The 288,358-nt window shown below is 45.7% G+C and overlaps 1 protein-coding gene and 1 non-coding gene across 2 annotated transcripts; one reads left to right on the top strand and one right to left on the bottom strand.

Moving 5' to 3' along the window:
- The first annotated feature begins 46,297 nt into the window (after positions 1 to 46,297).
- On the top strand, positions 46,298 to 269,633 carry ADCY8 (adenylate cyclase 8). The gene is made up of 18 exons (XM_026495400.3): positions 46,298 to 47,260; positions 93,891 to 94,040; positions 128,040 to 128,170; positions 137,976 to 138,087; positions 148,453 to 148,580; positions 161,623 to 161,781; positions 167,657 to 167,927; positions 183,934 to 184,131; positions 200,042 to 200,142; positions 215,709 to 215,910; positions 218,008 to 218,097; positions 229,198 to 229,370; positions 238,446 to 238,524; positions 249,314 to 249,472; positions 257,107 to 257,253; positions 264,801 to 264,893; positions 266,261 to 266,375; positions 269,146 to 269,633. Exons 1-18 carry the CDS (start codon positions 46,298 to 46,300, stop codon positions 269,631 to 269,633), a joined length of 3,759 nt encoding a protein of 1,252 aa, XP_026351185.1.
- LOC113253096 (U6 spliceosomal RNA) lies at positions 203,153 to 203,260 on the bottom strand. The gene has a single exon (XR_003315237.1). It is a non-coding gene; the product is annotated as a U6 spliceosomal RNA (small nuclear RNA).
- Positions 269,634 to 288,358: the final 18,725 nt, after the last annotated feature.

The raw sequence follows: 288,358 nt of genomic DNA, 5'->3' as shown, positions 1-288,358 counted from the left end.
TATCCCAATGGCACGTCGTGAGAGTCCCTGTACATGTGTGTCTCCTGTTAGACTCTGAGCTCCTTGAAGACTAGTGCCTTCTCTGTTTTATTCACCTTAGTGACTCCAGCATCCTGTCTGACACTTGGCTTGGCGTGCATGTAACATGGACATGCAGATGATTGAAATGCTAAATGGGCAGGAATTCGGTCCTAGAGTTTCCTGAGGGAACATTCTGGAAAGAAGAAAAATAATCTGAGTGAAAATCAAGCATCTTGTTATTCTACTTCAACATGACGGGTAGCAGATTTCTGTGGACATATATTTGCATATCTTTTTCTTAAATAGTCAGGCCAATTTACATATATTTGTATATTCCATTCAAAGAAACTTGCTGTCAGTATGTAAATTACTCAGCACATCGAGTTCTTCTTTTCTTCTTTCCATTTTTCTCATTTTCACTGTTTCCTTTTCATACTTAAAAATGTATATTTTATGCAAATTCTCTCCATATTCTGATAGTGCCTTTCAGTGGCATATATGACTTCAAATGAAATTATATAATTAATATATGCATTATGTAGGTGTGTATGTATATGCTCTGAACTTCTATTAAAGGAGCCAAATCTTTATAATTTAGTATAAAATATATTTTATTTCGTTTCCACTTCCAGCTCAAGCACAAAATTTTATATATTAACGGAGAACCTTCGGTGAGGGCTTCCTGGTGGGGCACTGCCGCTAACTGACTATATAACCTCACAGACGCTGTCAGACATCTGTGACTATTTCTTCTTTATCAAATGAAGAGGTTGGGGCTCTAAGATTATTTCCAGGTGAAAGATTTAGCTACAAACCTTTTCACTGCAGCTAGTGCCAATCTCTGGGAGACACACGAGCTCAGGGACAGACAGGAAAGGAAGACCTTTCCACAGCAGAAGAGGAATATGGGCTGATTGGAGGGGACTGATTGGTATGTACGAAGAGAATCCCTTTCAGAGCAGAACAGAGGAAGCAACGGAAGAAACACACAGGCAAGAATTGCAAGAATTAAGCAAATCAATGGTCCCTGGGAACAATATATTCCCAAAGAACAACCGGAGCTAGGCTTGATTCTTTTTCTTTTTCTTTTCTCTTTTTTCCCCCCCAGTGCTCCATTCCTGAACTCATTAATCTCAAGCTGCAATCCTTTTCCCAGGAAATTTACACTGAGCAAATGAGAAACTGTTTCATTTCCCCAAAAAGGTCACCTGCAAGAGGAATCCTCTTGGTAGAGAATTTGCCTTATTCGCAGGGACCAGAATGTATAAATTGTCCTGGACCTGAGAAGCCAATGGTGTAGAGCAGTCACCTCTGCTTAGCAAGCGATCCTTCCAACAGCACACCACCGTGCCCACCAAGCCCCTTAGACTAACGCTGAAGGCAAGCAGTTGATCGACCTGTTCATCCACGCCCCCAACACTTACTGAGCTCTGCTGCATGCCAGGCACAGTCATGGGAACATGGGGGACACGAAATATATCTAATAGAGTGGTTCTCAGCCTTATCAGAGTCTCCACTCCCATCTTGTTACAAACAATTCTAATGACTCCTTTACTACTTGGAAATAAAGTTTGTTGATATCATGATATGGTATGGTATGATATGATACAATATATATAATACTCATACATATAATTTCAAAAATCAATATAAGATCAACATAATTCTCTTAAATATAGTAAAGAGGAGAATTATACTAAAAGAAGTTGTTAGCTGCTTGCCTACTTTGTAATGAAAAAGTAAGCATTTTAAAAAAGCAAGACAACTTTTAACTGATGGCTACGTGTATCTTTCTCTGTGTTTGACGCTTTAATATAAGAGCTGTATGAATATCTGTGTTGTGGTAGATGAAGTCCATGTCCTAAGCCCAGAGCCTGTGGGGACTATTTTATGCAATATGGCAAGGGGGATTAAGGTTATAGATGTAATTAAGGCTGCTGATCAGATGAATTTGAGGTGGGTGATTATCCTAGATTATCCGGGGAGACCCAACGGCATCACAAGGATCCTCATAAGTGAGAGAGGAGAGTGAGTGTGGTGTGTATCAGAGGGATAAAGTAGGAGAAAGGCTCAGCCAGCCATTCCTGGCTTTGAGGATGGAAGAAGATCATGAGCCAAGGAATTCAAGCAGCCTCTAGACGCTGGGAAAGGCAAGGCAGCGGACCCTCTCCTAGTGCTTCCAGAAAGAATATAACCCTGCCCACACCTTGACTTGAGCCCCAGGTGTCTCCTTTCCAGACTTCTGACCTCCAGAACTATATGATAATAAATCTATGTTGTCTTAAGCCACCATGTCTGTGGCAATGACTTACCGCGGCGGTAGGAAACGAACACATACACGCTTTCATTCATACACACGCACAGAATCCCAGTGAGTAACAGCTACAAACGCAGGCTACTTGCTTTGGGTGACCCAAATACCGCGGCGGCCATGGCCTTTGTAAGGAGCAACTGTTCCAGTAGTTAAAGCTGGTACAGATACAGCTTTCACACGAGCAGTCAGAATGGGGGCCAGCATTAAAACCAGGGAGGCTGAGGGTCCATAGGTGGCTCGGTTGGTTAAGCATCTGCCTTCAGCTCAGGTCATGATCCCAGGGTCCTTGGATCAAGTCCCACATCGGGCTTCCTGCTTGGTGGGGAGAATGATTTTCTTTCTACCCCCAGCCCCTGTTCATGATCTCTCTCTCAAATAAATAAAATCTTTAAAAAACAAAATAAAACAGAAAAAAACCCAGGGAAGCCAAGGCACTGAACACCAGCTAAATATCAGTCCTGCCAGGGAGACATAATATTCAACATGGTGAACAATTTGGGGAACATTAAAAAAATAAAATAAAATAAATGTGCAGAAAAACCACTCTGTGTGCATATGCAAAGTGGGGTTGCTACCGAGTAGCAGGTCAAAGTCAGTATATTTTCCAAGGGGGCGATATCAGAGTCCTGAACAAATAGATGGCCCATTCAAATGGGGTGAACAGAGAGTGTATAAAGGGAATATTTTCAAAAGTATGAATGGATTAAGGAAACGTGATAGGAATAGTGAAGCCCTTGTGGGCTAGCAACCACCTCTGAGTGGCAGGAAGAGGAAGCAGTTCCCAGTAGCGGAAGTTGAAGGCATTTGGAAAGAAAAACACTGTGATCTTCCCTTAGAAAAATGAGCCAACCCAAGGCCCGGCCAGGAGGGCCCCAGAGGACTATGTTGCACTCTGTCTCCTCCTTCTCTGCAGCTCCTGCTGACGCTCCCATTAGTCAAACTCCAGCAGACATCGGAAGGCAGAGAGCTCAGCCGATGCACTTGGTAGGAGTTAGCTTCCTGGGGCACAGTGTGGATAGAGATTGGATCTCTAGGGGCAACCAGGACGTACTCAAAGAAGGACTGAAGGTGGCCCCTGAGAATTAAGGAGAGCCTCTGGCCAACCACCGGCAAGGAGCTGAGATCCTCAGTCCAAGAGCCCATAAGAAGAGGATCCCTGCTCACAGCCACAGGAGCTTGGAAGCAGACCCCACCCCAGTCGAACTTCAGATGAGAATATAGTCCTGGCTAACACCTGGTGAGACCCTAAAGTAGAGAACACAGCTAAGCTGTGACCAGACCCTAACCTATAGAAACCATGAGCTAATAAAGGCTAATAACACTAAATTGGAAGTAATTTGATTCATAGCAATAGAAAATGAATATCCACCCTCACGTCATCTGAAATCAGCCCACAAATCTGGACTACGCCCATCTCTCAACCCTGTCTCCGGAAAGCTACTGCAGATACTCCAACAACAGGAAGGGGAGAGGAAGAGAAATAGCACTTATTGTGTCGGGAACCAGAGATACAGTGGTCAAAAAGGCCCAGTCCCTGCTGTTAGAGAGCTCGGCTGGACAATCTCTCTGTTCATCCTACTCCGTTGCCCGCCCTGTGCTAGGCACTGGGGACACTGCAGTAAACATGACCGAGGCGTGCTCTGCCCTGTACAACTTACATCCCAGGGAGAGCCAGATAAGGAGGCAGAGATGATACAGACTGATAACTGCCTCACTGGGCCAAGAGCAGGGTGCTGTATGAGCAAAGGTACCCTGAAGAAAGAAGTGTTGCTGTCTCATTTTACAGATGAAGAAACCGAGGCTTGGAGCCATTGTAAATTTCCCAAAGTCTACACAATCAGCAGGGGCCGGAAATGAGTTCTAAGCCCGGCAGGTGCAGCACCAAAAATCATTGCTCTTTTATAATCTCCCACTACCCCTGATAGAAGACCCTCTTCGTGCACTTTGTGTTAAGGAGCAAAGCCAGAGAGGGGCTGAGAATATCACCCAGGGTTGAGTGAGGTCCATTACCGGACTCTCCCAGGCACTAAGCTTTTGTCTGTCTCGGAGAGGGTAGAGTGCTTGCTTCTGCGGTTGCCTGACCTTCATTCAGAGGGTTTTATGTAGGAGAGGGCTGGGATCTGATCCACATTTTCAAATGTCCCTGGCTGTTGCATGGGGACAGTTTGGTGGAGCGCCATGAATGTGAGTGGGGAGACCACTGAGGAAGCCACTCGTGATTGCCAGTCTCCCCCATTGCACAACCCCCCTGGGGAGCACCTTCACCTGGGAGTCTGGACAGTGGTTGGTATCACTTTTTAAAATTAATTAATTAGTTAATTAATTTTATTATGTTCAGTTAGCCAGCATATAGTACATCACAAGTTTTTGTTGTAGTGTTCGACGATTCATTGATTGTGTATAACACCCAGTGCTCATCCCAACATGTGCCCTCCTTAATGCCCATCACTTGGTTATCCCATCGTCCCTCCCCCTCCCTTCTGTAACCCTCAGTTTCCCAGAGTCCAGAGCTTCTCATGGTTCATCTCCCTCTCTGATTTCTTCCCGTTCAGTCTGACTCCCTTCCCCTGTGGTCCTCCACGCTATTCCTTATGTTCCACATGTGAGCGAAACTATATGATAATTGTCTTGCTCTGCTTGACTTATGTCACTTAGCATAATCCCCTCCAGTTCCATCCATGTCGATGCAAATGGTGGGTATTCATCCTTTCTGATGTCTGAGTCCACTGTTATTATCACTTTGAAAGAAAAAAAGAACAATTAAGGAAACAGAGAAGTTTTGGAGGTTAAAAACGTATTCAAGGATCCAGCTAGGACGGACAAAGCCAGGACTCCAAAGAGGCGTCTGTCTTCGAACTCAGGATTTGTCCTTCCCTCTGGTTGGAACTTTAAAGGCTCACTTAAGGACATTCATTAAGAATTCATAAAATATTCAACGACTCCATTTTCCTGAAAACAAAAGGAAGCCCAGACCTCCCTACCAGATCACAAGAGAAGAGGGACAGAACAGCAGTTTTTCCATCCTCGGCAGACACTGGGTCAAGGACTGACCTCATTAGAGGTCCCTCCATTACCCACGGAAACACCAGGCAGGAAGGCATCTGAGAAGAAAATGAGCGCACCTGTTGAATGGGACTTTGAAAGCCTGGGAGGATATCACGTAGAATTAGCATCGTTAGATGTAAAATTATTACCTGAATTAAGCTGCTGTTTGTTTGGCTTTCGTTTCCAGGATATCTAGGGCTCCTCCTGGATACACAGCTGGAAAAAATAATGTCAGAGGCCCATCCTGGTGCTGGACTTAGTCATCTCTCAGCTACGCAATCAAGAGAAACTTTTATTGAGTGCCTGGTGAGAATTTAGCTCTATGCTGGGTGCTCAAAGGACATGGAAAGGCTCTGGGACAGCAGAAGACAGCATAGGACTTTCCAACCTGACTTTGGAGCCAGCAAAACCTGAGCGATCTTGGGAAAGCCGTCTAACTTCCTGGTCAACCTCTAGCACAAGTCATTTAACTTCTTAGGCAAGTTATATTATTTCTGGGGTGAGTCATTTTGCTGAGTCATCATAGGAAAGTCATTAACCTCTTCCAGGCTTATCCTTCATCTGCCAAATTGGGATAATGATCCCTATTCTGTAGTGTTGGTTGTTCTGGAACTAAACTGCGTAATGCCCTTAAGCGGCGCACACAGCAGTCATCGAAAGCTTGTTCATTTTCTTCACCGCTTCCCTATCCCCAAGTCCTTGGCTAAAAGAAAGCAGAACATGGTCAAGGAAATGAGATTATCAAAGAGAAAACAAGGTTAATGAGAAACTATATTAAAAGTATTAGATGTATTGGTTGACTTGGATCAGAATAATATCAGCAGTCCAGGGAGTGAGCTCCATGAGCGTCCCTGTACCTTGAGAACCCAATGACATTGCCCTTAGGTCTCCGGCTCCAATGCCAAGGCCTCTCCAACGCTGGGTATCTCTCAGAGATGCACTCCTAAGCCCTGGGTGAGTCCAAACTCACCAGTGCTACATCTGTCCCTGTTCGATTTCTACCCACCGCTGCTAAGCTATGAGAGAGCACACACAACCCTACCCCTCTCCCTCTCATCTCTACTCTTTCTCCCACCCTCCCCAACCAGAGAATTCGAAGTCTCCTGCCTCAAGCCTCTATCCTACTTCTTCCCTCCCCATCCTCTCAAGTCCTTCACAGACCATCGAAATTCCTTAACCTAGTTAGACGCTATTTTTTATTACTATTACTGCCAATAGTGGCTGCTGCTACTGCTTCCACCGCATGCTGCAGGCTTGAGAGAAGAGGTCACAGAATGCAAAACCACCACCTGGGTTCAAACCCTGCTTCTGCCACCTGGTGACCCAGGATGATGATTTAAACAATCTGAGTGTCTCCACTCTAAAATGGGGATGGTGGAACCTACCTCTTATGGTTGCTGTGAAGATGAAGTGAGACAATCTATATCTAACCCTTAAAGTAGTTTCTGGAATATTCTGGAACATTAATTATAAATATGAGTCAGAGTGAGAGAGATGAGCATTTTGTGATCTCAGGCAGGTCGTTACACAGCATCTCCAAGCTCCACTTTTATCATCTATAATATAGGGATATTTGACGCCTACCTTGCAGGTTGCAGAAGACTCAGTGTGAAAATACACATAAAGTCAGGCACTTGGAAGATACTCACTACATTGTCATTTTCCCCCTAGATGTAAAGTTTTGTGGTTTGTTAATTCTCCATCTATGAAAACTGTTGCCTGCACTGAGCCACAGAAATGCCCTCTGACCTCACTTCAACAAATTATTTCCTTAGTGGAATATACAGAGAGTACTTGCAGCCTTTGATTCCAAAGAAACCTCTGATTCTTGTTTTCTTTTCTTTTCTTTTGTTTTCTTTTCTTTTCTTTTGTAACTTCTCAACCTGAAAGCGGCAGTTTGATTTTCCTTCGTTCTAGCTATTCAAAGTGTGCGGGACTCAAGGTGGATGGAATGATCTTCATCCTCACCTGATGGAATGGAGACTGTTAGACGCAAATGGGGTTTGACTGTTTGCAGCCATTTCTCTTATACAGAAGCTTCCCTGGAAGCCCCCGTCCAGTCCATCAGGGCTGACACCGAAGGGTATGAGCTGAGTGCCGTGGGCCAGCTGCATCTCATCTTAGCCTGAGGCTCTGCTTACACTCAGAGCTGCAGTGTTCTCACCTGTGCAGTGAGGATGATAGTAGCTGCCTCCTCCTGCATCATGAGGATTAAACGTGATCATGCCCTTAGTGTGCTTAACAGACTGCTTGGCACGATAATGTTTGGACTTATTTTAATGATGCTGATAACGATGATGATGATAATGGATTTTGCAAGGAGTCCATAACTATCATAGCCAAAGCTTCACCCACTAGGCCTCTTCACAAGCCCTTTCTGCAATTCTGCTATTTTCAAAGCTGGCATGTTGGGGTGCAAAGTCTGACTCCTATTGAAAAGTGAGAAAATCCTTCATTATAAGTTTCACAAACTAAAGTTAAAAATAACCTTGCCAGTCAGGTGCAGGAAAGGCTCCATGGAGAATCCCACACCCTCTTCCCCCAAAAAAGAAGCTCCATCCAGGGGACAGGGCTGTCCCACAGCAGCCAGCAGGCAGGGCGCATCGTGGCTGCCCTAGTTTTTCAGGGCAAGTGTAACCACAAACAGGGTAGCTCAGGATGACAGGCACTTAATTTCTCAGCTCTGGAGGCCAAGTACAACACCTGAGCTGTTCGCAGGGCTGCGCTCCCTCTGAAGGTCCTACGGAAGAATCCCTCCTGGTTCTGGGGGTTGCAACAATCCTTGACATCCTTTGGCTTGTGGATACCCCACTCCCATACCTGCCTCGATCTTTACATGACCGTCTCCCCATGTGCAGTTCTGTCTCTGTTCTTTTTATAAGGACACACCAGTCCTATTGGATCTAGAGCCCCGTGAACTCAGCACGGCCTCATCTTCACTTAATGATATCTGCAAAGAATCTATTTCCAAATAACGTCACATTCCGAGTTTCCATGATTTTTTTAAAATTTATTTTGTAGTGGTAAGCGCACAACCTGAGATCTACCGGCTTAATACATTTGTAGGCATTCGGTACTTTATTGTTGACTGTTGGCACAATGCTGTACAACAGATTTCTCGAGCTTGCTCGTCTTGCCGAATCTTATACCCATTGATTAGTAACTACCCATTTGCTGGTCTCCCCAGCCCTGGAAACCACCATTCCACTCTTTAATTCTATGAATTTGACTATTTTGGGTACTTCTTATAGGAGAAATCACACAGTATCTGTCTTTCTGTGGCTGACTTTTTTCACTTAGTAGAATGTCCTCAAGGTCCACCCATGGTGTGTCCTATTGCAGAATTGTCTTCCCCCTTTAAGGCTGAAATGTACATTGTCTGTATGCACCACTTTTTTTTTATCCATCTTGGACATTTTTGTTGTTTCCCCTGAGGTTCCGTGAATTTGGAGGGGATAGCGTCGGACCCAGTAGTGTCTCAGAGTCCAGGCTCTGGAGTCAGACAGAGATTTCCCATCTTTGCTGTCTCGCGCCCCAGCTTCATGACCTCAGCCTCAGTTTCTATATGGGGAAAGTGAGAATAATGCTAGTGCTCACTGAACTGTGGGAGGATTAATTGATGGCCCCCCAAATCAATAACTTTGACTGAGGACTAACCCTGTCAGGTTGTCCTAAGCCCTTTTCACGCATTAACTCATACTCATAGCAACTCCGAGAAGTAGTAGAATTATTATCCCATTTCTGAGATGGGGAAGCTGAGATCTGAAAAAGTTAAATGATTTTCACAAAATCCCACTTCTGGATTTAAGTTCAGGAGTCCCAGGGAGCCTGGGTGGCTCAGTTGGTTAAGCATCTGACTCTTGGTTTCAGCTCAGGTCATGATCTCAGGGTTGTGGGATCAGGCCCCATGTCAGCTCTGCACTCAGCATGACTCTACTTGTGATTCTCCCTCTCCTTCCACCCCTCCCCCACCCCGCTAGCTGGTGCTCTCTCTTTCTCTCTCAAATAAATAAATGAAATCTTACAAAATAAATAAATAAATTCAGGAGTTTGGTTTCTTGAAAAATCCTTGGCAGAGCACCCAAGCATCTAGGAACTGTCCAATAAATGTGAGGTCCTGTTATTACTGTAGCCAAAGTGTGTGTCCCCACCCCACATCCCTCACAGCTCAGGAGACATAAAATGCTCCATCTGTCCCCAGAGGACAATGTTTGCGCATACCAACTACCCTACCCCCATCCCACAACCAGTCATAAAGCAAGTGCGACATGAAAATAATTCAAGTGTTTGAAGGAGTCATTTCCAGTAGCAATCTCCGAGCAGGTGCATAGAAACCAGGTGACATCCCCGACTCACTTGGGAAGCTGGGGTAATGGGTGGTCTGCAACCATGGGCAGGGCTCCTGGCTACTAAGCTGAAGCAGCCTCTGAGTGGGGCCCAAAAGCAGCAGCCAGATTAGGCCCTCAGTCCCGGCTAGGACCCTAGGCCCTGGAGCACAGCCGCCTCCTAGACTCGTAGCCAGACCTGGAACACGTGATCAGGTGAGTTCATCTCCAGAATCCTTACCCTCCTTCCCTCCGCCGGTCCTCTCCCACTGGAGGTCAATGGCTTTCCTTAAGCCCTAGACATAAACGAAGATTTCTGTAACTGCTTCTTTTCTAATACATGCTGCCCCTGGCCGGGTACCCTCAGTCAGCTGAGCAGCCCCACCCCGTGAGTCCAGAGGACTTTGGCGCTCCCCAACACTGCCAAGGACAGCACTACCATGAACTGCAAGTAGTTTCCTGACACCTTTCTTTCTGTGTCCCAGCAGACTTAACACCATCAGCGGTCTCACATACACCATTAAATACACAGAGATTGTCTCAAAGACCCTCCCATTCTCAGTCTTAGGGTCTTGTTTACAATTCTTGTATCTTCCACCCCATCTCCCAGTGTATGATGGCCTCCTTCGATCTTCCGTGTATTTAGATTTTCATTTGTTTAGTCATTTAACCAAACATTTGCTGAGTATCCATTTGTGTGTGGGGTCCAGGGTCAGTTGTTTTCATAGATTCACATGTTCATTATTTTGCTCAGCATCCATGAACCCACTTTGTACCTAGCACCTATTAGGCCCGTGACTATTAGGATAAATAAAGCATCACCCTGACATTAAGCTCCAAATATGGGTCTTCCCTTCTAATGGAGATGAGCCCCACGTAAAAATAGGTACTACGGCTCAACAGGGCACCTGTCATATTGGTGGTAGGAACTAAATGATGTAGGAACATAAAGAAGGTCGTGAATAATTCTACCATTCTCTCTCTGTATCTACCATTTTATGGTCTTACAAAGCCTGGGTAAAACCTTTTCTCAGCTAACCTCCACACTGAGAAGGTATAAAAGAGACTGTGTTGCTATGACAAAATCCAAAATCTCAGTAGTTTAACACATCAAATTTTCTTTGTGCTTACATGAGTTGTCATTCAGTATCTCAGATCAGCAGAATCCTAGAGACCAGACTGATGAAGGCTCTATCATCTCGAAAGCAACCTTAGTTGTCAGTCGTAGCAGGAAAAGATGGAGGGTCACACACTAGCTCTTAAATGCTTCAGTCCAGAAGCAGCTCTCGGAGTCCATTGGCCAGAAGGAGCCATACGCCCCTGTTCATCACAAAAACAGGTAGAAGTTTGTGTGTGTGAGGGAGGAGGCTTGTCAAGATTCACTGAGCAGCAGTAATGTTCCTACTACCAAAAAAAAAATTATCTAATTTATAATCAGGATTTTTTAATTGTCTAATCCAATCACCTCGTTTTATTTGAGTATTATGTTTTAGGTGGGAGAAGGGCAGAAGGAGACGCAAAAGAGAGAATCCTTTTTTTTAAGATTTTATTTATTAAATTGAGAGAGAGAGCATGTGAAAGAGTGAGAGAGAGAGAGAGAGCACAAGCCGGGGGAGCAGCAGGCAGAGGGAGAAGCAGACTCCCCACTGAGCAGGGAGCCCGATGAGAGGCTCGATCCCAGGACCCTGGGATCATGACCTGAGCCGAAGGCAGACTCTTAACCGACTGAGCCACTCAGGCGCCCCAGAGAGAGAATCTTAAGCAGGCTCCACACCCAGCACAGAGCCCGACACAACCCTGAGATCATGATCTGAGCCAAAATCAAGGGTCGAATGCTTAACCGACTGAGCTTCACCGACTGAGCCACCCAGGAGCCCCTCATTTCATTTTATAGATAAGGCCAAAAGGAAAGGGTCTCCTGCACCCCAAACATTAAATTTCCAATTAACACCTTTTCAACATTCAATTCCTTCCATTAGCCACAAAGATGTGAAGAAGAATTGATGACCCCTGATATAGATACCAAGTTTTTGAAGGTAATATAGGATTAGATAAAGTGGTGATGTAAGATTAAATATGGACTGTAGTAAGTTAAGTTGGTACATAGAGGCCAATTATATCAAAAACTGCCAAAAAAAAATCACCCACTAAAAACAGAGAATGAGAGGTTAGTTTTAAACATTACAGATGTATGTTATTTTTTTTATTTTTATTTATTTATTTATTTATTTTAAGATTTTATTTTATTTATTTGACAGAGATAGAGACAGCCAGCGAGAGAGGGAACACAAGCAGGGGGAGTGGGAGAGGGAGAAGCAGGCTCATAGCAGAGGAGCCTGATGTGGGGCTCGATCCCAGAACGCCGGGATCACGCCCTGAGCCGAAGGCAGACGCTTAACCGCTGTGCCACCCAGGCGCCCCTATGTTATTTTTTTTAAATACAGGACTATGTGTACTTTATTTAGCCCGAAATTTCCTCAGCCTTCGCACTATTGGTATTTGAGACCAATTCTTTAACCGTAAATGGCTGTCCTGTGTATTATAGGGTGCTTGGCAACACTCCTGGGCTCTAACCAGGAGATGTCAGGAGGATCCCCTACCCCTAGCTTGAAAACCCAAAAGGTCTCCTGCCATTGCCAAATGTCCCTGGAGAGGGAACAAATTTCTCCCCAGTTGAGAATTACTGATCTAAAACAAGTTATTCAACTTCTCACTAAAACAAATTATTTAATTTCATTATTAGTGAGAGGGCAGTAACGATGGTATCTTTGCTCTAAGAAGATTATGAGGATTTTATGAATGTATACATTAGAAGTTTGTAGAAAAGTCCCTGGGTGAGGATAAGCATTAACTGCGTGTAATCATATGAGGGGTATGACATGACTAGTGAAGGTAGAGGCAATAGCACCGGGAGTAGTATCGTGGAGGTGTGTCTTCTAGAAAGTGCTACATGTTGAGTGTAGACCCAGAGCAGGAATTTGTCTTTTCCATAAGGGAGGAAATGTATTCTTTTGTTCGATAATCCATAAATTCTTATTCTGTGTCAAGGACTGAGCTAGACTCTGGGTATGAAATAACAAGTATTTGCAATAAGACCCAAAAAATGTGAGAAAACGAAGCCAATAGAAAAACAAATAGAAGCAGGAGAGATTGAGGAGACACGGAAGTAACAGCAAGGCAGTGAACTACAGAAAGATAGAAGGATAGGTAGAAAGACCAACAGGTAAAAGGAAAGAGAAAAAGGGCATGAGTAAGAACCAGGCTTGCAACAGGCAGGCATTCTTGTGCGGAGCATAACAAAGGGGCCCTCAGCTTCTCATAACATAGCGGCGTAGATTACATTACTGTAACGCCAGAGGATGTAACACAGATATTCCTTTAACTGTGCAGCTGAGCTTTCATGGAAGGAAAGTGGGGTTGCTCAACGAGTGAACCTCCAGCTGGGGTCTCACATCCGTTCTTAGATCCCAGGGCTTTGGGAAGCAAAAGGAGCAGGTGAAACTGAGGCTCTCGCCATCAGACACCAGAAAGACTACACCCTACATCCAAGTGTAGACTTGTAAAAACCACCCAGTGGCCTAGCTAGCTCACGCACGCCACAGATGGTCCCGGAATCCATCTGAGTTGTTCATGGGCATTTGACAGGTTAGCTACCTGATAGTGGGGAACCTTCTTGCCCTTGACTTCATGTTTCCATATGGAGGGACTTCCTTTGGTGTAACCCTATTGCCCTCTCCTGATCCCTCACCTTCCCAGAGGAGGAAGGCCATCTTATCGAACTAGGAGTCTGGTGTATGAAATGGACATGTTTTACTTCAGCATTTTCCTTTTTTTCTCTACCTTTTGGGACCTGCCCAGCCACAGAAAGCATGCATTTCCCTCGGCTTGTTCAGGCTGTAAGTTCTAGAGAGGCAGGGCCTGCTGTCTTTATGACTAGATGGGAAACCTCTTTAATATTGATATACGTACTATTCCCATTTACTGTGACTCTTCATTGGGCCTCTTCAAGCCCTAATATGAGCTTGCTGACCCTCAGGTTTGAGGATTCAATTTACATTGCTCTGTGGTCTGTAACACAAAGATCCTCCTGAGATGTCTGAGAGAAATAAGTAGAAAAAAACCTTGTAGGAATGCCCTACCACACCAGGATTCATGGGCTTCAGAAAGACAAAGCCCCATTGAAGACAAGTTCATCAACCAAATCGATGATGGTGATGATGATGATAGAACTAACATTTCTGAGCAATTCTTATGTACCAGGCTCTTTCTAATCTTTTTAAATATCACATTAATGCATACTATCTCAATAAGATAGGTTCTGTTAATGTGTTCATTTTACATTTGAGGAAAGTCAGCCCTGAAGCGTTTGTCTGTAACTATTTCAAGATCACTCAGCTAACAGATATCAGACTCAAGATTCAAACCCTTGTGGGGTTTTTTTTTTAAAGATTTTTTAATTTATTTATTCGACAGAGATAGAGACAGCCAGCGAGAGAGGGAACACAAGCAGGCGGAGTGGGAGAGGAAGAAGCAGGCTCCCGGCAGAAAAGCCTGAGGTGAGGCTTGATTTCCAGAACGCTGGGATCACGCCCTGAGCCGAAGGCAGACGCTTAACCGCTGTGCCACCCAGGTGCCCCCCAAACTCTTGTGTTCTGATGTCAGATCATATTCTTAACCCTTTGCCAAACTTCTCCATGGAACAGGCAAACAAGCCATGAGCAATGTCAGAAGACAAAACAAGTTTAGAATGCCAAACATTTCAAATAATAGCAACATACAATGAGACTATAAATGTGTTGAGTGATTGCTGACATAAAGGAAGAAATTGGAAACCTAAGAACAGAACACTGTGAAAGAAAAGACACATTGAACTTCCATAAGTGAACAAAATGGTCACGGAAAATTACAACTCAATGGACAAGTTAAACAGCAAATTAAACACAACCAACTCTTCAGACAGAGCCAGGTGTTGAAAAATAGATTTGAGGAAAATATGCACAATGCAGCAGAGAGAAGAGAAGAGACGAGAACTGGATAGACCATGACGTCCCAGCACGTTTCTATCAGTTACTCCACGAGGACAGAACAAACATAATAGGGAGAGGCAAGATAGACTAATGTCTGAGAACATTCCAGCATTGTAGAAAAGCACGAACGTCCATATTGAGAATAACAATGGGTTATGTAGAGGATAAAGAAAAGTAAATCCAAATCTAGACATCTTAGTGAAAAAAGCAGGAAACTGAAGAGAAGGGAGAGGTGTTGGAACCAAGCAGGGAGAACTAAACAGAGTAGCTAAGAAAGAATATATCTCAGATCAGCAGTAGCTTCTCTCACAGCAACAACGGAAACCAGTAAACAATAAAATATCATCAATATTTTCAGGGGACGTAATTGTCAGCCTAGAGTGTAATTCGAGACCCCCTGAAACTTGCATTCAGGAAAGAATGTGCAAAAAGAAATTATAAGACAAAATTTTGGAATGGTACCTGCTAAGAAACTGAAAAAAAAAAATACTAAAGGGTGTACTTCATGGAGAAGAAAACTAAATCCAGAAGGACATTATGCTGCAAAGAGTGAATTTGAAAAGGAACAACTTCACATAGAACAATCTCCACGTAGATCACAATTAAACCACCACACAAGTCTCAGTATGTTTGAGGAGAACGAGCTCCTGTCACGCATCTTTTCCAACACAACATTACGACACCAGAAATCAATTGCATTAACAAATTGGAGAAAACCACAAACACAGGGAGGCTAAACAACGTGCTACTAACCAACCCACAGGTAACAAAGATGTCACACGGATAATCCCCAAATATTTTCAAACAAATGAAAATGAAAACAGCAGGCCACAATCCATGGATCACAGAAAAAGCTTTTCTAAAAAGGGAAGTGCATAGTGAATGACACAGGCATATGCCAAGAAACAAGAAAAACTGCTAATAAACAATCAAAACTTACACCTAAAGGAACTAGAAAAAGAAAAAAAGAAGAAGCCCAATGTTAGTGGAAGAAGGGAAAAAATAAAGATCAGAGTGGAAATAAATGAAATGGAGACTAGAAAGGAGCAATGAAGGGAAGAGGTTGCTCTCTGAGAAGATAAAAATAATTGATAAACCTTCAGACAGAATGATCAAGAAAGAGTGTGGGGTTAAAATAAGTAAAATCAGAAATCGTAAAAAAAAAAGAAGGAATAATTTGTAGGTAAACATTAATTAGAAAATAAGGACTTGGATCAATTTAGGAGTATAAAACCAGCAGAAATTAATATTCTTAAAAGAAACATGTATGAAGGTGAATTATCAGAAGAGTTAAGGAATTCTAAGAGTTAAGGAATTCTAAGTTTCCTGTGTCAACCCCCAGGAGGGAAAGAGAGCCACAGATGGTCATAAACTGTGCTAAAATATACTAAAAAACAACAAACAAAACCATATATTAGAAGAAAGCAAAGTACCATAATGACTTCATTTAATGTAAACTGTGGTTTTGCAGATTAAAAATAATGTCCATTCAGGAGCGGGGCATCTAAGCAGCAAAAGCCCCGGGCGCCTGGGTGGCTCAGCTGATTAAGGGTCAGACTCTTGATCTCAGCTCAGGCCTTGATCTCAGGGTCGTGAGTTCAAGCCCCGTGTTGGGCTCCACGTCTGCACATGGAGCCTACTTAAAAAAATAAAAATAAATAAAATAAACAGAGAATGCCACATCTTGGAAAGAACCAGCAGGGATTGAAGTATGTCTTGTGTCACTGGAGTCTAATATCAGGAGTCATGGATAGTGGCTCCGAAATGCAGCACCCAGCTTGCTGGATTCTGCGGCTTTGCCTGGGTTGTGCTGCCATAAGGGAAAAAACAAAAAACAGGAAACAAAAACTTCTTAGTTCACTTCTTACTCTAGCAATAAAGCAATTTCCACTTTGGAAAGGACAAGTATGTTTGACCACCGGTGTCAGAGGGCTAGAGCCGTCCCACGTGGCCCGTGGGCTCCAGGAACCGCGTTTGGTCTATGGCCACGTGGCAGCAAAGGGTCCAAGCCATCCTGGGCTTGCTGACTTTACATTGTCCCCAGTTTCATGAAGCAAACACTGTGTTTCCAGCTCCTTGGCAAACAGCACACGGGGCAGGGGGATCAGGGGGTCTTGCTACCTGAATGAAGGCAGAAGAAAGAGCAATTTGAGGGGGTCACGTCTCAAGGGGGTCACGTCTCAAGATTACACAGGGTCCGTGGTGCAGACATCGGGCTTGACGCAGATAAAATAATTTTGATGTCAACCGTCTAGCTGTTTGGACGCCCAGGGTGGTTCCTACTGGGGCCTCTGCAGGCTCAGAGCAAAACTGGGGGATGTGAATAAAGAGGTAGCAAGACCTGCCCTGTATTTACGGTGCAGGATCTCACACAGCACAGTGAAATGGGTATTTGTGGCCTTCTCAGGAACTTCCTGTACCCTCAAAATGAGAGTCAGAGGCTCCATGGGTTATGAGCCAGCCTTTTTAAAAAAGAACAATAACAACAAACCACCCTCTTACACCTGTTATTCTGCCCATGGTGTTCTGTGTATGATTTCTGGGACAGGGATCCAATTCTTCTACGGTATCGTAGCATCCGGTCAGCTGTAGGGCCCAGCTCAGTGTGCCTTCCTAGAGGGGCCACGTCAGCATGGGGACAGCTGCGGAGGGGGAAGCAGAGCCAGGACTGAACCAAGTGTCCCAATCAGGCTGCCGGAGCATCCCATGTGCTCCTCTCAGCCCCTCCCCTGGTCTCATGGAACAGGTGAAGGGCTAGTCTTTCTCTCCTTTCAGGTTATCTGTCTGGCGGTAAATCAGTACTTTTAAATCTCAAAAAAAATATGGTGGATGTGTCTCAAATTGCTCTTTCTTCTGCCTTCATTCAACAGTTCCCTGGCATTTGACCTAACAGATCATCAGCTAAATCTATGATTTTATTTATTTATTTATTTATTTACTTATTTATTTATTTTTACCAGATAGCAATATTCTCTCTGTCAATCGCCAGAAGGAAAAGAACACTGACCAACGTGAACAAGACATTCCCTTTTCCGAGCCTTGTATCTTCACCTGTGAAATGGATGGTGGGTCGCATGAGTTGACCACCAGGATCCCTGCTGACGTCACCACTGTGTGCTTTGAGATCTGTCAGTAGACTCCCCATGTAATCAAGACTTGTTTTCCTGCCACCCGAGTTCTGGAGATTTCTGGTTTCACCTTTTGTCATTCCCTTCCACACTCTTACTAGATTGGGAAATCCCAAATAATAACAACAGTAATACCTGCCATCGATTTAGTACCTGCTCTGTGCTTTGTACTCAAAGTACATTCATACACAAACTCCGATCTTTACAACAGCTCTGCGGCTTGCAGACTGCGAACTCAGTCGTGCAGACAGAGCAGCTGCGGCCCAGGAAGGTTCAGTGACACTCCCAAAGCTACCCAGGCTTGGCCCCCGAATTCAAAGCCAGGTCCAATGACTCCTGAGCCCACTCCCTACCAGCTCCAACAGACAGCCTCTTTCTCAAAGACAGACTGTAGCCTCAAACATGTTGGGTCTCCTGCCCCAGCATAAAATTGGTTATGTTGTCCCAGGAGTCATGGGGGAAATAAATACCTCAGTTTCCTTTCCCCTGGGCATGTCCACTCCCCTCACTCCAATGCTGCTTGGACTCCAGCCTCGTGCTGTAGCTTGCAAGGCTCCGGACAAGGGCCACTCCCACCAAAAACAAAGCCCTGATGGCTCTTGCCTGAACACCTCTCTCCCACCTCTGAAATTTTTCAGTATGCACTGCCCGTACACATGACGCATTTAACATACTCCGACCAAGCCACACGGCACAGCCTGGAGTGTTCTTCTCCTCACCTTCTTTATGGTGAAAAGTCTTACTGCATCTTCAAGATTCTGCTCAAATACCACTTTTTCAGGAACGTATTTCCTAACTCTCTCTGGTAGAACCAATTGAGCACTGAGTGTCCCATCAATATTCGGAGCTCACTTTGACTATAGCACTAGGTACAGTGTGTTGTAGATATTTGGTGCATCTCTTTACCGCTCCAGTATCTATGCTACGTGCCCCGAGAAGGCAGAAACCTCTGGTTCATCTTTACTAGCTCCTGACACATAGAAAGCATTAGAACACGATAAAGTTCAGAGATAAAGAAGGCAGGCATCTATAATCAGAAGTCTCTCCAAACAATTGTGCTTATGGAGTTTTTCTATTTGAATGTATTTGGTACTGCCATTAAAAATCATCAGAAAAGGAGCACCTGGGTGGCTCAGTCATTAAGTGTCTGCCTTCGGCTCAGGGCGTGATTCCAGGGTCCTGGGATCGAGCCCCGCATCGGGCTCCCTGCTCTGCTGAGAGCCTGCTTCTTCCTCTTCCACTTCCCCTGCTTATGTTCCCTCTCTCGCTGGCCATCTCTCTCTCTGTCAAATAAACAAATAAAATCTTTAAAAAAAAAAACATCAGAAGAGCAAATAACAGGAGGGGAAAATAAGAAGGCTGAAATAAGAATGAAAATAATATGGGAATGGTTAAAAAAAAAAAACAGTGGTGACTATGCAATGGAATTGTTCATTCAAATAAACACCTAACTTAAATTAGGAACTATTCACAAGAGGAATTTGAGGATATTTTTGGGAAATAGTTTAAGAGGAGTTTATGTGGGAAATAGAACCTATCCTCTGTTTCATAGTTAAGAATGACAGCTCTTAGCACATGACATGGGGAAAAGGTCTCATATGGAAAACAAGTTCAACGTGGTAGACACTCAATCCATGGTTGTTGACTGATAGATTGTCATTTGAGGCATGTCACCTGCCGCTTGGTTTTTTAGTTCATGTTATTGTGTACATATTAACTGCTTTATCCACATCAACATTGCAAATATTCCAAGCCTCACTGCGAAAATATTCATTTCTTAAACACTTTATAAACATGAATTATCACAAAGCAAATGCATAAGCAGGGAATGAAGGAGCACAGAACAGTGGAATTTACATGGCCTTTGGAAGTTCAAGTCCTAATTCTGCCCTACCCTACTGTGCGGCGTGGGAAGTCCTGCTTCTCCTCTCTAAACCTTAGGGTTTCCCCTCCCCCCTTTAAAATGAAGGGAACCACTCCTTTTTTCATAAGATTGTTACAAAAATTAAATGAGCTAAGTTGGTGAGTTGGTTCTTTGGTTCTTCCTTCTAAAAATTGGTCATTTCAGTCCAAAGAATAAAAGTTGGTCGCTGGTTTTGATCTTTCCTGGTTTTAAATGAACAGTCATAAAAAGCAAAATACTGCATCTCATTGAACTTGAATTTCAGTCAAGTCCACTGTACACTCATGTTCTTCTCTACTTCACAGGTGGTGCGTTCACTAATAAAGCTCACGCTTACTCTGTCACTGCAACGGCCGCAGCTCCGTTACAAACCGCTCGTGACCCCACTGCAGTCTGCACGTTTACTAACTTGGGGTGTGAGCCCTGGCATCCTGTCATCGGCCATGTTGATGTCAGACACATTTAAGGATCAAAGAAAACTGATCACTTAGGGACGCCTTGCTCTTCCTTTGCTCTTTTTCCTGTCTCCTCTCATTTCCTAGAGAGCCTTTGTCTGTTTGCTCTGCAATGCTTGTCTTGAAGGTTGTCTGCATAATTCAAATGAGGTGGATAGTGGATGGGTATTCATGACACAGGAATGGGCCTGATGCTAGGATATGTAGCATACATGCTTTCTCTCTGAATTTCCTTGTTCAGTCAACAAGCACGATGCCACGTCCGCTATATTTATATCCCCTTTATTCAGATGACACCAAGTGTCTGAGAAAGCCGGGAAAGCTGGGTGATGGCAGAGCTGAGGTTCGTACTTGGAACCTGTTCGATTTCATAGCCTTTGCCTTTTCTGCGTGCGTTAGTTCAGAAAGCCGTAACAAAGTACCGTAGGCTGGTACTATGGCATGGAAACAACAGAAACTTCTTGCTCACGGTTGTGGGGGTCGGAGGTCTGAGACCAGGGTGCCAACACAGTCAGGTTCTGGTGAGACCCCTTTTTGGGTTGTAGACTACCACCTTCGGCGTCACATGGTAGGAAGGGAGAGGGAGCTGTCTGGGTCTCTTTTATAAGGGCACTAATCCCTTAGGAATCCTCATGACACAATTACCTGCCAAAGGTCCCATCCGTTGATACCCTCACCTTGGGGGTTAGACTATCAGCATGTGAGTTTCAGAGGACACATTCAGTCCATCGAGCTGCAAGATCGGGGATCTTCTCATGCTATGCCTTTCTCCAAATTACCCACGACTGTCACCCAGTGTGTATCATGGTTTGCTGATTAGATTTCCATTCCTGTCCTAGAGTTGGAAACTATCCTGAATCTTGGCTTCTTTGGCTGAAGTCCAGAGTCCCATATCTATTCTTGTCAGCCATTGTCAGAGGTTAGAAACCTTTCATACTCTTTGGTTGCTCTGCATGTTTGGATCCAAAAGAAATGAGTAAGAAATGCTTGCCTCCAAACATCTCCACGTCAGGCTGGATGTTGTCAGGTGTACCTTCTTCATGGATCATTGCAGTTGAGAGCTGGCCACTCCCATGGGAATCCACCCTACAGAGTAGTCACCCACTTTGTTCAAGTCATGGCTTACCACCAAATCCCCCACCAGGAGCAGAGTCAATATCCCACTGAACTTTAGGTCATGGGTGCCATCTGGTCACTTCAGAGTTCTTTGGCCAAGACACCAGCAAGCAAGAGAACTCACATGATCTGTAACAGACCCCTGCTGCTGGGCAGTGGGTCTGTAGAAGAATGAGGCTGACCCTGAAGAGATCCACAGAACATCACTTGATGCTTCCCTGCCCAACCTAGACAGAAAGTGACCAAATCCTGAAGCCACCCCCTGAAAACAGTGTGATGACCAAGGGCTCGGATCCCCAAGAGATGAGGATCTGTGTCACCCATAAGGTAAGACAACTGAACCAACATAGGTGTCAGCTGGAGGCGAAGGGAAACTAGATGAACAAGAAAAATGATGTGATTCAGATACGATCTGAAGACCCGTCACAAAAGTGGAGCTCTAGGTCATCCTGCTAACGTTTTCATGCAAGTTTCCCCAAGAAAAGTCTCCATCCAAGCTAATGGAGTGAACTTGCTCAACCCCTGCTTTCTTGATCTGTAAAATGGGCATAATTGGCTTTGCCCTATTTCCCAGGTCCTGATAAGGATCAGAAATGTGACAAGAATGTACTTTGTGTAGGGTTAATACATAAACAGAGGCTCAAAGCTGCCTTACGATAAATACCTAGAAGCTCTGTTTTTGGTTCAGTATATGTCTATTGTTAAGGCTTTTGATACACATTTACAAAGTGCTCTCCGAAAGGCTTGAGATAAGTATATGAGAATGTCTGCTTTTTCTCCCCAACCAATGCCAAATGTTATTCAATAAGTTCAGCAATTAGCATGTTGTGTGGTTTTATTGAGTATTGTTGATGAAAACCAGCATCTATAGCCCAAACTCCCAGTGGAGTGTCATGTCATGTGAATAATGGTTCTATTATCAGGGGCGGAGAGCCTAGACTCCTTCACAGAAAAACCCAATTAGGTCCAGCACAGTTTTCCCTCCGTAAATAATACATAAATCAGTATTACCTTGTATCCAATACACCAGCAAATGTCAAGATTTAAACTGCCCCAGCCAAAATGCTTCTGCCCACTCAGCAAGAACAGTGGATTCTTTGAAGATTAGTTTATTGGGCTCTTATTGAAATGGATGTAGCGGCAGCTTATAGGCTGGGAGAAGTTCAGTCTAAAGGCCCGCTCTGCCATTAACCATCTTGAAGCCTTTAAGAAGGTTGTTTACGTTCCACGGGCTCACAAAGTCAGACTAAATAATGTCACAGCCTTTCCAGACTCTGAATCTAGAGTTTGAGGTTTAATGATTCTTATAAGGATCGTACAGTCCAAGTCACATCTCACCTACGGCTGTAATTCATTCAGCCCAATGATCTGTCCAAAGCAGGTACCACGAAATATTTTCTTAGGCGGCTTTATTCACTTGTTCCTTTATAGATTATTTCTTCTCTTCTAATAATTGTCAGTAAATAATAATAAATAAATAACTTTGGGGAAAAAATAGGCAAAATTGTTAGAACAAAAAAAAAAAAAAGAGGAGCCAAGAGTAGGATAGATAGAAAGCACTTAGGCTGAAGATAACTTTTTTTTTTTTGAGAGAGAGAGAGAGAGAGAGAATGAGAATATGCTTGTGTGGGGGCGGGGGGGAAAGGGAGAGAGAGAATATTAAGCAGGGTCCCTGCTGAGTGTGGAGCCCAACATGGGGTTTGATCTCACAACCCTGAGATCATGACCTGAACTAAAATCAAGAGTAGACACTTCACTGACTGAGCCACCCAGGAGCCCCTACACACCAGATTTCAAAGACAAAGTAGGGAGAAAATATAAAATACCTCCTTACTAATTTTTATATTGATGTTGAAAATGCTAATATTTGGTTATATTGGATCAAATTAAATATATTTTAAATTATTATATTTAAATAATTTATCATCCTAGTAATAATTTATGATTTTGTTTTTAATTATTAAAATAATTTCAACTGCTTTCTTTTTACTTTCGAAATGTAGTTACTGGAAATTTAAAGTTACGTATATGGCGAGCACTTGTGGCTTGCATTGTATTTCTGTTGGACAACACTCGTGTATCGTAATGACAGTAATAAAAGCATCAATTTCTGAGCAGCAAGCAGGTGCACACAGCCTGTAGCCGTTATAGGTATATTATCCCATTTTCCTTACAATAACACCTCATGTCAAAGTGAGGCAGAGACATTATATCTCGCCCAACTTTGGAAAACTAGCATGTGGCAATGCATAAACCAATTTCCCCAAGACAACTCCTCTCTTCTGTTAGAGTTCTGAGTCTTCAGGTCTTATTGATCAGCCATTCATCTGAATCATATTAATCTTATGAATCATTACTTAGAGATCAGAGAACTGAGTTCAGATCTAGCGGATTTGGGTGTCCGTCCTGTCTGTGCTACCAATTTCCCCCAGGGCCTCACTTTACCCTCTTGTGCACTAGATAAGCTAAAAGCTAATGTGTAGTAGGTATTTACTACACTCCAGGCAGTCATGCAAACGCCTCCACACATGAACTTACGCAGCCTTCGTAACAATTCTGTTAGGGAGTTCCTACTCTATCTGCAGTTTTCAGGTGAGAAAACTGGGGCATTCAGAGGTTAAGCAACTTTCCAAAAACCACTCAAGCTAAGAACGAAGGATTTGCCAGGTTTGAACCAGTTCGCTTAGCTCCAGAATCCGTGCACAGAAGATCTAGGGCGGGACTGGATGGAGACGATCGGGACGTGTATGATCTTAAAGACATTTAAAAGAATAGTTTACACACCTAGCTGAAATTCCACCTGCTGTTACCATCACCATTCACTGGCAATTCTAAACAAGGCAGTGAGAAAATGCAAATTCCTTGGAAATAGCCGCGGTTCTAAGTTGAACCAATTGCTGTTAGTGCTGTTGAGTTTCACTCATACGTATATAAACTTCAAACCTGCACGTTCATTGTCCGTTAATAAAACAGAGGTTGATTCAAAGAACTCCCTGACACAGGCAGATTCAGCGACGCACATTGGTTTTGAGGGTAAGTGTGTAACGATTTGGGTGCAGGGACGGTTCGCGTCTCTGGCGTCTGGGGCTCTACGCGCTCCTCTGTTTCACCAACAGATGACAGATGAACAGAAACAGCGCGGTGATGTAAAGAGGAAGAAGAGGAGAGTTGCTTCAGTTCTGTCATTCTGTGTGTTCACTCGGGATGTTTCTTCCTGTTTAAAATTTTAAACACTGAAACAGTGTGTAACACAAAGCGTAATCTTTTTTTCAGCAAGTACAAATTTTAATTCGTACATGAAATATAGTCATCCCATTTCATGGTGATTATGCCCTGAAAAGGAAGGCAGTACCAAGCACAGGTTTGATAAGGATAAGCAGCTTCTCGAATGTCCTATGTTGCCCTCAAAATGCTGTGTTTTATAGTTTTATCAACTCTCATTCTTCACCTTTCTGACCCAGGCAGCTCCGCGTGCCCAAGATACTTCTACAAAATGAAGCAAGAAATAAACGAATGATGCCTAAGTTGATGCCCCTCGAGAGGAAGAAGATGTTTAAAGCAATAAAGGAAATTATCTAAGCTTGAGTTTCCTAGAAGGAAGAAGGGTGAGCAACTAATGGGCCAGCTCCTTCCCGTGCTCTGTCTCCCACGGGTCCAAGCTTGTCCCATGGGGTGTCGACTCCACTGTGGTCCTTGGCTATGTGCCCTGGCTCTTCCTTCCAGGCTCTCAGGACATAGTGGCCTCTTGGGCCAGGTGGGATCAGACCCAGGCTCTGGTGTTGCCACTGTCCTCACCTCTGAGGACTCCCTAAAGGCCATGCTGATGTCTGCCTCTGTCTTAGAGTTGGCAACGGTGGGACACAGTGATGGGGGCAGCACTCAGGCTTTGCTTCTGTACGGATTGTAGGAGCCGAAGTCAGGAAAAGGGCAGTGACTGCAAACGCCAAGCAGTTCATCGGAAGCACATCGACTGGAGTGACTAAAAGTAATAATAATAATAATAAACAGCCCCTGAGATGCGCTAAGCGTTTACATTGGATCGACTCAGTATTGCCCCCCGCGGCCACAATGGTGAGGGAAATAAAAAAGACACAGTTCTTCAGAGGCTGTCAATGGTTTGGTGGAAAAACAGACATTAATCAAATAACTGCCAAATAAATGAAAAATTGCCGAGACGAGAGGCACCACCGAGAAAACATTATGCCATCTTTTCAGAGCCTATGATAAGAGCTGCTGGGGGACACGGGGGCAGGGAAAGATTCTCTGAGGCTACAACAATGAAGGGTAGATATTATTGATGAAAGGAGTCGTTGAGGCAACCAGAAGGAGGGAAGATGCAGAGGGGCGACGGAGGACAGACGTCCATGAGCAGTGAGGAGCAGGTGCTTAGAGACTGGGGGAGTAGGTGAGCCCTGGGGCAGGTGAGGGTGGAGAGGCGGGTGGAGGCTGGGTCAGGAGAGGCCCCGAGCTCCATCCTGGGGATTAGCATAGAAGCCCCCTGAGGGGCTCAGCAGCTTTGTCGACCAGATCAGTACTGCCCCAAAAAGATCATGGTGACTGTGCCGAAGACAATAAACAACAGAAAAAGGGAAGGATGCCGGGAGACCAATGAAGAAGTTGCTGTGACTTGGACCGAGAAAGTGACAATGGAGCTGGAAGGAAAGGAGAAAGATGTGACAGATGGTTGCAGAAGACAAGACATCTTAGGACAGCAGGTGAGACAGAGCTGCAGAAGGCTGTAGGGGAATGTTGTCATAACCCCGGTTTTACACCTAGACTCATGTGACCTGAAAACTGCGTAATGCATGGCTTGCGTGGTTTTTCTCCTGAGTATATCACTTCGCACGTTTCCAGATCATGTACCTTTTCATACCCTCTTTTGTGACCTAGAAAAGCACTTTCCTATGAACCAGATATTCTATTCTTCAAGAGCAAAGCATCATCTACAAATGGAAGGATGCTTTCTTCGTTCCCTCTCCTGCAATGTTTAGTAACATATGAAGATGAATGTTTACATGGATTTCTAGGATTATGCATTTATTTTATTTATTTATTCGTGAAGATCTTACTTTGTTTCTAAGTCATCTCTACACCCAACATGGGGCTCGAACTCACAACCCCGAGATCAAGAGTCGCAAGCACCACCAACTGAGCCAGCCAGGCGCTGGGATTTTGCATTTAAACAATTGTTTTAAACGGTGATTGTACTAAGCATAACCAGCATCATCTCAGTCTTCTAGCTTAGTTGGAGAGAGTCATCTCTTTTCTTGACGAACTTTGCACGGATCTTGACGCACGGGACAGGAGACAAAAGAGGCGGGCCATTCAGTTTGTATGAATGTAGGAAAGACTGTTAACTTCACTGTTTTCTGTCCTCGTCTTCACAAAAACAGAAAACAATCTGCCTCAATGACCCAGTTGTTGTATAAGCCAGTGAGAGTTTTCTTTTCAAATAAACTGTAAATCACTTGTAACAAGGACCATTATTATTACCACAATAGGAAATTGTAAAAGGACTGTTGAGGGCAGGAGGGTGTAGTGTAGAATTCCTTTTACTGCAACAGGAAATGTGATACTATTTTTTAGCGCAGTAATGCTGGTTGTAGAGAAAAAAAAAATCATTACACTTTCTTAAAAATATAATTATGATAAGAAAAGATAAAATAAAAAATCATTGTGGAAGGTATTAAATATTAAACTTGTGTGAAACATCCAAAAAAATCCCATGAGAATTCAAATAGGCAGATCGAACTTGCTTCTCTGGTGATAACTTTTATTTTATAGTGGATTTTATGCTTGAGTTGGCCACACACAATTTCTGATTGATACTTTTTAATGAGGTTCTTTTCAAAGTTTTAATAGTCACCGCCGCTAAAAACTATCTTTGTACAAGTAGGTGATAATAAAATGTAAAACCACTTTACAACCATTCAAAATTTGCAACAGCTGAAATTAAATTTACAGACTCCAAAAGATCTTTCTCGACTTTCACTGACAGAAATATTGAGGGAATGTTTTGCAACAATATAAACAGATTTCAAAAGCAATCAAATGTTTTCATGCAGAGTATTTCAAAAAAGGCAGAAGTTCTCATTTGAGAATCTATCTGAAGGGTTAAGGTGGTAATCCTCTACAGCTAGTTTGGACTAAAAGAGTGTAAAAGAATCAGCACGAAAAGCAAATAGCAAACTACCACATCAGGAAATCGAATAGAAGTCCCAGTATTTGTGAAAACGGGGACTCTGGGCTGAACCCCTGCAGCTGTGGCCCCGAACATTCTAGAAGCTGCCTCTCAGCTTCGCTCTCACTCCTCCCACCTGGGCTGCAGCCTGTGCTACCAGAGCACCTGGAACAACTTCACCTTCTCCCTCAACCCTGCAGTCCACAAAGGGCAGAAAAAGTGCTCTGCGGCTAAGGCTGCCTTGGCCATATTTCACATTTCACAGTCGGATAAGAAGAACCAGATGTTACTTCTTCTATTTTTTTGAGATTATTTTATTTTATTTTTATTTGACAGAGACAGAATGAGCAGAGGTGGGGGGAGAAGGGCAGAGGGAGAGGGAGAGGGAGAGGGAGAGGGAGAAGCAGGATCCCCTTTGAGCAGAGAGCCCGAAGTGGGGCTCAATCCCAGGACCCTGGGATCATGATTCAGGCAGACGCTTAACCAACTGAGCCACCCAGGCGCCCCCAGATGTTACTTCTGCTCACTGCCTACGGCAGCCCCACTCAACCTCAGTCACCAGGCCCCGCTCTTCGTCCAAAAGCCCCCATGAGTTGGTGAAGCCCATGGCCGTGGAATCCTGGCACCCATCGAGATCAGTATGACCGAAGTGCCCCAGGAACCCTCTCCACTCCAACCATGTTCGAGAAATTTCGAGTTAAAGGAACCTCTTCCTCCCTCAGTAAGAGGAAGGCAAAAGCATGTGTGCCGGAGAAATTTACAAACCCCAGTATTAGTACCTCAGGTGTGCGGGCATTCCCGAGGGGACGGTAATCCGATGCAAATAAACGGGGCCTGGTGCTTCCACAAAAGATCTCATCGGTTAAGCAGTGGAATACAGCTCTATCTTCTGTGCCTGTCTAAACGGTGGGCCCATTTTAATTAACAAGGACAAAACCAAGCTTTTAAATCTAGAAGTGAACACGAGTCAACAGAACATTATATACGTAGGTTGAAAATAATGACTAAAGGTGTAATTGCATCCAAACACCACCTCAGAAACAGAAAAAAATAAAGCTAGTTCACATCACACGGCTCTTTTCAGGTAATCAGGAGTTCAGCATCATTCAACTGGTAGCTTCCATTTGGTTAAGCAATCATCAAAGAGAAATCATGGTTCATTCCAAATCCCATCAGTTAACGCCCCGTTTGAGTGGTTAAATATTTCTTTGAAGGGAATAAAACCTCCTCTATTTCTTTTTGTTTTTAATTTTTAATTTTCTGCACAGGAGAAACTTTAAAATAGGAGTCAGAGGATCTAAATCTCTCAATTATCTTACGTGTCCTCTCAGACATGTCACTTAAAATCTGCGACTCGGTTTTCCAGCCATAAGCCAAAGACATGACCTGAAATTATATATAAGGCCACAGAACTCTTATTCTAGAATTTTCTCTTTGATTTATTTCCTCACAGTACTCCATCGATTAGGACCTTTTTACTCAGGAACCACATGTTTTTCCAGATATAAAGTGTCCTTGAGATGATGACTGAAAGTCAACAACATAAAATAATGGTGAAAAAGATGCCAGTGTAGGTAACAGGAGCGGTGATGTGGTGGTATGTGTCACTGCGTCCTTGGGAATGTTTGAAACAGACTCGGTGCTCAGCATATATTTGGTAAACTCAAAAGATCCTCATGAAACATATAGCCTTCCTTAATTGTTCTGGAAGATATTTTTTTCCTTATGTTTGTTTGTTTTGCTTTTGCTTTTTGAAAAAGAACTTCTTTGCTTCACCCTCTCAATACTAATGCTGGATGATGTAGAGGAAATGAGGGGGGTCTCATATGGGTAAAATCCTGAGAAAATCTTTTTCTTGGTTCAGCAGTTTTACTCTAAACCTTCAGCCAGGGCAAACCAGAGTATGCCCTCAAAGCAGTCATTCATTGGACCATTCATCCCTTCCATGAATATTCCTCAGGCATCTACCCTGGGGCAGATACCTATGCTCGGTGCCAGGAATATGGTGGTAAAATAAAAGGAACAACAATCCAGTTTTCATGGAGTTTAGAGTCTCTAGGAGAAACACAAGGAAAAAACATATAAGTAGAGTATGTGAGGAAGAAAACTTTCAGACCATAATTAATGTTATGAAAAAAAAAAAGAATTAATTAGGAGCAAGAGGGATGGGGAAATTGGGGCGAGCATGCACTTCAAGTAGGGTGACTCTGAAGAGACATTTTAGGGGACATCGGACAGCAAAATAAAGACAGCCAACGGAAGATCTGAGGACCCAGAGGGCTGCCAGAGGCAAGGGCAAGCACCAATGAGAAGTTGGGGAATTGAGACAACACTCTTCATGTCTCCGCTGGTGACTTACTAGTTGTGTGGAATCAAAACATCTCATTTGATCTCCGGAACTTATTCATCGTCTAGCTAAGAGTTTGTCCCGTACAGCGTGGTGATTACGGTCAACAATACTGTATTGTATACTTCAAAGTTGCTAAGAGACTAGACCTTAAATGTTTTCACCACAAAAAAAGAGAGAATAATTATAGACGTGATGGAGGTGTTAGCTGCCCCTACCGTGCTAACCCTACCGCAAGAGAGAAAAATATCAAGTCAACACACTGCACGCCTTAAGCTTACACAGTGATATATGTCACTGATGTCATTCATTCGTACATAAGTAGATACATAAACAAAGCTGAGAATGAAAGACCAAAACAAAAGTCTCGTTTGACCTCTTTGAACCCCGGTTTATCCCCACGTATTAGGGATGGTAACATTGCCTCACAGGATTGCTGGGAGGATTACATGGAGCAAAAAAGTCTTTCAGTACCGTCCCACGGTCTGCCGACTGACCAAATCCCCTGGCATAGCACCCCAGGTGGTCTGGACCTACTTTTCTAGCTTCACTTCAGCCTATTTCCCCTCCCTCACCTTTGACCTAAATACAATGTGTCCTCACAGATCCTTAAATGTGCCAGGAGTTTCCATTTGTCCCTGCTGCACACCGCTGTGCCTTCTACTTCAAATACCCTCCACGTCCTTCTCTTAACTCACTTTTACTTGCTTATTAAGATCTGACTCAACCAATACTTCTTGCCGCTCTCTCATAGTCCAGTAACATGCTGAGCCCCCTTGACTTGCAGCCGCAAATTCACTGCTTTGTCTCTTCTCTCTACTACACACTCCGTGAGAAGGGAAACAACTCCATATCTACATAAGAGATTCCTACATAACCTGGAACAAGTTGGTGCTCAATGAATGTTTATTGGGTAATCCCCATGTCAGCTGGGGTCTCCTTGAAAGGAGAAATCTTCCAGCTGAAAATCTGGACATGGCTGGCTCCCACTGTGAAGTTCGAATTTTCTAGTGTTTGTCAAGAGAAGCTCAATTGTTCCATAATAACAAACATCCCCAAAACTCAGGGGCTTAACACAAATAGAATTAGCTCTCATTCATGGGACATGTTCAACTCAGCTCAGCGAGGGGATCTGCTCATCATAGTTCCTGGGACTCAAGAAGTCCGAGGCTCCTTCTTGACACCTGATTCCTCAGTTACCACCACAGAGTGAAGGGAACTCTTCAACATCTGAAAGGGTTTGGCTAGAGGATTCTCGGAGAACCCATTTTTTGATTTCTCATCAAATTCTCAGTTGTCCAATTTGACTAGAATTTCTATGAGAACAGCTCCTTTAAATATACTACAAGAGCTATGTAGGACGGGGAGAAAAGGTCTGCACACACACGCACACACACATACATGCACACATGCAGTGCACACGCACGTGTGGGAGCATGCACACCACTTTCAACAACTAGCACGGAAATATCACAAGAGCTTGAAGTCTTGTAATCACCAGTGCTAACCGCCACGGGTTCGGGAAAGAGGTGATTTGCCTGGAGTTCTGCTATCTGGGCAGTCACAGTGCCTTAGAGTTGGGTTTTAGGGCCATGCGTAGGTAGGAGTTTCTTCCCCTCTACCTAAAATAGAATCTAGTTCCACCAGCGGATAGTGAGTGATATTGAGCAAGTCATTTAATTTTTGTGAAACTCAATTGTGCAACTCTCATATCAATAGCATCGGGGTCATAATAATAAGACCAGTAACAGCTCACAACCATTGGGCGTCCGCATGCATGCATTGCCTTGATTCATTCTCATTCTTACACACACACACACACACACACACACACACACACACACACACACACACACTCTATTGGCTGGTGCTATTATCCTACCGCAGATAAGGAAGCCAAAGCACAGAAAAGAGAAGTAACGCGCTTCAGGCCACAGCCAGGTGGAACTCAGGTCCAACTTCCGAGCTAGAGCTCTTAATTCTAATCCTACACATGAGTAAAAGAGGACAATAGTGTCAAGAATCCACATCTGTGAGTACGTTAAATGGCAACAGGTTTATGGAAAGCTGGTAAACTGTGAAGAGTAATTCCCTAAGATCACTATAAACCACTGAAGACAGAAACCATGTCACATTCTGTTGAGTGTTCCCTGGCATATGGTAGATACTCAAGGAATGCTTGATGTGTGCGGTAAACACGAATTCAGGCGATCCACATGGGGTACTATGGGACCATGCCTACTCCAGGTAAAAGCACCTGACCAGGCTGTCAGTGAAGCATTTCTACCCTCTGGGAATGAGAAACCTGGAAGTTTCCAGAGACTGAAGGGCCTTGTAGCTGAGTTAGTTCAATGACTGTAATGTAGAAACAGAGAGAAAGAGAGAAGGAAAGAAAAAAAGGAGAGAGAAAGGAAAGGATGGGGGGAAGGAGGGAAAGAGAAAGAAAGGAAGAGGAGGGGGAAGAGGAAAAAGAAGGAGGAGGTGGAGGAGGAGGAGGAAGGAGAGGGAGGAGGAGGAGGAAGGAGAGGGAGGAGAAGGAGGAGAAGGAGAAGAAGAGGAGAAGAGGAGAGGAGGAGGAGGGAGAGGGGAAAGGGAAGGGGAAGGAGGAGCAGAAAAAGAAGGAATAATGCTGAAGGGTAGATTTGTGATCCTCAGTCAGTTTGAGGCTTGGGACAAATAGGCCTTGGTTGCTGGGAGCCCCACTCAGGGCCACATCACAACCCCTAGCCATCTCATCATCATGGGGTCTCTCAGATGAAGTTGGGTGAGGTGGGGTCTTAGCTCTGGGCACCCGGAGAATGTGTAACCAAATCCTGCCGTCCAGCCAATCAGCCTCATGAGGAACTGAAGCCAAAGGACGCAGCTTTATTTGTGACGACCTCCTTCCTGGTTCCACAGCCACAGTGTCTAGACACTATTTATTGGCAACCCCCCGGGGTTTGTAAGAAGTACACTTGAGTCTAATTAATCAAGCTGACCAACAGTGTGCACAGTCGTTAAAGAGTAACCACAGCTTTAATGAAGACAAAAGGGCACCAGATGTCCCCTTTGATCATAACTTGGGCTACTTTGTCTCCTCCTCCCTATTCTTTCCCTTCCTTGCCAGGCTCCTCCCAGTCCACGCTCATTTCCTGTCATACTCCTGCCTTTTCTCCTGTGATTTAGTGACAAGCACATGACTTTCAAAGCCTCTGCTGATACTGAGCCCCATTCCTGAATCATGCAGATGAATTGCTGTGTGAGCTGGATGAGGCCTCAGTTTCCCCATCTGTACTATGGGGGGGGGATGATGATGTCTGCCTAGCAGGGTTCTTGCATGGGTTTCATATGATAAAGTCTGTGGCAGTGCGGGGCTCACCCGCCTTCTCTCCCTCCTGCCTTTCTCATTCCTCTATTCTTTCTTTCTTTTCCCCTTTATGACGTTGCTCTTTTCAAAATCTTTACCACCTTTCTTCCCTTCCTCCCCTTCCTCTCTTCTTTCCTCCTCTTTTCATTTCCTTCTTTATTTCCCCCCTTCCGCTTTTCCTCTCCCTTTCCAGGCTTTCTCCTTTGCTCACCCTCTCTCCCTTTGTGGCCGGAAGTCATCACAGGCACAGTCGACTTGAGACTTCTCTGGATGTCTGGCAAGGCTGGCAAATTTGTAAAAGACTAAAGCATAAGAATAGCACTTGAAGTGGCAAAGCGGAGAGAGGTGTTGGTTGTTTGTTATTGCTGTAAGACTGTCTTCCTCTCACCTTCTTGGCTGGCGAGGAACACGCAATGAAACAGGAGATTGAGGAGGCCAGGAGAATCTCCACCCAAACAACTTGGAGATTCTGGCTCAATGCTTGCAACTACCCCACCCGAAGAGAAAGAAACCACTTAGCTAGTTATGCATGCCTTGCCATGAACTGAATAGTGTTCCTCCCACCAAATTCATATGTTGAAGCCCTAGCCCTCAGCGTGCTGGTGTTTGGAGGTGAGGTCTTTGGAAGGTAATTAGGGTCAGATGAAATCAGGAGGGTGGGACCTTCATGATGGAATTGATGGCTTTATGAGAAGAAGAAGAGAGAGAGATCACACAATCACACACAGCAGGAAGACAGCTAACTATCTGCAACCTGGGTTCTCACCAGGAACTGGATCAACAGGCACCTTGATCTTGGACTTCCCAGCCTCCAGAATTATGAGCCATAAATGTCTGTTGGAGCCCCTCAGCCTGTGGTGTTTTGTTACGGTAGCCCTAGCAGACCACTACAGGTATGCTGTAACTTACAGCTGAAAATAATCCTAATCATGACCTCTGAGCCTTTGGAAAGGAAATAGAGTCCCAACTCTTCCACAGTCCATACCTGAGTGGGGAAGTTATTCTGGATGCATGCAGATGCCTTGAAAACACCTTCCTGACCCCCTTACAGAGTGGCCCTAACCCTGCTGTTTAGTAGGGACTCTTTTTTTTTTTTTTAAGATTTTATTTATTTATTTATTTGACAGAGAGAGAGACACGCAGGGAGAGAGGGAACACAAGCAGGGGGAGTGGGAGAGGAAGAAGCAGGCTCCCAGCGGAGCAGGGAGCCCAATGCAGGGCTCGATCCCAGGACTCTAGGATCACGCCCTGAGCTGAAGGCAGACACTTAACAACTGAGCCACCCAGGTGCGCCTGTTTAGTAGGTGCTCTTAACAACTGACCTCTATACTTTGAGAGGGATTGCCCGAGGAGGACGTGCCCCAATTAGAATCCAGTGTAACATTCTCAGGGCTGTAAGCTTTCCTTTTCTAATTTTGAAAAACATTTATTTTTATTTATTTATTTATTTTTGCTTCAGCTAATAAAAAGTGTGTGTTTTCTCCTGGCCTGGCTAACTCTGCTTACATGGTTTGCCTATATCAGTCACTAGCCAACTAGCCAACTAGTTAGTTACCCAAACTAGGTCATTTTCACTAATTCATTCAAAAGCTGTTTACTACGCTTCTACGATATGCCAAACCCTGAGGAGAGAGTGGTGAGTAAGGCCAGAATGGTCCTCCCCCCGAGGAGAAAACATTCTAGTCGGAGAAGGCAGAAAACAAGTAACTGGGATCACTGCAGACGATAAGATGTCCTATACAGGAAGTAAACAGAGTATTTGGGGTTGGAAAATTCCGGGAGCAGGTAACTTAAGTGGGATGGTCAAGGATCACTCCTCTGAGGAGGTGACTTCTGAGTGAGACAGAATGAGCCAGGCAAGGAATGATCTGGAAAGGGACTCCAGGCAGAGGGAACATCAAGCATGAGTGAGAACAGCTTGTCCTCTTTACCTTTTCTTCTTAGCTAATAACTGAGCACCCTCTCTTATTTGTCACAGGGCCTGGTGCAAATGTCCTGTCCTGGTATCTCTACAGTCATAGCCATTAGTCCATGAATGAATGAATGAATGAATGAACTGCAGGAAGTGTGAAATATTCCTCGTACAATAGGAAGCTAGTGAACAATTTTAAACTAAGCAGTGATATTATTTCATTTATGTGATAATCTTTACCTCCAACCACTGATGACTTCATAAAAATAAAATTTTCACTGAAACTGTTACAAGACTTCCCCTTCCCATATCTTATGACTTTTTCCTGTATTTTTATGAATGAAAAAGAAAGAAATGCTTTTCTGCCATTCTGATTAGTGTGCGACTGGTTCATTGTTGTTATGGCTTTGCTTTGGTTTTTGTTTTAAGAAGTGTACTGTGGGATGCGTGGGTGGTTCAGTCAGTTACATGTCCAGCTCTTGATTTGGGCTCAGGTCTTGATCTCAAGGTCGTGAGATTGAGCCCCCACATCAGGCTCCATGCTCAGCGTGCCGTCTGCTTGAGATTCTCTCCCTCTCCCTTTCCCTCTGCCCCTCCCGCGTTCGTGCATGCTCTTATTCTCTTTCTCTCTCTCTCTCAAATAAATAAATAAAATCTTTTTTAAAAAAAAAGAAATATACTTTACTGGGGGCAGTCAAATAATATATCAGTTATCTATAGCAGCATAACAACCACAAAATTTGGGGGCTTCATACAATAAACATCTATTGTCTCACAGGTGATATGGATCACAAACTCAAAAGCAACTCAACTGGGTGATTCTGGTTCATGGACTCTTGGCTGGAGTTGCATCACCTGAAGGCTTGACTTGGGCAGGAAAATTCACTTCCAAATAGCTGCTGGGAGGGGGCATCTGCTGCTTGTGGACTGTTGGTAGGAGGCCTTAGCTCCTCAATACATAGGATGCCTGCGTGTCCTCACAACATGGTGGCTGACTTCCCCAAGAGTAGACAATGCAAGGGAGGGCCAGCAGAATGGTCTAGCCTTAGAAATGACATGCCACCATTTCTGCTGCTTTCTATTGATCAAACAAACTAATTCTCATACGATGTTGGAGAACACCAGGATGTGGGGGATTCCTGAGGGTCATCACAAAGGCTACCACAGATGAACAAAGGGAAGGGGAGGTGACTGGATAGAGCCAAGATGGAAGTGTACAGCTTGCTAAGCATAGAGCTAAGAGGGGCTATAAGATACTCTCTGTTGCTTATTCAAGACCCATCTCCCTCATGCTTCTTTGTATCAGATCCATTGATCCCTGGAAAGGTGGCCAGGTCCTAGCTTTAGGTGTAAGCATGGGATGCAGTTCTGGCCAAGAACATATATATAGAAGGCTTCTAGGGGATTCTGGAAAGACTTTTTCACCTCTGATAAGGAGGAGGTACTCAGGAGAAACTCTGAGCAGCGCTCCTACCTCTGCTTTGATCTTTCCATGTGATGCAAGAGAATGAGAGCTAAAAGAGGCTGAAACCATCTTGGAACGATGAGGAAAAGGTCAAAGGAATTCTAGAGTGGCTAATACAAAGCCCTAGATATAACTGATTTCCTGAGTCAAACCAGCGAATTTCTACATTCCCCACTTCTTGTTGTGTAATAAAAATAAACTCTTATTGGTTTAAACCACTCTTATTTGGGTTTTCCCATTATTTGTTGTCACTCTAACTTATAAAGGCATCTAACCCAGGCATAGGAGGCCGGGGAGAGCTTTCCTGGAGAAGGTGATACCCATGCTAAGAGCAGAAGCGTAGGTGGGAAGAGGCTAAGGGGAACAGGAACAGCACATCCCTAGATTCAGAGAGAAGGGAGAGCAAGATATGTTTGGAGAGCTGGAAGTAGTTGAGTGTGGCTAAAGGCTTGAGGTAAAGATGGGCAGCAGTGGGAGAGGGGACAGGAGAGGGGCAGTCCTAGAGATATTTGTCATTGATTTAAGGCATAGGAGGGCAAAGAAGAGTCATTGCACTGTTTTAAACAAGGGAGTGTCATGTTGGCATGGGCAAAGGGAGGTGGGGAGTTGTTCTTTAGGAGATAGAGAGTTTCAGTCATGCAGGGTGGCAAGGGAGTCCTGGGTGCGTGCTGTACCACGGTGTATGTGCGGTTGACAATATTGTGCTGGTAACTTGGAAATTGCTGGGAGGGGGAGTTTTATGTTATGTGTTTTTTCCACAATAAAAAAGAGTGACACATTCATATTTTTAATTTAAAATGATCACAGCAGCTGGAGAAAGGAGGCAGGCTCTAAGTAGAGAGACATGTTCAGTCTACTACCATCACTAGGTAAGAGAGGATGGTGACCAGAAGTAAGAAAACAGCAGTGGAGGTGGCGGAACGTGAAGAAAGTTGTCAAATGCTCCGTCAGTAGTTAACAGATCTTATAAATTGAGTGGATGAGGTAGGGCGAGCTCTTAAATATTGAACATTCGCTACGTGTGTTGTACCATACCAGGCGCCTTATGATGAGTTGCCTGTAGTCTTCACCAAACCTGGCAAAGTTGATATTTCCTCCCTTGTGATGAAAGTTCCAAAGTGTTAAGGAATTGGTCAAGGTCATGGTGATAGCACTTTGTAAAGTTAGAACTCAAGAATGAGTCTTCCTGACTAAAAAATCAACTCATTTCACTAAACCATGACTTTAGGTAAATATAATATTTAATGATTCTAGTAAGTATCTGAGGACTAGAGCAATCACTTCCAAACATTGTGTTTACTTCTATCTATATTAAGAAATCCACTTTAAATTGTGCCCCGTACGTGTGTGTGTGATCGTGTGTGTGTGTGTGTGTGTGTGTGCGTAGCTCACGCTATCCAAATCTAATTGATTCCTATTTGTATAACAAGAGTTCAAATATCAATTTGGAGAGTGGGAAATACCATGTTAAGCTGAACTTTATGTTTTGTGAATTTCAGATACTGTAACACCAAGAACTTGATGAGGTATTTTTCTGAAACTTTACCAAATGTTCTGTTCTTTACTTCAGAGAAGAAGAATTTGGATGCTAAAGACTGCCTTTGTATGGGTAGCAAGACATAATTGTCCTTATTACTCTATTTTACTCCCTTTCATTAATTTATTCTTTAAACGCTAATTATGATCCACCAAGTAATTTTGCAATCCCCGGTTTGGTTGGAACCCACAGTGTAAAAAAAAAAAAAAAAAGCATTGATTGAGAGGAGTGAATTTCATACATTTGTATATATGAACCATATTTTGAGATATTAGTTTATGGGGTTTGCTTACGTGTGCTCCTCTTTTTCCTTGCCTTCATTCCAGCCTTCTTTGAATCACGTCCATAAAGAAGGAGCAGAAAGCAAAAGTAATCCTTTCATCTTTTGTTTTTACAAAAATATAATCCCCGAGGAGAATGTAAAGGTTTTAGAGGTATGAGGAGTATAAAGTGTAAGGAAGAACGCATGCGCACAGGGGGAAATCAGACAGGCTTGGAGCAAACATAAAGGATTTTCGTCAGTCTAAAGGAGATACTCCCAAGCTGGAGAAGGAAGAGAGACTGACAGGCAGGCAGACAGACAGAAACAAAGAAAGCCAGCGGGTCTTAAATACTGGCTTTTCAGTAGTCCCCTGGAGAGGGCTCATCACCCCAGAGAGGAAGGGCAATGTGCTACCCTGAGCACATGGGGCCCTAGGCAGACCTATGGAGACTCTCCCACAGACACCGTGAGAGTCGGACAAAGACTCACTGCCTCAGGGGTGACCTTTTGAAGGGAGAGCCAAAGACCAGAGGGCGTGAACGTTTAAGGGTGCCTGCCTTCCTCCTGACACACCTGGGCACTGAGTAAGAGCCAAGAACGGGGCATCTCTCCAGGATTAGAAGGGTACAAATGAAAACCTCAAGAAGGTTGTGAGTTAAATGTCTCACCAACAGGGTAAAAACAGAAATATATTGTTTTTTGAAAGGAGAAGAAATGTATTTCTTTGATACTTATTTAATGGACAGAGATCCATACATACAATGACATAAATGGGTATAAGTACCCATATTATAATGTCATCTATAAATTTTTAGTTTGAATATTCTACATAAATACCAAAGGTCTCCTGGGGCAGGTGTCAGAAGTGGGGTGAAATACTTAAAAAATAAGACGTTTTGTGTTATTGAAATAGCCCTCGGGTAGGGTGGGTTTGTTCTCTCTTTTTTTTTTTTTTCCAAAAGAGAATGAAGAAAATGATCTGCTTTTTTTGTCACTGAGTCTGATCATTTTGTCCCCAAACTTCATATGTGTGTCAAATTAAAAGGCAGGTCTTAAACCATGACTAAAAGAGGTTTTGGTCATATGGGTGAACTAGCTGGAAACTCTCATATTTTTTCTTTCATTACTACTTCTTTTAGCTAACTTCTTAGTGGTTCCTCCAATGGACTGTGTATGTGTGTGTTGTTAATCTTATGATTTCAACAAGTGAAGCCTTAGTAAGTGATGTCATAGTAAACTCATGCTGTTAAACCAGAGACAAGGGAATCATCCTTTTTTTAAAGAATTATTTATTTATTTATTTATTTATTTATTGAGAGTGTGAGTGGGGGAGGGGCAGAGGAAGAGTGTCTCAAGTAGACTCCCCACAACCCTGGAACCCAACGTGGGGCTGGATCCCAGCACCCTGAGATCATGACCAAGAGTCCAACACTCAACCAGTTGAGCCACCCAGGTGACCCCTGAATCATCTTTTAAGAAGAAAAAATGTTTGAGTCCCTTTAAGACTTCTTCCTTTGACTTGACTGATGAATTCTGTAATATAGATACATTGTTTCAGAATTGTTTTCCCATAGATGAGCCTCGCCTCTTCCAGGCACCAGAATCCAATTTAAACTAGTTCCTGTGAAGACCCAGAATGTATACAAAGGGTTTTCCCCCCCACCTTGCATTTTTCAAGGCAAAGAAAATACAAGATAGGAGCAAAATAGATACTTTGTTTTTTTCTATTGTACATTGCACTGCATTCCAGATGAAATATGAGTCCAAGGTTTGTAATTCATACACTGTTTTCATGGATGAGCCCTTCTTACTTTATTTTTTTAAATTGAAGTGTAGCTGACATACAGTATTACATTAGTGCTAGGTTATACCATAATAATTGGACATTTATATACACTTCGAAATAATTGCCGTGATAAAAAGTAAGCCCTCCTTACTTTAGCCATTGACTTTTCCTGGACTTCCATCAAAGCCGTTAATAATGCCTTTGATATTTCCTAAGAGCAGTGCTTCCTGGCAAGACAGGCGTGTCCTCCCCCCACCTCCAGCTTTATTGAGATACAATTCAAAATAAAAAAATGTGCATATTTAAAACTTGTAAAACTTGATACAAATGTGAATTAATCACCACAATCAGTAGTTAACACACTCCTCACCTCATTTTGTTACCATTTACTTTGTTTTTTCTTTGGGTGTGGTGTGTGGTGTACATTTAAGATGCACCTCTTAGCAAATTTCATGTCCTTTTCCTTTAATGATTTCCAGCTTTGGAAGCTGCCCTGTTACAAACACCCTCCTTCCCCTTGGAAACAGGATCTCTCTGGTTTCAGGTCCCCTTCCTGAACTGAGTCCATCTTTTCTTTTACATGTGAATATTTTATGTCTTCGGGGAGTGTCAGGGTTTCTATGGGTATTTTGCAAAGGGCCCAGCGCTTATAAAATTTACATTTATATATTAATATACTTAACCTATGAAATCAAAGATGCATTGGAGGGAAACAAATTTCCTTTTCTTAAACGTATCTACCATAAATGTGGCCAGTGGTATGCATCAGCATCACAAAGCAAACAATGTTATTTTTTAATGGGGCAAGAGGATGTTTCCCCCAGGACCACCCAAAGGAAGCAAAGTAGACCAAAGCAATTATTTTGGTTAAATCCAGTATGTGAAAATCTGCTTTTTCACAAACTGTAGAAATAGTGTCTGTGGCTTGAACTGCACCAAAAACGAACAGACCCTCCAGCCAAACAAGAATTAGTTCTGCTACCTGTATCTGCTATTCAGGGTCATGCTACCAGACTTCTCAAAGCCTAAATATCTCAGAAGTCTCTGACTTAATTTGCATCTGGAAAGTCCAAATATATTTGACGTTTTCATTTCTGCCAGTCCTATTTAAATTAGGTCAGCATTTGTTGACTACTTGTGACAGCATTTTTATTAAGCATGTGAAAGCTAGAATTAAACAATCTAAATTTAATTGCTGGAATTTTACCATTTATTAACCATGAGAGCCCAGGCAATTACTTAGCCACATGGAGCCTCAGTATCTTAGTCAGTAAAATGGAAATAACATTTTATTCTCTTTAACTCAGAGAATTGTTGAGATGCTTAAATGCAATGTTCGTAAAGACCTTAAGGGCTCCATAAATTGTTGCTAATCTTATTATCTTCATGGACACTTGGGAATATTAATAAAGGGAAACCTCACTAAAGTCGAGTAGGAAGGCTGGAAGGGAGAACCATATCAGGAAGAATTACAATTACAGGAAGAATTGTAATATAGGCTCCAACAGAAGACACATCAACAGGAAAGAATGATCAGTTTGAGGCCCCCAACAGGGAAAGACCTAGACAGAATCTTCAAGAAATCCACTACTCCTGCCACTTACCTATAAGAAACTGACATCACCCTGAACTCTTGCCTTTCTCCAATGGACTTGCTTTCAAAACAACCCTTTGCAACTTCCTCTTTCTCCTCCATAAAATAACATTCCTCTCCTTTGTTTGTTGGACTGGCCTATGGTTTTTCCATAACTTGCATGTCCCAAATTGCCATTCCCAAATATGCCCATTTTCTCCTGGTAAAATAATAGATGGCTTTATGTTTAAGGTTAATACTACAGTTGCTAGAAACCGGAGGTTATGGGCCCATGGAAAATCAGTTCTCCCCTTGGATGAGTTCACTGCTTCACGGGGAGAGGTGAGAGACAAATGGGTGAGCAAATGGGACAGAGCCAATCCCACAGTAAGTGCCACACTAGCAGTACCAGAATAGATTGGCAGACAACAGAGAAGTGTCCACCGGGAAGACAACAAGGCTGTAAAGTAACCAAGCATGTGTATTTGGGGTCTTAGGAATTGCAATGCAAGAGATACAGAAGACACAGAATCAGACGTGTGCTCTGAGACGTTTGAGAGTGGTGTGCAGGTTTACAGAGGCAAAACCCACAAGGCTACATAAGTTGTTTTGAAAGAATTATGATTAGTGCTGGCAGAGTTTAAACTGACTTTCTGTACAGGGTTGGTTATTTGGCTAACAGGTGTTAGAGTATGTCTATTTCAGTCCAAAGTAGGAGGATGCTTTCTAAGAGGTGGTAGATCTGCAAGTGACAAAAGTCAAAAGTTCTGAGAAATACAACAGGGGATGTGCCTAGGCCCTACTTCCTTGAGATCCTTTCTGACTCTATTTTGAGTCACTCTTTTAGCAATGCTTCCTCATTTTGGAAGCTTCTTTAGGGAAGGAAGTTTTTAATTTTCACTGGGAATATCAGGAAAGGCTTTGCCCAGAGACAGTGCTCAGGCTTTGAAGGATGAGGGAAGGAAATATTTTGAGGGAAGGAAATGGTCGTGGAGGGAGGAAGACACAGGGCCATTCCAAGAGAAGCCATCTGTGTACAAAAAGATAGTGAGTTTGCAAAGCACTGTCCCTGAACAGAGCAGAGACCCACCCATAATAAATAGGCAGGGGACAAGTGAAAGCATGAGAGGCCCATTGTAGCCTCAAAGCAGTTAACCTGTTTTAAGTGATAATCATTTGATGGTTTGCATATTTCAAAAAGCTTCTCAATATCTGCATAAAGCCGAGGCTGTCATTTGAAAACCGAGTGTTTTGGGGGCTGAATGGCACTGGGTCACCCCAACAAGAAGAATAACTGAATCTAATTGTCATCTGTACTCTAATTTTAAAATAACTTTGTTCTAACACCCCTTAACAGCAAAGGAACTTTCAGAGGAGTCAGTTGACCAGATGCAACGTTTTCTCCCTGATATGTTAGTTTCAACCTGAGTTCATTAAATTCCTTGGGTTTTTTTTCTGTAGTGTGCTATGCTCATTCATCAGCCTGAGTCATTTTATCTGATTGGGTCCGATCTCCCCCTCCTTGGCATGCCTTCTTTGCTGCTGAATAAATCATCCTGGGATATGTCCAGGAGGAAGATTTTCATAGGAAAGTTCCATCTGCATTCAACCCCTCATTTATTCAGGCTGAGTTCTCAGGCTCCCAAGGAGAAAGACTGAGAAAATAAAGAGGTGTCTTCCACTGCCAAGTTTACTAATATGGTCATTAGCACAGATGACTTGGGGCAGTGCCTGCAGAGAGAGGACACAGCTGGGCACACATCCTGGCATAGGGTCTGTAGGAACCTGCCTCCCTCCCCCACCAGCCTTCTGCCCTCTTTGGGCTCCTTCCTCAAGTCAAGACACTTATTACCCGGCAGAGTTTCAGGAGAGCTCGTGAGGCTGAGGAGTCCAAGCAATTTAGAAAGGGAGAAGCAAGCAGTGTGTCTTTTCTGGGATGATTTCATTAATGTCTAGATAACTGCAAAACTGAGTTTTGGGGTGCGCTTTGCCCTTAACCCCCAGCCTCTTGGGAGTGGGACAGCTCCTCTGGGAGATCTTTATAGTTAAATTAATTCATCCACAAACCGGCTTAAAAATAGAACCGACCTTCTTTCTATTTAAAATTGAGCATTTTCGTTTGTTCTCTTGAGAGATGGTCGACTACAACTCTAAATGTCTGGGATTAAAGGAGTTTTTCAGGGTGTATATTACATCCCAGAAATCTGTTAAGGGATAGGGGAAAATGTTAGTCGTCTTCTCTCTTGGGATTCTCTGTACAAGGTAGTGGACCAGTTCTGGATTTAAACCGAAACCCATGTGTGTGGATAAGAAAGAATAAAAAGGAAAGAATTAAATCCCGTGTTTCTGGGACACAGTGGACGCAAATAACCCTGGAGATGGAGTATGTGGTTGGGGAAGGGGGCCATCCAAAGCTATTCCCGCTCAGGGCAGGCAGAAGGAGGGGAATTTCTCTTCGGGAGATCCGGGAAAATCGCTCATTCTGGAGGGCTGAGGGGGCAGCGCGGCGGTCTTCTGGGCTTTCACGGGACGCCACGGGGAGCCGAGAAAGCGCCCAGGGCCTGACGTCATTGGCCATCAGCTGACTGTGCTCAGGGCCCGGGCTCCACCGGCTGCAGCCGCAGTCGCGGTGGCGGAACTGGCGGCCACCGCGGCTCCACCACCTGCAGCCCGGGCTCAGGACTGCGGCCACCACACTTGCCCTGCGGCCCCAGGACCCGGCGCTCCCGCTCGGCGGGGGCGGGGCCGCGGAGCCCGGAGGGCGGGAAACGCGGGCTTGAGCAGGCTGCTGGAAAAGCTTTCCCCGCGTCCTCCCCCTCTCCTCCTATTGTAAACAGGGAGAAACTTGGTGTGCGCGGCACTCAGGGGACAAGCCCTCCACTCCTCAGGATTGGTGTAGTAAAGGCTCTTGCTGGAGCCGTCTCTACAATTGCGGCTTCTTGCTTTTCGCCCGATAGTTGGTTTTGCCAAAAGATAACCCGGGTGGGGAGGACGGAAAGGAGACCCTCTATTTCATCGCGCTGGGCTCTCGGAGTCCGTGGGCAGAGCGGCCTACGAGTCCTGGCTCTGCACCTGCCGAGGACCGGAGCCAGTGCCTAAAAAAGAATAGCGGAGGAACCGGCCCGCGCGGCCAGCTGGAGCGCTGGATACTCGCGCGGGGGGAGGCCGGGGCGCCCGCGGTCGTCCTCACCCCCGCCGGGCTGGGCGTGCTACCGCCTCCAAGACCTGGGGCGTCCTGGCCAGATCTGGGTGCCAGCTCCCTGCCACCACCCCCACCCGGTTCCGGGGGCGTGGCTTGGCGTGGGGGCGGGTTTAAGTCGCCGGGGTGTCTGACCGATCTGACAGGTCTCCAAATTCCTCCCTGCCGCCGGGTGCCCGCAGCGCGCTTCAGAGCGCCAGGGTGGCACGCGGCGCGTCCCTGGATCCGGTGGCGTCTCCGTCGACTTCCCCGCAGCTTTGGGCCTCTCTCCTCGTCCAAACCTTACACCCGCCTCACCCGCCAAGCTTCGGTTCTTAGCCTCAGGGATCCGCACCGGTGGCTTCACGGCGTCCTCAGAGCTGTTGGCTTCGGATCCCTCCCCACTTTTTCCTGCCCCCGCCTCCCAGCTCCGGGCTAAATGGACTCCGAGGAGCGAAGTGAAGGGAATGGGAACTGTGGGCTCCGACCCCTCGGAAGCACAGCTGGAAGGGCTGACCTCGCCTTCTAGCCGCGACTGGGACCCTGCTGCCCTCCCCCTTGCCCGAGGGATGCGACGGGCCAGAGACAGCGCCGCGCAGTCAGTCCTCGCGCAGGAAGAGGAGACAGCCAGAGATGAGCCGAGGAGGGAGCCTTAGCACACCCCCTGCTCCAAATTAACTGTCTGGTGACTTGTTAGCCCCGAGGCTACCACCTCTCCAACCCTTTCTCGGGGCACCCCGCCACCTCCTCGTCCCCCACGCCTCCCCTTTCTTTGCCTCCGCCCCCAGCTCCGCCCCGACTCCCCATCCCAGCGCAATGGAGTTCTCCGAAGGGCTCCGCTCCAGCCACAGCGGCTAACTTCGCACCCGCCGCCGCCGCCGGTCACCCTCGGCCAGTCCTCCTGCAGCCGCCGAGTCGTGGGTGTCCCGAGCCCAGTGCCGCAGCCAGGACCCGCCCGGCGCGCAGCAGAAAGAAGCACGGCGCCCAGGCGCCTCTTGGAGAGCAAAGGCTGCGCCAAGACGCTGAGCCGAGGAGCGGCCGAGAAGCCTGAGCCCGAGAAGGGGGCTGCGTGGCTCAGAGCGCCGCGGCTTCTGCGGACACCGAGCCCCCGCCGCCGCGCACCCCAGCTGCGCGGTTTGGCTGGCGGGCGGCGCGCAAGGACGCAGGGGTCTGCGGCGATCTTCCAGACGCCCTTTGCCCCGGGGCGCACTATGACCTGACGCGCGGGGCCTCCTGTCCAGGGCTTGCGCGACCGGGCGGCCGGGGATAGCCAGGCTCGCCGCCCGAGCTCCCGCCAGGCCGCCGTGGGGTCTTTGGGACCCCTCCCCCAGCTGCCTCCGCCCGGCTCTGCGCCTCCCCGCCTGCGGCCCGGCGCCATGGAGCTCTCAGATGTGCGCTACCTGACCGGCCCCGAGGAACTCTACACCATCCACCCGACGCCCCCGGCCGGCGACGGCGGGAGCGGCTCCCGGCCGCAGCGGCTGCTGTGGCAGACGGCGGTGAGGCACATCACCGAGCAGCGCTTCATTCACGGACACCGGGGCAGCGGCGGCGGCAGCGGGAGGAGAGGCTCCGGCAAAGCCTCGAACCCTGCAGGCGGCGGCCCCAACCATCACGCGGCGCCGCTGTCCGGCGACTCGGCGCTGCCCCTCTACTCGCTGGGCCCCGGGGACAGAGCGCACAGCACCGGTGGCACTAAAGTCTTCCCGGAACGCAGCGGGAGCGGCAGCTGCAGCGGCAGCGGGGGCGGGGGCGATCTGGGCTTCCTGCACCTCGACTGCGCCCCGAGCAACTCGGATTTCTTCCTCAATGGGGGCTACAGCTACCGAGGGGTCATTTTCCCCACTCTGCGCAACTCCTTCAAGTCCCGGGATCTGGAGCGCCTCTACCAGCGCTATTTCCTGGGCCAGAGGCGCAAATCCGAGGTGGTGATGAACGTGTTGGATGTGCTGACCAAACTCACCCTCTTGGTCCTGCACTTGAGCCTGGCCTCGGCCCCCATGGACCCGCTCAAGGGCATCCTCCTGGGCTTCTTCACTGGCATCGAGGTGGTGATCTGCGCCCTGGTGGTGGTCAGGAAGGACACCACCTCGCACACGTACCTGCAGTACAGCGGCGTGGTCACTTGGGTGGCCATGACCACCCAGATCTTGGCAGCAGGCCTCGGCTACGGGCTTTTGGGTGATGGCATCGGCTACGTTCTCTTCACGCTGTTCGCCACCTACAGCATGCTGCCGCTGCCGCTCACCTGGGCCATCCTGGCCGGCCTGGGCACCTCGCTGCTGCAGGTGGTCCTGCAGGTGGTCATCCCCCGGCTAGCGGTCATTTCCATCAACCAGGTAACTCCTGCCTGCTTTGCTCTCCCTCCCCCTTCCCTGGGTTATTTAGAAATAGCAGCCGGCTTGTCTTGCCCACTTTGAGGCCCCTCCCCCAGCCTGGCACAGTGCCTCTCACTTGGGAGGTCCTGAGTGTCTTTGGGATGGTATTTCGCTCATCTTAGAGGAGTTGGAACTAAATGACCTCTAAAGTTTCTTCCAGCCCTGCCCTTCTTTTCTGCTTCCCCGAGTAATTCTTCTGTGACATCAGCTGAGAAACAGTCTTCTTTCTGCTCTGCACATGTCCCCCAGGGTCTGTAGTCTCTGGAGCAGGAGACAGAAGGGGAGGAGAAGCACCCCGATTTAGAAGGTGACCCATTCCTTAACAGCTTTTACTCACAAGAGTCGCAGCAGGGTGTTGTAAGGGACTCTGGGATTCAGAGTTGGGTTTCTGTGTATCTCTGTGCCACAAACCCTCGATTCTAGAAGGCAGTAGCATTTGTTGAACACAGTAATTGCTGGTGGGGACCCTACGTATGTAATATCATCAAATCCGTCAGACAGTCTCGTGATACGTATTTTACTTGGGGATTCTTTACTGCCTTGGGATTCTAAGAGGATATCTTCTCTTATTAAAGAATCGGAACCCAGTGCTTTGCTTGGATCAGCCTCATCTGGGGCAGGTGGGGAGGGCAGGGAAGTGTCTTTGGCAAAGAATGCAAGTTTTGCTTCATTGATAAAGGGTATTTTGATGTAGATGAAATATTTAGGTGGAACCTGAGCCTCCCTCTCTTTTCTTCCTTTCTTCCTGTCTTTCCCATTAAATATGGATGTGTTTCTGGAAACAGAGTTCCCATTGTCTGTGAAGGTGAAGATAGATGGTGACTTTATTGTTGAAATCCACTAAAATCAGTAGATAATTAATGGTCTGTCACTTTGTTTGCCAAATGCCTGGTAGGTAGCAGGAGACTGAATCTGGGGGCTTCTCCATAAAAATGAGGGAAACATGTCAGCTGAAGGGTTTCCACATAGGGGGCTGACACAGGGGCTTGGACAGGGGCCTGCTTTGCACGGTCCTGCTCCGGGCTCAGCGTCTGTGCCACTTTGCTCTATTGAATGCTTAAAAACTCCTCTTCCTTGTGCTCAGGTTTGAATATATCGTTGAATAACCAGGTACAACACCTCCGAAAATTGCTCGTGGTTTCTGGAATGCTGGCACCTGTTATTGATTGGCCTGGGTTTCTAGTGGATTTGGGATTCTCTCTCTTCTCTGATGGCTCTGTATCCATTTGCTCAGGTTACTTATCTGGTTGGCTGCTTTTACAGTGGTTTTTGAAGTCTCCCCGGGTAGAGCAGAGTATTATAAAGTACATGGCTGTGATCATCAGGCATGAAATGGGGAGATGAGAGCCTCTGTAAGGGCTGACCAGCTGAACTTGTCCTTAATAAGACAGTAATGAATGTTTTCTCCGAAATCACCGTGAACCTTTAATACCCACATCTGATAAGGTCTCAATTTGAGATTGTGTAAAATATGCCTTCAGAACTGTGTTTCTCAGTCTTCACACTTGGATCTGAGCCCCACTGGCCTCTGGAAGTCTCAATTTCTTCCAAGCCCTCCTCCTTTTTAGCATTTTCTTTATTATGTATCTCTATGTCATCAGACTCTCCTTCCCTCTCTTGCTCCCTTTTCCCTTCTCATCCTCCTCTTTTTCCTTCTCATCCTCCTTTTCCCTTGTCTTTTTTCAGTATGAGCTGTTTTCATGATATATCCCCAGTATCGCTCATTTGCAGAAAATCCCATTGATCGTAACCCACTGCTTTCCATGCAGTAGCCTTCCTTAGTACACGTTGCTGAGAGACTTCATCAAGTAAGTTTGGGATAGTATTTAGAATAACAACATCCCAAGTGGCAAATGATGAATATTTTCAAAGTTCTAAGTATAGAGACGCTTTGCTTGCCAAATGAATCCAGAAAGTAAATTTTGGCTTCATATTTGTTTTATGCTCTACTCAAATACTACCAGATGGGAGAAAATTAAAAATAACCCCAAAATGTCTTCCCACTCGCATCCTATGATAAACAGTCCTTCGCTTGAAAACCAAGGTCCAGGTACATGCAAACCAAGCTCATTCGACTTTCTGTTTGGGTAGGAAGAGCGGAGGAACTAGTTTCCCAGCGGAGTCAGCTTTTACCAGACTCCTGGGGAACCGCCAGAGCGCTCTCCTCTCACTTCAGGTGCTGAAAAGACCTTTGTGGCTTTGGCTACAAAATGTTTTCCTTTGGCGCCCTCTAGAGGTCCAAGCTTCTTTCTTAGCTCTTGCAGGTGGGTGAAGTGGAGAATTAATTGCTTTTTAAAACATCCCTGATTTTTGAATAAGTACGTTTTAGTTTTCCCTGTTTGGAAACATACAAGGCATGCCCTGCTAATGACCTCTTATAGCAATTAGCATATAGCATCCTAACTCTTTACCGTCGTCACCCGATCCCCTTACAAGCTGGTTGCTCCTTTTCTCTCCAATTATGTTTCCTTCTCTTCTCCTCAGGCTCCACGTACACAGTACATTTTTCTGCTTTCAGAGATCCTGAGCTCTTTCCCCACTTCTTAGCCTTTGTGCCTGCTGCTTAGAATGATTTTTCCCAGGTCTTCCCAGGACTGAGACATTCTCATTAGTCTGGACTCAGTTCACACGTCACTCCCTAGTTCTTGGCTTGTTCTGTGTTCTCCTGAGCACGTTCACTCTCTGAAAATTATCTTACTTGTTGGTATTTATTCTGTTTCTTACCCCAACCCCCTCACAGGAACACAAACACCACCTAAGGGCATAGACGTCTATGTGTTTATCAATTTATCCTCAGCACCTAGAAAAATGCCAGCACCCAGCAGGCACTTAGCACACAGACACTGAAGGAACAACACTGTTCATCTCAAACGCAATATGTAAAATATCCAAGCGCCCTCACGTTGTGCTGGTGAAAGCTTTCTACGTGCACAATCACATGTAAGTTACATTTGTGTAAGGCAGTCTTTTATACATAAACGCCTCTGGCGAGACCAAGGCACAATAATAATCCTTTGCATTTGCACAGTGCTTTAGACGTAACTGAGGGCCTTTACATACATTATCACATCTAATGATGACAAACAGATGGTATCCTTCATTTTCATTTCATAGAAGAAAGAACAAATTCCTGGGAGCTTTAAAAAGACAACCCAAAGATGGTGAGCCCAACAAGTGGCGAGAACACAATTCAAATCCCAGCTCCAAAGTCATCCATTCTTAAGAAACCTTCTGGGGTTTCCTTCCAAACCCACATTTGAGCTGACTCAAGACGGAGTACCCGTTTCACGACTCAGGTGTGCAATACCCGATATAGCACATGAATGAATGTTTAATGGAAAAAGCCAAAGGGAAATCATGAGAGAAGAATGTCGGAATTTCTAGGCATAGGCTCTTTGTGGCTAGCTCATCGTCGTGCTCAGCTGGAGACCAGCTTGTCAAGGGAAGGCCACAGACACTGGAATATCGTCTTTTCCACATTTGTCTTGGTTCCCATTAGAGGAAGGCTCACATTTAACTTAGCATTTTCAAGAAGCAAGAAGCTACAGGAGTGTAAAGTCAACACACCTCAGCAACTGCTTCACTTACTGAAAATGCCATTTTCAAAAGTAACAAATGAGTCAATGATTGCCTTCCCTCCACCCAAGCTATGAGAACGTTTCTGTTCTTTTCCTCCTGGCGGAAATTATAGACGTGGCTCGACAGGGCAACAGCCAAGCTGCAAATCTCTGCAGATGCCCTGTTTGAAGAGACACGGGCTTGTGTTCATTTAGCTCTCCACGTGCTTTCCACTGTGGACACAAGCTGCAACTGGAAAAGGGCCAGCCAGGAGGTTCCCTGCCATCAGCACGGAGATCGCTTATGTTTTCTCCACTCAGTGAACCGGTAGACTGAGATCGTGGACTTCCCACCCAAACTAAGAGGTATTGTCCGTGACAGATATATAATGTCACCCATGTATGTTCTAGGTCCCAAGTGGCATTGGAGATAGGGCGGAACCTTCAGAAGCTTCAGAGCTCACTTCAAAGGGTTGCTTTTCTTTTCTTTTTTCTTTAAGATTTTATTTATATATTTGACAGAGAGAGAGAGACAGCCAGCGAGAGAGGGAGCACATGCAGGGGGAGTGGGAGAGGAAGAAGCAGGCTCATAGCGGAGGAGCCTGATGTGGGGCTCGATCCCAGAACACCGGGATCACGCCCTGAGCCGAAGGCAGACGCTTAACGACTGAGCCACCCAGGCGCCCCCAAAGGGTTGCTTTTCTATCCACCCTGACAAAGCTGTTACAGGTAACATGAGGGCTGTAGCCATTCCTTCCTCGGGATGCCTCATCCACTTCAATCAAGTTAAATCTGCTTCATGCACGTCATTCCGGTCACCAATAGTAGTGCCTTTGTCCGGAGACGACGTAGATTCTTTTTTTCTCCACATCTTAAATTGTTTATCCTGCCAGTTCACGTTACCCATCTAAATCTTGATTACAAAATCAGGTAATGTGTATGAATAAAATATTAATAATAAGGTCTTATTTGCTGGGTTCTTTGGTGGCTCAGGTAAATCCTGAGGACTGTTGCCGTAATTCACATTTCACTCTATCTGAATTGCTGGTGATGGTAATGTGAGCTACGTAACATTTGAAACTCATCTTCTCATTCTTCAGCTCATTAGTGATAAAATGGTGAAGATCATTTAGTGATTGGAAAACCGAGAGGCAGCAGTATTTAACCAGAAAGATCTCTGCATTCTGTTTCCTCTTGGGGATTCTAAAATGGTAAAGCTTGTGGCCAATTAGTCTTCTGTACCTCTTGGCGAGGCAGATAAGCAGAAGTGTCAGAGTAAAGGTGATTTCTCCAAGATAACTCCAGGAGCAAAAGCAGCCAGGTATGCAAATCCAGGTTAGTTAGTGCTCAAGGTCATGCTGTCAGATCTGAATTTCCATGCAGCATTTTCTCTACTGTCTCACACAAATCCCATCAAACGGTAGAGGCTAGAGCCAGAAAAATACTAATTAAATCGTGATCATTAAGCTCGACTAATAACAAGGGACTTTTAGCTTACATTTGGCCTTTAAAAAACCCTTTGGGAGAAAATGCATTGTTTGTATGAGGTAAGATAGTGGTTAAGGTATGAGCAGGTGGGGGTCAGGTGAAAAGCAGACTTTGTACATGCTTAAAATGCATTCCTGCTGATTTAGGGGCGCCTGGGTAGCTCAGTTGTTTGAGTGACTGTTGATTTCCGCTCCGGTCACGGTCTCAAGATTGTGAGCTCGAGCCCCGCAGGAGCTCCCCATTCAGTGGGAAGTCTGCTTGAGATTCTCTCTCTTCTCCTCCTTCTCCGTCTGCCCCCCCCCCCCGCGTGTTCACGGGTGTGTGTGCGCGCGCTCTCTCTCCCTCTCTCAAAATAAATGGATAAATCTTTAAAAAATATAAAGAATGAATTTCTGATTATTTAAATTTCTGATTATTGACTTCACAGTGAACAGAGTCAGTATAATAGAATCACCAATATCTCTCCCCCCATTTGTAAAATTTAAACGTAAGTGTATATTCTGTGTTCTTTCTCTAAATCTGCTAACTCAAATCACATCAAAGGAAATGTATGACTACTCAAGTACAGCACATGGCACGTAATTTAAATCATCCCAGTTTGGTGGTTAGTATCAAGGTAAGTGCTCTCTTCGAAACACAAAATATCCATTAAATGAGTGTAACTGGGCTTCTATTCAATGCACCTTGCTAGTTATGCAATGTGTGCATTTTTTTAAAACTCCAAATACGTCCGTTTCTGTACATTTTCCTTTAGCAAATTCATATAGGCTTAAAAAAATAATTGCAGTGTCCCAGCATGCCTCAGAAAATGTCTTTCAAAAATTTGACTGTCACCATTCCCAAGAGGTTCCTCTGAATGCCAAGAAATGGAAATATCCCTTTTTCTTTCTTGTAAAAAATGTCCGGACACTATGCTTTTGGGTTCTAATCCTTCTTTCCTTCCTTTCTTTCTTCCTCCCTCCCGCCACCCTCTCTCCCTCCTTCAATCCTTTCCTTCCCCCTTTTATTTTATTTTTTTTGTGATGGAGATACAGGCTTTGCAAAGGATATTTTTTTTTTAAGATTTTATTTATTTATACGACAGAGATAGAGACAGCCAGCGAGAGAGGGAACACAAGCAGGGGGAGTGGGAGAGGAAGAAGCAGGCTCATAGCAGAGGAGCCTGATGTGGGGCTCGATCCCAGAACGCCGGGATCACGCCCTGAGCCGAAGGCAGACGCTTAACCGCTGTGCCACCCAGGCGCCCCCTGCAAAGGGTATTTTTAATGACTGCTGAAGTGACCGGTTAAATCCCTTCAGCCCTGTCCTATACCCCTCTTGGCTGTAGAGTTGCGAATAGGCTTGGTGCCTGTGTATTTAGAGACAGTTGTAAAATGATCGTAAGTTGTTTGCTTTGCAAGATTGAATTACGAATTTGTTTTCCTTCATATCCGGTAATGTCACCTGACTGGTATCAGTGGGTCAGAGCATAATTAGATCAAAACCGGGAAGGCTGGGAGGACTTTTCCTTCTGGAGCAGCTGCTGCAGTGTTATGCTAAGTAGGACAAATGCATTAGTCATATTTACACCTTGATGATGGATGGCACTGTAAGAGCTCATCAAAAATAAGTGAAACCAAGTATAAAAAGGAAAGATTAAAAAAAAAAAAGCTATCCCACATGGAGTGCTGCTGGTAACGTGTAATCAGAGGATACTACTACGATCATGCCGCCGTGACATTTCACTGTTGTCTAAATATTTCTTGGGATGCTAATTTATTCATTTCACAAGTGTATCTCTTTTAGTTGATCCTACATGGGTTTATTTTCAGAACATAGGAGACACTTGCAACATTCCTCTCAAACCTTTCCTCTTACCCACAAATGGGCACAATATTAATCCTTCAAGAGACCAGCAGGTCCAGAACCTTCAGCTGGATAGGTTATCAGTTCATTTGACGTATTGCTTTTGAAGCGTGTTCTTTGCTTTGTCTGGGCTGGAAATCAAAGTCACAGAAACTGAAGGTTGGCAGATTTCTATAGTACGTAGGTTTGAACCTTAGTTAGCAAGAGGATGGCTCCTGGAAATAATTTCTTCCCTGGCCTTTCTCGGAGCCTGAGTGCAGGAACGCCACCTCACCCAGCCAGCCACAGCAGAGCAGAGGATGCCCAGACCATCTGCCCTGTGCTTTCCCAGGAAATATAAATGGATTTACACACTCAAATTATATCATGGGCGTTTTGTTTATGAAGGACTATTTTAAGGAGTCAGGTCGGTTAAGCAGCCCTTGGAAGCCAGCTCTTCTCACTGCAAGATTTCGCAGTCAGCCCTGCAGGGTAGAGGAAGAACAAGGTAGATTGATTAACCACCGAGGTACCAGACTTTCCGAGGGAGGCCAGGCCACAGCCTGGTAGGAATAAAAGCCATGCTCTCTGCAAACGCAACCGTGTGACCACCTCCCCTACCAATGAACTGGGGTTAGAACTCAGTGCGTTCTCAGATAAACCTGCCAGTCCTTGTTTCTTGCATATCTGTGATTTGATGTTTGAATTTCAATTTGCTAGATCATGTATTTTCACACGTGCAATATCTTAAACGTTCCTTAGCTCCTGGGGGGTTTCTCTCCCTTCTGTCCCACATCTTGCCTTCTATGCCAAAATATCTTTGAGGCACAAAATTCTCTGAAATCAGGAAATGATAAAATTCTACACGGCGAGGGACATGAGCTAGCTGTGAAATTAAATCACATTAATGGGTTTTTTTTTTTAGGAGGAAATTTTAAAAACTGCCCTCTCTGTGTAGAGTGCATACCGGTATAAAAATTTTCACATGAAGCAAGAACTGTTGCCACTTTCTGGTGTAAACAACACGTCTTGTCCTGTGTCAGCCAGCTTTCCAGTTGACTGGAGGAAACCATTTCAAAATCTTCTTTTTATTTTTCTTTTGGGGATTACATGCTGAATACACACGATTGCTTATAAAACAGGGGACCAAGGTTTAGGGAGTGCATAATCAACATATATATATTTCTTTAACTTAGAACCTGGGAAGATGAAATGCAGCATAAACAATTTAACAGAACAAGACCAAGAGAAAAGGAAGAACCCTTGAAAGCCTAGGGACACAGGCATGTAGAAGCGTTATGGAGTGTGTTCTCAAATATCTGGGATGCTGTCATGGTGAAGAGAGACTCGTTATTTTACGTGTCTCCTCTGGGACAGAATAAAGATCAATTGATGGTTGCTATAGTGAGAGATTTGGGTTCATTTCAAGCTGAGATTTTGTAACAAACAGACCTGCCTGGGGGCTGCGTTTTGAAGTGATGAGCCCCCTGTCATGGGGATTCTTCAAGGGAGAGTTGTACAGCAATCCATCAGGAGTGGCCTAAAGTAGATTCCATACAGGAGGACTTTTCCTTAAGGTCAGTTGAAAGCCATTGGCGTTCATCTCCAAGCCATCATGGTCCTTTTGTAGGCAGGAAAAAGGAGAGGGCAAAAAGCCAAAGTTAAGATGGCCAACAGGCATTTGTCAACTGAATGGGTTGCCCTTCTAGGAGCTCTTCTGGGATCCCTGTCCAGTGACATCTGCTTACATTTCGGGGGCCAGAATACTGGCATGTAGCTACTCCATGGGCAAGAGAGGCTGGCAAAAATAGACGAGATTTTACTGCATCTCAAGAAGTCAGGATTGCATAGGAAGAAGTGGAGAAGGGGAGAATGAGGATTGAGTAGGTAAGTTGTTCAACAAATATTTGTTGACGGCCCGTCAGGTTCTGGGTTCTGGGCCACAGCTGTGTACAGGATAGTCCAGACTGTTGCAGTAATGAGGCTAATGCTTGACTGGAATTTGGGAGGGAGCTTGTGACTCTGGGTAGGGAGGTAGGGGAGCTTGTACCTGATTCTTAGAGCACGTCTGGCGGGACGCCTCAGTGGCTCAGCCGGTTAATCATCCAGCTTTTGGTTTCGGCTCAGGTCATGATCTCATCGGTCGTGAGATCGAGTCCTGCGTCAGTCAGGCTCATTGTTCAATGGGGAGTCTGCTTGAAAGATTCTCCCTCTGCCCCTCCCCTGCTCTCTCTCTCTTTCTATCTCAAATAAATAAATATTTTTTAAAAAGACATGTCTGGAACACAGCATTCTGTAAATATTTTATACAGATGCAAGTCTTTGGCTTTTTTTTTTTTTTTCTACAGACTTCTAAAGCATGAAAAATCAAAGTTGTGGTGGGTTTCTTTTAGGAGTTGTGGGAAAGGAAAGGTCAGACTCTAGAAGACATTGGATCTTCCCTCTTAGTGAAGAGAGTGTACGGGGACCCAAGAAAGGGCTAGAGGATTGGTTATTTAAGTAGTTCCTTGCCACAAACTGAATGCATCCCAAGCTTGGACCGGAAGATGTGGTAGGATGGAGTGTTCGCCTCATGCGGAGGAGGGTCTGGCTGGTCTGCAGCTCTGGGCATGCCCAGTTGCTCTGTGTTCACAGTGACCCCAGCTAAACACTTGGGAGCTCCAGAAGACCCATTCCCAACCACAGGTAGGCAGACCAGGTGCCTAGGCAAAGCTTAATTCCCTCTTCTTGGTACATTGTGCACCCTGCATTTGTCCCCTGTCAGAGCAATGTCATAACATTCCCTGGGAGCCACTTGAGGTCAAGGGCCGTGTCTTACTCACCTCTGTGTTCCTAGCATGCAGCAGAGCACTTGGCCCATGGAACAGTTCTGAGCACGATACTTTTAAACTCATGGAATGAATGAATGTTACATGACCCCCTCTTTTCCCCAGGCCCTACCCCCACCCTGAATCACACAATTATCAATAGGGAGTGAGTAACCAGTGAAAGAAGAGAAATTAGTTTCTCTAAGAAAGAAGAGAGAAATTAGAAGATGAGGTCAGGGAGAAACCAGAAAACCCATCAAAAGTTACCCCCTTCTGAAGTGCTTTGGGCTAGAAGCCCCAAGCTGAGTTTTGCTAGACATATGTTTAAAAAGTTATAGTAGACAACATGAAGAAAAATCCCAAGTGATCATCCATATCGTTTAAGTCAAAAAAGAAAGAAAAAGGAGAAAGAGGTGGGGAAAGTCAGGCACCTAGAGTATCCATTAAGTGTGTGTCCATTCGTGAAAATTTTAAATGGGTCAGGCCCATCCCCCAAAACAGAGTCCTAACACGGGGCCCACCTCATTCAGTTCCTTCTTGGTGGTTTAGTATCTTGGCTCTGAATCCCAACACCAGCATCTTGCTTGGATGTTCTTTGAGCACACCCCAAATGGCCTCTTTGGCCTCGACTTCTGGTCTCCAGTCAGTGTTCACCTTCTAGCTTCATACAGGTGGAGCTGTGGGCAAGAGGGGCTCCGACCTTCAGACCTCATTTCTGGCACTCTCAGACCTCATTTCTGCTGGTCTCCCACTACGAAGGGGAGAACACTGCACAAAACTGGTTGACTTTGCTGAGCATGGTATACAGATCATCGCTTAGACTGCTGTTCATGCCCCTCAGCTTAAAACGTATCACAGAAAGGGCAGTTTGTCCCCTAACTGGAGCAGTTTATCTGTATACTGCCTCACAGCAAAGTCAAGCCTGATTTTAGATATCGGAGTCCAATGCAATTAACTAAAACGGTCTTCATGAAGTCCCTTAAAAGGATGACTTAAGTCTTTCCTTTTTGGAATTTTCCCACTTAGTTCCTCTTTCTGCTGTCAGTTAGTTCAAGACACAAAGTCAACCTCAAGAACAGCAAGCTCAAGCTCGTATTCTTTTAAGTTCAAAGTCAAACTCTCCTCGTTACTTGGGTGGGCTTTCCTTGCCTGTTGGTGGTGGGCAGCGCATGTGAAGATGGGTTCTTGGCCCCAACAGTCAGTTTCGGATGAACGGAGTCCCCCTCCTTCTCTATTTAAGAGACAGATGCAGCTTCTTGCCTTTTACCAAGTGACTAATCGCATCAGAAGCAGTCCTTGGGGCCCTGCCCACGCCATTTCAGCCAGAGACCAATTCTGAGCTCTGCCAATGGACAGTGAGAGATATTTTTGAAACCGTGTAAGCACATTTCCTTAAAACGAATTCTCGTCTTATTTTTGCCATGATTTTTTTCCAGCAACTTTGGCCAAATGGCCTGGCTTCTTCTGCCACGAGTATCTTTATGTCTCAAAGAGTTTTGTGAGTAGCGAAGAGAAATACAGGATCATGAAGGGTTCCCAGGACCCCAGACCAAGTTAGGTATTCCTGCTCTGCTGACCGCATCACCCTTTCCCTGCCCATCTGTCCTGCCCCATGCTGCTGTCATTGGTCTCCATGCTTCTCTCACCAGCTGGGCCGTGAGCTTCACAAAGGCAGGGGCTGTACCCGAGCCATGGGTGTCTCTGTGATACAGTCTAGTGCTGCTTACATTCTCTTCCTCCTCAGATGCTTCAGTTCTCGTCTTCAGTGTTGGGGCTCCTTAAATTTCCATTCCACGTATCTCCTCGTTACCTCACTCCACACATTCCCCTGGACAATCCCTCCCTCCCTCCATTACTGACCATGGATCTAGGTGCCGCTTACTCTTAAATCTGTATCTCTAGCCCAGGTTTCTTGGCTAAGTTTAAGACCAGACCATCTAGTGACCTGCTGGGCGCCTCTAATTAAGGGTCTCACAGCCAGTTCAATGTCAACAAATCAAAAATCATCAGCCTCCCACCCAACATTCGTGTGAATGCCTGATGGTGTTGTCTTCTGCTGCTGGATCTGGCCATAGCTCTCCACCCTACTCCTTGCTCTTCCAGGGCAGCCCCCGGGATCACTCAACTCAGTCATTCCCTGTGCTCCTCCAGGCCACCCCTCCACCCACCAGGGAGTAGGCTTCTCCCAAATTCCAGTAGTCTCACCCCTCGTGCCTGAGGTAAGTTCCACAGTTGAACCCATCCCCAGTTTCCGGACACCTTGTGCTGCCTTACTCCTGCGTCTGCTTTCTGGGGCAGCTCTTCAGTCGCCTTCTCCCTTCCCGGTCTGCCAGTACTCACCCAGGGGTCACCAGCTCCAGGAAACTTCCCCTGTGCCCCTCCTCCAAGACACGTGCCGGTTTAAGAACAAATGGCATTTGTTTCATCGGAGAATCACGTGTGCTTGTCTGATTTTGAGAATCTGAGGTCAGACAAGGTGTTTAAGGGAGGAAGGGTCAGCAGACGCTACGGAATTTGACAAAAAGATGAACAGTCTTTCGAGCAAGACTCTTTCGGTGGGGAAGTGCATGTATAGAGGGCTGCCAGGAGCGAAACCTGCCCATATCACGGGAGAGCACTTGAATGTGAGCCCCCCGCAGGGTGAAGACTCACACCACCTGGGATTCATTGCCATGGGTAACTTTAGGACACCAATAAGGCTCTTACTCTTTCTGCACCTCACTTTCTTCAGCTGTAAATGGGAATAATAACATTAGCCCAGAAGCTTGTCGAAGAAATGAAATAGACATGGACTATTTAGAATATTTAGATCTGGGCTGGTTCATAGAATTACAGAATACATTTGGTTTTTTACTGCAACTTAATTTTTAAAACTGACCGCTTTTTCCATGGAGTCCTCTGCCCTGAGGGGTCCCTTCCCGGGCTTTCCCTTGCTAAACATCCGTGTACGGCAGACCGATGCTTGCAAACTTGAATATGCACAGACATCACCTGGAGGTCTTAGTACAGCCTTTGGATTTAGGAAGGGGGTCCCAAGATTCTGCATTTCCAGCAAGTGCCCAGGTGTTGCATGCTGCCAGCCTGTAGATCTAGTTTGGGGAGAAAGGCTTTGAATTCGGCACAGACCGCACCTTCTCTGCAATGGTTTCCCTGACACTCCACTGGTAGGCTTATTAGGCCCCTGACTCTGGGCTCTCCTCATTCTCTTTACATCCCCCCTCATCATTTATTGGTTCATATTTCTATTTAGTCCTCCAACCGACAGGTATGTGTGGAGTACCAGTGTGTGGGGGGTGCAAGAAGTGGGATAGTGTGGTGAGGACAAGAATGCACAATCCTGCCATTTAATGGATTCTAATCTCGAGAGCCAGCCGTCAATCAAATAATGACCTAATAAGCATGTGACTCATTTCAAACCGAGTTCAGTACTTTTAAGCCAGGTGACGTGGTTTGGTGCCAGGCGATGACTAGGTTGAGGCTAGGAGGGCCTCCAGGGTACAGAGTTTAAAGAGGCACTTGCTGTCAGGTGCCAGCCCCGTGATGTAGGGAATCTTACACATCTAGCTTGTCTCACCCTATCCTGGCCTGGGTTTCTCTTTCAAGGGGGAAACCTGACTTGGGCTGAGATATGGAAATTCTTCCTGATTAAGACCTGAAAGGGGAAAAGAGGTTGGCGAGTAAAATTGGAACGATGGCCTCTTTAATGGTTTCTGCTACTAAAACCTATGCCCTCCGAGGACGGGCTTGGTCCTTGTGTAGATCCCATTGGCACATCCCACGGGAAGCTCGCAGCAGAGGCTAACCTTAGCATGAGTCCCTTCTCTCAGCACAGGTTGCTGAGCTCGGAGTATTACATCATTTCCCTTTGGTCACAGCGCCAATAAAGGATTCTCCGCCACATCTGTCTCAATTCAACGCTACCCCTGGATTTGATGGTCTTGTAAGGCCGCTTTATCTCAATTAACACTGCTGGTTTCAGAGGCAAGGAGTTAAAAGTAATAAAGAAGAGGAAAAACGAGATTTGTATTTCAAATGGTAGCAATGCTTATAACAGTGTTCTTGCTCTGTGGAGCCAGGGGACCACACGTTGTATTGAAATAGCACCTTAACCACCGTCAAAAGACCGACCTCAGATTTTACATCCAATGTGCAACTTTGTACGGACCACTCCACCTGTCGAGGCCTCGGAGTGAATTCCTCACAGCTCTAGCAGTCTGTCACCATGAAATGACTTTTGAGGTTCCTCCCAGCTGTAAAATTTTTATTCCCGTGAGTTACAGTGACTGCGAATGTGGGGATTTGTATGCTTTTCTGGTTTGTTTGGCTCCCAAGATCAGATAATGGCACTTCTTACAGAAAACATAGCTTGCCGAGGTCTCTGACCTCTGAGAAGGAAGAGAACGATGATGAATAATGATTTAGCACATACTGAGAGAATTACTTATTAGGTGGTGTTTAATATTTAATTTGTCCTAGTGGTTTAATTACATTGATACTAGGCGTTGTAAAATTGTGTGTCATTTTAGCGATTCAATTTGTTTCAAAGGGAATAGTGATGGAGATACTTAATTGACAGACAGTTGTTTCTTTTGAATATTTAATTAGTGACTTTGTGGGGCTTGTCAGAATTGCCTATATGGCTTTTGCAAAAAGGGCGTGTCTTCTGCGATCGACCAGTCATTTTATGTCATTATTACCCAGAAGCAATTGAACTGGGCGCTTAGCAGCCTGAATTTCCACAGACTGGGGGTCTGCCCTTTGTGGTTCCCTCTTCTTTGTCTGTAGACCTCAGGAAATAGACGCTGGGGCCTGGAGGAGGTCACTTAATCTTGCTGTCCATTAGTCACTTCATCGGTAACAGCATGAGAATGAGATTCCTTTTGTTAAGAATTTCACTGTGTTTCAATATGGGGGGAGCTGAAGAATATGAAAAGTCGTGAATAGAGAAACAACAGGCACCAAGCACTGGGTAGTAGTGGTATTACTTCTGTAACACAGATGGGTCTGCTTGCTGTGGTCACAGGCAGCAGGCTGTCTTACCCTGGGGCTGGTGTGGAGCTCTGCCCAACACAGGGCAGCAGCCACAGGTTGGTTGTCTGAATGGTGGGTGAAATGGGAAGGCCCTGCCCCTTCTGGCAATCATGATTATCACAAAAACTAGAAGCAACAATTGGGAGCAAAACCGCACAGGATGAGGGGATGTCCACTAACTTTCAGGCTACCCACTGCTACTCCTGTGTTCCTTTCATGAACAAAATCACCAGTCGTTAGGAATCACCCTTTTGCCCTGTACTTAGAACATTCTTATAAGGAGGAGAAACCATCTTGCCCTTGTTGCTGCTATGTCTCCCTACAGATAACCACACTCAAGCCTTCTCTTATGGAAAGTCCTTCCTAATTTTCCGGAAGGGGAAAACAAATGCTCATTTGACATCCTGCAAAAATACCTTGGTTCAAGGTAATTTGCATGTAAAAAAGGCGGAGAAGATCATTTTAAAACCTAGTTAATAAACTGTTTTTTCATGCACACAGACAGGATTCAAACCGTGAACCTATACCAATATTAAACAATCATTAAATGACAGCAAAACGAATTCATTGTCAAAATTAGTAGGAAGACTCATAGTATATAACATTAAGTTCCCTCCAACAATTAAGATAAACAAAAGGTTTTAGAATAGCAGGAATCCCTTTTTCAAACTAGACTAAGCAATAGAACATGAAAATAAGGAAAGAGGCATGGCTTTGTTAGGGAGGGAAGGGAGGTCCATTCTTTCTGTCTCCTTTCTGCATTGCTCTGCCTCCCCAGCCAAGGCACCACCAAGCTTCTCCCCCAACACCATTTGAGGACCACTCCTTTAGAAGATCTTTTCCAGGCCTCTGACTTTTGAGAACTTAATTTAGATGTTTCAAAAGGCAGAGCCATGATATGGTTTCACACACAATCTATCCACTCCTAAGGGTATTCCTGTACCTTAGGAGAATTGTAACCTCCACTTCAAAATGACAAAATTGATGTTCAGAGGTTAATTTCACTGAAGTCATTCAGAATGTGTGTGGCAGGGGCACCTGGGTGGCACAGCAGTTAAGCGTCTGCCTTCGGCTCAGGGCGTGATCCCGGCGTTATGGGATCAAGCCCCACATCAGGCTCCTCTGCTGTGAGCCTGCTTCTTCCTCTCCCACTTTCCCTGCTTGTGTTCCTTCTCTCGCTGGCTGTCTCTATCTCTGTCAAATGAATAAATAAAATCTTTAAAAAAAAAAAAAAGCTTAAAAAAAAAAAAAGAATGTGTGTGGCCAAGTGAGGATTCAGCTTCAAGTTTGTTTGGCTCCAACCATACATGGGTTCCTTCTGGCTCCCACTCCCACGCCTCTGCACATACCAGGCTGCCATTGAAGTAAATGTATACTCACATTTAATAGAGCATGTTTCTTTCCTCCAACTGGCTGCCGTATGCTGAACTTGAGGACTGCAACTGCAAATAGGATCTGTTTCCTATCCTCAAGTCATTTATATTTTCAGGGCAAGAAGGCAAGAAAGAAAAGTTTATCCATTGATACCTGGCTGCCTCCTGTATGATCTCTACAGACAGCTGCGATGGGTTTCATACTTTGAAACTATAAGGATTTGAGAAATGGTACACTTCCTTACCTGGCCTTCTCTGCACACTTCACGTGCCCAAAGTAGAACTAACATTAAGGGAAGAAACTGAGACAGAAGCACTTAAAGTTTTGATGACTTCACCATTCACCATCTGTCTTCAAGACCGGATTAGTGGCTACACCAGAAGGAAAAGCAGAGGATCATTACAGAATTTATTAAAATATGCAGACCAAGCCTTGTTTACCCAAGTCCCTTCCAGCAAAATAAATAGCTTTTGAGAGTAATCTACACCTAGTTGCCCATGTGATTCTGAGTTACCCTATCTTGTTTCACATACTTTAAAATGATAAGCCATTTGAGGACATTGCCTTTCTACTTGGGGCAAGGTTTCTGCACACTGTTGTGTTTTAGAGACTCCTGGGTGGTTGCCAGTATGCATTGTCCTTTCTTATGTGTTGAGCCAAATTCTTATCTTGGGAGGTAATGTGTATAATGTGCGTTTATATGGGGGGGCTTTGGTGGGGAGTGTGTGTGTGTGTGTGTGGTGTGTAGGCATGCACACAGACGTATCTCCTTTGTACCTAAGGGTAGCCAGTAATATAGAGGTACTCATTACTGGAGGGTTTTGGAAAGTTTTGAAAAGATGCCTGGATCGTCTGGGAGGACTGCCTTTTTTTGCCCACTGCACCTCCTTTAGCACCTCACTGCCTGATGAGCAGAGAGGTTGGCACCTCCACCAGCCATCTTGGACCATGAGGAACTGTTGAGAATGGAAGCCACACAGGGGGATGGTGGACCACAAAGCAGTCAGAGTCCTGGGACACTGCCAATGCTCTGAGGTCACTATACCAGCCGTAGACTGCTCATCCCTAGGTATTTCTTTATGTGACATAAACTCCCAATGTGTTTAATCCACTGTTATTTTAGTCCTCCATTACAGCATCCGAATCAGTACTGGCTGCAAAGTATGTTCACGCTGTATCAGCCAATACATTAAAGTTGTCTCCTCTTTGAGATAACATTGCAACTCTTACACTTGAAGATCTGATCGTCTGAGACAACAGACCCATTTTTATTTCGTCATTTTTTTTTTTGTTCCGTAGTTGAGATTTGGGGAACAGAACGACCCAGATCAGATGTTGTGTCATCTGATATATAATTCATAGCACTAGAATAAATGGCAGGCAATAATTATGGCTGGAGAAGACGCGAGGGACTATTTCCCAAGGGAAGAAACCAATGTTTTCCTATTTATAGCTCTTTGAAATTCACTAGGCCTTGTGAGATTAAAAAGTCATCCCTGGAGGTACCCTGCAGAGGCCAGCTGCCCATCATCAGGGGTTTGGGGCAAGGGGACGGGTTGTACTAACTGATTTTTGAGATCCCTTCTAATTTGAAGCTTATGACTCTGCGGCTCGATGCTATAAATAATTGGTTAGGTGTAGAATAATTGGACTCTAAAAAGGAGAGAAGTCCCAGAAACCTCCTGAATCTCAGGAGTGCTGGATATTTACATCCAGCTGCTCCCCGGTCCTTGTCCTCTTTGTGGATCTCCACTTCAGTGAAGCCAGGGGTCTGTCGTCCATCCCTGCGGCTGCCCGAGCCAGAAAGCCCAAAGGCACCCCCATCACTTCTCCTTCTGTCAGTCCCCACGGCCAGTTTATTGCAAGTTCCTGACAAGTTTGCCTCCAGAATATCCTCAAGGCCACCCACTGTTGTCTCTGCTCCTTCTGCTTTGGTGCAGGAGACACTGTTCCTCACCTGAATCACTACAGCTTTCCTGCATCTGCTTTCAACCCTTTCTGTCCATATGATGATGGCTTAGAATCCTTCAGTAAATGTCAGTAGTTTCCATTGCTCTTAAAACAAAGGCAGAACTCCCTCCTGGGACCCACCTTTAGATCTGCCATTCTTGGGGTGCCTGGGTGGCGCAGTCATTAAGCGTCTGCCTTCGGCTCAGGGCGTGATCCCGGAGTCCTGGGGTCGAGCCCCATGTCAGGCTCCTCTGCTGGGAGCCTGCTTCTTCCTCTCCCACTCCCCCTGCTTGTGTTCCCTCTCTCGCTGGCTGTCTCTCTGTGTCAAATAAATAAAATCTTAAAAAAAAAAAAAAGACCTGCCATTCTTCCCCCTGTCTTTCAAGTCCCATGACCTTTATTCAATTCCTCGAAAGACCCATGTCTTTTGCTGCCTCTGAGCTGTCTGTGTTTCTGTTCCTCCCTTGTCTGAGGTGCTCTTCCCTCTTTCTCAGCTCAGGGAACCTTTCTCAAGGAAGCTTCCTCTGCCTTCTCTTAGGTCACCACTTAATCACATTTTCAAATTCTCTCACACTTTTCTTAGAAAACACATACCACTCTGTGTGTGTGTGAGAGAGAGAGTGAGAAAGAGAGTATTTGCTCCGCGTCTGTCTTTGCTACCAGATAGTAACTGTGTTGAAAATGGAAATGGGTCAGGTTGGTTTGTTCACCAGAATATTCTCAGCATCCTATGTTTGATAAATATGCATTTAAGAAGGAAAAAAAAGGAAATTCACCAATCCCATTTATCAACAATAAAAGTAAAAAAGATTTAAAAAGGAAAAAAAAACAAAAAAAGAACGGCTGGGGGGGGGGGTGGTGGGAGAATGAATGGGAATGGCTGGGTCTGCTGTTCAGGCCCAGCTGGTACTTCTGGTTTCTCTAGAGGATGTCTAACCACAGATTTCAACCATCCAAGCTGTGATGATGCTGGTTTGGACCAGGGTTTGGATTAGTGCTTCTGCTGGGCTTCTGGCCCATTTCTCTATGGCTTAAATTTTGGTTAAGGCTAAAGCTTGCAGATAAAATATTTTCAGTACCAGAGGCGAACAGGGCTCCTACCGGGAGAAGATGACCTAATGACTCTGCCAAACTGTAACTCCGGCGATTCTACATGAAATTGTTATGCCGGGGTGATGCTTTTCTTTTAATAGTCTATGTTCTGGTAAAAGTACTTGTGGCTTCTACAGTCTTTAAATAGATGGTATCATTAAAGAGGTAAACAACAATTTTATGAAACATAATTACTCTTATCTTACTGCTTATTTCTTATGATGGATCTCGTTATGGCTGACTTAATGAGATAAATATAAAGGACTTTATGAAGAGGAAATTGACACTAATATTGGGTCAAATAGATAGATAGACAGACAGACTACTGAGGAGGATTTTCGAGTCGTGCTGCTGTTCATTTATTCTCTCAATTTTGGGAAAGGGTCTGGGAGGAGTAAAGAACAACATAAGAAAGTGGCATGTAGATTAACCTATTTAATCTATAAATTTCCTACCAAATTTTTATCCCGATTCTGCTAGAATACTCCAATGATGGGAACTCACTGTCAATCCAAGGAGCTCTTTGTCTTACGTGACAACCCTACTTATAGAAAATAATGTTTGCTGTGGACGTGATCTGGGCAGCTGCCGTAATTGTGTGTCGCAAAAGTTCAATGCTGCCCAAAATAGCACACATTATCATTTTTATGACTATTAGCATGACCATTGGTTTCATCACTGCCACCATCCTCTTTCTCCTCCCCTTTCATCATCCTCACAAGAGTCCCTAACATTTCCGGAGTATTCTAAGCTAGAAGGCAAGTGTCATTAATTCTGATTGAGGAAGACTTCCTCATGGAGGTGGCAGATGAACTGGGAATTCAAGGGTGGGGGGACACCTGGGTGGCTCAGTCGGTGAAGCGTCTGCCTTCGGCTCAGGTCATGGTCCCAGGGTCCTGGGATCGAGCCCCGTGTCGGGCTCCCTGATCAGCCACGAGACTGCTTCTCCCTCTCCCTCTCCCTCGGACACTCCTCCCCACTTGTGTGCTCTCTCTCTCTCTGTCTCAAATAAATAAATAAATAAATAAATAAATAAATAAATAAATGAAATCTTAAAAAAAAAAAAAGAAAGAAGGAAATCCAAGGGTAGGATAGGGAGATACCCACAAAAGGCTTGGTGATGAGGTTAGACCCGCCCTGGGAGAAGACGAGATGCCCACATTCGTGTCCTTCGCTACATCTTAATCTTCAGGAAACATACACTGTCCTGTATTTTGTTTCAAATAGAAGAAAGTGTTTTGGCCAAGTGAACACACGCTCTGGAGCCCAAGGGCTTGCGTTTGGATTTGCTTCTGAGCCGGCAAGTTACTCAACCTCCATAAGCCTTGGTTCCTCCGTCTGTAAAATGGGGCTAGGGGTGGTGTGTGTCTCATGAGGGAGTGTGAGCTTTGACAGAGGTGGTGCGGACAACGTCTTGGAACAGCACGCAGCCTGTATCACCTGTTAATTGTGCAGGCTGCAGGGCAAACTGTGAGGGCAGAGACCTTGGTTCTCTGATTTACTGCCCTATCTCCAGCTGCTAGATCAATGCCTTTCACATAGCTGGTGCTCCCGTAGTGATTGTGAATGAACACACAGCTACTGGGGAGATTACCGTGGCCAAACTGAAAAAATTGGCAGCAGGCTCTGGTGAAAGCACTAGCAAATAGCCTGATTTATGAAAATGCATGCCTCTGATATTTTAAAAAGTTCTATTCATTTATTTGAGAGAGAGAGAGAGAGAGAGAGAGAGAGAGAGAGAGGGAGAGAGAGCACATGAGCAGGAGGCAGGGGCAGAGGGAGAGGGAGAATCTCAAGGAGACAGCACGGAGCCTGATCTCACGACCCTGAGATCATGACCTGAGCTGAAATCAAGTGTCGGATGGTCAACCGACTGAGCCACCCACGTGCCCCTGCCTTTGGTATTTTTAATGGATATTTCCAAATCCTTTGAAAACTGGAAGAATACGGGTAATGCAAGCATCACTTCTGCAAGATGGTGTATTTTACCAGAAGAAAAAGAAGAACCACCCCTCTATCTTTGAGTGTTCTCTTTGACGTTTAAAACATAATAATAGCTAAAGAAGACGGTGTCAGAACTAACACTGAGTCACTATTTTGATTAAATATTGAAGGAGAACATGTATTTCAAAGCCCACTTCTTTTTCTTGAACCAGTGCTTACTCCAAATGACCCACTCAGAGCTCTCATACCAAAAAATATAGTTGGCATTTGTAATACAATTTATATTTGAAAGTTTTCTGATATTTAATGTACCAGATGGTATAATAACTCGGTCATAAAGGGCCCATTTCTAGCCCTGCTGCCTATTGGACGAGCAAGCTCAAGCCTGAAAGGTTTCTTTATATCCACACCCTGGGCAGGCTACAATCCTGGGCTGTTCATCATTGAGTTCATTTCCTCCTGGGTTTTTTTCTCTGACATGTCACACTTCTCTGGTGCCATTTCTATAACTCTGACGGGCAAAGGGAATTAACCGGTCACGGGCTGTGACTGCTAATGCCCTCCTGGGCAATGGGGTCAGACCCACTTGGTGGGCACAGGTGAGAGCAGCGACCCCTGGTGGCCGCCCCCCACCGACGCCAGGACAGGGGGCGGCTCTTTTTTGCAACTAGCACCTGCTGCTCCCTGGCTTCCCAGCATTTCATTTCCTAGATCATAAAGAGCGGTTATGCAAACATATTTTCTGTACTTAAATTCAAAAGCCAAGACAATTATCCACCAAAGGATTCCGGGTGGGAGCAAGGAATTCTAATCTGAATGCCTCCGCTCCTCCAGCTCAGATGTCTACCTGCTCTGCCTTTAGAATCACCGGCATTCCAAGTCGGAGGGGGTGTTCAAGGCCGCCGAAGGCCCCTGCGGGTCAGTGCAGGTGTCTTTTCTCCAGTATTCTGGAGGGGGGCAGGACAGCGACTCCCGGAGCTAAAGAAATTTTAGGAGGCGTTCAGGAGACAGCCAACATGCCATTTTGTACTCTGCCAGTTCCAGCAGGTGGGCCAAGAGCTTTTTGGAGGATAACGCCCGAAGTGAGTATGTCATCAAGGCAGCCCTTCCTCTTCTCCAAACCTGGCATGACTCCCCATTTCATGCTGGGTCACACTGGTGTCCCTCTGCCTTCTGCCCTGTCTCCTGCTACTCTCTCCTTTGTTCACTCTGCTCCAGCCTCACCTCTCCCTTAGAATTTCTCTGAACACACTTCCTGGCCTTTCCACTGGTGTTGCTCCTGCCTGGAGTGTCCTTCACCCAGAGAGTTCCATGATCTACTCACTCTCCTCCTCCAAGTTTTGGAAGGAAAGCCACCTTGGTCTCGGCATCCACCCCGGCATTCTCATAAGTAATCTCTCTCTCTCACATCACATCCCCACCCCCACACCCTCTCCCTGTTGCATTGCCTTATTTTTTTTTAAATCACTTTTTACCTTCTACTATCCCAAATAATTTACTTAGTTTTATTGTTTACTTCTGCCATCAAGATAGGCACACAGATAGGAAATTGTGTCTGTTTTCCACAAATGAATCCCAGGAGTCTAGAACAGTTCCTGGCACGTAGGAGGCACTCAGGAAATATTTGTGGAATGGTGAATGAAGGGACAGATTTCTCTCAAAAACCTTGTCTCAATGTCTGCTGTCATTCTCTCGTGGCCACAAGCATCTCGTCTAGGTGTTCGTGTTAGAAGCAGAGTCCTGAGAAAGGAGGCCAGACATTGGAAACCAGTAGATTCGGGTCTGCGTTTCAGAGCCAGTCCCAGCTCCCTCGCTTTCTGCAAGTTTCCCACCTCTCTGAGCCTCAGATTTCTCACCTGGAAAGTGGGTGTCCTGTCCATACTGACATGTTATTGTAAGGAAGGACATACTGTTTATAAAGCACCAGGCAACCAGGACAGACTTAATGAATTCAGCTGTTGTTTTGTACCGGCAGCTGGATAAAGGTATAGATGATGAATTGTTAGAGATCCGATAGCCAGAATTCTAGAGAAGACAATAGGCGCATCTGAAATGAGTTTTTAAAGTCTCCCTAGCACTGGGTAACTTATATCTTACCTATCATCCTTTGTTTCTTACCTTTTATGTTTATCAAGGCGATTACCGTGAATATTCTTGAAAATGGAATATACACTTGACATCGTTCCTTTGGATAGCTGCGTGGTTTGCTCACCTTTTTGAGTCTCTGTTCAAATACAGCCGATCAGAGGTACCCTTCCTGACCCCATATAAAATAAAGGTCCTTCCTTTCTCCCCTCATCACCTTTAATTCTCTCCATAGCATTTTTTACCAATGCGCGGGAAGTGCTGTCATTTTGTGTTTTTGTTTATTGTCTATGTCTCCGTTTGGCGAGGGAGAGATCTAGTCTATGTCGTTTACTGACATGCTCCCTGAGATTGCTCAGACATATACGGTGAGTCGAAGTGACTGCTCTTCTTCAAAAGCTGCCCAGGAATATAGTCTGAAGATTTATATACTTGGCCTTCGCCTCACTCAACGAGGTGCACCGTGGGCAGGGTGACCACACATCACAGTGTGCCCAGGACACTCCAGATAGATGCTTGTCTCCTCTCTCTCTCCAGAGTGGCCCAGTTCGCTGAATAAATGACATTGTCACGATAGCTATGAAGCCCAAAAGAATGAGGCATGGCGCATAATCCCCCATTAGAGGAACTTGTGGGCTTGATGAGAAGGGGGAAGAAATCACTATTGATAGGAACAGCTAATGGGAACTGAACGCTTCTCCTGTGTCAAGGGCTCTGTGTGATTGCCTCTCCCAGTCTCAACAGCCTGTGAAATAGGTACAGTTATTCTCCCCTTTTAACATGAGTGGCCTGAGGCTTAGAGAGGTTAAATCAATGTCTCCTCTCTCCACAACTAGTAAGAGGCAGGGCTGGGATTCAAATTGCGGAAGCAGACCTGTGCTCTGCCAGGTAAGGGTAGCAGGTGCCATGGTGGGGCATTTCCGAATGTGACCTTTTATTCTGTGGCAATCCTGGAAGGTTAGTGGTCCCACTTCTTTAAATCGGTAAAATTAAATCGGTCCCACTTCTTCAAATCGGCTGCGTTCAGTGGCACAATCAGGCTTCAGAGTTAAAAAGAAGCATGTTTATGAGAAAATGGCAAACAGCGTGGTGGGAGCTAGTCGTCACCACGGGCTGAAGACATCGTACCTTCCTGACTGCGGTGACACTCATACTTCTGATTGTGTCACGAGGTATGTATCTCAGCAGTATAGACCAAATCACATGGCATTTACTCATAACCTCCGTGTCTTCAATTTTTAAGAACATCTTATTTGATTCAGACATTAAATGAGTTTACTTGACAAAACAAGGGTAAACGAAAGCCTTGTTAATACATATATTCGTTCATGTTTATTCCCTCCTGCAGATGTGGACAACGTCCTCAGATAGATAGTCCTTTTTAAACCACTCTGTGGTCTGTACTCCTCAGAGAAAAGGAACTCTTCGAGACTTCTCTGTCCCCCAACTCTGTAAAATAGGACAGTTGAGAAACTTTGCAGTTATTCCATGTAAAGTCACCTTCCTTATGAATTAGGCTACTCAATTTGGACTTAATAAAACGATGTTTTTCCTCCTCTCTTAGGTCAATGTCATGGTCCTTTGCAACAATAACCACTTTTTTTTTTTTTTTTTTTTTTTTTGGTAAACTAAAGCAGAAGGTAATTTGGCCTTCTTTTGAGAAGTCCGGATCAAGACCCGGATGACTTGGGCAAAACATTCCTGCTTTTGGCGTGTGTAACTGTACTTTACTAACCCCGAAAAACAGATGCATTTTAAGAGAAACAAGCTCTTGGTAAGGTGCTGTTTTTAGCTCAGTAACTAATGATGAATCAAAATGTTTCTTCAAACCCAATTACCCAATAAAAATTGCCATAGTAACCATCACATTACACAACCCTTCCTCATGCTCACACCGCAAACTTCCGTAGGAACTGCTGCCATCCCCTTCTTGACACCGCCATCTGCTATGTCGTGAGAGGGAGAGGTGGGGGGGGACGTCTAAGGGGGAAAGGTAATTCTGATTCGTGCAAGTCCTTGCAGGGAAAGGGAGTCTCGGGGCAGAGACACACTGGTAGAAAGCTCATTTTCTGTGGAAGTCTGGTGGTTTTCACCATGATCTAAGAGGGGCTCAACCCAAGAGCATCAGGGCAAATAAGATTAGAGCTTAAATAAGGGTCCCCAGTCCCCCCATCACTGCGTCTGCAATAGGTGTTCCCTGGCTCTCTCCTTGGCTAACCCTTCCTCATTCCTCAAGTTTCATGGAAATATTTCATCTGCAGAGAGATTTTCCCTGCACTCCTTGTTCTAAATTAAGGTCTCCACAGGATGCCTCATAGGGAAGGGACATTAGTTATCTCATTTGCCACTGGAATCTAAAACAGTGCCTAGATCCCACTTGGGACTTGGGAAATATTTATAAAAGGAACGAAGAAAGGGGAAGCTATCTACGAGACAGCCATCATCCCCATCAGCCATCTGATGGTCTGGATGGTAAAAACTAATTGTATTCATTCATTAAATCACCCATCCCACAAATACCAGAGGCTGACGACATTAGAAGGGGCACTGAACGCTTTCTGGCTGTTACATGTTCGATCCTCTGAGAAGCAGACTCTGGGAGGGAGGTGAGTGGGGGAAAAGTTTATTAGGGGATGCTGTCAGGATCAGCACCCCTGGATGGGAAGACATGGAGGTAGATACAGGCAAAGAGACAAGCTGAGTTGTGATGGGGTTTGCACAGACACCTGTCACTCGTGGGGAGTTCTGAAGCTGGGATGGTCTTTCTGAGCTCTCCGAGTTGGAATCAGGAGTGCACTCCAGGTGTCCTCCCAGTTGATCAGTCCTGGGCATGACCTTGGTGAGAAGGTCCTCTTCAGCGAGCTGATCTCCCAAGGAGGTGGACAGCTGAGGGCCGTCTGCCTGCAGTAACCATGGGAAGATGTATTCTCCATTCCCAAGGGGGATCTGGTCCTACCCCGGTCTACCCCTTGTGCCTCCAGAACTTACTGCACCACTGAAGTTCTGAGAGCTCTTCTGTGATCTGGGGGGGTGGGGGGGCTTTCTTCCTGGGGAAGCACTGCTGCAGCTGGCCGTGGGACCCCTACAGATGTACATTGTCTCCCTCCTGTCTGCCTTGTTCTAGATTCTCCTCTCCCTCAGCTAGCCCTTCTGCAGGCTGGTCTTGGAGGTTTACCTGATAGCATCTTACAGATTCTAACCCCTCAGGCATTTGAGCTTCTGCTCACCATGCCTTTCTCAGGCCCGGGTGTCGCTGCTTCCTGGATGGTGACTCTTTGTCTAATGGCCACTTGGCCTGACGAGCCCAACATGCTCTAATTCAGTGGGACTCTGGCTGCGTCACCTGGTGGAAGTGCTCAGCCTAGGGAAAGTCGGAACGCTAAAGCTAGAGAACCCAGGGGTCAGGCTCTGTCATCACAGGCACCCCAGGTGGGTCACCAGGAGTGTTGGCAACTAGGGCCACTCCTGCTTCTGGAAACATGCCTTGTTTCCCAGACTTGCTCGTGGGGCACAGCACCATATAAGGCCTTCGATGGAAAGTGGCCACTGCATCCTAGAAGCTGGCGTCCATCTTTGGAGGGTGTTGACTACAAGATGGCACCAGGGAGCTCCCTGATTCTCTCATGGAATCAACTTCTGGGACTGGGCGAATGAAGCAGCCACTGGGCCCTGCAGCTTTGTGCCCCGTCCTGCCCCATACCTCTCTGCCATAAAGGACATCCCTTGGCCGGACACGAGACCGCTAGAGCTGGACTCTCCCCCACACATCTATCCCTGAAGCTCTAGTGGAACCACTCCAAGCTCCCACTGTCCCCTCCATTTCTAGATTTGCAAACCTAGCCCGGGAAGAATAAACACTTGAGAGCAGCTGAAGCAGAATTCCCAGCTCTTCCCTGCTCTGGGTGTCAGGAATGAAGGGAGACTGTGGCATTTCCTCAGTGACCTGCCTGGGAGTGGTGTGGGGGGGTGTCGTTCGCCGGAGTCACAGCCAGGCAGGCCCTTTGCCTCCTTCCAGCCGCATCCGTAAAGCACTTTCGATGTGCTGCCTGACAGGCCCCAGGTGAGGAGGGAAGAGAAGTGAGTCAGCGTCCACTTGGGTCTTCAAACCATTGCTGATTCGCCTGCCGGGGAATATTTATAGACTTCATTTCCTGAGTGGTGTTGCAAATGCCCGTGCATGGGAAGCCTTTCCAGAAAGTACTCCTGGTTCTCTTCTGACCGCCAGCAGCCCATGGGTCATGAATTCATTTTTTTATCCTAAAAACATTGATGATGCCCCCGCCACCGCTAACTACTCTGCCAGGGGTTGTGTGAATCAAGACGTTGGCTTTCTCTGCGACTGCTTCTTTGGTTAGCGCCTCCGTTTCTCTGGAACGTGTCGTAATGGGCCCTGTTGGTGCTTGTGTGGAGACTACACCACGCTGGAATCACAGCTTACGCTGGGGTGAGGTTTGAAGGCTAACAGCTTAGTCAGAAATCCTGCTGTAAAAAAAAAATCCCTGAAATGCCAGAAGAGTCAGTAAATGGATGTATCATCTCCAGAACCCAACCCAGCCAGGTTCTCCTCTGGTATGAGCAAGTTCCAGGCAAAGCAGTTGCTTTGTGTTTAGGGACTATGCTGTGTGAACAGGATGGAACTTGAAGCCTCGTGGACACCCAGTGCTGTCGTGTGGGCACGCTGCTGGAGGCCACAGGCCCGAAACCTCCCGTAGAGACTCAGCTCCTCATGCCAAGTCACGAGAGCTCATGAGTGGACAACATGTGCAAGCCCTGCAGCGTGCTTTATCCTTGGATTTCTGTCCCCTTTTCTTCTCCTCCTCCTCTCTCCCTCCCTCCCTCTTTCGCACCCCCAACTAGTAAGGAATACATATAAACTAAACGCTCATATGCGAAAACTCCACTGTTCTAATTTGTCGCCTTGGGGAACTCGGTCACACAGAGAACCTTCCTCCAATACTTCATGCACATTGGACGAAACTTCTCTGGACCTGGCTCTTGGCTTTCCTTATAAAATGACAGCTAAATGCGCGTTGTGCCTAAGCCCCTAGAAGAAGCGTTTCTTCCCATCACAGGAGCCCTCAGCGGTGATGCTTGTCAGAGTTCCTTGGCGACGCCATCTCTAGCTGGCCTGCTCGAGGAAGGGTCGCAGACCCTAACATAAAGAGGGCCAGGGGTTCCGCAGTCAAGGATTAGAGGCAGGGACATGGAATGGATTTTGACATCAGACATACTCCCCGCTCCCCTGTCAAATGTAGGCTTTGGGGGCAAGAGGGGGACTAAGACTCTGTTTCCTAATTTGTATGAAATGGTGAAAGTTCTACTTCGCAGGATTAAGAGGAAGATTTATTTATTTATTTGAGAGGGAGCATGGCAGCAGGAGAGATGGAGGGAGAGGGAGAGAGTGAGAGCAGACTCACCCTGAGCTTGGAGCCCGACGTAGGGCTCGATCTGATGACCCTCAGATCATGACCTGAGCTGAAACTAAGAGTCGGATGCTTAACTGACTGCGCCACCCAGGCACCTCTAAGATGAAGATTTAATGAGCTAATGGCCCTGTTACGTGAAGCCTTTGCATGTGGTAGATGTCCCCCCTGCTCCCACCCCCCATATCTGGCCACTCCAAGCTTACAGTCCTACCCTCCAGCAATGCTGGGCACTTTCCAGCTTCCCAAATGGTTCCTGCTTATTCTTGCCACCAGGCCCTTCCCCGTACTGCTCCTTCAACACCCTTTCCCTGTCTTGACTTGTCCAACTCCTATGCATTATTCAAGCTTCAGCTTAAATGTCACCCCCTCCAGAGAGCCTTCCTGGATCCCCTCCCCTCTGTTAGACTCCACTGTTATGTGCTGTCTTTACAGCATAGTGTTGTTAGTGCTTAAAAGAGCAGGCTCTGAAGGCTGACTGGCTGGGTTCCAAGACTGGCCCTTCCACTTACGGAGGGGTGACTGGAAGCAAGCTCCTTGATTTGCCTTTGCCTCAGTTTCCTCATCCGTAAGTGGGGATCGGGCAGCCATGCATCCCTGTTTTCCCGGGGCAGGTGAGGTTCATGCCTATGATCCCAGAATCATCGCATGACCCCCTTCACTGTCAAAATTGTTTTATTTGAATAATTAATTATAGGGTCACCTAATAATAGTAATCATGGCAGCCACTTCATTGGATTACTGTGTGAATTAAATGAGTTGGTACAGGCACAAAGTTTAGAGCAGTGCCCATGGCACAGCAGGTGCAATACTGTTTATTAGTTAATGATGTCAGCTGTTGGCATGACAGCCATTAGTTGCCGTTGGAGTGTCTTTGTCCTGACACCCGCCACCCTGTGTGAGAATCACGCGTCTAATCATCTCTCTTCCCCGCCAGACCCAAGTTCCTTGCAGGCAAGGACATCATCTATCTTACTTTTGTCCCCCGCAGTGTGCCGCTCAGTGGAGAGTTCAAGGTTGGTTCCACAAAGAAAAGAAATCCACGTAACAAGGTTAGAAATGTGGAGATACTTGGAAGAGTTTGATATGTTCTGGAAGCAAAGTGAGTTTTGAAACTGAAGCTGCTCACCTCCCGATTATCCAGCAGTAACTTGCTGAGCATCTGCTGTGTGCTGGTGACTGCAGGACGCCCGGGGAGGGCTTCTCCCCCTCGCCACTGTTGACTGTTGAGCAGGGGGATTCTTTCTTGGGCAGGGAGGCTGTGCTGTACAGTTAAGATGGTTAGCAGCACGTCTAGCCCCCATCACCAAATGCCAGGATTGTCCCCTCCAGATGGGACATTCCAAAATATCTTGACATTGCCGAATGCCTCCAACTGCTCAAAATCTCCTGTTTGAGACCCACTGCTCTGAGGGTAGGACCTGCTTTCTTCACCTTCGTAATAGTGTGGGGAAGCTGGGAGGTCTGGTACTGATCGGCCTTGTATGAATGTGATCCTGACGTAGTGTAGACACGGGCCTCTGATTTTCTCCGTGAGTCATTACGATTTATGACAAGTTAATTCACAAAGAGTTTATCAGACCATCAATTCAATAGAGATATTTCTTTTTTTTTTAAGATTTTATTTATTTATTTGACACAGAGAGACAGCCAGAGAGAGAGGGAACACAAGCAGGGGAATAGGAGAGGAAGAAGCAGGCTCCCAGCAGAGGAGATCACGCCCAGAACTCTGGGATCACGCCCTGAGACGAAGGCAGACGCTTAACGACTGAGCCACCCAGGCACCCCAATAGAGATATTTCTGCATGAAATATTTCATGTTTCCTACTGTTTGTACATTCACTCATTATCATGTGCCTGTTGTTTGCCAGATATGGCTTCTCTTCATCTTGGCCATTATCTGCTTTGGATAGGAGACCTTTCTCTTCCCTTCTTTGGTCTGATAATCAAAAAGTCTTCTAGGCTTGTTGCAAACAAGAGTCATGAATGGTTTTGAAAGATCAGTCTCATCAAAAATGAAAATCTTCTCTTTGAACATATCGCCTCCATGGAAGGGTTGTCACCTGGCCTTGGCACTCACCCACACCTTTCTGGGGAATCATCACGGGTCTTTCAGAAAATATCAGTTCTGACATTTCTCATAAAGATCCAAACAAGACTGGTGAGAGAACCAGTTATGGTCCTTTGTATCTTCTGAAACACCTTTCCTTTTTCCCAACATTGGCTACCATTTGCGATGGCCCAGGAAGTGATTTGTTCACTAAGCCACCAGGAATTGTGCCAATGTGGAAACATGCTCTGTAGGTTTCCTCCTTCACGAGGAAGCACACTGGACTAGAAACCAGAAAACAGGTATTCTAGTCAATTCCCCATTTTTTAAAAAAGATTTTATTTATTTATTTGACAGAGAGAGAGAGAGAGAGACAGGCAGTGAGAGAGGGAACACAAGCAGGGGGAGTGGGAGAGGAAGAAGCAGGCTCCCAGCGGAGGAGCCTGATGTGGGGCTCGATGCCATAACGCCAGGATCACGCCCTGAGCCGAAGGCAGACGCTTAACTGCTGTGCCACCCAGGGGCCCCTAATTCCCCATTTTTTATAAGTTTTCAACCCTGCACGGGTTGGTGAGCCAATGTCACCCATGACCCGTCCCACCTACACCCTCTACCTCCCACACTTGCACACATACACACACTCACACACACGTGCTGTTACCCCAAGACCGCCAGGAAGACCAAAAGGGACCCACCTTTCTTTCCCTGAAATTACCCCAGAATGTTGAGGGAGACAGGGGTCGGCAAGATTTTTCTGCAAAGGACCAGACAATAGGGGCGCCTGGGTGGCTCAGTCGGTTGAGTGTCGGACTCTTGATTTCAGCTCAGGTCATGATCTTGGGGTCCTGGGATCAAGCCCCGTGTCAGACTGTGCACTCTGTAGGGAGTCTGCTTGAGGTTCTCTCCCTCTGCCCCTCCCCTTGCTTGTGTGTGTGCGTGCGCGCGCGTGCCTGCATGCACTCTCTCTCAAATAAATAAATAAATAAATAAATAAATAAATAAATAAAATTTTTTTTTAAAAAGGACCAGACAATGAATAGTTAAATATTTTAGGTTTTGTGAACCACATAATGAAATCCTCCTGTCTCTCCACCTCCTCGTCCTTCCCCTCCTCCTACTTCTTCCACTATTCCTTAAAAAATGTGAAAACCGCTCTTAGCCCACCAGCTCTGCAAAAACAGGCCCTGGACTGATTTGTCTGGCCTGTAGTTTGTGGACCATGAGGAAGAGCATGGATGGAATCTCCTCCTGCTTTTCCCAGGACTGTCCTGATTTCAAAATTAAGTTCTGTGTTCCAAGCAAACCAGGACAGTTGGCCACCCTGGCACCCCTTCTGAGCTCTGTGACCTCAGGTAATTACTTAACATCTCTGAGTCTCACTTTTCTGTGAAATGGGACTAATAAGACCAAGCAGGATTGTTATTGTATTGTCTATAAAATGGCACATTTAAAGGGCAAAGGACAGTGTCTGGTACGCAATCGGGGTGCGGAAATGGAAGTTCTCCTAGATTCTCCTTGCAAAGAGATGGACAGGGGATTCTAAGTGGTAGAGTGACCTCAGGCTGCGAAACGCTCTTGGAACAATTAGGGCTACTTATTTTGTTCATTTCTCTGAGGACGGGGGAGTAGACATTGTAACCATGTTAATATCTTTTCTGCTTTGCGTTATTATTGGCATGGTTTATCTTTAAAATTTGGGCTGCCACCTGTTATGTCTCTCCTATTTAAGAAACAATTAACTTCATCATTGTGTGCCTTGTCCAGTTTTAAGGGGTTTAACCACTTATTTTTCCTCACCTCCAGTCCTTCCTGTGGTCACCTTTTTCAATTTTTACTTCTTCCTCACTTTACAGTTTTTTAACTCCATGAGCAAAATCTTCTATCTCTGTTCTGTTTTCTTTTAATTCTATTTTTCCAAAATTCTCTCTTTTTGTGGTCTTCCAAAAGACCGTGTTACCCCCTCATTACGTTGTCATTTTGCAGGACACTAGTCGCGAAGTCAGGTTTTATTCATCATGTAACTTCTTACTGTTTGCCAGTGGAGTTCAGCAGGACTCTTTTTTTTTTTTTAATCTTTTTTCCTAGATGTTCACTAAAGTTTACTACTTGATGGCTCTGTTATTTATTTTTTTTTAAACTTCATTCCTTTCTCCTCATGATTGTTCTTCCAGTCTGGTGGGTACTATTTATAAAGGACAGGCAGGAAGCGTGGGCACGGGCCGGCAGCTGGGGGAGAGCCCACGGCACTGGCAGAGGATGTTGGTGGCACTCTCTCTGTCCCTCCCGTTTGCTCAGCGACTGCTGGGATCCAGTTAATCCTTCCTCCATGCCATCCTTCACCGAAGCCTCACACACGTTTAACCTGGGGGTACGCATTCCGCATGCCATGGCACGAGTGATCTTTCTGAAACATAGACCTGACTGTATGCCTACCTGCTCAGACCCTCCCTGAGTCACCACGGTGACAGAAAAGACGACAAAGCAACAATGACTATCACCACCACCACAGTCGATACTCAGTGAGTCACTATTGTGCTACAGGCTTTTTGCTAATTGCTTTTCGCCAGTTGTCCAACCGTATTCTTAGGAAAGTATTCCTATTTTCCAGGTGAGGAGATTGGAGGGCCAGAGAAATGAGCTAACTGGGCCAAGGTCATGCAGCAAGGAGGTGGCCTGATTGGGAGCCCAGATCCTTAACCACTGGGCTAGGCTGCTGAGCTCTACACGGGACAGCAAACTGAGCTATTTAGTACCTGGCCCTTAGTGAGGGGAATGGTTTGCCTTGGTCAGCCTGGGGGTACATGGTGATTCAAGGCCCACTCTGACTCCAGAACTGGCTTCTTAATCCCCATCTTCACTGTCTTCTCTAAGAATAAATAATGGGAAATAAACATTCTTTGTAAAGTAGCAAAAATACAAAAGATTTTAATACTTTGTGGTCCTCTGGGGTGTTTCTTAACCTGGAGGAAGAAAATTTTTAAGACATCATTTATTCAGAAAACGAGAATTTGGGTTACACCATAGAACGGAATTTGGAAAAAAAATGGTGGCCTCATATTTAAATATATACAGAATATTTATTGCAAGTCTGCTCTCTGTTAAGTGTTTTCATGCACATACGCATAGGTGGATAGATAGATAGACAGAGATACGCAAACCTATACATTATTTATATGAGGCCAAGTCTCATTCCCATTGTTTAAATGAGAAACTTGAGGCTCAAAAAGGCGAAAGGTAACTTGCCTGAGGTCATCTGCCTGGTAAGTGGTGAAGATGAGGGATGTAAAGCCAGGTCTGCTACAGAAACTCCAGCAACAGGCAGGGTGGGTTCCTGCCCCACTCACTTTGTCAGGACCCCCTTCCACCAAGCCTGAATGCCGCTGGGGATTGTGGAGAATATCACAACCTCCCGATATTATTTTCCTCATTCGCCCCTGTGTTCAGGCTTCCCACTCCTGCAGCCTCTCCTTCTGCCCAGGGTGCAGCCATCAGTGTCCATGAGGATGGGCCTCAGTCCAAAAACAGAGAGGCCGAAACATGGGGACATTTCTCCAATTGTAAGAAGGTCTTGTGAAAACACTCCACAGCTTGCCAAGAGCACGGGAGTTGGGGTTAGAGAGCCCGGTGCTACTCACAGCTCCTGAATCTCCTAACCTTTGGGCAAGTTACTCTCAGGGCCTTGGTTTCAATATTTATGGATGGAGGGAACTGGTGGCCGAGAACATCTTTGTCGGGGGAAGAGCCAAGAATGCAGACACGTGGCTGACACAGGGCCTGGTTCACAGTCAAATGCTCCACGAATCTCTGAATCCATATAAGTAACCGTTTTTAAGATGTGTTCGAGGCCTTTTCCCTGCCTCGGGTGACTCTCTTCTATGCCCTAGAACCACTTTCATGACTTCTGAACCATGCTAGAACACGCCTGCTGGACGGCACACACGCCTCTCGCACGGCTCCTTCCCTTCCCAGGCTCCACGACGGTGCCACAAAAATAGCCAAATCCTAGCGTCTGCCATGCATGGGCCAAGTCCCCATTTGTGGCTCGAGGGAGCTTTCTCTGTATTCACACAGCAGCGGGCTCAGGGGTGAGGTCGGAGGGCACAGTCGTTCCAAGTGCAGGCTCTGAGTCCAGTGGCCAGGGTTCAACCCCAGCCCTACCACTGGCTTCGTCTGTGGTCTAGAGCAAATGAATGAACGGTGCCTCCCACACTGGGGTCTCGAGAGCCTACGTGAGTGAAAGCCTGCCGGGCACTGAGGACGATTCCTGGCCTATGCTAAGTGCTCAATGCATGCTAGGTATCCATTAGAGAAGGATGCCAGACCCTCGTCCGCCAGGCTCATTCACCTGCAGCCCCCAGGCCTCTGCCTGCATGGTTCATCTATGCCCGTTATGTGGCAACATGTCCAACGTGCCTCATGCACGGTGCAGTATTTAGTTGCTAAACTCGACCCCAGTCTCCTGAAAGGGCTCCATTTCTTTTGAATATCAAAGGGTCTCCTTCACGTCCTGTCCAGCCCTTGCTTGGATCCTGCAAAGTCAGACTTCCTGTGTTCAGTTCCCTGCCCTACCACCGTGAGGGCTGTTCAACCTTAGACAAGTTCCTCAACCTCTCTGAACTTTAGCCTCCTCATATGGACGTAAAAATACTTCCTTCCCCATTGAGATTATGCAAGAACATGTATGAAAATTATTTCGTAAGATACCCTGTGCTTCATAGGAACTCAAAAAATTAAGTTATACTTGCGATTAGGTAGTTTCCCAATTTCAGCCTGCATATCCCCTGAAATTTATGATACATCATTAATGCGAAGGACAAATCAAGGTGGAAATCCTTTAAAAATTAGTTTTCAGCATATAAATTAAACTGCAGGGTAACACCTTTTAAATTTCTGGTTTCCATTAAAATATTGGAAATTATCCAAATACAAATCAATCCTTATGGGATTAAAACACATCTTTCCTTCATTTTCTTCCTCAATTTTAAAATAAAACTGTCTCCAGGGACAGAATCACTTTTCCAGAACTGGTCTTTCCACACACAGTGGTACTTGAGTGGATGCTTAAGGAGACCCAGACACAAGTGGAAGAAGAGTCTTTCTCCTGTTCTTTTTTTTTTTTTTTTTAAGATTTTATATATTTATTTGACAGAGAGCACAAGCAAGGGGACCTGCAGGCAGAGGGAGAGAGAGAAGCAGGCTCCCTGCTGAGCAGGGACCCCCCCCCCCACCCGCCCCCCATGTGGGGCTTGATCCCAGGACCCCGGGATCATGACCTGAGCCCAAGGCAGACGCTTAACCAACTGAGCCACCCAGGCGTCCCTCTTTCCCCTGTTCTTTTTTTTTTTTTTTTAAAGATTTTATTTATTTATTCGGCAGAGATAGAGACAGCCAGCGAGAGAGGGAACACAAGCAGGGGGAGTGGGAGAGGAAGAAGCAGGCTCCTAGCGGAGAAGCCTGATGTGGGGCTCGATCCCAGAACGCCGGGATCACGCCCTGAGCCGAAGGCAGACGCTTAACCGCTGTGCCACCCAGGCGCCCCTCTTTCCCCTGTTCTTAATAAAGCAGGGCTCCTCCATTTGTCAGCAGGTGGGCTGTAGACCGTGGCAATGTCACCTGTACAAAGGGAGCCACACACAAAATGCAGGGCATGGCCCCGTGGACCCAGAAAGCGCACACTTTGCCTGTGAGGCCCCCAGTGACCCCGTCCACTTCCCCCACCTCTGACCTGGCTACTTGGCAATGAATAGCAGTGGATCTTTCTGCAGTGACAGAATGCAAGTCCTGCATCAAATGGGGAGGCCGACTTTGTGAGCCCTTCCAACTCTGAGCCCCCTGGCCTCCGACAGCAGGGTCCACATGCAGTGGAAGGAGGCCCCCAGGCCCCCAGAGAACCCTTCCAACGCCAGGCGTTGAGGGAAGAGGTGGGGGGAGGTGGGGAGGGACTTGTCCTGTTCTGGATGAGGTGGTAGAGGGCTTCCTACCTCAGTGACTACCTCCCTATTCCCAGTGATCACAAAACTGGACCAGAGTGGTAGGTGATTGGAATTTGCTCCTGTGACTGTGTCGGGTCGGGCTGGACAGGTGTTTGTTGGGCACTAGGATCCCAGGCCCCGTGCAAGAGAGGAAAATACAACAGACGCGGTCTCTGCCCTCTGGGAGTTCAGAATTTAGTAAGGCCGGTGGATCTCTAAAAAGGAGGTCAAAACATAGTGTTATATGTGACCTTCAGGCCGATGTATTTGAAGCTGAGCTTCCCACATCGCTGGATATTCGTACCCAGGAGGTCTGGGTAGGGCCCACAGGACCTGCATCTTTGTAAGCCCCCAGGTGCTTCTCCTGCGCAGTCGCAGTGGTGGCGTGTCTGGAGGTCACTTGGTCTCTGTTCTTTTTCTGGGACTCCGCACGAAACCCATCAGCACATTGGGCTGTCTCTTCCTTTGATGTGCATGTTCAGGGTCCAGCCCTGTCACAACACCTGCATGACTGCCACCCTGATCTGGGCCAAACTCTCTTTCCAATGGGACTTTTGTAAGAGGCCTCCAGCTTGTCTCCTTGACTCTGGCCTTGCCCCTCCTGTAGTCTGTTCTGTTCGTGGCAGCCAGCGTGACTCTTAGACATGGAAGGTGGGTTATCTATCCGAGCCCCAGAGCAGGGAACTTTCCAGTGCCTTCCCATCTCACAGAGAGAAAAGCCAATGCAGCTTTCCCGTGTTTTCCGAAAGCAGAACGCTCCTAGAAGCTTCTCATAGGCCGAAAATGGTGTACAACCAAGGAGCAGTTAGCATTAACTTACATGGAAAATTTTTTGACCATTCCCAGACCCCAAAAATCACCTGTTAGGCTTTTCTGAGCTCCTTAGGACATGTGTTGCTGATGGATACACACACGAAATTGAGATGAAACACAGGTGCTCCCAGACACAGAGCTCTGGCGGTTGAGGCTGAGATGCTGAGGGTGGGCCCCGGGAAGGAGCTGGGCTTTGCCGCTCTCCCTGCTCAGGGTGTCTGTGGTTCTGTAACAGACCAGTGATGGGCACTATTCTCACTTATGGCAAAAGCAAAAATCCTCTTTGGATTTCTTCCAGGTAAAAAAACAGGTGCTAATGTAGCTCTTTTGTAAAAGCAAAGTGGCATAACAGGAACTTTAGAGGGGCGCCTGGGTAGCGCAGTGGTTAAGCATCTGCCTTCGGCTCAGGGCGTGATCCCAGTGTTCTGGGTTCGAGCCCCACGTCAGGCTCCTCCACTAAGAGCCTGCTTCTTCCTCTCCCACTCCCCCTGCTTGTGTTCCCTCTCTCGCTGGCTGTCTCTCTCTGTCAAATAAATAAATAAAATCTTAAAAAAAAAAAAAAAAAAAACAGGAACTTTAGAAAAGAGGGGCATCCCTCCCTCTTGGAAGGTATCCCTTCCCATCCCATCCCTCCCATCCCATGCCATCCCTCCCTCATGGAAGGTATCCCTTCCACGGTGCAAGACCTTCTGGGTCTGGCCCTTCGTTCCCTTCAGAGCTCACCTCCTAAACATGTCGCCACCCTCACACTCGCCTGTCCCCTGCAGCCCCAGTGGGCTTCATGCTGGGCTGGATCGGGCTTCTTGCTTCTCCTGCCTCAGAGCCTCTGCACTGTCTATTCCTTCTGCCTGGAATGTTCTTCCCAAATATCCTCATGACTATGGCCTCACTTCTTTCAGGTTTTTGCTCAAATGTCTTTGTATCCGAGAGGCCATCTCTGAGCTCCCTATGACTGAGCAGTCCCACCCCTCATTGTCACTTTCTATCCTGCTTATGCTGCTGTGTTTTTCATCATAGCATTTATCGCACACCACCACCACCACATATGAAATAGTCCTTGGTTTATTTGTTGATTGCCTGTCTCCCACAGCTGCAGTGAGAGCTGGCCTTTATCTGCTTTGCACGCTGCCAGTTTATGAACCACACCTGATGTAGAACTTGCTTCATAAATATTTTGAATGGATACATTAATTAATAGGAGCGAGGGGTTAGGAAGGCTTATCCATGGCGGTTTACAGATTTATAAAGGGAGAAAAATAGAGCACCGATCAACCAGTGCTTCTTTTTTAAAAAAATTTTAATTTAATTTAATTTATTTATTTGACAGAGAGAGAGAGGCAGTGAGAGAGGGAACACAAGTAGGGGGAGTGGGAGAGGAAGAAGCAGGCTCCCAGCAGAGGAGCCCGATGTGGGCTCGATCCCAGAACGCTGGGATCACGCCCTGAGCCGAAGGCAGACGCTTAATGACTGAGCCACCCAGGGGCCCCAACAACAAGTGTTTCTTAAGCATCTCACGCTTAGCATATCAGCTCTGGGGTAGAGGTGGCTTACAGAGGGGCCTCCCAGGAGTCTAGGTAGAATTAGGTAGGTTGGAGGATTACAGAATACAACCAATCTGACAAAGTTGACACAATATATGGCCCTTCTCCACGGAACCACAGATCTGCAGCTGCCACAATGAAACAGTATTGTCTTCATAAAATTTAATTACAAACAGGAACAATAGCTTATTGAACAATGTGGGGTTTTGGGGCGGGGGTACTTAGTTGATGCTAAAATGCAATAGTGAAGATATTTGGGAAGTCAGTTACTGACTCAGAATCAAGTCCATATAGGAGTGTGTGTTTCTGGGCTCTGTTCTCCTCCAGCATCTCTGCACCACTGTCTCCACTCAGCTTTTGTTTCCCTGGTGCCATCTTGTTAGATCTTCACAAGTGAGTTTGTCCTGTTTCAATACACGCGCGCGCACACACACGCGCACACACATTTACACATATGCGTGCACATGCACATGCAAATATATATATTTGTATCTATACACATATTTATATACACATGCATTTCCTTTTATACGTGTGTACACATATTGTGTTTACTTTTATTTTGAGCATGAGGAGTACATTGAATTTATAGGTTCGTGTTTTAATACAGCTTTAAATTGAAAAGTTTTAAATTAAAGCTTTTAAAATTTAAGTTAATTTAAATTTAATCTTAAAAGCTTTGAATTAACGTAAAATTAGATTTTACTTAATGTATCATACAGGTTAGCTCATGCCATTAAATATTTTCCCATATTTTATGTTCTTTTGTGTATGTGCACTTCCAGTGCATTCAGCCATTTCCCTACTGGTAAAAATATGTAATTTTCTTTTTCTCCTCATAAGGAGGCTGCAGTGAAAGCCCCTTAACAGAAGTTTCTGGGCCTATACCGGATTATTTCCTTAAAATAGGTAGCCAAACTTTGGGTCGGAGGGTCAAAAGAAATGAGTATGACTTTGCAACATGTTGCCAGTTTGCTTTCTATTTGAGCAATGATCAGATTGTTTTAATTAAAAAAAAGAGCTAGTTATCGTTAATCTGAGATTTGGGTCATGCTTTTGTGCTTAGTGGCTCATTTTCCACATGTAACTCTTTAATCCCCTGGCATCTATATGCATCCATAGCATGAGGCAGCCATCAGTCTTCTTTCCCCAGTAGTTGACCAATAGTCAACCAATCCCTTTACCGACAGTTATTTTTCCCACCGAATTGTTGAGCTATTAGTATCATAATAAAAACTCGTTATCTTCTCTTTTGTCTACTTCTGGGTGGCTTACTCTATTCTGTTCTATTAATTTTTCAGTTGAGATTTTCTCTACTGCCACAGAATTTTACTTACCAAAGCATGATGATTTGTATTACCTTTTGGCTGGGCAAGCTCCCCACGCTCCCCACTCGCACACCCCTTTTGTAAAAATGTCTTTGGTATTCTGACTCATGTATTCTTTTAAAAAAAAGATTTATTAATTCATTTCAGAGAGAGAGGGCACGGAGGGGTGGGACAAAGAGAGAGGGAGACTCTCCTCTGAGCGTGAGCCTGACTCGGGGCTTGATCTCATGACCCTGAGATCATGACCTGAGCCAAACCCAAGAGTCGGGCGCTTAACCGGCTGCACCGGCTTCCACTTGGGAGTGTAATATTGAAGCTCTAAAGTGATTTGGGCACTATTTACACAGTGAACAGTGGTTAGCATCCCTTTACCAGAAATGCGCCTCTCCTTTGTCCCCTGTAATGTTGCATACTTTAGTCCCCCCCCCAGCTCTCATACATTTACTATTGTTGTTGTCAGGATATTCTTTGGTGTTTTACGTTATCATTGCTATTGTGAATAAGATCACTGTTTCATCGTATCTTGTAAATGATGATTAGTGGTACATAGGAAAGCTGTTTATCCACTCAGCAAATATCTAGTACTTAGTGGTTGCTGAGCACTTAACAGGCACTGTGCTAGGTACTAGGTGTCAATCAATGTCTAAAATGAGCACCATCCTTGCACTATTAGAACTCATAATGCAGTGTGATAGATAAGCATCAGACAGCCAACGAAGGAAATGAATACACAATTACAGTCTGTGATAAGTGCACGGTGTGCAGGGACAAAGAATAGCAGGGAACTCCTACTTCGATGTAGTGATCAGAGAGCATCTCTTTGAAAAAAATGATAATAAAATCAAGAACAAACGAGAAGAGGAATCAACAAGGCAGGAAACATGGGAAAGTGTGTCTCAGGCTTGGAACGATATTAACAATGGTCCAAAGGTGGGACAAGCCTACTGGAAGAACAGAAACTAAACCAGATTGATTGGAACAAAGTGAGTAAGGGGAGACATGGTAAGACATAAGCTTGAAGATGATCAACTAGGCTGTATTATCATGATGAGGAGTTTGCATTTTTCTCTTTTTTAGCAATAAATTTATCAATCTTTTAAAAAATCCATGCGCTGGGATAGGCACAACATGCATGTATACAAAATATAAAAGGTGTGTATTTTAAACCAGGCTTCAGTTTCTGTCCCCAGAATTATCCACTGCCTTGCTGAAGGAGACTGTGCATATAAAAATGAGAACACATGTTAGACCTTTGCTCTTTCCCCCCACCTAGCAGTATATACTGGAATGTTCAGTACTCATGTGCAGAATATTAACTTGATTTTATCTGCTTATGATTCAGTCGTATGGCCTTGTAATTTAACCAGACCTCTGTTCATGGGCATTTAGGTTCTTTCTAATTACATGCAAACGATGCTGTGTTATCCTTTGATGCTCACACCTGGTGGTCCTATTTATAAGTCCACTGAAGTGGAGGCACTGGGCTAATACCCATGAGTATTGTCAACTGTGACAGACATTGCGAAATTCATATCTTCAACAACTAGGCATGAAAATGACTTTACCCCACAACCTAGGCAGAAGAGTATGTCATCAAATTTTTGATCGTTGACAATTTGATGGGTAAGAAAAAAATGCCATCGCATGCTGTCTCATGTGTCCGTTTAACTCCGTGTCACTGGATTATACTCTTTTAAGTGTTATTTTCTGTACTTATCCATTTGGATGCATGCAGAGATAGTTCATGTATTTTTGGTGCGGAGTAGTATTTCATTATTTTAATGCATCACAGAATATGTATCCATCCCACTATTGGTGGACATTCGGATTATTTCCATTTCAAGCCCTTACAAAGAATGCTCTTCCGGACATTCCTGGATAGGTCTCCTGGTCACACACACAAAGGTGGCTGTGGAGTGAAAAGGTGAAGTTCTGGGGTGGCGCAAATTAAACAGTAATGTGTAAAGTCAAAGTAGCTGCGTCATTGCACGTTCCCACTGGCATTGTTGCCAATTTGATAATGCTCTACTGTATATATTTTTTCTTTTTAGAGCCAACCTGGTAGGTGTGGAATGGATGTGGACTTTAACTTATTGGTCCTAGACTGTCACACTCACTTTCATATTGGTCTTTTCTTGTCTTTGAAATACCTGTTTATCTTTTGCCCTTGTTTCCTATAGGATTGTTTGTGTTTTCTTAAACATTTGTGCAAGTTCATACAAGCTAAATTAATTCTGGTCTGGTTATAAGTATTGCAAATATCTTTTCTTATCTTGTGTGTAGTTTTTTTTCTTTCCATTTTATTTATGGTGTCTTTTAATGTATAGAAATTCTTAATTTTAATTTAATCAAGTATACTCATTTACTTTTTTGTATTCTTTGTGCTTTGTTTTATTTTTTATTTTTTTTAAATTTGTATTTGTTTGAAAGAGAGAGAGAGAGCGCATGAGCGGGGGGGGGGGGCAGAGAGAGAGAGGGAGTAGCAGACTCCCCGCTGAGCAGCGAGCCCTACCCTGGACTCTATCCCAGGACCCTGAGATCATGACCTGAGCTGAAGGCAGACGCTTAAGCAACTGAACCACCCAGGTGCTCCTGTGGTTTATTGTAAAAATCTACCAAGATAATAAAAATATTCTCCTAGATTGTCTTCTAAAATTTTATATTTTTTCCTTTCATAGTGAAGACTTTAATCCATCGGCAGCGTGTTTCTGTGGGTGGCATTACGCAGGGGTTTACTTTTACATTGTTTTCCAAATGGGTAACAAACTGTCCTGACACCCTTTGCTGAAAAATCCCTCTTTTCTCTTTAGACCTGTGGTGCCCAAACTTTGTGCCTCTGTGTTTCTGGGCTCTCTGTTGACATACACTGGTCAATTTCTGGATACCTGTATCAATACCATGATGCTTTAGTTGCTAAACATTATATAAGTCTCAATATCTGGTACTGCAGGGCTTTCTGTTTTGTTCTTCTTTAAGAATATCTTGTGTATTTTTGACCCTTTGCCCTTCCATATAAATTTTAGAATCATCTTGAATTCCACTGGGTAGAAATACCTACTGAGATTTGAGAACTTTACTGTAGCAATTCTTTCCTATCCATAACATGGTATATAACCCTCCATCTACGTAGGTCTTATTTGATTATTTTAAATTAAGTCCCATTATTTTCACCACTAAATTCATTGCTTTCTGTTTGTTATGGGTGCATAGAAATGCAGTTGACATCTTCTTTTGATTTTATATCCAGCATCTTTGCTAAATTATTATCAATTTTAGTTATTTTTCTGTGGAGATTTTTGGATCTTCCACATGGATAATCCTCTGCAAATAATGAAAGTAAATTTCTTCCTTTCCAAACTTTATCACTTTTATTTTGTTTTTGTGTTTGTCCTGTTGAGATGGCTAGAACTCGAGAATGGCGTTGAATACCTGTGATGGTAACTGGCATCCTGGCCTTTAAACAAATGCTCTTGAACATTTTTACCATTGAGCAGGATGCTTGCTTTAGGTATTTTTGGTTTTGTTTTATGTACATATTCTACATAATGATTAAGAGTTTATTTTTAATCTCAGGGTTTTTTTTAATGAAAACATACTGAATTTCATCAATACTGTTTCATCTCAATGGAATGACTATATGTTTTTCAAAAGCTATAAATGTGAATTACATTAGTTGAGTTGATAATATTAAACTATCATTGGATTTCTGGGGAAAATTTCCTATTGTCAACTTGAATTACTTTTTCTCTACTTTGATAGACTTGATTTGCGAATATAATGTGTAGGCATTTCTCTCCTGCTCGTGAGTGAGATTCACCAGTTACTTACTTTTACCCACCAGCCGTGTTGGTTTTGTTATCAAGGTTATGTCAGCCTTAAAAACTGAGTTTGCCATTTTCTGTTTTCTGGAAGAGACATAAAATAGTTAAGTTCTTTCTTCCATAATTATTTATAAAATGCTCCAATGAGGGCAACTGGGCCCAATGCTTTCCTTGTGGAAAGATTTTTAATTGTGGTTCCATTTATTGACTTTTTCTCCTCTTCCTTGAGTCAGTTCTGGTAAAGATGTATTTTGAGAAATACATCAATTCCATTTCAGATTTTTTGTAGCATTAAACTTCATAACATATTTTTGTTACCTATTAATTTTTGCAATATCTTTGTCCCATATCCTATTCTTAATATTGCTTATTTGGACCTTTTCTCTCTCTCTTTCTTTTACGTTAAGCTTAGAAGAATTGTTATCCTTTCTTAATCTTTTCAGAAGACTAACTTTTGACTTTATTGATATATTTGTCTATATATATTCTTTTTTACTCCTGTTTTATTATTTTTTCCTTCTACATACATTGGATTTATTCTGCTTTTTTTAAATTTTTTCTAAATCCTCAAGTTGCATGGCTAGCACATTGATTTTCAGCCTTTTTTTTTTTTTAAATAAAGCATTTATTAACCATACATTCCTCTGTGAGGACTACTAAATTTTGTTCAGTAGTATTTTCATATTATTCTTTAACTATACATATTTTTCATTATAATACATTCTTAGATCCATAAGTTATTTACAAGTATTTTTAATTTGCAGACACATGATGTTGTCTTAGTTATCTCTTTAAATTTCTTTGTAAATTGATCTTACTGTAGTAATTTACTATAGTTACATGATACTAGTTCTTGCAAATTTGCTTAGGCAACCTTTGGGTTTTATCACAGAATCCTATTTGTAAATATTCAATATGTGCCTAAAAAGAATCTGTAATCTAGTTACTGCATACTGTGTCCCATTTCAGGTTTGTTAGTTGTATGAGCTATTCAAACTGTCTCTGTCTTTGCTGAATTTTTTAAATGTGTTTGATCTGTTACCTGCTGAGTGTTGTGTAAAAAATAGATCACGGTGATGATAGATTCATAAATAATGCCATAGCCTGTGTCACACTTTGCCTTGTGTATTCTGAGCTATGTTGTTAAATGGGTTCAAGTTCATACTTTTCAGATCTTTCTGGTGAATTAAAGCTCTTATCATTACATAGTGACCTTATTTATCATACGTAATGACTTTTTCCCTTCAGTTCTTTTTCATATAGTATTTATGCAGCAAAACCAGCTTTATTTTGTTTTGCCTTTCAAGCTTTTCTTTTCAGTATATTTTGTCATTTTTTGAAGATTTTGTTTATTTACTTATTTAGTGCAAGCAGGGGGAGGGGCAAAGGGAGAAGGAGAGAGAGAATCTCAAGCAGACTCCACTCTGAGCATGAGCCCAATGCAGGGCTTGATCTCACAACCCTGAGATCATGACCTGAGCTGAAACCAAGAGTCAGATGCTCAACTGAATGAGCCACCCTGGTGCCCCTCATTTCATTGTATTTTAGAAATGTCTGCTTTTTTTTTTTTAAGATTTTATTTATTTATTTGACAGAGAGAGAGACAGCCAGCGAGAGAGGGAACACAAGCAGGGGGACTGGGAGAGGGAGAAGCAGGCTCCCAGCAAAGCAGGGTGCCTGATGCAGGGCTCGATCCCAGGACCCTGGGATCACACCCCGAGCCGAAGAAGGCAGACACTTAACGACTGAGCCACCCCGTCGCCCCGGCGGGCCTCTTTCTTTTTTATTTACCCTGAAAATCATTATCATAACTGGAGAGCATGTCCCCTGTCTGTAACACTTTTCTCTGTTTTCAAGATTATTCTTGGTTTATTGATTTATCTTTAAGTTTATTGGTTTTTTCTTCTGCCATCTACATTATGCTATTAATATCGTCCAGGGACTTTTAATTTTCCGTGTTGTGTTTTCCACTTCTAGAATTTTCATTTCGTGCACGTGGTTTCTATTTCTGTAAGATCTTTGCATTTACTGTTAGCATATTTACCATTACATAATTGAGAGAAGTTGTAAGAGCTGCTAGATATAATAGTAGTACAATTAGCTATTTCTTACTAGTTCCTTTCTCTTCTTATGACCTGCTTCCCTAACCAGCTAGAAGGCTAAAAACTTCAGCTAGTGAAGGCGGAGAGATGAGACAGAGCGAGAAAGAGAGAAGTGCTCCTATCTAATCTCAAGTTTCCTATTCAGGTTCTCACCCACACTTGGAGTAGGAGAAGCTTTATATTGGATACAAAGGTCAAGGGAGGCCTCTCTGAGATGACATTTCACCCAAGACCTGAATGAAGGGCATGGTTCTATTAGCCTGAAACTAAACGTTTGGATTACTACTTTAAGATTTATCTGGGAAGTTTTTCTTTATGTTTTCCTCTCCATCTCCAAACAGCTCTTGTTTTAATCATCTGACCAGCCTGTGTTTGCAACTGTGTTTTAGGTCGTGGCCCAGGCAGTATTATTCATGTGTATGAACACAGCTGGAATCTTCATCAGTTACCTGTCAGACCGGGCCCAGCGCCAAGCCTTCCTGGAGACGCGGAGGTGTGTGGAGGCCAGGCTCCGCCTGGAGACGGAAAACCAAAGACAGGTACCCATTGGAAAGGCCTAGTGTCTGAGTTGCATGAGCTTTTTTCCTGCCCAAACATATCCTGACTTCAGGTGTTTTCTTCAGGTTTGTGACATGGATTCCAGAGTCTAAAATAGTTATGTTAAACTTAGAGCTCGAAGCAGGTTGGTCTTGTTTTCCACAATCATTAAATGCTGTTTACAAGGAATAAAATGAGTTGTCACCAAGTGCTTTTCTGATGCTCTGACTGACATCTGTGTTTGTGAACAAGGCCATGGTTCTAAAAACCATTAACATTCTCATATTTGACCCTCCTTTTTTGAAACTGTGAACTGTTATTTGTAATAAATATTTTCATTACATATCAAATTGTAGTAAGCCTATAGAAGAATCTTGTACATGTGTAGTTCCTAATACCTCATCCTGATTTTCAGAAGAGATTACAGAACACAAGGAATTTTGTGGAACATGATACCAATCCTAGGACAGGGGATGCAGTAGAGAAAACAGGTTACGTTGGGTCGGAGGCCATGGGTTTTCAGTTTGAAGAGACTGAAATAAAGTTTCTTGGACATCTTGATTGGGTAACTGTTATAAGGATTTTAAAAATAGTTTTGGCCCTAAATTATATGTTTCCCCAAAATGAAATTAACTTTCAAAAAATAAAGATTTGCCCCATGAAAATTATTCATATAATATTCAAAATTCATGCCTATCTTTCCTTCTGAAGACAGTTTTCAAAGAGGAGTAGCAGGAATATATGGAAAATTGGTTATGGAACCAACATATAATCTTTTAAATGGTATATGCTCTTGGGAATTCTATGCTCAACAGATATATTGTTCCACCATTCTAGGCTGCCTTAAAAATGTTACATCTATGGATACCCACTTGTTATATTAAGCTTTATGCAATAGTAGTTGAACTTATCCGAAAGTGCCACCTTGTCTTCATTTTAATTTGATCAAATCTTCAGTAAAACGTGGATCTTTGAAGTGAGTGAAGCCAGGTCTGGTGACCATGGATGAGGCAGACAGGTAGGGGCAACTGGCCGAGCGAAACTCAAGTCCTGCTGCCATATGTCATTGCCAGGGGCACAGAGGAAACTACTGAATTTCCAGACCCTACGTGGACTTCACGAAATTAATGTCTAGAACAATTATGCAACCTCATAATAGATATATTATAGTTGTCCTGTATATGTTTATAAAACAATTTAGAAAAATGACTTGAAATCACCCTTTGCAATCAACACAAGTATTTCCCAGGACGATATGTTGTGTTCCTCTGCGAAACAGAACAGTTGCCAGGCTGGCACGTCACTCTTTCCGTGGGATGCGGGCCAATTCAGAGAAGACTGCTGCATTAATAATTTATTTGACTGCTCTTGATGCCCTATTGCAATGAGAATGGCAATGGTGAGTGAGATGGCTGGGAAACTCAGGCTTTTATTTACTGTTTATGAAATATTGGAGGCCCTGAAAATGATTGCTTTATCATACCCATAAGACTTTTCTTCTTTTCCCGTCCTTCAAGTTGAGTGTCCTGGAGTCACTGCGATGTAGTCATTCCACGTGGTAGAGGGACCTTCCTCCATCCTTTATAAGCTTTCGTTTTTTAAGCCGATGGAAGGAGGAAGGAAAGGATACTATACAGAGGGGAGAATAAGTGACAGCTGGAATGTAGGGAACAGTTGTTAGAGTTCATCCACAGCTGTCTTACCTCCTGGTTGGGTCACCAAAGGCAGTGAGCTTTCTGCTCTGGTTCCTCATCCATGCATGGGGACAGGATCTTTCTTTCCAGCTTTGTGTTTCCCTCAAGTGAGATAATGTGTATAAGTCAATACAAAATCGTAAGTCCGGGGATACCTCGGTGGTGCAGTTGGTTGGGTGACCGACTCTTGGGTGTCAGCTCAGGTCTGATCTTAGGGTAGTGAGAGCAAGCCCCACGTCGGGCTCCATGTTCAGTGCAGAGTCCGCTTGGGTTTCTCTCTCTCTCCCCCTCCTCTCTTCTCTCTCTTTCTCTCTCAACAATAAATTAAATCTTAAAAAAAAAGTATAAGTCAGGCTAATTAAAAGAAAAGACTGTCTTTTGGTGGACTATTCTTTGTTCTAAATATGCAGCAGAATATGCTATAGGTTGTTATAGCCTTGTGCTCACCGTTAGAATAACGTGTTTCTGGTATATTGATCACCCCCTGCCCCCAGAGGCAGTAGCTAAGATAGCTGGCTCCGTATCATTCAAAGCTAAGGTTCCTTTCCATTGACATGTGGTCTCTGCTTCCGGTCTCCATTGTCCCTGAGAACTTCCTCAGTGGTAGATGGGCAGAGAAGGCTTTGCAACGAGACTGCTCAGGATTTGGCATCTTTGGTGAATTACTTACTCTCTTAGTGAGCTCAACCAAACTCTGAGCTTTTGTGCCCCCATGGGAGACACATGGGAATAAGAATACCCTTTCTGAAGGGGCACCTTAGTGAGAAGTACTGTGTGTAGTGCTCTTGTAATTCAGTGAGGAGTTTCTATGAGCATGATTGTGCAGAATGATTTCCATGAGTCAGCCAGCAGAACTCAATCCCAGGAGGACTTCTATGAGAACACATTATGGGTTGGCTTGTGTCACTTGAAACCCAAGTGAAACTTACTCATTTGGATGGAAATCGGATGGTGGTTTGCCTTAGGTTTCCAGCAGCCAGAGCTCAGCATTAGGCTCCATATCTGTTAAAATATCACGTCAGGGCCACCTGGGTGGCTCAGTCGTTAAGCGTCTGCCTTCGGCTCAGGTCATGATCCCCGCGTTCTGGGATCGAGCCCCGCATCGGGCTCCCTACTCGGCGGGAAGCCTGCTTCTCCCTTTCCCACTCCCCCTGCTTGTATTCCCTCTCTCACTGCCTCTCTCTCTCTGTCAAATAAATAAATAAAATCTTAAAAAAAAATCATGTGTCATTAACAAATCCAACCCCATTTACCTCTTATCAGAGCTAATTTTAATACCATAACTGTTAGAAATTCTGTACCATGCAAAGGAGACACTTTAAGGGCCTAAGTGACAGCAGGTCCCTTTTCCTTGGGAACTTATCCCAGGGGAGACCAAACTGCATTTTTTTGTACTTATAAAATACAGAATCAAGAGGCCTTATTCTATAGAAACGTTCAAGTTTTGTGGGATTTTTCAAGAGCTGGCTTTGTCTCATGGTAGGATACAAAACTAATATTTAAATGACTTACTTTAATTCATTTGTGGATCTGTTATGTGCCATGAACCTCGCTGGGCATTGGGAACATAACAGTGGCTAGCAGTTGGTTCCTGGTCTTCCAGAGTTTACAGGTATGAAAGAGGATGGCAATAACATATGAGTCAAACCTAGAAGCAGGCTGATGGAAGGCAATCTAAAAGAGATGATGCCTGAGTTGACATGTTAGTAGGATTTGGCTCCGCGAAGAAACAGTGAAGACTGCCATGAAAGGGTCTAACCACACAAACATTCTGAAAAAGGGAGGACACAGTTTTTTGGGACAGTTATGAGCACTTCCATGATGACTTCTTCCATCATTCCTCTATTTACTCATCTATCCATTCATTCATCTATTCATAATGGGGTTACAGAGACAAGTCAGTCTCAGTCTACACTCTGGAGTGGGCCTGGAGGATTAGTAGAACTTTAATTATTGGAAGAGAGGGAAGAAAGAACTAGCAAGGATACTGTTGAGATGATACATGTGATGTGGTGAAGGACAGCAACATGGGGAAGCAGGTGTTCTCCATGCCCGCTAGCAAAGTTATGTGTTTTCTTCAATGCCATACCACTGCGCTCACTTTTCCATTCGGTGTATATTTATTGAATGTTAACTATACGCTGCTGTTGCTTAATGTGCTGGGCATACCAAAAGGAAGAAAATCTATTGCACGTCTCCGTTCTGCCATGGAACGCTGGACCTCGATCACTGCATGCTTGTTACCCTGTTAGGGTAACTGACCCCTTAAGAGTGACCCATGGCTCATTCTCTATATGACCCACCAGCAGTGCCTGAAAACCAACACGGAATAGATGGTTATAAAATGACTGAGATTGCCAATATTTAACAGGGATTATCAAAAATTTTTCCAAAGAAAATCGCCAAGCAATATCTAGAGGCTAAGTGGCACATGAGCCCTGCCCCCCCTTGCTTGGCAGGTCCCATAGTTTGATGAAAGGCTTGAGGTCCGGGGAAAGAGGCCTTTTCCTGGGATAGCCTGAGGTTGCGTGAGTGGGTCTACGGTCGAGAGCAAGCAGTCAGGTCTCTTCAAACTAGGTTTTTAACAAAGCTTCTTGAAGGCTGTTCTCAACGTCTTTCCCTCCCATTGCAGCTGGCACGCCAGGCAGAAACTACTGAATGGTCCGAATGCTGACATAGTTCATTGAGATGGTTGGCATCATCGAGAGGTTGAGCACATATTGTCTCTTTCCTTTGGGGAGGCAAGGGCATTGCCTTTTTTTTTTTAGTAACTTTATACCCAGTTGTAACCAGCACAGCACATACTAAACATCTAGCTGGTCTCTTGGTCTCCAGCTCCTCTTCCTCCAATCTGTTCTTCTTCCCAAAACCCTGGTCTAGTTCAGAGTCAGTATAGGATAGCGGTTAAGAGCCACACCGTCCATGTGTGGAAGATCTGGATTCCAATCCTATTTTCTGGGCTGCCTGGAAATGTAGGTTAATTACTCCCTTGGGAGACCTTGACTTTGTGGGTGTAAGATGAGCGTGATGATTCTGCCTTCCTCCAAGGGCTGTGGTGAGGGTTCAGGATGAACACTTAGCCCGAGGCAGAGGATGTACTCAAGTCCATGGAAGAGGATGCTGTGGCGATAATGACATTGATACCACTCTTCCCTGCAAGAACACCCTTTAGTGGCCACATTCCCTCCCAGATAAAATCCCAACCCCCACAGGTAGCCCAACAGGCCCTCCACCTTCTAGCCCGCATCGTCTCTCTCTAGGGTCTTCTCCACTCCCTCGCCACTCTTTCAATACCATATGACCATCAGCTCCCTGAACTGTTGTACAACGGGCCTGTGCTCTGTGGTTCTCAGCCTAGAAAGCCCACCTCCCTCCTAATGTTTTCACCCTGAAAGTTCTGCACCAGCATCCCTTCCTCCATGAGGCTTGCTTTTCATCTTTCCAAGTTGAATGGAAATGCTTTGCTCCTACTTCCAGCACGCCTTAAAGTTAACTCTGTTATAGACCCTGTCGCACTTTGTGACACTTGCTAGCCTGAGTGTCTCTCTGTCCTCCACACCAGTACAGACCATTTGAAGGCACCTGCTCTTTCCAATTCATCTGGTTCTCTTGGCATTAATCCAGCACAATGGCTGGAATATAAGATCTTCTGATTAATGTCTATTTAACTCAGTTATATTGAATTCAAACTTTGGCTCCTGGCCTTACTTCTACCTACACAAGGGTTATGTTGTAATAATTCTCCTATGTAAAAGGAAAGGGACTTGTGCTCCTTGTGACCCCCATGAAGAATGGTGAGGGGAGGACTCTTATCCAATTCAGGATAGACTGGGACGGCCTGAACACATGTCTTACATAGACCTGTTAGGGGAATTTTCCATCTAGAAGCTGAATCTTAGAACATCTATCTTTGGGGAGCTGAATTCTAATTATTATAGTTACTGTAATCCCACTTCTCCCAAATGATCCAATGGCCCATGTTTATTTTAAATATTAAAATGAATTAATTGTTTTTCTTTTAGTTTGAGAATTACCGAAACCTACTTATGGTAATCATGGCATCTCGAGGTGTCTCAGGAGCTCCGGGGGCACTGGAATGAAGTGTCTGATGATGCCATATGTTGCAGCAGCAGGAAGATGATTACTAAATGCAGCAGATGCTTTAGCTGTTTTAAAGCAATTCCATTTAACTTAAACATCTTCGTTAGACAACATTGGTGTAAACTAGTGGTTCAGCAATAGGTTGGGTGAGAAAGTTAGGTTTCCTACTGAGTTCTGAGTTAGTTAGATTCATATTTGTGCCCTACAGGGTCTAGGGAATTGTTTTTAAAGTTACAGGAACTAAGTAAAGCAGCGCCTTGTCATTCATTCATTCATTCATTCATTCATTCATTCATTCATTCAAGGTTGACCTGAAAATGGGAGAATCTCACAATATTTGGTTTTTCAGCTTCCACTTGCTGTCTTCTCATTATATTCCAAAACCCCTCTTGTGTCGCCTATCAAGCCATTTTTCTACTGTTTTCCATCTCTTGCATTCAAGACTACCCCTGTACCATCCGCCTTGCTCATCCTTATCTGTTATTAATGTATTTCATATTAACTGTTCTCTAGTGTATACTGGAATATTCTTGGTCTCCTAAACATTCTTATTACCTTTTTACACTCATGCCTTTGCTTCTGCTCTTTTCCCTACCTGGTCCAACACTCCTTTCATCCCTAAACCTCATCCATTCTTCAAAGCTCAGTTCAAATTTTACCTCCTCCACAAAGACCCTCTCTGTTCTCCCCAGCTGTGACCTCCATGAGTGTTTTTGAGTGTGTGTGTATTTCTTTACGGCGTTAATCTCTTTCTACATTCTGCTATGCTCTTGTTTTATTTTTCCTTCTACACTGTAAACTCCTCGGAGATTGGATAGATGCTTCATTTGCGTGCTTCACAATAGCTCTGGATCCAGAAGGTGAGAAGCCCAAGCTGGGAAGAAAAGCAGAGACGATGAACATAATCGTGGGGGCCGTCATTGTGTTTTCCCAGTAGTTTTTCATGCAAAAATACTTGTGAATAAAGAGATCTGGGAAATCCTCTCCTCTTGTGTTATGGTTTCCAGGGTCTTTGTCCTCCAAAAACCAGGAGTCCAACCTCTCTGTGACAGTTAACTGCCATCTTCCTGATCCTCCGCTCCATCTTCTCCGTCTGTTATTCCTTCACATAAGTGACTTCAGCCTCGGCAGAGTTGTGCCTCAAATTTAAAAAAGTAAATCTCGCTTCAAGGCATCTTCTTGATTGTCTGACTCCTACAAGTTCCTCCACCTCCATGTTCTTTCTGTCATGGCGTCTTTTCATTTCTTCCCGTGGTTTCACTTTCATTTCCCTCAGGTATTTTGGGCATAAACAGTGAAATGTTATTCCAGTCACCATCTTCCCCGAACCCATGATGCTCTGCAGCTCTGGTGTCCGGTTCCTGTGATGACGGGAAAATTTTAGGGCTGTGTCATCCGGAAACCATCAGCCACATAGGACCACTGTGCGGCATGTGAGATGTGGATAGTGTGACCGAGCAATCGATTCTTAAATTTCATTTAATTTAAATAGCCACTGAATCACCGTTTTGGTCTCTTGTCTCTCTTGTGATTTATCGTGACTTCAACCGCCACTTCTGGATTGTTCCATGTCAATATCCTAACATCATGTTCTTTTCCGAGCTCCACATGCCCGTCATCAGTATCCTGCTGGGCAGCTTCATCTGCACGTCCCCGTGGTATCACTGGCTCAGCCTGTTCAGGATCCTCTCATCCCCTCCAGAATGTACTTTCCTCTGATATGACCCATTTTTTTGACCCGATGCCTTGGCATCAGCCGTGGCGTCAATTCCCGTTGATGCTGTCTCCACCATATATGTACTAATGTCCCTGTATTTCTTTTTCTAATCCTGTTTAAGCCCTCCCACACTGGTTAGCTGTCTAATGGGTGCTAACCAGTTTCTAACTAGTGTGAGCTGGTCTAGCCACCTGAAGTCACTGCAGCCTGAAGTTCCTCTTGAGAAAGAAGTTGTCTTCACATTTTCTTTATGATCTATGAAATCGAAGACACCGCAAACATGTGACACGTCATGGAAATGAATGAAGCATGACCCACAGTGTTCTCTCCATCTGTTCTTGTCTCTGTCCATCTTGCAGAGAGTAGGATTCCTGTACAGTGTGTTTATTTTCCAGGTCTCTTTGGGGGGTGACAATGCGGATTCTCTCCTCTAGCAAAAAGCCCACCCCTGCAGGCTACTCTCCTCCCCACAGTTAGCCCACCGAGGCAGTGAGCCCCCACCATGGCCCAGCTGCCCTCTCTCTGGCTGGAGAGCTGTAGCCAGTACAGAAAGAAGGCATAGAACCCCGTGTTCACTCACTTTGCAGCCACAGTCCCCATTTTGCCAGCAAGGCCAGTGTCTTTTATGATATCTGTATACTTCTGGTGTCTATTTCTCAGCTGGTTCTTTGGAGAGGTGAGGCACGTGACTAATTCATGTCTCAGAGCCCAACCTCAGTGTAACATCTGTCAGGATCATTATCTTAGTGCCCCCATTTTTAAAAAAGATTTTATTTATTTGAGAGAGAGAGAGAACCCACAAACAGGAGGGAGGGGCAGAGGGAGAAGCAGACTCCCAGCTGAGCAGGGAGCCCAAAGTGGGGTTCCATCCCAGGACCCTGAGATCGTGACCGGAGAAGAAGGCAGATCCTTTACTGACTGAGCCACCCTTTTTTTTTCCCATTTTGGTTATAAGAATTTACACTAAAGCCCCCCCAGAATACAGCTCGCAGTATACAATCCAATCTCATTTACCGAATATTATAGTCCATCCACTACCCGGCCCCGCCCGACTTCTCAATCATTTTACTTACTAACTCCGTTCTTGTACTCCCCCAGACCAGCAAACATGCCCCACACTTCTGTGCCTTTGACTTCTTCTTGATATTCCCCTGCTCACCCTCCACATCCGGCCTCTACCCTTCTCTGCCTTCTCAGTGCCCCTGGAGGCTAACCTTTGGGTGCATCAACAAGCTCATTACTGTCTAGCCTCTGGTTGGGTTTGGCCAATGGGAGGTACAGAATGAAGACTAGAAGATGGGAGTGCAACGAGGTCAATGGTTTTCTCTCCCTATCATCCTGGCCAAGCTGTGGAATGACAATGGCTGCATTTCTCTACCAAGGGCCACAGCTTCTCTCAGGCCCCCCTCTCCTCCAGCTATAGGACTTGCCAGGTTCCAGGAGTATTTGTAGATTCACTCTTTCTAGCCTTCGGATATTTAACTATCCATTGTTGAGTTCCTTAACTCCTCATTAACATCTCTTCTGTTATCCTTTCTGAGGTACCAGGTGTGTCCTGCCAGGGCCCTGAATTAAATGTTCCTATTGCTCCCTTTGCATGAGATGCCCTGCTGCCCTCCCTTGCTCCCTGTATATGGAAGGCGGTTCAGTAGAGCTAGAAAGACAAGGAGTCAGAAAACTGTCCTGCCCAACATGGTAACCGCCGGGGCCACGTGTGGCTCTCGAGCACCTAAAATACTCTTTGTCTAAATTGAGATGTACTGTGAGCATAAAACACACAGCAGAGTTTGAAGACAATACCTAAAACAAAAAGAATGCAAAATATCTCCTTAATAACTTTTTAACTCTTGGTTACATATTGATTACACATCAAAAAAATAATATCTGATTAAATAGAATATACTACTGACGTGAGTTTCAACTGTGTCTTTCTACTTTTTCCAATGTGTGCACCAGGGATTTTGAAATGTGGCTCATATGATATTTCCACTGGACGGGGCTGCCCTCGCAACTCCTCCCATTTCCATGACGCACTAAGCAAATTGTTGAACCACTTTGTGTGTGAGCTTTCTCATCTCTGAATTAGACATGATAATTCCTGCCCTAACCCAGGGGGGTGTTCTGAGACACAATAACATAATGCCTGAAAAAGTGTTATTTCAACTGTAAAGAGCTCTACAAATGTTAGGGCTCTGTCTGTGAACATCTCACCAACACCCCCTCTACGAAGCTGATGCTCAGACGTCCCCTCTAGGAAGCTCCCTCTGCTCTTTCCAGTCATGAGCTACGACTGGCATTCAGGGATTTGTAGTTAGCACGTTTTTTTTACACTTTGCCTGTTGTCTCGATAAGCACCGTGACTCCCTCGAAGCGCTGGCAAGATGCTGAGCAGTGAACAGAGACCTCCTGTTAATGGCCTTGACCCTCCTGGAAGAGCTCACTTCCCTCAGGGGTCTGTGTTTACCCCCTGTGGGTGGAACGCCGCCTCCTGCCTTCCATCTGGCGGCCTGGTTCTTTGTGATCTTCCCAGTCCACTATTTGCATTTTCTGGCCGGGTGGAAAGAGTGTGAGCTCTGTAGAACAAACTTGGATTCGATTGCTAGTTCCAGCTCCATACCTGAGTGACCTTGGGTGCACCCGTTAAACTGGCTGAATTTTGGATCCTTCATCCATCAAAAATGATAATCCCTCCATCTCAAGGCTGCTGTGAGGAAATCAAGCAGCTGAGTGAAGGTTGGATGTCGCAGTCGGTCTTTGAGCTATTGGACCACCTGGGGCATACGCTGAACTTCACAGCAGAATGCACCCTGATTCTAGTAACTATAGTTTTTCTTCTTGCTATCTGTGTTCTTATTCCTAGTTGTCATCCCAGGGCAGTACTAATTTGAAATACTCCCCCCTCTTCAGAGAAAGGCCATCACCCTGCGCTCATTTGCATACAATTAACATTTCACAAAGGCAATTCAGATAGAAAGAATCAATCACCATTACTGCCCTTAATACCTTTGATCCAGCCTGGAGAGGCTGAGGAGCAGCCAGAGAGCCCAATGGGCCCCTTTTATCTCATAAACCTGTCCAGGGAATTTTGACTAAAGACATTGGAATTGGAAACCCAATACAGCCCAGCTATAAAATGCTGCAGGGAGGGCATGCTCTGTTGCCTGGATATAGTTCAAGGCCCATCTCAAAAGTGGCAGTAGAACAGAGCAGGGGAAAATAAAAAAGTGTTTTTAAAAAATGAGTCATGCCTAGCATAGCTTATTTCAACTGGTTTTGAGAACAGGCCCATTGATGGGAATTCTGTCTCCTCTATTTTGCATAAACCGCAGCCAAAATGGATTGGCCATAAAAGAGAACAAATAATTTAAGACTGTTTTTAGAGTCATCTGAGTACAGAACAATTCTAGAATTGTCCGTGTATGTTTCTAATCTTTTGCAAAGTCTTGCCCACACCTAATTTGAGAGTAATATTTTAGAAGGAAACTAAATATTTACAAAGGTTTGATTTATTTTTCGTAGAAACAAACACTTGCTGTCTTTCCATGCTTACATTTTGTTGTTTACAGTATACTCAATTTAATTTGGTGATAGCAATGGCAAGTACAACTCATAAAACAGATTTGGGAACAAACACTACTGCCTGTTCGCAGAGATAGGACTAACTGAGGGACCAGATATGGGTGGTGGATGGCCAGGGGCCAGCTAGCTACGAGTACTTAGCATATTGGAAGCCTCCATCAATCAGTTACGTGGAGGTCTACTATAATGCAATAACATTTCACAAATTATTTCTGAAAAATCAGAAGGATCTGGACCAGCCCCAAGATATCCTTTTCTGTAAAGTAAAAATGATTTGTATCTTGATTGAAAAAAAAAATCAAAAGAATCCAAACAGATCTTTTAAAAATATTGAAGAAATGAAACAAGACAAAACCAGAGAGGGAGACAAACCAGAAGAGACTCAACCATTAAACAAACTGAGGGTTGCTTGAGGGGAGGGGAGTGGTGGGACGGGGCGGCTGGGTGATGGACATTGGGGAGGATATGTGTTGTGGTGAATGCTGGGTGTTGTGTAAGACTGATGAATCACAGACCTGGACCCCTGAAACAAATAATATATTATATGTTAATTACAAAAATAAAAATAGAAATACTGAAACTACTCTTGATTAGTGAGAGGGGTCTACAAAATTGAGACAGGCTGAGAACTCTGGTCTCAAGGCAAGAAGAGACACAGAGACAGAGAGGAGAGACCCCTGGGGCAAGCACCAAGTGCGGAAGGAGACAGAGACTGGAATTGACAGATCTAGGACTCCATCTGGACTTGAGATTGGAGAGAAGCACAAGCCAAGGAAGGCCAAGGACCACTGGTAGCCAGCAAAAGCTAGGAGAGTGGCGTGGGGTGGTCTCTCCCTGATTGCTCCTGGAAAGACCCAACTTGCTTACACCTGCATTCGACTTCTGACCTCCAGAACTGTGAGAGAATAAATTGCTCCTGTTTTAAGCCCCCTGATTTTGTGATGATGGGGAATCCAGTGCCAATTTCCACTGCCTTTAGAATCCAGTCCATTTCTTACCCGCTCTCTTCACCTTAAACATTACCTGGATAGAATTAACAACTAGTCCTTCTATAGCATTTACTGTGTGTTGGATGATGTATTATGATGCTCTTTACATATATATAGGTGACCCTTCTGGAACAACACAGTGGGTCCACTTATACGCGGATTTTTTCAGTAAATATAGTAAGTACTGTAAAGGCATTTTCTCTTCCTTATGACTTTCTTAACAACATTTTCCTTTCTCTGCGTTACTTTATTGTAGGAATACAGCATATAATACATACAACATACAAAATACATGTGAATCAACTGTTTGTGTTATCAGTAAGGTTTCTAGTCAACAGTAGGCTTCGGTGCTAAGTTAAGTTTTTGGAAGTCGAAAGCCACATGTAGCTTTTCTTTTTTTTTTTTAAGGTTTTATTTATTTATTTGACAGAGATAGAGACAGCTAGCAAGAGAGGGAACACAAGCAGGGGGAGTGGGAGAGGAAGAAGCAGGCTCCCAGCGAGGAGCCTGATGTGGGGCTCGATCCCATAACGCCGGGTTCGTGCCCCACCCCTCACATGGTTAAAGGATCAACTGTATTACTCTATTTAATTATCAGAGCAACCCTCTGACGTGGGTGATAATTTTACCTCGCATTTTATAGATGAAGAAAACCATAAACCGAGAATTATATAATAGCTAGTAAGTTTCAGAGCTGGTATTTGGACCTACAGTCGTGCTCCTGAGCCCATATACCAACCAGTATGAGTTGTGAATTAGCGACGTCTCCTCAGCATATCATGGGCTCACAACGTGTGCCTCCTCGTATGCTGCTTCCTCCGTCAGGAGGGCCCTGCCTCTCTTCCTCACAGGAGACTTTTAGTCTGGAATGACAGGAATCCCAACGCATCCTGGCCTTGGCGATCAGAACCACAATGCCCCCTCAGGTTACTGAATATGTGGGGTAAGTGTACCTTCACCGCAACAGGACTGTGGTGTGATCGATAGGGGTACACAGAGAGATGTGCGGAAGTCAGAGGAGTTTTCTTAACGTAGGGAAAAAGTAGAGTGAAGCTGCTCAGAGAAGGAGACCCAGGTCCCTGTGGAGCTATCAGCTTCCAGTGAACCTCCATGAAGGCTCTTGCTGCCAGTGGGAAAGCCTGGGCCGGCCAAGGATAGTGCTGGGTTTTCAGCAAATTCCCTTGGCTTTTCTCACAGCAAAAGCATCCTGGGTCCTCCGAACTATTCTAAAGGCTCAAGCTTCTTGCCTACCTGCCCACCATGGGAAACAAACTGATTATGACCTCTGAAGGTCATCTTCCACGACGTGCGGTCCTCCTCCCGAGCAGCTTTGACCAGCCTGAGTTCCATTCCTGACAGGCTTCAGGCACAGATTGATCCAGGGGCCATCCAGTACACTCGGTTGACTTCTTAATTATTTAGGACTCAACTAAGTCATCAAAATCCAGTCAGAATTCCACATTAATTGACTTTTCCTCAGAGCCCTCTTCAGAGCTTTCCTAATATTAACCAGTGTATAATCACTATTCGGGTTAGTGCATTAGGGAATGTAAACCAAACCCTGAGTTAGATGCCAGGAGTAAAATAAGATGAGATTTTATAGGTAGTATTCTCATAATTAACTGGAGTTTGGTAAGCTTGGCACTTTCCAACTTATGGTTACATATGGTGTGTCTTATATCTCTTCACTAGAATCCAAGTTTCTTGATCAATGGAGGACTCATGTCTCCCCCCAATATCTAACATGGTAGTGGACACTTAGTAGCATTGTACCAAATAAATAAAATAATGACTGAATCAAAGAGCATTTCCCATGAACGCCTTTCCCCAAATATGATTATTATTAACAAATATTGAGGAATAATTTCCCTTTCCTCCTTAATCAGTTGAATGATAAATTCTGCAGAAGATTCATTTACAACAGAGGGTGTTCCTGTTCAACTTTCTTCTCCATCGGCTCCTCTTCCTCCTTTCCCATCGTCCAAGAGTCTACAGTTTAACTCAGTGGAAACCACTTCTGTTTATTAATCACCGGAGTATAAATACTTCATCTTACACCTCTTGACTCGCCAATGGCTCAAAGCCTTTCTTTTTTCACACCTAGTATTCTGATATCTCTTTGAAACACACAAGGGGCAGGTAGTGCCCTGCACGGACTTTTATCCTAATACCATCAATCTTTTATTGCAGTCATTTTCAGTCTCTGGGTCAAGTAGATTGCAAGCAAAGCGAAGGCAGAAGTGAATTCAGCTCATCCCTTGCTTTGTTCAGCGCAGACCACGGTGCCTGCCATTAACTCCTTCTTCATACCTACATTGCGCGTTGCATATATGAATGAGTAGCGGATGATATTCCACAATATATACAAAGAGGTGGAAAAGCTTGTGACAGGAGAGTCAGCCCCACATGGGACTCTGCACCCAAGAACAGGATGAACCTTAAATCAGGCTCCATCACACAGAGCCTGGTAGATAGAACTCACTCACGAATAAATCTAGATGCGTGGATTTGTGTCCAAAAGGTGCCACTGACTCGCTTCGTACCCTTGGGATAACTATCTGACTTCTCTAGGCCTCAGTCTCCAGCTCTGTGAAATAGCAGTAAGAAATGTATCTTACTGTGTGGATGCCTCGCGAGTTGCTGTAGGGATGAAATGAGATGAATCATGTACAGAGCTTGACCCATAGTCTAAGTGCCAAGTAAGATCTGTCGTTGGCAGTGGGGTTGTCATCATACTTGTTACTTACTCTTTTGAAGCATTTGTTTAAATCACAAAGTAATATGTTGTACAGAAAACGAAAACTTTGGACTACCCCAGGTGGAACTGATTTTAAATAAGTAGAGGGAGAGACACACTGAGGTGTTGGCAGTGTGAAAAGATGGCGAAATCAAAGGTAGGCAATCGAATTACTCTTTATGTTGTAAGGAGTAGCTGTGTTTGCCCTGAGTTCGAGGGGGCTAATGAGTGAGTGTTGCACGTATTTTCCGGGTGAGCTCTACTGATGATGATACTTCCTGTTTTTTCAAATATAAATGAGAAGGGTTTAATTGTTCTTTTCGTGAGTAGAAAATGGGCATAAGCTCATAACTAAGCACTGGGGTGAAAGTAACAATTCAGCTCAGCAGCCAGTTGGTTTCATAGGCTCGGAGGAGGGGGTCACAGAGACCACGTGCCTACCCCTGATCTGAACAATTTCCCCAAGCAGCGTGTGGAGGTAGCAGCTGAGGGGCCCCTGCCATGTCTTCCGGCCTCTGACTCAGTTTCTTTTTTGGAGCTCAAGCATTGATAGCCACGCTTTTCTGAGATGCAGCAGAAGCGGGAAATGCAGCTCAGAGTCCAGCATTAATACCTAGGTTGCCTCAAGCCAGTTACTTCTCTGAGCCTTAGTTTCTTCACCTGTAAAATCGTTCTAATCATTCAGACCTGGGGTTCCTGGGTGGCTCAGTCGGTTGATTGGCCAACTCTTGATTTCGGCTCAGATCATGATCTCAGGGTCGTGGGATCGAGCCCCGCATCTGGCTCCACACCCAGCAGGGAGTCTGCTTGGGAGTCTCCCTCTCCCTCTGCCCCTCACCCCTGTGCATAATCTCTCCCTCTCTCTAAAATAAATAAATAAATCTTTAAATAAATAATGTCTATTTCATAGGATTCTTGTGATCATTAACTGAGCCAGTACATATGAAGGTAAGTTTTTAACTGTAACCACATTTCAGATGTAAGTGCCGATTTCTTCATTTTTTAAATGTTGTATTTGAGGAGGACGTATAATCTGATAATGCTGCATGCAAGGGGCTCCTTCTTTAAGTTTAAACCGATCTTTAAACTTCTCAATTAGAGCTACTCCAATTACTATCACACATATGATGTTCTTGAATAAATGTGCAAAGCTCTGCTCAGTATCAAGAGAAAACATAAAGGCAAGTTTATTTTTTTAAAGATCTTATTTATTTATTTGAGAGAGAGAGAGAGGGAGAACACAGAGGGAGCGTGTGAGAGAGAAGCAGACTCCCTGCTGAGCAGATAGCCAGATGTGGGATTGGGACCCCGGGATCGTGACCTGAGCCGAAGGCAGCCGCTTAATAGATCGAGCCACCCAGGCGCCCCTTTAAATGCAATGTTTAAAAAATGTCCACGGATGAGTGTCTAAAGCTCTTATAAATTAATAATTAAATAGATCCCAGAATCATAAAAATCGAATTAGAAACTAAGAATTCCCAGTGTTGGATTCTCATCGTTCGGTCTTTGGCACAAACGTGTCCTTAAGTAGGTGCCTTCCCTGGGTGATGTTGACCCTCTCCGCGCTGCCCGCACCAGGCATATCCCGTCACATCACCCAGTTTTATTTTCTCTGTAGAACTGAAAACTCTGTGAAATCATATTGTGAATATAGACACTCACTTGGTTACTGTAGTTCTCCCAGTTAGGGTGCAATTCGGTAAAAGTAGGGATCTTACTAGTCTTGGTCTTCGTCATATCTCCCAAACTTCAGAAGAGGTTTATTGAATGAATGAATGTTTTCTGGGCAAAAAAACAAAAAGAAGAGAATTCACTCTATTGGAGACAGTATTCACATAGCCTGGGAAGCATGCGTCGTGGCATAGTTACAGCCAAGTGTCACAGTGGCTTAATACTTGCTGTGGGCAGTCGTAATTGGTTGTATCCGACCGCATGCAGCCACGGGCTAGGTGCTCGTCGGCATCTTTCAGCATTTATCATAAAGGAAGTTTGCCTGCTCAACACGAAAGATTGTTTGCCTGCTATGGTGAAATTGATGCTTAATGAAATTCTACCTTCATGACCTCTCGCTTAAAGGGTCCTTCCAAGGCCCTTCAAAGGGCCCTAGCAAGTGTGTACTGACCACTTGTGATTTTTTTTTAAGATTTTATTTTTTATTTGAGAGAGAGAGAGCAAGAGGGCACAAGCAGGGGGAGTGGCAGAGGGAGAAGCAGGCTCCCGTCTGAGCAGAGAGCCAGATGTGGGACTCAGTCCCAGGACCCTGGGATCATGACCTGAGTCAAAGGCAGACGCTTAATGGACTGCCCCCCCCCAGGGGCCCCTTGCAGTGTTTTTCTTAAAAAGGATCCCTCCAGAGTACTTAAGCCTGACGACCCACAAACCTGGATCAGGCCATTGTCCCTGCCCCCTTGGAATAGACGGAATATCCTCTCCCCCCACTATCCTTTCAGGATCGAAGCCTTCCCCTTCTGAACACCCACGTGGTTTACCGGCCTCAGACCTGGATGCCTAATTGAAAATGTGCGTGTTCTGCCGAGTCTGCTCAAATATTCACGGGGGAAACACTTACAATGTGGGGGAAAGCTTACGATCGTTTCCGCACCAAGATTTGCAGCTGTCCAAACGAGGTGTCCCTGTGTAGCATATTGAAGCAATGCTTGGTACGTTTTGTAACGTCACTCCTCCTCACCGATGACAGCATGCTGTGATAACAGATTTAGAAGTTACCATGGCTGGGCAGGAATTTATCAGACTCGAGGGGAATAGAGCAGAGAGTCCTCCAAAGGCAAGTCTATCTGTGACTTCTGATTTTTCCTTTGTTAGAGTTTCAATGGGAAATCTACAATTTATTTCTGGGAAAATCCCTACGGTGTTTATAGGCAATTCATTGTTGCGTGGACATTGGAGTCGGACACGCCTGGGTTTGAATCCCGGCTTTGCGCCTCAGCAGCTGTGTAAACTTGGGCCAAAAATGTACCTTGGTGTGCCTCAGTTTCCTTACCTGTTAATTTGGAATAATCCAAGGTACCTCGCTGACTATGGTGAGACTTACTTGAATGTTTGTGGCCTGACTGAGGAACAGGCATCCCAGGTCCCCGCTTCCCCTCCCCCATGTCACGGCTTGGGTTCCAAAGTGCGGGTTCTTGTTTCCAAGACAGAGCTTCTTGAATCAAGCCATGGGGATGTTCCCACACCATGGATTCCCCACGGGCTGTGTGTTCTTTGGGGCCAGAGTCTGACTCAGCTCCCAGGAACACACTCCGAGCCTGGCACACATCAGGCCTGATTACCGTTTATTGAAGGAAATTGAACTGAATAGTTAAACAGAGCTAAAGATGCACGGTTTGGGGGTACGTAATGGAACAGTAGAGAGATATGTGGTGTGACGTTTGCAAACATGTGGTCAGGAGGACTTGCAGGGTATACGTAATTTCTCCTGGCCTGATGAATTTTAGAAAAGATGTTGGACGGTGATAAAATTATAAAATGGCTTCCTGCTGCCCTGTCCCCTGCCACCGTGACACACGAGGCCTTTCCATAGCCATCCTCCCTTGGGACATTGTTGTTCCTCGCCTAGACCTGGTGGCCCAGCTTCCCCGTCGCGGTGAAGGGCAGAGGTCGGGAAGCCACCACGGCCACAGCTGTTAGCCCAGAGCCACGCCGCCTTCTGGGTCCAACCTGGCAAAACACGGACGGTGGCTGCCTTCTGGACCACCGCAGATCTTGTGACTGGACACTGCAGCCATGCTATCGAAAATTCCAGTATCTCCGTGACCATGATTGCTGGCGACAAAAAGCAGAAGTAGCTGAAAAATAGCCTCGGTCTCACCTCCACGGTCTAGATCTCGCAGGAATACATCCAATTCGTAAAATCCAGATCCTCTCCAGAGCTGCAGGATTGGGGGAAACGCAGGAAAGAACTTTCCAGGCCCTTTAATTCAGAAAGGGGATGCTTGGGGCTTTCTCACTCTTTGGACTGCACCTCCCAGTACGAAGTTCATTTTACTCAATGATCTGCTAGCACAAGTGCTAGTATATACATATACTAGCATATACGTAAAACCGAGAAAATACCCATGAAGCCACATACGCAGAGAAGATATCCAGGAAACCATTCTGATGTTTTCTGTTTTTCTTCATTCCATTTTTCAATGCTTTGTAGGATCCGCTACATTTGATCTGATGCTCGCAAGTGCATCACAAAGTCCAGTTTTTAAAATGCTGCACTATTTGCACATGGTGGGGAAGAGCACGGAGCGCCAGGTCACCATGCCCGCCACACTCTGGCAGCCTCTCAAGTACCCCTGGCTGGAGCCTTTGGCTTGTACATAATTCTGATGCCTTGGGATCCAGGACCCCAGGGGGAAGCATCCTGGGAGGAGGGCATCCGTTCTTCCTCCAAGATGGCGGCTACCAGTCTTGACTTAAGAGCATGGGAAGTGGGGGAGGTGAACAGCCCATCGAAGGACAAGGAAGCAGAAACATGAGTGGTGCTTTGGTGGACGGGGTGCTAGCTTCATTTACAGACAGAAGAGCAGCCTTGGAAGCTTGTGTTGTACCTATATCATCAAGAGGGTCCAAAATAACACTGGCTTCGTGCCGCACTTACCAAATTTTTTAGTCCGGTTCCGCCACTTACAGTTAGATTTCTTGGGCAAATGTTTTTGCTTCTGAGCCAGTATACTCATCTATAAAACAGGAAAATAATCCCCACTTTGTGGTATGTCCTTGGACAATATATAATATCTCTCTTATTTTTCTTGGCTGTAAAATAGGCTTTGCGCCTGGGCTAGCTGTAAAGATCGAATGAAATAAACTGTGTGATAACCGTGCTCAGTTGTCAGTCCCTTTCTTTCTTTTTTTTTTTAAGATTTTATTTATTTATGTGAAGAGAGACAGTCAGCGAGAGAGGGAACACAGCAGGGGAGTCGGAGAGGAAGAAGCAGGCTCCCAGTGGAGGAGCCCGATGTGGGGCTCGATCCCGGAACGCCGGGATCATGCCCTGAGCCAAAGGCAGACGCTTAACGACTGCGCTACCCAGGCGCCCCTGCTTTCTTAGTCATTTATCCTAATCAGCCTCCTTTTCCTTCCATCTCTGTTAACTTGGAGTATTAGTTACCTTTTGCTTCATAATGACCTCAACATGTAGTGGCTTAAAATAATCACCACGATTTAGCTCCCAGTTCTGTGGGTTGGCTGGGAGGTCCTTCTGGGCTCTGGTGAGTGTCTCCAGTTACCTTGTGGGACAGATGGCTCTCAGGGGATCTAGGGCAGCCTCCCTCACACACCCGGCAGTGTGGCTGACTAGAGACCAGGGCATCCGATTCTTTTTTTTTTTTTTAAGATTTTATTTATTTATTTGACATAGAGAGACAGCCAGTGAGAGAGGGAAAACAAGCAGGGACAGTGGGAGAGGAAGAAGCAGGCTCCCAGCGGAGGAGCCTGATGTGGGGCTCGATCCCAGAACTCTGGGATCCTGCCCTGAGCCGAAGGCAGACGCTTAAGGACTGCGCCACCCAGGCGCCCCAGGGCATCGGATTCTTTACCACCTGGCCTGTCATCCTCCAACAGGGAGCGCACGTGCACTCACATGGTGGTCTCAGGGTTCCAAGCACTGCAAGAGGTAATATAAGCCCTGGTAGCAAGCACATGGCACATCTCCTCTTCTGCTGTATTTACTGTTGTCCCATGGGTCAAAACAAGTGACGTCAGCACGCCAAGAATCAATGGTGGGAGGGTGCTACCCAAGGGAAATTATTATGCACACATTTACACGCAGTCTGCCACCTATAGTAAGTTTGAGCTGTCCATGAACCGCCTTTGCAGAAGCTCTGCAGACTACTGGGCAAAAACCCTATCCCTCATTTTTCTCCCCACCTATAGGGCTTATAGGAAGTGAGAAAATGTTTGTCGCAGACTGTTGTGGCTTATCCAAAAAGGTACGTGTTGAACGTGGATGTTCTGATATTATTTATATTAGATATAATATCTAGTATTAGATGTTTATGCTATCTAATATAAACCTTCTTTTCTGGTCCGTTTTGGGAGGTTAAAGTGTAGAAGGGAAGGAATGTGGGAGAAGGAAAGGAGACAGAATAGCCATCAGCCTTGGTTGAGCCCCCCCACCTGTCCATGAGACCCTCACAGGACCATGGAGGGCTGCTTATCATTCCTGTTCCAGATAAAGAAACTGACACGCAAGCAAGATCACTCAGCTAGAAAATGAACTCAAACCTCATCTGTCTGACATCAGAGCAAAATCTCTTCTCCCAGGTAGCATGGAGATCAGCTTGGTAAATATGGACCCTCATTCCTGTGGTTTCCCAAATACCCCCCAGAGAAAACATTTTTCATTTTAAATGAACATAACATGTTCACCTCTGACTACCAAACAGGTTTGGAAATATGAATGGATCCCTGAGAGAATATCAAAGTGTTTTGGTTCCACTGATGTATTTGAGAAATGTCATTTTTCAGGCTCCAGAAGCCATTCAAAAATAGATGCTTTGGACTTTTTAAGTTTTGTTTTTAATGTTGCATTATTTCTGCTTTCATTGTTATAACCTTGCAAGTTGTTTCATCCTGACAAGCCCAAAGGAATCGAAGTCTTAAGTTTTGATCTTTCAGACTGAGTGCATGTGTGTGTGTGTGTGTGTGTGTGTGTGTGTGTGTGTGTGTGTGAAATTGATCCCAGCCCTGTTGACAAAAGGAACATAAAGTTTAGCAAAGCACATGATGAAAAACCATAGGAGACCTATATTGACCTATAGACACTGAAATTACTGTTTTCCCAAAATGTTGAAGAAAGGAATGTTCTAGGTAATTGAATATGCCAGTTAATACACAATTACTGTGCGGATCAACTGCTCTCAAATGTTTGTTCCCGGGGATCCCAGACACTCTTGAGAGGACTGTCATGAGGGCAAGGATGCTTGATGGTCTCTCACTATGGACTGTACTTCTCATTTGTTCTAAACTCACCTGTTTCCCTCTTGGCCTTCTCTGATCCATCACCATTCCTCAGCCTGAGTATCTCTGAAAGATGCAGTGTGAGTCATGCATAAAGTAAGTCCCCTGGCATTTACTGAGTGCCTACTATGTCCTAGACATTGCCCCAGGTTCTCAGGATAGCACTAAGATCTTGGTTCTCATGGACTTATGGAGAGATGAGAGGAGATAAGCAGTGAGCAAATGAACAAATGAATCACTATGAAATTACTCATCGTGATGAACGCTATGATTATGGAAACTGACGAGGTGACAAGAAGAACCTGGAAAACTACTCCAGACTAGGGCTCAGATGAACTGAGACCTGTAGGAAAAGACAAACCAACGAAGGAACTGGGGGAAGAACATTCCAGGCAGGAGGGATACCTAGTGCCGAGGCCATAAGATGGGAACAGGCTCGCCAAGGAGGAGAAAGGTTCGTGTGGCTAGAAGATGGTGTCTGTTGGGATAAGCGATGGGAAACTGGGCCAAAGCTTGCGTATCTGGGTCATGTGAATGTAGATTACTGTTGGTCATCCCAGTGGAGTTGTCCAGTAGGGACTAAGATGATAAAGCTTGGAGTCCAGCAGAGAGGTTAAGGTTGATGTACAGTGTCTAGAGTGGGTCAACATATGTACAGTGTAGAAAGCCGTGTCCCTAGAAGAGTTAATTCAGAAATGCAGTGTAAACAAAGAAAGGAAGAAGCTGCAGTACTGAGCTCTGGCGTTCCCTGACATTTAAAGGGGTGAAGAGAGGAGAAACAATCAGCAAAGATGTGAAAAAGATAAAAAAAAATAATAATAATAAAATGAAAACCATGCCAACCACACACGCACACAGACACACACACACACACACACACACACACACAATCAGAAGAGCAGGTGCACAGACCAGAACCAAAAAGTGTCTCAAGGAGGAGTAGTGGATGACTCCCTTCAGTGGCTGCCTGAAGGTCAAGAAACAGGAGACCCACAAGGGACCCGTTCTTCCTAGATGTGGAGTGACAGAAGCCAGACGTGAAGGAGAACATGCTATGTGATTCCATTATACGAAGCTCAAAAACAAGAAAAACGCATCTATGGCACTGGGAGTTCTGACTCCAGTAGCTCAAAGCGTTTCATCTTTCACGTCTGTTATCCTGGCGTCTCTTTGGAGCACGCAAGAGCCAGGTGGTGCCCTGTGCTGACGTTTATTGTAATGCTGTTAATATTTTATGGCAGTCATTTTCATCTGCCAGCCACCTAGACCGCACGCATGGTGAAGGCAGAAGAGAAGAGAAGTGCTTTGCCCAATGAAGTGCAGAGAAAAAGCCCGCCGCTCGCTCCTTCCTTAGTACCGGCTTGCTGCATAATGGTTCATCAGATGCATGAATGAAGAACGGATGATATTCCTCAAGAGATTATACAAAGACATGGAAAAGCTCGTGACAGGAGAGGCAGCCCCAGGTGGTCCACTGCACCCGAGAGAAGCATGAACCCTAAGTCGGGCTCCATAACGCAGAGCCTGGTGGATAGAACTCCCTTACTAATGGATCAAGACACCTGGGTTTGCTTTCAGGTGCTGCCACGTACTCATTCTGTGCCTTTGGCACAGTTCTCTAGTCTCTGCGTGCCTCAGTTTCTACATCTATAAAGCAAGGATAATAGAAGTATCTTCCTGATGAGCTATCTTGAGGACAAAAGGAGATGAGTCCTGTACAGAGCCTGACACATCGTAGTGATCAACAAGAGTTGTTGGTGGTGGTAACAGTGGTGTTGGACAAAATTATATTTTGGCAATATGACTGCTGGTCTACCGTAGGCATTTGCTTTGTTAAATAGTGCTTCCTACTTCCTGAAGGAGCAGCGACTGGTTGGGGACACAAAGGACTTATGGGGTGATGTCATGTTCTGCTTCCGGGGCTGGGCTCTCTTCATAAGAGTGTGTTCAATTTGTGAAAATTCATACGACTATACATCTAGGATATGAACATGTTCCTCTATGTGAATTACACTTCAATTCAAATAAGAGAAAGACCCCTCAGTGGCTCCCCTTAACTTTTAAGATGAAGTTACTGTTTCTTAGCTTAGCACACAAGTGCCTTTAAGACCCTGCCCTAATCTTCTCTGCATCCAACTCTCTGAAGTGCTATGAAGACACCATCTCTGTTACCTCATCATGGCTGCCCTCATACAATTTCCTCTACTCAAAACCAAAACTCAGCTCAAGTACCACCTCTTCCAGGAAGACCTCCCTGACTGGGTCAAGGTGTCCTAATGGTATTCACACTGTCCCTACCCCTCCATCCATCAGTTCATTTGCCACCTTAATCTAATGTCTTTATGTACTCGTCGGAAGTTCGGTGAGAGTAGCAATCTTTTTTTCACTAAATTGTGTCATTTTGAGTAAGAAAGAGCTTGAAAAATAATTAATGAATGATTGCTTAAATAAATGGATGAATAATGTTAAAAGGAATCCCTTTTCAGATGTATGACCATAGAGAGGTAGAAATGGAAAAGGACAGAGCTGGAAATTCTTTAGTACAGGTTACACGGGCTTCTCCGAGGATGTGCATTAATGTCATGGCCAGTCTCAATTTTATCCACTTAACTCTGTTGTAAGAGGTACCCTGTAACTGAGAGCAACATTTTTACTTCTAAAAACCTAAACAGGAGTATTGAATGTAAAGGACATAGCTAACTCCGTGACCAGGACTTTATTACTAACACGGAATAATTAACATGACAATGGTCACCTGTTAGCACAGCAACAAGCAAGAGCTATTTAGTGAGCATTTATTGGGTTCCTACTGTATACCACAGTATACACTATCCAGGTGGCATTCAGACTTACATGTTCAGTGACTCTGGAAGGAAAACTGAGGTGGCTTTCATGGAACCCCCTCTATGTATTAGGTATTATATAGATTATCTCAATTCATTCAACACCCCCCACAGTGGGTGTTATCAGCCCAAAATCAAGAGATGTGGCTGTGTGATCACACAAATAGTAAACGAGGGACGAGCAGTACTGAGGTCCTGCCGCCTCTAAAATCCGGGTTCTCCATCCCCTAGATGCCAGTTCTTCTGCAGAGCAGCGGGAGCCAGTCAGTATGCGGAGTGTTTGTTGGGGGGGATCGGCGGATGCTGAAGGAAGAGGCAGAGAGCTCCAAGCCTGGTCTGTCTCAGGTTAGAGAAAGACGCATGGCTCTTTCCTTTCCACGCTCTCCCTTGCCAAGTCCCACGTCAGGAGTTTTGAAATACAAGCAAAGAAAAAGACAAAGGTTTTGTGTATTTTATGTAAGAGGCAGCCATGGTGCTGCTCAGGGAAGTTGAGGTTTGGAGTGAGTTTGCGCTAGGGAACTTGTCTGCATTCTTCCTTGAGCCCCAGCAGCAGGTCAGCCGTCCCTGCCAGCATTGCGTGTTGTTTCCACTGCCGCGTACAGAGACCGTGTAACTCCAGGTACTCTGTGTCGTTCAGTGGGTCCATCAGCATTGCTGGGCATCACTGAAATGACCGCAGCGAAATAGAGAAGACAGAACGCTCTGGGTTCTTAGGCTACTATATGAGCAGGGTATCTATCTGTCTATCAATTGATTGATCAATTGATCTGTACCTGTCTGTATATATTTACATATTGCATATTTATAATTTAATGTATAATTTATATATATTTATATCTTTGCATGTATATGTATATATATGTACACCATTTTTTCTCGATTTTGTACTGTTTCATCCCTTGTGGAATTTCTAAAACTTTCTGGAAAAACTTCCAGCCCGTATACAGTAACAATACCTTCCCTTTGTCTCTCCAGTCTAACCCTTCTCTTTGCCCGCTGCACTGGCCCACTTTCAGATCTGCTCTCCTTGCTGGAGACAAACAATAACTATGTCACCTCTTTTCTGTCCATCCTCTAGGCTTGCAATCTATTCTCTAGAGTCATGCAAATAATGATGTCACCTCCCTCCTCTGCCCCCACTTAAAAAATCACTGGCTCCCTACTTCCCTATTAGCTGAGGACCACATTCCTTGCCATAGGATACAAGGGCCATTCCAAACTGTTTCCAGGGAAATTCTCAAGTCTCACTTCTGACCAGTCCTTCATGGAGAACTTCCCACTGTGGAGAACTCACCCACGAACATGCCGTCTGCTGTCCACTCCTGTGTCTTTGCTCTTTGCCTGAATGGTCTTCCCTAACTCTAACCGGCAAACCCCTATTTTTTTAAGACACCGTAATAGCCAGCTGGAATGTCTCACCCTCAATAAAGAAGCAGGCAGAGCAAAGTTCAGTGATGGCCTTTACACCTCAGAAAACTCCGGCTCGGAGAGATGAAGGCGCTGGCCCAAGACCAGTGAGTAAGCACATGCCAGAAAGAGGTGCAAATTCGGGCCTTCTGATTGTGATTTCGCACCTATATATCAATGTCTCTTTATGGAAAATGGTGCAGTACTTAGTGTTTTCTGTGTCGGAGAAAAGTGGCAACCTTATGTGACAGAACCTTTCAGCACTCTCTGAAAGGACTGAAATCCTCAAGCCATAAGAAAGGCTTAAAAGAAAGATTTTTCAAGAGGGGCCGCTGGCGGCAGACTGGGCGCCTAATGTCTTCTGCATACAGCAAACGTGCTCTTCACCCCTCCCATCCGACTACATTCCTTTCAGGAGAACTCAGCATCGTGCCCGAGTGTCGTATTGCCTTTGGTTTATCGTTTTATAACCAGAGCAAAAAAGTGTCCTCCTTTGTATTCGACTAACATTATCCGGGGAGCGGAGGGGAGTATTTTGTCACTGACATTGTTTCAAACAGTCAGGGGATGGTGATAACAATAAAAAGCGAAGCAACTTTTAGCCCTCTTACTATTGTTTTTAATTCTCTACAGACCAGGGACCCCCTTATGGCCTGCACCTGGCACGGACCACTCCCCACTTCTTCCCCCCACCCCCAGGGTGCACGCTGCCGCCAAGTGTGTTGATCACACGCATCTCACTGGGTCCTGAGGATAAGCCCAGAAGGGAGCTACTGTTAGCATTTTGCACATGAGGAGACTAGGCTTGGAGAGGTTAAGTTACTTGCCTAGGGACACACAGCGAAGTTAGAGGATCGGAGCGGTGGTCTGTGAAGGCAGGGCCTTGGTTGGCCATCTCTGCTGGGGTCTCCGGGTATAGAGCAGGCATTCAGCAATGCTGAAGCAAATCAAAGAATGAAGAAAGAGCTTTGTCTGGCAACTAGCAAATGAAGGCACCTGGGAAAATCTTAACTCCTTGAAAAGAGAAAAAAGAAGAAAAAAGTCCCTGAAACCTGAATTTTGTTACTCCTCCTTTAAGTTCTGTTCCATATCGTGGACTATAGACTATAGAGTAATGCAGGCTATGATCTGTGAACCGGCCACTGGAATGAATGAAAGCATCTCTGATGATGACTGCTATTGAATAGGCACCTACTGTATGCCAGCATCTGTAAAAGGGGCTTGAGTGTAAACCACAATCCTGGGAGGTAGTCAGTATTGTTCCCATTTTGTTGATGAAGAAACTGAGCCACAGAGGGGTCATATAGGTCATCACGGTCACAAGGTCAAGCCCAGTTGTTCAGCTCAGCCAGGACTTCACTCAAGCTTGCCTGACTCCAAAACTTTTGGTCTTTGCTTTTCCGGACAGAACCAAAGTTTCCGGTGGTCTTGGACCCCCATGAAGTAGACACGGACGTTATCCAGACTGTCAGCCCCCTCACTGACCCAGCCTGAAGTGCACGTACGGAGCCAGTCCAACAACAGCTTTCGCACGGCTGGGCTCATGCGTAGCTTTTGGAAACAGTAACAGTTCTGGGTGCCAGTTTCATAAATTCCCTTTCAGATACAAACTCAAATGCCAGAGTCCAGATTTATTAATACAAAAGGAAGAATTTTCATTTTTATAAGTGTGACCGAAGCTTTTCACTGTGTAGTTCGATGGCCTTTTTATATTGTCTGTTCATCCTCCCCATACTCCCTGTGTTACGTTCTGCTTTAAAAGCTTAAGGCATTTGCACCCATGTACAATTCGAGTTCTAAAACAATGCTTAAAATGGAGCATGCTTGCCAGTGAATTTCATCAATATTTGGGCTGCGGTTACAGCATGCTAGACGCCATCTAATTCTTTTACCAATACTAACTCACTTCATCCTCCAGCCCAGTCAAATAGGTGCTGTTATGATCAGCTCTGGGTTACAGATGCAGAAACTGAGGGAGGGACTGTTGGGTTACAGATGCAGAAAATAGGTGCTGTTATGATCAGCTCTGGGTTACAGATGCAGAAACTGTACAGAGAAGCCAAATGATGTGGCCCAAGTCACAGAGCTCGGGATGGGCCGAGTTAGGGTTCAAAGCCAAAGCTTGCCTCCAAGGCAGTATCTGTGACTGCCAGCCAACATTGCTGCTTCCGTGCACTGCGTGTCCCTCCAGGTCCCCTGCTCTCCACCCCTGTGGGTAAAGCCGAACCCTTTTCAGGGGCAGCTATTTATCTTTTACTCCTCTGTTCCTTCTGCAAAAGTGCACTGGCTACTGTTTTGTGCATCTTTGTTTTCTGCCATGTCCCCAGTTGGTTGGGACTTACTCTCTCCCCTCTGCACCCAACCCGCCCCTCTTTTAATGGTCACTTCGGTGATGACCACGCCCTTTATTGTGCCCCTGTACCTAACCATGAGCCTTAGGCAGGAGTGGATGTGTGACCCAAGCCAACTCCTTACGCACACATGGTGAGTCTTGAACGGAACGAGAATCTTCTCAAAATGGCCAAAGATACAAGGCATACAAAGATAGAAGGAATAAGAGCTCTCAGTAAAGGAGAAGTGAGAGACCCATCTTGCGCAGGAGAAGTAGAAATCCAGGTTCAAGGGCAAGGTCCTTTTGTTTCCAAGACCCAGCTTCAATTTTGCCCTTAGCTTCCACGAGATACCGCAGTACAATGAGGATAAAGCCTCAGTTTTCTGAAGCTGTGTTGAGTTGGGTATCGATCTGTCACCAGAGGAATCCAGATAAATATGGCCGCCCCTTTCTTACTAAGCCGGTGTTGGGTTCTGGAGGTGGACAGGACATCACGTTGGCTCTCAAAGGCTTCGCGGTCTAGGGAAGGTGACAGACAGCCAAACAAGAATTGGAAAATGTGAAGCCCCTTCAGCGAAAGTAATCAGGATGCACAGTTACTTGATTCATTGGAAAAGTAGCTTAAAATGGGAAACTATTGAAAAATTATACTCGAACATTTTATTTATGATTTACGCATAAAATAATAAATTCATTATCTGGCGTTTTAACATGAGGGTGAGGCATTTATTTTTAGCTTTGATCTGTTGTTTCTTATTGAGACCATAGCTAATCATGCGTCAGCCAAGACTTCTATCCAGTTCCTTAAAATGGAGCAAGAATTTAAAACTACTTGCAACACTATCAGAGTGACTTTTGAATTTTTATCACTTTTCCCACCAAAATTCATGGCCACCTTGCCCACGTCCTAATTCGGAGCCCATGTTTTCGTTAGTCAGCATTACCGAGTCTTTCCAAAGCATTCAATTCCATTTTCATACAAACAGCAACACTCATTCCTCCTTGTTTAAAAATTTTAATTTAATATCTAATTAAATAGAGTGAGCGCACTCACAGATAAACCGACATAATTGCGTTTGGGAAAAAACCCAGGGGCTCCTGGCCAGCATGGAGCTAATAGGGAATAGAAGCTGTGGGCATTTAGAGAGCTCCTTATGAGCTGGGCACCTTCAGCCCCGTAAGCGTCCAGCTGACAGGTGTGAGGGAGGGACTGGAAAACATGGACCCACTGAGTCAGGTAATCCAGAGCGTTGGTAAGTGGAGGTCAGCCAGGGGAACTGTTACTGCATTCAAGTGGTGCAGGAACTGGTTAGGGGTTGGTGGAGGTTGCAATCAGGGCAGAAACAGGCAGGTAACATGGCATAGGATTCAGTGGGGGAGGACTTCACGGAGGTGGTGTCACTTCAGCTGAGCAGTTAGAGAAGGCATCGCAGGGGGAGGTCCAGGATCATCAGAGGAATGCGTGGCTCATCTGAATAACTGCCCAGTTTATTTATTTTTATTTTTAGTATTTTTTTTATATTTCAAGCTCCTTTATCTCATTTATCTGTTTGCCTGGTCTAGAACACTCGATGGCGAGTCCCTGGGCCAGTGATGAGCATATGCCTTCTTCCTGAGACAAACCACCGAATACTTAGGCTCTGCAGATGTGAGTTCTTGTCACTTTGTCTGTGCCTGGGTCTGAGTCTTGACGCCAAACTGAGTAGAAGCCCAGCCTCTCCTCCTTTACCTGTGTAGCTCTCGCAAGGCTCCCAGGACCTTATTTGTGGCTCATAGAGCAGTCTGCCCCAAGTCACTGGGTTCTCTGTCCACGCTGCTAGCGAGGGCCTGCCCCGGACTTACTGTCACAGTGCTTGTCAGGCTCCTGCCATCCACCTTTCGCAGGACCTCTCTGATTCACGACTATCACTTCTTGAGCCTGTCGTCTCTGAGACGGAGCCTGTAAGCCCCCCATGGAATTCAGAATCACGTGTGCTCGTTCATTCCTATATTCACAGCAGCTAACACACTTGTCTACAGAAGAATCTCAGTAAACGTGTGTAGAGTGAATGAATGAGTGAATTTCAAAAGAGACTGTATCTTATAGCCTCAGTACTTGCTGTGTCCCCCTGTGTCTGCGACACCTTCTCTAGCTTTCTATAGGACCGCTCCTCCTGCCCTTCAGCTCCCCGCTTCAGTCACCATGCGGAGTCCTTCACTGACCGTTCAGCTCCCCTTCATCCCTTCCAGGATCCATTTATTAGCTCTAGAAAGAACACTGGCTCTCCAGAGGCGAGTGCCAGGCCTGTTTTGGTTTTCTGCTGATTCTCCACGCCCCGCACTGCACCTGTCACATGGCACCTTCTCCTTGACATGGTAACCGAGTGAATAAATGGATGAATTATGATCCAAGTTCCAGTGGGCAGGGGGGGACCATAGGCTTGCGTCTTCTTCATGCACTTCCCAAGTGCATGACCTTGGGCTGCTGAATGTCACCTAAACTCTTTGGATCTCAGTATCCTCATACATAAAATGGGATGAACATTGTAACTTACTGCCTCTTATGATTAATATGCGGTTTTGATCAGAGAGGGGGTACAAAGCATTTGCTGTGCTACCGTGTGAGTGGTCAGTAAAAATAAGACACTGTCGGGGCTCCTGGGTGGCTCAGTTAAGCGTCTGCCTTCGGCTCAGGTCATGATCCTAGGGTCCCAGGATCAAGGTCCTCATCAGGCTCCTTGCTCAGAAGGGAGCCTGCTTCTCCCTCTCCCTCTGCCTCCCCGAGGACAAACATCTGCATAAGATAAAGCTCCTGAACCCCTCACCGTTTTTCACCTGGATGTCCCCCCAGGGGTCACTGTAGCGGCTGATGCCCTTGAAGGTGTTCGGATGACGTGGATAGAGCGAGTTATGTGAGATGATCGGCAGTCTGGGCGGGAGCCAGTGGTGCTCTTCGCATCACTGCAGATGGAAAACAGCCAGGGGAGAAAGGATGTGCCGCACGTGGGCACAGAGGCCACCCTGGCCCCAGTCTGGTTCCAGGAGACACTCTTGTACTTCTGATCTCCGAAGCCAGGAAGTCCGCTGTGGTGCCCCAGCAGGAGTTGGGATTGTATTAAGGAGCCGACTTGCTCATTTTCTGCCGGATTGTGTCTTCAGGGGCTTGCGTGATGTTTCTCAAGCATGGCACAGATCTGAGGAAAACAAAAGTATTGAAAATGGGCTTTTAAAATAGACCAGGCGAACTCCCATCGTCTCATATAAAATGCTTTACAAACGGAGGAGCTGCGGCCGTTGCCGGGGACACCACTGAACAGAGGCTGGCGAGTCTGGGTGCTGGAGAATTTTGCTATTAAAATTTTAGTTTTTTTCTTTTTTAAGATTGTATTTATTTATTTGAGAGAGAGAGAGAGAGAGCACAAGCAGGAGGGAGGGCAGAGGGAGAGGGAGAAGTAGAGTCCCAGCTGAACAGGGAGCCCCAATCATGACCTGAGCGGAAGGCGGACACTTAACTGACTGAGCCACCCAGGTGCCCAAAATTTAGTTTTAAAATCTCCCATAAAAGCATTGATGTTACACTTAGAGGATGGAGTGTGCATTGCCACTTAAAGAATATATTCAGCAAGAATTCACGCTGTGCACAGGCTTTGCTGGCCACGGTAGGAGATCCAGGCATGAGCTGGGCACAGTCTCTGCCGTCTGTGTGTTCACCATTCGCGTAGGAAGCATTTATTGAGCACCTACTGTTTTCAGGCACCGAGTGCCCCTCAAAGTCGTGATTAGCTCTTACTCCCATCCAGCAGCGAAGCATGAGAAGGGCCACGGACACCTAGGAAGCTGGCAAATAGCACTAATGAGGCCAAAACGGACATGATGTAGGGTCATTTGCAAGAACCATGCTTCTCAGTCCCGCGATGAGACAGCTTTCAAGAGAGGAGAAGCCTCATCGTCTGAAGCTCCGTGGGCCCTTCACAGATAAAGCCCTTTGCATGGAAGCAGAGTTAAGGAGAGCAGAGAGGAGGGAGGGAATTCATGCCAGGCCTATAGCAAGTTTTATTTTGTGGAATGCTCACAGCAACCCTGGGAAGTAGATGATTTTATTGCTCCTTGCCAAATTAGGAAACTAAGGCACAGAAATGACCAAGCTCACCTAATACTAGGTGACTATCAGTGATGGGGACAGGGTCCAAACCCCGGTCACCCTCAAAACCCAGGAATTGCCCACCCCCAAGGGTCCCGTCAGAGAATAAGATGGTAGATAAAGGGCTGGCTCCTGGTGCTGCCACTTTGGCACCGTGCAGGTCACGCAAGTCATCTGACCCCTCCCGGACGCAGTCCATTCCATGGCAATAATTATTTGTGCCTGCTTGTTTTCCGGGTTTTGCCAACAGATGGTGAAAATCCTCAAGAACCATAAATAGCTATGAAGATAAGAGAAACTTTGATGATTGGGATTCACCTGTCTTAAGCTCAGTTTCCACACTGTAGCCAATTATACAGCAAAGAAGCCAGACTCCTGCTTAGTTTCCACAACACAGGTCTTTTTAGGATTTAGTTCTTGTTGCCCGTTAACTAGTTATTTTGTTTTTTATCTACCCTGTTGATCACCGTGGAAGTATATTAGCTGTCAGTTGTTAGGTCCCTACTTCTGGGCTCCATGTGTGTCTCATTTCCTCTCTTCTTGATTAAGAATTAGTGCCTCTTAACCCTGGTTTTGCTGTATGTCTCCCGTTTCAATAATCGTAGCATGCTGTCCCCATCCACCAGACTCAGAGCCTGGCCATCCCCAGGGTCACAACCTCTCTTTCTCCTACCATCTCAGCTGGGGGCTGGCCCTCCAGGTCTGGTCTCAGCATCACCTCTCACCTGGACCACTGAGCAGCTTCCCCAGCTGGTCTCTCTGCCTCTACCCTGGGTCCCCACCTCACATTCCCTTCTCCAAACCACAGGCAGGGTACGCTTTTAAAATTAAATCCATTTCTGTCATTCTTCTGCTGGGTACCACTCAGTGGCTTCCAGCTGTAGATGGCATGAAATACCCACATCTTCCACCGGCGTGTGAGAACTGTCTACACCCGTGACCTCATTGCTTGTCGCCCGCTCCTCTGTCACCAACCGCCAGCCATAAGGTGCTTTTTCCTTTTGACATTTGCACTTTCTGTGTCCTCTCCCTGGACCTCTCTCCTTCTGGCACTACACCGGGCTGGCTCATCCCAGCCCCTCCGCTATCAGCTTAAGCATCAGTCCCTCCCAAAGGTCCTTCTTACCTGATTTGAATCAGGTCATACTCTGATCGTGACCTGTTCTTGCCTGGCACTTGTCACATTTTGTGAATGCGTCTGGGTGCATTTGAGTGGGTATTATTCAATGCTTGTATCCCTGTTAGAATGTAAGCTCCACAGTAGTAGGGCCCCCGTCCATTTGGATCACCGCTAGCTACCCTACATCCTACATGCTGCCTGGCAAGTAACACGTACTCAGTAGATACTGGTCACGTTCAAGAATGGCTTGAAGTTAGCAGTTCCTCAGCCAAGAGCCCCAAGACTTCTGTGTGACGCACACACACACACACACACACACACACACACACACACCCCATCTCAGACTTGCTGGTCAACCTAACAAGCCTGTGCCTCTCCATTGCTTTGTTCCAGGAGCGTCTCGTGCTATCTGTGCTCCCCCGCTTTGTCGTCCTGGAAATGATCAATGACATGACCAATGTTGAAGACGAGCACTTGCAGCACCAGTTCCATCGGATCTACATCCATCGCTATGAGAACGTCAGGTGAGAACCTTGCACCCTCCCCCCGGCTCCGTGAGTGAGCTGGGTGTGCGCCTGCCTGCTCCCATCCGACTGCCATGACTTCTGTCTGCCTCAATGTCAAAGCCTTTCTTCATTTGGTTGATTAATTCATTAACCAGCAGCAGAGTTCCTTTCCAAATTGAGGCTCAAGAGAAATGTCAGAGAAATGCAATTTATATTGGCTTGCCCGCCTTTATATTTTGAGTGGAAAAGCAAAAACCTTTTACATTATGATTGAAAAAATAATTGCAAGATGTGATCTGGAGAGCTCAGGAGTGATCGTGTAGCTCTTCTTATTTCTCTTATAACTTTCTTTAAAACAAAATAAAAAAGGGTTATAGCTGATTTTTCTTTTGTAAAAATATTTTTGGCCAACCATCCATCCATCCATCCATCTACCTAACTACCCACCCACCCCCTCATCCACCCATCCACCCAACTACCCACCCACCCCCCATCCACCCATCCACCCAACTACCCACCCACCCCCCATCCACCCATCCACCCAACTACCCACCCACCCGCTCATCCACCCATCCATCCAACTACCCACCCATTCATCTATCCATCCACCAACCCATCCATCCAATTACCCACCCACTCACTCATTCATCCAACTATCCACCCTTGCACCCAGCTACCCACCGACCCACTCATCCATCCATCTACCCACCCTTATGCTCACCCACTCTTCCACCCATCCACCCATCCATCCTTCACCCATCCATCCATCAGTGCTCTCTCTGCCCAGCACTGCCCTGGACAATATGATGTGTACTGAAAAGTCAGAGGTGGGGGCTCCTTGATGGGGCAAAGCAGCTTTAAAATTCCAATTCTGCCTCTTCCTTGTGTGTGACCTTGGGCAGTTTGCATAGCTGAATCTCAGGGCCCTTCTCTGTAAAATGGGCATTTTAATAACCACCTTGCAGGGTCGATGCAGATGATGTGAGTGAAGATATATACAAAGCATAGAATAGAGGTAAGCATATAGTAGAGCATTGGGCATAGTGTAGATGGATTCAGACATGTTTCCTAATTAGAAGCAAAAACAACCTAACCCTGGTTGATTTAAAAGAAGTCTGCAGAAAGGCTGAGTAGTGGCTCACAGAGTAATCAGGGAAGGATGGAGAGGCAGGCTCAGCAGACGGGCCTGAATGACAGCCGGGCTCTAGGCCAGTGAGGACGCTGCGACCTCTTGGGTTCCTCCTGCAGTCCCCCAGGATTTTCAAGTGGCTGCCTCTGCCCTGCCCCCACTCCCTGCTCCCCCTGCCTCTTTGCATCGCAGGGTAAAGCCTGAGGTGGATGTGTCTGATTGGCTTAGCCCAGTCACTCACCAGAAGTGCCTGGAAAGCAGGTATCTGACATTTTCAGCTTGTACAGTAGAATTATATCTCCCTCCCACTAAATATCATAGGGCGAAAATTCCCAAACGTAGGGGAAAAGTTTATATGTTAAACAGCTCTAAAACTGACCCATGTGCCCTCTTGGTTCCTTTCTTCCTGACTTTGGTCAGAGAAAAGAACAACTTTTCCTTCTTACCTGCATCTCTGGGCATTCACCTGGCATGCTGGGACACTCTTTTGAAAGGAAGTCCAGCAGAAAGCATGGTTCTAACCCAGCGGCCATGTCCATGGAGGTCATTATCAGAGTTTTGTCCGAGAATAGAGCTACACTGGCTTAGATGCCTGGGTTTGCAAAGCAGCCTTTTGCCAAATAGCCACTCCCATAATAGATACTCCCCAGATCCACGAATTGGTCCCATCGATAATGAGAACCCATCAATACCAGTTATAGACAACAGGCTCAGGGAAGTATCTATAATTATTATACAGTGTGGGATTCTATTTTTAAAGTAAGCAAAGGGTGCAAGTTGATCATAAAAAGAGGAAGACCTAGAGCGAGGGGGGGGGCGATAAGAGAAACCTTCCTAAAAGAGGTGATTCTTATTTGCCTTATTGGAAATTGAGTCAGCTTAGCGAACAATGTCAAAGAAAAGGAATCCTAAACCAGGGGATTAGTACGAGTGAAGGCTGAACAGTGAGATCTGTCTGTCTATATCTGTATCTCTACATAATATATATAACATATATATTATATATATAACATATATTATGTATATATGATTATTATTATCTGATATTGATGATTATCATTATTATACTACATATATATACTATATATTTTATATATATATATATATATATATGAAAAGAATATTATGAAGTTCTTGGAGAAAGTGATGGTGGGGGTAGAGTAATTACCCTTAATAAAGAAAAAAATAAACAAGCCCGCACACCCACACCAACATACTTAGGAGCCTTCAGTTCAATAAATGACATGTTTGGCATTCTTTCTGCACTGATCGGTTTTCAGTGCTTCCCTTAGTCGAGAACAACTAAGGTGACTTCTGCCCTCCCCACCTCACCCATTTATTTTAAACCCTTAAACGGAGCTCTTAAGCTGGAGATGGACCCTCTTATAGAAGTGCACGCCGCACTGAGTTAGAGTTGGGCTTGCTGCTAGTTGCTAAAATAAGACCAGAGATGAGAAAAGCAGAGGAGGATGGTCCTTAGCCTATGTCTGAAAACAAAGCCAGACTGGCGGCTCTGCCCTGTTCCCCAGCAGCCAGAGCACACCCACTGCAGTGCAGGGAACATTTAAAAATTTTTTTTCCAATCCTGTGTCTGTCTCTTCAGGGCAACCCTCCTAATTCATTCTTTCTTCTCTTTTGCTTACATTGTTGTTTGTCGTTTTGTGACCCTTCCCTAAAAACAGTCTGCTGTAAATGTCTGACTCTTGATTGTATTTCCTACGATCCTTGGCCTCCTGTTGCGTACATAGACATACATGTGTCGGTACAGGGTTTGGTAAGCCGTGTGCGGGGCCCTTCCTGTGCCCAGGGGACTGGGAGCCGGTGGATTAAGCTTCTCATTCCAGAACACACTCTCTGAGCTACATCTCCTGCTAGACTTTGGCTGCATCAATTTCATCTTTTGGGGCCTCATTTTCCTAATCCAAACACTGCACTGTTTGCAATGGACAGACAGTTTGGATTCTCATGTTGATTTCAGCTCTGTGCATTGAGACTTCCCTGGATTCTCTCTGGAGACCGACCTGGCCGCTTAATGTTTCACTGGAAGCCTTTTGGGCTTCTATTCCCCCCGGCCCCATTCTATTTATTTCTCCTATTTTTTCCCATATATTTAAGATGCTTACATTATTCAGGGTAATACTGTCTGCCCTAACAAATCACTTCCCAATTGCATTGATTTAAATTCAATAACATTTTTTCACACAACTGCCCACTGTTGATGCTCCTGGTCGGCGGGTGACTTGGGGACAAAGGCCTCTGAGTTTTATATCCGTGCCCTCCCCTGAGCCTCAGAATTTTTGACATTCAGCTCTTAGAGAAAAAAGGGTAGAATAGGCACACCTGCTTCTTCACCACCTTGGCCCAGAGATGACATGTATCACTTCTGTTCAGATTCCATTGATGAGACCCATGATTGCATGGCCCTACCCAGACACGAGAGGAAAACAGAGTCCCCAGCACAGCAGCCTTTCCTAGTGACAGGGGAACATGGATTTGGGGGATGGTTAGCTTCCCTCCCAAAGCTCCCTTTCCCTTCCTCTCGCCCAGCCTCACGCCACATACATCGGCACATTTGCGGTGCACATTGCTTGGGTCTACTCAGGAGGCAGATTTGTCTTTCCCTCTCTCAGTGTTAGGGTAGACAGTTCAGTGAACTTTCGTCAGGGATCAGTAAGCCTCAATTTTAGAGGCTTACTCAGTCTACCCGTTTTCTGGGTTGGCTGTTCTTTCCAGCGACCATCACACTGGCCATGTAGACCAGAGTAAAATGCAACTGAATGGGCCCAGAGAACCTGTTGGTTTGTGAGACAGAAATGGCATTATGAAGAATGGCACTCTATTAAACATTCTCAGATTCCCAAAAATTTCCCCAAGGAGTTACGTACCCTCCACTTATAGAGGACTATGTTGTGATATAAAAGTTACCTACTTGTAGAAAATGGCTCAGCGTTGCTCCAGTGATCTCTTCTTTATTATCAAGAAAATGGAAGCTCAGAGAGGTTAAGTAAACTTCCGAAGGACGCACAGTTAGAAGAGTCTGCCCAGGGCCCATGTTCCTGGTTAGGAATTGTGTGAAAGCTTTCTTGAAGTCTCTCTATTTGCAGAGTGACTATTAGGTAACAACACTTATTTTTAGCCAAATAAACAACTTATATAAGCAAATTAGATTTGAAAATTAACATGGCCCCTTCAGTACATTCTAAAATGAATATACTCCGAGGTGATTATCATGGAAGGTTCCAAGTTCATACCTAGAATCAGGAGACCTGAGCTGGCGCGCACCACTTGGGGGTAGTAGAATGAGCAATGAGTAACACGAGCAGAGAGGACGAGGACCCTGCTTTCTGTTCTCGACTCAAAGTCAACAAACTGTCATTGTGTGACTGTGACTTACCCAGGTGCTCCTCCATCTTGAAGGTGCGTGCAAATCACTAGGGGCTCCTTTTAAAGCAGATTCTGATCCAGTGGGTCTGGGGTAGGGCTTGAGGCTCTGCATTTCTAACCAGATCCCAAGAGATGCCAGTGGTGGCCATGACCACACCTGAGAAAAAAAGCAGACTTCATTCTGAAGACTTCTGTTGATCGAGTTCAGGAAGCATGTCATGGGGCCAACGTGTGCTAGGCAGTTGGGATACAGAAGTGACTTTCCTCCTGTCTTTTAGTTAGTAGATGGAGCACATTTAGTCTTCAGTGATTGTGTTGTCAAGTGTTAGGTGCCATGGCAGAGGGGCCCGCAGGCTGGGTAGGAGGCCGGAGTAGGAATGACTGGTTGTGCTTGGGAAATTCTCTATAAAAGCAGGGTTTCTACCTAGGAGTGGGTGCTTAAAGGACAAGTAGGAGTTTAATAGTAGCAACAGGAAAGAGAGCTATGCCAGAGAGCGTGTGCGTTATGTTCATTCACTGGTGCATGAGGTAGTGTGTTCGGAAGACCACAAGAAATTCAGGGGCACCTGGGTGGCACAGCGGTTAAGCTTCTGCCTTCGGCTCAGGGCGTGATCCCGGCGTTGTGGGATCGAGCCCCACATCAGGCTCCTCTGCTATGAGCCTGCTTCTTCTTCTCCCACTCCCCCTGCTTGTGTTCCCTCTCTCGCTGGCTGTCTCTATCTCTGTCGAATGAATAAATAAATAAAACCTTTAAAAAAAAAAATTGATGATATTAGATCACTGAGCACGTCTTTTTGACCTTTGATCTCTGCAAATCCATCTCTTCTTTCAATAGGCTCCTTTCAACAGCCCCATGAGGGCTGTGATGGTTCTTTCTGCTCACCACCATCATTCCACCACCTGGCACAAGTAGGCATTCCATTCTTGTTGCTGAATGAATGAATGAACCATTCTTGGAATAGACAGATAGATATTAATAGTTTTGTGTGAATGGATCTATTGAGTGGGTTGGCCTAGATGATCTATGGGCCCTTCCACTTCCACCTGCCTGGGCAATGACCATCCTTACTTCAGAGGTGCATACCAGAGTGATAATGAGTATAGATTCCAGAGCTGGGCTACCTGGTTCAGATCCTAGCTTTTCATGTCCATGGGCAAGTTACTCAGGTCTCAGTGTCCTTATCTATAAAATGGAGATGGTCACAGTAGATCCTATCTCATGGATTGTTACGAGGAGCCAACGGGTTAATATATGTGGCATGTAGGACAGTCCCCAGTAGATACTCTGTGAATATTCCTGCTCCTCTTATTCCCGTTTGTGTCAACATTTAGGAATGCTTTCAGCTGCAGGTAACAAATGATCGAATTACTGCTCATACTTTCTCCTCCGTTAACTTCTCTAACCTCTCTTCCTTCATTATCTCTTAATGCAATCATTCAATTCTGGAACATTTTTGTAAAATCATAAAAAGGTCTAACACACTTACGGAGCACCTCCTATGCCAGGTACTGAGCGAGCTCTTGCTACCCACCAACGAGGCAAGTGTTATCATTATCTCCAGCTTGCTGTAGGCTTAGGGAAGTGTAGGAAGTTACCCGAAGTTCTGGTACTTGTAAGTGGTGAGCTGGGCTCTGAACTCTGATCTGTCTAGACTCCAATCCTATGCACTTGGTCCTATGCACTTGGCAAATGCTGTGCTCTCGGAACGCCATACAGGACAGTGACCGTGTAGTGACTTACCCAGGGGAAACTGTGTATATTCAAAGCTTAAAGTCATCACACCCATGCTTAAACCCCTTCACTAGCTTTCCATCACTCTCACAATGTCTGTGTTCTTGCACCTGGCTTACCACCCCATTTTCAACAATGCCCTGCCGCACATCTCTAACTCACGCACACTCTCTCTCTCTTCCCTCTACTTTTCCCCACCCTGTTGCTCGGTGCTACCCTCTGACGTGCTACCCTCTGACCAGCTGCCCTTGAATTCTTGCAGAGCGGCTGTACCTTTGTCCCACTTCCTCCAGACCCTAACAGGTGCCGAATGCACTGCTCAGACGGCCCAACTTACTCGCTTTACCTTCTGTCTAGTCACAGGGGTCCTTCAAAACTCAGCTGACACTTTGCTGCGTCGGGAAACTCCTGATCCCCTGTAAATGGTCATCCCCCCACGTGTCTTTCTGTCAAAGTACAGCAGTCGCCCCCACCCCGTTATCCGCGGTTTCAGTTTCCCACGGTTAGCTGCAGTCCAGAAGCAGAAGACCCTCCTCTGACTTAGCTTCGGAAGGTAAACAGTAGGCTCACACTGGAGCGCGGTGCCTGCATCATTCCGTCACTCCCCCCTCGCTTCATCTCGTTACGGAGGCATTTTGTCATCTCTCATCACAACAACAGTGGGTACAGATGTTTTGAGAGAGAGACCACATTCACATACCTTTTGGTATAGTGTATTGCTACAACTGTTCTGTTGTGTTACTGTTGTTGTTAATCTCTTGCTGTGCCTAATTTGAAATTAAACTCTATCATAGGGGTGCACGCATAGGGGGAAAAACTAATCTCTATAGCGTTCAGTACTATCTGCAGCTTCAGGCATCCCTGGGGGTCTTCGAATGGATCCCCCGCCCCCCCACAGACCTTATAGTCCCCGGATAAGGAGGGGCCACTGTATTCATCTCCTGAGTTGTTCCTGTCTTTCTCCTTGTCTGGCCGTCCTGAGTTCCTACACCGCAAGCATCTTGAGGACACGCACTGCATCTTTTTTATTATTTAATCCAACTTCCTAGCACAATGTGTAGCTAGACATATGGTAGATGCACAAATATTTGCTAAAATAATGAAGGCATTAAATAATTAATTCAAACAATAGGTTTAAAACAACAACAACTGGGGCCTGAGGATTCTAAATGAGTCTATGGACGGCTTCAGGGAAGATGCAGATTCCTTGAAATGCAAAACTGTGAATACTTGTGCATTTTTAGGAGAGAGAATTCACAACCTCTATCAGATTCTTTTTTTTAAATAAATTATTTTATTTTTTTATTTTTTTTAAGATTTTATTTATTTATTTGACAGAGAGAGACAGCCAGCGAGAGAGGGAACACAAGCAGGGGGAGCGGGAGAGGAAGAAGCAGGCTCCCAGCGGAGCAGGGAGCCTGATGAGGGGCTTGGTCCCAGGACCCCAGGATCATGACCTGAGCCGAAGGCAGACGCTTAATGACTGAGCCACCCAGGCAGCCCCCTCTATCAGATTCTTAAAAGTGTTTGTCATGGAGACAAGTTTAAGAACCCTGAATACTGAGGGTAACAAGAGTAAGTCACCACACATTCCACAGTGTCTTCTGGCTAATTAACCTATTGCATTAAAACTAAGTTACACTGATTGTAAGACTCACCATTATTTTATACAACAGTAAGGAAAATAAAAATGAAACGTTTGACACCCTGTTAAGATGGTATCCTAGCTTCAAAAATGATACAACATGAAAAGTGCCTCTGCTCTTTTTTATGGTCTTTTTCTTTTTTCAATTTTAATTCCAATATAGTTAACACACAGTGTCGTATTAGTTTCGGGTGTACAATATAGTGATTCAACAATTCCATACATGATTCAGGGCTCATCAGAACAAATGCACTTTTGGGGCGCCTGGGTGGCGCAGCGGTTGAGCGTCTGCCTTTGGCTCAGGGCGTGATGTGGCATTCTGGGATCGAGCCCCACATCAGGCTCCTCTGCTGGGAGCCTGCCTCTTCCTCTCCCACTCCCCCTGCTTCTGTTCCCTCTCTCGCTGGCTGTCTCTCTCTCTGTCAAATGGATAAATAAAATCTTAAAAAAAAAAAAAAAAAAACAAACCAAAACAAAACAAAAAACCAAGAAACGCACTCTTAATCCCCCTCACCTATTTCACCCATCCCCCACCCACCTCCCCTCGGGTGACTGTCAGTTTGTTCTCTATAATGAAGAGTCTGTTTCTTGGTGTGTCTCTCCCTTTTTCCCCTTCGCTCATTTTTTTGTTGCTTTGTTTCTTAAATTCCGCATGTGAGTGAGATCGTATGATACTGGTCTTTCTCCGACTGACTTATTTCACTTAGCATTATACTTTCTAGTTCCATCCATGTCGCTCCTAATGGCAAGATTTCACTCTTTTTAAAGGCTGAATAATGTTTTATTGCATATACAGACCACATCTTCTTTATCCAGTCATCGATTGATGGACACTTGGGCTGCTTCCATAATTTGGCTATTGTAAATAATACTGCAATAAACATAAGGGTCTATATATTTTTTTCAAATGGACGTTTTCATATTCTTTGGATGAATACTCAGTAGTGGAATTACTGGATCATGTAAATTTTGAGGACTCCATACTGTTTTCCACGGTGGCTGCACCAATTGGCATTCCCAGCAACAGGGCACGAGGCTTTCTTTTGCTCCACACAGAGGGGCCTCTGCTCCTGCCTGGGTCCCTGAGCTGGTGTGGTGAGGAGGGATGGGACAGCGTCCTACAGTGCAGGTGGACAGCTCCAACTCTGCCACGTGCTACGAGGGGACAGTTAGGCGAGTCTCCTTGCCTCTCCGAGCCCCAGTTTGCTCATTTTCGCGGTGGAGTGGCAGCCCCGCAGAGTAACTGGGCGCATGAACTAAGACAGTGCTCATTCAGTACCTTGCTTTCAGAAGGCTTTCAAGGACTACCCCCTTCCCTTACTTTCCTCGTCCTTTATGCCAAACATACGCAGAGCCAAGACCTGACCTCACTTAAATGCTTAGTCGGTATGAGAGTTTTGGGCAATGAACTCTTCTGCCTGAGGTCTCCCAGCTCGGCTTCCTATTCCCCTAATTTTTTGAAAAATGCCACCCTCTATTTGCCTGCAAGCTTAAGTATGTCATTTGCTGCGGATAATGAGATTTTTTTTTTATTCTTTGTCCCTCCTGTGTTCGTTTCACGCTGTGTTCATGGCATCTGCATTGTTGTTCCTTGTGAAAATAGGTAATTCATAAGGCTTCATTTCGATTTCCACAACAAATTGATCTGTTCATAGTGACAAATTCCCTTTGGGGTTATTTGCATTGCCCCCACTCCACAGTCCTGCACAGGAGGAAGGGTTTTCCGTTGCCCCCTTGTCCTTCCCGAACCCCTGGGTGGACTCTGTCTGCCGAGATATTTGTTAAATACTGACACGTGCCTCCTGACTCTCCTGACAGGGAGAGCTAGAATCTCAGATCACGGCTGAGTTATTTGGATGGTGTTGACGTCTTCTAGGATGGAGTAAAATATTAATATGCTTTCTCCCCACCCTGTCCCTCCCCTGTTGTCTAGTATTCTTTTTGCAGATGTTAAAGGATTTACCAACCTCTCCACAACCTTGTCCGCCCAGGAGCTGGTCCGGATGCTCAACGAGCTCTTTGCCAGATTTGATCGACTGGCCCATGTGAGTTGAATTTAATTCCCTTCTAGTCTTCTGTGGGAGTGAGGGACTGCATGTGGAATTAGGGAGAGGAGGACTCAGGCTTCATCGCCAATATCTCTTGTCCTGCTTCCTTGTCTCTGGCGTGGACCCCCGAGCCCTGCACCTTCTGGGGACCAGTGGTTTTTTTTTTTTTTTTTTTTTTTTAAAGATTTTATTTATTTATGTGACAGAGAGACAGCCAGTGAGAGAGGGAACACAGCAGGGGGAGTGGGAGAGGAAGAAGCAGGCTCCCAGCCGAGGAGCCCGATGTGGGGCTCGATCCCGGAACGCCGGGATCACGCCCTGAGCCGAAGGCAGGTGCTTAACGACTGCGCTACCCAGGCGCCCCTCTGGGGACCAATGTTAGTTATTTACAGATCTCGGATGGGAGGTTTGTCAGATTAATTTTCCCAATCGAGAGATAGCCGGTTGAGTGACAGGTAAGCCAAAGCCCTTTTTATCTGTTTTCTGCCCCCCCACCCCATCTTTTCCCCCTGCGTGTGGCCAGGTGTCATCCAGCTGCAGCCTCAGTTTGGTTCAGGCAGTGATGGCTGCCTGCAGCTTCCCAGCCAACTCCAGCCGCCTGAAACCAATTAGCCTCTTCTTAAGAGCTGGTGATCCACTGGACCGCCATTTTGTTTGACCTAACCTAACGCCTTTGTTTTTAGCCAACAGGACACTACCTTTATTTTTCAGCTGGCTTGAAAGAACAGGCTACAGGAGATAGCTGTTTGCTATCAGAACTCATGTTCCTAGTCCTAAGCCATTCAAGTTGCGGAAGAATATCTTTGTCACACTGTCCTTTAGAGTGGGCTTTGGGTTCAAACAGGCATGCCTTAATTTCCTCCTTTGTACAGTGTGTCTGTCAGTGCCAACTTCACAGGGCTCTTCACAGAAGCCTATGCAACCACATCAAGTGGGAGCTCCTTTTCCAGAGCATCCAAGTGTCTGAATTTAAGGCTGCCTCCTTCCAACGAGAGCCATTCATACTTGCTTCTGAGTACCTGCTTGGTGTTGTGACCGCGCTATGTGTGGGAATAACAGAAACGCACTTCATCCTTCCTAGAATTAAGTCTAGCCAGGGACACATCAATAAGTGATCAATGTACAATGTGTTGTGTGTATGATGAGGGTGAGTCTGGGATGCTGTGGGAAGGCAGACTCGGCACATAACCCCTGCATCAGAGAAGACTTTCCAGAGAAAGTGATTCTTGGACTGAGTCTTAAAAATGGGAAAACAAATACTGTGGACTACTATGCAGCAACGAAAAGGAGTAAACCACTGAGACGCACGCAGCAGTATCAGTGAGTCTCCAAAGCAATATGCCACATGAAAGAAGCCAGACCGGAAAGCCTAGAAACTTTATGATTGCATTCATAAGACATTCTAGAAAAGGCAAAACTATAAGGACAGAAAAGAGATAAATCGTCACCAGGAGTTGGAGGTGGACAGAGAGGATTGATTGCACAGAAGCATAGGGTGCAGTGACTTGGTGAGTGACGTAGCTCTCCCCATGTGAGCAGGACTGTAGCCTTTATCAAAATAGCCAGCTTTATTGTTTATCAATTATACACCAATTAGCAAAGTGAAGACGACAGGGACGGTCATTTTTTTAAAGATCTATTTATTTATTTCAGAGCATGAGCGGGAGGGGCAGAGGGAGAGAGAGAGAAACTCAAGCAGACTCCGAGCTGAGCACAGAGCCCGACACGGGGCTTAATCCCAGGATCCTGAGATCGCGACCTGAGCCGAAACCAAGAATTGGACGCTTAACCGACTGTACCACCCAGGCGCCCCTGGCAGGGAAGGTCATTTTATGCCAAGGGGAGAACAAAGATAAAGATGCTACCCTGCCAGGGAGCCCGCCTTGTAACCTGTAGCTAGCGGCCAGCTGTAAATAGGAGACTTGACATGGCAGAGGACGAGGGGCAAACCGAGCCCAACCCCTCACCCCCCATCCCAGCCCCTGGAGAAGGGTTGGGGTTACCTGAAGGGCTGGGAATTTGGAGCTGGGGAAGAACGTATGCCACTTCTTTTTACTGTTGCCCCTTTGGGGCTTGGTGCCAGTTCCCATAGTTCCCCTACTTCATATTACGGTTCTGAATATTTCTGTTCAAAGACCTCAAATGACCAAGAATGGCCCTGCAGGGAGAACCAACAGATGTGACTGGGGTCAATTTTTAGTGTAAACTCCACTGACTCAGGGACGGGGTTGCTAAGTAAAATTTAACCCAAGTTGTTCAACCAACATTTATGGCTAGGTACCCTGCAAGACTCTGGCGAGACAAAACCAGTCCCTGCCCTCAGGAAGCTCACGTCTGGTAGAGGGAGAGCAAATACCTAAGAATTGCAGGACAGTGTGGGTTCAAGCAATAATAGGCACAGAAGTCCTGGTGGAGGAAGGAAGGAGCAGCTGGTGCTTGGGGGGGTGGCGATGGCGGTGTTTTGGTGGCACCCAGAGAAGAGGCTGTGTGCAGGCTGGGTCTTGAGGAACAGCAGAAGCTTTCCTGGTATCAGATTAGACCAAAACAAACAAAGAAAAATACCTTCTAGGCTGAGCTGTGGTGTGCACGCAGGAGAGTGAAAATGCACGAACGTGCTGCTTGTTTGGGGAGCTATAAGAAGCTAAAGATTGGAGAACTTGGCTGGCTTAGTGGGTTAAGACTCTGCGTTTGGCTTAGGTCATGATCCCAGGGTCCTGGGATCGAGCCCCGCGCCCGGCTCTCTGCTCAGTGGGGAGTCTGCTTCTCCCTCTCCCCCCACCTTTGCACATGTGCAGTCTTTCTCTCTCAAATAATAAATAAAATCTTAAAAAAAAAAAGAAAAAGAAGCAGCTCAAGATTACTACAGCATCAAGCGCAGGGACACTGTAGCGAGAAAGGAGCTTGGAGAGGAAGCAGAAGTACGTTTGAAGGGCATGGTGCAACTTTTTAGGGGATGTGAACTTTGTCCTGTAACCGGGCCTACCCCCCCACCCCCCGATTACCTTACGCACAGGTTGTGGCAGGGGCGGGGGGGGGGGCGGGATACACAGCCCGTCAGTCACCAGCGGGTGCAAGAAGCTATTGTCCATCTTTCTGAAATTCTAAGAAAAACTTTTTGAGAAAAAAAATAACAACTGAAGCACAGATCCATGATGGAGTAAAATTATTATTAATTTTGGTAAGACCATTGAACATTCCTCAACTCCCTGGTGTATGTTACTTGTCGTTCTGGGTGTTTGCCCTGAATTCCCTAATTCAGTTCTCACAACAGACCTACGAGATAGATTATGTGTATATATGTATATATATATATATATATAGTGTATATATAGGTTATTGATAGATGATTGATTGATAGATAGATAGATAGATAGATAGTGACTGAGGCTCAAAGAAGTTATCATCCTAGAACGACTGGTAGGTGGGTGTATCTGCGATTCAGGCCAACTGGGCCAGGGGTTTGCTCCTTTTTTTTTTTTTTAATTTAATTTATTTATTTGAGAGGGAAAGCGAGCACAAGTAGGAGCAGAGTGAGAGGGAGAAGCAGGCCTCCCCACTGAGCAGGGAGCCCAATGCGGGGCTGGATGCCAGGACCCCAGCATCATGACCTGAGCCAAAGGCACACACTTAACCCACTGAGCCACCCGGGTGCCCCACCGGTGCTGGCTCTTGACCACCAAGCAAGGCCACAGGCATGTCAGGAGACAGAACGCAAGACATTGGCAGGTGTGTTGCTGCCCATGCAGGCAGCTTGAAGGGTTAGATTCGTGGGACTTCAGGTGTGGGCTGTACTTGGACTTCCCTGGGCAAATCCTTCTCAGTGGCTCCGTTTTCTATCACACTTGCAGTGGAGGATAAATGGGAAAAAAAAAAAACAAAACAACAACTTAAAATGTATCTTAATCTAGAGTCTGTCTCCAAATAAGTACTCAGCACCCGTGAGCGCTCCGTAGCTCTGACCCCCACCCCAAGTGCATCAGTCTCTACTGCTCTCAGGGACCTCCCTGGAAAAGTTTGAGAAACATGCCAATGAAAACAATTCTACTGGCCTTGAAATGAGAAAAGCTACTTTCAGTGTTTTTTGCCCCAGCCGTGGGCCAGTCGCTTAACCAACTGGGTCAAACTCTGCTTCTGTATAAAAGGCTTTTAGAGTTGACCCTTTTTGCATTTTTTAGCATCAAAATTCTGTGGCTTTATAAGGATTCTCTATCTGCCTCACCATGATTTTTGGCTGTAGATTTTGTTTACATTACATATGGGAGAGAACTCACCTTGCATGTGAATTTCACACCCTGTACCTGTTTCTCTACTGCATTATTGAAATGCAGGAAACTTCAAAGCTTCCTCTTAAAGTTCCTCTTAGTTTGATTGAACTCCTGAGTGCCCTGATTGCTTGGAGTGGAGCTTTTCTGTTTATTTTTGTTTTTTAACCCTTGATAGTGCCCTTGGCAAATTTCTGTAACTTTGTCTTTGATCTTTTTAAAAAATATTCTCTGCCTGCTACTCCCCCATCCATATTCAGAAGGAAGAATTTGCATACTGTGATGAAAGCTTTAAAACTGTAAAACATAGAACATATTTACTGTTGCACGCAGTTGACATGATTGCATCTTAAACCTTATTTTAAATTGCGGACAAGCTGGAAGCAACTTCAATTTTTGCTGGAAGGAATAAATCCAACACTATGCAGTGAATGAGCAGATTAAAAAGAATGAACTAGCCATTTCTGTACTGACATAGAAATTCAAGACCTGTTTTGCCTGAAAAAAAGCATGTCTCAGATCCATAAACATGGGATAATATGGCTAAGGATGTGAGATGGCTGCAGAGCATGAAAAATAGTACATATATATAACATGTAATGTACTCGTGGACACACAGCAGCCTCTGAGGAGGGGGAGGGAGCCAGGCTCCCAGGTGGCCGTGTGTCTGAGGAGGAAGGACTGCCCAGGGGGATTTATCTACTAGGACGATCTATTCATGTCACTTGTGTAATTACAATTAGATAGAATCATAAAATTGTCATGATTTCTAATACAACTTTTTCAAAAATACATAATGTATTTGTTCTGAGAGTCACCTTTTTAAAAGATTTTATTTTATTTGTCAGAGAGAGAGCAAAGGCAGGGGAGAGGCAGGGGGAGAAGCAGGCTCCCTGCTGAGCAAGGAACCAGATCCGGGACTTGATCCCAGGACCCTGGGAACATGACCTGAGCCAAAGGCAGATGCTCAACGGACTGAGCCACCCAGGCGTCCCACAGTCTTTCACTTTCTGTTGACTTTTTTCTGATTACTAAAGCCGTACTCACTCGTTATGTACAATTCAAACATCAGAGGTATAGAGCGAGTGCACATCCCTGTATTGCTATCCCTCCCCAACAAGATAACCACCTTTGATAATTTGGTGCATTTATCACCTCATTTTCATCTATGATTGACACGATTTCATAAACTTCCAAAATTATGATACTATATCACAGCCACCGAGAAGGGAAGAAAAGGATTATATTAAGATTCACCCAATAAAATTTGCAAGAAGACCTTCACCCTACTTTAGCTTTCTTTTTCTGTATCTTTTTTTCAAAGCAACCTGCTTTCTTAATATAAACTTTCTGAAGCAGTTTCTGGTAAAAAAAAAAAAAAAAGAAGCTGCTTGGAAATTACTGTCAAGTCATATGACAGCTTACAGGAATTGGTCAGGAAAATGTGCCTGCAAATTGACAGAACCTGACAGATCAGACAGGTCTTTCATGTGTATACATTTTAATATTTCGAACACACACACACACACACACACACACACACACACACACCATTTACACGGAGCTCAAAGTTTTTCAAAGAGGCTGCCAGCTTCACCTTCTGTCTGCAAGAAAAATGGACCCCAGCCACAAACATATTCCCTCTGTGTGTCCGCTCCGGAAGGATGATAAACCATTTGACAGCATTTGCTTCCAAACCCCATTTTTGTCTGGAGAGCTACCATTCTGGACTCGGTCATCCCGTGTTCAGTTTCCGGGAGAAAGAGCATGGAGTTCGGCGAAGGTCAGATAGGCACGGGTGTGCATTCCAGTTCTGCCTCTTACTTGCTCTGTGACCTTCGCTCACTTAAGCCATCTGTGAGATGGCGCACGACTCAAAATGCGTGCACGAGGACTCCCCCAGATAAATGGAATGCATTTAACACATCGCCTGGCACATAGTAGATGCTCAGTAAATATTACTTCCTTTTCCTACCTTTTCCCAAGATGCTTTTACCTCTGTTTTCATGGAAAAATCACTGATGAAGAATTGGTGACTAGCACGTGTCGTCCATAATGGTTCTTTTATTTTTTAAAGGTTTTATTTAAATTCCAGTGAGTTAACATACAGTGTGATAGTCTCAGGTATACGGTACAGTGATTCAGCACCTCCATACATCACACAGGTGACTCTTTAATCCTCATCACCTATTTCACCCATCCCCCCGCCCCCGGTAATCATCAGCTTGTTCTCTATACTTAAGAGTCTGTTTCTTGGTTTCTCCCTCTCTCTTTTTCCCCTTTGCTTGTTTGTTTTGTTTCTTAAATTCCACATATAAATGAAAACATGGTATTTGTCTTTCTCTGACTGACTTATTTTGCTTAGCATGATACACTCACCCTTCTTTATCTTTCTTCGTTCCATCCATGTTGTGCAAGTGGCAAGATTTCATTCTTTTTTATGGCTGAATAGTATTCCATTGTATATATATACCACATCTTCTTTATCCAGTCATCAGTTATCAAAAGAAAAGGCTTCTGCATAGCAGAGGAAACAATCAACAAAACTAAAAGGCAACCTGTAGAATGGGGGAAGATATTTGTCAATGACATATCTGATAAAGGCTTAGCATCCAAAATATATAAAGAACTTATAAAAAACTTAATACCCAAAAAATCAAATAATCCAATTAAAAATGGGCAGAAGACGTGAATAGACATTATTCCAAAGGAGACATCAGATGGCCAGCAGCCACAGGAAAGATGTTCAACCTCACTCATCATCAGGAAAATACAAGTCAAAACTACAGTGAGATACCACCGCACACCTGTCAGAATGGCCAAAATCAACAATACAAGAAACAACAGATGTTGGCCAGGTTGCGGAGAAAGGGGAACCCTCTTGCACTGTTGGCAGGAATGCAAACTGGTGCAGTCACTCTGGAAAACAGTATGGAAGCTGCTCAAAAAGTTAAAAATAGAGCTACCCTATGACCAAGCAATTGCATTACAAAGGATACAAACATAGTGATTTGAAGGGGTACATGCACCCCAATGTTTATAGCAGCATGATTTATAATGGCCAAATTATGGAAACAGCCCAAGTGTCCATCAACAGATGAATGGATAAATAAGATGTGGTCTATATATACAGTGGGCTATCACTCAGCCACAGGAAAAAAAAGAATGAAATCTTGCCATATCGTTTCTTTTAGCTCACTGATCTGTGGCACAGGAAGTTTTTCACATATTTCCTATCTCTCATACTGAAAGGTTCATATATAAAAACAGGTGTAAATCCTACCTGTCCTCCTGTGTTCAGGGTTATTATGACAAGACTCAAAGGAAGAACGATCACTGAACACTGGGATGCCTGTTTCCAGGTGTTTGTTGTCATTGCTACCATTGTGAACTGATGGTCACGCTTACTTTATTACGTATTAAAAACTAGATGGGTTACTTTGACACGTTTCTTAGACGGGGCATTGAAACTCACATATCCATGGCTTCGGGGATTTAGCCAAGGTCAAACAGCTGGTAAGTGTAACCAGAATGCAGATGTTGGATTCTTAGACTAAAGCATTTCCTGCTCTACCCTCCCCATCGCCCCTCCCCAACACCCAGTGCTCCAGACTGCCATCAGCTTGAGTCTCTCATGGCAGGTTCTGCCCCCAAAGAGTGTGGTTGACTGAATTCACCTACTGAGCTTCTTAGCCTTAGTGTTCTCAGAAAAATCTCCATCAGTGATTTATTTGTTCTGTGGTTCTCAGATGTTCTTTCACAATCAAATATCAGGAATCTCAATTTGTGGCCATGAGATAAAATATACGCTTATTTATCTGAAATGTAGTGCGTTTGTATAATAATTTTATTTGGTTCAAAAAACTTTCTTTTAGGAATGTCTTTTTGCTTTTTTAGTGTTAAAAATGGCCTTTCTGGGGCCCCTAGGGGGCTCAGTGGGTTAAGCGCCTGCCTTTGGCTCAGGTCATGATTCCAGGGTCCTGGGATGGAGCCCTGCGCCAGGCTCCCTATTCAGCAGAGAGCCTGTTTCTCCCTCTCCCTCTGCCTGCTGGCAGCTGGTGTTCTCTTTCTATCTCCCTGTCAAATAAATAAATAAAATCTTTTAAAAAATGCCCTTTCTTTCATAAAGTCATGGGGATGGTGGGTGGTACTTGGGTTATTTTTGTTTGTTGATGGATTTTTTTCATATTTCTTTGGCAAAATACAAAATTGAGCTTTATAGAAGTCCTTCAGGCCTTCTGATTTTTTTTTTTTTAAGTAACTGTCCCATGGATGTTGCAAATCTGGAAACTGCCAGGACCCATAAGCCAAATACTCTCTGGCCCTGTTCCAGCCATACGCTAGGGGTCTTAGAAGACACAGCCAAAGATCTGGAGCTTCCCTTATTGATCAGACCCCCACCAAGGTCTCTTGCAAAATTAGCTGCAACGAAGCAGCCAAAAGATAGGAACCACAAGCTCCTAAAAATAACCCTGGGACAGCTGTGCATGCCATCAGAGTTCTGAAGATCACATCTGAGCCCATTTGGGAAGGTTGCAAAGTCCTGGCAATCTGATCCAGGCGGGGAGGTACTCATGCCATTTCTCCTTCTCTCTTCCCTGTCTGATATTTTGTTTTCATTCATTCGTTACCCAAACACAATAGCTGAATCCGTTGATCCAATCAGGAAACCAGCATGGTGCTGTCTAGGTTGGCAGGACAAAGGTGTCCACTGAGCTGCTGGTGTCTCAGGGAGCCCCTTTCTGTATGTGCCTCCTCTCCTCTGCCCTGGGACCCTGCTCTCCCAAGGAGAGCCTCACAATCACAAAGCCCATAAGCTTTTAGGACTTCAGATCTGGGACGCATCTCAGAGGTCGTCATTCAGTTCCACCCATGTAGCCAAGGAAGCCAAAAGGGAAAGTCATTTGCCCAGGATCACAGACAGATGTAAAACACTGGGGCAGGAGTCCCACTCCTCATCACAGAGACAGGTCACACTGATGTAGTACCCTGTCTGCTGGACTCCGTTCTAAGCCTTCACATGCATCATCTTACCGTCCTCGCAGTCAAACAACGAGGTCCCGTTCATTTACCATTTTACAGATGAGGCAGCTGATGCTCAGAAGTTAAGTAGTTGTAGGGTGTGTAGGATTTAATCCTGTGCAGCGTGACTCCAGCCCGTGCTCTTAGCCCCTGTTATGCTGCCTCCAGATCGCTTTCCTCAAAAACCTGCATCATCCAGCCTCTTCCCATCCAGTGCGAAAATGCACCATTTCCCTGATGCTGGTTGCTCTTTGAGACTCGGTAAGAATCGTGTCCTCAAGACTACGAATTTGCCAAACAACTGTGCCATCCTTCTTACCTATGAGGTACTGAAGGTACTACCCGTACCTTAACCAGGATAACAATCGTACCTACTTCGTAAGGTGGCTGTGAGGGTTAACTCTGTTGAATATAGGGTGCATCGTAGGGGTTATTATTGACCATCTTGGTGTCCGGGACAATGCTTGACTTAATCATAGTGCCCTATTGACATTTTTTTCAGTGAACAAACACAGGAACTCACACTTGAATAAAATGATACATAAGACATAGTCAGCCCCTCTTTTTAAGGGACCAGTACCCTAGTTGGGAAAGGACCTGAAATAGAGTTGAAATAGTAGGCGTCCCTGAGTGATTTATACATTCAAGTGCTTATTGAGCTGAGACTGCTAAAAAAGTGTCAGTTCAGAGACCTGTCCTGAGAAAAAGACATTGATGGGCAGGATTCACAGGGGAACACTGAACGTCTGTGTTCCATACCCGCTCGGCCAGGCCTGCCCACGTGACGGGTGTTCATCAGAAGGCTAGTATGTGGCGTAGCCAGGATACAGCCTGTATCTGTTGAGGTCAAACTCCAGCGTTTTTCTGTGACTCCCTTCCACCTCTGAGCCCTTCAAACTCTTATTTAGGGTACCCCACCAATCTCTTAGGAAGATGTTAGAAGAGCATTTCAAAGGTAGGTGCTCCCCCACCCCCAGGGTGAAGACTGTCTGACCGCACTGCCAGCCTTCCCAAGCCTTTCAGAAGCACTTACCTGTCTGCTGACTCAGTCCTCTCCTCTCCACCCTGTTCCTTCCAGGAGCATCACTGCCTTCGCATTAAAATCCTGGGGGACTGTTACTACTGTGTTTCAGGGCTTCCTGAGCCCCGCCAGGACCACGCCCACTGCTGCGTTGAAATGGGCCTCAGCATGATCAAAACCATCAGGTAATCTTGCATCTTCCTCCATTATACCCAGGCCTTCGATGTGCATGAAGACTAGCCACCCCGTCTATCCTTTGTGGCAGATCATGTGTTTGTTGAAAGGTGACACGCTTGGTCTTATGGCACAAAAATTGCATGCCCATTAACTCTCCCATGTGAACCAGTGAACCTGCCAGCTTCATTACGTTCCTGGTATACCTTCCTTTCAATAATTTGTCCAACATATTTGTATTACCAGTGTCCTTGTGGGGATACACCAAGGACCAAGTTGAGTGTGGTACTTGCCTTCGGAGAGGTTACAGTGCAGTGGGAGACCACTCAGTATGGTACAGTAAGTTCTGAGATGAATCCAACCCAGGGTGTTTGAGGGAGATTAGAGGAGGTAGAGCTCATCCAGGACAGGGTGCTGGAGAAGGCTCTCCAGAGTAGAGCTGTCTCAGCTGTTTTCTGAAAGGTGAGCAAACATTAGATCCTGGGGGAATGGAAAGTGTGGCTCGACACATGGGGGGTCCGGAAGTGTTACAGTGACAGCTGGCGAAGCCTGGGGAGGAAAGGGTGGTGACAGATGGATTGCAGGCTGGGAGCAGGCAGGGTTCACAGGGCCTTCTCAGCCATGACAAGGGTTGTACTTTAGCCTGAGGCCAACAGGAAATCGTTATAGGGTCACCACCAAGGTTGGCTTCATGAGTGTGTGACAAGCTTAATCAAGAGGGCAGGAGTTATTGAGGTCAAGGACTCTGGAATTAGACTGCTTGTGACTTTGGGATAGAAGCTCAGTGTTGTCAGAGCTCCCCTTGAGGTTCCAGATAGAAGGCTCCCCATGGAGCCTCCAAGCATTGCAACCTTCCCGAACCACAGCAAAGGCAGTAAAGAGGGTACCTGGGTAGAAATCTTCTCTGTGGCTTATGCCTTCATCTTAAAAGGGAAGAAGAATCCTGCTATGAACAGGCCAGAATAATCTTGCAATGAACTCACACCTTGGTTGTGTGGTCCAGTAGTTATGTTGGTGATCCTTGGCTGTGTCAGTCTGGATTAAAGAGCAGCAGGAGAGCAACTTGGGCACCCCACCCACATCCTCCACTGAAGGCTCAGCTTACCTGCTGCTTCCAAGACCAAGCCTGGAGTGGGCAGGAGGGATGTAAGCAACTGGAGCCATGACTCCTTCTACTTGCTCACAGATCCCTGACTTCATTCAAGTTTGGGGCAGAGGTCTGTTGACATCAGGAAAGGCTGTGTAGCTCCCTAATTAAGAAAAGGATGGAGGCTCTTTCCCTAAATATGATTTTGCTTCATTGATGTGACACTGGTCATTTCAAGGCTTAGCCAGATATCCCATTTCTGGGGGGTAGATATGCTTCCCTGGCAGACTCTCAGGGTTCCACCTCTGGAACCAGCCCATCCCCAGGGCCCATTCAAGGTGGCATGGGGCTTTGTTGTGGAGTGTATGATGAAAACCTGACCATCACCATCCCTAAGACCAAGCAGGCAGATGGAGAAAGAGATAGGACATGACTGCTCTTTGACAGAAATGCAGAAGTTCTCACCTCTAGGGACTGTGGAGCAAGGAGCCCACAAGTTCCAACTCAGAGTTCCCTTTTGGTACATGGAAAAGTCTCAGATGCTTCTTAGCTGTTAATTTGGACACTCGCGACTCTGTCCCTGAAAACTGGAATGAATTGTAATATTTTAACTAGCTTCAAGGGAAGCCATGGGACCGAAACCCAGCAGACCCGCTGTCTTGTATGCGTCCTCCAGCTAACTAGGTCTGTGAACTTGATTCTATCAGCCAGTCGGTAGGTAGGTCAACCAAAAAAGTCTGTGGTCTCTACCAAGTGTCAGATGCCACTGTGCTAGTCCCTGCAAGTACAGGGATGAACAGGCCACCGTTCTCTTGCCCGTGAGTGTCCATTAGGGAAATAACTTGGATTTGCTATCTGTGAAATGAGGAAATTGGGCCAGACCAGCTCGGAAGTCTCTGCCAGTTCTAAAAATCTGTGGTTTTTGGTCAACCATATCAAAATCAAGTTTAAGTAGCAAAACTTGCCACAGGTTTTCTTTTTAATTTATTTTTATTTTTTTATGGTGATATAATTGACCAAAGAGAATTGTATGTATTTAAAGTGCAGAGTGTGATGATTGGATATAGGGATACGTTGTGGGCTAATTATACAGTCAAGTGAATTAACACACCCACTGCCTCACATAGTGATCTTTTTCTCTCTTTTTGGGTGAGAACGCTTAAGATCTGCTCTTCTGGCAAATTTCAAGAACACAATACGGCATTATTAACTATAACCGCTACATTGCACGTCAGATCCTCAAAACTTACTCATTACGAAAAGTTTGTACCCTTTGACCAATATCACCCCATTTTCCCCACCCCACCCCCAACTCTGGCAACCACCCTTCTACTTTGTTTCTGTGAATGTGACTTTTTGGGTTTTGGTTTTGGGGTTTTTTAGATTTCACATATACAGTATTTGTCTTTCTTTGTCTGGCTTATGTCGCTTAGCATAATGCCCTCCAGGTTCATCCTTGTTGATGCAAACGATGGGATTTCCTTCTTTTTAAAGTGGATTAATGTCCCATTATATATATTGGTGTGTATACGCAGCACATTTTCTTTACCCATTCATCCACGGACTTTCTGTAGGAGTTTGTATCTTGAGCTTAGAAGAAATGTTGCAGGGATGATATTGCAGAAGAAATGAGCAGTGATTATCAAAATGCTTAAGACACTTAGGATGTTATCATTTATCTCTCTGGAGAGGACCTTATTCCCCCTGACCATTTTATCCAATTTAAGGGCTCCTCTCTGGAGTTCTGGTGTAGGTCAGTGAGAGGTGAGATGTAGGTAAGTTGAAATGACTCAAGGACTTTCTCTCATCCGTTGCTTAAGGGCTGCTTGTACTCTCTTAGAATAAGACAGTTCAGTAGGATATTTTTTTAACTGCATGAATCAGAGTCTATTAATACTCAAACACTCCTTGATTATAACATAGGTGCCTGGAGGTCTGGCATCAATTCTTCCAGTTAGTAACAAATCACGATGCAGAGGAATACAGAAGAACTCTGGAATGAGGCAACTTCAGTGGCAAAGGGCTCAGACTTCTAGAGCTTTACCTTACAGTCAAATGTTTCAGTCTGAGGAAGGATCGGCAGACAGTATTTCTACCTGAATGCGTGTAGAAGAGAATCCCATTTACATAACTTTATCACAATCTTAACCATCACTTACACAAGATGCGATTTTCTTCTTCAGACCCACAGGCACTTGTCCAACTGGGAAACTTAAAAAAAGCCATAAAGTCTGGAACCATCCATAACATGACACTGGGTGTGTTGTCATATAATGAAAATTAGCCCTTTATTGACTAGTGTGCCAAGACTTGATGGCTGCCGTGTACATTTGTCATCAGAGATGGGTCCCTACTTGAGATATGGGCCCCAGCTTGTGAGGGTCTCTCCTTGTTCTTTTTTTGTCATTTCCTCAAAGAGTTAGGGTCCCACGCTGGTCCCCAAAGTACAGCCTGGCAGTGAGGGGCTGGTGCTGTGGGTGAGATGGCATCTAGATCTTGGGTTCCTAGATCCCAGGAGCTCCAGTAGTTTCTTTGTTGGGGGAGATTTACAATTTTGGCACAAATGGCAAGCCAGCACTCAAAACGGCCCCATACCTTAGTTACGGTTGAGTCTAAATATGGAATGGAGGTCCTCCTGCAATCATAGATGGGTAAGGATGGGTGCCAAGCTGACCTCGAGGTCAGCTGCCACTGCTCAGAGCACGGGCAGAATTCACACTGAGCAAGAGTCAAGGCAGTCAGAAGAACAAGCATGACAGAAGTAGTTTCCCCTGCATTTTGTCTTTTACAGAGGTATTTCCACAGTAGTCTTTTTGAGTGAGAAACAGAGGTGTTTTCCTGGAAACAGAGGCAGGAAGAATATGGATCCTAGCTGTGAAGAATGGCAGAAGCCGTGTGTGTGTGTGTGTGTGTGTGCGCGTGCACACGTGTGTGTGTGTGTATAAATGCATGTGCATAAGTGTATGTATATAAATGTGGTGTTTATGTCTGTGTGTGCACACACGTGTAGTATGCGGGTGTGAGCGCATGAGTGTGCGTGCATGTGTGTGTCTGTACATGTGTGTAGGCATGTGTGTGTACACATGTGTATATTTGTGCAAGCGTCTGTGTATTAAGCATTTGAAGCAGGCCTTAGGATCACAATTCTAAATTCAGACCGCAGGGTTAGCGCACAGATAGTTGATGACCTCGTGAGACCACAGTGGCTTTATCCCTCGGGCAATGGGAAGTCACCGACACAGAAAGCAGGGAGGCGTCGTTTCCCAGCTGGGGCACGAGGAAGGTAATTGTGAACGTAAGGAATTCTCTCTCCGGTTGACTCTAGAGGAGAGGAGGCCGATGCTGAAGGAGGGAAACCGGTTGGAAGATATTTTTGTAGCAATCTGGGGAAGAGATGTCAGGCCCTGAATAGAGCGGGAGCTGTGGAACAGAAAGGAGAAGGTAATAATAGGCCATCCGACCCGAGATCCTGAGAGCCTCCGTAAGAGACAATACATGACACTGACATTTAAATTAAACAAAATATTTGTCAGTACGGTGAGCTTATACATCCTTTGACAATGCTCCAAGAGTTTTGGACAGGCTTCCACTTCATTGAAGATCGAGTTCATTCTAGATCACGCGCACCTGAATGGTGACTCCCGGGGCACGTGCTGAGGGTACATATGGAGGGAGCCCCTGGCCTGCCGTCAGCAGACCTCACCTGGTTTCTGCTTCTTCCTATTATTAGGTGTGTGGCTGGGGACAAGTGTGACGTCACTTCTCAGCGTCTGTGTGGCCTTTTCTTTAAATGGGGATCTTAAGATCCCAACTTCAGAGTGTTCTTTCAAAAATTCAGATAGATAGCTGGCATCAGGCACAGCGTGACCATCCAAATATTAAATAGAAACTTGTAGTTAGCGTGGAGTTTGGACGCTGGGAAATTTGACTCAGTTAAGTTATGGGAACCTATTCCTTTCTCATGGTTTCTATTTTATTCTAGTAAAATAATGATAACAGCTATAGTTTATTGAACACCTGCTATGCTACTTGCCAAACACTGAGATAAGTGTTTTACATGTATTATCTCATTAAGTCCTCGTAACAATTCTGAGAGGTAAGCAGGGGTGGTAGGCAAAATATTGAACAACCAGTGTCACCACAGTACCGACTAATCAGAATAGTCCAGGCCAGTCGATGAGAATGATGTCAGCCATTAGCGGAACCAGTACAGCTGTACGGGTTCTTCCTGACTCATTAAAGCTCAGGATATTGGCCTCTCCTTTACCAGTTTGTGTAACTGCACAAGGTCACACAGCTAGTCGGTGACAGAACAAGGAACACCCGTCTGGAGCCGTCTGAATCCAAAGCCATTGACCTTGACCATCATGGTATCCTGCTCCTCAGCTCCAGGTTTCTACGATTGCTTCTGACGCCTGAGGTCTGCCATTAATAGCTGCAGGCTTAACACACAGCTCAGGAGAACCTCCATACATCCCTGAAAAATTAGGAGAACCAATACTGAGAGGGAGGGAAAGTCAGGAAACATCTGAGAATAACAAGATAATAAGCTTTAATCAAGCCTCATAGTAAATCCATTCCATCAAAACTACTTGATTTTAGAAACATGACATTAGCTAGAGAATGGCAGAAAAAAGTGAGTGAGTGTAACTTTATTTCCAAAGAAGCATTTAATACCATCTCATACATGTCTGTTCATAAACTTAAATTAATTAAAATCGGCTTAGATAATAGTTTCATTAACTAGATTGAGAAGTGGCTGCAGGTGGCTCCTCTTCACATGCCCTGGGTCTATTCTGGGAAGGCTTGATAGCTGAGAAGACCCTGGAGTTAAGGTGGGCTGTTACATGCAGCATCTTTATTAATGATCTCAAAAGGCGTCCTTGACGAATCTTAATGAAAATTGCAGAGTCTGGTCTTTTCAGTGCGGTTGCTAAAAAGTCATAGAATAGCACCAGAATGCCAAGCAGGAACTGGCTGGTCCCCAACAGTTAATTGGAGCAGAGATCTTAATCCTTGTGGCCGGGTTGTCCTGCCAAGCACCATGGCTAGACAAGGAATGAAACACAGAAGATTCTGCTGCCCTCGTTTGAGGCAAGAATGCCTAAGCCCCCTCTTGGTGTCTCCTGGTCTTTCTCTCTCTCTCTCTTAATTGTACTTCCTCTTTGCTTTGTTTCTCCACACCCCCACTGTTCCCCCTCCTTTCCCCTCTTCCTTCCTTCTTCCTTTTTCCCTCCTCCACCAATCACTCCGTTTGTCTCTCATCCTGTCCCCTGAAGGCCCACTTTCTCACCTTGTTCTGAAATGCCATTTGCTACAGAAGCCATAAATTCCCCCTCTCCTCTTAAAGATACAGCAGTCAGAGTGGTCTTCAGTCCGTGGACAGGATTTTTTTTTCAAAATTATTTATAATGGTGAAGATTGAATCTATCTAGTAATAATAGTTGAGAAAGCTATTTTTAAGTGAAGGCTCGCCATGTGTCAGCCACTAGACTCAAGTTCCTGACTCACCTCCCCTAAACCGTGTGCGGATGCCCCCCCACCATTCAGAGGAGGAACCGGAAACCTTGACAGGATGAGTAACGTCTGACCACAGACATACAGCTTGTAAGTGGCAGAGAAAGACCCTCAGCCAGCTCACTGTACTCTGTAAATGTCCAAAGGCAAAGAAAGACTTAGGTCAGTTTTGGCACGCTACAAAATAGGAAAATGGGAAACTGTGAAGCATCATGGTTTACGTTACTATTCAATGGCACAAGAAGATGGTTGTGAGTTTAAAGAAGTATGCTTTACGGAGCACGTGCGCACACACACACACATCTGGGCAACCTCAGTGCTTTTATTTGTTTTTGTTTTTGTTTATATTTGCAGAAGGAAAGCTTTATTAGGGACTTGAGATCAGGCAGGGAGTGGGGTCAGCCCCAGATCAGACAGTGGAAGAGAGGTCTCCCCAACCCTCCCAAGGGAGGGAGCCAATGGGCAGCTAGATGCATACATGCCCACTCAGCCCAGTCCCAAATGAGCTCTGGGGCTCATTGCCAGCTATTCCTGATGCCAGAAGACAATGAGCAGGCTTCTTTGGGGGCTGCCTGTCTGGAGGACACTCAGCTGGGGGCAGGGCCAGGAAAGTTTACAGGAGCTCTAGTATTGATTCTGGTAGCCTTGTTTATCATCACGTTCACCAGATTTGGAGGAAGAGGACTGGGACTGAGATGATCTTCCACTTCCTCCATTGGATCCACTTCCTTCTTCATAGCCACCACCACTTCCTCCTCCAGAACTACCTCCTCCTCCATGGCTGCCTCCACTTCCTCCTCCATGGCTGCCTCCACTTCCTCCTCCAGAACTACTTCCTCCACCATAGCTGCTTCCACTTCCTCCAAAATCTATTTTAGTAAAAAAAAAAGAGAGGGACATAAAGCTCTGTGACGGAAAACAGATGGCCAGATTGTTTCTCTCACTGGGTCTGCACTGTTTTGGAACAGGAATGCAACCTTAGGTCTTTCTATCACTTTCTACCCAAAGAACAGGAGTCTAATGCTGAAGGGGGTGCAGGCAGCAACGAAGTGTCTACAGAGCACTCAGCTTAGAGCCTGGCGCAGTGAGGACTGATGGGGGCCATTACTCACTGACCTTGACTCAATGACTTAGCCTCTGTCTTGCTCAGGCTTTCTTAGCTGTGCCATGGAGTAAACCCTCGTCATGGAGCTCTGTGAACGCAGACACTGACTTCCCGACTTGTCCGTTTGGTTTACTGCTTATATCTGCAGAGGTCTTCAAGAGATGCTTGTTGAATGAATGGGCGAGTGAATGAACTCTAGGTGGCTTTCAATGGTTGTAAGGATGCAATAGGTTTGTGAACATAAAAGGCCAGATACAGAAAAAGTAATAGAGTGGGTGCCTGGGTGGCTCAGTCGGTTAAGTGTCTGTCTTCAGCTCAGGTCACGATCCTGGAGTCCTGGGATCGAGCCCCGTGTCGGGCTCCCTGCTCAGCAGGGAGTCTGTTTCTCCCTCTCCCTCTGCCCCTCCCCTCTGCTTGTGCTCTCTCTCTCTCTTTCTCAAATAAATAAATATAATATTTAAAGAAGAAGAAGAAGGGTAGAAATAAGCCTCTCAGAATCACTGTGGGCATCAAAAGGAAGCACTTTGTGAAACTGCAGTTTCTATGCTAAGATAAGACATGGTGGCTTTCAAACACTTTAAGAAGTGTGATGTCTTTGGAATTAATTGGTAGAGACTGTCACTGGCCTATTGGGTGGAGCCAGATCAGACCCTGGTGGTCCATATACCCCTGAGCTTGACTTCTTGGGTTTAGGCTCACAAATCTGGGGTGAAATTCCAGCTGTTTCACCTGTAGCTGTGTGAACTAAAGAAAGGAACTGCTTGAGACTCAGTTTCCTCATTTGGAAAATGGTGTCGGTGATAATAATACACAGGGTATTGCAAAGATAAGATGTGACATCTGAACAAAACGCCCTGCCCGGTGATCGTAGATGACCTCCATAACTAACTCTCTCGCTTTTCCGTTTTTCCAGAATATTCAAAGGCACTGTTTCTTCCAGGTAGCTGAGGACAACTCAGTTTTTATTAAATTATAAATTAGTTCGTCCTTTTGGAGCCAATTTATGCCTAGGAACTGCCTATCTTGTATGTGAAATGGACTTGGTTGTAATCGGTTTTATCCGATTCAACATGTGTAATTATAAGTTGTTATAATACTAACAAAAATTAGTATTAGTTATTATTTTTGCATGTTCGCATACACCAGGTTAAGGGCTTTATATACATGAGTTTATAAAGCATCCTAACAGTTCTGCAAAGGACCCGTTCTCTTTCCCATTATACTTGAGAGAGCAGGACTTGGAGCCTAACGCACCCAGCCCGAGGGCCACAGCCAGCAAGTGGGGAAACCTAACTTCACATCCTGGCTGACTTCAATGCACGCTCTGCTCCTTGGTGGTGTTGAGAGTGATTTGCATGGAGGAGCTGATATTACTCCCACTGCCAGAGGAGAAGGGGGAATATATGTGTGTGTCCTAGCTCCCACAGCCAGCAAGGGATAGAGGGAGCATTGGAACTCTGGTCTCTGCCTCCAGAGATGAGGAGTTGGGCATCCTTCCTCCCACAGTAGCAACTGCTCCAGTGCTGAAGTTGGTCTTTTTTTTTTTTTTTTTTAATAGACAGAGACAGCGTGGGGGGGGTGGTAGGGGGGTGGGGGGGTTGGGCAAAGGAGAAAGTGAGAGAGAATCTTTTTTTTTTTTTTTAGATTTTATTTATTTATTTGACAGAGAGAGAGACATTCAGCGAGAGAGGGAACAGAAGCAGGGGGAGTGGGAGAGGAAGAAGCAGGCTCCTAGCGGAGGAGCCTGATGTGGGGCTCGATCCCAGATCGCTGGGATCACGCCCTGAGCCGAAGGCAGACGCTTAACGACTGCACCACCCAGGCGCCCTGTGAGAGAGAATCTTAAGCAGGCTCCGCACTCGGGGGATCTCACAACCCCGAGATCACGATCTGAGCCGAAATCAAGAGTCAGACCCTTAACCGACTGAAATTGGTCTTTTTATTCATCCATTCATTTAACAGTAGAGAGAGTCTGATTTACAGATCAATGATGGCTGCTAGATTATGCTTCTTATCATTCCTCCAGCACCTTCTACAGATTGATTAATTGGCATAAAAAAGAACCATTTGAAGCATTGAAATCCAAAGAAAAATTCTCAGGGTTTTCATGTTTTACCATATACCAAGCACTCTCCTCTTTCATGGTTCAAATAAAAGAAACGGCATCTTCAATTTTTTTTGCGGGTTGCTTGTTGTGTTATTGGTCCCCAGCTTGACATACAGCTGCAAAAACTAGTAATAATTAAGTGCATTCTTTACTCAAAAGAAATCTTAGATGGAAGCCGGCCATGAGAAACAGATGAGATCAAAGCTGCCTTATTTGAAGGGGGAACATGCAGCAGGTTCAAAGACACCTGTGTGGCTCCCTGGGACTCTTAGAAGCATCCTGGGACAACACGGAGCCATAGAGCAAGAAAGGCTTTGAGCTTTGTCCATTCATTCAGTAAACACCTTTGAGCACTGACTACACTTACGCGCTCAGCGCTGTGCGAAGGTCTGGACGTGCGGAAATACGGATAGGACCCCCTGCCCTCCGGAGGCTCAGAGTTTGTGGGGAGGAAAGAGAAGAGCACACATAGGTAGAGGGCAAATGATCTCTAGTCCTGTTCTCTTTATTTGTGGCTGATAAGACACTGCAAAGCATCCCTGGGGCTGTGCCTGGGACGAAGGGAACAAAGCTTGTAACGCAGAGCAGAATTCCTTCATTTTAGCTTCAAGGATGCTCACAAGGCCCTCCCCTCGAGAGCTGATCCTGAAACACGTGTGTGTTTGCGGTTGTGGGTGACCATCAGGTCAGTAAAATATTCACTGCTTTGCCACTGTTCATTCCTATCTTTCATTTAAGGCAGATCCCAGACATAACAAAAAGAAAGGGGAAAAAAACAGTGCCATAAGGAAATTTTGTCTTATTATGATTTTTGTTTTGCAGAAGAAAATAAAAAATTTAAATGCCTTTTCATTAAGACGTTCCAATGCATTCCCTGTGTCGCGTTAATTACCTAATGGCATGAACACAGTGTGCTGTTCAGGAGTCCCTCACAATTAGTTGGCAAAGCATTTTAACATCCATTACGTCCTTCGGGGCTCGCAAAGGCTCTGTGAGTGAAGCAATCTGCTAGAGCTTTCTTTTATGGCTCTTGAAACTCAGGGTCAGACCAAGCTATTTGCCCAGGATCGCATGCCACAGACAGGACTTTTGTTGCAAAGAGGGTGAGGGGTAAAGACACCACAGCCCAGGTTGGTCCTAGAATCCTGCTTACCGGCGATGTGACCACAAGGACATCCTTTTCCTTCCTGGCTGCAAGGCCTTCATAGGTGATGAGCAGCCAAGTCATCCTTAGAATGTGCCAGACATGTTCTCAACTCTACATTCGTCTGTTCACTTAATCCTGACAGTGCTGTTGTTATTCCCATTTTATAGACGGAGGCTAAGTAATTTGTCTAAGGTCATATAGCTAGGAAGTGGCAGAGTAAGATGTCAACTCGGGTAGTCTGGTGCTAGAGTCCTGAGTGAGCCCTACGCGGTGGGGGTAATGAGAAGAAGGTAGATTGGGCCTGATGATTGTACCAGTCAGCATGGTCCTGGTTATGTGGAAGTAACAAACATCCTCCCAATTCTCTGTGGCTTAAAACAGCAGAAATTAATTTTTCACTCCCGTTTCCTGTCCCCAGGGTAGGGTTGGGGGGAGTGGCAAGGTGCCACCATACATCTTCCTCATTCAAGAATCCCAGTTTCGAAGTCTCTTCCAAGTGTCCTTGAGTGACAATTGACAGAGAAGGAAAGGGAAAAAAGATTGTGTGATTGTTCAGGCTCTTAAAGCTTCTGCCCAGAAACGAATCATACATGTCACTCCTGTTCACATTTTGTTGGCCAAAAACAACATGAAATATACAGGAAAGTGCAATCCTGCCACGTGCTTGGTATTGTCGTACTTGACGCAGCTGGCCGACAGCACGGACGACCTCTCCTGGCGACCTGCCCCACAGACGCTCACTGGGTGACTGTGTCGGAGCTGAAATGCTCCTCTCAACTGCTAGAGGCTGTTCCTCCTCTTGCCTTGGTCAAGTTTTCCACTTGGCTTCTATTCGCTTCCTTGGGGGGGTGAAGGGTACTATATAATTTTAAGGTAAAAGTTAAAGTTAAAACATTGGCCCAGAAACTGGAATCTTCCTCAGGGACGAGAATTGTTTCTTTAGCCACAGACTTTGTCCCATTCCTGCCTTCCTAGTATCTGATTTATTTCAATATCTCTATATTTGCAACCCACTGTGATTTTAATTTCTTATTTAAATAACTTTGTATTATCTTACCACTTGTGAGGAACAGTGAAGACAAAGATTCGGTTTTGTACATGCAATCACTCATTCATTTATTCTTTCAAATAAAGGCCGGGGGGAGGGGTCATGTTTTTAAGCCCAACTATTGGCAAGGCGTGAATCCCCATGCATGGTTTCAAGAGTCGAGTGTATCATATTCTACCATTTGAATTTCTTTCTGCGAAACAGCATCATTTAACTCAAACTAAAATTGTTTGAACTGCTCTGAAAGTGAAGACGGGATGTGGGTGCCTACAGAAACCTTCTGATAGTAGAAGTCCTTTCTTTTCTCAAGAAGCTTCGTCCATGCTTACAGTCTGGCATGGACCCTGTGAGGTCAATGAGGGCAACCCATATATCAAATTTGGGTAAAGATTATTAAAAAAGCTATACGTGGATTAATATTTTCTTCCTGCGTGCCAGTGGGCGAACACGTTCAGCCCTGGGATGCTAGCACTCCGCTCCGGAGTCCACTGCTCTTGGGGTAAGAGGTCAGGAAAGAATCTTCAATGAGGGAGTGAGGGAGTGATGTCACATTTGTGTTTGTGGTAGCCTGACAGAGCATGGGCTGGAGGAAGGTCAGGCTGGGGCAGGGACCCGGACTGAAGCCTGCTGAACTAGATAGTGTTGGTGGGAGGAACAGAGAGAAGGAAACAGAGTGAAAATGAAAACACTTGGGTTGGAAATGGAGTATGCCACTGATGGCAGAGTCTCTAGTGGATCCCAGGCTTACACACTAGTGGGCAGAGAACGATGTTGATGCCATTCTCTGAGACAGGTTGTAGAGTATGAGCAGCTTTGGGAAGGGTGATAAGGACACTTAAAAGTTAAGATAGAAGAGTAGGAGGGCTCAGGAGCAAGAAATTCCTTCCCATTACCAGAAAAATCTAAGAAGGCTTCATGGAAGAGGTGGTGTATGATCGGGCAGAAGTTGAACTTATGGAGTTGGGAAGAACGGGGCTGCCGCCAAGGCTGAGAGTGCCCACTCTGGCCTCATGCATGTGTCTCCATTCACCTGTGTCAACAGGTATGTGAGGTCGAGGACGAAGCATGATGTGGACATGCGGATCGGAATCCACTCTGGCTCAGTGCTATGTGGCGTGTTGGGCCTGCGCAAGTGGCAGTTTGATGTCTGGTCTTGGGATGTGGACATTGCAAACAAACTCGAATCTGGAGGAATCCCCGGGTAAGTCAAAGAAAAGCCCTCTTCTTGTTTAACCCTTGTCATTTTGCTCACTTTGCGACGGTTGGTTTCTTGTGTGCAGAATTCAGAGATATCCATTTAAGAAGCGGTTGTTTGGGAGGAAATAGGACACTAAAACGTCGTACAAATATTGGCCTCCAAAGTGTAGTGAAATTTGTCACAGGCAGGGGGGATGGTGGGACGACAGGCAGGTGTTCAGGACCCAGCCCTGCAAAACATTGGTTTTCAGGCTCAACTTCTCATTGGAATCCACAGAGGAACATTTTAAAAAACCACTGGTGTCCAGACCCATGCCAGTTCACATAAAGCAGAATCTGTGAAGAGTCTGTAACTTCTTAAGCAATTCTCGTGGGCAGTAAGGGGTAAGACCTCCTGACCTCCTCTATGACTTGACCTACCTTGAAAACTCAGCTCTCCGAATTGGCTGGCAAGACCAGTGGGTATAGAATCCTCAGTGGTAATAGTGGCCTGGAAGGGTCCACTGAACCCTGAAAAGTAGTAGTAAGATTCTGCTTATGTAGATTGGGCCTAATAAGATATTAGATACATGTGAACCAGTGAGTGGTACTGATTTCTTGCACATACGCTCTCTCTAACAGATGATAAATAATAGATGAACGATTGATTGATTGATTTATAGACCACGAGGCAGACAGAAAGCTAAGATAGACAGAGAGCATATGCATATTCCTTTCCCCATGCCTCACCCCCAACACTACCTTTGGAATCACAGAGTTCTTTGGTGTCTACCATCATTCCTTTCTAATTATATTTAATATCAGGTAATATGGTATCATGGGAAATAAACTATAGGATATAGTATCAGAGAAACTAGGATTTCCACTAGGCTCCAAGCTCTGTTACCTTAGCCAGTCCTAGGAAACACGCATAGCACCTGGCACGTGATTTTAGCACAGACTTGGTTTTTATTGTTACGTCTGCATGATCTCAGGCCAATACTTAACTTCTCTGAGTCTCACTATAAAAAGAGAGATGATAATACTGATACGGTACCTTGTGATTTTATGTCCCTTCCCCATGAGGGTTTGTTTTCTCATCTGCCAAATGGGCACCGTCCACCTCACAGATGTTGTCTGAGGCTCCGTCCAGCAGTGGGTGTGATTCACTTTGTAAACCATGCAGTGACGTCTGCGGGCACATGGCCATCCTTTTAAGGGAGCCCTCCCTGTCTTTCATGGTCACCGCTCCTTGCCATGCAGGCTTAGAGCTAAGATAAGCCTAACATGTCACCACTGGGTTTCTTAAATGCTTACAGTCTCTGGGATTTTCCTACAAATAATTACCTGCTGGATTCAAACAAACCAGACAGCTGATCCATTCACGTGCGTGTCTTAAACATGCGGCCACGTGAAGAGTTGCCTATGCTCAGTACAGTCCCTTTGGAAACCACAGAACACAGCTTAGCTGGTGTTGTCGATCACACCAAGAAACCCAGGAGTGACCGAGTTTAAATCTGATGATTTATGTGAATGATGTATTTACTACTTACGAGGTATAGAGGCTGCGGCAAGTTTCTGAATCTCCCTGCCTGGTTTCTTCACTGGAAAGCTGGGCTGAGAATGCCATCGACCTCAAAAAATTGGCTTCCGATAAGATAGTACTTACAAAGTACTTAGCCTTCCGTACTGTATCCAGGTCTGCTGGGGCATAGGATGTGCCCTTGTGCAGAGATGTGGTAAAACCAGACGTGTTCCCAAATCCTCCATGGCTTGAAATCGTTGGGTTTTATTTGCTTTTCAAATGCCTACTTCCTTTTCCTGTCCATCAAGGTTTGTAGGAATAATCTCAGCTTACTTTTCCTTTCAGTGAGAATTAGCCCCCAGTTCCAAACACGTATTGAGTACGTGCTATGCTCTCCCCGGTCAGCTAACTACCATCAGTATGTTTCATCATGCGATCTACGGCACTCCACGTAGTAAATACAGACATACCTTAGAGATATTGGGGGTTCAGTTCCAGACCCCCCACAATGAAGTGAATATTGCAATAGAATGAGTCAGATGAATACTTTGGTTTTCTAGAGCCTATCGAAGCTATGTTTGCACGCTACTGTGGTCTCTTAGTGTGCAGTACCCTGTATCTTAAAAAAAGCCCTGTGCGTACCTTAGTTTTTAAGTATTTTATTGGTAAAAAACGCAATCCATCATCTGAGCTTTCAGCAAGTCCTCATCACTGATCACAGATCAGCATCACAAATCGAATAATAATGAAACTGGTTGAAATATTGCAAGAATTACCAAAATGGGACACAGAGACCCGAGGTGAGGAGACGCTGTTGGAGAAACCGTGCTGATAAACTTGCTCCGTGCCAGGTCGCCCCAGACCTTCAATTGGCAAAAGATGGACTATCTGCAAAGAGCAGTAAAGCAACGAGCACTGAGAGCAGGTGTACCAGTCTTCGCTTTCTTGTGTTCACGAGGAAACTGAGGCTCAGAGAAATTGCAGATATCACATAAAAATAGCTAGTAAGTGCCTCACTACGCATCACTGTTAAATCACTGTATTCTCTAACGTATCCAGCTTGCGCATGGCTGTCCTCTTATTGTGAGTCTCCAGACCCTCTCTGTGTCCCAGAGGCTAGCACGATGCATGGAACAGAAGAAGAGAGAGGCAGGTGTACAATTCCGTGCCATGGTCGTTGGCACCTTGACCCTGAGGTCATGCGGAATTGGATTAAAATCCTTTCTTGGCCAGGGACATCAGCCACGTGGCCCTACACAAGCAGGGATTCTCAAATTTTGGCATGCGTCTGCATCGCCTGAGGGCTTGTGGAACCATAGGTAGCTGGGCCCCACCCTCAGAGCTTTTGATCTGTTTGTCTGGAGAGGATCTAGGAATAGGCCCTTCCTAACAAGGTCCCAGGAGATACTGATGCTGCTGGCCTTTGTACCACACCTTGAGGACCGCTGTTTCTGAGCTTTTATTAAATGAGATAATGCATGTAAAGTCCCTTGTCCTGTGCTCAGGACATATTCACTGTGGTCGTGGCTGTCATCGTGGCCAGATGATACAGCTGTAGGGTCTTGAAAAGACTCTGAAAATGCAAGTCCTTGTCTCAAGCCTGTATCATCATCTGCCTCTGATAGGCCCTCAGGCCAGTTACTTACTCATTGTCCTCGGGCCAAACTCACCATCTGCAAATGGAGGGGAAGAAATGCCTATCCCTGAGAGTGGTTGGGAAGAATGGAAATTATATGAGATGATCCACAGAGCCAAACATCTAGTAATACCTTTGGCTACAAAATAACATTTATGCAAAATAAGTGTCACCCAATTGTTACATCTTATTTACTAGCATGACTGTTATTATTATATCCGGGCATTTGAAATTACCAGAAAATGTTGACCCAACGTTCATATATGAGAATATTGTCTGAGAACAGATTCATTTCTTTAGGGGGAAATGTAATCACCACACTGTCATCTGCAAATGCTTCACTCCCAAGCTCAAGGCACTGGCAAGGATGAGAATGAACATCAGAAGCCCAGTTTCTATCAAAACATTTAAGCGTATGTTGATTAGAACTTCAGAACAATCAGCAATAAATAAAAGTGAGGATGTCTTCCACTGAGGAAAACGTAATATTGATTTAGGATATGCAAATATTATTCTCACTGAGCACTGACAGCAGTATAATAAAATGTAGAATCCAGATAAAATATCAAATAAGGTTGGTATTTAACTTAATTATTTTAAGAGAAAGTCAACCACCGGACTTAACAAAACCCTTCCAAGAGTTTTGTTTTGCCGGGGAGAAAAAGACAGCTTTCCAGTACCCAGCCCTGGGCTTGATCAGAGAAAGAAGACTGGAGCGTCCATTTCATAGAATGTCAATGACTTTCTTATTTCCCTAGGTTAACATGACTGCGTTCCCGTGTGTTAACAAAATTCATTATGAGAATAATTTGCACTTACACACATTCCTCACATTTCTCAAGAAAGCTCAAAACACGATGCGCATGATTTTATTTTTAATATTTTGACTCGCCTTTGAAATCGATGACTGCGTATGATGATACTTGTTTGGAAAACATGGAGAATGTATCTTAAATGATCAGAAATGCATTTTTCGTAGTTTCTGTTTCTTTCTGTGTCCTCTGCAGTGAGTTAGTTATTCTCTGTAAACAGGAGCTTAGCACGATGGGCAAAAAGGGTAACAGGGAAGTAGAGATAGTACTAAAAGTACGATGAATTTGGAAATGCTCCTTTAAAAAATTTTACTGTTTCCTTGGATATCCTTTTTCTTGGATTGCAATAGCCAAGCAAAATACTAAGCATCTCCCTTATTCATCCATTCATTCATTCAGAGGAGTGGTAAAGTCAGCCTAAGGGAAATGACTTTTGAGTTGAATTAGAGAGTAGGAAATTGTCTTATAGAAAACATGGGGGGAGCATTCTAGGCAGAGAGCGTGGCTTGTTCTGAGTTTCATAGGCATGAAATGGCATCTTGACTTTAAAGAAATGCCAATGGCTTGATTAGCTGGAGAAAGCATAGGGTACAGGGGGGGAACAGTGTCAGAGAATGAGCTTTGAAGTGGTAGAGCCCAGAGAATAAGGACCCAGAGAATAGGGGCTCAGAAGCCTTCTTCAGACCTTAGGTTGTATCTTGTAAGCCTCGAGGAGGCACGTACTAGGCAACAGTAATATGATCACAGTGGCATTTTTGAGAATACTCCTAATATTTTAAGCATGTCCTTTTATAGTACGTATAGTGTACCATGCACACTGTCTTGACTACTTTACAAAAATCATCTTTGAAATACAATGATCGTAAGAGATGGGTCCTTTTATTTTCCCATGTTTATGGTGAGAAAACAGACTTACTGAAAGTTTAAGTACCTTGCCCTAGATCTCTCAGCTAGCAAGTGGTAAAGCTAGGATTTCAATCCAGGCAATCTGGCCAAACAGTCCATGCTCATCATCACCATACTAATCTACTCGGACCACAATACAGCACAATAAGTAGTCTGATTGAGTTAGACAGTTAAGAAGACAGAAAGACTCCTCCTCAAAGGATTTACCCTGAGAAGTTCCCACAGTTCCAGTCTGCTCCTTAAGGCTCTTGATGTCATCTGTTGTTTTGCTAAAACAAAAATGAAAACAACAACTTGGATCATGCGCTGTGAAGCAGTGATGATGTAGGAATGAGTCACTTACCTTGTGAGTGAGCCTAGCCAGCCACCTGCCTATCTGTGTTCACAGCTCTGTTCCCTGCTCCTTGCTATATACACCTTCTAGAAGGAATTGCATCTTAGAATAGTTTTCCTAAAGGACCCTCTCTGCAGCCCTGTGAACCCATAAGACCGCCTTTGTTCTTAAGAGGATTATAGACACGTTGAAGAATCCAAGCACAAATATATGAAAATTAAAATGATGAGAAAAGTCCCAAGACCCTAAGGGAATGGCTGTGGTTACGTGGTGATTTGGACCATAATTGCTCTTGGGTTCAGAAACCTTTATGGAGCTTGTTTTGCCAGTACAATCAACAACACCGAAAAATCACTGATTCTTGAAGGTTGCTGGGATCAGGCTGACAGTCATAAGAAAAGCCAAAAAGAGGTGCTTAGGTATAGGTCAGCAAGGCCGGATTTTGTCAGAGGCTACAGTAGTAGCCCTTGGGGTGAGGTCAGCAATACATTGCTCATTGATTTATGTCTGTCCTTCTGTTTCCTTTTATTCTTTCTGCTTTCTCAGGGGCGCGCATATTGTCCTCGAGAACATATCTTCACAGTACCCATGTGTCGCCCTGATGTTGGCTTTGCACAGGACGACAAACAGCGATGGCCTTGTGGGCCACCTCGGGAGTGTTTAATGACCTATGCTTTGTGCACACAGGAGGATTCACATTTCCAAAGCCACGCTGGACTGCCTCAACGGCGACTATAACGTGGAAGAGGGTCATGGTAAAGAGAGAAACGAATTCTTGAGGAAGCATAATATTGAGACCTACTTGATTAAGCAGCCTGAGGAAAGTCTGCTGTCGTTGCCCGAAGACATCGTCAAGGAGTCGGTGAGCTCCTCAGACAGGAGAAACAGTGGGGCGACATTCACAGAAGGATCCTGGAGCCCCGAACTGCCCTTTGATAACATAGTGGGGAAACAGAACGTAAGTCCTGGCTTCCTTCTTCCGGTTAGCCAAGAATGCATGCTCGAGTGCACCCCCAGCCCAGACGCCTCAGAGAAAACCGATTCATCTTTAACTTTCTCTCTGCTGAGCACCATAGTTGCAAATGATTAAACATCTCTCCTCAGGACAGAATTAACCTATGTATGCGATTTTAGGAAATACCAGAAATATCACAGGTTCCCAACACACCTCTCTCTCTCTCTCTCTCTTTTTTTTTTTGACCTAGCTGAAGATAAACGTCATGTGAAAGTGGATTATAATCCCATCCCCCCGCCCCCACCCTGCAAAATCACTCATGTTGGGGAACCTGGTGTGATGAAACTAGCAAGAAAAGTAGAAGATCAAGTCCATGAGAATGCCATTTCTTAGGTAGCTGGCAGGCCAGGAGTTCTGAGTTGCCCTCTGAAATTTAAAATCAGGAGGGCACTGTTGATCTGGGAATATAAAAGCAGCCTGAGTGAGGCCAAGGGTGAGTGTGAGTGCTTTGGGCAAAGCCTGCAACTTCAAAGCTGCCCACATAGTTCTATTCCTATTTAGTGTGGATTTGCATCTTAAATGAGGGATAGGGCTACAGAGTCAGTATGTAGGTATAAATCACCAATAATCAGACTGTTTTAAAAATTTATCTTTTCCAAATACCAGAATCACACTAAATCCAATGAGATACTCAGACTCCGAGATGCGCTGGAGAAGTAAGGCTGATCAGGGAGAGAACCAGAGGGATTCAGAGATGCTCTTGTCCCCCAGCGTGCTTGTGCAGAGCCTGGGCAAAATGACCTGCTCTCCTAGGAGTTTACTTTTTAACCCTTTAGGCCGAGCACAGATAGTCGAATTCATGTAAGTTCATGGTGTAACTCCACCATACTTTTTTTAAAGAAACAAAAGAAGCCAATATATAAGACTTAGAAACAGTTTCCAACAGGCTCCCGAGCCAAGCAAAGCTGAAAGCAGTGTGAAGCGTGTCCACAGCTTTATGAGGATATAAATGGGTTAATTGTCCTCATCTATGGACCTGAACTTTTCTCATTAACTTGCAGATAAGACAAATCTATCTGCTTAAGGACATTTAAAATGGAGCAGGTTAAATTGTTGAAAGCCTTCCCTCTTTCTTCTGCATTTGAAAGATGGATGTGGGGTGCCCCAAGGCCAGGTTGGCCTGTTTCTTTCCAGTTCTGTGTGAAGAAGCTGTGGAACAGTCCATGGACCAGATTCCACTGGGGAAGGGCGTAGGTCCAGCTAAGCCCGCATGCCCTGTAAGAGTCTACCTTTAGGTCTTCACTTGTCTTTTGTGAGTGTTTAATTTCCCCCCAAATTCTATGTCCACACAAGCCATCGCTAAGTTCAGTGTCTACTTCTTTCCATCCTTGGATTGGTCTGCATGGTACAGTTTGCTGTTATATAAAATAATGGTCTTGAACACTTACTGCAGTGAATGCATGGCCAGCCGACAGTGTCATCCCTGCTCCCTCAGCCTGTTGTTAGCTCGAGCCTGAATGCCGGTTACTGAGAGGAGATGTGTGCCTCACGCCAGATACCTCAGTAATTGCATAAATTTATCTCTTGGTTTTCATGTTTCTCTTTTTCCTTTTGATCATCGCATTTGAAAAAAATCCCTATTTAAGCTGATTGTAGAAACTGGGAAAATTCCTCATTGTTCTCACTAGTGTACCTCACCTGGCCACTAATAGTTGAGAACCAAGACGAGACAGGTGGAGAGACTTGGTTTTCTTTCACGATTGAGCCATCTGGTAAAATTGGATAGGAAAAGTGGAAATATTTTCTTTGCTGATTTCCTAAAGATATTTGCTGGTGTCATGAAATCGTTGGGATGACATGTCATTATCAGTCAAGATTATGAATCTCTGTGTTTAACCATACTGCGCATTTCTTGTGATGCCTGAGTTTTGCCTGGATACGACCCATCTGTGCCATGTTCAGCATGAATAATCTCAATTCATTGTGATGCCGTCAGACCTACAAGCCAGTGAATGTGTATTGATGTTTGTAAATAACCCAGTGGAAATGACCGAATCCATGGAAATGTCCACAAGCTCTCGAGTTTGTACTTAGGCTTAGCTCTAGAAATCAGTGAGTCGTGTGTGTGATTCAGAGACAGGACGTGCACCTAGAAGAGATCAGGGGTGGTCTGGCTGAGCCCGCATTCTGCCAGACCCCCAGTCGGTTCCACAGACAGTCCAGACCATCTGAGTGTTTGCATAACGCAGATAAAACATACTAATGCTTCACTGGGGGTAGTTTCCAGCTAAATTGGCCAGATGTTCTGGTGTCTACTAATTCATAATGTGTGCTTAGAAATAGTGTTAATGACATCAGTGTGCTGAGCCCTAATCTGTGCTGTGTAGACAGCAGATGTCCAGATAGTTACATTCGCATGTATTCATTCATTCGATAAAGATTAATTGAGCATCTATGAAATGCCAAGTACTGCTAGGAATGAAAGAGAAAGGGAGACCGAGGAAAGATACACTTTAGAGGTCAATTCAGTCAGTGGTTTAGATGCATCAGGAAGGTGGGAATTACGGATTTCACTTACTGACTTTGTAGTCCGCAGTTAGAACACGACCTGGTAAATAGAAGGGCTCAGTTACAGTTTGTTGAATGAGTGAATGAATGAAATGATAGCTATAGGTGGCGAGGGAGAGGAACCAGTCAAGTTTGATGTCCAGGTTTCTTGCTTGAGTGACTGGGTCAATGGTCGATCACTTTGAGTGCCTTGTGAACAATGGATTATAGGGGCAACAATGGATTATCAGACAGACTGCATCTTAGACTTACGATTTACAAGAGGATACCAAAGGGCGAAGCTTTCATGTCGCTGTAAAAAGTATTGTGTGAGGTCATTGATAATTGTAACTTGATTTTTACGACAAGAAATAGGCCAGGGGAGGTGCAATTGCTCTTTCAGAAGCAAGCCCCCTCTCAGAGCCTGGGGTCTGTCCTCAGATATTTTGACATCCTCAGCCCTGTCCCATCCATCCCTTTCCCATTCACCATGGCATCCCGATCGAGACAATTTGCTAATACTCCTCCAGGCTTTTTAGAAGAATCACCTGGGAAAAAGTACACATTTGCCACTTCATTGTATATATTAGTCATTTCTTTTTTCTTTTTTTTTTAAAGATTTTATTTATTCGACAGAGATAGAGACAGCCAGCGAGAGAGGGAACACAAGCAGGGGGAGTGAGAGAGGAAGAAGCAGGCTCCCAGTGGAGCAGGGAGCCCAATGCAGGGCTCGATCCCATAACGCCGGGATCACGCCCTGAGCCGAAGGCAGACGCTTAACTGCTGTGCCACCCAGGCGCCCCTATATTAGTCATTTCTACACGGTAGACTGACTTTGGCCATCATTGTTAGCATGAAAATAATGCAGGCCCTGTGAAGATTGAAAACATAGGTAGAATTTCTGAACGAGAATGCGCTTCATTGCTGAGGGTATAGTTAAATAGCCACAGCATTACTAACGCTAACAGCAGTCAAGAGTCTGGGGTCGGGTACCATGTTGGGAGTGTTGTTTCTATCCTTTCCATTTAATTTCCATCCCAACTTTACAGGGTAAGTGTGATGTGCCTGTTTTAGAAATGAGGAAGTTGTGATTCATAGAGATTAATTAATTCCCCAATAGAGATTAATTAATTCCCCAAAGGACATGTAACCGGTAAATAGCAGGACTGCAATTATAACCCAGTTATGTCGGATTCCAAAAGCCACATACTGTCCGTCAGGCCACACTGCCTCCCCTTTTGTGGCCTGAAGGTGGATTCTGGGTGTGTACCTTCTACTTTGTTTCCAGATCCATTGGTCAGTCTCAAGTCAGTGTGTGTGTGTGTGTGTGTGTGTGTGTATGTGTGCGTGCGTGTGTTTACCCTCTAAAGATGGGCCACCACTGATATTTAGGAATTTTCTGTGAAAGCTCCAGGAAATGACCAGATTTTCCTCCAGCTTGCCTGGACGTACTGCTTAAAGGCATCTTATCCTGTGAGTGTCCTGATGTGACCCCTGTTTGCATCGCAAAGGCGAAGCTAGGCAGCCTGCCATGTCTACCTCGTGATACAATGACAACCCACCACTTGATGTAGTCCCACTTGCATTGGAGAATGTTGAGCCCAGGAGACAAGGAGATGTGGAAGGAGTGGAGCCGGCTGAGCTCGAAGCAGGACAAAAAAACCATAGTGGGTTATTATGTCTTCATCAATCCCAGCTGGGACTTTTCTTAGATCCTGCTCTCTGTGTCCATAGGGAGAAAAGAAAGAATTCTCATGGGATTTCCCTGCTGATCAAAACCCTCACGTTGACCTGATTCTAAAGGTCACAGATTCCTCATACTCAACTGGTTAGTCCTGTAAGCTGTGAGTCTCATGATCTTAGGACAGATCTCTGCAGGACCCAATATTTGTCCAAATAAGAGTGGATAGGGCCTGAATGGGGACTCCAGAGAACCAAGATGGAGCCCTGATTGCTCCACTTACTACCTTAAGGCCTTGGGCTGCCACTTCCCACCTCTGAGGCCGTTTTCTCATCTGCACTGGGGCAGGTCTGCCTGGAGGACCCCTTCACTTCCTTTCAGCACTGATATTGGCCCATTCCATCTCTCAGCCGCGGACACATGCTGGGAGCCCGTGGCTGTACTGGTGAGTTACCCACACTTCAGAATCCCACCTTCCAAAGCCCAGGAAACACATATTCACTAGGAAGTAATGGGGACACCTGCTGCTTACAGCTCTGCCGGTATAGGATGGCAGTTTAGCGTAATTTTCATCCAGTGAACTGTCTTAAAACATCCATATCAAACTCAGCAACAAGTTAAAGCAAAAAAACTGACAAGGTATTTGAGGTAAATCTTACCTAACCAGACAATGCTGTCTACACCTCCCTCAGCACTCCGGATCGGCTGAGTTTTGATTATATGATATAAACACCCAAACGTCATTACAAACATCGCACTTTGCCTTCTTTCGGCGTCCTGCTTGCAACATGATCATTATATTCTGTTGAGTAGTATTGATCCCTGGGGTTTGGTTTCTTCACTCCAGTTTCTGCCCCTAAAGGGCAGGGGGCAAAGTGGCCGGTGCTTTTTGTGCATACCAGTGTCCACAAGAACTCCCTAAAATCACGTTCATTTTACCTCTGTCAGCCACCTGATGGTAGCACGTCACTCTCCATCAAGATGTTCATTGGTTCGCTCATTCAGTCATTCGTTACTCAGCTGCTCGTTGAGTAAAGGGCAGGTGCCAGGCACTGTGCTGGGGGCCGGGGAGAGAGATGAGAGAGGAGGTCCAAGCTCTCAATGACCTCATTGTCCCTGGGATCACCACCAGGCCAGCTCAGTGTGGACTTGCTATCCTTATAGCAGGACAGCGCGAGTAAAGGATGGAAAATAGAACCAGGGTAACTGGGGAAGACCTTCCCGAAGAAGTGACTATGAAGCTGAGACCCCCAGACAAGCAGGAGGTAGGCCAAGGGGGAGGGAGCAAGACCCCAGGAGGAAAGGGATGACAAGGCCACCATCCGGGGCTTGAGAAGAAGCACCTGCTTCCTCCCCACCCCACCGCCGAGAACTCTGACCTGAAATTCCCACACCTGAAGATGCCTGAAATACTGGGTGTTGTTTTTAAAGAAGAAGAAGGTGTGTTCTCAGACCTTGCTGCTTCTGTGATAAGCTGCCGAATATCTAATTGTCCATATTCACTCTCGTATGCAGGAAATCACAGGCGGATTTTTCTCCTTCCTCAATGTATTTTTAACCATTTTAACATCAGATTAAGTCTTGATGTTCACTGGATGGGACATCTGCAGGGTTGGGGGGCAGAGAACGTGGAGGACTTTGTCTGTTTCCTGCAGTGCGTCTGCACTTTTCCCGTAACATGGCTTTTTCTGACAACAGATCTCCCCGGGCTCTCCTTAGCCCTGACTCGGAAGACAGCCTCTGAGTTGAGCCAGGGAGAGTCATTAGAGGGGTCTGGTTTTTCACTCTCTTCAGACCGGCAAGTGGATTTGAAGCCTTTGGGGAGCGTTGAGTGGATTAAGTAGGCAATTTGATCCATTAACTTTGACTAATCATCCTTCTTTTCTGTGAAGTTCCAGAGCTAGAGGAAGGTGGGAGAGAGAAAGGTAGAGGTGAGCTCGTGGCTCAGGCGGGATCGCAGGCCTGCAAATGTGCGTTGGTTGACAAGTGTACAACACACGGCCTATGCTTTCCCGGTAGTCAATACATGGCTGAAATTTTTCTAAACAAACTGGCTGGACTTGACCTTCACCAGGAATTGACTCGTGGTTCAGGGAGTCACAAAAGTGTGGCCTGACGAACGAGAACCAGTGAATGCATGGTATCTTAAAGAGGGGAAGGATGTATGATATTTTAAATATATGAAGATAGAGAAGGAGCAAAAATCTGGATTTTTTCCCCCCTGATTCCTTTATATCCTTGAACCAGGATCTGTTTTATTAACTTTGGTGCTAGTTGGCCAGTGACTGGGATAAGATTCCTCAGTGTAAAATGTCTTCATTGAGTTACGTCAGATTTTTTCATCTTTTTGCCACCAAGGATAGTTTTTATTATTTTGACCCAGTGCAAGGCATATATATGAAGGTTTTTCTTTCCACACAAAATTGTGTTTGATGTGAATGAGCTTGCATTCCGGCTTTTTAAAGCGATTGGGTACCATGTGACATAGCCCATCACCCAGGCTGAGGCTCTGCCCAGGGAGACGTGGGTTGCCACTGTCGGGTCATTTCATTCCAGCCCAGGGCAGACACTTGACACTTCTGGTGGCCTCGACAGCCTCATGTTGCTATTCATGCATGTACTTATTTTGACTTCATTTTGGGTCCAAAAGGTGTTGCCCTGCCTGGTACTTTCTTGGGTTTTGATGGGACTTTTTGAAGGGTTTTCTCACATCTCCAGGTCCCAAACTACTGTTGTGAATTTTGCGTTAGGAACCTCTAGGAGGTACCATTGTGTTTTTCCTACTCTGCGACATTTTTAGTCCCCAGAAGGATCTCCCGCCATGACACATAAGGGTTTTGCAGACATCGTATGTGGCATCACCCACTCAGGACTCGTATCTCAGAGTGACGCATTCAAAAACAAACATTGGCAATAGTAATAGCCCAGAAAAGCTAAATTAATGAGACAATTCCAGCAGAAAAGTGTATGGCAGAGGAGTTAAGAGGAAGTAGAAGACACAAAGTCCCAAAGATGTAACACGACCTGAGTAGCTTCTATTCCGGGTTCTGTCCTGCCATATCTGATGAGAAGTAAGAGAGGCTGGGTTCTTAAAGGTCAATAATTGGTAGTTCCATTGGAACCAAATTAAGGAAGACATCAATAACTAGATTTAATTAACAAATGGCAGAAAAGAGCCTGAAAAAAAAAAAACCTCAGACAGATAGACTCTTAAAAACACCAAGCATGAGTCATTTATCAGCAACTCACATTTATAATACTGATTTCCTATTCCTGAATAAAAAGAGTTACCTCAGAACTTTACAAAAGATACACATTTTGGTAATGCTTATATCTCAATTCTCTTCAGGTTTCTAAGAACACACAGACACTCCACCCACAGACATGACCCACCCCCCACACACTTCCATTTTCCCCTGTGGCATGGACATTTCTGAAAAATCTACATCTTAGATGTTCACACACACACACACACACACAGCCGACTAACTTAGGTCTTGATATGTTTGTTGATTCATTTCCTGAGCTGAAAGTATCCATTTTGCTAACCCCGAAGGTCACTGGGTCGGTGGGTAGGGGTTACCTCTCCAGCCGCAGCCTAGTTGACATTTTGGTCCAGTTATTCCAGTGTTACAAGTCCTTTGATCGCGCCTGCCCTGTGGCCCTATACACAAACCATTAAGGTGTCTGTCTTCCCAACTCATGAGTCATGTCCTGAGCAGGAATCCTCCCTCCCTCCCTGGGCGCACCCCATCCCTCTCACTCATGCCACCCTGACCCTGAGAGGAGGTTGGTGCCGGGGTTTACGTATGTATGCCACACAGCACAATGGATGTGATATTTTGAAAGCTAACACTTCGATGGGCAGCTTGCCTCAAATCATGTGGCTTCAACGTGGCCACATCTGAGTGGTTGGGCCACGTTCTGTGTCAGCCAGTTCTATAGACGTGTAGAGACTCTTTCTGATTAAAAATGGCCCAAATGTATAGCGACTCAAGCACAATCGTTCCGATCCTGAGATGAGCATCTTTCTGAGAAACTCGAAGGATAATCAGAGTAGGAGATCCTGAATTAGTAGAGGACCGGCTGGACAGAGCCAGACAAGCTTCTCAGGCAGGACAGAATCGGTGTCAGACACCACTTGTCCTGGGTTAACGTGGCTCTGAGGTCTTAGGCCAGAGCTTGGGAACAAAATCTGGGATGCTGGCGATTGCTTCTGTGGGCCCTGAACCCCCTTATCCAGAGAGCTCTGCCCCATGACCTGGATTTGGGGTTGGCCTGGAAGTTCAGCCACAGCTGACCATTTGCCCACACCTCATCCAAAGAGAACCAAAACCAGTGAGTGTCCAAGACCATGAGCCTCCAGTAGGATGAACTGAGGCAAGGAGCAAAGCATTAAATGTCAGACAAAGCACACTGGGAGGAGAGCTTAGCATGCCTGAGATCTAAACCCCCAAATGAAGAAACTATCTTAATGATCTGGCTTATCCATTTTAGTTGAAAGGTCAAGAGTGAGGCTGCGGGCTTCGTATGCATAGCAAATTCTAGAAAATTATTCTTGTAGGATCTACCAGAAGCAAGGATACCTCCCACATCATTGTTTTATTCTCTTAATCATAAATTTCAGGACACAAAGTGACAAAGGCCAATGAAAGAATTTCATAAACTTCAGTTCCTTATCAAATGGAATGTCCAGACAATATTTGCAGACTTTCAGTTTGGCCTAAAGCTGGAAAGCAATGATTGTCCAGAAAGTCTAGGCCCCAGACTCATGTCTGAGTGCTCATGACTGAGGTTTGGGAACCAAGTTACACTTGGTTGTTGGAATCCAGCATAGGCTGGCTGGAAAGTTCTGGATTATTATTTCAGCAAACAGAGTTCTGTCCCCTTGTTATTTCATTTCTTGGAGCAGAAGCTAGGAGCTTATGAAAATTAATGAAACCTCTTCTCATAGTGATACCACATAGACCTCTCCTGCAAGAAGATCTCACTGGCCATTGTTTGGCTTTGTTTGGAAGACAGAGTATGGTGGCATAAATATCCAAACCATAAAAGAGAAGTGAAGTGGTAGCCCTAACTAAAGCGCCATCAGACACATAATCTGAACGAGAACCTTCATTTTCTCAGCACAGACGGGAAAAGCTGTGGCAATCTTGACTAACACACCTTGCTTACGGAAGATGGTCCAGTTCGCTAGCACGAACATTCCTGTAAGAAGGAAGTGTTAGCAGTGGGTTCCAGGAAGCCCCATAGGGATATTTTCCCAAGGGTCCCCCAACACAGTCCTTACCCAGATGCCACTTCTCTAAGTGGCCCCTTACCAGGAAAACGTTATGTACCACACCCAAGGAAACCTCTGCTCCCCTATCCTTAGATTGAGGGGGGGAAATTGTGTCTTTTTCAAATGCAACAACAAACGTTACCCCTGAGGCCCTGAACGCAAATCATCCTGGATTAGATCACCTCAAAGCTTTCCTAAGAAGTGAGCTTTCTTAAGGAGAACAACAACAACAAAAACACACACAAAAAACTTTCCTTCTTAAAAACGGTAGGCGCTTTCTCTTCTGGGGGTGGAATTGGGGTTTTAACAAACAGAGAAGAAACAGAGCTCTAATGTGTGCGGCTCGGTGCTTCCTCAGGCGACGTGTTGGTGCCTGGCCGTTTCTCCTCACGTTTGCCTGGTTGTAGGACCCGGGAAGTGGGGTCGGAACTCAGTGAGGCCGAAACCTCTGCCTTTTGCACAAATCAAAGCGTGGAGCTGGCAAGTTTGACCTGAGCCGCAGAGGCCTCCCGGGCAGGCACAGGGAGATGCGCCGGGGAGGCGATGCAGGGGCGAGGCAGGAGTTGCCTGAGGAAGCCTCGGCCCTGCCTGCTTCTGAGTGCAGGAGGCAGTTCCAGCCTGAGCCTGGAAGCGGGCAGGGTCTCGGGAAAAGAGAAGGCATCCCTGCACAAGAGGGGAAGGCCCCGAGCCTGCTGGACTTGGCATTTTCTTTGGGTCTTTCCCCGATCAGCGACAAGCTGGCCCACACTGTGGACCCGATCACAACGGCCTACAGCTGAATCTCAAGACTGCCGTGTCCAGCTCCCAGAGGCACTCTCAGGATGACTTCAGCCTCCACTCCAGGCTGTCTTGTGGCAAACCGTCAATCTGACATGAACCCAGGCTTTGGTCTTTGTCGTCTGTGACCTCTGGTGCCTCAGCGGCCAGCCCTGGGAGGTAGTAAGGGGGAGGCGTTCTCTGGATTCCAAAAACCTGGATAAAACCTCATGTTGACAAGTACCATAAGCCTGCCTTTCAAGGCTCTTGCTCTTGGCTGGAATTAGAGTCAACTGTGGGCTAATGCCTCTTGCCTCCTGCTGATCAAGTACTAGGCGTTTGATTGGTAGAAAAAGAAACTACGTTTTATTTAATAAATACAATTTGTTCAACAGAATCTTTCCTAATCGGAGTCCACTTGGGAGAGAATAGGAAAAAAGTAACAGGACTTTTTTTTTTTTAAGATTTTATTTATTTATTTGACAGAGATAGAGACAGCCAGCGAGAGAGTGAACACAAGCAGGGGAGTGAGAGAGGAAGAAGCAGGCTCATAGCGGAGGAGCCTGATGTGGGGCTCGATCCCAGAACGCTGGGATCACGCCCTGAGCCGAAGGCAGACACTTAACCGCTGCACCACCCAGGTGCCCCAAAAGTAACAGGACTTTTGATAGCAAGAGCTCGGAAACAATGCCCTTATAGGCGCTCTGTATAGTTTCTCAACCTTATAGCTAGTCATCTGCGCATACATGCGTTTGCTTCTCACATATTTATTAAGAACTTGCCAAACATGCTAGACACTCGAGAATCAGTTATGGATAAAACACGGTGCCTGACCCTCACGGGGATTATAGCCTAGAGGAACAGACTAACACACAGTCAGGCAACCCCCACACATCCCAGGAACTGCTGTGCTGAGAGTAAGTGCCGGCTCAAGCAGGCTTCCTGGAGAAGGTGATGTCTAATTGGTTTTTAAAGTAATGGTAGGGTGTGCAGTTTAGATGCTCCATGTTCGCATGCATAAGATAGAACGGGTTGAGTAATTGTTTCGTAGGTCATATTATGGCAGGTGTCTGGGCTCTAGCACAAGGTCAGATGTCATTTGCATTGGGTCTGATTCTATACACCAGAAGGGGGGTACATGGAAGTTAATAGGTTCTTACTCAGGGATCAGGTCCCTAGGTAGAAGTTGTGAACAAAAACGGGGAAGAACTTCAGACCAACGTTTCCCAAATGGTATTTCATGGAACATGTAGAGGTGATTTGAGCAAAAGAGCATTTTGTGGTTCTAAGTTTGGAAAATGCTGAGTTTTTAAAAAATCTCATTTTTGCAGAACTTACCAGTACCTTCATTTCAGTAATGCATACTATGAGTCGCTCAACAAACACATGTGAGTGACTACGATGGCAATGAACAATAATGGATCCATATTTCCTAAACTGATTGGTCCACAGAACCATTTTGTAAAGAAGCATCCATTCATTCCCTCTGTTCTTTGAACATGTTTTTTTGGAAAGGAGTTAACTAGGAGAATTAGTGATAACCTCCCCAGATGGAACACTGCAACTACGTCAGCAGATTTGCAGTGTCTCCAGAGATGCTTTCAAGGGTGTTTTGTAATTGGAATATGTGATCCATAAGAGCTAGAGTGTTTCTGACTCAACAAAACTGGATGTTTCTGGAGAGTGCACCTTCAGCCGGATATCTTATTGGGAAGGATGTATTTGGTGCCACAACCTGATGAAGGAATACCAAAGTTCATGGCCATCCATGAAGTGAGACGACAATAGGAAACATAGATTTTCACTGTGTATGTCATATAAGATAATTCCCAAAGGAAAGTCATGGGCCAAAACCAGATGGTGAGTTTAAGAGGATTTATGGCTTGCCCCACCCCGTTCAGATGCAGTTCACGAACATATACCTGGGACCTGTGATGCTGAGTTTCACCCGAACCCCCAGATTCTCAGGCAGACACTGTGATCAGAAAGTTGGGAGCAGGGACTCTGGGTCTCATCTGTGCTTTGATCTGTCTAAAGTGCCTATGAGTAAGGAGGTCATTAAAATGCATCTGGAGTGCGTGGATCTCGGTTAGGGTAAATCTCAGGGCTGAGGGGCCTTTTTGTGAAGGGACTCATGTATGGGAGGCCAGATCAGCAGCACCTTTGATATTTCCCAACATTGCTGCTCCAGTCGGACCTCCCAAACATCTGGAAATAGCAGCTAGCGTAAATAAATGAGTATACCCACTTATGATTGTATATAAGCATAATACGTATTTCAGTTATACATTGAAGCATATATTCAGATATAGGCATTCAATTTTGTGTGTATGTATGTGCGTGTATGTGTGTATATGTATGTGTATATGGGTGTGTATATATATATTTCTATTATTCTCGGGCATTTCCCATTTCCTTCCATTTCATCCATTTGTTTTGCTATCACTAGCCAACTGCTTAGGTTGTTTACATAAAAGAACAATCTCGACATTTAGCATGTCAAGTGCAGTTGGAATCCTATTTGAAAGCTTATGCTGTTTTTTAATATGATCTTAATCTTGCTTCCACTGCAGCTGTCCATCTCAAAAAGAGAAAAAGGCATATTCTATTAAAAACAATTGATTCCATAATGACTCTAAATCTGCAAATGAGACCCATTACCCATTTCCCCAGTACCACTTACCAATGAATCTCTGTGAAGGATCCGCGTACAGATTTTTGGTGTTGGCCACCGTATCCCACTTGGTCAAATCTTAGTGGTCATCACTCATGGAGGAGGAGAGGTAAACCAGATCACATCAAACCACGGTCACCCCCAAAGCCAGCCGTGCTTTGCAGTGGTGCATGGGGAGGGGTGAGTGAAAGCAGATGGTTTCCCTCCCTAATCCCAATGCACTTGATTTCTTGAGTTGATGCTGGTCTTCCCTGGAGTGTATACACCCTGAAGCTCTGAGGGGTGTGCCAGGGAGATTGCTGGTCAAACAGCAGGTAGGATGGTCATATGTCATTGACAAATGCAATAATCAGGAAAGGGTCCACTGAATACTGATGACTGCAATAAAATCCTAAGGATATACCTGCAAAGAAGAAAAATAATTGCCTGGACAAGAAAAGAGTTATCTAGCACAGCCTCATTGACATGTTGATACAAGGGCTCCTTCCCAGCTCTTAACTATCGCCTGGTAGCAATGATGAAAAAGAGAGAGGTGCTTCCCTACTTCTCTTTCATTTGAAGGAGCCACACAGCTGGTAGAAATTTGGGGAGGGTAGGAAAGCTCTGACAGGGGACTGGACTGGTCTCTGCCTTCAGAAGTGGCCAATGGTCCAGGCAACCAGGAAGCAACAGGTATTGCTGGTTTTTGGGAGGACTGCTTGTAGACCAGAGCCGATCTCTCATGACATTTTCACCAGCCCCGATGAACATAAAAATGAGCAGAATTATCCATTAATTTAAATGCATCCAATGTAAAGGACTGTCCTTTGTTTCGAGAGTATAGCATTCTTGTTGAAAAAAATGCCCTTTATTTTGTGAAGTGGTGGTCCCATCAGAGAGTTGTCATGGCACTCGTGGTTGCTGTTGTAATTTATATAATCAGTCCCAAAAATATTTTTTAAGTTCCCCTTCTTTGTGAAATCCAGAGATTCAAGAGCCAGTGAAGGCATGAGGGACTGATAGGATAGGTAGGATCAATTTCGTTCCAGGAAGGAAAACTGTGAGAACAATAAAAATGGCAGGGAGAGAAAGAAACAGCCAACGATGAATGTACTGAGCCAATATTTAGCTGATACCACGTCCAGCTGTTCGACCCCAGCTCCAAGCACTTGCTGGGGGAGCATCCTGGCATCTCTAAGCCAGAGGGTAAAAGTGCGTGCCCAGACAACAGCAGCGTGGGAATTTTCTCCCCTCCTCTCCAAGATAGAGAACTAAATCTTGTCATTTTCCAAACTGTATAGTAAGCATTTCTGCCCAAGAAACCAGTGGGGGATGAACAGTGTGGCCGACAGCGTAGATGCCTTTGCCTTCTGAGATGCTGTTGTAACAGCATTTAGTCCCAGGGGCTCAAGCCCTCTGGCCCTGCATGGTTCCTGCTGTTCAATTTTCTGGAACATTGGTCCCTGCTTCCTTCTCCCTGCTCCAGCCCTCCTCCTCACCTCTCATCCTGCCATTCCTCCCCCTAACATCTATCTTTTTCTCTGCAGTAGCCTCCTTGGTATTCAGAGCTGAAATTAACTGCTTCAGTGTCCTACGAGCGTGTACTTTACTTTCTTATGTTGGCACCTGCAACTCCATCCTTTATCCTGGGGCTGGAGAAAGGGTTTCAGTAAATTCTACTGGTGATGAAGCCCTATTACAGAATTCCTTAGAGACCTTGAATTCAGGTTACATTAAATATCTCCATGAAAGTTAAAATGAAGAGTCTCACAGTACCAGAGGAAGAATCCTTATGGAATGGGCAAGAAGTTGTCCATGAGCTCAAAGCCCCTGACTCTGGCTCTGCAGTCAGAGGATCTGACCTGACCGTAGCTGAGCTGATGGCTCTCGAACACATGTCTCTGAGGCTCAGGGATACATAAAGGGTTCGGGCAAGAGGGCATCCCACGTGTTCTGTGAGCTCCCACAGGCTGCCATTTGATGGCTCCAACCCCTGATCGCAGTCCAGTCTGTGGGCAAAGTGTGGCCAGGCTGGGAGGCTGGCAGAGAAAAGCAGATGCAGTGAGCATGTCCAGAGACAGGGAGTTTTCACTTCCCAGCTCTACAAACGCACCGCACCCTGGACCTCTCCCTGGGGAAATCTCCTGGAGGAGGAGCTGGGCATCCCTGTCCCCATATCCCTTTGGCTCCAACTCCCACTGTTTTGTCAAAGCAGTTGTCTTAAATTGGAGCTGTGAGCAAGCATGCATTTGGCTCGCTCCAGCCAGTTGGTGTTGTCACCTGCAGCTGAAACAGTGGGGGACAGAGGCCCCCGTGTCACACCTGGCGGATCTTCACAAGCCAGTGCTGTTGCTGCGTCCACGTGACCAACCAGGGTGGTCGTGCCTTTCCCCAGCTCATGCTGTTTAATCCCTGGGAAATGGTGAGAGGCTGCAGCTGCTTGCATTTTTTTTTGCCTAAAAGAAATGAAGCCCATATATCTATATGAAGATATAGATATATAATGATTAATGGGGGGAAAATATTTGCGAAATGCAAGAATCTAACAATCTTCGAGTTTAAGGAGGAGATCCTGGCACGTTTGGCTCTCCATCCACGAGGAATGCCAAAAACAAAACAAAACAAAACAAAAATGCAAGCCCTGGGTCTCCCAGTCTCTCCACCACCATTAAAGGAAAGACCACATGAAAGTGTGGACTCTGCTTGGTGGGAGATGATCATTTCTGTGGGCTTTTCAGCTACTTTACTTTCTGTAATTTCTGGTGGTTCTCTTTCTCTCATACCAGCCACGTGCCTGGTTAGAGAAAGGGTCTTGATTAACTTCTGCAAGCCAACAACTCTTTAAATACCTGAGCCAAAGGCATTCAGTGCACCTACCTAGAGGAAAGGCAAGTGTCCCTCTTGATGTGATATTCTGTGTTTCTCTGAAGCAAATGCTAACTGATCGACTTCTGTAGGTTTCACTGAATACGACTGCATGCATGGAGTGCTATTACTGTTTGCAATGCAACCTGATCTAAAAACATTGCATTTCTTTTTAATCCAAAGGGGACTAGCAGGTTTATTGTGTTTGCATGTGCTTTCCCCCTAGACTCTGGCTGCCCTAACAAGAAATTCAATAAATCTACTTCCAAACCATCTTGCACAAGCTTTGCATGTCCAGTCTGGGCCTGAGGAAATTAACAAGAGAATAGAACATACCATCGACTTGCGGAGTGGCGATAAATTGAGAAGAGAGCATATCAAGCCATTCTCACTGATGTTTAAAGACTCCAGCCTGGAGCACAAGGTAGAGCTGGGTCTCCACAGTGGCTCTTTTTCTGAAGTTACTTGTAAATGTTCATGGGACCAGAGAGAGAGCCCCGGGGCTGCGGTGTTGGTTGGTGTGTTTGTCGTTTGGTTGGTTGGTTTGGTTCGGTACTGTCTTTTCTTTTTCTCTTTGCAAATCATGAGTGGACTGAAGGCTATGAACGGAGATGCTTGTTAGAGGAAGAGGGCCTCAGCTTTGCTCTTTAAGGAGAAGATAACTAAAAGAACAGAGGCGTTCACTCGACTTTGAGATTTTTAACCCTAAGGGACATTAGCACCCACTTGCTTTTGCTTTTAGGAGAACTCATGTCAGTTGCAACCCTTGGCACGTAATGTATGAGGACGCCCAGTAACTGGACGCAAGCATTAGTGATAAACTGCCTTTCTTAGATTACAGACACCTCTTCTCCCATTTTCCAGTTGTCTGCTGGCTCAGAGGCCCCCTGATATAGGCGGAGTGGAAAGGAGATGGGTGGTGGTAAACACTGGATTGGAATTCCACCTCTGCCAATTCCTTGCCATGTGACCTTCAGAAAGTGAGGTAGCCTCTCTGAGCATGAGCTCCTCAATGCACAGTGAGGATCATGGACGTGCCTCCCACTTAGGCTAATATGAGAGGCTCCAGGCAATGCCTTGATTAGGTTAAGTGTTGAAAAATGGCAGCCATCACCCTACTGACGATGACGTTTTCCCGCGCCTCTCTCCCGCCCTAGCTCTAAACTGTAAAGGGTGGTGGGGAGGCAGGCGCTGTCCCTGCTTAACTGGGCTGCTTTTCTGCACTGATGGAAACTGACAGACCTTCCTTGACTGAGCACAGGAGGTGCTTGGCCTCTGCAGGAGCCTCGGGCAAAAACAGCAGGGAATTTGAAAGCAAATTTCAGGAGTTTGATCCGATACTCTGCAAAGCTCCAGTGAGCAATTTTTTGTTACTTTGCTCAGCTGCCTGGGACATTCTGCTTTCCTCGATTTGGAGAATTCACACGTCTGTGCACATGCACCATTCCCAGTGAGTTTCTGTGATTAGCTAACTAAAGGTTGCAAACTCCAAAATTAGTATCTTCGCCTCTAGTTCACAACTTGAAATGGATTGTGTCTGTGTACTAACAAAAAGAGAAGAAACATTTTGTCTCACTCAACACCCTTCCCGCAAATAGCAAGTAGGCTTTTCTTATTTGTAATATATTTAAGGGGCTTAAGGTCCAAATTAAATTCATTTTCTTTCCTGGTTGCCACATTGAAGGAGCTAGGAGGAGCCAGGTGGTCTAGCAAAGAATCTTCTCAATTAGCCTGGGTAAATACCTATGTCCGGAGCTATACAAAACCCTTTTGTTCATTTTTGCTAAAGATGTACTTGTGTTGCTAATGACCTGACCCCTGCACACTGTAGATAATTTCTAATGTGTTTTATTCTGTGGCGTCTAGATCTCTTCTACGGGACCTGGTGTTGGAGCAGGAGTGGACCTGGGGGGTGGGGGTGGGGTGCACAGTGTGTCTGAGGTTGATTTCTGGGTCCAGGAGAGGTTCTTCTAGAAAAAGCAAAGGGCAGCATCCTGAACTGACGTGTGGGGATTTGCCCACTGACTGTCCAGCAGCCTTGCACTATCCAGTGTGGTGGACTCTGCCTTGCATGGGTTCTGCCCGGTGAGGCCAGTGGGGCACATCAAAAAGCGTTCCCTCCCCTCCTGTCGCAGAGGCACTCCTCATGGACTCTTGCTCTGAGACTCTCTCTAGGGGCTGCATTACTGTGGAGCAGAGAACGTATAATAAGTATTAACCATTAGGTATTTACCAAATACCAAGCACTATTCTAAGCTCTTAGCACAAATTCACTAACAATGACTGTGTAAAGTAAGTGCTCTTATGAGCCGCACCTTATACTTGATGAAATGGAGACAGAGAAATGATTAGGTGGCCCGCCCAAACCACCTGTCAGTAGAGGGGCTTCGATCTGAGCCCTCTGTGAGCCCCCGGCCACTGCCTGGTCTGTTCACCACAGACCTCTCCCAAGAGTCCTGGGGCTTGTTCTCTCCCAGGCCCTTGTATAAAGACAACAATCCTGTGTGATCTGCATTCTTTCCTCTTGGAACTCTGGGTGGGGTGGGAGGCAGGGGGCAAGAGGTTCTGGCGAGAGAGTAAGTAGGAAAGAGTCCTGGAGCCTCAGCCGAATTAACACAGTGTCTTCAAGTCCATAAGGTTCCAGAACTGGAGAACAGTATCGCTGTGTGTCTGCTGTGTTCACCAGTTTATTGCATCCTTAGAGAGTCACTACTATCCTGCTTACAAAAGAGAAGACAGCCGTCTAGAGGTTAAGTAGAGGTCATAGATCTCAAATCTGGCTGCCATATCCCATTGACTCTAAGGTACCGTCAACTGTGAGATGCCCCATTTTCTCCGCAGCACTAAGAAAGAAAAACCCAGTATGGGGAGTCTGGAAGGAACTCCCCCCGATAAGCTGGGCTTACCCCTCGAGGTAAGGTTGGACAGAAAAAAATCCCACCCAGCAGATAATCCCCCCCCCCCCCCCACATGCCCATCCCCTGGGATTAGTTAGCAAAAAAAAGGAGCTCTCCAAGAGGTTAAACTCCAGAACGGAATCCACATCGCCTTGCTGCCTGATTGCACACCCTGAATGTGGTCTTTAAAAAACCTCAGGCAGGGAACTGGATGTGAAGTGGTCCTGGGTGGATGTTGCCCCCTGCTGACCAGCAGAAGCAATCACAAACCTCTCAACTTAGGGCTTTAAGACTCCACTGCGAATAAGAAGTGTTCTGGTTTCAGAGATGTTAGAAAGTGGCGGGGGGGGGGGGGGGGGGGGGGGGGGGAATTGGGCATCTTAGGATTGTTGTAACATATACAGCATTTGTGACTCCAAAGTCCTCTTTCCTCCCACTGCCCTACCCTGCTTTTCGGGAGCAAGTTTGCACCCTAAAAACATGTTTTCAGAAAGGAAAACAAGAAAGGGAAATGCTGATTTTATCTTTGGAACTTTTGTGGGGAAGGAAAGGCTTCATTCTGTTTGAACGATAAGAAGAAGTGTGAACGAGGGAACGCCTTCCCCTCTCTTTATAGTGAGTTAGAGAACGAGAACGTCAAAGCTCCTTCGAAAGGTCGTTCAGACATTTCCTGATCACATTGGCTGATAAAAATGGACACCTCTACCAACAGTGTTCTGTGAAATAGGACTTTTCTGTAGCCCGAGGTGTTGCACAAAGACCTGAACGAAGGCTCAGGCTGAAGAGAAGTTCAGAGGAGACTGTCTTGACTCCTGTAGCTGATCTCGGGGTATTTGTAGAACCCGGAGAGCCGGAAGGCACGAGTCCGTGCTGATCTCTTAGCAGTGGAGCTTCTGGAGAGAAGACTGTGAAGTTCTGATCGCGTCCTAGCATGTCATTGCATGGTGGCACAGACACACACTCGCTCTCACACACGCTTACACACTTATGTGCACTCACACTGTGTCTTGCACACTTACACACATACACTCACAATACACACTCGTACAGTGTCTCGCACACTTATACACCTACATACACACTCTCACACACTCTCACACTCATACATTGTCTTTGCACACTTATGCACTTACACATACACTCTCACACATACACACTCGCAGTGTCTTGCACACCTATACACTTACATATACACGCACACACGTACACACTCGCAGTGTCTCGCACACCTATACACTTACATATACACTCATACACATATACACTTGCACACTTATACACTCGCACACAGTGTCTTGCACACATATACACTTACATATACACTCTCACACACTCACACTTATACACACTCACACAGCGTCTTGAACACTTACACACTTACATATACACTCACACACACGAATCTTTGGAGTTAAGCTTCGGAGCAGCATGCTCGTGACTCGTGGTGTCACCCACGTTGGGCAGCACGTGTTCACTTCTCTCTCTGGTCCTCTGTTTCCTCATCTGTGACGAGAGGGTCAAAGAGCCCCTAGCATCTTTCAGCAGTCGATGCCATGAGCCCCTGAATTCCCTATGACCATGGTGACCATATGCCCTGGTTTGCCCAAGACATATATTTTCTTTTTATTCTTAAAGATTTTATTTATTTATTTGAGAGAGAGAGAGCCCAAGCAGGGGAGAAGGGCAGAGGCAGAGGGAGAAGCAGGCTCCTGCTGAGCAGGGAGCCCGACATGGGACTTGATCCCAGGACCCCCAGGATCACGACCTGAGCTGAAGGCAGACGCTTCACTAACTGAGCCACCCAGACGCCCCACGGCATTGATTCTCTCAATGTGATTATTAGTAGCACCTCCCTTCACTTTCAAAACTCACCGGTGTGGATAACGAGAAACATACGGCAAGCCGGGGCTTGGGCCTCAGCCAGGTTAGAATCCATGGTTCTTAGCACCTCTAGTTCCCAGCATCCCCCGGAGGACTTTCTGAGCCGACCTCTGGGTAGGGTGGGGGTCATAATCCAGGCATCAAAGGTCCCCTCCTGGTCCTCCCAAATTTCCCAGAAAAACCCTCTGCCCTTCTTTAGCCTCAAGCTAAATCCTTCCTAAGACAGCTTACAGATCTCAGGAGCAAACAAAAATTAGAATTATGGTAAAGGGAGTAGAAACGTGGCGTGTTTGTCAAAGACTGTAGATCATATTAGATGTTTTTCTTTTCTTATATGTGAATTTTTCTTATAAAAAAATGAGTGCATTTGCACTAACAAAAGTTTATGCCAAGCATATAAGACAAAAAGAAGAAAGTAACATCTCTTGGGACCTTACAACTCAGGGTAACCACTGGGAACATTTTGGCATCTGTCTCCCTACACCTTCATGATTGCAATTCTCTATGCTTATCTGTGCGATTTTTTTTTATTAAAATGGGACCATTTTGTACAGAATTATTTGTGACACAGTGTTAAGCACTCTCTGCTTGAGACTTTTCCTGTATTATTAAATATGTAGTTACAAAAAATTGTAACTACATACTACTTTATTGCATGTTTTAACCATTTTTGGCTTTTCCCCCCCGTTTTTCACTCTTATAAATTATAAACTGCATTGCAGTAACCATTGTCTTAGTTAAATCATACACCCATGCTTAATTCTTTCCTTAGGAAGAAGATCCTAAAAGTGGCTATAAGAGAACGTACGTTTAAAAATACTTGATGTATGTTCCGAAATTGCTCTCAAAATTGTGTTTATACTTTTAAATTGCAACTTTGATAAGAAGCAAAGTGTCACTTCTATTTTTTTTAATTATTCTTGAGTTTGAAAGTCTTTCAGTATATGTTTTTATGTTTTGGTCTTTCTGGTTCTCCGTTTGTGATTTGCACGTTCATCTCTCGTTGTGGTGCTCACCTCAGTATTATTGATTTCTGAGTACTCTTTACATATATAGTGAAAGACTTAACCCCACAACACTTACAGGAAGAGGATACTTACCAGCCTCCGGTCCTCATTTCTCTTTTAGGACAAGACTCTTAATTTGTTTATTATTTGTGAAGCTTAGGATGGGGAAGGCAATTAATTACAATTACTTATGGATGTTTCCAGGCCAAATAAACCAGCCCAGTACCTGTAGTGCCTGAAGAGAGCTCAGTCACATAGGCACACATACTTGGAGGGACTTCATTAAGCTTACTGTTCGAAAAAACTCGAGTATCGCCACCTCGGAACGAGTCAACTTCCTCATCGCGAGTACAGATCAGGCTATGTTTAATATATACTCCAGAATTGGTTTATGAGAATTTATGCTTCTTTTTTTTAAAAAAAGATTTTATTTATTTATTTATTTGGCAGAGATAGAGACAGCCAGCGAGAGAGGGAACACAAGCAGGGGGAGTGGGAGATGAAGAAGCAGGCTCATAGCAGAAGAGCCTGATGTGGGGCTCGATCCCACAACGCCGGGATCACGCCCTGAGCCGAAGGCAGACGCTTAACCACTGTGCCACCCAGGCGCCCCTGAGAATTTATGCTTTTAATGTGAACATGTTAGGAGGCTAAGTATTAAAATCAAACCATATCAATGATGACTAGATTTCCTTCTCTTTTTCAATGTTGGCATCTTTTCGCTAAATGAAACCTTTTCCTTTGAGAAAAGGCCTCCTTATGTGATTGTGAAATTTTTAAGTGATAAAAAACCTCTTTGTCCTAGGCTGATATTTTTCCAAGTAGAAGATGATCTGGGGAGCTTGTTAAAAATACAGGTACCCATCACTCTATCCCCAAGATTCTGATTTTCCAGGGGGACCTACATTTAGGATTCCAGGATTCCTTTTTCCCAAGTTGGTGTCCACCCTTCTCTTTCCTTGACTGCACGGATTTGGGGTTCTCACTTGCCAAACACCCCCAGAGATCAGATTATATCAGAAGGTCCTAGATCCAGACTGGATGCCAATATGGCCTCGGGCAGGCCTAGAGAGGATATCTTCATAAGGCTCATAGAGTTCCTAGGAGATCAGACTCTGGAGTCAAGCAGACCTTGTTCAAATCCCACTTTGGAAATAGAAGTGAGTGCAAAGAATGGTTGATGAATTTACGGGTCGTTCGTGGATGCTGACACGTCAAGAGCCTTCCATCACCCAGGTGGACATTCATATGCCCCCTTTATCTCACAAGTGCCTGGTTTTTGTTAAACGGCAGAGGAAGAATATACTCTTGATTACTGGATAGACATGCTTGAATCCAGTTCCTACCAATTACTGAGTGGGTGACACAGGACAGAGTGAGCTCACTGAGAAGATGATGATCAGAATACCTGCCCCTCACTGGGTTGTTGTGAAAATGGTTGACATAATTCTCATGGAATAGATATTTGAATAAATTCAATAGTTATTCTTTTCCCTTTCCTCGTGATGAATCCTATGTCAGTCCACATCGGGGTGAGGCTAAACCCTCACTTAACATAAATCTCACACTCGTAGAGTTTCCATAAAGAAACTACGTCATTAAAAATGGTGGGAGGAAACAGTGTTCCTGTGGCTGGTACACCAGGGTCACGGCCTTCGTAAATACACAATCACATAGGTACATAAAGGTGCTCACTAACCAAGTACCCACCTACAGCCCATTGCGGGAGGCCTCCCCAGCCCTGCCTTCCGGCCATTAGAGCACAAGCAGTGGGCATCTTGGCCCCCTGGGATGTATTTACATATGTAAGCGTCATTCAGTTGTCTTTTCTCGAAATGATTTTATTATTCCAAATTCTCTATTAATCACCATCTTCCCAATAAGATGAGAAAGATCGACTCTAAGGGCATGTGGTGTTTGATCGTCCCCAAAGGCCATGCCCTTCTTCCTGGGAGACCAAGCCAGCTAAGGAGTTTAGATGTCACACATAGGTCTCTCTGTGCTCCTGCATGGACTGTCCTTCTGTCCATGCTCATGATCCCTGGGAAGTCCCTCAGGCCCAACATAGAGTATTTGCTACATACTGACTGCTTCAGACACAGACCGGGGCAGGTGCTGTCAGAAGACAGAAAGACGTGGCTTCCGTTCCCTTCGAACTTACACTCCAACTTGTGATCTGGGGCAAGTCATTGAACTTCCCATCCCCGCAAGGTCGCCGTGCAGGTGAAAGGCAGATAACTCTTAGGAAGTCCCTCGAGACAGCAGTGTTGCAAGGACACCGACATTTGTTGATCGCTTGCGACTCTATCAGGCTTATCTACCATAAGCATGTTACGTTTGCTACGTCATTTAATTTTTACAACAGTCCTTTTGTGTAGCTACTAGTCTTACTGTTTGATAAATGAGGGAGGCTTAGAGTTGGAGTAACTTTCTCAAGGCTCAAACATGTAGAAGACAGCAGAGTAGGGATTCGAATCTGACTCTTTTCCCAAAACTCAGATTTTTTCTACCACACTTTGCAAGATCTTATTGTTTTCAGGGTGTCTGCTTTTCATATAGTTTGGAATGGTCTTGAGGATGAGGCTGATGGGGTGCGCGGGAGGCATTATAGAGCTATGCATGTGACAGATACCTTGGAGGCAGAAAAAAAAGCAAAATTACACCATGAAAATTTCTCTCATCCCTTGTTTACTACCCCCCTGCACATACCCATGCACAAGCACAGATATGTACACATGCATGCATGTAGACACACGCATGCACAGACAAGTACACATGCACATGTGGACACACCCATGCACATACACAGACACACGTGTACACATGGACACATGCACAGACATGTATGCATGCATGTAGACACATGCACATGCACAGACATGTACAATGCATACATGTATACACTCATGCGCTTGCAAGACATTTATACATGGATACGTGTACACACACCCATGCACAGACACATACACATGCACATAAAGACACATGCACAGACACACATACACACATGGACAAGCACACCCATGCACAGACACACACACATGCATACATATGCACACACACATGCACACATGCACACACAGACACACACATGCACAGACTGCACATGCATGCATGCACATGTGTGTGGGTGTACAGACATATACATGTGCACATGTATACACATGCATCTGCACAGACAAGTCCACGTGCATACATGTACACACCATACACGTGCATAGACATGTATACATGCATACATGTACACGTCATGCACACACATGTGCACAGACAGGTACGCACACATACATGTACACACAGAGACACATGTATACAGGTATACATGTACACCCACACACAGTCTGTCACATGTTCCTGGCGGCACCCAGATACAGCAAGGACAACCCCATCACTCTCCCTGTCCATGCACCTGTGAAAACCAGTACCGGACTAAGCCGATGTGTGAGATAGCTCTAGCTGAGGGCCTTGGGGCTGGGCACGCTGAGCCCTCGAGTTGCCCCTGAGCAGTGTATCCAGACAGAAGGCTGGGTGGTGGGAGCCGTCGAGGAGCGAGCTGTGAGAGCCAATGGTCTGAGAGAGCAGGCAAACTGGACAAGAGCCACCTCACAGGCCAGAGGCGCGTCAGACAAACCCGAGGGTGAGGTTCATCTTCACACCCAAGTCAGCCATCAGCTCTCGGCCACTTCCTAGGTAGTAATAATAATACCTGTCATAGACAGTACTTGCAATGAACCAAGTTTGGTGCTGAGTCCTTTCAAAACATTCTTTTGACATTACTCTTTTTTCTGTCAGCAGCGACATAAAGAAAGGCCTTGTCACACAAGGGAGCCTTCAGATAATCCTGTGGCTGAGTACAGGTGGTTCTTCTCTGCATTCCGAATTTCTCTCAGTTTCCTCTAGCCTTTATAAAGAAATCGAAGTTAAGTAAGGGCTTGAAAGAGTTCTGGAAAAATGCATCATAGACTTTGACATTTCTTTTTCTTTTTTTCCCCCCACTCCTGTTGGAGTTATGACAAGTGGAATGACATCATTAAGGAGGACTTGTGGCAAAGCCAAGAAAGCTAGGCAGATGAATGAATTTTCTAATGGATTAGGATGTTGGACTCTGGAATTAGGTAATGAAACAAATTTTTTTTCTGGAAGATGTTCAGAATTTGTTGAACTATTCTGTTTCTTATTTAGGTGCAGAGAGGTAGGAACCTGGAGCCTGACCAAATGGTCTCAGGTCTTCTGTCTTATTTTTCTGAATCAGATACTTCCTGATCATTTTCATGACCTTCTTTTTTAAATTATTTTTATTTTTAAAATTTTTTTACTATTTATTATGATTATTATGTTCAGTTAGCCAGCATATAGTACATCATAAAATTTTTTGTAATGTTTTAAAAGAATTATTCTGTTGTGGTCTCAGGTCACTCTTGAGATTTTACTACTCTTGTAAGGCCCAAAATAACAAGATTGTTTAGGCCACCTCCATCAGGTGGGAAGAACAGATTTCAAAGAAGCTTAGGAAGAAAATCCATCCCTTATTCAAACAGTAGCTTTGTGAGACTCCTTTATATTTGTGATATTACCCTGTAAAATCACCGCTATTTCTAACACCCTCTAGGCAATCAAACGATATCAAGGGTCATTTCACTTGTCTCTTTTTATCAGACCAATTAGGTAGCTCCGGTCCCACAAAGCCAGTATTTTTCAGAGTCAAAAGTACCAATTTCATCCATAAGTGCAGTGTAGAATGGTAGAATTACGATGATTTCAACCCAGCGGACATTGGCTCAGTCCTTAGAGCAATCGTAATGCCTCACGTGTAGACCTCATCAATGCCTGCAGCCAGTGGCTTCTAGGCAGGGAACACAGGACTAGTTGCCACTCCCTTGGGCTTATCGTGGCTTGGGGAACTGGGCCAGTGAAGAAAGGAAGAGTCTGTCCTCCCAAGGATGGGAGATTTGAGAGAGGGTGAGCTGGAAGACGTGGGTGGGAAGCTTTGTAAAGTCCTGCTTGGAATTCTCGTATGTCAGTCAACCTCCTTAACAAGGAACACCATAACACAGTATCACAACACATTAATGATATTGTGTTGTCATTAAGGATCTTCTGTCATGCCTGGTGTAGCGTCCTCCCAGCTTCAGTCTTCTGAGACTGTTCATCTTAGATATGGGTTCACATGATTACTTGTGAGTTTACTGAAGATGAGGAAATCTGCCTTTGTTCAAAGGTCAGGTTACTTGGGAGGAAGGATGACAGTGAGACATTCCTCAGACACACCTGTCACTCGTAGAATTATTGCTGATAATGATTTGGTTAGACACCATACACCAAGGTAGGGAAGACGGTCTATTTCAAAATATGAAATTATTGAAAATTAGTCCTTCCCTCTTCTATTGCAATTATGCATTTTACTCAAATGATCAATTAAGGGTTCTCCAGCCATTGTCACGCTACATAATGCATGAGTTTAACAACAGAAGTTAAATTCTTTCATTCACTCATGCAAAATGAGCAGATTGTCCCAGTTGAGATTCTTCTTTAATTTAACAAACATATTAATTTATACTAATGAGAGGTGTGCTAGAAAATGGTCTTTTTTCCAATTAAACTTATCCAAAGATGGAATGGGCTCTCAAGCGAGGGGTTGATTTCCCCCATCACTGGAAATCTTCAGGCAGGAGTTAATGGCTCATTTCTCAGGGATTTTACTGAGTGAAACTGGCATGAGTAAGCATTGGACCAAAGTGACAAACATAATCCACTCCTCCTGTAAAACTGTGTGATCTCACATACACCATTGGGTAAAAAGACAATATGGCTGTAGTTCGGACAATTAACTAGGTCATTGCTTTGGTTAGAACTATTCTTTACATCTTGTAAAGATGCAAGCATTTAATGAGTATTCTTTAGCTCATAGTTGAAGTGGCCAGTCTAGGAGAAAAGGATAATTTTCCTCCCCCACATATAGGAAAATTTTCCAGGCCTGACTCAGGCACAGAAACAGAAGACTGGAAGCTCTGTTCATTACCTCTGAAAGCTACCTTCCCTGGTCACACCTTTGTGAATGAAGATTCTAGAATAAGCTTTTCCTGTGTGACCAAACTCAGGTTCCAGGCTTCCTTGTGACAGACCTAGGAACCCCTAGAGCCTCATGGCTCTGATGTCATTTCTGAAGATGCCTTTCAAAAGAATGTAGGACAACATCCCCAGACATGAGCAAAATAGAACACACGTTCTTCCGGACCCCACTTCCTTGGAAGGGACCTCATGTCTCAACCTGGTCAAACGAGTAGGAAAGTTTTTTTAAAACGTTTTAATCACTTGAAGATTGTGGTTCTTCTTACTCTGTTACTCTTAAATAAAGCCCACTGCGCCTTTTCTTTTCTTCCCTGCTAGCGGCTCACTCCTGCGGGCCTTAAGAAAAGGGCTCTTCCCTTTGTCTTGCTTTGTACTGACGATCCATCCGTCCATCATGAAAACTCAGCAGTGCCAGTTTATTAAACTCATTCATAGGGTGTTTCTAAGGGCCGTGCTTGGCCCAGGTCATGCTTTACTCTCATTCTAACCACGATTTACATAGACTCAATTAACACATTCCCTTTCTTTGTATAGTGAACCACGTCACTGAAATGTAGCAAGACCCGCTATACTGCATCCTAGAAGACGATAACCATGCCTTGAAAACATCAAGATAGCCACAGAGAGTACAGCCAATGAGACATGGCACTCCAGGGCTAAACTCTGGACTCGCTCCTTACAATCCGTGAAGTCCTGGTTGAGTTACTCGATTATTCTAATCCTCGGTTTCATTATCTGCAAAATGGGGGTATGATAAACAGTATCTTCCTCAAGGCATTGTTGTGATCACTAAAAGAGATTGTCCACATAAAGCACGTGGCCTGGTGCCTACTTTGCACCAGGAGTTAATTATTATTTAAATATGTTACAAGATTTTGGCCATTTCCTGAATTAACCAGAGCCCTCTGGATTAAAAAAAAAAAGTAATCCAAACTCTAATCGAAGATCTCAAAGAAAGCACTTGTAACTTGTTCCAAGTGGCATGCTCTTTTAATTGGTATTAATCCCAATATAGTTGGCTTAGGTACTGGCTTCAGGCTTTTTCTGCTCTCAAACAGTGGTCTAATAGAGCGGACACTCCACTGAGAGCCAAGAGGTGTGGCTCATTGTCTGAACTTGGCCTCCAATCCCCTAACCTTGACGAACACTTTCTCCATATCTGATTTTCAAGTTACTTATCTGAATATATTTATATATATATATTCTCTTGCAGACCAAGGACTCAGTGAATTATAAAGACCCAGTGGTCATTTCCAAGGACACCTTTCCTAAAGGTCTCTGGAGAAGTGGAGAATTCTACCCACTGGTGGAGGATCTTTTAAGAGGCAGGGGAAGGAATAAAGGCAGGGTCTTTTCTTAAGACAAAAAACCACATACGAGATTAAAATTCCTTTTAGAAGAATCCTTTCTAACATGATGGACCAATCAGCCAACCCACGCTAGGGGGCCCTACTGAGTACAAGGTATCATTTTGTACAGAGGAATGGAAGATAGCATTCTAGAAGGCAACACTGAGGCTGAAAAAGCAGGCTTTGGAAAGGTAACAAGCATAGCAATACTGTAAGTATAATTAATTGATTACAGGAAACACTTGTATGAGGTTGCCCTGCCCCTTAAGCACCTGCTTTAGGCTCTTTGCGTATATTAACTCTTTCATTCTCCCAGCAACCCTAATGAGATAGTTCCTATTATTATCCTTATTTTCTTGGTGAGCAAACTGTGGCATAAAAAGCTTAGTCAACTTGTCCAGGTTCCATAGCTAGTAGGTGTTAGAGGTCGGGTTCAAATCCAGGTAGTCTAGCTCTAGGTTAGTTCATTTTGCTCACCACTAAGACTTAAAAGGATAAGCGGAGCCAAATGAGGACAGAACAGACGTGAGGCGAGCAGGAGAGAGCTCTAACGATGGCAGGAGAGAGTGTACGTGTAACTTAATATAGCTTCGAGCCCAAGTGTTCGAACCTTCACAAGTCAAGAGGAAGTGAAATGAATCACCACCCAATGTCAGTACCCTATCATCCTGAGCCAATTAGGAATGTTCTTTCCATAATTCTGTTCTCCTTTGTGCTTCCAAAGTAACAATGCGCTCCATTCTGAAACCCAGTATTTTATATTCGATTGACATCAGCTTCCCAAATATTATAAGGCTCTTTCTTGTGAGAGTGCTGGCACTGGAATTCAGACATGAAAATAATAGAATTTATTATTCAATTCTAGCACAATAAGATAATAGCATTGGGAACCTATGAATTGTATTCATTCCCCCATCTGATAGATAAGAAAAGGGAAGTTCAAAGAAACTGGCTTCACTCACAGTGAACCACTGACAGAGTGGACGATCTGGAGCCAGAGGAAGTCTTTCCAGCCTGCCAGCCGAAGCCAATGGAAAACCTAAAGCCATGTGCAACTTTAGGCTGGACAAATGATGACTATGTGACATTTTTAAGGTCATCAGAGAGAAGCATTCATGAAAGGAGAGGAGGCAGAGACTCAGGCTTGGGGTCTACAGGAAAGACCTCTTCAAAGTAAAAATGGACTCAACATAGGAAGGAACCCTTTGCAAAGGAGTGAGTGCTCAGGCACTGGGAGTGTCCAAGTCAAGGGTGCCCCAACCCAGCAGAAAGAAACCCACTTGCCCCAACAAAGCAGAGAAGGTCATCTAATGATAATCAGCAGGCATTTGAGTAGACCTCAGGAGTGTCATGGAGAGGATTCCTGAAGGTCACGATTCATTACAGCTCCAAGGTGCTGTGATGATGGTGGGGATGATGATGATACAGAAAATGAGGAAGACGGGGATTAGGCACACATTGTTTAAAGATCTCATGATCAAGCCTATATAACCAAGCTGGTTTGAAATTTATCAGTCAGCCGACAAAGAGTAATTAGATCTTATACAGTTCGTTGTTAGAAGAAACTCAGACATGTATCTTTCCTTGACTTAACTGCTTTGTGGCTAACTTGCTGATTTCCAAGCTGGTATGTGTATGCCTCTCTCTGATTGTGCCCGGTCCTTAGGTAGCGCTCTTGTTAATACAGATTTTCTGTAGTTTTATCGAGAGTGAGGGTGGCTTATTGCGATGCTTTGGGGGAGTATTTCAGTTTCCCCTCCATATACCAAGCAGGTTGTTGGCAAGCAGACAGAGGCCTCAGTACCGGGGAACAGAAAAAGCATTGCCCCGAAGCAGCAATGAAGGGACACTCTCCGAGCAACATTGTGCTTCCCCCTTGGAGCTCGCTGGCTTCAGGACATTGTCATTCCCCACATCTTAGCCATGACACTGAGCAGTCTGTTCAGTCTATGTTCAGTCTAAAACCCAGACCACACCAAGAAGTAGGCAAGAGAATAAAAATCATGTGACAGTTGATTGTGACTACCACACCACCAACAAGTTGGACTGATTTTATGCTTTCATTGACCCGACCGAAACCCGACTGGGGACAAGCCTGCAGTGTTGCCAGAGTTCCATTTACTTGTTTCCTTTATAAAGTAACTGTGAATTTCAAGCCAGGATTACAAAGTTCCAAAGCCAGGCTTAGCTTTCTGTTCCCCTGCCCTAAAAATGATCCTCATGCTGTGTGATCAATGGCAAGTTGCTTGACCTCTCTGGCATTGAGGGAAAATGAGGGGCTTGACTGAGGCTAACTCTAAGGACTTCTTCAATTTTAAAAATCCTTTCTTCCTTCTGAAGGAATTGGATTCTTCTTCCTTTAGTGACTCCAGGATGGTTCAGGAAACTAGGAAGGACTAAGGCAAGTGCATATTCAGTGTTGACCTTCCAAAAGCTTTTAAGGCTGGACAGTGAAATTACCGAGCCTCTGGATAATCAGAATAAAGTTAGCACCATTACACAGGGCTGCCTGGAGCAGACAAGAGAAGGGCATGGAACACATGGGTGATCAGTTGGGTTTCTCTGTGTGAAATGAAAGGGCTTTGCGCTCGCTGGAGTTCTCTTAGGCTGCTCTCTCTTCTAAGACTCTGTGATCTTATTTTTTAATAGTTGTTGTGGAAAAGGGGGCAGGAAGACTCGGGTGAAACCTTTTCCTGGGTCCCCCACCTAACAAGAAATAGAGCAAGACCCTTCAATGACTTACGTTTACTCATGAAGAAAGTCCACGTGAATTTGATTTGTGGCATATGTGGCTGTGTGCTCTTCTGTTTTGTTTAAGTGATGCTAGTTCAGAGGGAGGAGAGCCGGAGAAGCTTACGCAGAGTCCCCTCCCATTCCCTTTCGCTGCGAAGGGAATTGTAGTCACTCCTGGGCTCTCACTGGAAGGTTGGAGGGAGGGACGGAGATTATGCTCTGTAAAGGGTAATTAAGATATGGATTCCTCTTTAAAAAAAAACAAAATGTTTTAATGCTTTGTTTCTCTTTGCTGTTTGCCCTCAACCCCCAACACTGGGAAAACTTAACTCTTCCAGAAGTGCAGCTTTGCCGTGAAGTAATTTATTCTCCTTCTTCTTTTTTTTTTTTAATTACAGTATTCTCAAATGAGGGATGAAGTATTCAAGTCAAACTTGGTCTGTGCATTTATCGTTCTTCTATTTATCACGGCGATACAAAGTTTGCTTCCTTCCTCAAGGTAAATACGAAAGGACAGAATTTTCAGGTGAAATGTCTTTGTGAGTTGATGGTCCCGCACCTGGAGCCAGCCAGCTGACCTTTCCAAGGGATCAGAGTTTAAAATAATGGGATCCAGGATCCGCACCAAAATGTTTGACAATATCGGTGTCCACTCTGGTTGTCTCACTCTGCGTCCTCTCACCGCTCTGCCATGGCAACAGTCTTTCTCACCATCTTAATAAAACAACAACCGAAATCAAAATAGGCCCCCCTCTTATTTGACACTGCACCCATGAATGCAGCAAATAAGTATTAGACCTCCACCGTCACGGTCTTGTTCCTCTGGTAATCACCTTTTGGTGTTCATAGATACAGCACCATAGCTTCCTGGGCCAGCAAAATCGGCCCTTTAATAATACTGCAAACACCTATATGTGGCCAGTCACTGTTCCAAATACTTTCCATGCAGTAACTCATGAAATCGTCATGGCAACCCTATGAGGTAGGTACTACTAGTATCCCCATTTTTAAAGAGGAGAGAACTGAGGCCCAGAGTCATGGAATCATTTGTAGCAGATCTCACCGTTGAAAATGTGACAGCCTGCATGCAAACCCGGGAAGTCTCCCTCCGGAGTCTGGGCTCTTGACTCTACCAGACACGGATGTATAGCGTGCAGGTTGTCGGTGGCAGAGCCAGCGTTTGAACTTAGATCCGGGTTAGTCCAGGGGCCACGCTTTGTGCTCTTCCTGTACTTTAAGGGAGCCCCTGCGTCCTTTCTCAGGTAAAGTACCTTTCCCTTAAATTTACCTTGAGTTTTCCCCTTTTGTGGGATCGACACATATCTGTTAAATGTCTCATACAGTCTAGCAATATGTCAGAACTTGATGATGTTATAATGTTGTAAAAGGAGGTCTACATCTCTAAGATGTAATTTAGCAGGAGAGAGAGACATCAGTGATGACTTCCAGTTAATAAGTACTTATTACATGAAAGTGCTAAATCCCTGGCACGGATTGCCTCAGCAAAGCCTCAAAGGCAACCAGTAAATGAGAGAGCACTCTGATGCCCGTTTTGTTGGTGAGGAGCTGTCCAAGGTCACATGTCTCTATAATGGCTGAGCTGGGAATTGAACCCAGAGACAGAGTCTGTGCTTTTAACGACCCACCTACTTTGTACCAAAATCAGCAATTCACTCTGACCAGATGGTTTAAGGAAGAGTTTGCAGGAAAGGTACTATTTTGAGCTGAGTGGGATGAGATAGAAAGAGTGAGTGGAAGGGCATTTCCAGTTTAAAGAACAGCACCGGCAAAGGCACAAGGGTGTGCACAACCTTGTGTTTGTAGAGTAGTGGGCCGGTGGGAGAGTCTAGAGTAAAGGGTTTGTATGAGGACGTGGTGGGTGCCAGAGCCCAAGAAGGAGTGAGCGAGCACCGGTTCTGTGCCTCCAGTGATAAAGGGTGTTCAGGCTAAGTCACACTCCGAGAATGGCCATGCTTGACCGTCTCTGGATTAGCAGGGATACTAGGAGAAAGAGAAAAGGGACTCCAGGGAGATGGTGTCAGAAGGTGGTGTATTTCTGAATCTTTCAAAATTCCCACGTGTCTGAATAGCTAGATAGCAAAACCAAACCCTGTGAGGCCTGTATTTACAACAAAAACAGGTGAGATGATAGCCCCGTAAGTTCCCAAATGGACGTGGGTGGTGACAGTCTCGCAGTAGCCCCAGGATTGGTGTGACATCAGCATCCATGTGGGAGGAAGCAGAAACAAGCAAGTAGGCATCTGTCATGTCTGGGAACAAAAGAGCCCAAGTATAGCCAATAGATATTCACTGGGAAGTACCACAGGGCAAATTGAGAAAGCAGCTGGAAGTAGGAGGGGTTTGCCCCATCCAGCATCCAGGGAGTGCAAAGGCCCACAGTAAGGTCTGAAGAGTTGGAACTGTCACACACTGGGAACCTGCCTGACCCACCACCCCGTCTCTCTCCCAGGATGGCATCTTGGAAGGATCTGTGTGGGGGGAATCAAGACGACTCACAGTAAGAACCATAGAGAAGAAGAAAAGCCAGGGTCATTGTAAAAGTGGGAAGAGAATGTAGCCATCACGCTTTTGAACACCACATGAAAGCAACTAAAGAGAGAGCTCTGTAGAGTTAAAAAAATAAACTCTCCTAAAACACACCTATTTCTAAGAGTTCAGCAAAGTTAATTTGACACAAAAATGAGCAACAAAACATATTGGCAATCCCATACCAAGCTATTCCAAAAAAAAAAAAAAAGAGGGGAAAAAAGTAGATCGATATCCTTAGAGTTGATGAGAACACTTCAAAAAGGCCCACAATGTGTATCAAATCTTTAACCTACCCCCTCAGAAGAATTGAAGCACTTCATGGGGTTCAAGACATAAACTAACAACCTATCTTACAAGTAGAAAAAGTTAGAAATTCAACAAGAAAGCACAGGAAGGAAATAAAAAGGAAAAGAAAGCTACATTTTGGAAATGAAGACCTAAGAAGAGGGAACATAGAGCGTATAGACACAGCAAATAATGCCTTAAGAGGAACAAAGGTAAAAAGGAAGAATTTTTTTTAATCAAAAAGAAGAGGAAAAGGCAGAGCTCCCCTCCCTCACACCTTCCCACCACACTGACAAGAATCCAGAAAATTAAGGGTGGACTACAGCTGAAAGAAGTGCAAGACACAGACTCCTTCTGAAGAGGGGTTCTCAGGGGAGCCCAGTTCAAGAGCAGAGACAAAAACAAGGACACAAGAGGAATTTGAAGCCACTAGTACACCATAGTTACTGCAAACACTAAATGTAGCCCAACTCCAAAGGAGATTTACTTAAATCCTCGGAGTAAAGATCAATTCATCTCACTTTCTCGAACCTGATACAATGTGACCAGTTTTCAACAAAATATTACAAGGTATGCCGGAAGGAAAGAAGAGACAAAGCAACCATTAGAATCAGACTCACGGATGACAAAGATGCTGAAATTATTAGGAAGAGAATTTAAAATAACTATTTTTCATGTTTTAAGGGTTCTTCACGAATGTGCACGTCATCTTTACACAGAGGCCATGCTAATCTTCTCTGTATCGTTCCAATTTTAGTATATGTGTGGCTGAATGAGCACAATATAGTAAGTGTTCTAATGGAAAAATTAGACACCATGCAAGAACAGATGGGCAGTAAAGTAGAGAGAAACTCTAAGAAAGAATCAAAAGGAAATGTTAGAAATAAAAACACTGCAACAGAAGTAACGAATGGGCTCATCAGTAGACTCAACAAAGCCAAGGAAAGAATCAGGGAGCTTGAATATACGTCAACAAACTCTCAGACTAAATACAAAGGAAAAAAAATAAGTGGAAAAAAAAAAAACAGGTCAAAGCATTTAAGAACCCACCTTAAACATAAAAACTCAAGTATGTTAAAAGTAAAGGGATGGAGAAAGATACACTATGCTAACATTAATCAAAAGAAGGCTGGAGTAACTATACTAATTTCAGTCAGAGTAGACTCAGAACAAGGAAAATTATCAGTGGTGAAGAGGACATTACATCATGACAGAAAAATCAATTCTCAAAGAAGACATAACAATCCGTATGTTATGTCTTGTATCTGCCTGTGAATGTGTGTCAAAATACGTGAAGATTTTATGAGTGTCAAAATACCTGAATATTAAATAACGCATGGACCAAAAAAGAAATCTCAAGAGAAATTTCAAAATATTTTCACCTAAGCGAAAATGAAAATAAAATTTATCAAAATTTGTAAGATGCAATGAAAGTGGTGTTTAGAGGGAAATTGACAGTAATCAATTCATATATTACAAGAGAAAGATCTAAAATCAATAATCTAAGTTCTACCTTGGGGAACCAGAGAAAGAAAAGGAATTTAAACCTAAAACAAGTAGAAGATAAGAAATCGTATAAATTAGGGCAGAAATCGATGAATTCGGAAACAGGAAAATAATAGAAAAATCAACAAAACTGAAATCTAGTACTTTGAAAATATCAATAAAATCAATAACCCCCTGGCCAAGTAAACAGAAGAGAGAGGCCGAGAGAGTGACACACACACAAATTACCAATATCATACGTGAAAGGAAGGTTTTCACTACTGATCCCGCGGACATGAAAATGTTAATAAAAGAATATATGCCCATAAATTTGATGACTGAGATGAGATAGACCAATTTATTAAATGAGACACAAACTACCCAGATCCACACAAGAAGAAAAGGTAAACCTGAACAGCCCTGTAGCAATGAAAGAAACGGAGTCAATGATTTAAAAACTAACTAAAAAAATAAAACACCAGACTAAAATGGTTTTACTGGTGAATTCTACCAATGATATATAGAAAAAAAAAAAATACCAGTTCTACACAACCTCTTCCAGAAATTAGAAATGGAAGGAACAGTTCCTAACTCATTTTATGGGGTCAGCATTACCCTAATACTAAAATCCAATAAAGACTGAAATAAAGGAAAACTACAGACCAATATCTTTCATCAACATAGACACAAAAATTCTCCAAAAAATATTAGCAAATCAAATCCAACAATGTATGAAAATAATTATACACCATGACCAAATAGAATATATTCCAGATAGGCAAGACTTAGTCAGTATTTGAAAATCAAACAGCATAATTCACCCTATCAACAAGCTAAAGGAGGAAAATTGTATGATTACATCTGTTGACACAGAAAAAGCATTTGCTAAAATCCAATGTCCATTTAAAGTAAAAACTCTCAGAAGACTAGGACTAGAAGGGAACTTCCTCAACTTGATATACACAATCTACAAAGAAGCTATAGCTAGCATCATCCTTAGTGGTGGTAGACCAGAACTCTTCCCCTTAGTGTCAGAAACAAGACAAGAATGTACTATCTCACTACAACTACTTACCATCATATTACACATCCTTAGGAAAATAAGACATCCAAAAGGAATATAAGGTATACATATGGGAAAGGAAGAAATAAAACTAGGTTTATCTGCAAATGACATAACATTCTATGTAGAAAATCCAAAAAAATCCACCAAAAAAACCCTCCTAAAACTAATGAGCAAGTGTAGCAAGCTCAGAACGTACAAAGTCAATATACAAAAGTCAGTTGCTTTCCCATATAACACCAATTAAAAATTAGCATGTAAAGTTAAAGAGACTATTTTTTACATCATCAAAAATTAAATACTTAGGTATAGCTCTAACAACATGTGTACAGGATCTGTATACATAAAACTAAAAAACAGCAATGAAATAAGTCAAAAAAAGATGAATAAATTCTATGTTCATGGATTAAAAGACTTGATATTACTAAGATGTCAGTTCTTCCCAACTTGTTCTATAGATGCAATTCAGTATCACTCAAAATCCCAGCAAGCTAGTTTGTAGATATCAACAAACTGATGCTGAAGTTTCTATGGGAACACAAAGGCTGTAGCATAACCAATAAAATACAAAAAAACAAACAAACAAACAAAAAACAAAAAAACCTCACCAAAACTAGAGTATTCACAGTACTTAATTTTAATACCATATATAACTACACTAATCAATAGAGTGTGATATTGAAGAAAGAATAGACACATAGTTCAACAGAAGAGTGAGCCCGGAAATAGACTCACACTAACATATATAATAACCCAACTGATTTGTAACAAGGCGCAAAGTCAATTCAATGGAGAAAGGATATTTTTTCAACAAATGGTACTGGAAAAATTGGATGTTTATATGAAAACAAAAAAGAACCTATACACAAACCTTACACCTTTCACAAAAATAACTGGAAATAGTTCATATTCCTAAATGCAAAATTATAAAATTTCTAGAAGAAAACATAGGAGAATACGTGGTCTTGTATTTAGCTGTGAGTTTTTAGATATAATGCCAAAATCATGATCCATGAAAGAAAAAATTGACAGGTTGGACTTCACTAAAATTTAAATTTCTGCTGTGTGAAAAACACTGTTCAGAGAAAGAAAACTCAAGCCACAGATTAGAAGAAAGCATTTGTAACTCACATATCTGTTAAAGGACTTGTATCCAAGATACACAGAGAACTCTTAAAACTCAACAATAACAAAACAAACAACCCAATTTTTAAAATAGGCAAAAGATCTGAACAGACACTTCACCAAAGAAGATACACAAATATCAAAAGAGCAAATGAGAAGATGCTTGATATAATTTTTCATTAGAGAAATGCAATTAAACATTAAAACTGATGTTATACCACCACATACCTATTCAGAATGATGAGGGCCAGAAAATGAGGAAGTATTAAAATACACACACACACACACACACACACTCACACACACAATGATGGGAGAATGTCAAAGGGGCACAGGAGTCAGCGGAAAGAGCTCCCAGAAGCCAAAGATGGAACAACTTGAATAAGAAAATAAGTAAAACAGAATTGGGCTATAATCCAAAATATACACTAAATAATCTATGGGTTGATACTGATAGAAATAAATGATTGAATTAATAAATTAATTAAGAATAGATAAATCTCCCATTGAGAAAAAATCCCAAATAATTTATGTAGGTAGTCTGTCTTCCATGGTGGAAGTTACCTCCCGCTCCTGTGGGGGCGTGTGGCTATGCTGAACGTAAGTTCCTTCTGAAGAGCACAGGGTGGTTGGAGGGAAAGCCTGGAGAAACACGACAAATGCTCTCAGTCAGCTGACGAAGATTAACATCAACAGTGCTAAGTCATGTTGAATGAGAATGGCACATAAACTCCGTGGTCTTCCTCTCAAAAACCCATAACCCAATCATGGGGGGGGGGGGCAAATTCTAATTGAAAAACATTCTACAGTATACCTGGTCGGTACTCCTCACGACTGTCAAGGTCATTTAAAGCAAGAGAAGTCTAAGAAACTGTCACAGTCAGTAGAACCTGAGGAGATATGACAACTAAAGTTAAAGGGAAGAAGAAAAGGGGGGTAAACAGAAGGGGAATGAACCATGAGAGACTATGGACTCTGGGAAACAAACTGAGGGCTTCAGAGGGGAGGGGGTGGGGGAATGGGATAGGCTGGTGATGGGTAGTAAGGAGGGCACGTGTTGCATGGTGCACTGGGTGTTATACGCAAGTAATGAATCATGGAACTTTACATCAAAAACCAGGGATGTACTGTATGGTGACTAACATAATATAACAAAAAAATATTATTATAAAAAAAATAAAGTTGAAGGTGGTATCCTGGATTGGAGATATGAATACAGAAAATCCTATCAAGAACATCCAACCCAGTATCTATGAGCATAAACGAGGGGCCAGACTGTGCTGTTGAAATAATATTCCAATTTTTATTTAAAAAAATTTTTTGGAGATATGTACGATTCCAGGGCTGGGACAGGAAATATACAAGACGAGCCTGAAACATCTTGTCCTACTAGAAAATAAGGAAGCCGTCAGGTTTATTGGCCATGTCTAAAGGACTCGGAAGCCACAGTGAAGATGTTCCCATTGTCCTAAGATGGAAAAACTTGAGCTTCAGTATGGATAATTGTTAAAATATTCAATGGAAACCCAGCAAATATTTTTAGCTTTATGAGTTTATAAGGACATTTTTTAAAGTTGGATGGATGTTAGAGAACTGGTTGGCTATCCGGAAACTAGAAGGGAGGGAGGGAGGGAGGAAGGAAAAGAAAGGAAGGAAAAGAAAGAAAAAAAAAAGAAAAGAAAAGAAAAGAAAAGAAAGAAAGAAAGAAAAGTTAGTTTTCTGTATTTCCTGCATGAAGCGTACCACGAACTCACCAAATAGCAGGTGAGTGACACATCATAAAATTATTCATGCTAATAGTTCTTAAAGAAATTATAGAATTAAAATACTGCCATTTTCCAACATCCCAATGAATTAATGGATCTAGGAATTGAGCATCAGAGGACGTTATTAACACGAAAGGAGAGACAGTCATGTCTCCTGATGGAAGAAGAACACAGTATGTTTCTAGTCTTACCAAAATGATTAAGCCTAAGTCTGATCACGCCTTTGAATCCAGCTTCCAATTTGCAGGAATCATAGAGGACAAAGGACGTTGAATGAGTTTGCAGAAGTCAAATCCAGGTAGTGGGAAATGCTGTAGGTCAAGGGCACATAATCTTCAATAAAGACCCTGTGAAGAAAATAAAGGGTTAAAGAGAGAACCAGCAGATATTTTGAAAGACTTAAAAGATAAAACGAATGTCATAAAAAATGGACACAACTAAACTGTAGTGTCTAAATATAGATGATAAAACTATAAAGGAAAGGAAAGTGATTGGTTGGGGTTAGGAAACAGGGTTATAATGGAGCCTGGGGATGGGCTTTCAGAGTGCCCAACAAAGTTCCGTTTCGTGAACTCAGTGGTCATTACAAAGACAGACGTGTTGTAATAGCTAATTAAGCTATACTTTGGTGCGGTTTTCTCTATTAATGCTTCATTTTAAAGTTTAGAGTTTTGAGAGAGAGAGAGCGAGAAAGAGAAGGAAAGACTGTGTATTTCTGCTAAATTGAATGCGTGTTACGAGCTAGACCTGTGTTAGATGCTGGGAATCTATCAGTGAACAAAAAAGACAAAAAAAGTGCTCTCCTGGATCTTGTAACCTAGTGGTAGGAGTCAAAGAAATAATCAAAATATATACCTGCGTCTAGATATAGATGCCATCTCTGTAGCTACTTACGTGCTATATAGGGCTACATATGGAGATAGCTTACGTTCTGCAGGTAGATAACATGTTTACTATGTACGTAGATCCGTATTTGCTATGGCAGTGAATGAATGAACGAGGAAAGGTACCAGGGAGTGCCGTAAGAGGATGGGTATCCTGACTCCCCAAGAACTATGTGGGGCCTCGGGTCTAAGGGATGGTCTCAGAGTAGTGAGCTGTGAATGATGGCAGGGTCTTGTCAGATTCACCCTAACTTCCTGGACTCCCTTCTTGACTCCTGCCAGTGGAGAGTTGGGGGCCAAGGAGGGGCCTATCTGGTGCATGCTCTTTCCTGACTCCAGGATTCCCAACAAACACCCTTTATGTGCCTGCTTGTGCGGGACACTGTGCTGGACACCGGAGGTATAGGGTCCTGGTCCCCACCGTCATAAAGCTCACAGTCTAACAGGGGGACAAAGCAATTAGCTAAACAGCAAGAATATGGTACAAAGACTCTTATGATAGGGCAGGTATAAAGTGGAAGAGGATGCCCAGGAGTGAGGTGAGGAAAACAGATCAAGGCAGGCTTCCCAGAGGCGGTGATCCTGACATCTCAACCCCCTCCTGAAGGACTTGCCAGGTCACAGGAGAGGACTGAGGGGCGGGGCAGGACTGGAAAGTGAGTGTGTGGAGGTGAGGGGTTTGTAAGTCTTGCTGAGGAATTGTGACGGGTTGGCAGAGAAGATATTATGGAAGTTTTTCATCAAAGCAGTGATGGGGGCGATTTTTGACAAGGGTCACACTAACACGGAAAAGAGAAAGGTGGAAGGGCCTATAGTCGGGGAGACCAGTAGAAGGCAGGTGCAAAACTCTGGGGTGAGAAATGGGAGGGACAAGATAGTGGAGGTGGCAGTGTGTGGGGGGAGGGGGGACTAGAGAGGAAGAATTTGCTAGATAAGGCAGAGACAGACTGGTCTGTGTGGGATGGGAGACAGAGAGGACCCCAGAGCGGGCCTGAAGGTCTGGACTGGCACTGGGACAGAAAGGATAACTGTGCCAAGGGAGTGCGGGACATCCTATGGCCCAGGCAGGCTCCCTTCCCAAGAGCCGTGCCCAGGGAAGGTGAGCCAGCCCTGATGCCCGATTCCGGCTTCAGGGGAAGAGACCTGGCTCCTCGGGCAGCAGCTGGCGGGCAGGAGGCTCTGACTGGGGCGCAAGCTGAAATACTAGCCAGAGCCCTGAGTGCACTTGCACAGCCGAAGAGAAGACACTGACAATGAAGAAAACATCCCAAGCTGATCTCTGACCAGACAGGCCACATGTTGTGGGGACAGAGGGGCCCCTTTGCCCCAGACGCAGCAAAAGCTTTCATTAATGTGTGCTGCTTTCCTCTCCAACTCATTTCGTGTCTGATTGATTCTTTGCAACTACACAGATGGCAGGGGACTTTCACTGGCATTTCCTCCATCATGGACTTTTTAGCAGAGGAGGTGGGCTCTGCTCATAGGACCACAGCTGACTCTCAGCCGCCAAAGCAAACCCTAGTGCTTGTTCCGCTCTTGGCTCTCATTTCCTCATGCATGCAGATGTTCCTCCCGCAGAGGGGTAAACTGAGGAAAGAACAGACAATATCTTTTGTGAGTATGGAACGGTGTAGCTCAGTTGCAAGCATGGTGATGGGGGGGGTGGAAGGCAGACCGAGAGGAAGGGGAGAGAAGAGGGAAGGAAAGAAGGGGAAAGAAAATATGCAAGCAAGAGAGGGAGACTAGAAAAAAAAAAGAAAAGAAAAGAAAGAAAGAGGCCCTGGGTCTTATTACTTTCTGTGCATCTCACTGGCTGTATTATGTACTTGACCTCTCTGGAGCCTTGATTTTCTCATCTATAAAATGGGAATAACAATGCCCTCTTCCTGGTTGCTGTGAGAATTAAAGACCCATATCCATTTTGATAAATTCTGGTCCCCTTCCCTTTCCGAGCCATAGTATTTTCATCTGTTGAAGTGGCTAAGAATACCTACCTCTCAGGGTTGCTATGAAGCTCAGGTGTACTACTGGGCTCATAGGCTCTTGCAGAATCTGAGAGGTGGTATAAATGTCATCTTTGGGGATGATCCGACTTTCTGTTTCCCACTGCACCCCAGGCTGCTAGAGGCTGTTCACTCGACCCCATTGATCCCCGCCTCCCCAGCAAACACCCAGTGGTGATACCAACCCAGACTCTGTTTTAAAGACAGACTACGGAGAACAATTAGCACTTAATGTCTAGAAATGATTTGGAGAGAGCTGTTTGCAAATCCCTTGTCATTTCTTTCAGACTCACGATTTCAGAAATGAGAGGTTTCCTTGCCTCTTACGGACACCGACAATGCAAAGCGAATTCAGAACCCCTGGATGCCTGAGTAGCTCTATAATTAGATTAAAAACTACAATTGGTTGCTACAATGTTTATGTGTGCAGAAGGAGATGAACGCTGGGGAGCTGCTGAGAGATTCTTAGAGGAATTTTATAGGCAGCGCCAGCGCCTTGCACCTTGTAATTAATACTCTTCCCATCAATTTTGAAACGCCCTTGGTTTTCTGGATTTCACTGTGAATAGCAGAGAACTAACGTTTCTTTGAGTTCGTCTTATGTGCTAAGCATACTGCTTTATTACTTTAACGAACCTCCTTAAAAGGTGGGCTTAACCATTCTGGTTTTGCAGACTAAAAATACGATACTCAGAAGAGTTAGTTATCTTTCCCGAGGCTGGGCCACTGGTTAGGTTTCGGAGCTATGGGTTCAGACACCCAGGGTTTTGCTCGCTCTTGCCACTCACTAACCCACCTGCCCGCCGTTTACCTCCTGTCTTAGCTCCTTCGGGCTGCTGTCACAAAATACTATGGACTGCGGGCTTATAAACAGCCCACCCAAGTTCTCACAGCTCTGGAGGCTGGAAGTGGAAGATCAAGGCACTGGCACAGTCAGTGTCTGGTGAGAGCCGTCTGCCTTGTCTGTACGTGTGTCCTCACGTGGAGGACGGGGCCAGGGAGCCCCGGGGGGTGTGGGGGCTCTTTTATGAGGGGACTAGCCCCATTAATGAGCGCTCTAGCCTCATGACCTCTTCATCTTCCCAACGTCCTGCCTCCAAATACCATCACATTGGGCATTCCGATTCAATATCCGAATTTGGGGGAAATACAAGCCCTCGGCCCATAGCTCCTCCCTTTCCTTTGTTAAGTGCTGATCACTTAAAATGGTGTTATGGGCAGAAGTGGGTTCAGTGTGCCAATCCCGTACACAGCCCTCCAGCATACCAAAATGCCCCACCAAAATTCGACCCAGAAACACAATAGCTAAATGTGCAACAAAGCGTCAGTTTTGTAAATTGCCAAGCAGGTGCTTGCTTTGCCTGTGCAAAACTAGGGTAAAGGCTGGCATACAGAATGTGGTTGAGGCAAGACCCCACATGGTGTCCATTCTGAATCTCCTGGATCTCTACTTGTGTCCCCCTAGTCCGCCTTCCCACTCCAGTGCGAGGTCTCACTGCTGTGATGCTGAGAAAGACCAGTACGAGGCACTGCCCCCACCCAGTGCCAAAGGAATGAAGAAGATCTGGGCAGTTGCCTCTTGGTACTTCCTGGGGACACCTGAGCTTCATTGCCCAGGAGGAGATGGCCGGGCTTCTTACAGAGAAGGTCCCGGCTCTGGCTTCCCAGCCATCTTAGGGGATCTACAAGGACGGGAGGGCCAGCCGCTGAACCTTACATAAACCTTGAACTTTAACAGTGGCCCCCTGCCTTCTGAGAAGAACCAGGTCCCCTGAACATCCCGGATAGGCTCTGATCAGGCCAATGGCAGACTCCTCCTCGAAGCAAGGGGGCAGGTAGAGGGGCCGGAGGGTGGCTGAGAATCCCTTTCCCTAGGAAGGCTGGTGAGGGGAGGAACAGCATCTTCTCTCCCCACAAAAAGTGTAAGTCAGTGACTGTTCATTGGTCGCTGTCTGCGTGCTCAGCTTTATGGCAGAATCCAGAGAAAAACAGCCTTGAAGCAGGAACGAGACATTCCCCCAGGGAAGAGCACAGAAGGGGAAGCACAGTCCATAGGGCACGTATCTGAGTGTTGTCCGCGGAGGGTGGAGAGGCGAGAGGGGGAGCCCAGAGCCGCCGTGGAGGTCCACAGACAATCCGGATGACAGTGGGGGCCACCGAACAGTCCGAGGCTCCTGCTGAGTGGCTCTCAACATCCTCTTTGCTGGCTTTGCTTCTGCCTCCCACTTTGAAACAAAGCATTCGTATTCTTGGTGGCTGCCTCACGGTATGGAGATGCGTCAGCCTCGAAATTGGCCCCTTTTCTCCAGGGACTGTCTGACAAAAGCGATCCTCCTTCATTTGCCTCCCCTGGGTGCCCCGGAATGATGGTGTGCTGTTCAGGAGTATTTTTCCAGCCTGTTTGGGAGGAAGTTTCCCATCTGCCCAGAGCCCTCTGGGAACCCGCTGCTGCACAGACCTCCTGTTCTTATCTAGAACTCCTGCAGAGACTTCCTGTCAAGGTGATCTATAAAGCCAAACTGTGCAAGTATTAAAAAAAAAAAAAAAAGGAAAATACAAAACCGTCAACAGTAAAAGCGGGGGCTGTGGGGAGAGTGACTTGCCAGCCTTTGTGATGCTTTGAGCTTGCAGAGGAATTTGCCAGTCTTGGTTACCCACCCACCCCTTGCAAATGTCTTACCTCCTCGCTGTCCTGACGCCAAGCACTCCTCTCCTGCTCATTTGACTACATTCCCTAAATTCCTCTTGCTGCCTTCTCTCCTCCCAGCCCACCAGCCGCTTCTGTAACATCATCTGTGGTGCCTTTACTTCTTACCCTCCTTGGGCAAGCTCCGCCCTTCTCAGATCTTCAGCCGCCACCTGTTCCTTGCAGACCCACCATCCCTCCAACTGCCTAGCCGTCCACGTGTCACGAGCACCAGAAATTCAGCTGGTCCCAAATCACATTCACGGACTTATCCTCCATGGACCAGCTTCTCTTCCTGCATTTACCAGTTCAGATGGTAAAAGCACGAGTGTCGTCCATAATGATACCACTCTGCCGCACACCTCCGCTCACATACACAAAACACGTACTAAGATTACCACCATGTCTTGCCCTGCACCTCCCAGTTATCCGTGCTGCTACTTCATGAGACTCCCTTGTAATCAGTCCCGAACTATCTAAACCTCTGCTAAGTCCTTTCTCTTCTCTTCACCCCGCCCTTCACCTCTCACCATGGTTGTCCTTCAGATACACAGATCCGAGTGTCTCCTTCCTGATTAAACATCTGGAACATCTGTGTATCACCTTCATGTGGAACTTTCTACACAGCATGTATGAGACCTCCTCACTCTCCAGTCCCACAGCCTCACCACCTGGGTTAGTGGAACTTGTAAACACACTGGTCACTCTTACTCTCCTGATGCTCTTCTCATGCTCCCCACTTTTTCTTCCCTAAAACCCTCTCTTCAACCTCCAAGGCCTGACCCAAATGTCACCTCTTTTGCGAAGCCTCCCTTGATTCCTTTTCCTGTTTTCTAAATGATGGTTGTTCAAACCCCTTTATAGACCATAGCATATTCTCCAATGGTTCGTTGTGTATATGTTCATATTCCCCTCTAGATTATGATCTCCTAGAGGATGGGGAAGATGTGTCCTGGTGCCTACCACTGTATCTGGGAAGAAGCTTGTTGAATGAATAAGTAAATGACACCACAGAATCCAAAAAAAGATGACAGCACACGTGGGAGGTCTCTCATTCACCAAAGTGATTAGAATGGCACAGTGGACTGTAAATCCTAGCTCTAACACTAACCAACTCAGTGACCTCAGAGAAGTTCATAAGTCGGGACCAAGGAATGGAAATCAGCTGTCGTATAAAGTGCTTAGCATTGTGTCTAGCACATGGTCAGAGCTCCGTGCATTACTGACACGAGTGTTATTAATAATAAATATGGAAATCCAGGCAGGAGGATGGTAAGGCATTGAGAGAAGGTGGGCCTAACTTCATTCACTTAATGTATGTTCCCAACGGTGGAAGACGCTAACGCCACTTCCATGAAGGTACCCTTCACTGTGCAACAGTGGGCTGGCTGAAAGAGAGGTAGAGAAATGAGACACGAATGGCTGGACAGAGAACAGAGAATGAACGATGAATTCCCAAGAAGAAGCAATATGCCTGGTGAGAGGTTGGTTGGTAAGGAGAGGAAGCAGTCAAAGATGCCTCCAGAGATGGGGTTTGAGACCACCAAGTTGCTGGAAACAGCCTGACACCCAGCAGAGCTGTCCAATAGACAGGGGCTACCATGGACAGAGCTTTGGTGAGCCCTTGAAGCCCAAGATGTATACTTGGGAGTGATGTTGAAACTTTGGGCAAGGATGAGTTCTTACCTACAACTCAAATTGCACCCTTACCCATGTCTCAAGTGGCACAGAGTATATTCCCTGTAAACCTTGGTAATCACTAAGCAAACTGAGCAACTTGGAACAGGTGCCAAGTTCAGTTCTTGGCATCAGAGTAGACCAAGAGGGAGAATGTTTCATAAAACCCACCTCAAAGGCCAAAGGGCATGTGGGTCCCTCCCACAGCTGGGGTATTGAGATAAAATTCCAGTGGTGTGTAGCCTTGGCAGCAGCTGCCTAGTGAGAAAGATGATGATAGAAGAAGAAGAAAAAAAAGGCAGGAACAATAAATCAACCCAAATATTTGATGGTTGTTTCAAAGTTTCTCAATAGAATATTCTAGGGATGAATGTAGTAAAAATGTCTCCTGCTGATTTTTCTTGAACAAACAGAGCTTTAGAGAATTATTGGGTGCCAGGGGTGGGGAAGGGCAGTCATGAATGTGATTACCAGTGTTGCCCAGTGAGTGGAAATCAGACTATCGATGCCATGTGACCCAATGTTCTGGGTTTCCCTGCAGGGTGATGCCAATGGCCATCCAGTTTTCCATCCTGATTATGCTGCACTCGGCTCTGGTCCTCATCACCACGGCGGAGGATTATAAGTGTTTGCCCCTCGTCCTCCGGAAAACTTGCTGTTGGATTAACGAGACCTATTTGGCCCGGAACGTCATCATCTTTGCATCCATCTTGATTAACTTCCTGGGCGCCATCTTGAATATCGTAAGCATTCCAAACCCACCATCCCTCTGGCTTCTCGCGTGCAGGCAGGAAAGAAGGGTTTATGGAGCCTGCAGCTTCTTGCGTTGCTTTCCTTGGTACCACTTACCTTCAAGTGCCTGGTGCAGCCCCAAACTTAGAGACAGAGAACAGAAATGCGGCTACTGTCAGAGCTGTGCATTTTACTGGTGGCAAATTGTCTCTTTCCCAGTGGGGGAGGTTATCTGCTCCAAAGGAGCGTAAACACCCTAAAATTTCTGTATTGTCAGTGGCCAACCAGTTATAATTGTGAATCAGAATTCCCTTTAATTCAGTACCTACCTGCTATGTGCCATGCACTGAAGGAGGAGCTGTACATGTTTTTCTTATTAAATCCTCACATAAACCCCGTGAGGTAAGTCTCGTTATCCCCACTTTATGGCTAAGGAAACTGAGGCTCAGAGACATGAAATAACTTGCTAATAAGGTCTGTCTGACTCCACAACTCACGCTCATTCTCAAATGCTAAATTGTATCTCTGGGAGTGGGGTGGGGGGAATGGAAATAAAAGAGCTGTCATTTCTTGAGTACCTACTACGTGCTACAGGTAGGTATTACCATCCCCATGCAACGAGTAAGGAAATTGCACTTCAGCTTGAGATCTTGCCTATGACTTTCTAAGAGTTCGTATTGGGTGTGACACATTGAACTTGGATGACTCTCCAGCTGCCATAGTTATCACTGTTTTTAATTTGGCGATCCATGTTTTAATGATTTCATTTTCTCTCTACAATGGTAACATGATAGCGACAGCATTTTCTGTGTATATACAAACAGTCTGTGTTGTCCATGGCTTACTTAGTTCCTCTAGATTTTAGGAGTGATCTGTCTGATTCCACGTTTTGAACTTGGAATGTTGAGAGGGTCTGGTGGAGGCATCCTCTTGTGGCTGAGCCCATCATTGTGCCCTTTGGGCCTGAGGGAGGGTCTCCACGTGCTCAGGGACCCAAACTGGGAACTCGCACCATTGTCATCCCGTGAATAGGAGGCTTATACTGCCTGAAATTCGTTGTCCAGAATGGCCCAGTAATTACTTGGAGTCTGTGTTGCCCAAGCTCTGTGGTTGGCCTTGTAGGAAAGGAGTCTAGGGGATAAAGAAAAAGGAAAATCCTAATATAACAGAAGTCCTCATCTAATGAATATTTTATAGATTATTGCAATTGAAAATGGAAGTGCTTAAGAGCATTCATTGATCATGGCCTGCGGAGGCGTAGCCAGGATCTCAAGTCTTGACGAATCAGGTATTTCCGGGATGCAGGATTTGGAAATAAATTCAGTGACTCGAGGTCAGGGTTACTCTCGGCCACCCACGCCACTGGGGTGCAGCAGCAAGTTCAGAGGCTTTGGAGTCAGATAGACCTGCCATCAGATCTCAGCTCGACTGCTTGCCAGCTCTGTGATCCTAGACAAGTTACTTTACTTCTCGGAGTTTCATATTTTTCGATTGTAAAATGGGGATAAAAACAGTAGCTACATCACAAGGTGGTTGTGAGGCTTTTTTTGTCCCAAGTGTTTGGCACAGAGGAGGCATTCCGCCACCGGTAGCCACTCTTTCCTGAGCACCGCAAAACCGGCAGCAGTTTCTGGCCTAGGGAAGGACCGCCGCCCCCCTGCCCCATGCTAAGAGTCTTTCTGGACAATGTGCCCCTCGGATCCCTGGAATCCTCCCAGCTGTGGACGAGCAGACAGGCTGCGAGCATGCCCCAGACCTTTTCTCCTGCCATCTGGCTCTCTTCAGAGCCCCACAGGCACTCTCCCCTGACCCTACATGACGGGGCCCGGAGAGCTGTCTTAACCCGGCTTCGGGGCTGGCTTGCAAAAGCTCTTTCTGAGCCAGTACCTTCTTTAAAATGAGAGAGGAGATCCCAGCCGGCCCCTCCGTTCTGGAATGAAGCCCCCTGTCAGGTCTGGTCTGCCCAGGCTCTTGCCGAAGCTCAGCAGTGAGGACGCACTGCTTTGTTCCCAGCACTCACACTGACTTTGTTGTTCCTGTGTTGTGTTGTGTTGTTTTGTTTTTTGTTGTTGTTGTTGTTCTTCTTCTTCTTTTTTTTTAATCCGCAGCTGTGGTGTGATTTTGACAAGTCGATACCCTTGAAGAACCTGGCTTTCAATTCCTCAGCTGTGTTTACAGATATCTGCTCCTACCCAGAGGTATTTATTCTCGAGCTCCCCTTGGCAAGACTTGGGCCTAGGTACCGCCGCCAGCTGCACACAAGCACGACTGGTTGGAGGGTCTCGGAAAGGGTTCCAGAGGCCCGCTTCCTTCTTCTGCCTCCTCCTCCTCCTGCTCCCCCTCTTCCTCCTTCCCCTTCTCTGCCTTTCCTTCTCTCCCCTGCCTCTTTCCCACCCTCACTTTTAGCCTTTCCTGATTCTCCCTTCTTCTTCCTCCTCCTTTCTTCCTTCTTCACCTGTACCTCTATCCATTTCCCTCTTCCCTTTTACCGCCTCCCTCCCCTACTCATTTCCCCTTCTCATCTCAAAATCCTAGAGCAGAATGTGCTCTTGTTCCCAGTGTAGAGCAGAGTTCTGGCTCGAATGGTGTTTGCTGCATTCCAGAAGAAGGGAAAGAAGGAGGAGAGGGAGGGGGAAAGGAGGGAGAGGGGAAGGAAGGCAGGGAGGGAGGAAAGGAAAGTAAAGAAAAGAAAGGAGAGAAAGAAGGAGGGAGGGGAGGGAGGGAAGGAGGAAAGGAAAGGAGAGAAAGAAGGAGGGAGGAAGGAAGGAAAGGAAGAAGGAAGGAAGGAAGGAAGGAAGGAAGGAAGGAAGGAAGGAAGGAGGGAAGGAAGGAGGGAAGGAGAGAAAGAAGGAAGGAAGCTAGTGAGTCACAAACCTAGAAAACCACAACTAAACTTAAAGCAAAGAGCAGCACCACGGGGTCAGGAGGTGTCCCAACAGATACCCACCATCATTATGTAAGTCTCACCCTCCCTTGGACACAGAGCCACAGATCTGGCCCTGGGCCTTGGGGTCAGCCTAAGGCACTGGGCAAAGGATAGTCTTAGGCTATGTTAGCCATAGCCCAGAACTTTACATTTAGGGGCAGAAGTTCTGGGTCAGGAGAGAGGACAGCTGGGATGTCCTAGCAGACCCCAGCCGACATCACACTCCAAGGACCCGGGTAGACCCTTGTTCTCTAAGACCCCTCCACCATCTGGGTGGGGGAAAGGCTCTGTGTTATCTCACTTGGGCCCCAGAATCAGTGTGAGAAACGTTCTGATAAGGAGAGAAAGCCTCCTGCCCCGTACAAGGTACATAGTGTCTATTTGATACACACGGTATCATTCAGTCCTCCAGCTGTAGGGGGCACAGACGGTTGGCATCTCCATTTGCTAGATAATGCAACAGAGGCCCAGAGAGTAACTTGCTCAGTGCCACCCAGCACCACTCCTGCCTGCCCTCCATCCTCCCTCACTTCTTCCCTTCCTTCTTTCTTTCTGTCCTTCTCTTCTTAATTCAGTTCTCGATACTTGGAACTGCAGTTGAAGCCCTACCTGGCTTGTTCTTGACCTTGTACTTCTGTATCCAGGCTTGGTCCTCCATTCCTAGGGAGGAACTAGGCTTTTCTTAAGGAAGTCCAGGGCAGGATGGGACTAGCTCTCGTTGGGGGACCTTTTCCCACCAAGTACTAAGAGAGCACAGACTTCATGGACTCTGTGGGACACCAGCTCCCTGAGAACATCTCGGTTTGGAGGGCATGAGGGGTGTCGCAAAAGGCAGTGAGTTGGCCACCCGTCAGCTGTGGAGAGGTAGCCAAAGCTGGATTTCCCTCCCTGCTGAGCCCCTTCACCTGCTAGCAGTGGAATCTTGAGTTAGCTCTTCTTCTCTCTGACCTTGAGGTTTCTTGTCTGTAAAGTGGGAAAAATAGTATCTTCTTCACATGGCTTATGTGGAATTAGGGAATATCACGTCGTCATGGTGCCTACCTAGATGAGTTCGCACATGCAGAGCTCCAACGTGTCATCTGACGTGAAGTTGGTGTTTGTGAGCTATTCGTCTGGGCTTCCACGTCACTCTAAAAGAGTGTATACCCTTGACCCCAAACCTAAACTCCCAAACTCAGGACCACAGCACTCATGGGCTTCCCAGTCCTAAGAAAGTGGCTTCTGGATCACAGAACATCATCTCTGTGCCTCGGTTTCCTTATCTATAAAGCGAGGAGGAAAGTAGTACCTTCCTCAAGGGCGGTTGTGAGGATTCAGTGCATTAATCCATGCAAAGTGTCCAGCGTAACATCTAGTGCAAAGTGTCTGCTCATTAAATGTCAGCCATGATGCATTTAGGATTTCCTGTGAGAAGGTTTTGAGCCTGCACCACTGATACCCGTTTATCTCTAAGTTATATTCCTGTATCACTCTGCTAATGTATGGTGTACATTATGGAACATATTCAAAACATAGAAATACTTAAAAAAGAGATAAAATAAATAAGAGTTTCAATACTTTCCTCCCACAAACTGTGGCCTCCAGCCAAATTCTACCTGCCACCTGTTGTGTAAAAAAAGTTTTATTGGGGCTTAGCCACATCCATTTAGTACCAGTTGTCTATGGCTATTTTTTTTTTGGTACAGATTTATTTATTTATTAGAGAGAGAGGGAGAGAGCAAGCATGGGCGGGGGGGGGGGGCCGGGGGAGAGGGGAGAGAGTCCTCAAGTAGACTCCATGATGGGTGCAGAGCATGACGTGGGCTTAATCCCAGGACCCCGAGATCAAGCCCTGAGCTGAAATCAAGAGTCAGCTGCTCAACCGACTGAACCCCCAGCGCCCCGTCTAGGGCTACTTTGATAGCACAATTGGCAGAGTTGAGTAGCTGCAAGAGATGGTGTGGGGCCCACTGAGCCAAAATATTTACTGTCTGACCCTTTACAGAGTTTGTCAACTCTTGGCATCCCCCCAGATGCAGGAATCCCACTGGCCTAAAAGATGGGGAGCTGGACTTTTTCAATCACCATTACCACCAACAGCCTGATTTGACTGACCAGTTGCCGTCTTGACATACAGGGCTGTGCCTCCCTACCTAGGGATTTGTCCACCGAATGAGAAGGAATTAAACATTCAGACCTTGTAAAAGACTTAGTCCGCACACAATGCCTCCCGGCACTCCCACACGTGTGTCCCCGAATCCCTTCATCGCTCTGAGCTTTCGCTTCCTCATCTGTGCATCTGACCTCTCTGCTTCACCCCGTGAGAAGCAGGACTTAGTCCGAAAGCATGAGATACAAACATTTCATATAAACATGGTTGATGTGGTATAAGCGTAAGAAGCTGTTCTCATATATGGGACCGAGTATAATTTAGTCTTGAACCAGAGCTTGCCAGTTACTCAAAATGGATGAAGATGCAGTGAATGACAGTGAAAAAAGCTGCATTCCAACTATGATGTGAGGAATCGTCGGGGGGCGGGGTTCAGCGAAACTAATGTAGGTGACACCCACAAACCCAGGGTGTCGTTATGTCAAACACCTGCACTGGCTCTCAGCAGGCTCGATAGGAAGACCTTCATGTTAGAGTCGAGCCCCTTTATTATATGCGCTGGCACATTTGAATAAATTGTCAACTGTATTTGCAGGAGCAGTTAGAGCTTGCTGATGTTTTGAAGTGTCCCTGAGAGCCGATCTCCTATAGGGGTGTCATTATCTGTGTCTTTGCTCATTAAATATTAGCTGTCATGATGAAAAGGAGAGAAGAAAGGTGAGGGGATTGAAAGGGGAAGACAAGAGGGAGAAAAAGCAAGAAGGAGGCAGAAAGAGGAAGACAAACAATGAAAAGAAAAGAGAATCCGTGGTCAAGCAAATAGGCAGATTTTTTTTTTTTTTTTAATTCCAAAAGTGACGGTAAAAACTGGTGCCTGAATTTCTGGTTAACTCCTCAGGTGGGAGTCCGAACCCTGAGTGGTTTTGGAAGAAACTTTATTCAGGGTGGTCAGAAATCCCCAGCTGCTATTCAGGATAAAATTAGATTTTCCCACGCTCCCGCAACAGCAGGCCCACCAAAACATTCAAACGGAGGAGTGTCAAACGGCTTTGCAGTAATTTCAGAACTTTTTCAGGTTGAACAGAGGGCTGTTACACGAGCTCATTTTGTTTCTGCACAGAGCCAATTAGATGTTACCGCTAAATATATAAAGAAGATCGATGTGTTTTTTCCCAAATGATAATCAGTTTTTGGAATCTCTTTTCCCCACTAAGAGTGCAAAAGCCATAAAAGCACAGGGTGATCCAAAAACCGACAAGCCCCACCTTACTGAAGCTTAGATTTCAAGTCTTTAAGGACATTCGCAGAACATGGGAAACAGAGCAGGTGTGGGTGGCGGAGCCTGTGTGTTGACCTCGGATGAGCGAGGGCTCTTCTTCTGCCATTTACTTGCTGTGTGGCCTGGGACAAGTCACGGAAACTCTCTGAGTTTTAGTTTTCTTATCTGTATAATGGGATTATTTGTTGTTGTTGTTGTTGTTGTTTTGTTTTGTTTTTTGGATCCCAACATGGGGCTTGAACTCACAACCCTGAGATCAAGACCTGAGTCAAGATCCAAGAGTCGGTTGCTTAACTGAGTGAGCTACCTGGGCATCCCTATAAGGGGATTATTAATAATACCTATCTCATAAGATTGTTGGGGTGATAAATAGAGATGGCACCCATAAAACACTCCTTAATATTAGCTTCTTTCTTGTCTCTTCTTGAAGGCTTTGGTAACTAAGGGAGAACAGTGCCTGCCCAAGTGGAGATCTGAGTTGAAGGAAGATAGGGCCGTAACAAATTTTTTGAATGCACAAGGCTCTATAATCCAAACATGAGACTATCTAGATAATCCTGTGTCCAGGGTCTGACTAAAAACTTGAACAGGCCATATTTTCATAGCCTGTTCCCCTTTCATGATCGTGCTCTCCTGGCCTCGCCAACTGTTTCCAAGATGGTGACCACCTTGCATTGCATTGTTCTCAGGGAGCCAGATCCTTCCAGACCCTGTACTTGTTGCCATGCCGAGGGAGTGGCCTTGGAGGGCACACACTCATTCCAGCAATCTCACTATGTTCCTCTCTGCTGATCATTCGTAGCTGACAGTGTATAATTCCTGGATGTATGTTTCACAATGTCAAATAGCTACCCCTGGAAGCACATTTAATTTATGGAAGTCACTGAGAGGCATGATCTGGCTGGACATCACTGTTCAGGAATCAAACACAGACTGCACTTTTGATGTTTTTCTAACTGGACTCTGATGATAATTTACAAAGATCTGAGCTCAGTCATCAAGGAAGCACAACCAAGACAAGGACACAGTCTTGCAAGTGACTGCATTGAATCGGCCAGTAAGCACTGCCAAGATAAGCATCATCCTACATTTTTACAAATATTGTGCAGTGATGCCTTTCCATAAGAAATAGTTACTGTATGGGCTCTTTGATTAGGTTTTGCTTCACCGTTTTCCTGGGATAGTCATTATTTGTACATTTCATTAATACAAGTATGTCTTTCCAGGAAGGATTGTGAGGTTAAAGAATTGGCTGGGAATTTAGTTGTTTCTAGGAAATATCTAGAATAGTTTATCTGCCCTTAACCCAAGTCATAGATAAACATCACATCTACTTATGGACTTTAAATGCAGTGTTGGCAGCTCTAAGCTAACAACTATACTAAACTAGAGAACATTCACCGTGCTTCCCCTAGTAGGGTGAAAAAAACGCCGGCCATGGAAACCAGGATCTAGAAGAAGCCAAAGCACAGTCAGATTGTAGCGGAGCACCCAGCCTATAGAAAATGCCCCTCTCCCCTGCCTCACACAATCCAGGAAAGAGCGGGGATCGTCAGGTTGGTCATCTCCACCCACACCCGTGGTGACCCCCAGTTCCTGACACCATCACTCCTGCACCGTGTGGGGATGGGAAACTCAGGATGAAGCAGAGAAGCCTCTGTCCTTGGCTCACGTGCACTTCAGGGCACTGATGGTACCAAGAGTTATCACCGAGAACCAGGTTTTGTGTGAATCAGAAAGTTTGGGTTCTTTCTTTGAAGGACAGTGACTTCTGAAAATTGTCAGCTGTCTTTCTTCTTTTTTTTTTTTCTGTGAGTTTATAATGCCAGGGGACTTGGCCACAACCAAATGGGGGCTGAGAGCCAGCCCAGTGTGTGTGAATTGTGTAGGGTGGAGTTCAAGTTCTTCTTCATGTTACCACGGTGTGATAGGCTTCCTCCTCCTCCTCCTCTTCCAGAAGGAGAATGTTCACCTATTGCCAAGGTCATTTATAGTACTTGGTGGCAATGTCCTGACCCTGGCGGTGTGCCTTCCAGCCCGGCATAGTTCTTGGTGCCCAGTAGGTCCTCATTCAACAATTGTAGAATAATAATGTATGGTTTAGTTGGCAAAATGCTTCGTGCAAACACGATCGGCTCTTGCTCCTCTGAACCTTTTGCCATGGCGTGGGAGTCCAACTTTTTTTCAGTACAGACTTAGAAGAAATTGCTTTATTTGTCGCTTCCCAAGTCCATGTATTATCCGAGAGAAGAAAATCTTGATCATTTGGAAGCAGAAAAGTGTTATAGAGGCTTCCCTCTTCTGTAGAATGGGTAAAAGAATAGTACCTGTCCTTGGATCACTGTATTTTAAGAGTTAAGGAAGAGGAAGCATATGGAGTCATTCATAAAGTATCTTACACAGAATTCGTGCCCAGCAAATGTTTGGTTATGATTATTACTCCCACCTTCACCATCTCACCCCTGATACACAGGCATTGCCACTCCCACTTGGTCCCCGCACCTTACCTGGTGTTCATCTAGGGCCTGGGCTGCCTCCCATCTACACATCCTCGGTGTCTGTCCCTCCTCTCCTACCCACATGTCAACCTCACTACTGAAATGCCTCTCACCTCTCTTCTCCTAACTTGGGGGCCAAGGTGCTAGAGCTCTTTGGGGCAGTCAATCTTTTATTTTCCTGGTCGAAATTGATGTATCATGATGGGGTCTCTTATCCCCTTAGAATGCATAGCTTGTCTGTGTTCACTATTAAAGATTGGTGGAAACTGCCCGGTTCCTAACATTTCTCATACATATCCTGGCGGTACTATTTTTCATCATTAAAAACTAGGAAGAAGTAGAGAACCCCATGATGATATGGGATGCAGACTTCTCGGGAATAGAGGAACTCTCTGCAAAACAGTACTTCTGACCCACTGCTTCATTTGATATTCAGTGTTATGATCAGATTAAAGGACTTTTACAGATGAAAATAATCCACTCCAAAGCCAGGTCCTATCTGTGTCCATTCTTAGCATTGTTGCGATTATAGTGCATATCAAATTTTATATCTTGCTTTCCTGTGTTGTTATTTTGAAAACATTTTCTATATGTTGCCTTTGAAATGCTCCTCTGAATATCTTTTTCTATGGAGATTTATATTTTGGGGTGGCTACCTGTTTTTCCACTCCTGTCTCCTCATTGTGCTCTCACACCCCCAACAATCCCTAATCAGTGTTCTTATTTCTCTTCTTCCACAGCCCCTCAAACATCAGAGTCTCTACATTTTAGTCTCTGTATCTTCTGCCTTTACTTTTCGTGCTCTGCTTGGGCAGTCTTGTGGAGACTTTGGGGTCTTGTGGGGTCAACTGAACTATGTCAGATGTGTGTCTCTGGACCCTTCTGTCTTCCGAAGCTCAGTCTCACACCTGTGGTTGCCATGAGCTGTCCTTCCTGAATCATCCTCAAAACCTGAAGCTTAAGAAGCCTAAAGCTAAATGCATTCTCTTTCCCCATCCTCATTGGTTGGTAGTTGGTTTTTTCTCTTAGTTAATAGATGAACCCCTGCGGAAATGCTTAGCGCCAGTCTGACTCCTCCTTCTCCCCACTTTCACGTAAAACTAGACGTGTCTCTTGCCCCATCTATTGGGTTAGTCCCCAGACTTGTCATTAAACCTTCAGCTTTTCTCCATGAATTACAATCCATCCTGTACTGTCCACACCACAGTTGATTCCTAGAGCACGGATCTGTTGACTCCATTACAAACCGGAAACCCATCGTGGCTCCTCGCGGACTACAGAATAAAGCACAGACTTCGCAGCAGAACATAACAAGAGTTTTTGCAATGTGGCTTTGCCTCCTATCTCTGCCCTGCCACACCTCTGACCCCCCCAATGCTCAGGGCCCATTCCGGGGGCACTCAAGAAGCTGTGGAGCTTCCGAGTTCCTGGGCTCACTTAAAAGAACACAGAGACTATTGGTCGTTTGACAGAAATTTAGTCATTGTGTTGGGTCCAGCATCCTCCTAAGTTATAGGAAATATGCAATTTATGGGTCCAGAGGCAGCTGAAAGAGAGGTTTTCACAAAGTCATAACACTTCTGTAGCTTCCTGCTCCTCTCCGTTTCCTGGTCCCGCTCCCACTCTTCATTCAAGCTAGAAAAGAGACAGAGGAAAAGCTCCTGATGTTATTTATCCAGGTCTCATGGCTTTAATGTCCTATGGTTTACAGCATCACCATAAGGTTCAACCTTACACTTTATTTATTTATTTTTTAAAGATTTTGTTTATTCATTCGACAGAGATAGAGACAGCCAGCGAGAGAGGGAACACAAGCAGGGGGAGTGGGAGAGGAAGAAGCAGGCTCCTAGCGGAAGAGCCTGATGTGGGGCTCGATCCCATAACGCCGGGATCACGCCCTGAGCCGAAGGCAGACGCTTAACCGCTGTGCCACCCAGGCGCCCCCAACCTTACACTTTAAAGCAGAAAGTCCCCTCAACTGTGCAAGGCAGTGAACAAGGTGGTTCCTTTCAGTGGAATGGAGGGGGACAGCAGTGCTGCCAAGAGCACACTAACACAGTCGGTTGAGGCAACACAAAGAAAAAGATACATCAATCCATTGTGCAAACGTGGGACTGTATTTAAATACTATGACTTCAGATGTCTTGGCAGACAAAGAAGGAGGGCAACTCATTTGAAACATACCTGCCTGCCAATGTTACTAGCTCTCTTTATGATTAATTATGTGGTTCTTGGATATACCCAAGGCATTCATTCTATAGATGTGTTCCTTTGTACCTTTGAGTCCATGTCATTCTATCCTCCTGTAATGTTCTTCCTACCCCTTTTCTGTCATGTGAGTCCTATCCATCCTTCACATCCAGTTCAAATCCACCTGTCCCATAAATCCTCCTCCAAACTCGTGTTCCTTCTGCCCCTGCGTTCCATCACATTTGATCACATTGCTGGCAGAGCACATCCCACAGGATGTTGGCGTTGGTCTCTCCATGTCATCTTCACATCTTAGACCACAGAATGTGGTCCAGGCCAGCTCTCACCTTGGAATTCCCAATGCTTAGCAACATGCCTTGATTGCAACAGCCACTCAGCAAATCCTTATTACACTTCCTAAACTTAACCATTGTGCCCTCATAAAGTTTTGCTCAAGGGCATAATCATCTTGACAGCTTTGATTTAATACATGATTCATAATTTGCATTGACAAAACCGTGCACAACCCTTCATTATGATGCAGATAACAATGAAACAAGACCCTTCGGGTCTACCCACTTCTCTTCTATCTGCTAAAATGATGGCTTCAAGGCATCAAGATGAGTTACCTGAAAATCTTGCCAAGGAAAGATCTTAAAGGGGAGTGAAGAAAGCTCATCGTCCATTGAGACGTGGATGCAATTGGATTTACTAAGAAAAAAAGACAAAAATCAAGGGTACAGACCCAGGGGTCTTTAGGGATAGGGCCCCTGCTTTATTCATTCCCGAGTCCACCACATGCACGATAAAGGCACCAGGCCTGGCCCTCGTGGGGTCTCATCAGGGTGCTGTCCACATTCGTTGATATCATTGTCGAAAGTGTACATTAATGAGTCGGTTTGACTTAGGAACTCAATAAATGTGTCTTCCAGAGTTGCTCGGAGATTTCTAGAAATTCTTGAGGTCTCCTCTGCCTATCCAGAAACTGTTTTTCTGTAATAAGAGAGAGGAGACAGCCAGTTGCTACAGAGAGCCATGCATAAGGGGCCTGCAGTGGATTTTAGGGACTATCCAGCTTAGTGTGCCCACTGCAGTCACACGTACGTGGACAGATTGCTTCCCAGTGGCCTAGGCGCCATTTTCCAGTTGTGGGAATTTGAACAATTCACCTAAGCTCTGTGAGCTTCAGTCTCTTCGCCTGTAAAGTGGGAATTATGATTCCCATCTTGGCCAGTTATTTTGAAAATTACCAGAGAACCAAGTGGGCCTTGATAACGCGACTTTTATTCTTTTTTCCCACTGGAGAGTCCAAATCCAAACCTGCCATCCAGAGTGAGACAGTGGGCTGCTTCTGTAAGGGAAAGAGGCTGGGGAGCCTCCTACAAAAGGCTGAAATCTAGCTGGGCAGACTGGGCTGTGGGGGCCGCACCAGGATTCCAGCTTGATTGGGGCCAGTTTGGCCTTTAGAACAGCTGCCTCTTCTACAAGGAGATAGATCTTCTCCTGGGTGTGGGCAGTGCTAGGGAGGTGTGAGGCCCTTTCCAGGGCACCTGGAAATGCTCACTAAGGCTTCTCTGAGGAGAGGACGCTTGTCCGAGAAGCGAGGCTTAGTCCCATGGATGCGCTCTGAGCAAGAGGCCACGGGATACAGAGCATGGAGGCCCAGGAGAGTTGGGAAACAGCCGTGCGAGATGCAGGTGGACCGCGAGGCTGAAGCGTGTGTTGGGTTTGGAAAGTGAAGGGAAATCTGCTCCGTGCTGGCCTCGTGAGCTTCTCGCTCAGAGAGGACAACATTTGAGGGAATGGTGAGCCACGAAAGGCCTTCAGGCTGAGGCGTGGCATGATGAGGTCTGTGTTTTAGAAATTCTGGAGAGAGAAAGACCGTGTGTGTTCAGTGGGGGTTGGGGGCTGCAAGCAGACTGAGCTGTCGGAAACTGTTCTGGAACCAGGACAGAAAATGCTCAGGAGGGGAGGGCTGCCTGGATGTGAGCTCTCGGAAGGAAGTGGAGGCTACAGACTTAGGGTGGCCTGGCCGTGGAGTGTGGGGAAGAGAAAGGCAGCAAAGAAGAGACTGAGGGTTCTTTGGCTTAAGGCTGGTGTAAATGGTCCCCAAAGGCCAGGGAACAGAGGCTCAGGAGGTGGGAAGGAAGTGATGAGTTCTGTTGGAGGCCTGTTGAACTTGAGGGCAGCCTGAGGTCTCCAAACCGAGGTGCTCAGCCGCCACCTGTGTCAGGAGACCCACAGGCACCTGTGCTGGGGGAGTGGCCCTCCCACATTCCTGTTGGGTCTGACCACCTGGCCTCTCTCTGTTTCCAGTACTTCGTCTTCACCGGGGTGCTGGCCATGGTGACCTGTGCGGTTTTCCTCCGCCTGAACTCTGTCCTGAAGCTGGCCGTGCTGCTGATTATGACCGCCATCTACGCCCTGCTCACCGAGACCATCTACGCGGGCCTCTTCCTGCGCTACGACAACCTGAACCACAGTGGAGAGTAAGTGCCACCATCACATGCTCGGAAGTGCCCAGCTCCCAGCGGGAAATGGAGCCCTTGGGAAGATGATTGAGATGGCGTCCCCAGCACTTGGGGACCATTGGATGGTGACTTCTGTTTCTCAGCTCAGGCGCTCGCTAGCTGACAAGTCTGGGCGAGATCCCTCCTTTTCAGTTTTAAAGTTTGGAGTGAATAGGAACTAAAGAGTAGCTCCGGTCTCCTCCCTCCAAACCTAATCATTGATGATTTCTTCCAGTTTATCAGCTCCGAGATGCGGAGGGTCTGATTCTAAATTGGCTGTGACGCTATTAGTAGTAGCAGCCACTGTGCATGGACCACGGACTGTGCTCCTTGCCCTGGACTACTCGTGAAATACAGCCAAGTACAAAAAATAATGTCTCAGCCTAGATTTCTCGGAACAGAGCCGGAGACAAGGCAGAAAGGCCAGCACAGCTCCAGGGAAGTGAAAGGGAGGGGAAGAGGTCGGGAGGCAAACGCAAGCTGACGTGGTTTTGTGGCCACATGGGTCGTGAAGAGATTGAAAGGAGCCACTCAGGGGCGCCTGGGTGGCTCAGTCAGTTGAGCGTCTGCCTTCGGCTCAGGTCATGATCTTGGGGTCCTGGGATGGAGCCCCAGGCCGGGCTCTCTGCTCAGTGGGGAGCCTGCTTCTCCCTCTCTCTCTGCCTGCCGCTCCCCCTGCCTGTGCTCTCTCTCTTTCTCAAATAAATACATAAAATCTTATAAAAAGGAAGAAAGAAAGAAAGAAAGAAAGAAAGAAAGAAAGAAAGAAAGAAAGAGAGAAAGAAAAGGAAAGGAAAGGAAAAAGAAAGGAACCACTCAGTTGAAATGTCTCTGGATAGGCAGTGAAATGGGGAAAGATGGCTCAGGACACAGAAAGAGAGAGAAATTTCTCTACTGGCTCCATACCTTTCCTGTCTCTCGTAAGTCACAGCTCGGTCTCTGGATGAACTTCCTGGTGACAGCCCGTGGCCCCTCACACAGCCCCACGGGCAAGCCAGACCCCACGCCTGCAACATGGAGCTTCACCTGAGCCAGAAGTGGCAGAGGCGACGGGCCTCAGGTGTGGGAAGCACAGGGCTAACTGAGACCACAGGAAGGGGCCCACCGAAGGAGAAAAAGATGAGGCAGAGATTGTCCAAAAAGCCTCAGAAAATGTGCTGGATACTAATCATATGAACATCTGTGAACCAACTGCTGGAAATAAACAATGTTAATAATGAGTTATATTTACTTCTGCATTTTTTAAGATTTATTTATTTATTTTAGTGAGAGAGAGAAAGCAAGAGTGGGAGGGGCAGAGGGAGAGGGAGAGAGAGAATCTCAAGCAGACTCCACGCTGACCATGGAGGCTAACCTGGGGCTCGATCTCACAACCCTGAGATCACGACCTGAGCCGTAATCAAGAGTCAGAAGCTTAACCAACAGTGCCACCCAGGCGCCCCTACTTCTGCATTTTATTTTATTTTTTCACTTTTGGATTCTTCTATTTTTTTTTAAGTTTTTACTTAAATTCCAGTTAGTTAACATACAGCTTAATGTTAATTTCAGGTGTACAATGTAGTGATTCAACACTTACATACAACACCCAGTGCTCATCACAAGTGCACTCCTTAATCCCCATCACCTATTTTTTTTTCATTTTTTCTTCTCTTTCTACAAAGAGCCAATTTCTAATGCACTTAAGTGTATCCTTCCCATCCATGTTTTTTTATATATATTTAGTTTTGTCTATATTATACATTACTTATAAAATTGTTTCGGCATCATGCAGTACTGCATTTCTTAGATGCATGTAGGTTGATATCCACAGATGTAATTCTGCAGACTGCTTTCACAGTCTGCAGCTGTAATATGTTCTGATTGCATAATATGAAGGTGCCAAAATATATTTATCCTCTGACCTAATAATAGACATTCAGGCTGTTAGCAGTTTTCCCTACTTAAAAAAAAATGCTTCAGTGACCATTATTGAAAATGTCTCCTGGAACTTCTATCTTGTTTTTTTTTATAATAATATTTTTTATTATATTATGTTAGTCACCATACAGTACATCCCTGGTTTCTGATGTAAAGTTCGATGATTCGTTAGTTGCGTATAACACCCAGTGCACCATGCAATACGTGCCCTCCTTACTACCCATCGCCAGCAGTCTTCCATCTTGTATCTAAAAGCAAACTTGCTGGATTGTAAGATATTCGTATTTTCCACTTTGTACAGTGCCAAATTGCTCTCCAATGTGCTTAAAACAATTTCCCTTTCACAAGCGATGGTCCTGTTGCTCCTTATTCCCACCCCACCCTTGTTAGACTTTTCAAATTCTTATCAAATTTATGGGTGTGAATTTTGTCTCATTGCTTTCATTGGTACTTCCTGGATCATGAGTAAGTTTATGCATTTTTGTTTGTTGGTTGACCATTTGGATTTCCTTTCAGGTGAACTGTCAAGGTCATATCCTTTGGCTGGTTTTCTGTTAGGTTGTTTGCCTTTTTCTTACTGGATTTGGGAGGGTTCTTTATAAATTCTAGATGTTAATTTATGTCTGTTACGCATGTGCGTCCGACACTTTATATACATTACCCTGTTTGACCCTCACAGCAACCACCCGAAGAACACAGGCTCAGAAAGGTGAAACAGTTTTCCTGGTGCCCATGGCCAGTAACAACCAGATCTGGAGTCAAACTCAGGTCATCCTGGCTCCAAAGTCCGCCCTTGTCAATGCTGCACACACTTCCTCCAAGTCAAGCTGAAGAATCTCTCCCGATACGCCCAGGGTTCAAAGAAAGTCAAAACAGCTTCAAATTAGGTAAAATGGTTAGTGGCAACAGGTGTTGCCATGGCCAAACAGAGCTCGAAGAGATATACTAGCAAAATAAGCCACATTTGTGGTAACAATGAAATCAAACGAACCGGCCAGGGCTTTGGCTTCAAACCCAGAGTCCGTTCCCTTAGGAAGTCACTTCCCATCTCTGGACCGCAGTTTGCCCGTCACTGTCTTCTATCCCAGGGCTGTGTGAGGCTCATATGTGCCTGGTACATAGCAGGTGATCAGTCAGAGTGCATTCCTAGCCCCTCCCTCCTTCTTCGGAGAGAGGTTTATTAGTTCTGAATTCTGTTATGAGGTCTTCAGGAAGAGCTTGTAGTGAAATTGTTCGTAGGCTTGTGAACGTGAACACAATCCCAAGCTCACTGCTGCTGACTTTGGAGTGTTTTTCTCAGCTTCTTCCTGACTCAAGGTCAATTATTGGCGAGTCTCATATTGACTCACACTTTGCTATGCACAGAACTAAACTAATAAGGAGCAGAAGAGCTCGTTCAGCCCTCTCGTCCGCTGCATTATAAATCAGCAGGTCAGTGGCCATGGTGCGTCCAGTTGGCAGCCACAGCCTGCTCGTGCTGTCGGGGAGTTAGCCCACACTTTAGGAGCTCACCTTGGTTCAGCGGCACTCTGCTGGTTGTACCTGGGGGTCAGGTACCCCTGTAACGCAGAGTGCGAAGAACCTTCCACCGGCAGCCTGGCTACATCTCCAGCGAGATGGTCCCGGATAGTTTAGACCAGTATCTCCCAGTCTGCTCTGGAGGCCCCGCACAACAACTTCACGTCTCAGCAGATGACGCTGAGCCCAAAACGGGAGAGGCACCCTCTCCCTCAGTATCTTATCAGTCCCTGGAGATTCATCTTCCTCCGCATACCTTGTGGGGAAGCACTCTATCACAACACGTGTGAGTACAAGTTTGGGAGTTAAGGGGCTGAGGTTCCAGCCCCAGCTCTGCCATCAGCCAGCTGTGTGATCCAAAGAGAATTCATGAAAAGTGACGATCTCTCAAAGCACAGATTTTCTCATCTGTAAAGTGGGGGTAATAACCGCTCCTACGTTGTAGGAGTATCCTAGAGATCAAATGTGATCATGGAAGCTTAGCACAAGGCCTGGCACAGAACAAGCACTTGATTAATACTAACAATTATTATTCCACATGTCCCTTCAATGCCATAAATGTTGCTGTTCTAGAAAGATCTAGAAAGATCCTCACTCTCATCTCTGGGCTGCTGTTACCTAACTGATCTCCCAGCCTCCACTCTCGATGCACCCCTCTGAAAGCCATCAGAGCCATCTGGTCGACTCATTATCATTATCCTTTTTAAAACCCTGAAGGGGCTCCAGGGCACCTGGGTGGCTCAGTTGGTAGAGCATCTGACTCTTGATTTTGGCTCAGGTCATGATCTCAGGGTTGTGAGATCAAACCTTGTCAGTCTGTACACTCAGCAGGGAGTCTACTTGGGATTCTGTCTCTTCCTCTGTCTCCCTCCCATCCCCCGCTTGTTCTCTCTTTCTCTCTAAAAATAAGTAAATTAAAAAAAAAAAAACCCTTACGGGGTTCTTTATTGCCTCTAAGAAGCTAAAAATTCAATCTGCTTCTCAACGACTTCACGAGTCTCCCTGGTCTGGCCCCCGTGACTCCTCCAATCTTTCCTCCCGCAGCTCCCAAGACCAGCACATATATATCCTGTGTTCTAGCCATGGGAAACCATGCTGTTTACCTACCCAGTGAGCGTCTGCACATTCCCCTGCCGGATGCATCCATCTCCCTGACTACTTCCAACCCATCCCTCTCAAGGTCCCACTCAAGGACAGTAAAGCCCTCTCTGATCATCTCTCATCCTCTAATCTGTGCACATCATCTTTAATCATTGCCCTTCTCTCTGTGTGTTGCAAGCATTAATTTTCACGTCTTCCTCTTCCATTGGAGTAGGAGCTTTTGAGGGCAAGGACCATTACTCATGCTTGAATTTTGGCACTTAATAGAGTATCTGGCAGCAGGTGTCCAATTAAAAATTTGTTGAGTGAAACATTAAATAAATGACTGACCGAAAGAAGCATTAACTCCTTGGGAATCATCTTACACCATTGAATCACAGCAAGCTAAGTGTCATCTCTCCACAACCTCTATGATTATTGCTCCCCATCACCCTGAAACCAAGTGTTCCCCATCCCGTAAGCACTTACCTGTCCCACCTTTGCTAGGCCCTGCAGATTCACAGATGAATAAGACATTATTTCCAACTCCAGGGATCTTTGGGGCAAGCAATTACAAGTAAGTGCCTATAGTAGCTGCTGAGAAAGTGACCACTCAGATGTAGATTGACAGCCAGGCTTCACCATTCACTAGATTGGTGAACTAGAATGAGTCATTGAACAACTGAGCCTCAGTTTCTTCTTTCCTGGAATAGGGCTAATAGTATCTTGTTCGTTGATATGACAATTAAAGAGGAACATATATGGAAAGTGTTATTATAGGTATGGCATAAGATCAGCACTTAGCAAATGTAGTCATTAGCATGACAACAGAATCAAGCATCATCCATACTGGCTGGTTTATTTTGAGTTTCAGAAGGGGAAATGGGAACTAATAGCTAAACTAGGAATTTGGCATCAGGTGCACAAATGGCCAAAGCTCTGAACTTGGTGCTTGAGATATGAATGCACATCCGGCCTCTGATAAGAATCAGCTGTGTGAACTTGGGCAAGTAGCTTCTCCCTGGTCCCCGATCTTAAATCTATAAAATAAAAGCCATGCAAGGGATAATACGTTATCTATTATACACATAGTATGGAATAGAATGGATCCACCCAACTTGCATTATAAAGTATTTAATTACATGGAATTATTTTCATAATATATACTAAGTATAGAAGTAGGTTAACAAAAATAGTATGAACCATATAGTCCGAAATTTATAAACATATTTTTGCATGGAGAAAAAGGAAATGACATTTAGTTGGCTCCAAAATATTTTTAAAAGATTTACTTATTTATTTTAGAGAGAGAGAAAGAGAGAGAGAGGATGATTTGGGGGAGAGACAGGGAGAGGGAGAAGGAGAGGGAGAGGGAGAGGGAGAGGGAGAGGGAGAGAAATCCTCAAGCAGACTCCCCCTGAGTGTGGAGCCTGACTCGGGGCTGGATCCCAGGACCCTGAGATTATGACCTGAGCCAAAATCAAGAGTCAGATGCTGAACCCACTGAGCCAGCCAGACGTCCCTGTTTAGCTCCTAAAAAGTAACCATTGTTTTCTCTGGGTGGTAGGCATAAGGACAATTTTTATTTTCTTATTTGTGAATATGTATTAGCTTCCAGATTTACCACAATTAGCATAAATACTTCTGTAATGAGTAACATTCAAATTAAACATTAATTTTTATGAGACATCAGATAAGATGCTCTCTAAAGACTGTTATAGCCCTCGAGAATTGACATTATTCTACGTGTCTTCACTTAATTATGTGCCTTTCTGTTAGCATAGAGAGATGGTCGTATTAATTCTGTGATTTCATTATTATAAATATATTAGTTCAAAATGTCCCTGGTTTTAAGTCTGCGCCACCCAATATCAAGCAAAGTGTTATAATTTCATACACATTTTGGTCATTTGGCTCTCTTGGAAGTTCTTCAAAGACTCACAGTAGCTATTAGAAAAAAAAATTCCTTCTAAATTCAAATGACAGTTCTTTTTGGATGTTCCTTGGCCTGGCTGACTTTCTACGCATATTTTGCCATCTTGACTCCGGCCATAATTTTTCCAGGTGAAATAGAGCTTAAAGACTAAGAAACTGTTCATAATAATTTCCTCGTACTTTTATTCTGAATCTGGCCAACTCTTTATGTTGGGTCAACCACCACTTTCCAGAGGTATTTGTGTTTTCCCTTGCGAGTGTGTTGTGAGTGATACGTTACCGGACTTCCAGAAGTCATCTACGTCACAAAGAAAAGGCTGTCAGAAGTGCCTGGGAGAGCAGATGAGGGCGGTGGAAGGATGTGTGAAGGAGGGCTTTGTTTCAAGCATCACCACCAGGAGCAAGAAACAGTGTCAGCAGCTTTCCAACCATCTAGCTAAGCAAGATACGTGCCCCATACCTATACCTATACAGCCTGTCCTGTCTTTTCCTCCTGAAGTCTTACCAACCTTGAAGACTCAGCTCCTGTGTTCCCAGAACACCCATCCTGGGTTACTTTCCCTTCCCATGTGTTCCCATGGCAACAAGGACGTACTTTTACAATGGAGCGTACTGTGTTATGAACTTATCTATCTGTCTGGTTCTCTCCTTTCCTGGACTGTTTTGAGGGCAAAGACGATGTGCCTTCTTCATTCTCTTCATCCCAGCATGTGCCTGGCGCACGGTAGCGCTCAGTAATTATGTGCTGCACTGGGGCTATAGACGACAGACACAATAATGACTACCATCTATTATTAGCATCTTATCTCCAAGGAAAAGCAGATGGGACTAGGGATTCACAAATCTGAATCTTGCGCCAGCCTGCAGACGTCCTGGTCCCCTGGGTCCCAGTATGCACAAGAGCTCCCCAAGGGAAAGCAAGTTTCCGTTCCTGAGTTCTTGTGCTATCTGCAGATCTGGACTGGGCCCACCCTGGATCAGCTGGGAGGGTCTTTGACAGAAAGCTAGATGAGACGCTGGGCTTGGCAGCGGGGTTCATGCTCCCAGTTCCTGAGCCCAGGGCTACTCTTGCTCATCTCCAGTGAGGAGAGAAAAGGGAAAGCTGGAGAGCACCTGGATGGAGCCATATCAGTGTTCACTCTTTCTCCCCCCCACTCCCACCTACACACTGCATCCCCTCTTTGATGGCCCCTTTGTGTCCTGAAGCCTCATCAGAGTTAGGTCACTACTGAGTATATGTGTGCTTGTGATTGGGAAACAATAAAACAGAGAGTGACGTGGCCAGTTTTAGTGACACAGAATATTCCAGTGACCGTGTTGGAAATAGATGGTGGAGGGCAATGCAGGGGGCTACTGAAAGTCGTGGTGGCTGGACTCAGGTGCTGGTGGTAGAGACAGAGAGAGTGGAAGAGAGTGGAAGGTGTATTTGGGTGGAAGAACAGACACTATTTGGATATTGGAGTGGTGAGGGCTGCCTCGTAGGTTTGCTTTTGTATTAGGCTCAAGCACAGGGGTGAGTGGATGAGGGGGCAGCCCCCGAGATGAAGAAAGGGTGGAGGAAGAACAGAAGGTAATGGAGAGCAAGTCCCAACATCCCTAGAGACAATTTGTCTAAAACTTTTTAATTTTGAGTTTTCTTCATTAGCCTCCAGAAGCCTGTCAAGGGGACTGTTTATTTTCACAAATCGCCTGTGTCTGTATTCAAAGTCCACTGTTGCTCCCTCCAAACCCTTGGCCTCTTGGCCTAGCTTGTCCTGAGAATGGCTTCGCGCTGGGCTGAAATGAAACAGAGAACACATTGGAATCAAACAAAGGTCTCCCTGGAACTGAATTCCTTAGATGACAGAAAGTCACATCAGTGTTTAAACACCCACTTACCCATCTTCAGCTGCCCTCCAGCGTGATCTCTGGGAAAGCCCAAGATAGGCCAGACCAGCGACCCCTCAGCTTGTGCCCCAACAAGGACTGTGAGTGGAGCATTTGGTGGGGGGGAGGGGTCATTCCAGGAGGAGATGATGCACAGGGAACAAAGGCTTTGTTGAAATGGGGACTATAACAGTGCCTGACTCATGGACTTGATACAAGAATTTAAAACATTGATAGAAGAATTAAAGCAGCGTCCAACTCATAGAACTGATTTAAGAACGTAAGTGAAAGCAGTTAGAACAGAGACAGTCACATCATCAGCCCCATGTACCTGTCCCTTAAATAGAATAACATCGAGACAAAAAGGAAGGGATCCTGGTCTTCATGTGGGTTTTTGTGATGAGAAAGTTACAAAACTCTTTGAAGTCCGGAAGTGTTCTGCAAAGGGGAATTTTTTTCTTTTTTTAATCAATGTGAGTGTCTTATTGAGATGCTAGACTCTAGATTCGTCCACCAGGTGCGACCACAGTGACTTCATACTCTGGAGAATCAACTGATTTCTGAATCAGGCCATGTGGAAACCCTCAGACAGCAGCCCCTATCACCTAGTTGGTGCTTAGGAGATACTCCCTCCTTTCTGTTTACCCCGCTCCCTTCTGAGCCCGGTCTCCTAATGAGTCTCCTTGAGGTCCCTCCATGGATGTAACCTCGCCCCATTTGCCTTTCTTCTTTCAACAGAGATTTCCTGGGGACCAAGGAGGCGTCACTGCTCCTGATGGCCGTGTTCCTCCTTGCCGTGTTCTACCATGGACAGCAGGTAATCCAACACTTCGCTCTAACTCCCTTCCACTACCCGGCATTTCCCATTGCCATGAAGCTGACCTACGAGGCCTCTGCTCTTCCGTGCAGCAAATGACCCATCAGCTGCTTGCAGAAAGTGGTGATTCTTAACGAATCGATTCCTAATAAAGACCACCTAATAAAAAACTAAGCTGGAGAAGATGATTTGGCAAGCTAAGTGGTTTTAATGCTTTTCACGTATATCTCTTTCAAAGAGATCATTACTATGAAAACAAAAACAAGAACAAAACTTGCAATTTCTGCCTGATGCAAACCAGGATCTCTCCCAGTTCCATTATTGCCTGCATAAAGTCATTCCTGGAGAAGTTGTGTGCTGGGCTAGGGAACCATGCAGGTGTGAGGACCAGCTGAGCCAGGGTCCTAATCCAGCCTCTGACTCTCAGTATGTGGCCTTAAGCAAGTCGCTTGTCTCCCTGAATTTAGAGGTCTTCCTCGGGTGCAAAATAGGATGGTAACACCTGAATCGGGCTGTTTTGAAGACTCACTTGAGATTATCACGTGCAGCATTTTGCACACTGCCTTACATAAGCGTAGGAAGTGCTCCTTATTTGTCTCAAGCAGATGAAGTGCCTAAAGTGTATCGATGCCACTTCCCTATGCCCTGCTGGGATCTGGGGTGGGCGCTGTGGATGGCTCCGTATAAAACCCCATCCCTGGCCCCAAAGGTACCAGTCTCCTGGAGGAGAGCAGACCCTAAATAATGCAGTGAGGGGCCTGCTATGTGGGGGTCAGGCTGTGCAAGGACTTCAAGAATTGGAGGGGCAAGAATTTATTCTGCATGGGAGTGTGATACGAGGCTTCGCCCCAGGGGGTTTACCTGCTGTGGCCAGTAGGACACCTCCATGCGGACTCAGACCGTGAATGCGGTGGTGTTCATCAACTGGGGACATTTTCTCTCCCCGGTAGAGCCAGGCCCTGCCAGCTTCCCTGCCCTGCCCTGGATCCTGGTCCATCTTTCTTTGGTCTGCATGCACTTCAAAAAAAGTAACCAGGAAAGGAGAAAAACAAAACAGGAAGACTCTTAGCTACAGCAGAAATAGAAACATAGTGCTGAGAAATCACCATGGAAACAGGGAGGTAATCAACCCTGAGAAACCCTGAAACAGCCCCAAACCCCGAGAACCTAGAAATACATACGAAGTGATGTGTAATAAGGGGGGACGGTAACATGTCGTCAAAGGGCAGAAAGAAATAAAATGACTTGACGAGGGGGAAGAATTCGTGGGTATCAGGTTCCTACTCTGTGCCTCTATTATCTATATCATCCTCCCAACAACCCGGAATGATAGTTACCAGCAATCCTATTTTACAGATGAAAAAGTCATGCTACTCATCTAGTCGGTGGGAGAACCAGAATTCAAACCCAGATCTTTTTCCAAAGCCCACCCTTCCGACTTCTCTGCACTGGAGAAAGAAAGAAGTTAACATACTAACACAATGGCCCTGGGCACTCAGTCTTGCAGTGTGACTTTGGTTTGGTTTTGAATTTGAACTGAATTCATGGCAAAATGATAAACCAAATGTCAAAATCTAGCCATTTCCAGAATTCCTGTATTTAGGTATTTCTGGCTGGCTGTCAGAGCTGGGGTCCTACCTTCCGTATCTAGATGGCTTTTAGTTACAGAGGAGAACTCTGTAGTCTGACATGCAAACAGCAATCCATCCCAGGGCTATGACGATGAAATCAGACAAGGCGATCCTACAGAGAAACATACCCACCCTCCAGCCCCCAGGTGTGAAACTGACGAATGAGCACCCCCCACCCCGAGATAACTTAAGAGAGAGCAAGTTCAGAGTGAGGGTGCTTATTCCAAAATAGGAAGGACTCCTTTCTCCTCTGTCACCTGAAGAAATTATTTTGTGCCCCGGCAATGCCCCTTCCTCAATCCTCTTTAAACATTCTGATTCAATTTGTTCTACCCTCTGTGTGTCCTGGAAAACAGACAACCTAACCCTGTTAAGATTATGCATAAAGTAAGAGTATATTTGTGCATAGTGACGATCTGAGTGTTTAAGTGGCATCTGATATGTCTCCTTATTTTAAACTTCAAAAGGCTCCAAAATTACATAATCACATCCCATAATGGTAGCAGTTACAGGTCTATAGGCTTTGGAGTGGGGGAGAAGGATTCAAACCCCAACTCTTCCACTTAGTGGCTATGCAACCTTCAGCAATTTACTTAACTCTCTGAGTCTGCATTTTCTCGCCTATAAAATGGGTATGCTAATAACAGATTCTACCTCATAGGGTTGATATAAGATTATATGAGAATATAATTGTAATATACTAATCCCAGTGGTTTGCACATAGAATACGTTTTCCTCAAAAATCGTAAGCTATGAATGCTTTACTTTGAAAACAGGCCTCTGAGACAAACAGGGAAAGTATCGTTATGCATCTGGTCCCAAGTCACGGAGGTCGTAAAGCCAATGAGGGACACCAGCTAGAAACAGGAATCTGAAACTTCTGGGTCTGTTCTCTCCCCACCGCTTGCCCCTGCCTCTCTTTGTTTTTTGATTGTGTGTGTTTTTTTTTTAAGATTTTATTTATTTATTTGACACAGAGAGAGACAGCCAGCAAGAGAGGGAACACAAGCAGGGGGAGTGGGAGAGGAAGAAGCAGGCTCCCCACAGAGGAGCCTGATGCGGGGCTCGATCCCAGAATGCCAGGATCACGCCCTGAGCTGAAAGCAGACACTTAATGACTGAGCCACCCAGGCACCCCCTCGCCTCTCTTTGTGAAAGGAGTCTTTCTGCCTCACTTGCACACTTCGGTGTCCTCTGTCTACAGCACCTGTCAGGCTCCTATTTCTCTGAACCCAAGTCGGTCTAATCCTGGGTTGGCTACCTGCTTCCACCAGTTTCTCTTTGTGACTCAGAGGCCCTCAGTTTTTTTAAAGGTTGAATAATGCCTTCGATGCCTGGTACACCACAGCAGCCCTGTGGGAGCCTGTGTCATGAGACATCTCCAGAGGGACGGAGGGAGTTATGTAACTGAACACTTGGGAAATGTCATCTCGCACATATGTGTAAGTGTTATGCCATCCCTTCCTCCTCCTCCAAGCAGGTGAATGTTCTGAACGTTGGAGAGAGAGAGCAGTCAGGTGCCTGATGCCGTGCCTGGTTCCCTCGCAGCCCTGAGGTATGGGCTTTGCCTCAGAGGCTCCATTTATAGCAGAGGACTCTACATGTGGGCACAGAGATTCATCAGGTCTCCAGTCACTTACTTCCGGGTCAGATACAGACGGGCACCAGGACCGTGTGGCTTAGAAGGAAAGACCCAGGCATTAGAACCAAATATTCCCTTTTTTTTTTAGAAAGAGCATATGGGGCAGGGAGAGGGAGAAAGAGAAACCCAAGCAGGCTCCACACCCATCACGGAGCCCAATGTGGGGCTCCATCTCATGACCCTGACATCATAACCTGAGCCAAAATCAGGAGTCAGATGCTTAACTGACTGAGCCACCCAGGTGCCCCTAAACCAAATATTCTTAAATTTGAGTCTCAGCAATGTCACTGGGAGGATGGGTGACATCGAGAAACTCAAGTCCCTAGAGCTGCCATTTCTTTACCTGTAAAATGAGAAGGATAATAGTTCTCTACGAGGAGTTGGAGAACGGCTCCATGAGGTCAAGCACATAAAGAGCAGGGGTCAAGTCACAGCTTGGTGTCAGAATGCCCAGAGTTCAATGCCAGTCGCTATTGGTGAGCCCTTGGGCAATTGACTTTGCCTTACTGTGACTCCATTTCCTCACCTGTGAAATGGGAATAATAAAGTACTACCTTGTTGAGTCATGTGAGTAAATGAGCTTCAGTATATCGGATGTGCTTAGAACAGTGCCTGGTCCAAGACAAGAGCTGGGCGCTGTTAGCTCTCATTCTGTGCTAAGAGCCTGGCACAAAGCTTCTGAACAATATGTATTGGTTCCCTTGGTACTCTTCTCATACACCCAGTTCCTTAATGGTCTGGGGAAAATCAAGAAGGAGATTGCACTTCCAAATCAATCGACACTTCTTGAGCAAATGCGGAAGAATTTTCACTTCCAAAGCTTTTGTGTGCCTTCCGTGTGCCTTGCCTTCCTGTCCACGTCTGCTCTAACCACTGTGTTGAAATGATCTCTTTCCCTAACATGTTCCTCTGTCTTTCGTTTTTCTCCCTTCACTTCTGAGCTGAGAACAAATCAAAGGCAGAGACTGAGTTTCACGCGTTTTGTACGCCGAGCACTGTGCAGAGAGCAGGAGCGCTATATGCTAGATCTTTCGTAAACTGGAAAAGCTTACTTTCCTCTCCCAGGGATTGAAATAGACGATGCCTGCCTGCATGAGACTTGCTTTGTCAAGAAGCAGAGCGGTCCTCGGCTTGCAGTCTCCTTATGGACCTGCCTTCAGCGCAGTGACCAGACATCGCCTGGCTGAAATGCCAAGTGCGTTCTTAACTTGTAACAGGAAAATCCCGGCTGAAATCAACTCCAGGACTCCAGATTTCCCTCCCTGTGTTTCCGAGTTGAATTCAACCAGATGAAAGGGTTTCAATGGACAATGAATAAAAAATGATCCCCTGCTTCAAGCAAGCATGAGATAACAAAACGTTTCATTTGGATAAGAAAATACTGTCCTGCCACTTGACCAATGAAAATTTGATGCTGTTGAATCTGGAAGGAAAAAAGCTAAAGCACAGCCTTGATCTGACCTTACCCACTGCTGTCTTAAGTTGCAGTAGTATCTTATGAATCTATAGTTGAGACATTTCAGAATTCTTTTGCGTGCAGCATGTGATTCGGTCCATGTAGTAGATCCTCATAATAATCCATGCCTCTTGAACTAGGCGTGATGGGGATGATTATCCTTATTTTTTAGAAGGGGAACCAAAATACAAGAAGTTGAATGAGTTTCCCGAGGTCACACAACAAAACAGTCAAGACCAGCATTCTTCTGTGTAACGTGCTGCCACCGCTCATTTTTTGTTCTTAAGGAAAATCTCAAACATATATAAAAGTTTATGAGCTGGGGCGCCTGGGTGGCACAGTGGTTAAGCATCTGCCTTCGGCTCAGGACGTGATCCCGGCGTTCTGGGATCGAGCCCCACATCAGGCTCCTCTGCTATGAGCCTGCTTCTTTCTCTCCCACTCCCCCTGCTTGTGTTCCCTCTCTCGCTGGCTGTCTCTATCTCTGTCAAATAAATAAAATCTTAAAAAAAAAAAAGTTTATGAAATGCATAATAGTCTCACAACTTCAACAGTCATTAGCTCCTGTGTCTTTTCTCACCTCTCTCCCTATTCATTTTGCTCATTGCTCCTTCCCAATTATTTTGAAGCAAATTCCCGATGTCTTGTCATTTCCTCTGTGAATGCTTCAATATGCATCTGATTAATATAGAGAATGTTAACCTAATCACAACGCTATTAGGCATTTTAAAAAAGAAAATGGTATTTCTTTGACATTGTCAAGCCTCTAGGCACTGTTTTAATTTCTCAATTGGTTTATAATTCTGTTTTTAAGTTGGTTTATTTGATTTGGGTCACAAATAAAATCGCTGTATTGCTATTGGTTGAGAACTCTAAAGTCTGTTAATTTATAAGATTTCTCTCTATATCTTTTTTCTGGCAATTCTGTGAGAGTTGTGCAACTTCTATAAAGCTTCCCAGTTTAGAGTTTGTGGGTCGTATCCTCTCGGGGTGTTTAACACATTCCTCTGTCCATTGTTTTTCCTGTATTGGTAGTTACGTTTAGAAACTTGGTGAGATTCAGTTTCAGTTTTTTTTCTACAAAAATATGTTATTGTTGGTTTGGGAAATTACTTTTAACAGGCACGTACTATCTACTTATCTTTTTTGTCTGTTAGCAGCTATTGACAAGAATAGCCTCTATTCTTTTATTTTAGAGATGGTGATATCTCCCTTCTATCCGTAGTCCAGAAGTCATTAGCTAGAATACAGTGTGAAGGAGAGCTTTCTCCTCCAAGTACAGCTCATAAAGCAAAGGCAGGATCAATGCTTACTTCTTTCCCTGTAACTGCATTCCCCATAAGTTTCCCCGTCCGTCTGTCCCCAAGCACCATCCAGAGATGATCAGTGAGGTCGTGTGTCTTAAGTGTCATTGTGAACTGATGCATGTTACCATATTCCCTTGTTTCTATCCATTGCAGTCACTATCCTTATTAAGGCTCCATTTGTCACATCTTTTCACATGGGAGCCTATTCACGTAACCCCTGTCGTCTCTGGGGGTCTTCTTATTTTCTAGTGTAAAAAGATGGTCCAGGCTTGTATGTTTCCTGCCCTGAACCTCGGCCGTTTGTGCAAAGAGTACGAGGTCATTTTTGTAGAAATTGATATTTCAAAACCACAGTCGGGACACTGGGAATGCCCACCACGGCTACTAGATTTTCATTATTTCTAGCCTTTGTATCAGTGGGCCATGCTAGGAAATACGGACATACCATGAGTTCATAGTGATACTTACTGGCTTTTGGCTTAGACCCATGAATTTTATATCTGCATTTCCTTTTTCCCTTCCCAGAAATGCCAGTTCTCAGTGACACCAATACAATTACCCGTTTGCTTTATCCTGCAATTCACAAGAAGTAGTCTAAGAGTAATGATACAGACATACGACCTATAATGCAATTGTTGTAAATGGTTTTAAGATTCTTTTTGAGTTCTTTTTATTCTCAGAACGTTTCCCTCTACAAATGTATCATCAAATTATTGCCTTAAAGATATTTGGAATATCTCCTCTCAGTTTGGTTATACGCATAAATTCCTTTGTTTGTCTGTTTTTACAGAGTTTTTTTTTTATAATAACATTTTTTATTATATTATGTTAGTCACCATACAGTACATCCCTGGTTTCTGATGTAAAGTTCGATGATTCATTAGTTGCGTGTAACACCCAGTGCACCATGCAATACGTGCCCTCCGTACTACCCATCACCAGCCTATCCCATTCCCCCACCCCTCTCCCCTCTGAGGCCCTCAGTTTGTTTCTCAGAGTCCATAGTCTCTCATGCTTCATTCCCCCCTCTGATTACCCCCCCTTTCTTTATCCGTTTCTTCTCCTACCGATCTTCCTAGTTCTTATGTTCCATAGATGAGAGAAATCATATGATAATTGTCTTTTTCTGCTTGACTTATTTCACTTAGCATTATCTCCTCCAGTGCCATCCATGTTGCAGCAAATGTTGAGAACTCGTTCTTTCTGATAGCTGAGTAATATTCCATTGTATATATGAACCACAACTTCTTAATCCAGTCATCTGTTGCAGGGCATCTCGGCTCCTTCCACGATTTAGCTATTGTGGACAATGCTGCTATGAACATTGGGGTGCATATGGCCCTTCTCTTCACTAGGTCTGTACCTTTGGGGTAAATACTCAGTAGTGCAATTGCTGGATCATAGGGTAGCTCAATTTATAACTTTTTAAGGGACCTCCACACTGTTTTCCAGAGTGGCTGTACCAACTTGCATTCCCACCAACAATGTTGGAGGGATCCCCTTTCTCCACATCCTCTCCAACAATTGTTATTTCTGGCCTTGTCAATTTTTGCCATTCTAACTGGCGTAAGGTGGTATCTCAGTGTGGTTTTGATTTGAATTTCCCTGATGGCTAATGATTTTGAATATTTTTTCATGTGTCTGTTAGCCATTTGTATGTCTTCATTGGAAAAGTGTCTGTTCATATCTTCTGCCCATTTTTGATTTGTTTATTTGTTTCTCGTGTATTGAGTTTGAGAAGTTCTTTGTAGATCTTGGATACCAGTCTTTTATCCGTAGTGTCATTTGCAAATATATTCTCCCATTCCGTGGGCTGCCTCTTAGTTTTTTTGACTGTTTCCTTGGCTGTGCAGAAGCTTTTTATCTTGATGAAGTCCAACAAGCTCATTTTATCTTTTGTTTCTCTTGCCTTTGGAGATGTGTCATGAAAAAAGTTGCTGTGGCCGATGTAGAGGTTGCTGCCTATGTTCTCCTCTAGGATTTTGATGGATTCCTGTCTCACATCGAGGTCTTCATCCATTTGGAGTTTATCTTTGTGTATGGTGGAAGAGAGTGGTCAAGTTTCATTCTTTTGCATGTAGCTGTCCAATTTTCCCAGCACCATTTATTGAAGAGACTGTCTTTTTCCCACCGGATGTTTTTTCCTGCTTTGTCAAAGATTAGTTGCCCAAAGAGCCGAGGGTCCATTTCTCAGTTCTCTATTCTGTTCCATTGGTCTATGTGTCTGTTTTTGTGCCAGTACCATGCTGTCTTTGTGATCACAGCTTTGTAGTACAGCTCGAAATCCGGCATTGTGATGCCCCCAGCTTTGTTTTTCCTTTTCAACAATTTCTTGGCGATTCGGGCCCTTTTCTGGTTCCACACAAATTTAAGGGCTGTTTGTTCCAGTTCTTTGAAAAATGTCATTGGTATTTTGATCGGGATAGCATTGAAAGTGTAGATTGCTCTGGGTAGCATGGACATTTTAATATATTAATTCTTCCGATCCATGAGCATGGAATATTTTTCCATCTTTTTGTGTCTTTTTCAATGTCTTTCAAGAGTGATTTGTAGTTTCTAGGATATAGATCCTTTACGTCTCTGGTTAAGTTAATTCCGAGATAACATGATTTTTGGTACTATTGTAAATGGAATGGATTCCCTAATTTCTCTTTCTTCAGTCTCATTGTTCATATATAGAAATGCAACTGAGGGGCGCCTGGGTGGCACAGCGGTTAAGTGTCTGCCTTCGGCTCAGGGCGTGATCCCAGCGTTATGGGATCGAGCCCCACATCAGGCTCCTCTGCTATGAGCCTGCTTCTTCCTCTCCCACTCCTCCTGCTTGTGTTCCCTCTCTCACTGGCTGTCTCTATCTCTGTCAAATAAGTAAATAAAATCTTCAAAAAAAAAAAAAGAAATGCAACTGATTTCTGAGGGGTAGAATTTAGAGATTCATCAGTTGCATACAACACCCGGTGCTCATTCCGTCCCATGTCCTCCATAATGTCCATCACCTGGTTACCCCATTCCCCCACCCACCTTCCCTCCAGCAACCCTGTTTTTGTCCTAGAGTTAAGAGTTTCTTATGGTTTGTCTCCCTCCCTGATTTCGTCTTATTTCATTTTTCTTCCCTTCCTATACGTTCATCTGTTTTGTTTCTTGAATTCCACATAAGAGTGAAACCATAGGGAATTTGTCTTTCTCTGACTGACTTATTACCCTTAGCATAATACCCTCTCGTTGCATCCATGACGTCAACGCTCTTTTTTTAGATCAAAGGTGGCATACTCTACACGCTTCTTTCCACCTTGGAGACTAGTCTGTCAAAGTATAGAGAAACACTTCTCCCTTTTTTCTTTTTATAGCCGTAAACAATAGTTTATTGGACCAACAAAATGAGCACCTGGGTTTCCACCTTTTGTTATTACAAATCCTGCTGAAGGAGTAATCTCGTGCCTCTGTGTTTCCACTAAGACTTTCACATAAGACAAAGGAAAGAAACTAGCTGAATGTTCTAAGCCCTTGAATTCAGGGCATCTAACCATGTGTTCGGCCATGCAGTATATTGTCCATTTTGACAGTTAAAGACTCAGAAATAGGGATGCCTGGGTGGCTCAGTCAGTGAAGCTTCTGCCTTAAGCTCAGGTCATGATCCCAAGGTCCTGAGATCGAGTCCCCAATCGGGCTCTTTGCTCAGCGGGGAGCCTGCTTTTCTCTCTCCCTCTGCTGCTGTTCCCACAGCTTGTGCTCTCTTTCTCTGACAAATAAATGAATAAAATCTTAAAAAAAAAAAAAAAGACTTGGAAATAACGGCATTCCCAAAGCAGTGGTAAATATGGTTTAGGGAATTCTTTAAAAAGGAAGCTGTCTACTCTATAGTGCAGGGAAACTAAGACAAAGGGGAACCAAAAATGTGCATTGAGTACCTACTGTGTGCCACGTGCCTTCTCTGTAACTCCATAAATAATTCTTCTTCCAGTCCCGTGTGCTCATTGGTGTTCATCCCAATTGTAGAAATGAGGAATCTGTGATGAAGTCACGAGTCCAGGTTACAGCGTTTGAATGTGGGACCAGGACTCTGAGTCACATCTGTGTCACAACTTAAAATCCACAGTCCTTCCATTTGGTTCTTTCTCTTGCCTGGTGCTGAAGAGCTCAGGCTCTGGAGTTGAACTCTGGAGTTAGGTCCAGTCCTGGCTTCCCCACTCACAAGTGTGTGACTTTGGTCAAGTCACTCACCCTGTTTGCTTGGACTTTCTCATCTGCAAAATAAGGATTGATAATGATGCCTCCCTATCAGGGTTGTTGTGTGATGAAAGGAGTGAATGGATATATATTTCTTAGAATAATAGCTGAGACGTAACAAACACCATCTAAGTGTTTGACAGCTTTATTATGGGAACTTACTTGTGGAGTCAACAAATATTGGTGGAGCGTCTCCCTTGTGCCGGGCATGGGGCTCCATGGAAGGATGTCGTTGAGCAGGTGAAGGGACTCCTGACCTCACAGCACCTACAGTCTAGCAGACGACACAGTCATCCCCAGACAGTCACACAATCACAAAATCATAGGTGCCTTAATGGGAGGAAGGGAAGGTACACAGTCCCATGGAGTCTAATCACCCTCCCATCTCTTGAACATCCGATGGTCAGCTCGGACTCTATTTTGATGGTGAAGGGTTCCAGAGAGGCCTTCTCCCCCTCCCACCCTGTCTGCCTGAGCCCGTACCCCGGGATCTCACCCCTTCCTTCTCTCTCTCTCTCACACATGGCAGCTGGAGTATACAGCCCGCCTTGACTTCCTTTGGCGAGTACAGGCCAAAGAGGAGATCAACGAGATGAAGGAGCTGAGGGAACACAACGAGAACATGCTCCGGAACATTCTACCCAGCCACGTGGCCCGCCACTTCCTGGAGAAAGACCGAGACAACGAGGTGAGCCCAGGCTTGTCTGGCCGGGAGGAAGGGTAGTGGTGGGCGGGGTGCGGTGGAACACACTGGTCCTGAGCTCTGGGGGAATCCCGCTGCCCTCGCGTGAGCACCGAGAATGGAGACCGCGCTACCCCAGAGTGCCAGGCTACCCAGACTGCCTAGCACCGCCCAGTCTACGGAGGGCCTCCCCAGCCTCAGGTACGTCATCTGTGAGATGGGCTTCATGGGAGCGCCCTCGCGAGAAATCTGAGTTTTATATGCGTCTGTGGTGTATTTATGTGGATACATGGAGTGGGCTCTCCAGTGTCTTGCTATGTGGGTAAGAGGTTACCATTGATGTTACCTGCTGATCCACTGAAGACTTTTGGGTTTGTGACCCTTGCCTGAGGGTAGAACTAGGAGAGACCCCCCTGGGGTCCGTTTCCCACCCCAGCCGCCACAGCAAGATCAGTGGAAGAGATGTAAAGGGGATGAGTCAGTTGCTTCTTGAGTAATTCTCACGTACCCGGGCCCTGGAGGTCTCCTGGAGGCTCGTCCAAGCACCCCCCACCCTCCTCGACAGATGGAGTTCTCTGGAATCAGCTTCAGGCCTGCTTTTCTCAAAGCTCCCTAAGGTCAGGGTCTTTGTTGCAAGAGCTTCTTGACGAAGCCAAGAAAGCAGAGAGACTCCTGCTGTGCTTCCGCCGTGACCACTGGAAGGAGCAGGCAAAACACGGGAGCCCTCAGAGGGAAAACCAGAAGAGAAATGAAAAGAAATCTGCTTTTCAGTTAATACACCAAAACAATGAGGTATCTGGGACCAGGGGAGAAGAGCAAGAATTTACTGGCTTTATCCTGAAAGGAAGGAAACCACCCAGAGATGCTGAGGTCATCAGCTATGGTCCAGGCCAAACCCCCACTGAGCAAAATAAATGGCAGTTTCGGCCTGAATCATCGAAGACATGTTCAATCCAATGTCTCGTCCTGCTTCTTTGAGGTTTTAAATATTGAAATAGTTCACACTTGAGCAGGCTGAAGCACAAAGTTTTGACATGGCCTAGAGAATGTTCACAGGGTAAATAACCATTTCCTGAACACCTGCTATGTGCCAGGTACGGACAGGCAATGGATGTAAATGATTTTTCGTTCTAGTTACAGTCTTAAGAGGAGAGGTCGTTGCCCCACGTTACTGACGAGGACTCGGGAGCTCAGAGAGGGCCCTGACATGCCTCCCTGTATGGAAGCCAAGCTGTGAGTCAGTTCCCGTCCCGCGGATTTCTTCCTCTGTGCTGCACTGTCCCTCCCATGCCTCTGGGGGGTTGGCAAGACTAGCGTGTGTGTGACAGACCGAGTAACATGAGAAGGGGTGACAGGCCGAGGCAGGAATGCTGTGACCTGTGGGAACTCCCAATATCCTGTCTTGTTATTGTGAGAGGCTTTCTTAGCTTCTCTTCTTGCTACAAATCTGAACTACGATACAAACCTCTGAAAGTCTGATTGGGGTCTGGACGTGATAAGTTTGGGGCCCAGCCTCCACGAGGCCACAGCACTGCTCATGCATGCAAGGGGAAAGGGGATAAGAACGAGTATCCCCATTTCATAGAAGAAACTGAGGCACAGAGAAGTAAGGACACAAAGCTAGTGAGTGAGCCGTGAACTTGAATTCACACCCAGGTCTGTGCCACTTCAAAGCTGATCTTGTGTTTTGTCCCATGATGCTGTTAGGGCATGAGCAGGAGAGAAGGGGCAACAGTGACAAGCCATGACTCACACCGTCTAAACACAGGGCGATGCACAGAGCCTTGCCCCCTGGGACATCCTGTCCAGGTGGTTCCAGCTGTGTCACCCCACAAAGCTTCTGGAAGCTTCTGCTATTCCGCTGGACTTTTGACTTAGATTAGTATTCACCACCCCAGGGCAGGAACTTTCTCACAGATGAGGCCCCCTGAGCTGGGTCATCAGTGTCAAGCAGGCTTTTGCTGAGTCCCGGGAAACGCATTTGCTCGTTGTAGCTTTTTTAAGACCTGCAGAAAGGACATAAGGAGGGCAGGTGTCCCAGGTGCTGCAAAGTGCCTGCAGCACAAATTCCATCTCTGCCACTTGCCAGCTGTGTGACCTAGGCCAGCTTACCCAACCTCTCTGAACCCACTTTTTCATCAGACTCATGAGGAAATGATTCCAATCTTGCTGACTTTGGTGTGAGAACTCAATTGAGTAAGAACACGTGAAGTGCCTGGAGCAGCCTGGTGGCCAGGTGGGTTCGGTGTGGAAAGGCTGGGGGGTGCTCTCAAAAGCCTGACACCCGAGATTCAATCCTGGCTCGTCTCCTCACTACCTCTGGAACTGAGCAAGCAATGAAGCCCTCTGGACCTCACTTTCCTCACCTACGAAGTAACAATCCTTTGCAACTTGCTCCAACTGCTACAGTGTTTCCATGAGTAATTATGCATAAAGCACCTAAATGGTGCTTGGCCCATTTTAGGAGCACTCTGGGTTGTTGCTATTGTTTTTGGTACAGGTGAGCCATCATTATCTTTTTGGTTCCTTTGCAATCCCAGCGCCCCCCCCCCCCCGACTCATTCACTCATTCACTCATTCACTCAGCAAGTATTAAGGGAACCCATGTACCAGGTGTTGTTCTAGATCCTGGGGGTTAAACAGTGAACAAAGAAAAGTCCTTGACGATCTGGAGCATGCGTTTTCGTGGACAGATAGACATGAACATGAATAAATATACAGGATCGTGCCCAGTAGTGATCAGTCCTCCGCGGACAGAAGAAGCTGCGTAGAGAACAGAGTAGGTGAAGGGGGTGGGGTTGACCTTGGAGGGTCTCTCCAAGGCGGTGATGTTCGCACAGAAAGCTGAGGATACTCATAAAGTCAACCAGCCTCAGACCTTGTTTCTCCCCTGCAGAGAGGTGGCTTAACTCCGTATAAGAAACACAGGACCTGGAATCAGGCAGGCCTAGGTGCCCGGGGCCAAGAGCCTGTTGAGTCTTCATTCTGATATCTGGGTGGAGCAGAGAGTGCATATATGCTCAAAATCCTCTATGAAGCCCAGACCAGAGGGCGATCGAACAATCATAGCTTTTCTATATTCATCAATCCCTCCCCAGTGTGCAGCGCTCTTATGTTCTTTGAACCCAAAATAGCAAGAAACAGATGGCATACTCCAAGCAGTCGACTGGGGAGAGTTGAACAATGGGGCTGTCTTTAAAGGTGTAGGCAGGTGGCTGGCGCTCTTCCATGCCCCCCCAAATCTCTCAACTCCTTTGTGCACAGCACAAATTCCATCTCTGTTATTAACTAGCTGTGTGACCTAGGGCGGCTTACACCACCTCTCTGAGTACATATCCTCATCTGATTCGTAGGAAATAATACAGACCTTGCTGAGTCAATGTGGGAATTAAATCGGGTGAGAACACACGAAGTGCCCCACGCAGCCCGGTGTAAGGTGGGTTTGGTATAGACAGACCACCTGGTGCACTGGAAAGCCCAGTGCCCTGGGTGTGGTTCCTTACAGCCACTTTCTTCACCAGTTAGCATCTGACCGAGAGGACTGAGCCTCCTCCCACCCCAGTCCCACCCCTCTACCCTCCAATGGGATGCAGCAGAGTCAAGATCTTAACTCCGGTCATAGGTCTTGAAGTTTAGGCACTGGGAACCCCAACATCGCCTGTCAAATCAGCCATCCTTCCAGAAAGACTTAACCAGATCCAGTTTCCAGTCCCGGTGACATTTATTTCCAGGCGTTATCCTGATTATTGTTATTTTTGGGGTGGCGGTTGTGGTCCTGGCGTTTGCCTGTTAGCAATGGTAGCAGCAGCAGCATGGACTCTGGAGTCGGGCTGCCTGGGCAGGCGTGGATTCCAGCTCTGTATCTTAATAACCACGGGTCTTTGTAAATTACTTAATGGCTCCATGCCTCAGCTTCCCCATAAGTAAACCAAGATCATAACTGTATCTAGGTCCTGGGGTTGCGAGCATTCAACACAATGATGTGTGTGCAGCCTTCTGTGTTGTGCTTGTCACACAGGAAGCACCCCATTGCTGCAGCTGACAGTATTAGCATTATTTGTATTATATAAGCAGTCGGAACATTCCGATTGTTGGCAGAGGCTGTGAAGTAAAACTAGGAGGCTGGGAGGAGCTAGAATTTGTGAGAACACTCAAGCGGATAAATAATTGATGAGAAACCCCTGGGGACCCGCCTTTTATCACAGTGGCATTTATATATCATCAGGCAGAAGCGGGAGGCCAGCTGGCCCACTGGGTCATTACGGACTGGGTTTCAGAGGGCTCTGGTAGGGTTTTCTCTTTTCCCTCTGTTTTAAACAGAAAAGAGAAATAACGGGTGTTATGGGCTGAATTCTGTCTCCCACAATTCCTATGTTGAAATCCTGACCCCCAGTCCTCTGGATGCAACTGTATTTAGAGATAGGTTTTTTAAAGAGGTGATTAAGTTCCAATGAGGTCATCAGGGCAGGGCCCTGATCTACTCTGACTGTGTCCTTCTAAGAGGAGATTAGGACATATACACACGCAGAGGGGAGACCATGTGCGGACACAGGGAGAAGAGGGCATCTCCAAGTCAAGGAGAGGACCCTCAGGAGAAAACAGCCCCTTCTGGGGCTGAGTCCAGCTCCTTCTGGGGTATCACTCCATTGCTCAAGGCCAAGGTGAATGGCCTCCCCTTAGAAAGCCACGTGCCATTGCTCTGCTCTCGGCCACCATCTGCCCTCCCCACACCCTGCCCCACCCAGCCCAGTGCAGCCAGCCACCACCAGCCTGAGCTCTTTTGGACGAGGACCAGTGAAGGTGTTCATTCAGATTCATCAGGCTTGAAGCTTAAGACTGATCTTGAATCAGGGACACCATCTTTCTCGGACAGAGGGCATGAAAGCCAAATGAGTCAAGCCCAAGTGTGCAGAGTAGGGAGGGCCCCGAAGGTCCTCCAACCCTGGCTTTTCCACTGCAAGTGGTATGATCCAGAACAAAGGCTTAACTCTTCTCTCTCTCTCTTTCTCATTTTCCTTATCTGTAAAGTGGCAATAAGAATCAGAGCCTACTTCACAGGATCATTGCAAGGATTAAATCTTTGAATTCCTATGAATGCGCTTGGTAAGCTTTGATGTTGCCTGCAAAGACCAGGGAGGCATGACTTCCAACAGTTTAGAGCATTTACCTTGTACCAGACGCTATGGACAGCTTGCGTGATAGTGCAGGCATCCAAAAAATACGAACTGGATGATTAGAATGCACTAAGGTGAATGGCATGGGGTCTTTGCCTCGTGGAATTCACGCTAAAGGAAGAGACAGACAGCAGGTGAAGATGCAAGCGGCCGGGGTGCTGCCACAGCACGTCGCTCTGCCTCCTGACCCCAGCTGTGGTCTGGGAAGGTTCACAGAAGACACGGTATCGACGTGTCTAGTGAAGGCAGAAAACAAACGTTAGCCTGGTCAGGGAGGTTCACTTCAAGAAGGAAGAACATGTCCCATCAGGGGACAGTAGGAATCAAAGCATTCAAGTGTGAGAAGTGTGCGTGTGTCTTTGTTTGGCTCTTCCAGAAGCCGATCTTGAGACAAGGACTTGGGTGAAAGTAATTCACTTGGACGTGGTTCCAGGAAGCCCGGGCAGGCAGGAGAGTGGGAAGGGAGGGAAGGGCTAAATGAGGCATTATCAGACTAGTTACCTCTGCGGGGGACAGGAGCTCAATCCCACTGGGAATCCGGGGACATGTTGAAAGCATACCTCAGAGCTACCTGGCCCAAGGGGTGAAGGAGCTGAGGACTATAAGCCAATTGCCATCAGTCCCTGGTTGAGAGCAGCTCCCCGGGGACATTAATTTCCTGGAGCGGTGAGCCCTCTGCTCACAGGGGCAGAGTGCCCTCTAGTGGTCAGAGGGAAGCTCCATGCAAAGCAAGGCAAGGGTCCACGGGGGGGACTTCAGGGAGAGAAGCGGTCAGTCAGGACCCCTGCAGCACCTGCTACCACGTGCACACAGGAGTACAGTGCTTCGCTGTTTCTGGAACACAAGGTCCGATGCAGGGAATCGCAGGCAATGAGGCAGAAGAGAAAGGTGGAGGCGAGCGCATGCATATATGAATATATGTCATGCTGCTGTGTTTGAGCTTTATCCTGAGGGCGGTCGTGGGCCACTGGCAGGTGTGAAGAATGGGAGTGGCATGGTCTATATTCTGTCTTTAATAGGTCACTGTGGCCACCATGGGGAACTTGCCTCGGGATGGGACAAGGCAAGTCAGGGAACCCAGTGTGGGGAGGACAGTGGGTAGCCCTGATAATAGCAATGGCAGGAGGGGCAGAAAAAAAATACCTGAGACAAGAAGCCAGCAGAATTTGGCAATTTATTGAATCCGGATGTGATGGGGAAGAAGGCAGACGTCAAGGCGTCTCCGAGCATCTCTAACCTTATGACTCGGCAATACTGAGAGCACGAGGGGACTGGTTAAGGTGGAGAGGAGGTGCATTTGGGTGTGGCATTTACAGCTTGAGTGTGAGAACAACCCAGCGTGGGGCGCAGCAGCTGGGAGCCCGAGAACGGGAGCCGACTTGACCGGAGTTCAGAGGCTCTCCCACCTGAATGCCGGTGAAAGGTGGAGAGTAAACGAGATGGCCCGGGTAAGTGCGTGAACTTTGGACCTGGATGTCAGTCAAAGACAGAACCACAGCCATCACCACCACGTCAGATGGAACGTAGGCCCCAAAAAAGCATCTCTGAAGGAGCCAGGCATAAGAACGCAAAAGCGGCATCACTGAAACAAGAAAGGTCAAGAGACTTGTGGTCTGGGCGTGATGACCCCACCGACCTGCACGGGTGTCCCGGAAGACATGAACCGAAACCTGGGTGGTGATTTTTTCCACTTTGGCCGGCAGTCTGACCTGTTCCAGAGTCACTTCATCGCGGCCTGACATGGGAATGAACGCTGCCAAGGTGGGGACAGGCAGTGGAGGGAGCTGGTTTGGGAAGTCTGCACGAAGGGGAAGAGAGATGGGTGGATGGTCACAGGGGTGCTTAGTTTCCAGGGGGTGTCGTACAATTCCATGTAGGGGACATTTGGAGAGGGGAGGGGTGCGGAGGAGGAGGAGAGAAGAAACAGAGGAAAGGATCACTGCAGGAGGAAGTTACTGAAGCAGTTAGAAACAGGGGCTGTCAAGACATCCGGTAGAAACGTTGAAAATGGAAAAGGGAAGATGCATTGTCTGCAGTTGAAGCAAAAGGATGAAAATAAATACGAACATAGACACGAGTGTGAGTATTGAAACAGTGCCGGGTCACTGCCAAGAGCCTCAGTTTTGCCACAGACGTCAGAGACGAGACCACCTCTTGAGAAGAGTGGAGTTGGGGGTGAAGTTAGGGACAGTGGCAAGGGTTTGGACTCGCTGCTAGGAGAACAGAGGAGGAAGCTGACCAAGGACAAAGGGTGGGCAGTCAGAACTCGGGGCCCAGCCGAGGCTGAGACCATGAATTGTCAATGGCCCCAGTACACGTGGCTACCGTGTTGACGGTTCAGTGTCGGAGCCCCGTTCTGGGTCCTCTCCGCCGGCACCTGTGCGTGAGTGCACACGGCGGGGCATCACCGCAGAACCTCGCCTCTGACGACTGTTTCTGGCTCCCTCTGTGTGTCTCCCTGTGCAGGAGCTGTATTCTCAATCTTACGATGCCGTCGGGGTGATGTTCGCCTCCATCCCGGGGTTCGCAGACTTCTACTCTCAGACCGAAATGAATAACCAGGGAGTGGAATGCCTGCGCCTGCTGAATGAGATCATCGCTGACTTCGATGAGGTATATCAAAGCCTCGGAAACCTACAGTCCCGGGTGGGCATCCCTGTTGTCCTAGCATCACATTTGCTGTGGTAATAGCCACGGTTTGCACTCACAGAACCCCAGGCTGCAGTAGGGACACAAACACGTATTAGCTAATTTAAGTACCGTGTGAGATAAACACCATTGTTTTCCATCTGGGGGATCGAGATCAGAAGCCTCAGTGAGGCTGGGTAGTCTAGCCCAATGGCAAAGAACCATCAAATGGCAAAACTAGGACTTGATTGGAGGCCACTGCAACGCAGGCACTGGCATCGCGGAGACTGGGCACTGATGGCGGCATTTCTCCCTCTGCTCAACGTGCCAGAGATAAAACCATGAATTAGCATTTGGTCATAGACCTAACACAAGTATACACATGCCCCGATAGTGCTTTCTCCTTTTAGGCTCCGTGAGTGTAAAGAACACACGACATGGGGGCATATGCTCTTACTGCACTGTATTTACATTAATAAGACTTGGCAGCAGTGACCCCCCCCCCATCTTCTAGCTTGAAGAAGGGCGCAATTATCCATCCATTTGCCCAGGCCTGAGAAGGGAAGTGATTCATTGAGAAAAATTCTAGGGAAGAGGCCATGTAGGAATGGGGGTTCAGCTGAAGTCTAGCCCCCTAGCCTGATCCCCGGGGAGCTCAGATGCCTAAGTGGTACCACAGAGTTGTTTCACACTGAGGCGAGGGGGCCAAGTTTTGTACACCTGTGTTGGTCAGCCATTGGCTGTAGGCTGCCCCTTGATGGGGGAGGTTGCCTCACTTCCCAGGCATTTCCAGCAAGGGGGTTCCCAATGGCCCAAGGCAGTTCTCCCACAAAGGGTACAACAGTGCCCTGTCAGCAGCCAGACCCCATGGCATTCTTGAGAATGGCCCCACAAAGGAGATGTTTTGGGGGGCACCAAGAGCATTTGCGACATCACCCAACAATGTCCTCTCCCTCGATCCCCCCGTTCCATTTAGCTACTGAGTCCTGTGGGTTCCTTCTTGATGGCTCTTTGGTCTGCCCCTTCCTCAGCATCTCCTTGCCTTCGCCATCTTGCTTCTCCCCTGGATGACTGCGGCATTCCCTAGCTGCCCCTTCCTACACCTCACCTGTCACCAAAACCACAACTGTCTTTTCACAACCCTTTGACACCTAAAGCCCATCAGTGGCTCCCTTTTGACAACTCCTCCCTCGTAAGGTCACCTGAGGCTTTGCTCTCGCTGCCCCTGTACGCTCTCCGGCCTACTTCCCACTGCCACCTGGTCCCCCACCCACCACCCAGCTGCTTACAAGCCATTATGCCCACCTGGCTATTCCACACTCTGCTCTTTCTGCTCCCAAGTTACGCCATCCTCACCATACCCTGTCCTGTCTCCCTCAATTCCGTGGCCAGCAGAAAACCTAATCCTGAGCAGTCCATTCAAACAGCATCTCTACTTCCGACACCTCTTCTAATCCCCTTCTATCCAGGTAAATGTGGTCACTCCTATTTCCGTGAAAAACTTGTACTCTGAAACCTTCCATCATAGAGCCTGAAACCCTTCAGTGTACAGATCTGCCGCCCCCACTAGCCATGGAGTTCTGGGGCGGAGACCCATCTTACTAATATAAGTGCTTACCTGGTGTTGCCACAGATGAAAACCATTTCAATACATAACATGCCGTTGTGACTTATCTCTCAACAAAACCCACAGGGTAGGAATTATCAGCCTTCATTTTATAAGTAAGCAGCACTGAGGCTCAGGGACACCAAGAGAGCCCAGGCTTTGCCACCACTAAGGAGCACTGCCAACGTTTGAACCCAGGTCTGCCATACTGTTTTGGTTTTTAACCATTCACTGGCAGCTATGGTCCCAGTTTTGTAGTCAAAACGACAACAATGGCCATTTTCATTGTTCTAAGGAGGGGGTGGGGATCAAGATGACTCAGACACAGTCCCTTCTTGTTTCCAGGGCTTCACAGTCTAGTGAGGGACAAGATGGGCTGAGTCGCCTTTACCCGGGAAGTCAGCGGTTAAGTGTCCTCATACAGAGGGCCTTGCATTGTGGAGATTGGAGAATGATTCCATGATAATAGTACCTTTATTCCAGCTCTTTGTGGCAGGCCATATGCTCATAACGATAGAAATTATACTCTTATGTATCCTGTTAAGTCCTCAGGGACTTGTGCCTAGAACATAGGAGATGTTCATAACAGATGCTTACTAAGTAGTTGCTAAAGGGATCAATCAGTCAGTCAATCAATGAATTAATGGAGGACAAAAACCAGCTGGAAAATAGCAAGGTGAAGATAAACTAGGTAATCCAAAACATATATTTAAATTAAGGAAATTAAAATAGCTGTATTTTTAAAAACCTGACTGAAGGATGAGCCATCAGGATGTTTTATTTTAAACTCTATAGGCTCCCACCCCTAAAAGTACTCACGAACATGTTTTTAAATTGTAATAACTAAATATAAATTAAATTTTCATCTCGGTGCCCCAATTTGTAGACACCTGGTGTCTTACAAAAATCAGACAGCGCCCCTAGTGGTAGAGGGGGGGTTTTGCAAAGGGAAGTTGGATTGGTGGGGAGAGGGGAAGATTGATTGGTCCTGGAGCTGGGTTTGAGACCAGGAGGAGGAGGAGAGGACGAGAAGCTGGAAGGAAGTGAGAGAAGAGAGGAGGGCAGAGATGAGAGGGAGAATCGAAAAGAAGATGTTAGGAAAGATGCAAAGAAAGGGAACCCTCTTACATTGCTAGTGGGAATGCAAACTGGAGGAGCCGCTCTGGAAGACAATATGGAGATTCCTCAAAAAGTTAAAAATAGAGCTACCCTACGACCCAGCAATTGCACTATTAGGTATTTACCCAAAGGATACAAACACAGTGATTCAAAGGGCACCTGCACCCCAATGCTTATAGCAACAATATCCACAATAGCCAAACTATGGAAAGAGCCCAGATGTCCATCAACAGATGAATGGATAAAGGAGATGTGGCATATATGTACGATGGAATATTACTCAGCCATCAGAAAGAATGAAATTTTACCATTTGCAATGATGTAGGTGGAACTAAAGAGTATTATGCTAAGTGAAATAAGTTAGAGAAAGACAAATATATGATTTCATTCATATGTGTAATTTAAGGAAAAAAACACAAATGAACACAGGGGAAGGGAAGGAAAAATAAAACAAGACGAAATCAGAGAGGGAGACCAACCATTGAGACTCTTAACTCTAGGAAACAAACTGAGAGTTGCTGGAGGGATAGGGTGGGGGATGGGGTAATGGTGACGGGCATGAAGGCGGGCACATGATGGAATGAGTGCTGGGTGTTGTATGCAACTGTGAAATCACTAAACTCTACGCCTGAAATGAATAGAACACTATGTGTTAATTAAATTAAATTTTAAATAAATTTTTTAAAAAGGAAAGAAGAGGAGGAAAGGGGAGGAAGTAGAAGAGAAGGGGCAGAGGAGGAAGAGGCAAGAGCATCCAGTCAGTAGGAACACTCCCTGGCCTGCCAACCCCAGGCACTGTCAGCTTTCCCCACGTGGGTCCTTGGGACACCCAGACATGACTTCTTCCTTTGTGTCAAGAGAGAGTCTCTGTGCTCTGCCCTGGCGAAGCTCCAGCCAGGTGCCCTGGTGCTGACTTTAGCAACGATGCTGCTCTTCTTGCTGGTACAAGTACCAGGGGAACCTGAGAGCATGTGACATTCCTTCTTGGCTCAGACGAGAGCAGAACAGAGCACAGAGCACATGCTCCAAGACTGGGTTTGCAATAACCCGATGCCGGGCTCCTTGCCCCACGGCCCCTTCTTTGTTGAAGGCAGAAGGGTGCTGCCACATCTCAGCACTCCATGTGGACGAGTGAATTAATAAAGGGGCTGATTAGAAACCACATTATGCCCCCAGATGCTTTTAGCCGTATGGTGGATCCATTTGCTGCATGGACATTCGATGGAATAATGAAGCCTCCTGCTGCCTTCGGATTGACTTCTGAGGAGCAGGCAGCTTTGCTTGGGCCTGAAATTGGCCCTTGGCCAAGTCATTCCAAGAGAAGAGAGGAAGGAAGAGACCCCTGTCCCTGCAGGAAGCTGGGGAAAAGCAGTTGAGAGAGAGAGAGAGAGAGACGGGCAACCGAAGATATGCCAAAATCCCCGAGCTAACGTTTTAACAGTGGCAGGGCTGCTTAGAGACCAAACCTGCTTAGTGGTGAGTGAGGACAAATGTCAGACATGATCCCAGGCTGAGGACGTGCAGGATGACCCAGCCACTTCCTTTCCTGGGTGCAGTTGGTGGAACCTTCACTGGGGCAGAACAGTGGCTTCATTTTAGCTCAAGAAACAAAAATAATAAAGGCTTCCTCAGCTGTGAATGGGGAACACACACACACACACACACACACACACCCCAAAGCAAATCACGAAAGCACCTGCCATTGTTTTCCTTGTTTCCCAGAAGGTTTCTCTCCTGCTGGAATTTTTCATGTTTTCTTAGTTCCAGATTAATTTGGAGAGGAGGTCTGTAGCAACATGTGTGTGGAAAACCCATATCGTCTTCTCGGTCTGACCCACCCATGGCATGAGCCCCTGAGCGTATTATAGTCTTACAAGGAGACCGAGAGTTCGAGAACCAGAAGTTATATCTAAATACCTGCCGACATAGGGGAATAAGAGGCTAGAACTTAGCCCTGGGAGCTAAGGGAGGTTTGAGTCTTGAACCTACATCTTCCACTCAGGGCTGGCTTCGTGGATGTGTGACCTGTGAAGCGTGGGTAGTGAGACACAGTCAGAATCTGGGTATCGCTGAAGGTGAGCTAAGGATTTCCTGAAAGGTTAGATGTGAATTATGATGTTTTTATCCAGCACAACTGGAAAAGTGGAGACACCATTAATCAAGATGGCAGGTGGATAGAGGGGACCAAGGGTGTAGTTTTGGGAATGGCAGGCTAGAGATGTCTCTGAGGCCCGTAATAGGGATGTCACTGAACAATTTTGTGCAGAAGAGTCTGATGGTCAAGGGAAAACACATACATCTGGGAATCTTCAGCGAAGAGATTGTGTTGAAAGCCATAAGCCATCATGAGATTGCAAGGGAGCAGGTTATTTCTTTTAAAGATTTATTTATTTATGTAATGGGGGGGGAGGAGCAGAGGGAGAGGGAGAGAGAGAATCTCAAGCAGTCTCCCCACTGAGCATGGAGCTGGACACAGGGTTCGATCCCACGATCCTGAGATCACAACCTGAGCCTAAATCAAGAGTTGGACGCTTAACCCAGGCACCCTAAGGAGTGAGTTTAGATGGAAGAGAGAAGAGGTCTGAAGCCTGAGCTGTGGGGCCACCGGCACTGTGAGTTAAGGAAGATAAGAAGGAACTAGCAAAGGAAACTAAGGAATTGCCAGTGACATGGAAGTAAAGCCATGAGTGTGGCAGAAACCAAGTGGGAAAGGTGGGTCAGATCCTGCTGACAGGCCAAGCAGGGTGAGGCCAGTGGACGGGCTATGGGAGTGGTCATCGCAAGTCTGGACGAGAGTAATGTCACTGTCAAAGAAGGGACTCAGGATGCCGGTCTATAGTGGATTTAGAAAAGAACAGGGAAGAAGTGGAGGCAGTGAGGAGAGAAAACTCTTAGAGGATTTTTATAGCAAAATAAATGTGGTGTCCATAAGGACTTTTTTTAAGATGGGAAAAATAACCACAGTCCTCTTCTTACTTCTTCGAACCTACCGTGCATTCTCCCCAACCTCCAGCCCTCATTCATGTTGTCCGCTCTGTCCAGATACTCCCCCCAGCCCTTTCCATGCCCCCAGCTTCCTAGCACACAAAGCCATGCACCCACCCTTCCTTCCTCACTCTTAAAAGTGAAGCTCAAAACGAACGATTTCTCAACATTTGCTGCAACATGGACGGCACTGGAGGAGATAATGCTAAGTGAAATAAGTCAAGCAGAGAAAGACAATTATCATATGGTTTCTCTCATCTATGGAACATAAGAACTAGGAAGATCGGTAGGGGAAGAAAGGGATAAAGAAAGGGGGGTAATCAGAAGGGGGAGTGAAGCATGAGAGACTATGGACTATGAGAAACAAACTGAGGGCTTCAGAGGGGAGGGGGGTGGGGGAATGGGATAGACCGGTGATGGGTAGTAAGGAGGGCACGTGTTGCATGGTGCACTGGGTGTTATACGCAAGTAATGAATCATGGAACTTTACATCGAAAACCAGGGATGTACTGTATGGTGACTAACATAATAAAAAAATATTTAAAAAATAAAAATTTAAAAAAATAAAAGTGAAGCTAGAAATCACTTGCTCAGGGAAGCCTCCAGATATTATCGAAATGCTCCATTCTCATTCCTATACCTTGTATGTTTCCATCATGCATTTTACTAAAATTGAACTACGGCACATTTTGTGTGATTATTTCTTTAACGTGTGATCCCCGCCCCTGCCTGGACTGTCAGCCCTCTGGTGGCTGGGACTTCCTCTCTTGCTCATCAGACATCGCAGCAGCTCAATGGATAGTTGCTGTATTAGTTTACTGTCACTTCTATAACAAATCGCCACCAATTTAGTGACTTGAAACAACAGAAATTTATTATGCTACTGTTTGGAGGTCAGAGGTCCAAAATGGATCTCGCAGGCTAAATCAAGGTGTCATCGAGGCTGTGTTCCTCCTAGAGGCTCTAGGCGAGAATTCGTGTCATTGCAGTTTTAAAGGCCACCTGCATTCCTTGGCTTGTGGTTCCTTCCCCCGTCTTTAGGACTGGCAGTCACACCTCTGACTCCTGCTTCTGCCATCACATTGCCTTCTCAAACTTTCCTGCCTCCTCCTTTGACTTATAAGGACTCTTGTGATTACGTGGAACATGCCCAGCTAATCTAGGGAATCTCCCCATCTCGGGATCATTAACTCCATCACATGTGCAAAGTTCTTTCTGCTGGTAACATCTCCACCGGTTCCCAGGATTAGGACATGGACATGTGTTGGAGGAAGCAGAACGGGAAGCCACAGGAGGGTTTTGCACAGAGTGGGGACATGATCTGACTTGCCGCTGAATGGGGTCACTCTGGCCGCCAGGCTGAGAGTATGCAGGTGAGGGAGGGAGCAGGTAGGTAGGTCATGGTGGTACAACAACCAGATGTAAGCCAACAGTGGCTCAGGCCGGGATGCTGACCGTGTTAAGATTCCACATACACGTTGAAGGTATAGCCAAAAAGATTTGTTGGTGGATTGGGGAACCTTTGTGATTTCTTTTTTGAACCAGTAAAATAACCATTGATTTCAAAGATTCAGTGAAACAGACCTACTCCTTAAAGAGTATCTGGGCGCACCCAGCGCAGAGCCTGGCACTTAGCAGGTGCTCAGTAAACGTAGGTTGACTGCCTAAAGGCATGATTCTCCGAGAGAAAAACAGCTGTCTCGAGGATGCCAAACCAGAGAGGGCAGTCCTCACTGTGAGCTGGGGCCTGTTTCAGGAAAGCACCCCCGTCTTCTGGAAGAATAAGCACCAGGACTAACATCATTGCCCGGATCTATTTCAGCTGCTCGGCGAAGACCGGTTTCAAGACATTGAAAAGATTAAGACCATTGGCAGCACCTACATGGCCGTGTCAGGCCTGTCACCCGAAAAACAGGTAAGGGAACACCTTGCGCTGGGCCACACCCTATGGCAGGTGCCTCACTGTTGTCAGGTCGCTGAAGGCAGGGAGGCCACCATCACCAGGCTGCGTGACGACTGGTGGGGAGCGCATCTGATGACCTGGATACTCTAGCTGTGTGATATGCATTTGTTCCTGGGGGAAGTAAGGTCTACTGGATGAAACGGTGCTTCTTTATGATGGAGAACCCTCTAGGCTCCATTCCGAACCTCACTGTTGACTTGATGAACAAAATCAGGGCCCTGAAATACCCTGATATGACTTAGTTGTGGGTGTTACCAAACTCCTGATATCAGCCTGTGTTCTTATTCTTACAGTCTGTAAGAATAATAGTAGCTCCCACTCTTTGGAGGGCTGACTGTGGGCCAGGCACTCGGGTCAAGTAGGAAACTAGCATCTACCTTCCAGTGTGAGTGGATGGTTTACCTGGGACCGTGTCATGCTCCCCACACCAAAGTCTACATGGAGATGAGTCTAAGTTACTGGGAAGAAGGAATCCTCGTTTCTTTTTCTCACCTTTCCTTCGCTTGCTTTCCAACTAAAAACCTGGAAACATTCCACGAGCAACTACCTGGGAAGACACCCATACTAGTCATTGGATGCCCACACGTGGCGCTCGATAGCAGGGCCCGCAAAGTGCAGCCTGCCTGCCAGATCTGACCTACCATCTGTTTTTGTCAATAAAACTTTATTGGAACACGGCCACACCCATTTATTTATCGTTTAACTTTGTTTCCTTTGAAGCTAAAATGGCAGCATTGAGTAGCCATGACAAAGCCTAAAATATTTACTATCTGGCCCACCCCTGAAACGATTCGCCAGACTCCGCTCCGGACGGGCACAGAGCACTTTCACATACACAATCTCATGCAAGCCCTGGGAGGCAGGCAGGGCATATATGCAAATCCCCATTTTGTAGATGAGGAGACTGAGGTTCAGAGAGGCCCAGAGGCTTTCTCTGCCTTCCCCCAGGTGTTCCATGAGCAAACGCCTATATGAAACATCCCTTAAACAGATGGTGTGAGCATTGTGATGGAAATACACAGATTTCCTAGGTTGGAGCACGTGCGCGCACACTCGCGCACACACACACACACACACACACACACCCCGGTAAGCGTACTCAGGAATACACGGTTCATCAGCCCGACAACACAAGTGCAGATGTGGGGGAAGGAGTATGAGCCACGCATATTACACTCGCTTGAGTGTACAGAGGCTCACACACCTGGTTGTCTCCGTCTCAGGGGCGCGCAGGTAGGTGAGGACATAGGGCTGGTCCCTGCTGCAGAAAAGTTCACGTCGGCCAGAGTGAATAAATTCTTCTCTCCCCTCCGCTCCAGCAATGCGAAGACAAGTGGGGACATTTGTGCGCCCTGGCCGACTTCTCCCTCGCCCTGACCGAGAGCATACAGGAGATCAACAAGCATTCCTTCAACAATTTCGAACTCCGGATCGGTGAGTAGTTGCTGGGGGTGTGGTGAGTGGGGGGCCCACAGAGCTGGCTGGCCTGGCTCCATCAGACCCTCCCATGCCCTCGGCCATGGGTAGTTTCTCCTGTGGAATGCGGCAGGCTCAGTGTGACCTTGCCAAGGACAGGGACAGCCTCAGCTCAGGCCTGTCTGGCCTTCTTCTCACTCAGGGTGCCGGAAGCCAGGGAAAGTTCCTGGCCTGTGTGCAGAAATACACCACAAACACTATGCCCTGGCTACCTTTCCGCTAACTTACCTGGGCAGTACCCCGCCCACATGAGGCCCGGTAGAGGGAGGGAGCTGAGTCCTCTGTCACTTCATTCCGACCTCATGTCATCTGATGCTGTTGGTCGGTGCACTGCTCCCTGGTTCTTCGGCATAACGGCCTAAAGCAAAAGCCGGTTTCGACTTCTGAGGATGTCAGATGCTGTGTTGTGCAGGGACAGACAGAAAGCCTTTTGGCTCTTCCCTTGGCTACACAGCTGACCCTTCCTTGAGATTAGAGACACCCTTGAGCCACACAACAGTGCCACCAAAACCATAGCAATGTGAATAGTGACCCTTTATAATGTGTAACTTGCCAATGCCTTCGGCACTCCTGCTGATTGTCAAAGGCCTCTTCCAGCCAGTGTGAACACCCCTGCTCTCATCCACGTTCTCATTTCATAGTGGGTCAACTCAGCCCCAGACAAGGAGAGTGATGGCTTGCGATCACACAGCCAAATGGCCACTCGGGCAGGGACCCCAGGACGACAGGACAGACCTGTGACGTTCTGGCTGCCAGGCTGCAGGCTAACACAGCCTTTGCTGCCGTGTCCGGATTTTACATGTCCTCTGGCCAGCATGCCATCTGACGGACTTAGCTCTCCCTGAGTAGCTTTTAAGAACCAAGCGTCAAGAAATGCCAATATCTGACTTGTCAGATCTAACAAATGCCACACACCTTTGTTCACCAAAATAAAAAGAAGTCCTATTTTATGTTGTGGATCTATGGCTGGGATGTTTGGGGCTTGTTCCCACATGTTCTATCGACCCTATGTGTCCTTTCTGAAATCATTGACCACACACTTGAACCAGGACTAAAAAAGCACAATGTCAACCCTGAACAAAGCAGATGTCGCTGGGGCCAGGGCCGACCCTTGGTGTGAAATCTCAGAGTGCTAACATCGTTCAAGGGTTAGAAGATGATTTTCGCGACTGTGCTGGGCATCTCAGTTTGTGTTTGGGGTCCGTTGTGACTGGGCAAGCCATTCGAACCCTCTGAATGCCAGTTTCCTCGTGTGTAAGCTGGGCGTGGTATTATTTACCCCTGCCTCGTGGTAGTAACATGGAATCAGATGGGGCAATGCCCATGAAATGTTCTGCAAATCATGGAGAGATCTCCGTCACTGTGATTCCCACGCGGTCCACAAGGCCTGCTTCTCCGATTTCTCAGTCACTTCTATCTGATTTTGTGTGGGGCGGGGAGGGGTTTGCTCTCCCCTCCGCCTGGAATGATCTAACCCAGATGTCTGCATGGCTTGTCCGGTCTCTGTCTTCAGATGTCTGCTCAGAAAGGCCTTCTTCCTTCACCACCTCCTCCAAAATGCCCCCTCCCACCCCTCTCTCCCTCTAACCCAAATGGTTTTTCTTTATAGGCTTTATGATTCATTGATATATTACTTTTTTTGTTTCTGTCTCTCCCCAGTAGAAGGTAAGCTGCATGAGGGCTGGGACTATGTCTCTCTTCTTTTCCACCATTTCCCCCACACCTGGAACAGTGTTGGTACCCGGCAGGTGTCTAGTCAGTTTGGTAGAATACATGAGAAATTCTGAGTGTACTAGAAGGAGACATATGTGACCACCAACATGTTTAGTAAAATGCTGTTATTCCTAGAAGAAGTCTATGTTTCATAAAAGAAGAGTCACTGAAACTGTCTGCAAAGGCATTCACCAAATAAACCGTGGGATTGGGCAGACATGGTAGTCCAAGGAGAGAGGCGGGCAGGGACAAGGCACAGAGGTGCGTGATGGCCGGCAGGTGAGGGCAACTCCAGCACTTCGGGGTGGGCACAGTGTAAAGAAAGGTGAAGGGGAGAGTGGTGGTGAAGGAGGCTGACAAAGCTGGCAAGAGCCAGATTCGGGAGGCGCTTGGCTGTGATTCCAAGGCACATGGGCGTCATCCGTGGCGGGTGTTTGAAGTGGGTTGGAACTCAGTCAGATGCGCCCCAGCAAGATCCCTCCCGCTCCGGCAGCGATGTGGAGGACGGTCTGCAGGAGGACAAGGTGGGGGCCGGGGGAGCCGGTTGGGAGGCTTTGGCATGGGCCAAGGGAATGATGCTTAGGACCTGGACGCAGACCGAGAAGGAAAAGGTCTGCCTGAGCTCTCAGAGCACTGGAACAGCAGAGGCTGGAAGACACCCAGCGTCCTGATTCCTGGGCCAGTGCTCTGTCTGTCCCAGCAGCCAAGATAAGTCAGTGTCCATGTGAGAATAATAATAATTCCTCTCGAGCACTCCCTGGTTGTCAGGGACCACGCCAAGGCCTTACTTCCATTATCTCGATTCTTCTTCCAATTTTCAGATGGGAAAAGTGAGGTCCACGTAGGCTAAGGCACGGACGCAGGTCACACACATAATGCGTGACCGAGGCGGGATCTGGGCCCTGCAGTTTATCTGCAGAGACCACCTCCTCGCTGGTCACTGTCCCGGGCAGGGCTGCAGACACATCAGTGATGTCCCTCTTCTCTCATCTCTCGCTCCTTTGGTCACCTGCAGGCATCAGCCACGGCTCGGTGGTAGCTGGCGTTATCGGCGCTAAGAAACCGCAGTATGACATTTGGGGCAAAACCGTGAACCTGGCAAGTCGAATGGACAGCACGGGGGTCAGCGGCAGGATCCAAGTCCCCGAGGAGACCTATCTCATCCTGAAGGACCAGGGCTTTGCCTTTGACTACCGAGGGGAGATCTACGTGAAGGGCATCAGTGAACAGGAAGGAAAAATCAAAACATACTTTCTGCTGGGAAGAGTCCAACCCAACCCATTCATCCTGCCCCCGAGAAGACTGCCCGGGCAGTACTCCCTGGCCGCGGTCGTCCTGGGCCTTGTCCAGTCCCTCAACAGGCAAAGGCAGAAGCAGCTGCTTAACGAGGACAACAACACGGGGATCATCAAGGCTCATTACAACCGGCGGACTTTGCTGGCACCCAGCGGGCCAGAGCCCGGAGCCCCAGCCGAAGGCACCGACAAGTCCGATTTGCCATGAAAGCATTTTCTTTGTGTTTCTTTTTTTGTATTTCTTTTATATATAAAATAAATATACTAATAAAAAGGTTTAATTTTTTTTAGAACAAGGATGGCTTCGTTGGTCTTGGCTACGCAGCACTGAAGATAGGAGTTGAGCTTCTCTTTCATCACAGACCGTTACTGACCACCTCTTACGTACAGGTTCTTTGAGAAACACTGATAAATAAGACCCGGTCCCTGACCTTGAGAGGCTCACAGCTGAGTGTGAAAGAGGGACGTGTAAACAGATGTTTGACACACCTGCCATTTATTGAGCTCCTGTGGCGTGCAGGGCCCAGTGGCCAACTCTTTACATTATGACCTCATACGTACCTTGTACGTACCTTCCAGCATATACTGAGCACCTACAGTGTGCCTCTGTGTTCCTAAGCTCCAGAAAAATCCTGGCAAAAGTCTTGCCCTCATAGAGCTAGCATTCAGGGTGGGAATAATGGATCATATTCCTATAAGCCAATATATGAATGGTCTACTTCCAGATAGGGGTAGAGGCAATAAAGAAAATCAGGTAGGACAGTGGGGATAAAGAACTGGGGGTCGGAGAGGCTGTTGAACTGGAACCCACAAGGAAGGCTTCTTTGAGGCCTTTGTGTTGAAGATTTTCCTTAAATGATGAGAAAGAAGCGCCTGGGGAGAAGTGAAGGAGTCAGAAAGAATTGGAAAGGCCCAGAAGTGGAATCAAGCCCACGAGATCTGCTGGAGGAGCAGCGATGAGGTCATGGGGGCGGGAAGGGTTGCAGGAGGGCTACACCCTCTCCTGGGAAGACTGCATCCTACACTCTTCTCCCCTGACCACAAAAACTCCCAGGAAAGTTTCGTGCAGATGAGAGAGCTGAGCAAATTAAAGGATTTTCCCCAGATCGTGTACTTAGCTGCCGGACTAGGATCAGAACTCTCGGTCAGTCAACGCTGACTGCTGTCACAGGTGACTCCCATTTTAGTGGCTAACACACAGCGAGATTGCTCTCATTCACAACCTGTCGGACGTGTGGAGGTGGGGGGGATGGCGCTCCATGCTGTGATTGCAGGACTTAACCTCCTGCCGCTGAGGATGTGGGAAATGCCCCAGTGTGCTGGGTTGAGCGTTCCCAGGGCAGTTCCTCGAGGTGCGTGGACTGTGGTTCGAATCCCCCACTCGTCGGTGGGTTGATGTTGGGTTAGTAGCATAAACTGGGCACCAGAGATTCTTCACCTGCCACGTGGGGCTAGTCATGGAAGCCGCAGTGATTTAGAATTTTGAAGTTTTCAGATTTAAGAAATACGGTTAAAGTGTCATACACTAGGGAACATCCCCAAAGGGGTATGAGGCAGTGCGCAGTAATTAAATCTGTTAATAATGTTCTCACAATACACGAATATTCACACCAAGGAGCGTAACTGGAGTCTGTAAATAGGACTCATTTCAGGGCATGTTTTGCCCCCAAATTCATTATAAAACAAATGATTGTCCACCCACGACGCCTCACAAGGCTGCCACGCGGCTGACAAGCAACAACGCGGCTCATCACCCAGCAGCTCGGCCCTCTGCCCCATCCAACATAGCTTGTTGCTATTATGACACACGATGGCTTTTCTGAAATAATGGGCATTTGCCCTTTGCCTTTCTCTTTAAATCTTGGTTATTTGTCCACACTTAGAAAATTTGCTTTAAGGAATATATGTTACTTTAATCATGAAAAAAAAAAATGGATAATTAAGCCAAAGTAAAACATGTGGGTTGCCTTAAAGGCGTGCAAAGGATTTCACTGGATCCTTGGAGATTGCATGCTGAGCCAGAGGGTCTGGACCACTCCCGGGATGGGGGTAGACACCTCGCAGAGGGGGCCGGCTAGACATGGTGCATGGGGCTCCCCCCTCACCCCCCCACCCCCCGCCGAGGCAGAATTTTCCCAGGGACGCAGTCACCAGTGCTGACCCAGATTTCAAGGCTGCCCTTTTGGATGCAGCGTGAGAATGGGTGTCGGAGACTCATTTCCTCCCCTGACATTTTTATTCCAGACCCACAGGCCTTTCTGACATTCTCCTTCCTGTGCCAACCAGCATTTCCAAGTGAGAATGTTGCTCTCAGATGAGCTGTGGGCTCCAAACAACTGAACCCAATATTTTATTGATGAGTTACCAGGGGGGCAGGGTGCCCTGCAGAATAGCGCCCTGTGCCGATTTAAATTATTAATTGCATATCAGCCACACACCTCCCGCCACCATCCTGCCCCTCTGGCCCCCGGAAGATAATATTGCCATTCGGAGTCGCCATTCTGATAAGCGATCTGAGTCGACTCCATGCACCTGTCTTTTCCTTTTATAAAAACAGACAGCTTGACTCGAGTGCAATCAGCTTCTGTTTGGAAATAATTTCAAATATAGTTCTTTCATAATACGCTGACTCCTATCTTGACATGATTATAACAATAATGGTAATGAGAACCATTTTCAGAGTGCATTACAGTTTATAAGTCCATTTCCAAAAATGATGTCAGTTGATCTTCATAACAATGCTCAGGGAGAGATTTTATTATCTCAATGTTCCAGCAATCCAGGGCTCATAAAAATTAATAAAAATAAATTAAAAAAAAACTCTATCTAAAAATACAGTGTTAAAACTGGGGAGAGCTTAAAGATCATATGTGGTCCAAAGACTTGATTTTGCGCATATGAAAACTAAAGCCCAAAGTGGGGGGACCTGTTTGGCCAAGATTCAACATGCAGAGTGGAAATAGAGCCCGTGCAGAGAACCAGATCCCCGTCTCACGCCCTTTGACTCCACGTGGGTGCTCTAACCTCTTCTCCTTTGCTCACTCTATATAAGGCTGCCCTGTCACCTTAGGTCCTCCTCTCCCCGTGAGCCTGAATGAGGCTGGCTCAATGTCCCCTGGAGGCCCAGGGTGCCTGCCAGCCCCCACGACCCTCGTCATCACCCTGCTTCCAGTGCTCACTGTTCCACACTGCTGGGACCCAACCCGACACTCGGCCCTTCCTCAGTGTGTGTACCCCGGTGTGCACACACACATTCACGCACACATGTACGTACACGTAACACTTCCACACACACCCCCACACACTCACATGCACATACACTTCCACACACACATACATACACACACACACAACTTGCACCAAGCATCCATGCATACAACAGGCTGAAAATTTAGGACAGAAGACAAAGGAGTCGTTAACACACTTGAAGTAACCCTGAAGTAACAAAATAACGTCAAAAGACATGTTAGGTATCTCTTCTCTTGAAGAGTCCTTTCACCACCCCCCCAGCGCACTTCCCATCCACCCACACTTCCCTCATCACCCTGCTTGCTCACCCTTCTCTGCCCTTCTCTGCCCTCCCTCCCTCCTCCCTCCCTCTCCCTTTCAAGCGCAGGTCCTAAGGCCCTGTGGCAGAACATATGAGGCCCGGAACTGGAGCAGAGTTAGGGAGAGCGAGCGTGGGGCGAGATGAGGTCACAGCGGGGCCAGGAGCCAGCCCTGACAAGTCATTTGTAATTCATTCGTTTGAGCTCCAGTCACTATCTCACCTCCACGGTTCTTAGCTCCGAAGTACTTATTTTCCCAAACGAAGACTGTTCCCTTCAGGGGGCGAATGCTGATCCCAGCTAGATGTGTGACTAAATTTTCAATTAATTACGGTATGTCCTATATTCTCCTTACGATCCAAAGCACTGGAAATTCCCAAGCTATTGCATTAGGGTGGTATCTTCCTTTCTGCACAGGAGATTTTGAGGAAGTACCTTGCAGAACAATTCATACTAAACTCTTACTATACACTCCTTGAGAGCCCCTACCCCAGCCACCTCAGTGAGGAATTCCGCAAGGCCTGTTTCCAAGGATTAGCATCACTGCACCCCCCCCAACACACACACACGCACACACACGGGGCATCTGCCACTTCAAAGGACTGTTCCAGCACACTCATGCTTCCTCTATAACCAGGAGTGTGGCCATGGTTTCCAATCCAAAGAAACATTTCAGCAATACGAGAAAAATGGGCAAATGCTGTTCCTTGGAAAACAGTTCTCGTTGCGTGTCTTAACTCCTACACTCTTACACACATTTATCAAACCGATGATTATTACAAATGCCAGCAGCCAACCTCCCGTCTTTCCTTAACACCTCAAGTCCCACCAGGAGGCTCCTTCGTCATCCCCAGTGGGTAGAGATTATTAACAACGGGAGGGGCAGTTCTATTACATGCCCAGGGCAACCAGTGAGCACTGGACTGAGGATTCTTTTGAGTGATAGATTGCTGTTCTACGGAAATGACCAAAATAACCCAAAAAGAAACTATTGAAGTTGCTCAAGTTATGGACTCTTTGGAACACCTTCCCTTGGGCATCGGACTCTGAGAGAAGTGCCCCCTCTTGGTGGCACTTGGGGGCTGCAGGGTGGACTTAGCAAGGGAAACCCCCACTGTCCATAGAAGACCTCACAAGCTGGGACTTAACTCCCCGACACTTCCCATGTTCCTGTTGAACTAAATGTCTTCTTGTTCAAAAGTAATACATCTCTTTTGTTCAGATGACCTGTCCTTGGGATTGTTATATTGTTTTGGTGAAGACATGGTTGAGAAGGTGGGCAATGGGGCAGATCCTGAGGTTGGAAACAAATCCTTCACAGCCAGGCCAGAAACAGACGCTCACCTGCCCGCCCCCTCTGGTCCCCTCAACACTAAGGGCTTTCCTAAGAATGGGATGGGCTGCCGGTGAAGGGTTTGGGGCAGAGAAGTCACACGTTTGGGTTTAGGCTTTCGCAGTAGCATCTGTCTGCCATGTTGTGATAGAGCTTAGGGACAAGGGTGGAAGCAGAGCGACGAGTCAGGAGGCTGGTACAGTAACCGTGAGCCATGGATGTGCCTGCACCAGGCTGGTCGCTGTGGGGGCGAGAAGTGGTCAGATTCTGGGTATATCTGGATACGTAAGCCCTGAGCTCATGATATTGATAATGGATTGGAAGCAAGATACGGAAGAGAAGAGGCCAGGGCAACTCCCAAGGTTTGAGGCCTGAGCAACTAGAAGGGGTGCTGAAATGCAGAGGACAAGAGGAGGAACCAGGTTTGGGTGGGAAGGAGGGAGGGCACAGGTTTGCTCCTGGACAGGTGCAGTTGAGATGTCTAGTGCCCATCTGGATGTGAGAGTGGAGGTCAGAGGAACGGTCCAAGCTGGAAATACAGTCATGATGCTTGACCTTGATGGAGAGTTTGGCCCTCCTTGTGGATCGCTGGCCTCCCTTGCTCTTCGTAGCCCATAGCCCATCCCTGCTGGTGTTACTTTGACCCCTCCGACATCAGCCAAACTTCTTGTCTGACTCCCTGAGCCTAAGCTGCCTTCTTCCTCTCCACGCTCCCCGGATCCATCATGAACTTCCCGTGACATCAACCACACCTCCGCTGATGATTCTCAAACCTAGATGGTAAGCCCAGACCTCTCTCCTGAACTGGGAAATCAAACATTTGAGTGGTTCCAGGCACCACCACCTGGATGCCCCATGAACTTCTAGTCGAATCCTCTGTGAAGGAGCCCATCTTCTGTTCCTCTAGCTTCTTGTTGCCCCTGTGGCCCTGAGAGCAACTCCCGGAATCCCAGCTCAGCTGAGGCCCATCCAGCTGGTTCTCCAGCCCCCCCTTCCCCTCTCCTTCCTTCTTCTGCTTCCCTTACCAACACAACCACACACACACACACACACACACACACACACACACACACGCACAGAGTTATTCCTGATTAAGATCATCTAGTGGTTAAGTGTGTGGACTTTGGTGCCAGGTGAACTGTATTGCAAACCTATCAGCATGTTGCCCAAACAAAGCCTGTGCAAGCTACTGTCACTTGTGGTCACTTATTTTCCTTGAGCAGACCCCAAATCCCTCAAACACTGTGCCCCTTAGGAATCGATAGCCCAGAACTGCATGGGGAAGGCAAATTTGGGATGCAGCCCCTGGCTTCTCTGTGATGCAGAGAAGACCTTAGAATTGGGTGACAGTGGTGCCAAGGTAACACTGACAACCAACACAGCAGGCTGTCCCCTCCAGCCCCCCAGTGTGCCCTGCGGCTCATCGCACTGCCTCTCAGCCCAGGTGTATATGCTCTCACACTTTACTGCTAACTGTCTGTGACTTCCCCATCTGCTAATTACACATGAGATCATATTCACAATAATAGCTTAAAATTCAATGCTCTGAGTCCCCCTTGCTTAAATAGAAGGAATCGATCTCTTACAGAGAATCCGACCACTGAAAATAGTCCCTTGGCCAACATCAAGGCCAATGGCATTCAGGCCTCATATAGGAATGGATACGTTGGAGGTGCAGAGCCCAAATAACTAATTGATGGCACCTCAAGCTTCCACATCAGATGTGAACTCCTTGAGACTGGGACCATGTCATTTTCTTGCTTCTAACACTGTGGCTAACGCAGTGGTTAGCCATGGTGGGTCTTCAAAATCCTTTGTTGAATGAATGAATGAATGAATGAACCACTAAATGAACACAGGAGGGAACATGTAAATGAACAGGATCCAGGTGTTCAGAGGCTATAGCCCAAACTCTCCAGAAAGCCCTTCCAGACCTGGCACCTGACCCCTCTCCAGCCACCTCTCTACTCACACCTTCTTTCCATGCCCCAGGCAAACAAAACCCACTGCACTCCTACCAACCTGCTAGGATCACTCCCTGTTTTCTCTGTACTTTCTCTCCTTTCCCTGGGCTGCTGACACTGAGTTCAGGACTCACCCTGGAAGTTACTTCCCCTGGGGTACCCTCCTCGTCCCCTTTGCTATGCTGGTTTAGCTGTTCTCATGTGTGCTTCCAAGCTTGCCGTCCTTTGCCTATTTAACATTGCCCGACTTTGCATTATTGCTTGTTTCATTGCTGAGTTTCTCCCACTAGACTGTAACTTCCAGGAAGGGGGACCATATCCAATTTATTCTCAGGTCACTTCATGCCTGGCTGTAGCCCGTATTGTCCCACCCTGCAAAACACCATGGACGCCCCCTGCCCAGCCGGCCCTCCACCCTCGGGGCTGGCCCCTGAGCATATAGTTATTCTTTCTTCAAATAAGTATTCATTCATTCATAGCTAGTGAGGACACAGTGGTGAACAAATCATACAACTCCCACCTTCGTGGAACTTGCTTTGTACGGATCAGCCTGACCTGTTAGGATTATTTGAATATATTAGATTTTCAAAATGATGCCCTTAGAGCTGAGGATCCAGGGGCACCCTAATCCTGTCTTTCCCTTCTCCCTTTCCTTCCCAAGGATAAGCTGAGAAAGCTCTGACTACGCAGACTTACACACACACACACACACACACACACACACACACACTATTAAAGAAAAAATTATTCTGACACTTATTAAAATCATAAGGAAGACTTATTCAAGAATATTGCAATAGGGGAGAGAGATGGGACTCCACTCCAAACATGACAGGACAGGTGAGGATTTACAACCAAGGAGCTTTGGGAGAGGCAGTGGGTGGAAAATCACTGTGACGAGATGGGAAGAGCGGGGGATTCCTGCTAAGCTGACATAAGAGAGTTCTTGCCAAAGGCCGGCTGAGGACATAGACTCAAAGGTGGGACTGAGGAACCCGATCAGATATTGAGGATGGGAGCAACGACTCAGCAGGCGTCTTGCTAAAACTACTCTCTGCAGACCCAGCAAGGACAGGACAGACACAAATGGCCAAGGTTGAGTCCTAGTTGAGAGGAGGGCTCAGAGGAGCTCTAAGAAATTTTGGTCAAGGAGAGTCTTTGTCAACACGTGTGTACACACGCACACACACACACGTGTACACGCACACGTGCATGCACACATGATAGCAGCAGAGGAGCCAGAGCACTACTTTCTTAGCCTCTGACCCAGCCGGCAGTGACCCCAGGGGACTGCCCTCTGGTTTAAGTTGAGCTGTGCTGGCAGCTTCAGCACCCAGCCTCCCACTTCTCCAACCAGTGGAAACGTGGGGACTAGCAGAGTAGGGCAGAATGATGGGAAAAAAGAGACAGCCAAATCTCACCCTGGAAGGGAGTTAGGGGAGGGTCCTGGCTCAGTTTACCAGTTCTCTCACATGGAGAGGGACAGAAAGTCTAAGAAAAGAGCAGGGAATAGACTCCTAAGTTATAGTATGTCATCCTGCAGCTAGCCAGTCATTGCTCAGTGAGCAACCTGAACTCACTCATATGGCGACCCCCCTCTTTCCTCCTGGGAATGGGGAGAGCTAGAGGACGGGGAGCATGGGCAGAGTGTTCCACACCACCCATGACAGTCTTCCCACCATATGGATGACAAATGGGTCCAAAAAGTCTTCCAAGGGGGCATCCTGGGCACGAGAATGGGGGAGCTGAGGAAAGAGTGCAGATAACCCACCCCACCCCAGACTTGGAGCCTTCAGTGAGTGTCCTCGGTCAAAGCCCAGGCCAGCATCCCCTTCAGATGCAACCTTGCACATCCAAGATGGCCCCTGGCCACAGCCCAGGGCCTCTGGGCTCTGTTACCTGTGCTCAGGCTGTTGATTTTCTTTGTTGCTTAAGGATCCCACAGCCCCATTTAGCTCAAGCCTCAGTCTCAGATTACAGTCTTTCCCCTGCTCATTAAATGCGCTCACGGCTGGCCGCAATTTCATTTCTTTTTCTCCACCCGTTGTGTGAGGGCTGGGCAGAGAGACTGCAGGGAGCAGCATGGAGGCTGCTTGGCACCCCTCCAGAGCCACAAAGGAAATGCCGCTTGCTGCAGAGCCACAGGCAGGAAGGGAGGCCAGCCCGGGCCACCCAGGGCTCAGCTCCCGAAGGGGAGGGGGCGGAGGATCAGCAGGGAACAGGAAAACCTGGGACACCTGACTCCAGTCCCTGAGGAGGCTGGGAGCTGGCAGAGCACTCCTGCCCGGCACAGAAAAAGGAGACAGACAGACAGCAGGCAGGGGAGGAGGAAGGGTCTTTCAAGTGTGCAAGCAACTACCAATTACAGCGAGTGCGGGATATTGATGAAAATGCCGGAGAGACAAGAAGATTTGAATCCTCCTTGGAGACCGGAATTGCAGGTAATAGGATTGAGGTGAGGTTAAGAGACACAGTGAAAGGAGCCAAGAAAAGAGAGAGATTGAGCGGAAGTCAGCATTCTTCTGTTTATCTTTTTCACCTCACATCACATCTGCAGTCAGACGCAACGGAGTCCCAGCTTCAAAGGCTGCCTTCACCTCTTCTGAACAGCAACGCTTGGGATGGTTACTTAATCCCTCCAAGCCTCGGTTTCCACCTATGTAGAAAAGGGACTAGCTCTCCCTCTCTCATAGATTTGTTCGTCAGTTCAAGGTGATGCTGTGTAAGAAGCCACAACTCACCGCATCCAGCCGCTTAGCTCCTGAGCAGGGACGAGAACAGACTGGTCCAGAGATGAGTTTCCTGTAAAGGTTGGCAGGTGCGTGCTCTTCTGGTTCCCAGAACCTCTCCGGGAGTGGGAGAACAGCCCTGGACAGAAAAGGAAGGGTAAGCTCTATGTTTATTGTGACATTATTTGCAATAGCCAAAATAATGGAAGGAACCTAAGTGCTCATCAGTAGACAAACGGGTAAGGAAAACTGGTGTATATGCACAATGGAATATTACACAGCCGTGAAAAAGATGCGATCCTGCCATTTGAGACAACACAGATGGACCTAGAGGGTATTATGCTAAGTGAAATAAGTCAGCCTGAGAAAGACCAATACCACATGATTCCACTCATAAGTGGAATCTTAAAAAAAAAAAAAAGGCAAATAAATAAAACAAAAAGCAGAAGCAGACCCTATAAATACAGAGAATAAACTTCTGGTTGCTGGGGGGAGGGGGACGGGAGTTTGGGCAAAATGGATGAAGGGGAGTGGGAGACACAGGCTTCCAGTTATGGAACGAAATAATTCTCGGGAATAAAAGGCACAGCACAGGGAATACCGTCAGTGATATTGTACTAGTGATGTAATGGGACAGATGGGGCCACACTTGCGGTGAGCATAGCATAATGTATAAATTTGTCTACAACCGGGAACTAATGTAACATTGTGTGTCAACTATACTAAATTTTTTTAAATGTAGAAGAAGAAGAAAAGAAAAGAAAGAAAGAAAGAAAGAAAGAAAGAAAGAAAGAAAGAAAGAAAGAAGGAAGGAAGGAAGGAAGGAAGGAAGGAAGGAAGGAAGGAAGGAAGGAAAGAAAGAAAGAAAGAAAGGGAGAAAAAGGTAGGGTCATCCCAGACCCAACCTTGACCATGTCTGCCTTCACAAGTCCTTGCCAAATTCAGCCCCCAAATGTGTTTTGGTCACCTCGTGTGCCAGGCACTCTGCAAGAAACCAGGGTCGGGGAACTGAAATACACAGGGGTAGTTCTTCCCTTCCTGAGAACAAGAGACAAATGAATCCCCAGAGAATGGTGGGATCCATGCCCTCCCGGAAAGTTCAGGATGTCACCATGGAGAGTGATAGCCACACAGTGGGGACCATGTGCCACACTCACTGGTTCTCGTCTGGCACTTCCGTGTGCGCCAGGAGCCACTCTACCTCTGGAAATACCGTGAGAATCATGACTGACACTTTCCTAAACGTCTTCATGAGTTGAGAACCACAGACACACAGAAGCAACTTAGAAAGTAAAAGCAAAACTGCTTCCGATAGAGGGTGAGGGCTTTGATGAAGTTAGGTAGAAAGTGGGGGCTACTTTAAATGGGGGGTCGTCATTGTGGAGGAACAAATATTTGAGTTGAAACCTGAAGGAGTTTCAATGACACCTGTCTTCAAATGAGATGATGGTGCAAAGCTTCATAATTAATCTGTAGAAACCGCGATGACGTTCCTCATGCCGGCATCCAGCCCACAGTCCCAGTCTGACCTCATCCTCACCCCTAGTGCCCCAGGGGGGATGCATTAAGACCCAAGCTCCCATCGAAGGCTCCGCAAGACCAAGATCAGAAAGCTGTCCCTTCACACGGGAGCAGCACCAGGCCGCGTCAGAGAGGATGGTGATGCGGCTCTGCAGGCCTCCAGGCCGGGGAGGCTCAGGGAGCAGTTGAGAGCCCTCCCTTTCCTAATTCAGGGTGACCAGTAGCCTAGAAGTCTGAGAGGCCCTTGGAACTGCCAGGGCCTTGTCACCTGGACCCGCTTTCCTTTGCTGCCATCTTGTGGTCAAATTTGGGAACAAAAGCCTGACGTGTGGGCGCTCAGCTACGGTTGACACCAGCAGTGAGCAGGCACTGTTCTAGGCTCTGATGAGGGACACAGAGCAGTGGGTAAACAAAGTCCCTGCCCTCACATTCTAGCTGGCTGTCAGACCCTGCTGCATAAAGGCCAAATCGTTCCCATTTGACAGAGGAAATGAGGTTTCGAGGAAAACATTTTCGCCCAGACCACACAGCTTGGACATGGAAAAGTAAGATTGGCGCTGAGAACCCCTTGGATCCAGCACCGTCTTGCCTTCTCATAATCTGTCAGGAGGACGGGAGGTTGTCTCTGAGTCAGGGGCCAGGCAACAAATCCTAAGAGAGCCTCAGTGTGCTCAAAGGAAAGACACGCAGGCCAGGACCCTGGAGACCCGGGTTTGAGTCTTGGCCCTACCACTTTCTGGCTGTGCAACCTCGAGCAAATCACCCAGTGTCTCTGATCATCCATAAAATGGGAAAAGCAAGACCTATGTTACCTAGCCCGTCCACGGTTTCTTCATTCCACTGCCAGCTTTTTTTGAGCACCGAGCATGGGTGGGATCGTGCTGGGAGTTGCCCACAAAGCTGGCTGCATCTTTGCTGCTTCTGGCCCCTTCCTATGCAGAAACAGCCTCTGTCCTAGACCCAGCCCCCCGAAGCTCACCCTCTTTCCTGTTCCAAGGCTGCGGGCCCTTTTGGCCCCTCCAGGTGCTCCCAGTCTGGCTGCCTCTTCCTGTCCTCGTGTCCTTGCACTTCACATGGTTTCCATGATCAGTCAAAATAACGGCTCCCACCCTTACCCTTGCCCTGCCCTGGGCATTGACCCTGATAGAACACCACCATTGTTGGTCCATGCCTATCCAGACCTCAGACCTCTTGGCTCCAAACTCCTCAGGCCCCACTCTTACCTACTAGCTCTATCTGAAATATGTCCTCCTTTCTCCATCCCTTTTGACACCATCCCCTGAAGCCACTGAACCCTGGATCCCTCCTTGCCCACCTATGCCTCTGGCTGGAGCTGTCCACCCTCATCACCTCCTTGCCTCACTGCTGGCTCTCTGAAAGCTGACTTGTCCTTCCTTGTCTCCTCCTAGGTGCAAAGTCCCGTTGACACTCTTGCTGCACGTAGCACTGCCCAGCATAGCCTGCAACATCTTGACAGCTTCTCCTCCCTGGCTCCGAGCCCATCATATTCTCCTATCTCTGAAAACTCTGCCCTCCTCATACTGTCTGTATGAGGAGCCTGGTCAAATGGCTCTGCTGAGAAATTCAATCCCATGCCTGCTGTCTAGGTTGTCCCCTGCCTGCCACCCCACTCCCAACCCCAATCCTTGGCGTCCTCTAAGACCTTTCCAGTTGCACAGTGCTTACTGGGCACCGACTACACTCTTGGCTCTGGTCTGAGCACATTTCTTGAATTATCTCATCTATGCCTCTCAATAATCCTATTAGATGGATGGTCTAATATGAGATTCCAGTTCAGGCTTATTCCTGATAAGACTGAGGAGCTCAGCCAAGGTCCCAAGGCTCATAAGTGGGGCGATCTATCTCCAAAACTTCCCTCCTACGAGTGATATGCATCCTCGGAGATTCACTGACAGGGGCAGCCAATGAGCCAACCCTGAGAGGTCATGAAGTTACTTGGATATAGGTTCTTCACGGAGTGGGGGATTAACAGGGATTTTCAAAGGTATCAGAAGTAGGTTTCCTTCATAGCCATTATTACAACTGCTAATAATAAATTCATTTGTATGATCCACATCCTAATGGTCTTCCCATCCAGATAGACACGGCTCCCAATAAATACTTACGAAAGAAGAGGTTAGGAGGAAGAGAGAGTGAGGGAGGAAGAAAAGGAAGAAGAAGAAAGGGGAATTTGAGGCATGGATCATGCAGCTAGGAAGTACTCAAGGCCATGCAGCCATGGGTGGTCAAGGCCATGCAGCTTGACAGTGGTCAAGGCTATGCAACACTGAGTAGTCAAGGCCATGAAGCTGGACAGTAGTCGGGGCCATGCAGCCATGGGTGGTCAAGGCCATGCAGCTTGACAGTGGTCAAGGCTATGCAACACTGAGTAGTCAAGGCCATGAAGCTGGACAGTAGTCGGGGCCATGCAGCCATGGGTGGCCAAGCTTGGGAAATGGCAGCTGGAAGTCTGATTACAGACCATTAACTGAAATGCAGCACTACTTGCTCACTGTCTGTAAGGCCAGAACACCCGCACCAAGTGAAATGAAAACATGGAAAACAAATAAACAAAAACTCAGCATGCCATTCTTTAATCAATACCGACATCCTTCTCAGTCTCTGTGTGTTCCTATGTAGATGTATCTTATACATTAGTATCCCCGGGGCTCCCTCCTCCTCCTTCTTGCTTCCCTCTACCCCAGTAGTTCTCAAAAGGAACAGGGTAAGGGGCAAATTTACCCCTGAGGGACACTTGGCAGCTCTACAGACATTTTCGGTTGTCACAATTTGCAGGACACTGGCTGGGGGGGTGGTTAGTGTTTGATCCTACTCTAACATTCTCCTGGGTCATCCTATCCTTGCCTGTGGTTCCAGAACCCCCGCTAGGTGACACACCAAGTCCATATCCACACTTGAGGTCGCCTCCTGAGGGTTGGAGCATTTGCCTGACATCTCCACCGGTCTGCCCCGCAGCTGACTCAGAGTCAGCCTCCTCTGCCCCTTCCATGTTCCCGACCACGATTCCATACCACATTCCACCCATTCCAAGATCCACGCTTTAACATCTCTGAAATCCAGATGCACCACGCAATCACTGTCAGGTTTCATTAATGGCACTTTGTTTTCTTTCTTTGTGGCTCACAAAAGAATGGTGCTCTGTCCTCATCCGTTGACCACGTCTGCCCCAGTCTCTTGACACAGTGCGGTGTTCGGCTCCTGTCCCGAATCACAAGGCCCCTCTTCCAGCCAAGTTGTGGGTGTTCGAGGCCAGCCCCAAACTGGAGGAGCCAAGGGGGCAGCTCCAGGCGGGAAGGCCACAGACTCATACCCTCTTTACCAAGGGCACAGACGTCCAAAATCAACACTTCTCTCGCACAATTCCATCCACATGCCAAAAGCAATTATTACATTCAATGCTTTAAACAAGCTAGCTTTATGGTATGTAAATGACAGCTCAATAAAGCTGTTAAAAAATAAACTTTTCAATTTTTTGTCTGCCTATGGTCGGTTTTCAGAGCCCTGAAGTGGCCTGTTTGGTGATTTTGTCCAGTTTCATACTTGTTTTTGGCCAAGAGGATTTGCCCACCTCTTCAAGCCACCGTAACTGGAAGGCCTCAGTGTCCTTTGAAGAAGATATATAGATGAGTTATTTGTCTTTCTAGTGAGTGTGTGTGTGAGTGTGTGTGTGCACGTGCATGCGTGCACACACACATGTGCACTCTCTTGCCTAAACCATCAATTAGCCACCATTATATAGTTATTCCACAGCATCAACCAATTCTTGCCATGTCTAAGTAAAGTCCAGAGTTTGGGACTAGAGTCAGGATTGTGACAGAGAAAGCTAGGACCGTGGCCAGTGTTCACTTTTGAAAGGTGGTGCCCATCAAAATGTTCCTGCTGAGCAAACACAGAGGCGCCCACAAATGGAGATGGAAAGGACCACCGAGCAGTCTGCTTGAGGACCTCCAGGCCAGGAATATTTAGTTGACACTTCTCTCCCCTTTGTTCTACTGGCTGGTGCTGCAAAAGCTCCCCGGTGGCCTGTGTTTCTTTATATATTCCTGGAGAGGTGTCACTACACCCAAGATTCGTTCATTCCTTCATTTGACAAATAACTTGAATCTGTGTTAGGTTTTCAGAATATAGCGCTAGGGGGTCATTCACACAACCTCTCCCTTCCCCAAACCTACACATTAGCAGAAAAGGCCAGTAATGATAATCACATGGGATGATTGCCACAGTGAGAGAGTGCAAGTTGTCAAGCTATTTTCTAAAAGAAAGATAGGAAGAAAGAGGAAGGAAGGAGGGAAGGAGGGAAGGAAGGAGGAAGGAAGGAAGGAAGGAAGGAAGGAAGGAAGGAAGGAAGGAAGGAAGGAAGGAAGGAAGGAAAGAGGGAGGAAGGAAGGGAGGGAAAGAGAGAAGGAAAGAAAGGAGGGAAGGAAGGGAGGGAGGGATGGAGGGTGGAAGGAAGGAAGGAAGAGAAGGAAAGAGGGAAGGGAGGGAGGGAATGAGGGAAGGAAGGAAGGAAGGTGGAAGGAAGGAAGGAGGGAGGAAGGGAAGGAGGGAAGGAAGGTAGGAAGGAAGGAGGGAAGGAACGAAGGAAGGAAGGAAGGAAGGAAGGAAGGAGGGAGGAAGGAAGGAGGGAGGAAGGGAAGGAGGGAAGGAAGGTAGGAAGGAAAGAAAGAAGGAAAGAGGGAGGGAAGGAAGGAAGGACGGAAGGAACGAAGGAAGGAAGGAAGGAAGGAAGGAGGGAGGAAGGAGGGAGGAAGGAAGGAAGGAAGGAGGGAGGAAGGAAGGAGGGAGGAAGGGAAGGAGGGAAGGAAGGTAGGAAGGAAAGAAAGAAGGAAAGAGGGAGGGAAAGAAGGAAGGACGGAAGGAAGGAAGGAAGGAACGAAGGAACGAAGGAAGGAACGAAGGAAGGAAGGAAGGAAGGAGGGAGGAAGGGAAGGAAGGAAGGAAGGAAGGAAGGAAGGAAGGAAGAAAGAAGGAAGGAAAGAGGGAGGAAGGAAGGAAGGAAGGAAGGAAGGAAGGAAGGAAGGAAGTGAGGGAGGGAGGAAGTGAGGGAGGGAGGAAGGAAGGAAGGATCCCTCTGTGCTGGCCTAGGATTATATATGTAAAGAGAGCTGGAATTAGTCATCCTCCCCATATTTGCCACGGAACATTTATGTAATCTTGCTGTTCTACCCCATCTTTTGATGCTGGATATTTCGAGGACACTGCATGGCTCGAGCTGTACCAGGGCACCAAGAAACGAGAAACACTCTGGCCCAGCTTTTGGGCTCTGACTGTCCAAGTTTCTTGGAAATCACCAAACTGGGTCCGTCTAAATACGTCTAAAGTGAAGAGTGGATGATATTGGCTCCTTTCTCTGGTTTTTCCTGCTTAGTTTCCATTGGCCTGTAATGAGCCCTGGGTTGTTTTGGTGGTGCTGGCAGGAAGGGGAGGGGAGGGAAGAGCCTGCCATCTGGAAGGGGATGTAGTTTCTGTGAGATTTGATGAGGTGGTTTCGCTGGAGGGCAGCCAAGCCCACCGGAGAGACATTGCCTCCAGGCATCATGAAGTCAGGAAAGTCTCCGGAGATTCGGAAAGGTCTGGTTCTGTCCTAAATTAGCCTAGAAAGTCCAGGAAGTCCTCAGAACAGAGAAGGGGAGGTTTGTAGACGGGAAAGCTGGGGTCCAGCGCTCTTCCCAGATAACCGCAATTCATTCTAGAGCATGTGTTTTAAACTAGCTAGCGGGTTTGTAAATCAAACGTTTTTTAAGGAAATCGAATGGAAATGTGAGCAGTAATGCATACAGGGAGGATGGGCGTAATTCTGTCACACTTCTGTTTGAGTCACACATACACAAATACACAACGTGAGCAGTACAGGGTGGTAACGTAACATCTATTGCTACCTGCGAAGAGCAGTTTGAAATTTTGAAAACCAGTAGTTTGGTGGCAGGATTATGTTTCTGTGCTTCATTTGTCTTCACAAGTGTTCCGAATTTTCTGTAATAAACTTTTGTTACTTTTGTGACAACCATAAAAAGTGGAGGCTTTTTCCTTTTGAAAAATATTCTGTTGTACAAAAAAATTGAAAGAATAATCCGATCAACGCCTGTATGCCCTTCAGCTAGATTCACCAATTAATAGCATGGGATCGTATCTGCTGCCGTGGCTCTTTACTTCTAAGTCCTTCTAGCTCCTGAGATCCGGGGCATAACCACCATACGGCTAACCGGCTCAAGACATTTGGCATGGATCTAAGAGTGTTATCTAATACACAATCCATATTTAAATTTCCCTAATTGTCCTAGTAGTGTCTTAAAACTGTGGTTTCCTTTTCTGTTTTGTTTTTGCTTTTTAAAAAAAAATCTAACAGTGAATTAATTATCCCACGGCTCATGTAGTTGTCTTTAAAATGCATGTTTTTTCATTATCAAAAATAGAATGCAAAAGAGGGCAGAGCAGGGAGGGTGTCCCTTAACACCACACTGTGTTTCTAGGGCAGACATTTGTGCTGACCGTTGTGTTTGGGGCGGCCACTGTGACACAGGGAATTGGGGCTACGGGGTGCATTCACTGTCCCTATGGGTTCCCTTCAGCTCCTGACTGGGCACCAGTGATGATGTGAACCTCGGGAAAGTCCCAGTGACAACAGGGCAGAACTTGTATCCCAGCTCTGTTACTTATCACAGGGGCGACCTTGGGCAGTTACTCACTTCTTGCCTCCGTTTCTTACCCATCCATGGGATCATCCCAGTGCTCGCCTCGTAAAGCTGTCATGAAGGATTAAAGGGTACAATTTATAGACAGCTGGCTCATATTCAGTATTCCAAAAATATTAGCTAGTTATTAATAATGTTATCTTGATTCTTGTCAAGGGATCTTAATTAAGACATGCCAACAGACCGTCCCTCTGAGGTGGCCTTGTGGCTGTACCCCCAAAATGGGGCATCGATGCATCAACCAGGAAGTCGTGTGCAAGTATGACCAGGACAAGGACCTGACCCGCTGGGTGGGTTCCACATCACCTCTTCCTTTCAGTCTCTGTTAGTCTCCCCTTCCATTCTTCTAGAACAGGAGGAACAGTAGCATTGATGCAACAGAAAGCACGTGACAAGATGGGACCATAGTCTTCTTTTGGATCCCAGTCCCTTGGCCAACTCATAGGATTTGGGCCACCAGCGAACCTGTTCTGGACTCAATTTCCTTAACTGCAAAATTAAGAGTGCTGGCCAGGATGGGTTCTCTTTCAACCTCATGTCCCCTGATCTTATAGGATGGATTAAAAACATCAGTCCAACATGAGTGCTGATTCTGGCAACAAAAACAACAAAATTAGCTTGAGGTCATGCAAGGGAAGAAAACGGAGGGCAAGGTGCTGTTCAAATGACAGCAGACAAATGGTTTCTTTATTTCTCGCAGCTCTCAAGTACAGAATGTTTCCAACGTAAATGACAAAGCATTCATTGCTCTAACTTTCCATATTCTTAGATATGGTCAATTTTGTTGTTGTTGTTTTTGTTTCACAGGACCAGTGAAATCTAAAAGCTGGTCCAACAACAGATAGAGACTCCAGGTCAACCCCCTCAGGTCACTGGCTCTTTCCATGTTAAGTTCCTCACAAGAGCTCCCCAGACACATTCAAAGTTAAATATATATATCCTGGAAGTTTTTCATTGATGGATGCATATATTTTCCAAATAGCTTGGACTCTGAATAAGAATTTGTGGATTCTGAGGCATTTAAAAAATTTAGTGAACGTAAGTCCCCTTGATTAAATATTATCTTTATACCATCCCCATTTTGACCAGTCCAGCCCCTCCCTAACACTCTGGACCAGAAAAAGG

The sequence above is a fragment of the Ursus arctos genome, unplaced genomic scaffold, assembly GCF_023065955.2.
Source record: "Ursus arctos isolate Adak ecotype North America unplaced genomic scaffold, UrsArc2.0 scaffold_6, whole genome shotgun sequence".
In the NCBI taxonomy this organism is placed as follows: Eukaryota; Metazoa; Chordata; class Mammalia; order Carnivora; family Ursidae; genus Ursus; species Ursus arctos.
The sequence above is the reverse complement of the archived record's forward strand: the minus strand, read 5'-3'. Positions and strand labels throughout refer to the sequence as shown.

Coding starts and splice junctions, on each gene's coding strand:
- ADCY8 (XM_026495400.3), top strand. CDS start 46,298: ATGGAGCTCTCAGATGTGCGCTACCTGACCGGCCCCGAGGAACTCTAC. Junction 47,261..93,890: donor CGGTCATTTCCATCAACCAG/GTAACTCCTGCC, acceptor ACTGTGTTTTAG/GTCGTGGCCCAGGCAGTATT. Junction 257,254..264,800: donor TCATCGCTGACTTCGATGAG/GTATATCAAAGC, acceptor GATCTATTTCAG/CTGCTCGGCGAAGACCGGTT.